Source organism: Apodemus sylvaticus, chromosome 21 (assembly GCF_947179515.1).
Source record: "Apodemus sylvaticus chromosome 21, mApoSyl1.1, whole genome shotgun sequence".
NCBI lineage: Eukaryota > Metazoa > Chordata > Mammalia > Rodentia > Muridae > Apodemus > Apodemus sylvaticus.
Window position 1 is genome coordinate 15,078,182 of NC_067492.1, and position 252,106 is coordinate 15,330,287.

General features: G+C 43.4%; 1 protein-coding gene across 1 annotated transcript; it reads right to left on the reverse strand.

Moving 5' to 3' along the window:
* Nucleotides 1-42,753: 42,753 nt before the first annotated feature.
* Vat1l (vesicle amine transport 1 like) lies at nt 42,754-217,111 on the reverse strand. The gene is made up of 9 exons (XM_052167143.1): nt 216,819-217,111; nt 189,906-190,035; nt 182,392-182,607; nt 143,049-143,191; nt 130,603-130,706; nt 128,407-128,462; nt 123,230-123,424; nt 46,819-46,902; nt 42,754-45,158 (listed from the first exon to the last, which is right to left on the reverse strand). Exons 1-9 carry the CDS (start codon nt 217,043-217,045, stop codon nt 45,060-45,062), a joined length of 1,254 nt encoding a protein of 417 aa, XP_052023103.1. The 5' UTR covers nt 217,046-217,111; the 3' UTR covers nt 42,754-45,059.
* Between the last annotated feature and the right edge of the window lie 34,995 nt (nt 217,112-252,106).

A 252,106-nucleotide genomic window follows, 5' to 3' on the forward strand; every position in this document is an offset into this window, starting at 1 on the left:
TGGGTCCCATGGATGAGACTCAATTCTTCAGTCTTGGTGGGCAGTCTTGGGCAGTGGTAGCACATCTTTTATCCCAGTACTTACCAGGAAGTGGCAGAGAAATCTCTGAGTTCGAGGCCAGACCAGTCTACAGAGTTCCACAACAGCCAAAGCTACATGGTGAAACCTTGTCTTGAGATAAGATCTAAAATTTTGTTTTAGCTTAGTTTTAAGGCAGAGCCACATAATCCAGATTGGCCTCAAACTTGCTAGGTCGCTAAAAACGACCTTGATATCATGATCCTCCTGACTCTACTTCCCAAGTGCTGGGTTAGAGATATTTGCTACAATTTCCAGTGCCACTGTACATTTAAGTCAAGACTGAACACTCACATGGCTACACAATCCCATGTCTGTGTTATTCTGGTTGAGTTTGGGCATCAGACGTACATCAATGATAGACACAGAAAACTCATTATGAAATATAACTTTGCCTTCTGTTAAAGTTTTGTCAGTGCATCAGTAATTGTATTTCTAAACTGTGCCATGCTGGGATAATCTTCTTACGCACTGTGTAAACATTGTCTTTGTATTATTAAAATGTTGATTTCTGTACCATCAGAGAGCTGAATCCTGTCTCCACTTTGGGATTATTTTTATGAAACATCATCATCATGTGTTTCATAAACATTCTTCTCCATCACCTTCTGATTGGTTTAATAAAGAGCTGATGACCTATATAGCAAGGCAGGAGAAGAAAAGAGAAACATATGGGCAGAAATAGGAACTCTGAAAAGAATCAGGAGTGGGGGAGGGGCTTCTGGGGGAGGATTGGGTGGGGGCAGGATTCGCCAGCCAGTCACAGAGGAAGTCAGATGTCTAGGGATTGAATAAGAGATAACAGGCCGCGTGGCCAAGGTAGATTAGTATAAACTGGTTATCAAGTTATATCAGCTAGTTGGGAAAAAGCCTAAGCTATAGCACCTACACTTTCATAAATAAATAATATGTCTCTGTGCCATTATTAGGAAGCTGGCAGGTCAGAGACAGTCCGACGATAGTACCTGGTGGGTCAGGTCTATACTCTCAGCTATTTGGGAGGTTGACAAAGGTTTTAGGCACGGTTGGGGTATAGAGTGAGTTCAAAGTTCAACATTTAGTGAGACTTCGTCCCAAAATAAAAAGTAAATATAAGGGCTTGGGGAAATGCCTCCGTGGGTAAAGTGTGTGTTCAGAACTCTTGTGAAAACAGACTGGGTCTTAGGCATCTGTAACCTCTATGCTCCCAGGGTGAGAAGGGAGGTGAGACAGGAGGATGCCTGGATGGGAGCCGGCTAGCTAGCCCAGAGTATTCACCAATAAAGAACAAAAGTCATCGTCTCAAATAAGTGGGTTGGTAAGAAACGACACCCATGGAAAGTTATCCTTTTAACCCATTTACATGTGGCTACACACACACACACACACACACACACACACACACACACTCATAAACCAGAGATTTAAAACAAAACAGGCCTGGTATATAGCTCAGTAGTAAAGCACTTGCTTACTACATACAAGGTGGCAAGGTGAAAGGTTCAATCCCCCACCACACACACACACACACACACACACACACACACACAATTATACACCTAGAAGCAGCTTAAACTGAAAAGAAGACAGTCATTGCTTCTATAAGAATTAACACAAAGTATTGAACATGGTTATCTCCTAAATCTCTAGCATCAGACACTTCTTCCTGAAGCTTCTCCAGACACATGAATACACACTGTCAAGAGAATTATATAAGAAGTAGAGGAACGCATTGAGGGGCTGCAAAGAATGCTCTGCAGTTAAGAGCTATCACTGCTTTTGCAGAGGACCCTGTTTGGCTCTGAAAGCCCATGTCTGATGTCTCAAAGTGCCATAACTCCAACTCCATGGGACTTGTACACATGTGCACACATCTGTACATGTGTGCCAAACCCCTAACATATATAAAAATAATAAAACATTTGAAAGTAAATAGAGAAAGATAATGAAAGGTTTTTAACTGTTCTTAGCTGAATGATCAGTTATAAGAATATTATGTAGGGGTGGGGCAGGGGCAGGATGGAATTAAGGGTGTATGCAAAATACTTCCTGTACAAGCATGAAGACCAGAGTTTAGATACCCAAGACCGCATAAAAGCAAGTGAGTTGGGTAGCCCACTTGTAACCCTAATACAGGAGTGGTAGCAACAGGAAATCTTAAGAATAAACTGTCTGACCAGAGTGGTTAAAATGGCAAAGTGTGGTTCAACTAGAGTCCTGCCTCCATGAATACCTCAAAAGGTGGAGAAGACACCTAATGGCCTCTACACATGTGTGTATATGTATGGGTACTCACACATATGTCCACCGCATACACACACACATACACATGCAAAAAAAAATGTACCAAGAATAGACAGGCTTGTCAAAAACAACAGGCTGTTCTACAGGCATGATCAAGATGGAATCTGAGCCGGAGATAGACTCTAAAGGCTATCCTTGCTTAGCATATGGAGGTCTATGTTACTCATCTGCAGTATCTGAAGGCTTGTCAAGCAAAAAGTGAGTCCTTCTTCTGCGTGTTGGTGAGGAAAATTAATCCAATCCTTCACCATTTCCACCCAGCAACAGCTCCTTTGTAAGAGCACGTCGGTGCTCAGGTAGGACCACATGGATGGAAAATCCTGGCAGCTTAGCACTGTAAGTATGCAGGAAACTATAAAAGTGTCACCCACAATGTTGACTCTTTGTGCCAACGGGGACTTCATGTGTAGCATCTGAGGGCACTGGTGGACTGCAGGTTGAGCTTCTTGTTCTACTGTGAGCCATTTATCAGCTGTGTGACCTTGGGCAAATCACCTTCTCGAGGTTGATCCGTGGGGCTAGGAAGGCCTGCTTTACCGGCTAAAGGAAGGACTGAACGAGGTAACAACTGTAAAGCCCTTGGTATGTCTTACGGGAGTGTCCAGACGACAACCAATAGGCGCAACTTACAGCATGGAATACATCCCTACTTTAAACATAGTGTGTACGAATTATGGAATTAGGGAATAGGATACCATCTTCCTGTTTTCAGAGCTTGGGATCAACCCCAGAACCTCATTGGCTAGGCAAATGCTTTACCACCATCACAACTTCATATGTTGCTATCTTAAAAATTTATTTTTAGCTGGGCAGTGGTGATGCATGCCTGTAATCCCAGCACTTGGGAGGCAGAGGCAGGCGGATTTCTGAGTTCGAGGCCAGCCTGGTCTACAAAGTGAGTTCCAGGACAACCAGGACTATACAGAGAAACCCCGTCTCAAAAAACAAATATATATATATATGTTATGTTTATGGGCTTTGCTTGCATGTATGTCTATGTACCATTTTCATGCCTGGAGTCCACAGATGACAGGAAATGGCATTGGATTCCTTGGAACTGGAGTTACAGATGTTGGTTTGTGAGCCATCATGTGGTTGCTGGGAACCAAACCCAGGTATTCTGTAAGAGCACCAAGTGCTCTTAACCACTGATCCATCTCTCCAGCCCCCCTCACATTACTCTTCTTGAGATGGGGTTTTACTCTGTAGCTCAGGCTGGCCTGACACTGTAACCCAGGATGGCCCTGATGTCAGGCTATTTGATTCTTGATAGCAAGTCCGTGTGTGAGGCAGGGATTCCCTCTGTTGCCCATGATTGAAAAAGAATCTAGAAGGCTAAGTGGTCTTGTCTCTCTTCACTAAGGTTCTTAAGGGCCTGAGATGACACCATAGCATCATTGTCACTGACTCCAGATTGCTTGGGCTGTGAGAAAGAGCTTCGAGTGAATGGGGAAAGTGGGACCAGTGTGTAAACCAAACATTGACTTCACAATGGATCACAATGTTCTTTGCCATCTTTTCAAATCTTTTCCTAAGAGGGAGGGAAAATTCAAGTTTGCCAAACAAGGATGAAAACCCAGGTATTTGTCTCATAGCTTTGAGCTTTGCTGCCCTCCCACGGCCCTTGTAAGCTGAGGCATCTTTTTTCCCCCTCTTAAATAAATGTGTAGTGTTGTAAGGCTCTTCGTTCATTTCCAGGAAAGATTCCAATACCTTTTACACCTGTTTTTGTTTTTTGTTTTTCTGAGTCTGTTCCAAAATTCTATGCTCCTTTCTTTTCGAGATCATAGGATTTGTTTATCTTAGAATTTTGGATTTTTTTTTAAGTTTTAAAAGCTATTGTTTTATGTTCATGAGTGCTTTGCTTGTATGTACCTGTGTGCATCACGTGCATGCCTGGTGCCCACAGGGGCCAGAAGATGGTATTGGATCCCCTAGAATTGGAGTAACAACTGTGAGCTTTCAGGCAAGTGCTGGGAATAGAACCTCCGTCCTCACAAGAACAGTGAGTGCTCTTAATCACTGAGACAACTCTCCAGGCCCAGTAGAATTTTTTATTTTTTTGGATTTGGTTTTTTCAAGACAGGGTTTCTCTGTATAGCCTGGCTGTCCTGGAACTCACTCTGTAGACCAGGCTGGCCTCGAACTCAGAAATCGGGCTGCCTATGCCTCCCTGAGTGCTGGGATTACAGGCATGTGCCACCACCGCTTGGCTAGACTTTTTTTTTTTTAATAGAGCAGAATTAAATTTACAGAAACGTTGAGTTCGAAGTACAAAGACTTCCCTCATGTCTCACTACCTTCCCTGTGCCTGCCAGGGCAGTTTTTCCTACTGGTAGCATTTTGAATTAGTGTGGTGTGTTTGTCACACTCAATGAATGAGCACTCACATATCACTTGTAAGCTAAAGTCTGGAGTAAATAGTATCTGGAAGGATTTGCCATCCATTAGTAATGTCCATTTTGTGGGCATGAACAAATGAATATTCATAGATGTAGTATCCTACAATAGGGCTTCACTAGAGCTGGCCATCTTAGGTTCATTAAACTATCTCTGCTTGGATGCTCAAATCCCCTAGACCAGGGTGTCTCAACTTATGGGTTGAGATCGCTTTGGGAGTTGTCTTAGTCAGGGTTTCTATTTCTGCACACACATCATGACCAAGAAGCAAGTTGGGGAGGAAAGGGTTTATTCGGCTTATATTTCCGCACTAAAGGAAGTCAACACTGGAACTCAAGCAGGTCAGGAAGCAGGAGCTGATGCAGAGGCCATGGAAGGATGTTACTTACTGGTTTGCTTCCCCTGGCTTGCTCAGCCTGCTCTCTTATAGAACCCAAGACCACCAGTCCAGGGATGGTACCACCCACAAATGGGCCCTCCGCCCTTGATCACTAATTGAGAAAATGCCTCACAGCTGGATCTCATGGAAGCATTTCCCCCAGCTGAAGCTCCTTTCTCTGTGATAACTCCAGCCTGTGTCAAGGTGACACACAGAACCAGCCAGTACACTCCGCATCCCAGTTCTATTGTCTGTTATGTATGTTTCCGACAGGATACCTCTGTCTTAGGGTCTTACGAGCATTTCACATTTATGATGGCCAAAAAATTAAATTCTTTCTTTTTCTTTCCCTGTGAATTCAAAAAGAAAGGCCCATTCTCTGACCCTGTCTTCCCCAGCAGAGTGAATGGCTTCATCATCTACTCAGCTGGCCAATCAGAGCCCTGGAAATTATCTTTGCCTCATTCTGCAAACACTCCAATCCCACAACCATCTGAGCCCCCATGATATCTCCCCCACAGCCATGCTGAGACGGAGCTTTCGGTTAAATTTAAAATCCCAACTCTACTGTTGTTTATAAGGCTCATCTCCCGTGGTCGTCTCACCTAGCTCTTCCTGGTGACACGCTCAGGTCACAGAGAATGCTTTATTTGTTTCTATAAGTTTGGGTTACATCTGATGAGCACTTTAATCATAACTAGTGATCTACTTCCCAATCTTCACTGAGCCTTTCAAGACACTTTGCCTCTGGCCTTCTGTACCCCACCCCCAGTCTCCACCCCCTTGAAGTCTAGTGTATTCTGCAGTGACTGTGGCTGGTTCTTTCCCTTTGGGGTCTGAATTCAATGTCACTTCAACTCCTGGGCTTTCTATGCGAAGTCTAAGAGGTCCCTACTCTGCTACTTCCCATCACAGTTTGATAGTCACCCAGGACTTGGCTTGTTTCCTAGAACCACTGGCTGGATATCTATAAGCTAGATCCTGGATCGGTGAGCTTGGTTACAGATCCAGTACAATCCTTGTTATATAGCATTTGCTTAATAAATACTTAAGAACTCGTAGAAGGCAGCTGTGATTCTGTTTCCTTCCAATTCTCCTGTCTTTCCAACCAATGAGGCCCGTGAGCAGAAGATGACAGCACCTCAACCCACAGAAGTACCCTGGGACTCACAGGTCTGTCTGAACTTGGAATCTGCTAAGAGGTTATAACTCTGAGCCCCCGGGGAGTAGGATCGGGAGAAGCTCTCAATATCTGAAGTTACTCAGCCCTGGGGCCAGACACCATTGGAAACACTGCTTTAGCTTTAAAAGGTTTTTGTTTTAAATGTATTTATCTTACTTTATGTGTATAAGTATTTTGCTTTCATGTATTATCTCAGTTAGGGTCTTCATAGCTGTGAGGAAAAGGTTTATGGAGTGACACTTCGAAGTCACAATTCATCATCAGAGGAAGTCAGGATAGGGCAGGAACCTGGAGGAAGAAGCTGCCAAGGAAGGCACAGAGTGGTACAGCTTACTGGCTTGCTTCCCCTGACTTGTTCAGAACTTAGAATCTTAGAGAACTCAGGATCATCCTCCCGGGGATGGTACTTCCCATAGAGGGCTGGGTCCTTTACCATCGATCACTAATTACACAGTGTGCCCTACAGCCCTGATCTTATGGAGCCATGTCCTTAATGGTGCTTCCCTCTTCTCATACGACTTCAGGTTTTGTCAAGTGGACACGACACCCCCACACGTATATATGTGTACTACCTGCATGCCTAGTCCTGAGGAGAGCAAAAAAAAAAAAAAAGTCAGATCCCCTGGAACTGGAATTACAGATAGGGAATTAAACTTGGGTCCCCCACAAGAGCAACAAATGCTCTTTCTTGACTGTTGAGCTATCTGTCTCTCCAGCTCCCAATTTGGCTCCCCACCCCCTTTTTGTAAAGATTCCAAGTTCATCCCACCCCTTCAGGAAAATAAGTAGATTAACTTGCTGGGTGACTGGCTAAGAGGAAGAAATGGAGATGTGGGAGGGTTATGGGGAATGGAGATCTTGGGAAATATTGAGTGTGTTTATGCTCTCGAGCTAAAGATCTTTATCCTATCACACGGGACGTCAGTCATGACCTGTTCATTTAGGTAAGTCCTCACCTTCAAAACCTCAATAAGAAATTTAAATTTAAATTTTGGGGGCCTTAAAACAAACAAACAAGCAAGGAACAAAGCAAAACAAGACTCAGATCAATACAGACATCAAAGAGAGTGGGAGTGGTGGTCCCTTCAGCCTCTATTTTCTTAGAGGCTGAGCAGTTCCTTTTTCGTTAATCCAAATGATGAAATCCACTTGTGTCCTGGGTTGGGCTTATAAAAGGGCTATTTAAGAAGGAACACACATTTATAGGCAGGGAATAGGAACTGTAAAAACATTGCCTTCAGACAAAAAGTGTTTTGATGAGTGATTTTAAAACTGTCGCGGGTGTTTTATTTTCCTGAATAAATGTCTGTTTTCCACACATCCTTGGCCACCCTGTGTCACTGATGTGTTTGTTCCCCAGTTGCTATTTTAAAGTCTGCTCTAAGCTGTTTTCCAGAGTCTCGGATTCTAACCAGCAAATCCATCCGGCCACATTGGGATTTCATCTATTAATATTTGAGGGCCGGACAAGGCTGTGCCCAGAGGTTCAAGGGCATCATTTAGGGAAGGTCATGGGATTGAACTGGACTAGGGCTCAGCTGAGCTAAAATGCACAGATTGCAAGAAAGTCGTGCAAAATGCCTTGTTTCTCTTGTGTCTGTGACTCATACTGGTGACTGTCAAGAATGTCAACACTTTCAAGAGAGCCAGTAACAGGTTTAAAGGACGATGTTAGAAGACTGTGCTAACTCAGAACAGCATTGTCTATGGGAATGACCAAGACCTCTGGTGGCCTGAGAGCAAAATTTCAGAAGTCACTCATTGGATGCACAACAGTGGTCCATGGCCCTTTTTTAAAAAGCACAGCTTCTGATAGATGTCTCAGTGGTTAAGAGCACTGACTGTTCTTCCAGAGGACCTGAGTTCAAATCCCAGCAACAACATGGTGGCTCACAACTGTTTGTAGTGGGACCTGATGCCCTCTTCTGGTGTGTCTGAAGACAGCAACAGTATACTTACATGTAATAAATAAATAAATCTTTAAAAAAAAAAAAACATAGCTTCCTTACCCATCTTGCATCAGGAACAAGCAAACTCGAACACGAGTAACAGTGTGTGTTGTTGATATAGTTGGTGATCATCCGTGGGATACTCGGGCTTCCTTTTCTTCTTCCACGAGGAAAAACGAGATATCACACCTATATAAGGCCCTTAGACTCACTCTTGTTCTATACCCAGCTTCATAGACTTAGTCCTATAGGTGTCACATGAAACATACTTCTACTATGCTTGCGACTACTTGATCCTAGGCACAGACATCACTTTGTTCTCTCTGTCCTCTCGTCTCCTCCCCTGCCCCATCTCTCAATATCATTCTTCTCTCCCTCTTTCTCTATCTCTTCTCTCAGGTCTCCAAAACTCCAAGCTGGTCTCAAACTTGCTGTATAGTTAACGATGACCTTGAATTCTGGCCTCCACTTCCCCAGAGTCAGATTTACAGGCATATACCACCACACCCATCTTGTGTGGTTCAGGGATCTCAACCTCAAGGTTTCCTGCGTACGAGGCTAGCACTCAACCATGTAAGAAAGCAGCACCCTCAGACTTCTGCTGTTCTCTGCTCAGTTTTTCAAACCAGTGCTGTTGGCTACAAGTGCTCTGCAGGACCTGTGCCTGGCGGACGCCATGTTGTCTGACACACTTCTAAGGCCTGCGCAGAAGGATACTTAGCTTAGAGAGGTCGTCATAAACGTGTATTATATGAAATGATTCGATCAAGATGCTTTGAAGTAGAAAGATGGTGACTTAGATTCTGTTAATCTTAGGTGCTAGGATTTTTTTTTCCAAATTAATATTGGATTCTGTGATGAGTTTTTTCCCCCCAATGTAAATCCAGTAAGGAAGTTATTACTATGTAGTGAGTTTTCTTTTCTCAACCTATAAATGGTCAAACTTGGCGCTTTAACAACCAGAGCTCAGCTAGGAAGCAACACTCATGTGGTGTTGGTGAAAGGGATGGGGGTCTCCTGGGTTACCTGAGTTCAATGTGGAGGTTTCTGATAAAGTCAGGACAGGAAGATGAGCAAACTAGTGTCACATTTGGGAGATGCAGAGGGTTATCAGAAGTATTATATGAGTACCTCAGGCTGTATTGGTGACAGGCTCGTTTGGAACCTTCTTCCTTGGATAGAGAATCCAGTATTCGGCAAGGTCAACAGATTATTGCTATGGGCGTCTGGTTTACTTAGAGGGCATTCTTCCCCCTCCCCCTCCTCCCCCTCCTTCTCCCCCTACTTTCCCTTCTCCTCTTCCTCCCCTCCTTCCCTCCTCCTCTCCCCCTCCATTTAAGCACTCTGTGTGAAGAAGCCATCTCTGTCCTTCCTTGCCTGTCTAAGGCTTCTTGTGATTGGTTAAAATGAAAAGCCTATGGCCTATAGCAAAAGGGATAATAGAAGGCGGGATATCTGCCAGGGAAAGAGGAACTCTGGGAAAGAGGCAGACTAGGGAAAATTGGCTACTGAGACTCAGAGAAATCAGGCGTATGAAACTGAGGAGAGGTACCGGCCATGTGACAGACATAGAATAGTACAAACTGGATAATTGAGTTACAAGCTAGTCGGAAACATTGCCTACCTACTCTAAGGCCCGACTGCATTTATCAATAAATATAGTCTCCCCGTGTCATTATTCAGGAGCTAGGGCAGGCATAGAATGGCCAACGGTTACACTCCTCCATCTTCGATATCAGCTTACTAGGACTAGTCTTCTGTCTTGGCAACTTCTAGGAAGATTACAGGGCTGGAGATGGCTCACTATATAAGTATTTGCCTTGCAAGCATAAGGACCCAAGCTCCATCCCCAGAATTTAATGTTAAAAAGAAAAATTGGGTGTAGTGGTACACATTTGTGATCCCACCTCTGGGATTACAGACACTGACAGGCAGATCCTTGGCTGGCTGGCCTGTGAGCCCACTTGGTAAGCTATAGGTCAGTGATGGAATGCTTAAAATAATAATAATTATTGTTATTATTATAAATGTTATTATATAATAATAAAAGTAGATGGTACCTCAGGTAGTTCTCTGGCCTTAATATAATACTTATTATAATACTTAATTTATTACAAACACATATATGAAGCACCCCCTTCCCACATGTACACACACACACACACACACACACACAGATTGTAGGCTCTGATTTAATTCAGCAAAGCCTGCCTGTTTCTGCTGTTTCTCCCATCACCCTGGTTGACAAGGTTCTATTTGCCCACTGGTTTGGCTTGAGGCATGTGGCAGTCACTTCTTTGGGCTGCTTTCTAATTTGTGATCTCATCTGGAGTCAGGTCCTCCTCCTCTAGGTTCAAATTTTCCTGCAGCACCTCCCAAATCGGCTACTTAGGACTCTCAGATGAAGTGCTAAGGCAGCTGTGTCCTTGGCCCTTGGACATCCGGACCAGCCACTCCTTTCCTTATCCCCACCCCCAACATGGAGTCCTGGAAAAGGCACAGATGACATCACATTGACTGAGGTTGGTCTAATTGTGTCCCATTTGCTGGCTCAGTAGGTTGAGCAAGTTTTTTTTTTTTTTTTTTTTTTTTTGAGACAGGGTTTCTCTGTATAGCCCTGGCTGTTCTGGAACTCACTCTGTAGACCAGGCTGACCTCAAACTCAGAAATTCGCCTACCTCTGCCTCCCAGAGTGTTGGGATTTCAGGTGTGCGCCACCATGGTTAGAACAATCCTTCTGCTCCTACAACACAGGGATTTTATAGTTACCATCAAGGTGGGAAAGATTAAAAAGATCCCCTGAAAACTACAGATACAATGCTGATACCGGGTCATTTAATGCACCACCTTACTGCTAGGAGTGTAAGAATTATCATTATTATAAAATGATATTCAAACCCCTACCACCTTTCCTTTTGATACCCACCTTTCCTACCAACTAGCCTGTATCTTCCCTCCCCATCCTCCAAGCACTAACGGCACTGAAAGCTCACTTTTAAAAGAAGGCAAACATTCTGTCACAATTTTCCCTAGGTGTACCAAGGTCTCATTTACGGTGAGACTTGCCTGGTGTCAGTGCCAAGGTGGTTGAAGAATACAAATAAGTCAGTATTCCTCTCCCTCCTCTGAGAGCACAGGCCAACCACAGTGGAAAGGCCTTCATAGTCCCCCTCTGTGGGGCCTCCCAGAACTGAAGCTGGTAGAAGTGGTTTGCAACCCTTAGTTGCCGGCAACAAACAAAGTTCTTGTTCTCCTCCTTGGGAGTTAGCAGTCTGCTGCCTCTTCTTGCACTGGAAGCAAAAAGATGGCGACCAACTGGGAAGCGAAGCATGTGGGCAGGCTCATGGTTCTGACTGAATAAAGTTTCCTAGTGCTTTATTGGTGCAGAGTCCGTGATGGAGCCAAGGGTGTCTTAACATTGACAGATTGGATTATGCATGGTTTTCATCTCCATTTGAAGCTTTGGCCTGTCTTAATGGAGCAAAGGTCCTTTCTGGAAGTTGTTATAGAACTTCTGCTGATGAGACTGTCTGTCTGTGTCTGTGTGTGTATGTGTGTGAGTGCGTGTGTGTGTGTGTGTGTGTGTGTGTGTGTGTGTGTGCATACTCGTGCATTCAGGTGTTAGTAGAGGCTCGAATCTCCTGGAACTTGAATTATGGAAGGTTGTGAGCCTCCTGATATAGATGCTGGGAACCAACCCCCCAAGGGTCCTCTGCAAGAGCGGTGTGTGATTTTCAGTGCTGAAACATCTCTCCAGCCTATGTTCTTAGAAAATATGATATATAAATCAATTTATTGAAAGATACTTAGTCCAATGCTTAGCAGCATGTTATTCTGGATTGTTTGGGACCAAATCTAGTCTGCTCTGTACTGTGGACAGTTTTCTCAATTTGTACACATCATCGTGTCTCCATCTATCAAACAGGAGAGAGGGGGTACTTGAAATCCAGGATTGTCAAGGTGCACAAAGGAACGCATGCTTGGGAAGCACTTACTTAAAAGTGTTACCCGGGTCACAGTAAGCATAAATAAACTGTAATTTCTATCACTGCATCAAAGGGAATGACACATGGGACTCAGCAATTATTACCAATTATATCCAATGGGAAAGAGGGGATGGTCTTAGCCAGTATCCTTCCCACAAGGGGGGTGTGACTAGATTGTTCAGCTTCCAGGACATAGATGGGTCCATGTGACTCACAAGGAGAGCCTGGAAGGTTTCTGAATGTGTGTGTGTGTGTGTGTGTGTGTGTGTGTGTGTGCATGTGTATGTGTGCATGCATATGTGCGCGTCTCTGTGTGTATATGTCTGTGTGTTTATGTGCGTGTGTGTCTGTCTGTGTGTGTGTATGTGTGTGTGTGTATCTCCAAACACCAAGACCAGCAGAATATTGATTCTCCTGAGGCCAGGAGGACGTGTGAGCCAACATACCTCAGCAGCAGGTGTTGCTTCAAATATCAAGAGTCTGACCCCAGGAAGCTTATTTCAGGCATATTTAAGCACAGCACGGTTTGGGGGAAAAAAGTTTTCTGGTGATATTAATTAAATCCTTACACAAGAAAGTATAAGACCGAATAAGTTAAAACTATTTGAAAAGTACATGTGACCTCTTCCTCAATGATGGGGGAAGGGTGTCTACAGACTGAGAAATAGTGCTCAAAATAAGAGTCTGGTGAGCCAGAGGTGGCCTGGCCATACAGACAGACAGCACTGAGGTCTCCAGGCTATCAACCACACCCATCCCAGCCTTCTGGGTGGAAAGCAGGCTATGTATCTCTCTCTCTCTCTCTCTCTCTCTCTCTCTTTCTCTCTCTCTCTCTCTCTCTCTCTCTCGGAAGAGATAAAACCATTTGTTTACCATTCCTGGTTTCCCTAGTGCTTATCTGTGAGCCCGAGGACCTTGAGTCTCCTACCCTTATGGAACTGGCTGGCTTTGTCACTTCTTTTATATTTATTTACTTACTTTATTTTATGTGTTCATGAATGCTTTCAATACATGTATATATACATGTGTTGTTTGCATAACTGGTACTTGCAGAGGTCCAGAAGACCGCTGGTGTCAGCTTCTTCTAGAACTGGAATTACAGATGGCTGTGGGCCACCATGTGGATGTAGAGAATCTATCTCCTGTACAAGGACAGCCAGTGCTCGCAACTGCTAAGCCTTGTCTCTACCCCTCCTTCCTTTACCTTTTAAAGTAAGCTTTGTTTCCTTTTCAGCCCAAATCTGAGTAAGCAAATATGGATGTGATATGTAAATATGGGCAGGATATGCAAATATGATCAGGCTAGGCGATCCAAATGGGTACTGGCAAGATTCTAAGATGCAGGCCCTGGTCCAAGTAAGATACAGAGATGCCGAGCTTTGGGAGAGTTTCTGATTGGGCAGCATACTTCCGGGTGCCCTGTCGTGGGGTTTAAGACTCTGTATTGATAAAGCAGGTCCTCGTGTTCACAATTTTAAGCAGAATGGTAGGGCAGGGCAGGCTAGATTCTCTTCCTTTGGTCCTCTCTATAGTTTCATCAATGCCCCTCATTTGGTTTTTGGTTTTTTTTTTTTTTTTTTTGTTTGTTTGTTTTGTTACAGGGTTTCTCTGTGTAGTCCTGGCTGTCCTGGAACTCACTCTGTAGTCCAGGCTGGCCTTGAACTCAGAAATCCTCTGCCTCCCAAGTGCTGCATGCACCACCACGCCCAGCAATGCCACTCCCCCAAGGTGTGGGATTGAGGAGGACCCGAAACAATAACAAACTCGCAGAGGCACATATCAGCTTTTGTATCTATTTTCAAAGGTCTGGAGAGCCCTGCAGGCTAGTGGGAAGAGATGTGAGGTCAGAAAACAGTGCCTCTTTTCTCAGAGGCAGTCTTAGGGCTTTAGAACACTGCTCGACATTACTCTTCGTTGAGGAAGCCACAAGCACACCCATTCTGGACACCACCGGTAAACACTGAAAAGACTGCTGTTGTTTGGTTAGAGTCTAGTTTCCCTCTCAGGAGTCTTCCTCAGCTTCTGCACCGTGCCAGTCTGTAGAAGGCCAGGTAGTTTACACTGGCTGCTGAAGCTTCCTTCTAACGGGCTCCTTCAAGTTGCAGCCAGACAGGAAATGCTTCCAGACCCAGCCACTGGGATGTGGAGACAGTAAGTCCGGGAGACGGGCTAAATGTCTCTGAAAGTCCCTCATTCACTGGGCCTGCAGCTTCTTCTAATTTATTCCTGCTGAGGAGACGAAGCTGCAGTCCAAAATATACTAGATAGCTGAGTCTGTTAGTGAGAAAAGCAGTCTTTGCCTTTGAGTGTCTCTTAGTGGAAAAAAAGAGCAAATACAGTCTGGTCTGAGCCTATTGATGGCCATTTATGAAGAGATGACAGAATAAATATTTTTAATGACTAAACTTACAAAAATATTTCTCAAAATGGGTAAATATATTGGGCTTTGGGCATTACTGAAATTCTACTGTGATAGGATCTTGATTGACAGGGGAAATGTCTATTGTGTTAGGTGATTAATCTGAGGACAACTTGCTGGAGTCTGTTCTCTCCTTCTACCACATGGATCCTGGGGACTGAGCCAGATCTTCAGGCTTGGTGGCAAGTGTTTTTATCTGACAAGCTGTCTCTGTGAGTTCCCTTCCTCAATAGGATATTTGTAAGGGAGAGAAGGTTATAAAAACACAAAGTGGTCTCAATATAATAGTTGAATTTCTGAATGTCCAGATCTCTCTCTTCATTTTCATAAATCTTTTGCATTAAATATATCAACGTTCTCCTGATTTTGACATTTTATTTTTGGTTTTGGTTTTGGGTTTTATATATGTATATATATAGTGTATGTGTGTGTGATATACAATATATAGGTATAAATATATATTTACACATAAATTATATTTACAAATACATATATTATATTTATTCTCTCAGTTCTGTTTCTCTAGAGAACTCTGATTAATATACCCATAGATTTTTATTTGTGAATCTGCCCTAGGGGATGTTCTTTTTGGCTTGATAGACACAGCTGATTAATAAAGTAAGATGTCGGCTTTTTAGCGAATAAAATATTCCACTCTTAATGAAAAGTGCCACACTGGGGGAATTGGATTTCTCCTTGACTTCAAGTAACTGACAAGGCTTGATTAAACATTAATCACACTCTCCGACAGACAGGGCAGAGCGTGTTAGGATTGTGGCTATCATAGCGGGATCACACTTCCTCCTGCTTCCTCAGGGATAATACCATGATCCCCTTGATGCTCATTAAGTCCTGCAGACAGACAGAAGGGACAAAAACACAGTGTTGCTTCTATTTGGTGTGGCCACAAGTGGGTTAGACCATTGATTAGTTCTGACTGGAATATGCCTTCTGTGTGAATATCATTTTGCCCTTCTATGTGCAGGTAAATGTTCTAGATACAGGATGCAATGGGGAGCCAGGTGAAAGCCTCGCTCTCACGAGGCTTCCCTTAATTGAGAGTGATTTTACGTCTTCTTAATGAGTGTTCATGGGGACCTATGGCATACAGTTTACTATATGTGGTGCATGGTCAGCCCATGCAGCCTTTGATTGCCTAACATATTTTTCTCCTAGTTAAAAAGATTCTGTGCTGTGACAAAAGGAATTCTCAGTGATTGATTTGGTACAGATGGATGATTCCAGAGATGGACAAGTAAGCTAGGTCTGGCCATGTGAAGGATCTTTTCTCTAGATCAGACAGCTGTCCTCCCTGGTCCTGGGAACGAGAACTGCAGAGTCTGAGCCCCTTGCTGAGATTGTCAAATCCATCCTCAGTGGCCAAAGTCCACATGGTCAGGTGGGTTTGGTAAGTGCAAACTTGTAAATGCTGAGGCAGGAGAATTGCCAGGAATGTGAAGCTGTCTGGGCTATATACAGCCAGACCCTGTCTCAAAAACAAAGCAAAATAAATCAAAGAATTCCTATGCTGCTCTATGCCAACCCCACAGAAGACCCAGATCTGCCCAGGGGATCTGCTACTCCTTAGAGCCTCAGCCTTGCCAGGAAGATCTCCTCGGTTATTGTGGGCACTTCCTCAGACATTCTTGAGTGTACAGCATTGGGCTGGGATTGTAGCTCAGTAGAGCTTGCCCCTCACAAGCCTGAGTTGAATCTCAGCAAAACCCCAAATCAACACATATCTAATTCTTTAAAATCATTATGTTATTATGAGTGTATGGTGTGTGTGTGTGTGTGTGTGTGTGTGTGTGTGTGTGTAGGTGAAGGACAACTTTTGAGGGTCAGTTCTCTCCTTCCTCAGTGGGTTTCAGGGATCAAGCTCAGGTTGTCCTGCCCTCGCAGCAAGTGGTTTTACACACTAACCATCTTTCTGGTCCCGAAATACCCAGTTCTTAACTAGTTGGGAATTGTGTAAGCTCACCAGTCTATTACTGACAACAAGAAATTGACCAAAGTGGGATCTGTTTTTTATACCACACAAGTGAGCAACATCAAATCTCTTCCTTCCTTCCTTCCTTCCTTCCTTCCTTCCTTCCTTCCTTCCTTCCTTCCTTCCCTCCCTCCCTCCCTCCCTCCTCCCTCCCTCCCTCCCTCCCTCCCTCTCTCCCTCTCCCTTCCTTCTTCTCTCCCTCTCTTAGCCCCTCTCTCTCTTCATATCCCCCCAAACCTCCTTCTCTTGCTTTTCTTGTTTTTATTCCTTTCATTCCAGAGAGTTGGTGTCTCAGGGTTTTACTGCTGTGAACAGATACCATGACCAAGGCAACTCTTATAAGGACAACATTTAATTGGAACTGTTTCAGAGGTTCATTCCATTATCATAAAGGTGGGAGCATGGTAGCATCCAGGCAGGTATGGTGCAGGAGATGCTGAGAGTGCTACTTCTTGTTAGAAAGGCAAACAGAAGACTGGCTTTCAGGCAGCTAGGACAAAGTTTAAGCCCAGGCCCACAGTGACACACTTCCTCTAACAAGGCCACACCTCCTAAAAGTACCGCTCCCTAAGCCACACATGTTCAAACCAACACCGTTCTTTGCCAGCACACCCAGGGTTAAGAGACAGTTTCCTGAGTCCAGCCGTCTCAAGATAGAGTTCCACCTTGCTGACAGGGTCAAAGTTGAGGTCAGGTTCCCAGGTCCCAAAACTCACCCCTATCCTGCTTGTTCTCAGGTGCTTCCTGTTTGTGTGTTAGCCAGTAAAGGATGTAAAGATGGAAGATGCTGTTATCTCCTCATCCACACTAAGGCACAGGAGTCACATATGTGCTGCCTGTTGTGATTTAAATTGTCTGTGTGTAGCTCCCCTCTCCTTGTTCCCTTACCATTCCAAATTCCAGGTCAGCGTCCAGGATGGGACCTGACTGCAAAAGCTGACTCAGGACCCTGAAACCAGGTGACCCGGATAAGGCCCAGTCCCCAATGTTAACTTCGTTGCTTAATCCTTTGTGTCAAAGTGTGATAGGTCAGCAGACCCTTACCCCACCACCATTACCAACACCCCCACCCTGTCATTTGTGTTCCCATCCTATAAAAATGTTGTACAATCTCCCTTCGGGGACTCGGTTCAGATCCCAAACTGGCTGCCTCCCTGAGCGCTCAGAAAATAAAGATTCTATTTTTAAGCTTCCATATCTGAAATGAGTTTTCTTGACTTCCACCCTGAACCTAGTGCCAGAACACCATTGTGAGCGGTTGATGCTGAATAGTATATAAAGGCTGTGGGAAGTCGTCCTGAGCTATTCAGATTTAATGCTTACTCACGGCCCTAAGGTGGTGGCTGCTAAAATATGAGAACAATTAACTAGAGCCTTCCCCATGAGCTATCGGTGCGAGAAGATTCCCGAGAATACCACAAGATGTTCCTGCCCTAACCAGGGAATGTTCCTGGTGTCCCCACCGGATGACCTCCTTGCTTCCTGCTTCAATCGCGCTAGGGGTGTCTCTGTCCTTCCCTCCTTTGCTCTTGTGTGAAGGTCAATTCCTTCTCTGTAAGCCTTAAAACTCATTTACCTCCCTGACATTAAATGAGGCCTTGACACAACCCAGACTGACTTTGCCTTTCTTAGTGTGCTTGGCCTCCTTTCTCTCTTCCCCCCATTTTTGACCTTCAGGTAGTGCCTCTTTGGAACCCTGGAATAATTGGACCTGCTGGACGGGTCAAAAGGCAACATGGACCAAAAAAGAGATATGTGAAGGATTCCACAGGATGCTAAGGATTTTGAAGACCTTGGACTGTGTCATATTTATCTCTAACACTGTCCTTTCTCCACGCTTTCCGATTACAATGCTCAAAATACTGACTAATATTTAAACGCCTGACCCTTCAGCGGCTGGCCCAGACTGCAGTCAGCCCTCAGACCTTAGCCTCATGTTCCAGAGTGAGCCCCGAGCAAGCAGGAAATGATGGGATTTGGAACAGTCAGAGCCCGGATCTGAGGCACAATGTTATCACTGAGTTAGTGCTGGGGCCTGGAAAATGAACATGGCCTTGGCCAAGCCCGCAGTCCACGTCACAGGGAGATTACATTTGCACACGGTAGCCAAAGGGTTAAAAGAAATGCAGATAGGAAGGCAGTCTGGGAACTGTAAAATATTACGGCAAGGCAGACCAGGCACTTGTGAAAAAATGGGTTATGAACCCTCTGGGTCACAAGTCAATGTAGGTGTTTTGTGTCTGTTTTAGGGAGCACAAAGGGAAGTTTGTGGAGGTTGTGGTTGGTTTTTTGTTTTGTTTTGTTTTGGACACAGGGTCTCATTGAATAGCCCTCGAAGGCTGGAAACTTATATTAACCAAGGCTGTTCTCAGATTTGTAGGAATTCTCCCAACTCCTGTCTGGATTACAAACAAGTGTGCACCACCACTCCCAGCTGTCTTTGGAGTTTGTTCATTTGTTTGTTTATGTTACTTCTAGACAGGGCTTCTCTGTGTATCCCTGGCCATCCTGCTACTTTCCGGAGTGGTTTTGTTTGTTTGTTTGTTTGTTTTGGGGTTTTGGATTTTTTTGTTGTTGTTGTTTTTTTGTTTTTTGAGACAGGGTTTCTCGGTGTAGTCCTAGCTGTCTTGGAACTCACTCTGTAGACCAAGCTGGCTCAAACTCAGAAATCCGCCTGCCTCTGCCTCCCACATGCTGGAATTACAGTCATGCGCCACCATGCCAGGCTCGCTTCCGGAGTTTTTAAAGTGTATTTACCCCGGGAAGAATCCAACATAAATCTCCTAACTATGACACTTCACAAGTGGACCCCTAGAGAAATAACTTTTCAAAATTTCTCCCTTTCCCCCCCCCCCCCAGTTGATTCCAGCTTATACCACTGTTGTGTGTAGGAAAGAACAATCAAAGTGACTCATCAAAGTGCTGGACAAACAGCAGAGGAGTAAAGGGAAATTAGAAGCATGTCCTTAGACAGCCACTAGGTGGCAGTAGACTTCAGCTGAGTCCTAGCTGTAGGAGCCAGCTGTTTACAAGGGGAGTCTTGCATGTCCTAGGCTGTGCCTTGTCATGGAGCGAGTAGCTAAGGTAGAGACTAGAAGGCTCTTTAGCAATAAGCTCTACATTGAGCTTTAAACCATAAATAAATTTATGTCGCCATAGAAATTCAGATAGAACCAGTCTGTGGTGGCTCCTGTCTTTAACTGAAGGACTTGAAAGAGACAGAGGCAGGGGAAATCTCTTAGTTCAAGGCCAGTCTGGTCCACAGAGTAAGTTGCCGGACAGTTGCACAGAGAAACCCTGTCTGGGGGAAAAAAAAAAGAGATTCAGATAGAATTACAAAAAACTTTTCTTGAAATTATATGATCTTATGGTGTGTGTGTGTGTGTGTGTGTGTGTAAAAGTGTAAAATCTGAGTCAGATGTATGTAGTGTTGAACACCTTTAATCTCAGCTCTCAGGAAGCTGAGATAGGAGGATATCTGGGAGTTATAGGCCAGCCTGATCTATATAGCAAGCTCCAGAAGGACTAGGGTTATAGAATGAGACCCCGCTTTAAAGACAAATAAACTAAGAAAAAAACAGTGGGGGAGGGGAGGGGGGGTTGTGAGTGTTCAGGTGGAAGTGCTTGTTTGTTAATCTGCGATACCTTATTGGTTGGTGAACTGAGGCAATTCAAACCAGATTAGATTGTATTAAAGGCAGGTTTATTGGGTAAATTTACTGGCTCCAATAAAGGAGGCCAGGGAAATCACCATGGGAAGGAGAGAGAGAGAGAGAGAGAGAGAGAGAGAGAGAGAGAGAGAGAGAGAGAGAGGAGAAGGGGAAAAGAGGGAAAGTGCAAAGAGAAGGAGGTGGGGGAGGGGAATGAAGAGAAACCAAATGTCTGAATTATACAGGGAGGAGCCTCTGGGGGAAGGGCAGCCCTCCCTGCCCCTGGGCTGGAAAGTTCAGGGTTGGGGGCAGGGTGTGCCAGGTAGGGATTGGGGGATGTTGGGAGAACCTGGGGACCAGGCATGTTTTGATATGTAATATATGCACCTCAGTCCCTTGCCTCGGGTCTGGAAACCAAGTCAGGACGTGCCTGTGCTGGTACCACAGGGAAGTCAGAAGACAGTCTTAGGTGCAGGTCTTCTCCTAGCTTGCTTCAGACAGGGTTTCATTCAGGTCCAGGGATTTTTGATTCTCTTGATTCATCTCTCGTCTCCTATCCTGCTGCAGGAGCCGGGTAGGTCACTGGTGTCTGATTTCCCATGGGTTCCAGAGGTCCTAATCCAGGTCCTTGTGCTTGTACAGCAAGTGCTTTACCCACTGATCCATGTCTCCATCCCAAGATCTACGTATTTCTTAAACTCTAACAATTTATAAACAGGGACTGGAGAAATGGCTCATAACCATCTGTAACTCCAGTCCAAAGGGACCCAGTGCCCTCTTCTGGTCTCTGTGGGAACCCGGTGTGCATGCGATATACATTCATGCAGGTAAACACCCATACACATGAAATAAAATAAAATAAATGTACAAAGTAAATACAAATTTAGAAAGGATTTCAAACCGGAAATGGCAAGCTCTCCCTTCTATCCCCGAGCTCCAGGGTTGCTCCCACACCCCCTGAGCCACACCCCCTGAGCCACACCCCCTGAGCCACACCCCCTGAGCCACAGAGCCTCCTGTGTGGATCTTCAAGGTGGAAAGACTCTGGGCCTTTCCACCCTCAAGGCTCATTTGCATTACAAGAGCCCAGTTCCTTCAAAAGCCTTCAAAAAGCACAGGGGAATCACCTTGGGCTGGTGTGTGTAAATGAAGGTTCCCAGGGTCACCTCATTCCCCAGTTGGGGGGGGGGGAGAGAGAGAGAGAGAGAGAGAGAGAGAGAGAGAGAGAGAGAAGGGAGAGAACGAGTACGAGTACGCAAGCAGAGAAGGACGTGAGGGGGATGAAGAGAAACCAAAATGTCTGAATTATATAGGGAGGAGCATTTCCGTGGCTCTGCCTTCCTTGAGCTCCATGGGATTCTAAGGGGCAATAAAAATAAGAAACTGTTCCCTTTGCATTTCCTAAGGGATGTTCTGGGCTCCAACCACTTGCACCTTTACACACACACACACACACACACATACACACACATACATACACATACATATGCACACATGCACACATACTTATACACACACACATATACACACATACATACACACACACACACACACATATACACACACATATACACACATACATACACACACATATATACACACATATACACACATACATACACACACATACACACATAAACATGCTAGGCTGCCTTTTCTTTACTTTGGATCATAAGCATGCATGATACTGCATTTTCGTTGTACAGATCTGAGGTTGTAAAGATAAATATCAGGATATTGAAATCTTCCCTATTGTTGTAAATCAGGGAGAATGACTGTTACTAAATGTACTTCATCGACTCCAAACTTGACCCTCTCTTTTCCTTTAAGTAGCTACAGTCAGTACAATTTCCCACCAGAAAGGCTCCTCACACAAAACTATCAGTGTCCAAACCCATTTTAAAAGTATCTCTGGAGCCGGGCAGTGGTGGTGAGGAGCATGCATGCCTTTAATCCCAGCACTTGGGAGACAGAGGCAGGTGGTGTTAGGGTTCTGTCTAAGCTCCACCCCACAGTTACCTGGCAACAGCCAGGTAGGCCCCGCCCCACAGTTACCTGGCAACAGCTAGGTAGGCCTGGCCCACTATAAAGGGGGCTGCTCTGTCTTGCATCTCTTATTCTCTCACAGCCTCTCTCTTGCCCCATCTTGGGCTTTCCTCCCCTCCCCCTCTCTCCACGGGGCCATGGCCTGCCTCTGCTTCTCTACTTTCTCCCTCTCTCTCTCCCTTTCTCTGCCTTTACTACCCCCTTAACGCCCCTCCCCATGCCCTGAATAAACTCTATTCTATGCTACAGCATTGTGTGTCAGGTCCCTCAGGGGGAAGGGATGCCTTGGCATGGGCTCGCTGAGGCACCCCCTTCCCCCACACCACTGTAGAACGTAGTCTTATGCCTATTTCTCTTTTTATGATCACAACAGGTAGATTTCTGAGTTCGAGGCCAGCCTGGAACTGAGTGAGTTCCAGGACAGCCAGGGCTACACAGAGAAACCCTGTCTGAACCTCTCCCCCCAACACCCCCCCTAAAAATCCTCTGGGACCAGCAGGCCAGCTCAGTGGGTAAAGGTGTCTGACTCTAAACCTTATGATTTGGGTTTGATTCCTGGAGCCTAAATGATAGAAGGAGAGTGCTTGATTTCTCCAGAAGAGAAAGGAGTGCATTAATTATAGAAAAAAGACAGATTTAAAAAAACTTTATTGTGTTGTATTTATTTACTGTATGAATGCACACGTGGCACACTGTGAGTTGAGGAGGTTAGAGGACAACTCGTGGGAATCAGCTCATTCCTTTAGAATGTCGAATCCAGAGCTTAGGGTCACACGTCAGGCCTGACAGCAGCACCTGTACGCCATGGCTCTAATGCCTATTATTATTTTCTTTTTCCTTTTTTTGTATTCTTTATTCTTCTCTCTCTCTCTCTCTCTCTCTCTCTCTCTCTCTCTATATATATATATATATATATATATACATATAGATTTATATGTATATATACATATATGTATATATGTGTATATATGTGTGTCTATACATATATGTATAAATATATATGTGTGTGTGTGGTATATATACATATATGTATATATGTATTCTCTCTGTTTCTATGTCTCTGTTGTCATGTAGTTCAGGCTACCCTTGAACTTGCCATGGAGCTGAGGATGACCTTGAACTCCTGGTCCTCTTGCTTCTGCCTCCTGGGTTCTAGGATGATAATGTTGTGCCAGGAAACGTTCATGAACCTCAGAAGACCACCAAGGAGCCAACTCCGACATAATCACATTAAGATCTGTTTATTACGAACTCAAGTTTGGGCTTATCCAGAACAGACCCACAGGACTGTTTGTCGAAGCAGCCCCTAACTCTCATCAGGACAAGGTTTTATAGGAAATGGGAGCAAATGAGAGGGGACCCATCTTGGTGAGCACCTAATGGAATGACTATTGCTAGCCGACAGGTGGGTGCTCCAAAGCAAGACCGTGTACAATCACAAACGGTCTGTCAGTGCACCTGAAACAATCAGACTAATCTTTGATTAACTGTTGCTAGGAAGTAACTCGGGCCAAGGACAAGCCGTGGGGTCCTTCCTGGTCCTTGGATGCAGCTTGGGTTCAGCTGCGGGTCAAGTTCTCAGGCTTGTTTTCTTTTAAAATGGAGGCCTGTCCCAAGGTGGAGTAGGTTTGGCCTCTCAATAGGAGTGTGCTGCTGTGTCCAGCAGGAGTCGACAGTGTTTGAGTTCTTTCCATGAGACATGCACTAAGCTGAATGACCCAGTACTCATTGATTCTTAAGACAACTCAACAGCTGGTATCTATTACGGTCCTTGTTCTGCAATTAGGAAAGAGATATTGCTACATGAGATCATGGTAAGTCTGCCCAGATACCTCGAAATAAGACCTGGGTTTATTAACATCCATGTACTTTGACTACACAACTATGTCCTTAGTCGATATAGTACAACAGCCCTTCAGTTCTTTCTCTTGGCTATATGTGGTAAATCACGGGTTACGTGTTTTCTATTCTTTGTAGGGGAGACTTGACAGCACCTTGCCTATTACAGAGGACTGACTGCTCCCAGGGCTGGAGAGAAGGCTCAGCGCATAGAAGCCTCCACAGAGACCTGCCTGCTTAATCCTCTGAACAGTATTACAAGGTGGGCAATGGTCTTCTCATGTTACAGTTGAAGACACTAATAGTCTGGTAGGCTGAATTCTAAACTGGCCCCTCCCCCATCCCGTGCACATTTGTGGACGCCATCTGCCTTGACTCCACTTCTGTCTTGGCTCCATCTTATCCAGTAACTAAATGAGAGTCAGGAGAGCTTCAGTAACAGAGATTCATTTGAAACTGCCTACAGTTCCCCATTTTCTTCCTTCCTCTCCCTGGCCCTTAGTGTTGAGGAGAAACCCTTTCTAGGATTCTAGTGAACGAACGACACATGCAAATAAGTCCACTGTGCTGAGTTGTTCACCAGAGCAAAGGGAAGAAGGCACGGATGATGAAACCCTATCTTGGGTGTGCACAACCTCCCCACCCTTTGCCATAAAATCCCTTTGCTCCTCCTTAATGCATAGATGGTAGAGATTTGAGGGAGAGTCTACTCTGTATCCTCTTTGAAGGAAGCCCATTTCCTTCCACTGATTTCTGTCTCCTTGATCTGTGATAAAGCAGCAAGCCTTGCCCAACGAGCTTCATCATCATCATCATCATTATATGAGTGGCTGGGGTTTAGAAATGATGAGTGAATGCAATGAGGTCCTGTATATAGTTAGGCGAAACTCTGTCTGAAGCTTGTCATGGATCTGAGAGTAAAGGTTTTACCTTCTCTGACTCATTCCTGAGACCCAATCTACACCTATGTTGTAACCCTGTCTGTTCCTTAATTCCCCCACAGGATTTTTTAGAGTTCACCCCCTCCAGTCATCCAAGATTCTGAAGTTATCTGCACATGTATTTGCACAGAAAAGTTCCAGATCTGGTAGAGTTAGTCCTGTGGCCTAATAATTATACTCGTTATCTTATGAACCAAGGGTTGTAGGTTTAGATCTTACTAGATATAGGGCTCAACATTTAATACAGAAAAATATAGGCTAGATCTCTACTGGCATTGCGACTTAGATGGCACACACGGTTTTTTTTTTTTTTTTCCTTTTGAAACAGTCTCATGTAGCCAAGTATAGCCTCCAACTTGCCATGTAGCCAAGGCTGGCCTCCAACTTGCTGTGTGCCCAAGGATGACCTTGAAGCTTTGTTTCTCCTGTTTCTACCTCCTGAGGGCTGGAGTTATAAGCATGTGCTGTCTTGTCTCGTTTATCCAGGGCTTTGCACACGCTAGGCAAACGTTCTACCAACTGAGCTACATCTGCAGTTCAACAGCTACATTTTGGACATTAGATGTCTTATATAGTACTTAAGATATCTACCCCAAAATGTTCTCTGTATGTCTAAAGGTCTAAAGGAACTGGGAATCCTATATTTTATGTGACAGTTCACCAACAAATGGAGCTATTGTTTTCTGTGGAGTTGCTTATCTTCATAGTGGATGGAGATTTAGCATGTGAGCTCTGTAGCTGGATGATTAGGGTCTAAATCTTGGCAACAGGTTGCTGCCCAGGGAACCAGGGTAAGATACTTAACTCATTCCACTGGGAAATGTAGTCTCAAATGGTGCGAGAATAAAACAGTCCACACAAAGCCTTTAGAAGTGGTCTTTCCTATTGGTAATTGATAACTAAGTACTTATTTATCATGATGATGAATTTTGGATTTGATGGTGTGGTGATTTGAATAGGAATGGCCTTCATAATCTTTTAGGGAGGTGTGGCTTTGTTGGAGTATTGTGGCCTTGTTGGAGGAACTGTGTCACCTTGGGCTTTGGGGGGGGGTCTCAATATGCTCAAGCTAGGCCTGTGTGGCATTCATTTTGGCTGCCTGTGGATTAAGATGTAGAACTCCCATCTCCTCCAGCACTATATCTGTCTGCCATGGTGATAATGGACTAAACCTCTGAAACTGTAAGCCAGCCCCAGTAAAATGTTTTCCTTTAAAGAGTAGCTATGGTCATGGTGTCTCTTCACAGCAATAGAAACCCTAAGACAGATAGCTTGAATGAAAAGGTTCTCCAAGCTCTCAAGTATTTGAATGCTTGATCCAGAGTTGGTGGTCCTGCTTGTGGAGGTTATGAATTGGTGTGGCCTTCCTGGGGGGAAGTACATCTTTGGGGTGTGGCCTTACTGGGGGAAGTACATCTTTGGGGTGTGGCCTTACTGGGGGAAGTACATCTTTGGGGTGTGGCCTTACTGGGGGAAGTACATCTTTGGGGTGTGGCCTTCCTGGGGGAAGTACATCTTTGGGGTGTGGCCTTACTGGGGGAAGTACATCTTTGGGGTGTGGCCTTACTGGGGAAAGTACATCTTTGGTGACTGGCTTTGAGAATTCACAGCTTCCTTTTGCTTCCAGTGCAATCTTTCTGCCTTGTGCTTGCAATTGAGCAAGTGATCTCTCCTACTCCTGTTTCCATGTCTACTTCCTGCTGCCACTCCTCTCCACCATGATGGACTCATTCTTATCCTTCTGGAACTATAAGCCAAAATAAATTCTTCTATAAGCATCTTATCATAACAACAAATAAGCAACCGACATACCGAGGATCCCTAAGACTCTTACTCCTCCCCCAAAGCAAAAATTCATTGGGCATGGCTATGGTAGTGGGTGGTACTATATTTTAATCTTTTCCAGGATCTGGGACCATACAAGGAGTTGGTTCTGTGTGGTTCTATCTCAATGTACTTGACAGCTGCAGACTATAGAAATGGCGGACAGATGTTTCTAGTTCCATATGAGTTTTCTGGAGAGGATGAAACAAACTTCTGTCTTGATGACTCACTGTGGAAGCCATGTCTAGCCAGCCTTTAAATAGCAATGGCTAGCCACAGAAAATAAGAGTCACCACCCAAAAGCAAGGCCAGCCAGCCAGCTTCAAAAGTGGTGAATGGAAGGGATTTCTTACTGATGAAAGCAGAGCGTTAAGTAATACGCACTGGCAAGTTCCTCAGCCAGAAGAAGCAGGAGTGCTCTGGCCTCCGGCTGCAGGATCCAAGCTTCTGCAAGGATCCAAGCTTCTGCAAGGATCCAAGCTTCTGCAAGGATCCAAGTTTCTGCAAGCCTGGCTGCAGAGGCACTCTGGGGCAAGTGCCAGGCAAGTGCATTTATGGTGTTCAGTGACTTACAAAGCCTTACAAAGAAGCCAGCAGGCTGCTCTGTCTTTTAAAACCATTCTCAAGCTTGCAAATGTCTTCTTTTTTTAGGAAAAGGAAAATGTCCCCTTGTCTTCAAGACTTGAAGGGCCAACTATTTAACTAGACTAGAATAACATCTATTGTTGTGGTAATTTTGGTAGTGTGTGTGTGTGTGTGTGTGTGTGTGTGTGTGTGTGTGTGTGTGAACTTCAGTATATATTATATATGTCAGTTGGAGGAGGTCTCAGGTGTGATAGTCAGGAACCCTGTCTACCTCCTTTGAAAGAGGTTTTCTCATTGGCTTGGAATTCGCCAGGTAAGCTAGACTGCCTGCCCCATGAGCCCTAAGAATTCTCCACTCCTATCTGCACCTCCCAAACACTGGGGTTATTAGGATGTGCCCACATGCCCAGAAATTTTACATGGGTTCTGGGGGATTGAAGTTGGGTTCTTATGCTTGCAAAATAAGCACTTTACTAACAAGCTTTGGCCTGGTGTGAGCTTTTTTTCCCAACCTCATATTAGGCTTCGTTTTTTGTTTGTTGTTGTTGTTATTTGTTCTTTTGATATCATGTTTGGTTTGTAGAAAAGCTACAAATATGGCTTTCCCAGTCAGACTCTTACACTATTTTTTTGTTCATGATATGCAGTGGAAGTCCTTTGTCACACAGCAAGGCCTGACCTTCCTTGAGGAGGTAAGATGTTGTCAATGGACACAACCAGGAAGCTGAACCATCTGCCTTATATTGAGAGACTCCAACTCAATATTTTTATACCCCAGCAATTAGCTTAGCAGTGAGTCACTGAGTAACTTGCCTTCCCACCCTCAGCTTGAGACCTTTGGCCTCAAGAGATAGCCCACCCTTTCCCAGGAACTAGCTCACCACATCTTGACACATCTGATGACTGGCCCAATGTTTAACTATAAAATGGCCCAAGGATGTTTGCTCCAGATAATCTCTAACCTTCCTTAAGGCATAAACTATTGCCTGACTTGCTCTTTCTGTACTTCCCATCCTGTGCATGAGTTGTCCTACACCCCTTGCCTTGTGATTTTTCCTCTTTAAATACCCCCGACTTCAGTTGCTCAGGGTCCACAGTACTCTACCCCTGAGCAGTGTATGACTGTGGACCCCAGAGCTCTGGAATAAAAATCCTCTTGCTAATTTCATCAAGACCGTTTCTCGCGAGTGATATGGGTGTTGCCTTCTGAGGCGTGGGGCGCTGGGGTGCCCTCGGTTTTTTCGGGTCTTACAATATCTCCACTGAATCAGTCAGGGACTCTGTTTTTATCAGACAGGGTTCTTGGGTTCCATGTGACAGGAATTGGATCTAAGCCACTGAAGTGCACAGGATCCACTTCTGATGGACTGAGATCCAGAGACGGATAGGGAGGCAGCTTGGGGGTGCTCTCCCTATCTCAGTGGTGAGAGCTTTTGCAATGTGCTTTGTGCCAAACCATCAATATCATCAAATAAATAAATAACAAAGAAAGATGACTGGCATTGGGGATCTGGGTAGTTAGGACTCCTGGGGAGTCTTGAGTGTGTTCCATTGACTTTCCTGTGTTCACACTCTTTTCTTAGTTACTAGAATAGAATCCTCAGTCGCCTCTGCCCCCCCCCCCCCTCCCAAGGCCTTCCATGGGCCCTGAGCCCACTTGGTTTGACTTAAACCCCAAACAATATACGGGGACAAGTTCATGCTGCAAGAGAAGTTCAGGCACAACAATCAAGAGCCTCACAAGAGCAGGGGTCTTCTGTGCCAGACTCCCATCGAAGCATCTTTATATCTAGCAATTCATTTAATCTGCATCGTGCTTTAATGGGAAGAGGGCGACGAACGCTCAGAGGTTAACAACTTTGCAAGCTCACACCGTTGGCAATGAAGAGTGGGATTCAAACCCAGGATATCCATCTTCAGATTCCTTGATTCTTATCACAACTACTAATAGGACATTGTAACTTAACAGGCCCCCAGCGGTGTGTTAGAATAGCCACTCGAGTCTGGACATATCATACCAGGCCAAAGCTGGAGACAAAGAGGGAAGAGAGAGAGAAAGACTAAGGGAAATAGAGAGCAAAAGTGGGGAAGGATCTCTCTCTTTTATTTAGATTGTGATGTAGCCTGTTCGCAGGTGAGTGTGGGAAGTGGGCTCTGGGAAGGTATGTGGTTGTCATAGCAACAGGTGTCACCTATGTGTGATATCCTGAGTTTGGAGCCAATCTACAAAACTGGTCTTTTGATGCCAACACTCAAACCTTAGCATAATGGACTCCATGATGGAAATGCCATTAGGTCATAAAACTCAGCACATGGGCAGTATCACCTGCCAAAATGAAAGCAAAGCCCTAATCCATCAAAGTCTAGTTCTGGGAAAGTCTGTAAATGTACTAACCTTGCCTTCTGACTTTTGTAGTTCCACTTCTGGCTAACTGTTCTTGTTAATGGAGGTGTGTCAACCCAGAACATGTTTTTTTTGTGCTTAAAAGCTCACCCTGTGTAAGGCTCAGTGCTACACTGGGCTCCTGAACGCCCAGTGTAGTTGCTGGCTGGCTAATAAGAGACTTTCTATTCGCTTAAACCCTTGTCAAGTCACTCTTCTCCGGTAGATACCCCAACCCTGCAACAGATACAGCTGATTCGTTGTTATTAAGAAAACTGACCTGGCGGTGGTGGCACACGCCTTTAATCCCAGCACTTGGGAGGCAGAGGCAGGTGGATTTCTGAGTTCGAGGCCAGCCTGGTCTACAGAGTGAGTTTCAGGACAGCCAGGACTATAAAAAGAAACCCTGTCTAGAAAAAAAACCAAATCCAAAAAACCAAACCAAACCAAACCAAACAAAACAAAAAAAAACAAAAAACAAACAAACAAAAAACAAACAAACAAAAACCCCAAACAAAACCAAAAAAGAAAGAAAGAAAAGAAAAAGAAAACTGAGTTCTTGTGAGCTGGAGAGATGGCTCAGCAGGTAAGAACCCCTGATGTTAGACTCAGGTTTGTTTTCCAGCACTGATAATCAGGTGCTCACTACCTGTACTGGCTGGTTTTGTGTGTCAACTTGACACAAGCTGGAGCTATCACAAAGAAAGGTGCCCCCTTGAGGAAATGCCTCTATGAGATCTAGTTGTAAGGCATTTTCTTAATTAGTGATCCAAGTAGAAGGGCCCATCGTGGGCGATGCCATACCTGGACTGATAGTCCTGGGTTCTACAAGAAAGCAAGCTGAGCAAGCCAGGGGAAGCAAGCCAGTAAGCAGCACCCCTCCATGGCCTCCGCATCAGCTCCTGCTTCCACATTCCTACACTGTGAGTTTTTGTCCTGATTTCCTTTGGTGATGAACAGCAATGTGGAAGTGTAAGCTGAATAAATCCTTTCCCTGTCAACTTGCTTCTTGGTCATAATGTTTTGTGCTGGAATACAAACCCTGACTAAGACACAACCACTTGTAACTTGTAGCTCTAGAAGATCTGAGACCCTCTTTGACCTTCTTGGGCATCTGCATGCAAGTGGTACGCATACATATACTCAGGTAGCCTCACATACACATAAAATTAAAAAACAATTTAAAAAAAAAGAGAACTGAACCTGTTCACCATCATTTCAGGCCAGCTCATAGAAACTTTCTAGTCTTTTGCTTCAACTTCATTTCTCTTGGTTTTGTGTCACCCCAGGGTGCCACTCAACAAGGCTTCTCCCCTTGGGGTGCCATTCATTTCTCCTTGCCAGCTCTCTCCTGTGATTTGTGTCTCTGCCTCCCTCTGTCATCTAGAACTCTCATCCAGGTTCTGCTTGTCTCCGAATCCTTCACAACTCATAAAGCAGAGCCACGCCCATAGCCAAAGCTTAGTAAATATTTCCAGGAGTGAATGAAATCTTTGTAACTTTTGCTTTAATGGAGAGTGACAAGAGTTGGAACCCAGGTGGGGATCATTGGATGTGCTTTCAAATCCTCTAGTTAATAATTATACACTTTAAGTGTCAACTTGATGGGACTCTGATTTTCTGCATTAGTAATTGATTAATATCAAAGAATTATCCAGCTTTCCATGGGTGATAGTTAATCTACATCTTGAGGAGATATCAGGCTCTGGGTAGGAAGGATGTCTGTGAAGATGTTTCCAGAGAGGTTTGAGAAGGGAAGACCATACGGAATGTGGGTGGCACCTCCCTATGGGCAGGAGCCCTCAAGTTTTATGTAAAAGAAGAACATCCACCTCTCTCTTATTCCTGACAGGACACATGTGACATGTTTCCTAACAGCCCTGGCATGAACCTATCTCACCATGATGGACTGAACCCTCAAACCACATGTCAGCATGAACCCTTCCTTGATGGGGCGCATTGTATGAAGACTCTCTCTCTCAATTGCTAATTCTGTACCAGCAGAGAGCTAAATGCTGGCAGGATCTTGGTATTGTCATTTGACTTGGTATTGTCAGTGACAGTGTCCGGCCTGTCACTGGAACCATATTCTGTAAATAGTCTGCCTTCCTCACAAGTCTAGAGGCAATCTAGAATTGTATCTGATAGGCTGTAATAAATATCTGACAGTCAATAGGTGAGCAGGAAGTGGAGGGGAGAACAGAAAGAGAGGGAGAGAGAGAGACAGAGACAGAGAGAGAGAGAGAGAGAGAGAGACAGAGACAGAGACAGAGAGAGAGAGAGAGAGAGAGAGAAAGAGAGAGAGAGATATGATATGCTGGGGGAGAAGAAATGATACACAGAATTGTCAGAAAGACAATTGTAGAACTAGCCGAGTGACAGGATTAGTTAAGTTAGATAGCTGGTTGAGAGACTAACCTAGGCCTAAGCTTTAAAATATTAAAAAGCCCCTGTGTCATGACTTATATAGTTGGAGGGTCTAAGGAAGTCCTGCTGTGCATCTTTCTTTGATTTACTTTGGCTAGCTGTTTTGCCTCTGCAATACAACTAACAGCGAAACATTTTGTCCAGAAACAAAAGAGGTGGGGGATTTTTGTTGCTTTTTTGTTTTGTTTTGTTTTGTTTTGTTTTGGTGAGGGTGGTGGGGTGGGGTGGGGTGGGGAGGAGGTGGTAGTGGTAGGAATTGAACTCAAAGCTTTGCACATGTCAAACAACCTGTGCTCAATAACTGGGCCTTTAGGCTTGCTTCGCAAAGGGTGTGGCTGGCACAGGTGTTGCTGTTCTTTGAGTTGGTCTGACTCCCTGTCTCCCAGCACAGCCCTTTAAGTCATCAGGATTGCTCAGCCCTTCCCTTGGCCTCAGGTAGAATTCTCCAGAGTTGGAAAAACAGCACTAATCCCTTCTCACTCCCTGGGAGGACTTCTGGAAAACAGAGAGGGACTGGCACCAGGAGTTGTATTAGTAAGGACACCAGTTTAGATTTTGAGTAACTGTTTCCAGTGTCCCAAGTGGTTTTGCTTATTTTCAGGGACCTGGGCATTTGGGAAAGCGCAGCTCGATTTCTTGAGAGTGATTTCTGGAAACAAAGTCACTAGTCACATTGTTTCTGATATTTTATTTGATGTCTCTGATTTCTACGCCATCTCTGAGAAATGGTGATTGCATCATGGACTATATAAAATAGTCAGAAGTTAGCAAACTAACATCTAAAATGCTATTTTTATTTGAATATCTCCCAAAGGTGGCTTAAAGACAAGGGCTTAAGCCAAAGTGATTTAAGTGGAAGGAGATGAGAGCTGGAGAGATGGCTCAGCGGTTAAGAACACTGGCTGCTCTTCCGAAAGTCCTGAGTTCAAATCCTAGTAACCATATGGTGGCTCACAACCATCTCTAAGGAGATCTGATGCTCCCTTCTGGTGTGTCGGAAGACAGCTACAGTGTGCTCACATATAATAATTGTTAGTATTCTGTCTAAGCTCCACCCCACACTTACCTGGCAACAGCCCCGCCCCGCCCCATAGACCTGGCCCATTATAAAAGGGGATACTTGCCCCTCCTCTCTCTCTCATCATTCTCTGTCATCACACGCTCACCTCCCTGCCCCTCTTGGGCTCTCCTCCCCTCCCCCCTCTGTCCACGTGGTCATGGCCGGCCTCCACTTATCTACTCTCTACTCTCTCTCTCTCTCTCTCTCTCTCTCTGCCTTTCTCTACCTCCACTATACCATAACTCCCATCCTCTGCCCTGAATAAACTCTATTCTATACCATGTCTGTGTGAGTGTGGTCCCTCAGGGGGAAGAGGTACCTGGGCATGGGCCCGCCTAGGCACCCCCTTCCCCCACATGGCTGTGCCACACTCCCTAAATCCCTCCTCTCTCTTTTTAAGCCTCCTTCAATAATAAATAAATTTAAAAAAATAAAAAGTGGAAGGAGAGGTTAGGAAGTAGGAACAGGAATATGGGAGACTGTCCATGCCTCTTAACAATGGCCCAAGGGTGCTGGGTGGGGTACCTACCACCAGGCTCTCCATCTCCTTTGGTTGAGCCTGCCCTTTGGGTCCTGTTTCCCTACTCACAACCCATGAGTGCTTGTCTCCTGTGGTGAAGGAATAGGCTCATAGGTAGAGAAGAACAAAGACCAATGGAGAAGCTTCAGATGGGAGCTGTCAGCATGCCAAGAACTGTATATAGCTTAGGTGGTATCTGGTAGAGCCAAGCCATGTATGCGGTGGGATTTCTTGGGGGTGGGGCTGCTATGGAACTTAGATGACTCTTTGGCATATAGTGAATGATCAATACATTGGAAGTCTTAGGTGGCTGGTTTATATGGAAGGAGATATCATGAAGAATAAATAGGGGAACAGGAGAATAAGGTGAGAACGTAAGAGCCCCCCAAGGACTATAAAAGAGGAAATCACTACTGGGGCAACCTGGATTTGATCCCTTTCTGGTGACCCCTTGAGATGCTATGTAGAACATGCCTTAGAATCATAGCACCAGTGGGAAGAGATGGTATCTTAGGGTTTCTATTGCTGTGAAGAAACACCATGACCATGGCAATTCTTATGAAGAAAAATACTACTTAGAGCTGGCTTACAGTTCAGAGGTGTGGTCCATTACCATCATGGCAGAAGCATGCCAGCACACAGGCAGACATGGTGCTGGAGAAGGAACCAAGAGCTCTACTTCCAAAGGCATCAAGAAGAGAGAGAAGCCACTAGACCCGGCTTGACCTTCTGAAACCTCAAAGCCTGCCCCAGTAACACACTTCCTCCAACAAGGCCTCACCTATTTCAACAACATCACATATGATGGTTTATATAAGCTTGGCTCCAGGAGTGGCACTATTAGGTGTGGCCCTGTTGGAGTGGGTGTGTCACTGTGGGCGTGGGCTTTAAGACCCTCACCCTAGCTGCCTGGAAGTCAGTCTTCCACTAGCAGCCTTCAGATGAAGATGTAGAACTCTCAACTCTGCCTGCACCATCTGCCTGGATGCTGCCATGTTCCCACCTTGATGATAATGGACTGAACCTCTGAACCTGTAAGGCAGCCCCGATTAAATTTTGTCCTTTGTAAGACCTGCTTTGGTCATGGTGCCTGTTCACAGCAGTAAAACCCTAACTAAAACACCATACCTCCTAATAGTACCACTCTTTATAGCCTGTGGGGAGTATTTTTATTCAAACCACCATGGATGGTTTAACTGGCCAGCATCCCTTCCTAGAAGGATCTAACCTTCTGTCACTTGACATAGTTCTTGAACAGTTGAGTTCCAGCCTCACCTTAATGAGGGTCCTGAGAAAGAGTTGAGTAGGAGTATCTGATTCAATGACGACTTGGAGTCAGTAGTGGATGCAGCTGTCAGTTCCAGGGCCCTCTCCTTGCCCAAGGATTCTCATCATTCTTCCTTCTCTTTTCTTTTTCCTTCTTCTTTCTTCTTCCTTTCTCTCAATTTTTTTTGCCTTCTTCCCATTTCATTCCTTTTCCTTCTCCTGACCAGAGAGCCTGAACCCAGTCTTTTATTTACTAAAGCCACACCATCAAGGCTTTGACCACTGTTAATAAGTTTTTTTTTTTTTTTAGAAATTCTTACATTTATATAAATTCTAAAAATCCAGCATCATTAGGCCCAATCCCTGCCCCCTTAAAACAGAAGCTAAACTCCACGCAAAAGCACATTTCCTTACAGTTTTTACACAACCTGTTCTTCGTGGGCACGGCTTTTATGATTTCTTAGTACAGCAGACAGTAACTGTTTTCATGAAAGGACAGAAACGTGACAGACTACTAAGGTTAAAATAATTTCTTACAAAGTTTTAAAACTTACGTAAGTAAAGGCGTACATTGTTGCCTCCAACCCTTCAAATAGCTAGGCGGATGAAGTATTTTATATGAGTGCACAACAACTTTGAATTCTCTAATCTTTATTATCCTAGCTATTCCACGGCCTCATTACTCTCCTTCTAATACTATTTGTTTCTACATCATATATAAGTCTTCCTCCTATGAGATAAACCCATCTATCATTTGCTAGTTTTCTATAGATTCCTTCTTTTCCTACCTATGCCTTTTCTTCTTGAGGCCACTTTAACTCTCTATCCTTGATGTCCCCAAGTTCACCCTGACTAATTAATACAGCAGTCATTGGACTGGAGGGTCCATGCATCTCTTCATAAGTCCAAGATCCAGGACAAGTCTCACAATGAGGAATTCTACAAAGGACCATGTGGACTTTTAGAGCCTCTGCAGTTATGCTGTCTAGATCCTTTCCCGTGACCCTAAAAGCCAAGCAGAAGGCCCGTTCCTCATCCTTCACAGCCTTATGACCATCTCCATTCCTCGTTCCTGAGAACCACATCTGTTTCATTTATTATGGAGTGATTAGCTCTGTGTGATGGGGGAGGAATATTCCCTAGAAAAAGAGATTGGAAGTAAAATAGAAGAGAGAGCAGATCGGCTTCAGGGCAACAGGAACCATCAGCACACATGACAATGACCTGGCGATGCTCTTTAGGCAGGAACTGTGTCACATCTCCCCTTATCCAGCCATGATGGACTGGCATCAATCAGACTGTCCTATTCTACCGTGGTAAGTCCCTGGAGTGGGCACATGCAGCCAGGCTGCACAATCAAAAGAGCCATCCCTCTACTCAGTGATTGGCTTGAAGATGGGCCCATGACATAAGCTTGGCTAATGATAGATAGACTTCTTGAGAATATTGCTTTGTACAAGGTCTAGTGAAGAGGAAGGTATTGCACTTGGCCAAGATGTGGGGAATATTCTTGTGAGCAGGATAAATGGGAACTGCTGAACTCTATTGTTCTCCACTGCTGGAAAGACCTTTTCTGTTATGTGGAGGCCTGTGTTTCAAACTTGGGTCCTTCATTTTCTGACAGAATGCTTGTGGACGGGACCATCCAGCCTCTTTGAAATTTGCTACCCTGGCTATAGAGTGGGATGACGTGTTTCTTTCAAGGCATCTTTGCATTTCAGCATGGGTGTACGTAAAATGGCTGTTAAATAACAAGTTATTGGTAATTTTCCTGGTTTATTTTGATTTAGCTTCATCCTATGGACACCTAACTAGGAGCTGGAACAATGCTTTATGTGGACAATTCTGGTTTTTGAACTCAAGTCCTGGCATGAGGCCGTGCCATGTGGGCTTGCTGCCCTACATTATTTTGACTTCCTCACATGACAGTTTACTTTCCGGAAGCCTCTAATGGAACAGACTTTCCAGATTATCAGGAAAAGCTGTGTCTGGATGTACTTTTCTTGAGATAAATATTATCCATGTCATGGCAATGTAGCAGTCATCCTAAAATATGGCCAAATAGACCATAGACAGATCCTGGGAAATTGATCAAAAAGTCTCATTCCAGTCTGGTACCCCATCTGTTCTGCTTCCCACAGGTGGACCGAGCAAAATAATGAGGCTTGTTTGGAAAGATTTCCCATGGTTTTCTCCATTCTCCAACACTATCTTAGCTGTTGTTTCATGTTTAGTATAAAATTTGAAACTCTTGGATTTCATATTCATGATCTTCCATCTCTCTGTGTCTCTGTCTCTGTCTCTCCTCACCTGGTTTCTATGGTCTTATTTGTATAGCCCTGGTGGTCTCTCTTCACACAGTACACACAACAGCTAGGCAGATCATTCCATGAACTTGCCTTGTGCTTCTAAACTCAAGTACCTAACGATAGTGAATCTGCCTGGAAAGTTATCATAGTTACCCCCCCCACCCCCCCACACACACAAGGAACCTTTTCTTTGGCTATAGCCATACTCTTTTCTATAATCACACATACATTCTCAGTATTAAGGGAGATTCCTCAAACACATTTGCCTTTCACATAAGAGATAAAACTTATTATCATGACACTAAACTGAGAATTGGTTGATGGCTGAAATTTCATTTTTTTTCCAGCTAAGACACTGAAAAGATTACAGCTGGATCATACTAGGCATGTGTTCGGTCTTTGTGACTTCTAGAATGGAACTTATAGGCGATGCTTTCAACAGTGTGAAAGCTATTCCAAGTTGTGAACTTGACTACAATCCAGAACTGGAGGGCACACCTGTGATGAGATCTTGAGGCTGGAAGACGTAGGCTTTTGTTCAGGATCTTAAAGCATAGTGGCCATGAAAAGCTTAAGCCCAGGCAAGGCAGTGTACACCTTTAATCCCAGGAGACAGAGGCAAGCAGATCTCTGAGTTCAAGGCTAGCTTGGGAAAGAGCAAATTCCAAGTAAAGAACAACTTAGGTCCAGGCATGGTGGTGCACGCCTTTACTCTGGGCCACACCTTCAGCTGGAGGCCCACATAAGGACACTGGAAGAAGGGAGGCTCACTCTTCTTCGCTTGCTTGCACTTACTTGCCAGCACATCTGTTGGAACCTACTTCTTCACGATTCCAGCTTATAGGGAAGACCAGTTGAAACACCCAGCCTCGTGGGACTGAGCAACTACTTGATTCTCGGACTTCTCATTCACAGCTGTCCATTGTTGTGTTAGCTGGACTGCAGACTGGTAAGTCATTTCAATAATGTCCCTTAATATAGAGAGATATTCTATGTGTTCTGTGACTCTAGAGAATCCTAATACAAATGGCCTACATATACAATGCCACATTTAATTTTTTATAACAATCCTGAGACACAGGCAACATGGCCATTTGTGTCAGCCAGACTTCTAATTGCTGTAGCAAAGTGCCTGAGAAAACAGCCCACAACAAGGAGTATGGGCTCATGATTTCAGAGGTTTCGGTCCGTAGCTGGCCAACTCTGTTGATTCTGGGTTGTGGTGAGGCAGAGCATCACATCAGAAGGGCATGAGCGAGCAAAGATTCTCATCTCACAGCAGCCAGGAGGTAGAGAGGAAGAATGGAAGGCAACATCGTAGGTAAGCCTTTCCATGACACTACCCAGTGACCTACTTCCCCCCAAAGGCCTCTTGTTCCACACTTCTATACTTCTAGATCCTCCTAATAGCCTATTCAGATTTTGAATCTCTCCATGGAGTAAGCTGTCAATGAAGGTAGAGCTCTCACAATCCAGCCCCTTCTGGTGTGTATTGTAAGGAGACAGTTGTCTGAATCCAGCCATCTCAGGGACAACTTCTCTATCTTGCTGCAGGGTCAAAAGGAATTTGTGGTCCCAGACCCAGGAACAACCTCCTTTGTTTCCTTATCATTTTGAGTAATTGTCCACAAGGAGGCCTGATCATCAAGGCTCCAAGTCAAAAACCCTGAAACGGGGTAGCCAGAATAAGGCCTAATTATCACCTTTTTACCCCTTTCCTGTGATTGGCTGTCTTAGGGTTTTACTGCTATGAACAGACACCATGACCAAGGCAACTCTTATAAGGACAAAATTTAATTGGGTCAGGCTCACAGGTTTAGAGGTTCAGTCCATTATCATTAAGGCGGTAACATGGCAGCATCCAGGCAGGCCTGGTGCAGAAGGAGCTGAGAGTTCTACATCTTCATCTGAAGGTTGCTAGCAGAATACTGACTTCTAGCCAACTAGGATGAGATTCTTCCTAGTGGCCCTTTCCCACCATGACACACCTATTCTAACAAGGCCATATCTCCAAATAGTGCTGAGCGCATATAAACCATAGCACTGACTCACCCCAAGTCCAGGCAAAACCACAATGGAGGCTCCCTTGCCCAACCCCTTGTGTCAAAATATGATTGGACAGTGCTATAGCCCATGCTGGTCCCCCTCGCTTTGTAGTCTCATCCTTTAAATATGCCATGCATTTTCCTCTCCATGTATACATTCTGCTGCTGAGTCTGTGGTCCCCGGTGCCTAACTCAAATAAAGATCTTGCTTTGCTGGACTCTTGTGACTACTTGGGTTATTTCGGTTTTTCAGACACCAACAGTATTCCCTATAAATATTGCTTGCATCCCAAATAAGTCTTCAGTATAAGAGCCTTTTCTGGGGGAATGGGGTGAGGGTTTAGATCCATTTCTATTTCAATCGGATAAAATTCAGATATCAAATCAGTTTGCCCAACTGATTTGATATCTGAATTTTATTGCCCAACTCTCATTGGAGAGACTAAGGCTTTTGCTCTTCCTGACTGGGCCTGCGCGGTATTGTTGTTTCATTCCCCTTGTGGGTGTTGTTTGGGGGTTGGAATACCTATTGAATTATTCAGAAGATGCATTTACTGTCATCTTTACAGTTGGAGGTTGGCTTAATCTATTCAGGACAGACAATGCTAAATCACTTGTTTCTTTTTCCAGAAACAAATCAGTAAACAAACGTTGGGATGTATAAACTGTCAGAAGGGAAAAGAGTCTTCTGAGTATTTCCTAGGTATCAATTCTTTCTAGCATGGGTAAAGAAAGAGAATGCTTACTACGTGTTTACATCCTTTAAGTTTCAATTCCCGGTGTTGTTTCTGGACTGTGTTTAGATGCGGCTGGGTACAGTACAGTAAAGGTTGGCCGTAAGGTCTATACACAGAAGAAAGCATTAAATCGGAAAGGATACATGACAGAGTTTAGTGTTTGACTCTGTAACATTTTGATTGGCAGCGCTGAGGATAGTTCAGTTTGAGAATCCTTGCCTAGTATGCAGGAGGCCCTGGATTTGTTTCCTGGCACAGCATAAACTGGATGTGGTGGCACACCACTGAAACTTTAGCACTTAGGAGGTAGACACAGTAGAATCAGAAGTTCAAGGTCATCCTCTTGAGATTGAAACTAGCATGGCTACTGGAGAACTAATCGCAATTAAAACCAAACCAGACAATCAAAAAGGTCACGATTGTCTCGCCATCCTTTCTACTTTGCAAACTGAGCTATATCCACGTCACGTGACCTATGGATAGGGGCTTGGGGGCAACGTCTGTGGTTTGTCAGCTTCCTGCTGAGAAGCATGGCTCTGAGCCAACTCTAGGAATGAACCCCTCTTCCTTGAGATCCTGGCCCTTGCAAAAGCGTTTGTCTTGAAAAAAAAAACCTTGAATATTTTAGATTGTAAAAATGAATATTCTTGAGATATGTAAGCTTTCAAAACAGACTTTCATGGACTACTTGGATAGAGGGCCTGGAGAGGAACAAAGAGCTTCTTGACACACATATTTGTCACTACAAAGCAAGGCAAATTTACAAGCGCAACCTTGGAATCAGAGGGAAAGAGATCCCTGAAGGCGTTCTGGTGAGGGAGGCATGGTGACTGGAAATCATCATGGTACAGCTGCTGTAAAGGAAGGGTAGCAGTGGGTGTCACAGAGGAAGCTGGCACTCTGCTCCCTTCAGTGAGGTTTGAGAGCATGAGGGCCCCAAGGCCATCATGGGGTCTTATGGTGAGAGCATTGGACAGAAGCAATATTGGGAGATGGATCTGAACATGATGGAGCCTTAAAGGGAATGAGAGGCTTCCCACTGAAGCTTGGAAGAGAGCTTTATTGAGGGGGGAGGGAGGAGGGAAGAGGGAGGAGGGAAGAGGGAAGAGGGAGGAGGGAAGAGGGAAGAGGGAGGAGGGAGAGAAAGCGAGGGAAAGACTGTGGGTGAAGGGTGCAGAGGAGATCTTCAGAGATTAGCCTTCAGGACCAAATCCCTCCAAGGAGTCTTGAGCCAACTTGAGTCCAGAACAAGGGAAAGATTACACTTTTTATAATCTTTTAGGGCTAAAGGGAAATTTCACATCACGTGATTTAGTTGAGCAGAGCCTACAGGATAAATAGCCTGGAAGAGCCAGGTACCATAAATTGAGAGCTGTCAAGTCGCAGCGCAGGCTGCTTCTTAGGTTTCTGTCCCGGAGAAAAACTGCAAGGAGGGGCTGCCTGAGCCGGGCCTTGGCATCTGGTCTAATGGTGCAGGCAGGGTTGGTTGAATGCCACAGTAGTAATGTACTAATGTTTATAGTGTGAGACAGTGTAGACCGTGTGATTGCTGGTTCAGAACATAGGTTCCCATGGTGAAGGCCTGGCTGAAACCTGTTGAGGGCTGGTCTCATTTACTAGCCGCGCGACCTCAGACCTGTACTGATGCTTCACATGCTCTGATCTTTCCATCCATGCATGGGTGCCATATGAGACAGGACTCAGCACTGCTGGGAGACTCAGTGCCTTGGCATGTCCTTTGTTCTTTCAGCTCCATTCAGTAGGTGTCTCATAAATGCGTGACATCATCAATGTTGGTACTCTGTCTGGACTCCACCCCTACAGTTACCTGGCAACAGCCAGGTAGGCCTGGCCCACTCTAAGAGGGGCTTCTTGGCTCCTCCCCTCTCTCTTGCCTCTTGTCTTCTTGGGCTCTTCCCTTACCCATTCCCTTCCCCTCTCTCTCCCCGTTGTCACGCCTGCCTCTCTACTTCTCTATTCTCTTCCTCTCTCTGCCTTTCTCCGCCTTTACTACCTCCTTAACTCCCTTCCACATGCCCTGAGTACACTCTATTCTATACTATACCACCATGTATCTGGTCCCTCAGGGGAAAGGGATGCCTCAGCATGGGCCTGCTGAGGCACCCCTCCCCCATACCTCCCCTCACACCCATTTCTCTTTTTATGATCACAACAATCATCATTGTTACTTTCTAGGATGTTCAGTATCATCACTGGTATCTGCATGCAATTCATTTTATTTTGAGATGGTGACTTACTATGTAGCCTCAAACTCACCACCATCTTCCACTCTCTGCCAAATTGAGTGCAGGGATTACAGGTTTGCATGGCTAAGCTCAGGTAATCAGAACACACCCAACTATTTATGGGGAGTAAAGGATGCCAATAAGAGGTTATGCTATGCTGAATACTTTATTTATATTTTTATGTAAACATAATTTGCTTTATAGGCACAATATAACAATATAACGAAAGCTCTGAAGCCACAGACACATTAGACGATGTTCGGTTCGTTCTAATAAAGCTCAACCTTCCAAGAAGCCTTCGAAGCTCCTTTAAGGCAAACATATACACTCTTTACACTTCCTCCAGGAAACAATCCCGAGGTGGGAAGGGAGGTCCACAGGATAACTGGCTGATCCCAGCTGCCCCTCACCCACCCACCCTCCTGTTCTTCACGACGACACTGCTTACACTCAAACGTTCTCTGTGTTCTCAGGAGAGGGGGAGGTTCTTCATGTGTGATCAATGGTTTTCAAAATGAAACAAATGAAAGAGGTTTGGGGAGGATGACTTCCCAATGCTTCTCAGCTGTACACGACAAGACCATCTGGATTCTGAACGTGGGTCAGGTACTGTGTCGCCTGAAGGCTAACCTTCCGGATGAGAACCTTAGCCTTTTCAAAAGACTATTTCTACATACTAGGAATAGAACTCAGAGAGTGGTCCTCAGGTCTACCCAACTTTTGAGCATGGTTATGGTGGAAATGTGACTGATTACATGGTATTCTTGATAGCATCTCTCTCGGGGTGGAGTTGGGGTAGAAAATAAGAATCTGTGATTGGCACTCTTTCACATATTCTTACCCTTGGCCTACTGGCTGGCAGCTCCTTTTCTCCTCTTCCTATTTGACTTTCCTAGTCACAGCGAGGAAAGACTCCCTCCAGGTAACTGTTTGGTATGAAGAAGTCATCATCACAAAGTCAGGATTGAGATAAAAGAACATGATGAATGACAGGAGACTGGCTACGGAGACTTTGCAAAGGATGCGGGGAATTGTGGAGACATGTTCCTTCCCAACACACTTGGGAAAATGGTTTCCACCTGAGGCATTAAGTGGAACAAGTGGGAAACACCATAACCCTCTTAAGTCTTTGAGGATATTTAGAAACTTGGAACACCAACCCAGTCATGGGAGCCCACTTAGGTCTTCCAGAAGACAAAATAAGTTTGGGGTGCTCATTGCATGGGTGCCTTTTATATTGAGCTTGGTTTGTGAGTGATGGACACATGACCTCTTAGGACAGAGGGGCTGGGGAAGGAGGAGCCCCACTTCAGAGGAAGGGAGACTTCTCTTCCTCTACAGTAACTGGTGTCACTTCAAAGCCTATTAGAAAGGATGAGAATGTTTCTTTCAAGCTGGAAAATTGAACAGGTATTTGATCAAGCAGTTTGGCCCCTAATTTCTAAGGAACCCACAAATCAGCACCATGGCTTTGTGTGTTGGAGAGGAGGACCATGCACTTAGCATCGGGTGCTGGGCAGCCACCATCTGTATCCCTAGTACATGTGTTACACATTAGAAAGTGTTTTGAATAGGCAAGAGAAACCAATTGACTTTTCAACCCCAAATATGGTCTTCAAGGGAGCTCTTCCTTGGGAAAGGAGTTTCCTGGGAAGGAACTTAAAAATAGTATTGGTAATTACAAAGGCTGAGAGTGAGAATCCAGGTGAGTTTAATGACATCTGAGTTAGGTCTACATTTGGCAAGTTTTCTGAGGATTTCAAAAAACCATGTGTGGGCACACGGAGGACTTTGCTCATGAGATATGGTTTCAGAGGAGAGGTCTCTGTAGCTTGTCCTTAGATAGATGCTGTTGACCCATCTCTATGAATACCCACATCTGCCTCCCTGGGTTTATAAATAAGAACCAAGGAAGAGGGTTAAAGAGAGGCTGAGACCTTAAGGTGCAGAGACACATGCAGGGAGGTAGCATTTAAGAGGGAAAGTGACAAAGTAAGTGCTTGGAGAATTCTGTATGTATGGGATCATGGAATACTCCTGGCCTACTCTCTTGTCACTAGCCAAACTGATAAGTGCCATGCTTGGAGGCATGGCTGATTGCTGGCAGGCATAGAGTGTCATTGGCCCAAAGAAGAGTAGGATCTGAACAGGGCTCCGTGACAACACCTTTCAATCAAACATGGACTGGTTTCTGACATTGGGCCCTGTGGGCTAGTATTAGTTTGCAAGGCTATTCTAGAACCGTCAAGAAGGACCCGAAGAAGTATGGGTTTGCTTCAAGGGAGAGGGGAGAGCATGATACACGGACCAGGAAGGGACACAATACTGCATGGAATGGGATTGGCACTTAATTCCAAACACAACAGTGATCAACAGCTTCTTAGCTTGGCTGACTGCAGACAAACACGACACACACTGAACTATACAGCATTTGTTCACTGGGGCACAGAAGAGTTCTCCTGGTGGCCATCTTCTTCCCAGCCATCCTCCACCTTCTCAGATGCGAGGTCTGGCTTACTGGATGAAGGGCATCCTCTCTTTGTTTTCGCTGTCACCTTCATGGTCCTCTTCTTCCTCCCCTGCCTCGCTGGTCTCTGTGCTGTCATTGGCCATCTGCAATTCAACAGAGGTCATGATGGAGGTCATGTACCCACTCCCTCACCATCAATGAGCATTGGATGAAGCACCATGGGATGTACTGAGGCATCATGGGATAGACGTCTTTCAGACTGGTCATTCCTATAGGAGGAAGTCCCTCTGAGCACCACCTTCTATAGTTTTTACTAGTACCAGTTAAGGCCCTGCTGTTGCCTTTAACATCACTTAATAGCTCTGGAGATGACCTCTTCAGGTCCATCCTGAATCTCATGATGTTCTGAATTCAGCTTGACTTCATATTGTCATCCCTTCAAATATAGCCTTCTATCTAGAAGGGATGAGACATCTTTCCTACCGCCAATGCTTCAAATACCCATTCTTTACTGTCTCTTCCCTCCTTTGGGTTTCAGGGTAAAGCTGAGCTCTTGGCCCAAATGGGAGCATCTTTTGGCCTTTATGTGATGGATTCTGCCCCTTGGTCAAGTAGACCTAACCCTAGACCAAGGACCAGCAGAATATTATGGGTTTGTGGAGACAGGTAGTGCCTTTGCATGGAAATCCAGTGCCAGATATTTTGTTTAAATGCAATAGTTGGCCAGGGCAGCTCTAGATCCTTCTATGCACTGGACTGAAAGAGAAATATTTATGTAGATCACAGTATATTTGCAGGGGAGTCCTTAGACCCTAGTTCTTTCTTCCTAATTCTACAATATCATTGCCCACTTCAACAGTCCTGTGACTTTATATTTTAAAAACTATATCCATATTTTTATCAGCATCTTAAGTGGCACAAAATGACCCTTCCTTTAACTGACGTGTATGGAGTGAAATGGCCACTACACCTGAGCTATAGAAGACAAAGATCCGTTTCTGAAAATATGCACTTGGACCAAGAGCCATGGATTGTTTTCTTTTTTTTTTTTTTACTTATTTTACTGATATTTCTTGAAAATGACAGATACTGCCGCAAAAACCTCCAGACTTTCTCTGTTTGGCTTACCTAGAACTTGGGATGGCCAGTCACACTCAGCGACTACCTTTCCTACTGACTGAGAAGAACCTGTCAGTCTCTTGCTTATGAACAGGACCACAGCTGGTGGGCAAAACTTTGCTAGGTTGCAAATGGGACTGAGCACCCAGCTTTGAATGCAAGCAGTCAGAGACCGTGGAACAAGGGCTACACCATAAGTCACCTCTCCCCTAAAGCCGCCACTTTGGGAACAGATGCATTTGATGTGCTATTTTCTTGTGGATTGCTTGCGGTTTTTTTTTTTCTTCCGATGAAAGCAAGTGAATTCAAGAGGAGTACCAGGAAGCATCCTGGAGGCAGTGGGCACCACTCTATTGGGCCCATGCAGGGGCACTATTTAAAATGAACTAGGAAGCCTTGACATTGGTGCCTAGAGAAAACAGCTGTAAACGTCCCCCCCCCCCCCATCCATTTTCTGTCTGTCCCCACTCAGCAATTTTCTTGTCTTTCTCAAACACTTTCATTTTTCCATCTCCACTTTCATTCGCCCATGGGTAATTCCTCATTTTGGCATTGTGTGATCGCTTCTAATGTTGGAGAGCTTGTAAGCTGCCTGTATTTCCTTGGACACCAGTTGTGACTACTGACGATCCATTGATTTGTCTTTGGTGTTGAGCTGGGTAGTTTCCTCTGCGTTCCACTTACCAGCGGGGTCGGGGTCTTCTCCACATCCAGAATTAACTTCCCGATGTTCCCTCGGTCGTGGATGCGCTGCATGGCCTCCTTTACCTGGAACACAAGGTGAGACATTATTAGTGAGATCAGAAAAATGTGCCTGAAGAAGTCAATCCACTGGCATTCCACCAGATGGCGCTGCAGCTCAACTCGTGGTTCAGCCAGCAACTTTTTTTTTGTGGAGCAAATCTATTCAATCAGCTCCTGTCAGTCACACAAGCTGACCTGTCCTGTAAGTCTTCTGGGTCTGAAAAATAAGGGTTATGGTTTTCACAACGAGAGGATAAATATATATTTTATAAGTCAGAATGGTCTGATGGAATATTAAACAATGAGAGTATTTGTGAGGGTCATTTGAGACCTGCCTACTTAAGTGTTATGTAACTTGGCTTCATAATTTGGCTAAATAAACTAGTTACCAGGGCAAAAACCGCATTTGCAAAATGCTCTAGCTTTCTAATAGCTGGGATAAAACTGCTTCCAACTAGCGGCACTCTTCGGAGGTGCATCCTCCCTAGAAACGAGGATCTATAGTTTCCTTTCCCATGTCCAGGAACTTATTCGACTCATGAAGGTCACTGCGGGGCCGGAGGGGTCGAGGATGGGGACAAAGATCCTCTGCGAAAGGAAAGCCCATTTGCTCTGAGCCTTTCCTTCTGCTGCTGTGCAGAATGTGGACTGCAGGGGGCGCTGTGGGGATTAATGGCGAAGACACTGAACCTTGCCTGCTCTCCACATCTCACATGAAATCTAAACGGGGATGCAACATTTCTTGCCTCACAAAAGTCAATTTATAAGAATGTATAATAGGTTGAGTCTAAATATTTTTGTAAAGTCTCATGATTTTAATATTCTTGTTCCTTCAACTTCAAGGCTAGATGCTCTGACATTAAAAAAAAAAAGTCAGACATAGTTAACTGCTTGTAAGGAACTCAGCCTGTGGCTGATGGAGAAATGTTTGCTTATTTGAAAATCAAAGGCTTCTATTCATTTGGATCTAAACTCACAGAGCCATTAAAATGTTTGTGTTCAAATTGCTTTTCTGGGACTTTAGAGACACAATTCCATTTATGGGAGAAAGACATAAAAGATAATGACTCCGTCGCTTTTAGTGGCAAAACACTGAAACAGCTATGTGTCACAGTAAAGGGATGGGTAAATAAACAATGGCTTTCTACACTCATCTACCGAGTGGGGATGTTTCATAGCTGTTAAGGAAAAGAAAGATGTATGCCACTAATTATAAAGTAGAAACAGCAGGATCTAATGCTTTTGTAATCTTGCTAAATGAGAAAACCCGAAAGAAGTACTTTTATTTACATCTCCATAAAAATGTAGGTATTGTAAAACAGCTAGGAAGGCTAGCAGGTGTGCCTAGAACGTTAGGCGGAGGAGAGGAAGGCATTTTGACTCTACCATCCAAATAATGTTATGTAGTCACGCGCTGTTCAACCAACAATATAAATTCAAAGGGTTTTTTTCCAATGCAGTTTTTTTGGTCTCTTTGTGGTAAGGAACAACCTGTTCTATAGACTGATAATTTCAGGTGATTGTTGATTTTTTTTGTTGTTGTTGTTGTTTGACCCTCATAAACCAGTTGAGTCCTTCCATTTACATGGTGACTTCTGAAGTATTTTCACACTTGGTTATAAAAACCACTACCATTGTTTGTTCCTGAGCATCTGTGGCAGAATGGTTGCGAAGCTCTCCACGGATTCCAACATGGGTGGCTGCTCTGGTATAAAGCAATGCAGTATGTAGCTGCATAGAACTTACACGCATTTCCCCATAGACTTTTGAGGTTTTTTTCTAGATTATTTGTACCACCAAATACCATATGATACTGTTCTACCATAGCGTGAATCATGACAACAAATCAAAATCTTCATGTTCATGCAATTTTCCCCCCAAGTATTTCCTCATCGGCATTTGCTGAAACTGCTGATGTAGAATCTGTAGACGAGGCAGGCCTACTGTGCTTACTGTAAAGCTATAAGTAGTGACAGATGGTTGCTAGCATAGCTCTCTGCCCCTGTGGGAGTCATATCCTTGGGTTATTTTCTTTTTGAGTGTAGGCTGGAGCTAAGGGACCTGTTTCCTTGCAGAGCACAGAAGAAGTGTTAGACTCCTCTTTCCAAGATGAAGTTAACAGAAGGCCACAGCATCCACAATGCAACAACTCCAGAGAGGCGTACTGCACTAATGGGGGCTTCCCTATAGAATCCCTACATGATAGAGACCTAAGATGAATTCCATCCAATAGCAGGTAAGGAACCAAGAACCTTAGCCCTTCTGAGGAACTGAATCTTGCCAACAAACCCTAAAGAACTTAGAAGTAACTACTTGCCCAGTTAAAACTTGAAATGAGAACATATTTCAGCTGACATCTTGACTGCAGCCTTGTGGGAGCCAAAGGATCCAACTAAATCTTACCTGGTTCCTGGCACCCCATTCTGAGCTTATGAAATCACAAATGCTTTTATAGTTCACTGGTTTTTTTGGGGGTGGGGTGGGGGGGATAAGTGAAGTAATACATATTTAACAGATTCCTACTTTGCATATATACCACTTAGTTTGCAAGGTTCATATAATGCCCATTTTAAAGAAAAGTTCTCTAAGGCTAAAGAACATAAGTAATTCATTGAATGATGACATGGCTACGGAGGACAGAATGTGGTTCAGAATTAGGCTGGACAGAGTTCAAATCCAGGATTTCCCCCTCAACTTTACCTAGAACAGACTGTTTCACTTAGATCTCAGAAGCAGAAGGACTCTCACAATGCTCCTTTTGGGTATTAGGAACTCCAGGCCTCTCCTGTACACCAGGCAATGCTCTACTACCAAGTCACACCCTTAGCCCATTCATGGTGGATTCTGGCAAAACTCTTGACCACTGCCCCAAGCCCCACACTGTAAGATTCCAGGCAAGCGCTCTACCACTGAATTATACCTCTATCTCCTCACTGGTGAATTCTGGCTAAGCACTGCACTACTGTGCCATGTTCTTAGACTTTTCCTAGTTGGTTCTTTCCTGGAACTCTATTGGTGATCCAAGTCCCAGTCCCTTACTGACAGATTCTAGGCAACTGGTCTACCACTGAGCCATGTCCCTAGTCTCTTCCTGATGTATTCTAGGCAAATGCTTGACCAATGAGCCACACCCCAGTCTACTTTTTACTTTTTAATTCAAGACAGGGTTTCACCAAGTTTCCCAGGGTAGCTTGGAACTCAGTCTGTAGTCCAAATAGATAATGAGTTTGTAATCCTCCTGTCTCAGCACCTGGAACAACAACCACGATGGCAGGGGACAGCTAGGCACATTTTAAGCTGCTTCTGTGATAAGCTGGCATCCAGGAAAAAAGCAAAGAGCTGTTTTCTCAGTAGTTGAAGTGAATCGTGATGCTTGAGGGGTTAGGAGAAGCCCCCTGTAGGGATGTTTTTAATCTGCATAGTTTTGGAAATTTCTCTGAAATAAAATTCCACCTTGAAGCTCTGTCTGCAGAAAATGGATAAAGGGCCAGGAGTAATCTCCAGAGGCCATTTAATTACCCCCACCCCAGTCATGCTGTCAGACTCTCCATGTGCCTTTAAGGATGCTCCTTTAAGGATGCAGGGGCCCCACTGGCAGGGGCTTAGAAGGAAAGAGACTACTACTTTTGATCAATTCTTTATCAGGCGGGCGCAGTGTTTAGCATTTTGCATGCATGGAGCTATTTCATCATTTCATCTACACACTGAGCTTCTTGGGGGAATGTTTGCAACCGGCTTTTCACAGTCCGGGAAGGAACACAAGAAGGGAGCCTCTGAGAGGTTTGCTTCTGGCGGTCACTTAGAAGGGAGAGCTGAGTGGGAGGCCTGGGTACCAGCTGCTTCTTCTCAGGACTCTGGGCAAAACCCATTACAGGGCTATGCTGGTCACACCCCCAGAGTGTGCTGATACTTGTGCATGGCCAAGGCTGAACACAGTCTTTGCTACAAATTTATCAGCTTATAAAAGGTCCCCCAATAGGTGATGTTCTCCAGATGCTTGATAGCACCTGGGGAGATTTGTCTCCCCTACCCCCAATCATTTACTGGGGAGTCCCCAGACTTTCCTAATGTCCTTTTCTGTTTGAAACCAACACTGCCTTAAACAGGGAGTCATGGTGGCTTGCTTTCCCTAACCCAGTAGCTACAGATCACCTGGGACAACAGCCCTTGAATGTTGTACCAACTGCCACACAAGGTCACTGTAAAACTCATACCAGACTTCAAAGATTTAGTACTTAAGAGGCCACCGGACTGCAAAAATGGGAGATGGAGAGACAGCTCAGTGGTTAAGAGCACATGATGCTTCTGCAAAGGACCAGAGTTTGGTTCCTAGCATCCATACTAGGTGGCTCACAGCTATCTGTAACTCCACCACTGTGGGGATTCAATGCTCTTTTCTGTACTCCATGGATATCTGCACACCCACTACATGTGCATACATGCGTATGCACGTGCACATGTACACAGTTAAAATAATAAAAAAATTATAAATTAAAAAAGCTGAAAAAGTGTAAATTATCTCATTGTGAATTGTGGACAATACCTAAAGATTAAAATGATAGTATTTAGACATCAATGTAAGGCTTATGCAAGTTATCTTGTCCTTTTCTGAAGGTGACTGCTGGCACATTGAAAAGGTTTCTCTGGTGGCTTACTGAGTGTGTACCACTCTGCTTTTGATGGATGCCCCAGCAGCGGTGTCAGTTATCCTAGTGGCCCAAATCCTTCTCTCAATTCTATCTTCTCTCAATCCTTTACCTCACAACTTAAGATGTGCCTGAAGCTCAGTAGGCTGTCTGCCATGGTTCTGCATGCTCCAGGTCACTTCCCAGAGCGCCCAGTCCTGTCACTAACTCAGCTGCAAACTCTTCCAGGCCCTTGTTCTGTGTACCTCATCCTTGACTTCCACAATATGGCCAGGTACTTAGGGATCCTAGCGTGTCAGGCTGGGCAAGGCCATCAGCGCCATTCCTATGCTTGGAATATCTACATCAACCTCCATACTGTAACCCTACAGAACAACACAGTCAAATACAAACCCAAAGCAAGCCACGGCTAGGATGAAATGGTTTCTGGTTAGGCACAGGAAGAAATGTAAAAAAAAAAGAAACAGCTATTGAAATGAATTGTAATAATGCCTTTTACCAAATATGTCTGTGCTTTAGATGTGTCCTTAGCTTTAACTGTCAACATCCTGGTGTCATGTGAGAAGGAAGTCTCATTGGATGTGTTGCCCAGAATATATTGATTTACCTGTGGCCAGGTCTGTGTGGGCTTCTCTTGTTATACATAGGAAGGCCCTGACCACTGACCTTCCCTAGGAAGGTGGTCCTGGCTTGTATAGGAGGGCTAGGAAAGCATATGAGTTGACCACTACATACTGTTCCTCCATGGTTACCACTTCAAGTTCCTCTTCTTCAAGTTTGACTTCTCTCAATGATGGACTGTGACTTGTGAATGGAAATAAACAATCCTCTTCTCCCTTAAATTTGCCTTTGGTCATGGCATCTGTCACAGTGATGACTGTCACTGGGGCACCATTCAAAGCTCTCTCATTGCAATATACTTAAAATGATATTAAGTCAATGTTGTATGCTTGCTCTGTGTTTTAAGAATCTGGGGTATACTGTACGCTTACAGAATGTCTCAAGTCAGACCAGCCCCTCTCCAAATGCTCAAAGGCCTCACATAACTCACAATCATCTTGAGGGTGTCTACTGGAACCCCCAGCACAAAGGAAGGTCAGCACATGATAACCTGCAGAATGAATGAATAAATAAATGGACAGTGAATATGTGGAGTGGTTGAGATGCTGTGTGGATGAACCTCTCCCCAGTGGGTTTCCATCCTGTGACTACCCTGTTTCCCAGAGTTGGGTAGCTATCTCTTGGTGGCCTGTTCAGTGCTTCCCGGGTGGCCTGGAAGAGTCTGTTCCTAATCAGAATTGTGCTTCCCATACCCCATGGGAGACAACGGCTTCTGCTAGTTGTTACGCTGTCCAGATGTGTCTCAGCAGCTGGATTTCCCAGGGCTGGGCATTCTGGAGGTTCTCACGCCACACCCACCAGCAGTAGGGTTTTTTTTTTATCCGTAAGGGGGGGGTGGAGTCAGGAAATCATCCAAGCTGCGACATTCAGACTCCTCGGTGTGTATCTTGGAGTCACACGAGCCTTTTCTGACACTGCCATTCTTCCTGAGGCTTTACTTGCATGGCAACCCAAGCAGAGAATGGTAGTTCTGCTTCTTCTTGTGAACACTGTTTGGTATCCTGTGCTTTCTCTTCCTTGTGCATGAAACAGCCACACCTATGCTACCCACGCCTTCTTTCATTTGGCCCAGGTAGAATGGGTGTACTCCACCCATTTTTTTTTAAAGACTTTATTTTTAAATTTATGTGTGTATATGTGCACGGCATGTGGACATGCTATGCCTTTGGAGACCAGAAGAGGGCGCTGTACATGCCCCCTCCCAACCCCCCCCACCCCCAACACACACTTCCAGGGCTGGAGTTACAAGTAGTTGTGAGTCACCCTATATGGGTACTGGAAGCAAACTCAGCTCCTCTGGAAGAGCAGCAAATGCTTTTAACTGCTGAGCCATCTCTCCAGCCCCTGCTCCATTTTGAACGAACCTCACATCCCGGTTTTAAACAGGTTAATCATAAAGAGAAACATTCCATGGCCCCCTCAAAAAATATATGGACTCAAAAGGGAGAGAATGGTGTTTGGTTGTGAATGGAAGATGGCACGGGAGGGGGGCAAACTGCTTATTTAGTAAGAGAGGGAGGGACAGCAGACCTCCTCAGTGTTCCCTGTCAGCACCCTCATCCCGACCCCCAGCATTCCCTACATAACTATCTGGCATTCCTAAGGAGAATCTAGACTGCCCTGAAAAGCCTCACCTTCAATTGGAATCTGTAATCCTGTAGTCATTGTATGGCGTTATTACCTAATGTTCTTGGCTCACTCTCCTCCTGTGACGTGTAGGTAAAGTTTTGCATACATGTGCTCTCCCTAATGTAAAATTACTTATAACATAGTGCTTGAAGCACAGATTTATTTTCCTATAACTCTGGGGGCCATGGATCAGATGTGGGTCATGCCTGTCTAAAATCAAGGTAGGGTTAACTATGTTTCTCTCTCTGGAGGCTCAAAGGGAGACCACATTTCTTTGACTTTTCCTGCTTCTGGAAACCTTCATCCCTTTGCCAGTATGTTCTTCCCACCATCTTCAAAGCCAGTAGGGTAGATTGGCCTCATCTCTCCAGCTTTGGACCTCTTGCCTCTGACTTTCAAGGACACCCGTGGTTACTCGGAGCTGATAACCCATCCATCTCAAGATCCTTAAATTAGTTTCATCTGCAAAATTCCCTTTGCTTTGTGAGGCCACATGACCTCAGGCTCTGGGGATGAGAATGTGGATGTCTTTGGAGGGAGCTTACTCTGTCCATCACAAGGTTGGGGTCACCTCGGGGAACCACTATTATACAGAGTGACAGGGATGGCATATCAGGAACTTGGCGTAGTGGTTGGCCCAAATGAATTTCATGTGATGTCTGCTCAAGCTCAGGAAGATGTTCTCTACCCAAAGTTACTTCAGAAGGAAACCTGAGGTCTTAGTGCCCTCTATTGGAACTCTGAAAGATAACCAAGTTCTCCCACAGAGCCCCAGGAGAATTAATTCCTCCTTTCTCTCATTACATTTATCTGTGTGCATGTGCGTGTATGCACCTGTATGTGCATCATGGTGCACATGACAGAGGTCATGAGGGTCAGAGGACAATCTGTGGGACTTTGTTCTCTTCTTACACTATGTGGCTCCCAGGGATAGAACTTAGGTGGCTAGGCTTGGTGGCAAGTGCCTTTATTTGCCAAACTACCTCTCTGACTCCAATGGTTTATTACTTTATGGGGTGCCCCCCACCCCACCCCACCCCCACCCCATAAAAGGTGGACTCCAGCTGTGTTCTGTCTGGTGTCCAGAGAGAGGTTACACCCCCCCGAAGCCAGGAGGAGGCCTTCCTACCTCTGTCACAGTATCATCTATAGAGCAAAGATGTAGTGTCAGAGTGTAGCCACTCAAAGACAACAGCCGCCATCAACACTCATTTCTCCACTGGCTTCCAGGTTTCTCAGCTTATATAGTTCTCAGACCATGTCGTGACATTTCTAACTGTCCTAGTGGCTCAGCTGGGGCTTGAGGGTGTGAGAAAAGTGGCCACTAATGAGTTGGATACCTCTGATTAGACTCTTGCCTCTGGCCCTGCACATGTGACAGTTAGACATGGCTGTGACACAGGGATCATGCAGTGTGACTGACAGGACCTGGTAATTGACCACAGGGACTTAGGACACCAGGAACTAAAGATAGCTCATGATGATGCTCTAACACAGGAACAAGTCAGAACGGGTGACAAGCAATGTGACATCACTTCAGGGATAATGATGATGATAAAATAATGCACATCTAGCTGAGGTTTACAGTGTGACCTTTGACCTTCACTTTTGAACAACACAACGGGGTGGACAGCCATTTCCTCTCCCATCTCCAGCCCTAAAATATGGATCTGAGGCTGAGCAGGCCCCAGGATCTGAGATTCAGGACTGGGAAGAGGAGAGAGAGCAGGAAGGTGAACTGCTCAGAAGGAGGAAGGCCTGTAGCAGGCAGGTGCCTTCTTGCATCAGATCCATCTTGGATTTGACGGTGCAGAGGGTTTAGAAGCAGCAGAGCTAAGCTAGAGTGCACTGACTGAGAAGAGCCCTTAGTGGGTATCCTGGGCCTTTTATCTCTTAATAGTCTCCCAGGCAACCAAGACCCATCCTCTGTCATGCAAAGTGTCCTAGCAGCTGCAACGGACCCTCATGGAGGTTGTAGTCTCTCGATAGAGGTTCTCAGAATTATTTATTTTAAACATCTTCCTTGTGTGCAGGCAGCCTTACTCATGCAGGGTTCATGGTTTGTTTGCGTAGCCTCTGCGTGGCAACCTAGCATTGTTCATCTGGTGCCTTCTGGCTCATGCTCTGCATGAGGTCCATGGTATTTAATAGTCAGGGCATGACCCACAGGGAAATTTTAATCAGCTCACAGCATGTAGGAGCAGGAGGACTGTGGAGCAATTACAGCTGACCCTGTTTCTTTCTATCTACACCATAACTAGGGGAGATGAAGTTCTGGAAGTCTAGTAAGACAAGGGATGGCACCCTTGTTGTTCTGTTTACTCTCAAGATACGCAGCCTCGCATCCATTCTCCAGCCTCTTTGTTCATTCCTCTGCTAGAAGAGACTCTGGCAGAACAAAAGGCAGGAGGGACAGTGGAGGCTTCCCCTTGCTTATCCCTGCCTTGGGGCAAATTTCCAGCAGGAGCTAGGTCTCTTTGCAACTTCAGCCACTGCCAGCTCTAGCTTCCGCTCTGGTATCTGGTGGTGTGATTGTCCTGACAAGCATCAAGATATTTTACAGAGATATCTGTGCCCTTCTCTTTGGCTCTCGGACTGGTGAAACAAAGCAACCTCTGGGAATTGGCACCAAACAGAAGGGAGGCTTGTGTCCCAGGAAGGGCTTTCCCACAGCTTTGACAACTAGCCATAACAATAACCAGCCATAACTCTAACCATACAGGAGAGGCTGGAGCTCAGATAATGACAGGCAGAACTGTTTTGTTTTATATATCTCTCTGCCTCTACCGTGACCCGAACCTCATTCCAGGACCCTGAAAAGGGACTGTAGGGTGGGGTAGGGGCTGGATCTCTTTGTCCTTCTCCCGCAGAGTGGCCACATCAAATAAATCTCCCCCTTCTGGCTTTGGTTTTTACTTATTTGTTTTTAATTGCCTTATTAAGAGTGGATGGACAAACAGAGCTTAGACAGTCTGTTAGGGATCAGGCTCTGAGCCTAAGAAGCCCAGTAATGTGAATGCTGCTTCTTTCTCGTGCACCTGGACGCCTGGGATGAGCAAGCCCTTTCTACCATAGCTGGTTTCTAGATATTTCAACTTCTTTGTTGGTTTCTTTTGCTCTGAGATACCTCAGTGGCCACTCCCCTCATTCAAAGTCTTCAAACCCATGGATTAACCTGCGGCTATTGCATCTAGGACATTCAGATTGGCATATTTAAAACCTTCATGTTTTCCTGAAGCCCTGTTATCGGTTGAGAGGATTGCTATGAATCTGAGGCTAGCCTGGGCTAAAGGGTCAAGCAAAACGTGTTGATTGTACAGTCAGACTCAGCTCAGGGAGGACTGTTACAGGCACATGGTGTCTCCAAGAGTCCCTGCCTTATAGTCACAGAGACACAAGCCTAAGACATGACCTCGCCATTTGCTCGTGGCTCACTGGTGTGGCTAGGGGCTGGAGAACCAGGGAGAAATCTGAAAAAGAAATCACTGCACTGGGATTTAAAGGATGAATGGAGTTTATTTGTAGTGAAGGGGGATTGGTTAGAGAGGACAATTCTAACCAATGGGAGAATGGGGGAAAAGGTCCTTCAAACATCAGTGGCCGTGCGGACTACAGATCAGAGTTAGTATGCTCTTAGATGGAGGAAAGGTGTGTTGGGACTTTCCAGGGTACGTATTGTGTTGACCAGCTTTGTCGATGTGACAATATAGGATCACTGGGAGGAGAGTCAACCAGGGGGTGTCTACATGGGGTCGACCTGTGGACAGGAAGGAGGGGAGTTGTCTTGATTGGGATAATTGATGTGGGGAGCTCCCAGCCCAGTGTGGGAAGCCCAATGCCCTATGAGGAGGCTCCTGAATGGTATGTGTGAGGAAAACAGAGGAGAGTGAAGACAAGCAAGGATAGGCATACATTTGTCTCTCTCTCCGCTCTTGACTGAAGCTGTGCCGTGACCAGCTGTTTGAAGTTCCTGACACCTTGCCTTCCCTACAATGACAGGCCGTAACCTGGAACTGTAAGCTGAAATACATTCCTTTGTCTCCCAGTCGCTTTTTTTTTTTGTTCGTGTATTTTATCGCAGCGGCGGAGATTAAATAAGAACCCATATCATACACACAGGCTGTCCCTGCACCCCGCTCTGCTACTTGAGTGGCTCAGTCTTTCAAACTTGGGCAAGGAGGGTTATAGGAAACTCAGTTTTTGTTTGGGGCTTTTCATTTACTGCTTCATAATATTCAATTTTCCTTTGAATGGTGTGAAAGGCACAACATCATTAAGGTACAAATGATACCACTTACTAACTATGGCGCTGAGCTTGTGTTCTGAATAGCAATAAGGGCTGTCCACCTAAGATAGGGAAACAAGAAATGAAGATGGATAATTCTGTGAATCACTGTGCCTATTAGACGATTAAATGAAAAGCTTTGAAAATGAAGAATTGAGAAAGACCGTAATAATAAGACACATCAGCAAAGTCACCTGTAGAGCATGACACTAACCGTGCCCGTTTCTGAGAGGACCCAAGGATTTCTGAACACCAAAAATGTGTGTTGAAGAGCAAGGACAATCATGACATGCCGCTGGGTCTCAATTTCCCAGTTATTCTGGAAACCCTTTCCTGGCTTCAGATATGAAACTGACCTGAGGCCCAAGTTTTTTAAGAAAATCTATTTTTAATTGTGTGCATGTGTGTGGATGTATATGCCTTTGTCAGTACCTATGGGGTCCAGAAGAAGGCATCATATCCTGAGAGCTGGAGCTATAGTTGGTTGTGAGCCATAGGATATGGGTACTGAGAACCAAATACGGGTCCTTGGTAAGGGTGGCAAGTACTCTTAACTGTTGAGTCATCTCTCCAGTCTTCATCCCCCAAGGTTTTATGGGAGAGGGACCGGAAATAAGACCCACAGAGTCACCCACCAGGAAGAGAGCAAAACTGAGGCAAAGCCTCATCTCCTCCTGGAATGAGCAGCAGCAGGTGGATCTCCGAGGAAAGGCAGGACCTGGAGCCACATTTAAGGAGGAGCTTGATCTCAGAACCACACAAGTACAGGGTTAGCACCTGAGAGTGAGTACTTCCTTAAATCTTGTATTAACCAGTAACCGCTCTTGTCTTCTTCTGGTCTGGGCTTGTACTGATGATGATTAGTTCAGAAGGAAGCAGGTAAATTAGCTGTTACATTTAAGGCAAGTCTCTACATTTCAAGAGGGTACTAATGGGGATACTTCAAAAGGGGTGCATATGTTTGGATACTATGTGCATGTGCACACACACATGTATGTATATATGTGCACATGTACATTTGGAGACTAGAGGGTTCCTCAGTCACTCTCCAGCTTATCTTTCAATCACTCTCTACTGTGTATTTTGAAACAGGGTCTCTGGCTGAACCCAGAGCTTACCAATTCCTAGCCAGCCAGATCCAAAGAACTTCCAGGCCCCGCCTCCCCTGGGCTGGGATTACAGATGTGTAACAACGTGCTTGGTTTCTTAAATAGGGATTTGAGATTAAACTTGGGTCCTCCCTGGGCTCACGTGGCAAGCACTTTACTGATTAAGCCATCTCTATACCCTCCTCGAGAGAACTCTCAAGGGGTCATTAGTAGTCAGCAGTGGCTCAGAAGACACCAGGAACATACCAGTGTAAGGAGGAGAGAAAAACAAAGAGCCAGTCAGAACTACAGGGATGGAGTTTTCTTTTGTCATGAGCATTTGGATGGACAAAGAGACATGTACGTATGTATTAATCAGAGCCAAAGACAGCCATGCAGCAGAGAGTCAACCTAATCCCTAGCAAGTCCGGGTACTCATATACACTCTGCTCTAGTTGGGTTTTTTTGTTTTTTTGTTTGTTTGTTGTTTGTTTTAATGAAAGAAAAAGGTAGGAAAAAATCTGTTGAGTGCTTTGCTTCTGATCATTATCAATTTAGTCATTCATTCATATACTTTTTGACAGAGTCTCATCTAGCAGGAGCTGGCCTTGAATTTGCTATGCATTCAAGGGTGTCCTTGAACTTCTGATCTTCTCTCTTCTAGTTTCCGAGTGCTGGGATTTCAGGGGTGCTCTGACATGGCTTCCTGGCTCTTCTGTTTGTTTTCTTAGCAATGGATTTGGGTGGTAGAGAAGAACTGAAGTAAGCATCCAGTGGGTGTTGGTTCCAGTGTGTGAATGAGGTCAGGGGTGGGAGGAGGGAGGGGGAGAATACAAAGAGAGACTAAGAGGACACAAAGGGCTTCCTCTCTAGAGATGCACAGGCTCTCAGAGAGCCCTAAAGTCCAACACGCACTGTCTGATTTTTGATTGTTGCTACTGCAGTGCTGATGGTGGGTGGGTCAAACTAGGAGCCACATACATGCTAGGTGTACACTCAGCCATGGAGATACACCTCTGCCTTGTCCAGTTGTTGGGGGTGTGAGGAGCACAGAAAAGGAAATATTTGGGAATGGGCCAAGGATGAAAACCTGGGAAAGCTATGGACAGGAAGCGATTGCTTGTCTGGGATTTGAAGGCTGGGTAGAAATCTATCACTGTGCCAAATGGAAGGATAGAAATAATCTGAGAAAAATACTGTTCTACCTAGACAATGAAGGGTTAAGGTAATAACCTGAGCTTCTGACATTTGTAAAGTTCCCCAAGATAATGGGGAACTCAGAAACTATATTTAAAGCTTATTCTTGTTTTGGATATTTTAGACAAAACTTCCAAAAACAACAACAACAACAACACCTGCAAATGAGGAAAGAGATGCTATGTTTTTGTCTGAGAGCACCTAGCTCCTTACTAAGGAGGTCATGACCTTGATGACAGATCATGTGGGCCATGCCTGAAGGTTTTTACTTGGAATTATCAAATGAAAGATTTTGTGGAAAAGGTAAAACACTGTAAGAAGTCTGGAGCCAAGGAGATGGCTCAGTTGGTAAAAAACTAGTCATGCGAGCATGAAGACCTGAGTTTGATCCTCTGACCCCAAGCCTGATGGCTTGTGCTAATAAATCTGTTGCTGCAGAAGTGGAGACAGGAGGATCCTTTGGGTTTACTGGCTAGCCAGTCTATTCAAATTCATGAGCTCAAAAAATAAGGTAGAGAAGGCAGTGAAGAAGACACCCAACACAGTGACCTCCTACCTACACACACTTGCACTATATACACACTACAACACAACTATACACACACTACACACACATGTACCCACACTATATATACATACTACACACACTAAACACACTATATATACACTATACACACATATTACACACACTAAACACACTATATATACACTATACACACATACTACACACACTAAACACATACACTATACATACATACTACATACACTAAACACACACACTATACATAATATACATACATTATACATACATACTACATACACTAAACACACACACACTACACACTCTATATATACTATACACATACTATACTTGCATACACACAATGTATACACACACTATACTCACACATACTATACATACACTATACACACACTATACACATACTATACACACACTACACATACTATACACACATTCTAAACACATACACTATATATACCCATTAAACACATACACACTAAACACACACACTGAACACACATTGAACACACACACACACACACTCTGTTAAGGAATCCACAGACCTTTCAGGGCCTTTGGAGTTCTTAAATGGTCAAAGAGGATGACAGTGAACCTTAGTGACATCGGAAGCTACAGTTTAGTAGGACAGGTGACTTCTTCCTTAGGCCCACAGACAGAAGGTGGGTTTGCAGGGAATGAGAGCACATTTCCGTATTTAAGGGGATTGAGCAGCATTGACGTAAGAGGGATACAAATGGCTGATTCTGTGTAAAATCCATTTGGAACAAAGCAGTCCTGTACAAAGTGCTTTGCAGAGAGCTGCTCCCTCCCCCCTCGGATGGAGGAGCATCTTTGTTGGCTCCTTCCACTGAGGGAGGAAAAATGGGGAGAGCTCTGGGCTCTGAAGAAGCACATGGTGATCTGAGTCACTGCCTGCCAGGTGGGTTACAGGCAAAAGCTGAAATAAAATCTTTGGTAAGCATAAAAGGACAAGCAGGGGTGGTAAGTCCCCCGGGGTGGCAAAGGACATCTCACGGTACCATCATAGCAGCTGACACATGACAGGTGCCTGCAAGGTGCTGTCACCAAGCAGAGCACCTCATATGCATTCTCCCATTTTGTTGCCTCGGTCCCATGAATCAGGTGGGAGTCTGTCAGCTTGTCACTCAGAGTTATATAAAAATACTTCTGTGTTTTTTTCTTCTGAAGCCTCTGTCGCTCTGGTGAAACAGAGTTGAAAGAAGATAGGCATTTATGGAGGTTAATGACTTGCCCAAGGTCAAACGATAGGGTGAGAGAAAGCTCGCTCTGTGTACATGAAGAGCTGGAGGTATTGTTGCAATGTAAGAGTAGGAAACTTCTGGGGATGGTGCAGGTCTGGGGCAGAGGACCAAAGGCTAAAGGATGCTGGGGGCTGTAGCACCCGGGCATCTCCGAACGGTCTCCTCTGCACTTGCTTTTCCAAGGTCGTTGCTTTTATTGTGTCCTCTGAGGAGGGATTGTTCAATCAATGGCATTTAGGGTTGGCTGCTTCTTTGCTGTGGGCGTGGTCCTGTGGCCCACAAGACAGTAACTCTGGTTCTACTGCATAGTTGTAGGCAACCCTCTCAAGTGACAAACATGTTTCCAGGCTCCCCCAAATGCTACTACTCTGCATAATACTCTCAAATTAAGGACTAAAGCATCATGGGAATGCATTGCCCCTATTCCATTGGTAAGTGGACCTGTTTTTCAAAACAACATCTTGCCTCATCTCAATCCCATGTAACAGCTTGGATGGGGACTTGCCTATCAGAGATTTGGTTCTGTTGTGTCCTTGGTACTGGAGAGTATGGGTACACACCTTAGGAGATGCTCAGTAACAGAGGAACACAGTTTGGTTTCTGACTTCATAGGTTCATTGGTTAGGATGCTTTTTCCTTAAAATTTACATTGAAGACAGCCTTAATCACACCTGGTGCTCGAAAGAGTGATAAACTTGTTGCCTTAGCTCCTTTTCCTGTTGCTGTGATATAATACCCCAATGGAAGCAACTTAAGGGATACAGGGTTTACTCTGGCTCAGAGTTCAGGGGCACAATTCATCATGATAAGAAAGAAAAGGCAGCAGAAGCTTTGAGCAGCAGGTCACATTTTATCCACAACCAGAAAGCAGAGAGCGAGGAGTGCATGCCACCATTCAGTTCCCTATCTCCACTTACACAGTTCCTGATTCTGGCCAAGGGAACTGTACCACCCACAGTGGGCAGGCCTTGCACCTCAATTAGCATTAAGATAATCTCCAATAGCCAGAGGAGAGTCTAGATTCTGTTGATAGTTGAAGTCACTAACCATCACACTGGCCTTGCTGTCCCCTGCATGTCCCCAAGGCTCTGAAATTCCAGAACGTCTGAATTCCAACAGGGCTTCTTCGTTTGACAAACAGCACTTGTTCATCGTGAGCTAGTCACTGTGCATGGCTGATTCCTGGGACGATCAAAAGGGAGAAGTCTCGGGCTAGGCTAAGATCCCCAGAGAGGGTGAGATGATAAACAGCTGGATGAAGCCTTGTTCCTGCTTGGCCTAAGCTTCACACCATATTGGACATCATCAAAGAGAAATAGTAACAAATCCTTCTACTCTAGGCTAGCAGAGGAGGAACTGGATCTTAGACTGTTCTGTGCAGCCTCAGATAACTAGATTTCCACTCGGTGCAGAAAGAGCCCTTCAGGATATTGCACTGTTAATCAAACTCACTAATCATCTCTGTGTGGTCCCTTAGGAGCTTCAGCTGCCTTGGAGGGGTCAATCTGAATGATGATGGGCTGGGGAGGGACTGTAGGATGGGTTATTATGAGTTACAATCACAGGGCTAGTAGAATAACCCATAGCCCAGATGACTATGATGAGACCGTCCTTACTATGGTATGAGTTGAAATGTAGACGCAGAGGTGCATGATGGGAATGTAGCAGGTGGGCTTGACTCCATCTTTGAGAGGAAATAGAAGCCAGTATGAGCCAAAGGCTCGCAGGAACACACATCCTTGCATCAAGAAACACAAAACAGGGCTGGGAAGATGGCTCAGCAGGCAAAGGCATTTGCTGCCAAGATGCATGACCTGAGTTCAAAAGGAGGAGAGAACTGACTTTTGCAAGTTGTCCTATGACCTCCATATGCAAAGTGGTATGCACATGCATGTGTGTGTGTTGTACAAGTGCACATATGTATATATATACACACACATGAAAATAAGTGCAAAAAATTAAAGAAACACAAAACAGTATTCTGCCAAGTAAAATTTTAAATAAGGCAACCAAACCAGAATAGTTACATTTGGCTATAACGATAGATAAATAAATTATCACATATGCAAAGAACATAGATACATCTTTTAAAAAACTATACCCACCAGAAAATAGCTAATTTTCATTTTCTTCATTTAAATTCTTCTGTTTTTAAAAACCTACATTAAGGGACAGGGTCCAGAGAAAGCTTGTGGGGTGGGTGGGCAACTTAAGAGTTTTTCTTGGGAGATGTATGGACAACCCCTACATAAGCAGAGAGAGCATGCTTCATGTCTCCAAGAGGGCAGAATCAGCTTCCCAAGTGATCATCCACAGCCTCTTGTGCCGAGCCTTTGCCAGGGTACCCCAGCAAAGGTTGCCCTACCGTAGAGATGCCCCCTGCTGCAACCAATTGGTCGGAAGGCTCTGTTTCACTTAAGGCCTGTTCCTGTCTCTGTGGGAGCCTTCTACCAAGCCTCCTGTTGGGTCCCTGAGGTCACTGTTTTTCCAGTCTCAGCTTGTCCCTGGTTCTGCTGCTAGTTTTGATGACTGGTTGGTACAGCCTTATGGTTTCATGTGTCCAGTGCTTAGGATTTGCTGTGAATTCAGAAGCCAGTGCTGTAGAGTTCGGCTACGCCAGCCACTTAGAGCTAAAGGGCCATTCTATAAGAGTCAGGTGTTTGCCACAAAGCAGTGCACTTGCTGCACATTTAAACCAGTGAACGAGGGGGCAAGACTGTCCTTACTTTGCATACATAGAAAATGGGAGACAGGGAAGTGAATTCGCCTATGGTTGTTGACGTGGCTGAGGAAGAGCTGGGGCAGTTCAGTCTAGAACGTTGATAAATAAGGACGTTTGGGGTCAAGGGAGATGGGTCAGTGGGTAAACGTGCTTGTTGCATAGGCCTGGAAACCCAAATTCAGTTCCCCGAATTCCACTCATGGTGGGAGGAGTTGTCTTCTGACCTTTATATATGTATTGTGCGTACACACACACACACACACACACACACCACTCTCTCTTTCTTTATTTCCTTCCCTCCCTCTCTTTTACTCTCTTCCTCTTTCTCTCACTTTTTCTTCTCACTTTTTACAAACATGTGATGATGATGATAAAAATATATGTATACAGAGTTACATCAATACTTGAGACTTATCTTAAATATTAGGGACTGTAAAGGAAGGAGGCATAAGTGTTAATCACAGTGGGAACATGGGTATCAATATTCCATTACTGATGCTTTTGGATATGATTTGAACATTTCAAAAGGTTTATAAAACGTGAGCTTCAGTCTTTCTTCCCAAGCAACGACTATGACAAGGACTCGAGTACCCATGCTGTCAGATTATGATGATGATGTTATAAAGGGTTTGGGCTCCTTACACATTCAATGCTCTGGGGAGATGTGTCATTCCCATCTCCCCGGGGAAAGATGTGCCCTTTCTGTCAACCAGTCCACCTTCGCCGAGGTATAAACTTCAACCAGCTCTCAGCCAGGCAACAAGCACTGCTGCGTGCTTGCAACAGCATACCCTGGAAAAGCCCACGGGGTGGGTGGCGAGGAGGGAGGGGCAGGGAGACAGTCGATTCCCAGAGAGTGTGGGAAGAGCTACGTTCTCAGAATGAATGAAGAGGCGTGGGAGCGCAGGGGAGGAAATGACTCAATTTGGAGAAAAGTGGCGTTCTCACTGGGGTTTCAGGAGTGGAGAGGCGTTTCCGGAAGAGAAGCTGTGTACCATCAGACCTGAAGAGAGGAGTAGGAGGCTCGGTCAAGGGAAATGGGAGTGGGGGTGGCACCATGCTTCCTGGGGACACTGCTGAACTATGCAGGGGCTGCTCTGTGAGGAGTAGTAAGGAGCTGTGAGGGTCTCAGGAAGACTTTCCTGAGGGCTGTGCTGGCCGGTGGAGAAATGCAGAGACCTTTGAGGACAAGAAGTGAGGGATGCTAGAGAGGCGGGGCTGACAAGATCTGAGGTGTTCAACTAAACCCTGTCTTTAGGATCATTTTGGGTAGTCAGACAATTCCTCCCAAATGGTGGAGACGATTCTCCACAGTGACCTGTGTTTTGAAAGATCCTGTCAGGGAGAGATGAAATCTGAGATAATCTGGTTTACTTCCATTTGCTTCAATTAGTGCTGGAAACAGATGGTCTCATCAGCCTCACGCTGCCCTTGTCAGCATCTGTGTGACTCCAAGGTCTAATTTTTAATTATCCGTGCCCATTTGCAGGGACATGAAGGGGAAACAGGAAAATTCCAACCCTTAAAAAATGTTTTCCTTTGCTTCTTTCCTGATTGCCTATCAGCTATTTTTTTTTCTTTTAACCACTGAGGAATATCTATTAGCCCAAGGTCTATGTTGCCATGGTAACAAGACCCAACCAACCTTAGCATATAGGGAATCCAAGGGTCGAAGGAGACACCGTCTTCTAGCACCTGGGCAATGTGTTGGGCAGAGCCTTGTCAGACTGAACTCTGGTCCTAAACTGGGATTCATAGGTGGTCAGAGCAGACTGCGTGCGAAGGCGTGGCTGGTGGACAGTATGTAGACAGGCCCTCTAGAGCCACAAAGAAGAACAGGTTTGGGAAATTTCACACAGCAAAGAGTTTAGTAGGAATTGTTGGGAAGGAAGGCAGCAATTCCTCCACATTAATAAGTAGCCTCAGCTACCTTAAGAAGTGCTAACAGCCATTTGTGAAGGCTGGAGAGACGGCGCAGCAGTTCAGAGTGCTGGCTGATCTTGCAGAGCATCGGGGTTTGGTTCCTAGCTCCCACACCCAGGAACTCACAACTACCTCCAGCTCCAGGGGATCTGACTGTCTTCTGGCCTCTGAGGATACCTACATGCATATGTATATATGTATGTATGTATGTATGTATGTATGTATGTATGTATGTATATATGTATGTATGTATGCATGCATGCATGCATGTATGTGTCTGTCTATCTATCTATCTATCTATCTATCTATCTATCTATCTATCTCTATCTTTATCTGTATTTATTTCCTGATAAATGGTCTATGTTTTCAGAAAGTATAGAGACAAAGGTCCTTGTGGGCAGGCACACTTATTTTGTGTATGTGTGTGTTAAATAGGGTTCCATGTCACTCAAACTGACCTTGTTCTTGCATTGCTGAGTATGATGTCAAGTTCATGATTCTTCTGCCTCCATTTCCCAAGGACTGAGATTACAGATATGGACCACCATGCCTGGTGTGGTGGTTTGAATAGGAAAGGTCCCTACAGACTCATGGCTTTAAAAGGCTGGTTACCAGGGAACATCACCATTTGAAAGGATTAGAAGACGTAGCCTTATTGGAGGAAGTATGTCAATGGAGGTAGGCTCTGAGGTCTCCAGGATGCAAGCTAGGCCCAGCATCTGCTTCTTCTTACTGCCCGTGGGATCTGGATGTAGACCTCTGAGTTACTTCTCTAGCACCAAGTCTGCTTGTATGTCACCGTGCTACCTCCTATGATGACAGTGGACGAAACCTCTGAAAATGTAAGCCAGCCCCATTTAAATGCTTTCCTTTATAAGAGTTGCCATGGTCATGGTATCTCTCCACAGCGGGAGAACTCTGAGCAAGACACCTGGCTTTCAATATACACACACACATATACATACACACATATGTACACACATATACATACAGACATATGTACACATATGTACATATATACACACATATATTTAAAAATCACTTCTTTATAAGATCTATTTTTAGTTTTTGACTTTCACACACAAAGAACTGCTTTTATTCTGATCTTTTATGCATCTATTTTATCATATTCGATTCTTATTCAACCCTCCCATTTTCTTTAGCCATCTCTTCTTAGATGTCTGGTCTTCACCCCTGACACCTCTTGTAGAATATAGGTCTCTGAGCAAAGAAGACACTGCCTCCACTGAGTTGCTCATGCCTGTTTGCAAGAGACCATCATTCCCTCAGAGAAGGAAGAGCTTTGCACCAGCACCTGAGATTCCAGATGCCCTCCTCAGCATCTGCATGTAACCCTGCCCTAATTGCACATGGTCTTTGGGGAGGGACATCTTGGGGTGCCAGGGTATATAGGATGGGGGAGGTTAATTGAAGAGGGGCTCTATCCACGGAGCAAGTGGGAAGCTGAGTGGACAGTCTCCAGGCCGTCTGTTGTGGGGTCTCACACACTGTGGTCAGTACCCCTCATCCATGTTCTGTAAGCAAGCCCCATCCTCTCACTGAATCCCCAGAGTGAATTTTGGTGGAATCACGCTTCAGGTTGTCGTTGGACCTTTATGAGGAGGAGGTAGATTTTTTTTTTCATGTAGGTTCAGGGAAGGATTTCTCCAGGAACCCAAAATAGTTCCTCCTTCTGCTTTCACGATGCGTCCATTCCATTACTCTCTTGTTCCCACCTTACCTCCCTCCCCTTTAAATTTCTTTCTCCCCTCTGTGCAACAGAGTCTGTCCTTTATCTCCTCCTTCTCTATTACCTGGGATTTCACCAATGCCAGTTTGGAAGAACATTCTCCTCCCCCTCCCCTCCCCCTTCCTTCCCCCTCACTGTTCCCTCCCTCTCCCCCTCTTCTCCTCCCCTTTCCCTTTCCTCCCTTCTCCTCTCCCCCTCCCCTCCTGTCTCCCCCTCTTTCTCCCATCCCCTCTTTCTCCTCCCCTCTCCTCCCCTCTCCTCCCTTTCTCTCCTCTCCCCCCTCCCCTCATTCTCCCTTCCCTCTTCCCGTGTGTGTGTGTGTGTGTGTGTGTGTGTGTGTGTGTGTGTGTGCAGATAGCATTAGGAGAAACCTGACCAGTGAAGGTCCCATCTGCCATTGTTTTCCTTTCCTCTCCAGTCTTCAGAGTCTTGGCACAAACACTCAGATTCACAGCTACCCACAACTGTTCAAGAAACCAGAATAGGCTAGAATAACGATGCTGCAGTGACAGGTATTTGAGTCCCTAGTAGCATAGGCACTAGTAGTAATGAAGGTAGGGTAATGGTGGAGTTATTGAGTTCTTAGAGCTCACCAGCAACAGCTGGGAAGCTGCCTTACAGACTTCCTCTCCTCTTATCCTCACACCTCTGGACAAGGCAGACACATCCTATTAGCTCTGTAGAGGAAGAAATGAAGGATCCCAGCTCACATTCAAGGTCACAGGGCTGAAATGTGGAAGACCTAGGACTTAAGGATGGGAATAAGGGTCCTGAGAACGTCTCTTGTCTGCTGTAATTTTGCTATTTAGGGCTCCTTGTTAGAAAAAAATATGAGGTATCATTATAATGTGTGTGTGAGAGAGAGCGTGTATATGTGTGTGTGAGAGTGTGTATATGTGTGAGAATGTGTGTGTATGTATGTGTGTGAATTTGTTTATGTGTATGAGTGTGTGTATGTGAGTGTATGTGTGTGAGTGTGTATGTGTGAGCATGTGTGTGTATGTGTATGTGTGTGAGTGTGTGTGTGTATTGTGTGTATGTGTGTATGAGTGTGTGTGTACTCTCTCTCTGTAAGCATAGGTGCTTTCGAGCTTCAGTGTGTATTTAGAGGTCAGAAGATAATCATGAGTGCCTGTTCACACCTTCTCCTTTGAGACAGAGCCTCTTGTTCACCCCTGCATATGCCCCCATTAAAACATGTTGGAAGACATGAAGGCAGGGGGAAGAACATTGCCTTTTGATTGAGTATGGCTGCATCATTGAGATAACTTAATATTAGGGTTTGGGTTTTGGGGTGGTACTGGGGATTAATCCTAGGGCCTCACACATGCTTGGCACATAATTTATTGCAGATCTATAAGCTTGTAAGCGAAACAGTGGCATGTTTGACTTGGCTTGTAGCAGCTCCCAGAGATCCGTGATTCAAATCGAAGGACTCAAGCAAAGCAGCTGCTAGCATACCTTGGATTTCACCAGGAGGGACTGCTTATACCACAGAACTAGAAAATACCACAAATCCACCACCCTTAAGATCTGGGTGGTAGGGCAGCCATTGGCCACCATTTTGGCAGCCATTCGCCAAAGCTTCTAAGATTCCCTGAAAACTTCAAGGCTTCTATTCCGGAGACTTTGGGGGACTGTCTGGTTTTTTTTTCCTTCCTTCCTTGGAGAATTCGCATGCACAGAGTTAAGATGTAGCCAACAGCTTCCTAAGTCTCACAATCTCATTTCCATTACTTCATCTTGAAGGAAAGCAACAGAAACTACTGCGGAGAAATGTGCTGTAATTGATTATTGCATATAAAGCAGATGAGGCAGGCTTCCTTCCAGCCTATACTCTTTAATGAGCTATTTTAGTGCTGGCCCTGCTAAATGTCTGAAATTTATAATGCTCTGGAATCGCTCCAGTTTCTGAGGGTGTAATGACTATTAGGAGAAGAAAAAACACCCCCTAAGATATAAGACATAATCAATTGAGTGCAGAGATTTTACACCCTCCATATTACTTCAAGTTACTGCTGTTTTATTCCAAGCTTTTCTGTGTGTTCTTTCTTTCTTTCTTTCTTTCTTTCTTTCTTTCTTTCTTTCTTTCTTTCTTTCTTTCTTTCTTTCTTCCTTCCTTCCTTCCTTCCTTCCTTCCTTCCTTCCTTCCTTCCTTCCTTGTTTTTTGCCACAGAATCTCAAACTTTTGTGTTCTAACACCCAGGGAGTAAGTCAGGGACCAAAAGGAGATTGCTGGTATAATGGACAGGCTTTGGAGTTGTGCTCCTGGGTGGCTGGCTGCCTTCAGTGCATGAGCTGTCATTGATGAGGTGGTAAACATGTTGGTTGGCATGATAGTTGTGATGGTTTGTATATGTTTGGCTTAGGGAGTGGCCCTATTAGGTGTGGCCCTGTTGGAGTAGGTGTGGCCCTGTTGGAGTAGGTGTGGCCCTATTAGAGTAGGTGTGGCCTTGTTGGAGTTAGGCATGGCACTGTGGGTATGGGCTTTAAGACCCTCATCCTAGCTGCCTGGAAATCAGTATTCTGCTAGCAGCCGTCAGATGAAGATGTAGAACTCTCAGCTCCTTCTGCACCATGCCTGCCTGGATGCTGCCATGTTCCCACCTTAATGATAATACACTGACCCTCTGAACCTGTAAGCCAGCCCCAATTAAATGTTGTCCTTATAAGTGTTGCCTTGGAATGGATGGAGCTGGAGAACATCATACTAAGTGAGGTAACCCAGACTCAAAAGATGAATCATGGTATGCACTCACTAATAAGTGGACGTTAACCTAGAAAACTGGAATACCCAAAACATAATCCACACATCAAATGAGGTACAAGAAGAAAGGAGGAGTGGCTCCTTGTTCTGGAAAGACTCAGTGAAGCAGTATAGGGCAAAACCAGAACAGGGAAGTGGGAAGGGTTGGGTGGGAAAACAGGGGGAGGGAAGGGGGCTGATGGGACTTTTGGGGAGTGGGGGTCTAGAAAAGGGGAAATCATTTGAAATGTAAATAAAAAATATATCGAATAAAAAAAAAGTGTTGCCTTGGTCATGGTGTCTGTTCACAGCAGTAAAACCCTAACTAAGACAATCGTGAAGGTCCAAGAGTAGGATGACTAAGGTAGGGGGATCCCTGATTTGCAGCACTTGCCAACTGTTGACACTTTAGATGTAACTAGTTCTGTGCTGCTTTCCAGCTGGGAGACATTAACTGATGCATACTGTTGACTCTGATGAGCTCCTGCCCTGCTTTGTGTTGTGTTGCTCAAAGAAATCTTCAGTCTGTAGTGTTTCAGAGGAGTAGTGAGTGAGTGCTCAGTCCTACAAAGAGATAGAAATAGGTACTTTCCCACAGTTAACTGGGAGAGGTAGGAACAGACTCCACCCAGCAATGGGACCTACTGCCATTACCTTCTGTATGTGGTTCCAGAAGAGCCACCAGAGGACACAAAGGGCTCTCAGGGTAGGAAGGAGCCAGAAGCTCAGATCTGAGCATCCAGGTGTGTGCAAACTGGAAGGGTCCACACCTTTATCAGGAGTGGGCTGTGGCTCCAGACACAGCAGTGTGCCCACGCTCAGAGTCCCCCTTTCCTTCCCCATAGTGTTCCTAGTGTGGGTCATTTGCTCATTCTATTTGCTAATTGCTTTTCTGGCATGGTACTGGGATGTGACTGGAAGTGACCAAGGCTCTGGAGGGATTGTTCTGCTCTTCATCCTTACAGTAGCCCTTCCCAGACAGTGGCAGCAGCTGAGCGGACCTAGGTAGGGCACCTGGTCAACCAGATGTGAGTTGGGCTGTGGTCTTTCCAGTGCATAGGTTCAGGCCCATGTTAGTTTTTGATGGCTTTTCTCACACTTATCATTAGCATCAGACTTAGTTAAGAAATCAAGGATCTATCACCTGTTCAGAGCAACTTTTTCTATTTTTAAAAGTTGTCTCAGTTACTTTTGTATTGCTATGAAGAAACACCATGACCAAGGCAACTGACAGAAGAAAACATTTAATTTGGGGCTCATGGTTCCAGAGGGTGGTGGAATTCCTGACCGTCACGATGAGGAGGATAATTCAGGCATGGCACTGGGGCAGCATCTAAGAGCTTACATCAGATCCACAAGTGAGAGAAGGGGAGGAGGGGGAGGGGCAGGGGGAGGGGAAGGGAGAGGGAGGGAAGGAAGAGGGAGGGGGAGGGAAGGAAGAGGGAAGGGGAGGGGGAGGAAGAGGGGAGAGGGATGGGAGGGGGAGGAAGAGAGAGGGGGAGGGGGAGGGAAGGAGAGAGGGGGGGAGAGGGAGGGGCAATCTGGGAATGGCATGGACCTTTGAAACCTCAAAGCCTACCCTTAGCAACATGATCTCCTCCACCAAGGCCACACCTCCTAATCCTTCCCAAACAGTTCTACCAGCTGGGGCCCAAGCATTCAAACATGCTAGACTATGGGGACCATTTTCATGGAAACTACCACAGAAGTGTACTTTCCCCTCAGTTCTTTCTTTTTTTGTTAGTTTTTTCTTTAATACTTTCTTACATGTATTGGTTACCTTCTCCCCCACTTTTTTTTTTATTTCCTTCCCATTCCTATTAATACTCCCCCCCCCCATCTCTACCAGTGTCTTTCCTAAATTCATGACTTCTGGATCTGTTTTGTGACCCATTTGATTTACCTACGGCGGTCTGTGTGACCGCCGTTGGGTTGGAACTACCCACTGGGGCCTGGTAATGTCACCAGTGAGTATTCAGCTGAAGGTTATGATTGCCTCTCCGCCTGAATTTATCAGTAGCTAATAGTCCAGCCGTGGGAGGTAGGGTCACTCAGCTCCTTCACCATCATCCTGTGGTCTACGGAGGCGCACATTCCTAAGGTGTGCATACTCAGCTGCTTTGAGCTCACGACTGCAATGTCTGTATCTTCCCAGCAGATGGCGTACTGCAGCTCCTCTCCCTCTCTTCCCAGTGTTCAGCAGGCCTGGTACAGCTCTCCTTACTTCAATGTGCAGGATGGGTGAAAGTGCAGAACGGATGGACAGTTTTTTATAGCCATTCCGATAGTTTACACCATAGATGAGCCTCAGATTCTAGCCAGCTTAATATCACTACCATTAGCGACATTCCTAAGCCACCCTTTCTCCAATCACGGTTGTGTACAGAGTCCATTCTGAACATCATTTCCATGATTCTTACCTCACTACTTTCTAATCTTCCTTCTCTATCTCCCTTTCCCTGCCCCATGCTTTTGTGTCTTTGCCATGCGAGAGAAGGGTTGATTTTCTTCGCAGCCCACCACTGAGAGTGGAGAGCAGAGGGAGTCATAAGCCCAGGTACCGCTTATCAGAAGACATTAAAAAATCCCGGCATCCCAAATATTCATCTCAGTCCTAATTCTCCGAAGACTGCGAAGCTGTAGAATATAGACTCTATTACCCGAACTGCCAATTTATTCTATTACCCATAATAAGTAGTAATGACATTTCTTAATTGCTCTCATAAAAAATCTCAATAGGCCACATTAGAATCTTGTCATAGTAGACGAAGATCCAATTCCATACAGCCAAAAAAGAAATGTTGCTCTCTGAATGGATCTCTCGTTAATTTTTCAGAGATGCCACACACCGAGTGAATCGCGTTGCTGGTTTCAGGAGCGATCACAGCCAAGAGGAATGAATACCAGTCACAGGGACAAAGGCAAGTGACCTGCTTGGACAAACAGTCCACCTGCACCGGGGAGAACAGAAAACCTTCACACCTTTTTCTCTTCACCCAAAGACTAAAAACTAGATCCGAGTTCCTTTTATAGGCAAAGGAAGATGGAAGCCTATCAAGCAGACAAGGAAGTTTCCCAGCCTGCAAACTCACCCATCATAACCTTGACCCTGCATTTACCCATCCCTTTCCCCTCCATCATCTGATGTAGGACTTGCTATAAATTGATGCCTCCTACCTGTCTATGCAACCGAAGACAGCACACAGTTAAACACCTTTCCGTTTTAAAGTTAGACAATAAATCTATCCCGTCTCCCTATGTCCCCTTGGCTGTAATTCCTGGTTTTCTATCGTGGTCACTGTGGGGGTGTTTTATGGGCTTCAAGTAATTGATATTAATTTTCAACTGCTGCTGTCACAAAGTACTACGAACCTAGCGGCCATCACCAACACAAATTTATTATCATTCTGGAGGGCAGGAATCTGAAATGGCTCTCAGTGGCCTAAAACCAAGATGTCAGCTGAGATGTGTTTCGTCTGGACGCTTGAGGGAGGGAGCCTCCCTCTTTCAATCACCTCAGACCTCCAGCCAGCCATCTAGATATCCCTTACCACAAGATCCGTTATTTAATCATACCTGTCAAGTCTCTTTTGTCACATAAAGAAATATATTCACAGGATCCAGGGACTAAAACACAGACATCTGTGGGGATACCAACCCATCTACAACAGCCACTATTCATTCCTTGTTTTCTTCCATTACTTTCCCTGATTTCTTCTTCCTCCCAGGCGTTACCTCTTACTGACCCGCAAGAGCCTCAACTTTTCCAAGCATTCATTCCTCAAGTCTAACACTTCCTACTTCCTGTCACCGCTGCCCAATTGGCTAGTTTCATCGTTTGCCCGGATGGCTCCAGAAACCTCCTTTCAATTCAAGCTACTTCTTTTTCTTCTTCTTCCTTTTCTAGAACCGTCTATTCTACACAAAGGAACAAAAATCTCTCACACTCACAGGCACGCACGCATGCATGAACGCACGCACGCACGCACGCACGCACGCACGCGCCTGCACATGCGCACTAATAGACTCCCTTTCTTCACGTGCTCCTGTTGTTATCTTTGCCATCCTGTTTAGAGCATTTCTAGGTTTGCTGCTTATCTTCCCTGATTCTGCCCCATGTTCCTCCAACCTTAGGGATTGCTGCTTTCTCATTTGTTTTCCCACTGTAGTGCGTTTGCCGCACTGTTTTTTGTTTTGTTTTTTTAAGCAAACGACTTGCTCCCATGTCCTGTCTGCACAAGCTGCTTCCTCTTCCTTGGACACTGCTTAAGACTGCTTCTCTGTCTCCAGACGCTGCAGTCTTTGATCCCCTAACCAGTAACATCTGCTGTCTTTCTCTGTCCCCGCAGTCCTTTCCCCCTTAAGGTGTTGTATGTACTTTTCTTCTCAGAACCTACCGTTACCAGGAATTATTTGATTATTTCTTTGCTTATTATTTTATTCCCATACAAAGTTCAGCTCTGTGTGGGCAGTATCTGCCACTTCCTCAAAATCGCGAATAGCAACCGGGTACATGTAGGTGTTTAATAAATATTTGACTGAATGAATGGCATTATGGTTCCTTTGATTCTCCCACCAGCCCTGCCAGGTAAATACACTTCTTGGAAGATGTGGGTTTGATCTTAGTTTGTCGTATGACAGCTGGAAGAGTCTTAAGCAAGTGACTTAAGCATCCCAAGCAACAATTTCTCAACCGAAAATGGGGAACTCAGATAAATTGCAAGGAGCTATTTGTCCAATGGGGAAAGAGCAATAATGCTTCAGGGTGAGGTGGGCAGTGTCAGACCACACATGCTCTGTCTCTTGTCTGCTGAGAGAACGTGGACGCTGAACCTGGAGACCCTAGTACTTACATTTTTATAGCTTCTTCTTCTTCTTCTTCTTCTTCTTCTTCTTCTTCTTCTTCTTCTTCTTCTTCTTCTTCTTCTTCTTCTTCTTCTTCTTCTTCTTCTTCTTCTTCTTCCTCTTCCTCTTCCTCCTCCTCCTCCTCCTCCTCTTCTTCCTTCTTCTTCTTCCTTCTTCCTCCTCCTCCTCCTTCTTCGTCGTCCTCCTCCTCCTTTTCCTCCTTTTCCTCCTCTTCTACCTCCTCTTCTTCCTCTTTTTCTTCCTTCTCTTCCTCCTCCTTTTCTTTCTCCTCCTCTTCTTCCTTCTCTTCTTCCTCTTCTTCCTCCCCCTCCTCCTCTTCCTCCCCCTCCTCCTCTTCCTCTCTTCTTCCTGGAGACTCCAGAGGACTACACTTCCCAACCATCTCAGTTTTGTGAGGCCATGTGGCAGCTTTGAGCCAATGAGATTTGTGGGGGAGAATGTTTCTTAAGTACTTGGTACCCTCTGTTAGGGTCCAGCTCTAACACTGCAGTCCTAGTATTTATCCTCCTTGAGCTAACACAGCATTTCTGCCAAAACAATAACAAACCCTTTGTTTCTCCACCCCCTTGGATTCCTGTGAATTTGTGGAGGCAAGCAAGAATGCAGGCAGGCAGAGCACAGGCCTGGGGAGCTGGGGCAGCATGAAGGATGGACAGCTGCATCTCAAGCATGGTTTCCTCAGTAGGAGGTGGCCCCAGACACTGTGTGTGCATCTACTAAGGGTTCCAAATGGTGGAAGGTGAGACAGGACAGAGCAAAAGTCTTCACATTCAAAATTCTGAAAACACCGTGGACAATATCAATATGAAGTTCTGCAGGCGAGAGTCGGGCTTAGCTCCATTATCAAGTACTTCTTAAATCTCCTAGATATTAAGCTCATAGCATATATTTCCTGAGAACCTGCCCATATTACAGCAAAATACTGATACCCTGATGTCCCATTATATGTCTAGGGTACGGGATGATATACAATGACCTTCTTAGTCTGCCATGTAAAACAGATAAGCAGCACAAAATAGCACAGTAGGGATGCAACTATTTAAAAGTTACATTCACTGAATGTGGTCCTGAGCGGGTGTACGTGTGTGGAGGTCAGAGGGCAACTTTCAGGAGTCAGTTCTCTCCTTCTGTCATATGGGTCCTGGTTGTAAGAAGCTTTATCTGCTGAGCTACTTTATCAGCCAGAGACACAGCTTTTTGACATGATAATCAGAAGTTTTTAAGTTCATAGAACTCTCTCTCTCTCTCTACATATATAGATATATATGTATGTGTGTATATGTATGTGTGTATATATATACACATGCATATGTTATTTCTCCTCCATGTTATTTCTCTTCCATATCTCACCACTAACCCTACCATATATCAGGCTCCACCAACATCAATGCATTTCTGCTAGCTATGTGACTTTTTCACATATCCTACGGCAGTCGGTAAGTTATCATTACAGAACCAGGCATCATGATTTCCTTGTAGGATCCCACAATCCAACAGTCTACATTTGTACAAATAAGTTATTTTTCCTTCTGTAAGATCACTGCCAAAAAATTGTTGATGAAGTGTTCTTTTCTGCATGCATTTTCTGTACAAGGTTAGTTCACGCTTCATTTAACTGGTATTTTTCATACATCAGCAAATGTAGTATTTGACACCCAAACTCTTCCTTTCCCTTGTTGAAATATCTTTCAACGCTGTACCCCTCTTACTTTTCCATAAAGCACATCTTGGAAAATTTTAGGTGAAAGTTAACTCTCTGTAGCCTGTTGTCACTTGGGAGCAAGGTCTTGATTTTAACTAGTTTCTTCTCTCTTGATTTTAACTAGTTTCTTCTCTCTTGGTCTTGGGTTCTTTGTTAAGAAGTGACACTGAAGTACTTAAGTCCTAGAAGCCTATCATCTTGTGCATCCTAATGTCATTTTATACAAGGCTAAGCTGTTCTACTAATCCCTTCCCTCATGAAAGAATAACTTTAGGAGTCAACGATTAGGAGATGCAACCTAATGAAACAGTGGCCTCTTCTGGCCTCTGGAATATAATAACTTAGGTTCAAATTCTGGCTCTCTCCACGGTTGACTGTGAACCGCTGAGGAGCTTCTGTTTGATCTCTGCTGAAAAATAGGGATATTAGGTTATCTGACTCTAAAGAACTGGCTTTTGAACTTATGACCCTTAGTTTGGTGTCACATCCATCATAAACATGCAATAAGTTATACTGATATCATAGGTCAAGTCAGAGAAAACAGGGTCAGAAAACCAGCTCCCTCTTCCCTATCTGATATTTCTAGAAAAGAAAACACACTGGGAAGAAAAGACCAAGAGGCTTCACATCTGCAAGTTCCACAGGGCAAGGGAACATGTCATGGTTATACTAAGGCCAAGAGGAGAGAGAGGGATGTCTTCTGGTAACAAGGGCAAAGAGTCTCCTTAACGAGGCATGGGGCATCTTGAGATTAGAAACTATTTAAACACCAAAGGACAATCTATAGTTTGCAGAGGATTTTGTTGAGTGCCAGGAACACACCCCTGAGGTGGGAATACAGAGCCCATCTCAAAGGTTGGATTAGGTCTGGGAATGTATTGCTGAGTTCTAATTCAGCAAAGTGTCATCTTCATGATGCTCCCCTGGGAATTGGTCCTGCTCTGCCATGGTAGATAGGCACACCCAAGGGCAAAGCCAGACATACTCTCGTTGGCTCTCTTTACTGCAGTGCTGACAAGGGCAATAATGGATAGGAGGTGGTGGTTACTGTGGGCAATAGTTGTGCAGAAGAAAATCAGTTGAGAAGGAAATCAGTGTCAGGGGGTGCTGGAGAGATGGCTCAGTGGTTAAGGGCACTGGCTGCTCTTCCGGAGGTCCTGAGTTCGATTCCCAGCAATCACATGGTGGCTCACAACCATCTGTAATGAGATCTGATGCCCTCTTCTGGTGTGACTGAAGACAGCTACAGTGACTTACATAAAATCAATCAATCAATCAATCAATCAATCAATCTTTTTTTTTTTAAAGAAAGAAAATCAGTGGCAGTAACAGTCAGGAATATGTAATGTTATGAGATGCAGATACGGCTTAATGAAGAATGCTTGACCAGCATGCAAAAAGCCCTGGGTTAAATCCTTTGTAACACACACACACATACACACACACACTCACACAGACACACACACACACACATGCACACGTTGCTACTAACGTTGAGTATGGTCAGAGAAAACGGACAGTGTTGGCCAACTGTGGAATGTGGTATGTTATTTTGGGAATGATGATGACACGTGGTCCAGGGCTGGCTCCTGGTGTTCACTCCTAAGATGATAAGGAATGTTGGGTGAGGGGTGGGTTGAAAGTTCATTACATTAAGAAGAAATTGGGGATCTAGTGTGGATTGGAGGCTCACTGGGAAATGAGGTCCCTCTCTGGAAAGAAAGGCCGGCAGCAAGCCGAGTAAGCAGTGTGAGACAGGAGAGTGGCTTAGAGTGCGGTTTCAGAGACTCTTTGCTGACTTCAGATACCAGAGGTACCAGTTACCAGCTGCTGTCCTCAGACCACCTGCTTCATCTCACAGGTGTTTCCTCTACAACGAGATAGGCACAGGTGCCTATCTCACCACCTTGTAAATACAGAAGGTGGCTTCGGTTTCCTTCTATAAGGTATTTCTTCCACTAAGAGTTCCCATTTGATTCCCATGTGTGTCTGCGACTCCACTGGGAAAGTATCAGCAGCTTGAGAAACGCCGACAATCTGGGGAAAAGGAGGTTCTTTTCTCCTGCCCGAGATTTAGTTTCCTATTTGAAGTGCTCTCGGAAACATACATGTGATCTGCTGGAGCCAGGAAGAGCTTTCTTGTGCTTTATGATAAAGTGCTGAATGCTGAGGGAAATTCAGCAGGCTTTGGCCCTCCCTCTGGAACAACACAATTGCCTGTACTTAAAAACCCTATCCGCTGCTTTTCTGTATGTTTAAAGATGCCATGAATCTTTTCCCTACTAAAACCCCTGCCTGGAAGAGAGTGTCTCATTGTTTAAACACCACCAAGCCAGGAGCCAAAGGAGCCGAAGGAGCAAAGGAGCGGGAGGGGGATTTCTGGAGACTAAGGAGGAGTCACATTCCATCCATCTTGAGAATGCAGAGCTCACAGAAAGAGCATTCAGTGTCCCCTGGCATACAACGACGGAGCATTCTTCTGCAGAGACCCAGTAGGTTTCCTTACCCATTTAACAGAACATTTCTTGCTTTCCAGACTTTTCTCTCAGAGCTATTAATAAGAAAGCCGACGCAATTGCGTTTGCAACTAATTTTGGAGAGCTACATGAAGCACATTGTTCAAGAGGGTTTGCATTTAACTCTTCTTCCTTTGATCATAATTATATGTTTAAAGAAAAGCCCCTTTCAAGGTCATATGTGGAGGGAGAGCGTCCTCTCCCAGATAGACTCTAAGAGGAGTGAAACACAGCTATATGTCTGGGCAGAAAACAAAACAATGCTTACAATCCTAACCCTGGCTAAGGTCAAAGGCATGGCTGAAGAAGTTGCAGTTACAAGAGTCATCGGGTTAGGGTGGTACTGGGGAGGGCTTTGGTTTTCAATATAGGCTTATTTAGAGACAGGGTCTCTTCTATCCAGGGATAGCTTCAAATTTGCTGATGTAGCCAAGGATGGTCTTGAACTTGCAGTCCTCTAGTACCACTTCTTGAGTGCTGGGATTACAGCCATGCACTGCCATGCTTTATGTTTTCCTGAGTTTTTAACGTGTGTGTGTATGTGTGTGTGTGTATGTGTGTGTGTGTGTGTGTGTGCACCAGATGTATACAGGAGTCCATAGAGAGGCTAGAAGAGGGCATTGAAGTCACTAGTAATGGAACCATTGTGACATGCCCAACATGGGGGCTAGGAACTGAACTTGTGTCCTAGGGAAGAGCAGCAAGCACTCTTAAGAACTGAACTCTTGCCGGGCAGTGGTGGCGCATGCCTTTAATCCCAGCACTTGGAGGCAGAGGCAGGCGGATTTCTGAGTTTGAGGCCAGCCTGGTCTACAGAGTAAGTTCTAGGGCTACACTCAAAAACCGAGAGAGAGAGAGAGAGAGAGAGAGAGAGAGAGAGAGAGAGAGAGAGAGAGAGAGAGAATGAACTCTCTCTTCAGTCTGTTTCATGAGTTTTAACTTTGGAATACTCCTTAGAAAGCCTGACCAAATCCATGCACCTAACCCCTACATCTGTGAGGGTTGCTTTTTTCTCTTATGCCTTAACGATGGATCATTGGTGGAGAAGGATCAAACGAATGTGCAGTGTCTATCATCAAAGGACCACAGACAGCATCTAGTCAATTTCACGGTTAAGGTCTTTCAAGGCAAGAAGCCGAGAGAAAGGAAGGAAAAGCTGCTACTGGCTTTTTAAGTTGTTTTTAAAGATTTCTCAGAAGGCACCATTCCATGACCTAGCAACAACTCTGCTGGGGTCGGAGATCTATTTTATTCTTTTAATCTCCTTCAGTGTCTCCTCTAGATTTTATGCCATCCTCAGGGTCAAGGACAAAGTGAAATTGGTTTTAGAATGGGAAGCTGTAAAAAAAAAGATGGCTCTGGGTGAGTCTCCTTTCCTGCTGAGTCCATTTGATTACATGAAATGGGACAAACACTAGACAAGACCCCTGAAGCTGAAATGGTTCCTTTTGGTTATTTGACTCTGGGTAGAGAAAAGCCACATTGAAGAATCCCTTAATTTCCCCAGTTTCCTGTACCCTTATGAAGTGTATTAGCCCAGCTTTATAGATATACATCAAAACAATCTAATAAAGACCAAGTAATAATAATTTCATAAAGGTCTCTCAAGTTCATACCAGTCAGATCAAAATTCCAGAAAGTACTCAGACCTTAAAAAATAGCCGAGAACCAAGTGCTCAAACGTATGAGCCCTGGGGACATTTCACATTCAAACCATACGAGAAGGCACACTTACTTTCGATTAAAGTAATTTTACACCCCATAGTTGCTGTCTTGGAGATGGACACACGGCCAGAAAAAAAAAATGTTTTTATGAAATGAAAGATTTGGAGGCAGAGCTTCCTGTCACAGGGCTTGGGAGTATTTGTTGACAGCAGATCTTAAGGAAAGAGAAATTCCTTTGTAAGAAATAAATCAGAAGGTCTCCGAGTCTAGCTTAAAGGGTATGAAGAGAAGGAGAAAGGGAGGGAGGCTGGGAGAAGGGATGAGCTCTCTTAGTGTGCTGTGTCCCTGGTCTCTACACCCAAGCGTAAGGTGTCTGGGGTATGCTGGGGTTAGTGGGAGGGGATCTTCTGGGGGCAGTAAAGGTGGTGATATTGATGTTGGAGGGACAGGTAGGTATTAAAGAGAGATCCTACCCACAGCTACCAGGAAGGCACAGATCCTAAGCCCTAGAAGTTGTGAATATTGAGAAATCATCTCAGATTTTCATAGATTGTAGGAATGAGGGCAGACCTCTCTGTCTTCGAAACACACTAAGACATTGAGACTCAGAAAGGCAGAGTCAGTGGAGAAGAGTGTCATAGCCAGAAAAAAAGTCAGGGGAGCCAGCTTCTGGTGTATTTGGTTTAAGAGCTGTGTACACGGACTTGCCATTTTTGCTTGGAGAAGGGGATATGGGAAGGCTGACAGGAATCATGAGGAACATGTTCAGGTTACAGAGAAGGGGCATCTGGAAAAAGGACCCCTTCTCACTCATGGTTAGGCTGCTAAACTCACAGGCACTAACTCAGGACAGCGAGTACAGGGATCACTCATCCTTCCAGCAAAAGTAGCTAACAGCTGTGCATTCCAGTCGGAGTGAAAACAGAGCAGGAGGGAGACCTTGGGGGACTCTCTGGATTACTTCTTTCATCTTGCAAAATAGGGAAATTAAGTCTCAGAGGAGAAAACCATGTGTACAGGCATGAGGAGGCCATGTGATAAAGGCCAAAGGGATTCTGCAGATGCAGGCACAGCACAGAACAAGCCCGACAGTGGAGGCGGTTTATTCGTTCTGTTTACCCTTTCTACCCAGGGCTGTACAGGGGTTGTAAGGTCTAGGTCTTCAATTGCTTCCTCAAATGGTGCTATAGGCTCCTGCCTGGTTCCTAGACCCCAGATCCTATCAGTGGTGTTCAGAAAGCTCATAGCTGCCCTGTCTCCAGATCTCCTGTGGAAGCTGAAATCTAGAGTCTTACATGAGGAAGCCTATGAGTTGGAGAATCTTCGCAAAGTCCACCTTTGGCCAAAGTCGTGGCCAGGATCTTGGGGCTCTGAGAGGACTTCAGGGGTAGCCTAGCGGCCCCTAGGCTATGCACATACAGAGATCAACTGGGATTCTAAAGGGATGCATGGGAGTCGAGGCCCTAGAGGCTGCGCTTTTGTAAGGATCCAATTGAATGCCAGTCTCTTCAAAACTCTACAAGGTATGGTAGAGTGAGAAGACCACAGGTTGGGAAGCCAGGTCAGAGGCCAAGTTTCTCCAGGAGGGAGGGAGGGACCTCTTTTTTTTCTTTTTATGGTTTTTCGAGACAGGGTCTCTCTGTGTAGCCCTGGCTGTCCTGGAACTCACTCTGTAGACCAGGCTAGCCTCAAACTCAGATATCCGCCTGCCTCTGCCTCCGAAGGGCTGGGATTAAACGTGTGTGCCACCACCGCCTGGCAAGGGATCTCATTCTTTTGTGCCTTACTATTCTCATTCACCAACAGCAGAAGTTTACCAACAGCAGAAGTTTTGAGTGTGCAAGGTTTTGAGTGTGGTGTCTGACAAGAGCACTGTCAGCTTTAATGCAGTTGCCTCCCCCTGTGCCTCTGCTTTCAAGGCTGACTCTTTCCTCGGCCCCCTCCCCCCACATAAGTATGATCCTTGCTGTCACATGCCAGGTCTCCGTCTCTGCACCTCTTCCATTCCCAGCTGTGACAAGCTGCTTGCAGCCGCCTATCTTTTCATTATAAAGAATTAATCTCTTTTCATTCGAAGGCCAAGGCAGGAAAAGAATGCGCTCCTGCAGCCCATAGTAAGGGGCACGTCCCACAGAGGCTTAGGTGCCTTTGTCTGCTCAAATGAAACATGTCTAACCCCACTGCCTCATGCTGGAACTGGCCTCGGTAATTACTGTAATTGTGTGGCTCTGAGTAGCTCAGCAGGAGCAGAGTGCCTTTTAATTCCAGGACCTTGTACGAGCCCTGTGGATTTTAAACACACACACACACACACACACACACACACACTCTTAGTGGCACAAATACATGCAAGACAGACACACAGACATGGGGACACACACATGCACACGTACACACACACACGGACACACACATGCACACGTACACACACACACACACACACATACACACACACACACACACACACACACACACACATGGTGAGAAGAAGACAGCCTCAACTAATACACTATTTGTTCTGAGTACAGTTTGAGATGGTCCTTACAGGCTCATGTGTCAGGAGTTTCTCTAAATGATAGAATTTTGGCAGATTATTGCATTCTGAGGGTTTAGGCCCGGTTAGTAGTTTAATCCTCAGATGTATTAATGATGGTGTAATTGGGAAAGAGAACATAAATGCTCACTGGAGAAAGTAGGTCACTGGGAGTGTGCCCTGGAAAGACATGCTTTGTTCCTTGTCCCATTTTTTTTCCCTCCTCCCTGTCTCCTGGCCACTATGAAGCAAACAACTTTCTTTGCTACATAATGTCACTACCTGATGCTTTTCTGCCTAGTCCATGCAATGGACCTGGCTGACCATGGACGTAGACTCCTGCAGCCATGAGCTAAATGACACCTATCCTTCCATCAGTTAATCTTCTCAGGCACTAGACACAAGCACACAATCATTGCTAATATCACATCCCACAGTTTCGGACTCACTAGACAGCAGCATCTTCTTGCAGTAGGTGCTAATCTGAAGTAAACAAGTGGTTTTTTTTTCTCCTTAAGAGTACAGAATTCTCTGATTGTTACTTATTCAAGGAGGTTTGAGGTGACTCAGAGAAATGCAAATGTCTCACTATCCCAGAAGTAGTCAAATTAAGACATGAAATTAGGGGATGAGAGAAGCAGACAAAAGAAACACTCAGTGTGTGTCCACACCAGCGCTTTCCATCTCTTTCAGGAAAGGAGAAATACTGTGGTTAGCTGAACTGTCAACTTGACTGAGGCCAGAGTCACCTGTGAAAGGAGTCTCGGCTAAGAAATTGCCCAGATCAGATTGGCCTATGGCCGTCTCTGTGCGGGATTACCTTTATTACTTGATGGTGGAGTCCATAGTGAGTGGCACCATTCCCTAGGCTGATGGTTCTGGGCCATAATGAGAAAGCTGGCTAAGCCTAACCCAGAGTGAGCCAACGAGCAGTATTCCTCTATGGTTTCTATCATACCTCCCTGGCTAGTAAATGGATTTTGAGGTCAGAGGTAATGCCTGCCTTTAAATTCCTGTTTCAGTCTCTGCCAGAAATCCTTTCAACGATAGGCCGTAACCTGTAAGCTGAAACAAAGCCCTTTCTCTTCTAAGTTGCATTTGGCCATGGTGTTTGCCACAGCAATAGAATGCAACTAGAAGAGGAAGCATAATTCATTACAGGATTCATCTCCCTCCTGAAGAGGGAGGCAAACTAGTTTTCCTTTTCTTTTTTATTTTTTTCTTTTCTTTTCTTTTTTTTTGGAGAAAGAGTTCTCTTTTGTTTCTTTCATGTGTCCTTGTAGATAATATTTACAGACTCCCCTATGAGACACCCAGGAGTTTCCATAGCACTCTTGTTGCAAGACAGAGAATCACCAACACACTATTCACTCAAAACAAGTCTGTGGTCAGTAGGAATGGTATCTTGATTCACTGCATTCTTAGGCTCTGACTTGCTCCAGCTAGGTAAGAATAGGGGTCGACTATCATCAACGACGGCCCCGTCTATCCCTCAGAAAAGATTTGGCTTGGATATCCTTCACAACACAGATTTCAGGTGGCCATTTTTGGGACCAAAATTGGAGGGAGAGGAAACAGACGGCCGATTCCAATCTAGAGCGATGGAGAATGGTGCTAACTTTGGAGTCACTGTATGTAGGTGCATTTGCATATTCTACATGTAGGCACTTTATATATTATATACACTCATATGCATACTATACATAGACACATTATGCATATACACTGCTGAGTGTAATTCAATGTCTTCAAATCTCAGTGAGGGATGTAGAGTCAGTTTGTTTCCAACATTAGCTATATCTTGGTTAATGTCTAACATGGCATTGTGGAAGTGTTCCCTGTTTCCTCCTCTTCCTTTTTTCTGGCTATTGCTTCCAGCTGCTGCAACAGCTCTGCCTCTCTCCTGGTTTCCTCTACATCTAACCTCCACGTGCCATACCACATCTGAATGGAAGCAGCCAAGATGATGGTGGCAGCCATTTTGTAAAAATCCAAGTTCTCAGGAGCTGAATGAAGTCTTGCTTGACTAGAACTGCATTTGGGCAACATCTGCCTTGCTCTTTTTGGCTCTGTCCAGGCATGCTTTGTTTTCTAGTTAGATGATGTATAGTTGACCTGCCAGGACCTTCTGTATTGGTGACTTTTCCCATCGCTATGATTGAATAGCTGAGGAGAGGCAACTTAAAGGAGGAGGGTCTTGGCTTATATTGGCTTGCAGTACAAGCAAGTAGTAGGAGTATGGGGCAGATGGTCACACTGTGTCCACAGTAGGAGGCAGAGAGATAAGAGCTGGTGCTTAGCCCACTTTCTTCTTTTTAATTTAGTCTGGTACCCAAGCCCATGAGATGGCACCAGCCACATTCAGGGTTAGTCTCCCAGTCTCAGTTAAACATTTCTGTACACGTCCTCCTAGATAAAACTAGATGTGTATTTCTTTGGTGATTCTAAAGCTAGTCAATTTGGCAGTGAAGATTTTTTATTGCCACAGGTATCCCTTGTTTGTTGGACTCTCAGTGTGGACTCTTGGCTTGGCTTGCATACCCAGAAGATTTACATTTGATGGTGATTTTTCTCTCTCACCCAGTTACCTTTCCTGTATTTTACAATAGACTTAGTTTCTATTTTCTACTCATGTGCATGTAACATGAGTAGAAAGAAATGGCTCAGAGGAGGCAAAGCAAACTCATGCAAGGATACTGTATTTCCACATATTATTATCAGATTCATTCTGCCCTCCTCCCCAGCCCTGAAGCGGGGTGGGGGGTGGGTGGAGGGGAGTGTTTAACAGTTCCTAATATCTATCTCCACCTTTCATTAATTTTATATGGACTGCCTGGCAACGCTGCTACAGAACACTTCATATTCCAGTTCTCATCTATATTTCTGCCAATTGGAGAGTGTTTTGTTTCATCAATCTGCCCCATAAAAATATCATTCTGGTCTAGGTACAACACCAGTCACTGAGGGATCTCTTTGGTTCCTGGTTAATTATTGTTAACTAGAATAATCTCTCTCTTTTTTTCCCTCTCCCTCCCCTGTTCTCTTTCTTACACTCTCTCTCTCTCTCTCTCTCTCTCTCTCTCTCTCTCTCTCACACACACACACACACACACACACACTCTCTCTCTCTTTCTCTCTCTCTCTCTCTCTCTCTCTCTCTCTCTCTCTCTCTCTCTCACACACACACACACACACACACCTTCCCTTTTAATTTCCCTTAGCATAGCTCTAGGGTGAAAGAAAAGGTGAATGTCTTGGAATTGCTTATTTAGCCAAGGCACTCTTGAATAAGGAATGAGCTAGATGGATGATTCCTGTCTTCTGAGCAACTTAATTTTAACCACTAACCTAATCTTGTCGTGTGTGTGTGTGTGTGTGTGTGTGTGTGTGTGTGTGTGTGTGTATGTCTGTCTGTCTGACTCTCTCTCTCTCTCTCTCTCTCTCTCTCTCTCTGTGTATGTGAGAGAGAGAAGGAGAGAGAGAGAGAGCAGAGAGAGAGAGAGAGAGAGAGAGAGAGAGAGAGAGAGATTATTCTAGCGAACAAACATTAATCAGGAGCCTATACATTCTGAGCCCCAAAATAAATAAAGGAAGGATCCTGTATTTGAGAGGCTAAAATTAAAATAAAAAGGAAGATGGACAAATGAACAGTAGGTGGATATGATCAGTTGGGAGCGTGGATGCATCTCTCTCCACTTGTAAACCTTCATTTTTTAAAGAGGGAAGTAGGTCCTGCGAGATAACTGGAAGAGGGTTTTCACCTGTCTTATAGAAGATATCAGTCAAAGAGTTAGGGTCCCAGCTGGTTCTGGAACCTGACATTTCAGTGTTAGTCACAGCAAGACAAGGGCAGCAGAGGTCATAGCAGGGCACAGGAGACAAGGAGACTAGCCATCCATAAAGAAATCTAACGAGGAAGATGGACAATGCCGTTACTCTGGCTCCTGTGGGGCCACAAGAGAGGACTAGCTTTGTGAAACATTTGGAGGGAGGAATGCAGGACACAGGAGTTGGAATGCACGTTGGAGGAAAGAGATACCACCACCCTTGGCTTCCCTCATGGATGTCAATAGCATTAATTGGGGAATCACGAGAAAAACATTTTTCAGTGACTAAATCATACTTGGCATACTGACCCACTGTGTCACCTTTGGCTGACCTCTGAGACTACAGAGTAATGAGCCTGTTGGGCCAGAAGGCATGAGGTCAGCGAGGAAACCCTGCATTTCAACCAATTATCATATTGCTTAATGCCTTGGCTTCACATTCTTGTATCTCTCATTCACACACTAACATGAATTTTTTCAAAGCATCTTTTGATAGTATGCCGGATAGTATATATCAACTTGACACATGCTAGAGTTATCTTAGAAGAGGGGATATCAATTGAGAAAATGCCCCCAATTAGATTGGCCTATGGCAAACCAGTGGTGACTTTTTTTTATTGATGACTGATAGTGGAGGACTTAACTCACTGTGGGTGGTACCAGCCCTGGGCTGGTAGTCCTGGGTGCTGTAAGAAGGTAGGCTAAGCAAACCACGAGGAACAAGCTAGAGAGTAGTACTCCTCCACAGCCTCTGCATCAGCATCTGTCACCAGGTTTGTGCCTTGAGTTCCTGTTCTGATTGGCTTTGATGATGGAGCATGACATGAGAGTTGTAAACTGGAATTTTACAGTTTCCTCCCCCAAGCTGCTTTTTGTCACAATGTTTTATCACAGCAGTAGAAACTTTAACTAAGACTGAGAGACTTAGGTTTAAGAACCAACTCTTTATTTCATTTTTTGTTACCAGATGTGGGAGCCAAATAACTAGTGCTTTCCTAAGGAGATGAGAAGGGACAGCCCAGATCTAGAGCCTTTACTGGGCATCAATTGATATCTACCACTCGGAGTTCCAACAAGCAAACGCATGGAGTGATTCTTGGAGTTTAGCATTCTTATAGCCCATGTCATGGCTTGAATACAAAATACCCTCCACAGGCTTGTCTCTGAACAGCTGTGTTGTTCTCCAGCTGATGACACTCTTTTGGGAGATCGTAGATACGTTAAGAGGTAGAGCCTCACTGGATTAAGTGGATCACTGATAGGTAGATTCTAAAGGTAATATAGCTTGGTTCCACTTTGAGCTTAAGGTCCTTATCTGCTGAGGCATAAGGAAGCCACCTCAGGGTCCCATCAACATGCTTTCTTAGTATAATGAAATTGTACCCTCTTAAACCGTGAACTGAAATCAATTCTTCTTTCCTGAATTTGTGTCTGAGAGCTGTTCTGCCCCAGTAAGGATAGAAGTAATTAATACAGTGTTGTAGTGGTTTAAATGAGAATGGCCTCATAGACTCAGGTGTTTGCATTCTTGGCCCTCAGTTGGTGGAACAGTTTGGGAAGGATTAGGAGGTGTGGCCACATTGGAGGAGGTGTGTCATGGGGTGGGGCAGGCTTTGAAATTTCTTTCTTTTTTTTTTTTCTGGTTTGTGTTTTTTTTCAAGACAGGGTTTCTCTGTGTAGCCCTGGCTGTCCTGGAATTCACTCTGTAGACCAGGCTGGCCTCGAACTCAGAAATTTGCCTGCCTCTGCCTCCCAAGTGTTGGGATTAAAGGCGTGCACCACCACCTTCTGGCTGGCTTTGAAGTTTCAAAAGCCTCATGTAATTCCCAGTTAGCACTTCACCTTGTGCTAGTGGATCAAGATGTGAGCTCCCAGCTGTTCCCTGTAGCCATACCTTTGCTCAGCCATCATGGATTCTAACCTTCTGAAACCAAAAATCCAGTTAAACACCTTCTTTTCTAAATTGCCTTGGCCATGATGTTTGCAATAGAAAACTAATATTTTGTAACCATCTCCTACTTTCAGAGATATCCATTTCACACAAAATGGCAAGGGGCTTGATGAAATAGTCTTTGGATTAGACAGAACAGAAATTTAATCCACCCTATATAAATCTTTCTGACCCTTGGCCAATAGTCTTATCTGTAAGCCCTGTAAACTCTGTGTTAAGGGAAGCTGTGGACAAACCAAACCACAACATTGGTTTAGTTTCTGAATTCTGTTGAAACAACCTTCATAATTGCAATGATCTGAGGCTGAATAGGGATTCTTGGGACTGAATTAGTTGAATTTAATTATCTCTACTAAATTTGCCATGGGACCCAAGTCCCGCTAGTAATTTTTATTTTTCAATATTAAAGGTGAGATGATGAAAGACAATACTTTAATAAAAGCTAATATCTTTGAAATTATAAGTCACAGACACACCTTTCCTTATTATAGCTACAGCTCTGGAGTTCAAGAGGGCTAAATACCCCTTTCATTTTTTAGTTCTCCTTCCCTTCTGGTATCTCATCTCCTAGCTAAGAAGATGAGTGTAAATTTCCTCTAATCTTGTTCCCATTTCTTCTCTCATCCTTCTGAATTAGTCCTTCATTAAGAAAGTGATGTTTCAATGGGACCTGAGAGACTTAGGTTCTATTTGGAGTCTCCATTAGGCCAAGCAGGTAGATTATTCAACAGTGTCTCTCATCTAAATCCTTCAAGCTCTGGTAGCTGGCTTATAAACTTTGATTCGCTGAAGAATACACAAAGATGATTTCTTTTAAATCAAAGCAGTGTCTGTTAGCACTCCTGTGTGGCCGTGGAAGTGAGCAATGCAGCTCTGAGATCAATCGCCACTAACCAAGAGGGTCCTCGTGGCTCAGGATGGTAGCCACAGTAGGAGAAATGATAAAAGGTTACTTTGAGAACATGACTGATTTGTTTTAAAGTGGGCAAAAATCGATGTGGCCTAAGAAAGAAGATTTTTGCAGTACACTTAAAAAAAAAGATGTTATCATCTTTATAGCAGATTCTTTCAGAACTTTGATATTTCTTGGTCAACATTTCAACAAGACATAAAAATGTAAAAATTTTCAATTATAAAACAGCCTCATTCATATATAAGATATATATATGTGGATACAAACATATTTCCATATATAGAGATAGAAAGACATTTATGTTTATATCTATATTTGTTTTGTTTTTGTTTTCTTTATAATACTATTATACATTATAAAACATTATAAAACTATAATACTGAGGCTAGCCCACAACTGACTATATATACCTCAGAACACAGCCATCTGCAGAGCCCTCCCTGATGACTTCTTCTAGATTCTTGTGTGGGTCTACTCCTCACTAGACATGTTTTTATTCTTTGCCCACACTAAACTGTTTTACAAACAGTACTCTGTTTCCACATCTGTGTCATTTGCTTCACCCAAATAGTTTCTGGCTATCAGGATTATGGTCACAGGCAGTGATGAGCTAGTAAATTATGAATAACTGTCTTTCTGGGAGTCAAACGGTCCCAAACATACATTATACATACATACATACATACATACATACATACACACATACATACATATACACAATACATATATATGCATTAACACATACATATAATCATACAAACATATATAATGCATACATACATATACACATAAACGTACATACATAGTACATATATATAGTCATACAAACATACATATATAATACATATATAAGATTGTGATAAATTTTACTGGCATAGAAAATGTGTGTTTCACAATTTACAAACACTAATAGAACACACAATACTTCTGTCAAGTCTGCAGGAATTGGTTTGTTCTCAGAGGACATATTTGTTGGGTTTTGCCAAACCCTTTGATCTGTAGCCAACCCAGGGGCACCATTCAACCATGCTTTTACAAATTGAGTTACATCCCAATCCAATTATTCCTCTTACAAGAAACTGGTGCAGTTCAGTGCATCACATGTTTAGTATTTGATCTATGGTGAGGCGATTTCTTAATTTTAAACAAGTTCTAGCTAATACTCCAATCTCTTTCAGCTTCCTCGCCAAGCCATACAGCTTTTAACGATTAATTTGCATTATTGGCATCTTATTCATTGCTGTTTCTTTTTTCTTTTTTGGCAGGCTTGAGGATTGAACTTACAGCCTTATACATACTAAGCAAATGCTTTAACACTGTGTGATTTCCCCAAACCTTCATTACTTTTCAAAGCCTATTGAATGATTAATACTACATCGAGCTCTGATTGTAGATTTGCCATCTTCCATGGGTTAAAGTTGCCATCAATGTGTAGGTGTACACGAGGTAGTTGACCTTTAATTTCACTTCCACCAAACAGACAAGAAAAAGCAAATAAAAATAAGAGCATATATAATCAAGTAAAAGGGAATGATTGAGAACTAATAGGTTTTAAAGTATTAATTACCCTTGGTTTCAGTAACTATTTTAAATGATAACTTTATATAATGTAGTATTTAAGACAATAGCTCTTTTGGATGACTGGCTTACAAAAATCTCTGCCGATTTAGCAATCCACTCTTAAGAACTGGTAGGAGCCAGTTCTAATATAGTTCTGTGCCTCTGTTTTGTAATCCAATGTCTTCCAGGGTTCTGGGCTTCCAGTTTATTCACAGTGTGCTTGAAGACCTTTGGTTTCTGAAAGTCAGATGGTCAATGAGCTTGAAAAATAAGGCAGCTCTCTGACATCTCCTTAGCAAATTGATCAAAGGGGGAGTCTGGATAGGGGGAACCCTGGTATCCTCATGAGGCTCCGGGCTGGTTCTTGGGGATTTCACTTTACTTATCTTCATCTCCTTCTACTAATTCTGAATCTGACTAGGTGCCCAACACTTCCCCTAGATGTAACCGTAAATATTGTCTTGACCAAATCCTGCTCATTTCTATTGGTACCAGATACACTGCCTCCTCTGTCTTCTTCCAGTCGTAACTAGAATATCCCAAGATGGCTTGTGATGTTTGCATCAGGACTACTCTAAGGATACAGGGCAGAGGCAAAGGCAAGCCTGGGGATGTGTGCATTTCCAGTGATGTGTGTTCAAAACTAGCTCTTCCACCAAGCAGGTGTGTGGTCTTGGAGAAGCAGCTGAACCTCCCTGAACTATTTTCCCATTGCTATGACAAATTATCTGACAGGCGTAACTTAAGGAAAAAAGGTCTCTCTTTGTTCACAGTTTAAAGGTACAGTCTATTATTGCACATAAGCTGTGGAGGTGAGAGAGTGAGCTATCTATCTGGTCATAGTGCATTTATGGTCATTATACTGAGAGCAATGACTTTTCAGGCTAGGAACTCAGTCTATGCTCAGTCTAGGAGCTCAGTGCATGAGGTAGTTCTTCCCCTATGCCAGATGTGTCTTCCCTCTTTAGTTAAACCTCTCTGGAAACACTTTCACAGGCACACCCAGAGGTGGGTCTCTTAGGTGATGTTAAATTGCTACAACCAAATTCTAAGGCAATCTTTAAATATAATTTATTTCTTCACCATACACATCTTACCTCATGGCTTTGGTCAAGGTTTTACTACTCGTGCCCGCTCCTTGTGAAATAACAATAGATAATGCTGTCTACTTCCAATGGATGCTGAGAGGATTAGATGAAATATAGTCTGAACAGGGCTCTTAGAACAGTGTTAAGTTTCTGGTCAGAGTCCAGTGTGCATTGATTCCTATGCCTGTTATGTTACCATTATCATTAGACTCTTGCCCACATGATCCAGTGCTCTCTCAATGCCATAGAAGCATTAATAGCATCAGTGACCACCTAAGCCTTTGCAGGTTCAGTAGGTGTTCTTGGCTTTTCAAGGTTTTTGCAGAAATGAGTATGGGTTCTTGTCTGTGTGGTGGATGTACACATGGGGTCAATGTTAGCTATTTTCCTCAGTTGCTCTCCAACTTATTTTTTGACATAGGGTCTTTCACTGAACTTGAAGCTCAACATTTGTATAAACTTCATGGCTAGCAAACGCCAGGTATCACCCTGTTTTCCCCCTTAGTATTGGGGATTATAAGCTTGTAATACTATGCCTGGCTTTTTATGTGAGTTCTAGAGGGATAGAACTCAGGTCCTAATGCCCACAAGGGAAGTACTTTACCAACTAAGCCATCTCCCCAAACTCAGTTCTTGGCTTTTTTCTTTCTTTCTTTTTTTTATTTGATATAATCTTTATTTACATTTCAAATGATTTCCCCTTTTCTGGTTCCCTACTCCCTGAAAGTCCCATAAGCCCTCTTCCCTCCCCCCTGTTCCTCCATCTACTCCTTCCCACTTCCCTGTTCTGGTATTCCCCTATACTTCTGCCCTGAGTCTTTCCAGAACCAGGGGCCACTCCTCTGACCTTCTTGGACACCATTTAATATGTGGATTATGTCTTGGGTATTCAAAGTTTCTAGGCTAATATCCACTTATCAGTGAGTGCATACCATGATTGATCTTTTGAGACTGGGTTAGCTCACTTAGTATGATGTTCTCCAGTTCCATCCATTTGTCTAAGAATTTCATGAATTCATTGTTTCTAATGGCTGAATAGTACTCCATTGTATAAATATACCACATTTTTTGTATCCATTCCTCCGTTGAGGGACACCTGGGTTCTTTCCAGCTTCTGGCTATTACAAATAGGGCTGCTATGAACATAGTGGAGCATGTGTCCTTATTGCATGCTGGGGAATCCTCTGGGTATATGCCCGGGAGTGGTATAACAGGGTCCTCCAGAAGTATCATGCCCAGATTTCTGAGGAACCACCAGACTGATTTCCAAAGTGGTTGTACCATCTTGCAATCCCACCAGCAGTGGAGGAGTGTTCCTCTTTCTCCACATCCTTGCCAACACCTGCTGTCTCCTTGATCTTGGCTATTCACTAGACAATTAACGGCTGAAAGCCTTGTCATGGCCTTTTGACTGTTGTCTAAAGCTATTATAGGAGAATAGCTATTGCTAAATTCTTTGCTTTTCCTTCTCCCTAAGAAGACATTAAAATCATCAATGGTGAAAAACACAGCCATGAACTTTTGCTTTTGATGGACCTTAAACTACCTGGCTTGAAGTTGGTTCCTTGGCAACACTCAGCGAAGCTGAGTGCGAAAGGAAGGGTTTCATGTAACCAAACTAGCAAATGAGTGCCATGGGTATGAAAAACACCGTGTCCAGGCCCCGCCTTTGGGAACCTCATAGCTTGGTGGAAAAGCGTGAAAAATAAATATTCAATTATGTCTCTTTGTTGTAGGGACATCGTGCTGAGAATTCAAAGCAGGGACCGGAGATGCAGGGATGCTTTCCAAGACACACATGCTAAAGCGAGAGCTAAAGAACCGAACAGAAGCAGACTGTGGGGAAGCCTGAAGTCTGGTGCCAAGGAGAGAGGAGGGTCTACCTTGATATTCATTTTTTTTCTTTTTTTATTTTTATTGATATATTTTTATATACATTTCAAATGATTTCCCCTTTTCTGGGTCCCCACTCCCCGCAAGTCCCATAAGCCCTCTTCCATCCCCCTGTTCTTCCATCCACCCCTTCCCATTTCCCTGTTCTGGAATTCCCCTATACTCTTGCACTGAGTCTTTCCAGAACCAGGGGCCACTCCTCCATTCTTTTTGGACATCATTTAATTTGTGGATTATGTCCTGGGTATTCAAAGTTTCTAGGCTAATATCCACTTATCAGTGAGTACATACCATGACTTATCTTTTGAGACTGGGTTACCTCACTTAGTATGATGTTCTCCAGCTCCATCCATTTGTCTAAGAATTTCATGAATTCATTGTTTCTAATGGCTGAATAGTACTCCATTGTGTAAATATACCACATTTTTTGTATCCATTCCTCCGTTGAAGGCACCTAGGTTCTTTCCAGCTTCTGGCTACTACAAATAGGGCTGCTATGAACATAGTGGAGCATGTGTCCTTATTGCATGCTGAAGAATCCTCTGGATATATGCCCAGGAGTGGTATAACAGGGTCCTCAGGAAGTGACATGCCCAGTTTTCTGAGGGATATTCATTTTTAAAATACAGTTGTTCCTCTAGTCATATTGCTCAGGTAAATAACTAGGGTTTCTGCAGACAGCAATAGTAAACGTGAGCTGTAGGCTGGTCCAATCCACCACTCAAGGGATCAAAATCTCTGCCAACCCTATGGAATTGGGGTTTAGGGACGATGCATCATCAGTGTGAGCCTAAGAGTGATGGATTGCATGCCTGCCAGACTTGTGTTTTCAATGACATAGTGGTGAGTGCATTTACACCACTGAAATAGGCAAATTTGACTTTCTTTCTAAGGACGTGCTGTTAGGACAGAGACTAGCACACCACAATGTGTATTTTTTTTTTTACTACTTTGGAGTTTTTGCTACCTCCCACAAGGTGCAATAGTCTCCACAGATTTCTGCATTGCATTCTGCTAAAGAAAAGTCAACCTCAACCCATTATATTGGAATCTTTGTGCAACTACTGCTGTTGGGACCTGTTCTACATAGAATTTGGCCAGAAATACTGAGATTTCCTGCCTGTGAGGTCACCTTTGACTGAGGGGGAGTGACATTTGATTTAGTTTCCCAAGAAGACAGTTCTGAGATGCATTCCTAAGTCTCTCCAGGGACTGGAGTCAAGCACCTGGGGAGTGACATTTAATGACAAATACTCCTGGCTCTGGCTTTCCAGGAAGACAGTTCTGAGATGTATTCCTAAGTCTCCCCAAGGACCTGGATCAAGCACCTGTCACTCTGAGCAGGAGCTACCTTTGAAAGCAATCTTTTCTTTTCTGAATATTCTCCTTCTATCTCCCTCATTTGCCCTGGGGTCATTGCCCAAATGAATTTCTGAGTGGTGTCTGCCCCGCAGGAAAAACACACCCTTCAGCTGAGTCTGTTGACATTTGTATGTCAGTCTCTGAACTGTCCTGCTATATTAATAGGTGATAATGAGGAAATGGCCTGTGGTGAACAATTAGTTCATTGTGATGTGTTAGAAGCCTTGTCTGGTCCCCCAGGACCAATCATGCCTTGCTCCCATGAGGAACCTTTGGAAGTGCTCATCACATTGTAAGGTCATTAATTGATGGATTAGCACATCAAATTTCCCTTCCTGTATGTGTTTGACACCAGGACAGTAGGGCCTTGCCTCTCTCCTCACCTTACAGTATCCCCTAGCTCAGACTAGGTACTTGTAAAATGTGGATGAACTAATGAAGTAAGCTCTTAGAATATCTTAGAAGACTCATTAAAGCCAGGTGGTGGTGCACACCTTTAATCCCAGCACTTGGAAGGCAGAGGCAGGCAGATTTCTGAGTTCGAGGCCAGCCTGGTCTACAAAGTGAGTTCCAGGATAGCCAGGGCTATACAGAGAAACCCTGTCACGAAAAATCCAGAAAAAAAAAAAGACTCATTAAATACTAACTATGGGTAGATGATGAAGAAATGAATTATACACATGAGTCCAAACCATCCAACATGCAAGGAGGAGTGGGACATTAAACAATACAGACTAAGGAAATAAAGTAGGTAAGGCTTTAGCCTGTTGTGGCTGTGAATTGTTGCCATGGACTCAGGTGTCTGAACATTTGGGTCCTAGTTGGTGCTGCTTTTTGGGGAGGTTGTGGAACTTTGGGGCTTGTGGTCTAGAGGAAATGAATCACTGTGGGGGCAGACCTTCAGGGATATCTGCTTCTGATTCTAGTTCAAGCTCTCTGCTCCCCAGTTAGCCTTTCTGCAAGCACTTGCTGCTGCAAGCTCCAGCCATCATGGACCAAATTGCTGTACTATGACTTCTTCTCTATGATGGACTGAATTCCCTGAACCCATGAGCGAAATCAAACCCTTCTCCCGAGTTGCTGTTATTAGATATCTTTATCCCAGAGATGAGAAAAGTAGTTAATACAAAGCCTGCAATTTCCTAAGTCACACACACACACACACACACACACACACACACACATTAGATGATAGATAAAATGACATGAAGTCACTGCCATCTGCAGAAGCAGAAACCACCCTTACTGACAATTTTTAATGACAATCTTCAAAAAATGCATCTTCTTATCACCAGGAGCCTGTGATACATTTATAACAACAGCAAAGGAATCAAAGACACAGGCAAGACACATTCCCAAAACACTGAGGATGGGCCAAGGTATGGTAAACCTCAATAGCACTAATAACACTAAATAACACTAATACTGCAAGCACGGAATAATGATGTGTAGAAACCTGAGACCCAGCCAGAGAACATCCACCTGCATACAGGATGGCAGTGAACACTGAAAGATGGCTGCCACACAGAAACTGGAAGCAAGGGGACAGAAAGCAACTCTATCTCTGAGGGGTGGGCAGGAGGTCCCAGATCTGCTCCTCAAGGTTTTCTGCAGGAATTCTCTGAGGAGTACTCCTTCTCAAAAATTTAAGTGCAAACAGTTGCTACTTTTTTGTTTTGTTTGGTTTTGTTTTCCGAGACAGGGTTTCTTTGTGTAGCTCTGGCTGTCCTGGAACTCACTCTGTAGACCAGGGTGGCCTCGAACTCAGAAACCCACCTGCCTCTGCCTCCCAAGTGCTGGGATTAAAGGCGAGCGCCACCACCGCCCGGCTGCTACCTTTCCTTTCTTTTATGCTTTTGCTTTAAGCTCCTCCCCTTAAGGTAATAAGCCACTCCAACCAGCTTCCCAGTGCCTTCCGGTAAATCCCCCCACCTTGTTTTTTTTTTTTTTTAAACCATTGGAAACTTATTTCCAGATTCAGTGCATATTAAGCTTTCAAGTATCTTTACAAATTGTCACCCACAGTCATATAAATAAAGTCCCGCATATCAGCACCAGGGGGCAGCGTCTTCAGAAGGTCTTTCTAACCATACAGGGAGTGGGGAAGCCCCTTCTTCAGCACCAGTCATTTTGAAGAATCCCTCTCCTTGTTGGACTTACAACTCTATTCTTCTGTTTACTTTGCAGCCGCTCTTTTTGAGGGTGCTTTGAGTCTCTGGCTCCCCCGCCCCTCTCCCCCCTCCCCCTCCCGTCCTGAACTCAGCTTTCAGTAGATAGTAGATGCTCAGACAGGGTTTCTCTGTATAGCCCTGGCTGTCCTGGAGCTCACTCTGTAGACCACGCTGGCTTCGAACTCAGAAATCCGCCTGCCTCTGCCTCCCAGTGTGCTGGGATTACAGGCGTGCGCCACCACCGCCCTGCTAAGAACAACATCTTAAAAGAATGAGTGAAGGCTAGACTGCAGGCCACTTAAATAATATTTAAATCACATCTGTTTATCTCTAGTCCTTAGATTAATTAGCAAAGGAAGATTTACCTAAGTCCACATACTCATTAGGGAATAAAAAAGCTGATCTAAGATTTCCCTAAGGGAATGAAAATTATTCTAGATTGGGTGATAGTGTCTCCCAGATTCACGTGTTGAAGCCATAAACTCCATCAAAGGCCAATGCTATTTAGAGATTGGGGAAGGGTGCGAAAGTTTGGATGAGAACATGGCGGAAGGGGTTTAAGGATGGGGTTGGCGTCCTTTAATGAGAGATGCCACAGAGCTTTATCTCTCTCCTCCCCTCACCGTGAAGACACAAAGAGAAAGCACTCATCTAGAAGACAGAAAGAGCACCATCTTTAGGCATCAAATTGACACCTTGATACTGAACTCTCAACATTGAGAACGAGTCCTGGGAAGTAATTGCTACCCTTAAAGCTACCCAGCCAATGGAATTTTGTTATGGTAGCCCAAGAAGTCAGAAAATGGGCTGGAGAGATGGCTCAGCGGTTAAGAGCAGCATCTGCTCTTCCAGAGGTCCTGAGTTCAATTCCCAGCATCCACATGGTGGCTCACAGTCATCTGTTATGAGATCTGACGCCCTCTTCTGGTGTGTCTGAAGACAGTGACTGTGTACTCACTACATACATAAAATAAATAAATCTTAAAAAAAAGAAGTCAGAAAATAAAGTGATAAACCAGAAATACTGCTAAAAATGAAAGTTATTAAAGAATAAAGTGAAGCCCAGGGTGGTGTCATGTGCCTTTAATCTCAGAATTCAAGAGTTGGAAGCAGGGATATCTCTGTGAATTTCAGGTTTGTCTGGTCTACAGAGTGAGTTACAGAACAGTTAGAGATATACAGTGAGACCCTTTTCAAATAAATAATAAGTAAGTAGATAAAAAACAAAATAAAATTAAATAAATAAGAAAATGAATAAACAAATAAATACATGAAAGAAAAAAATTAAAGAAAACAGTGAAGCAGAATCTAAGTGAATTTAACCTAAGAATAGATAGAAAAACCACGCTGTGATCCATTGGTGTCCTTCATGATAAAAGAACACACCAATAACACTAGGAACAGAAAGAGTACTGTAAGGGAACACATATAGAGGTAGAGTTTCAAAAAATTATATCTTTGAACATGTATGAGTGTTTATCTACATATATGTATGTGTATCACATGTGTGCAGTGGCCACAAAAGCCAGAAGAGGGTTTAAAATTCCTGGAGCTTGAGTTACAAGTGAGTCTCATGGTTGTGAGTGTTTATGTGGGTGCTGGGAACTGAAATCAGGGCCTCTGCAACAGCAGTAGGTGCTCTAAGCACTAAGCCATTTCTATAGCTCCAGAAGTGGGGTTTTAATGGTAACACTGTGACTCTGTTATGTACTAAGAGTTTTTTTGAAAATGTCATTGTTGGATTGCTTCTAAAAGTTCCCACACCGATGTCTCACGAACCAGAACATATGGCTTGTCACCACTTCTCTGTGCGACGTCAGGACCTTTGCTTATTCCCTCCCCCCAATGTTTCTACCTTGGGTCAGTCTGATGCTTAGCTTACACGTCTTCAGGAGGTAGTCGAGCTACTGCTTTCAGTAGCTACTAAAAGTGAGAACAGATTAATTCTCACTCTCACAGAACACCGATTCTGTCTCAGAGACACAGAATTATATATGCTAACTATTCACCGCAGAGTCTATTTCTAAAATTAATTTACATAGCCAATGCATCTTTAAGCCTTAGACTTAGCAGAACAAGAGAAGTATAGATTAAAGGTAAGGCTTAGATTTCACAGGAGAGATGATGATGTCTTCCGTGTCCTTGGTCTGTGATGTATCAGTGGTATTGCATCCCAAACTTACAAGTGAGGATCCTCCAGTTTAAGAATTCGTTCCATATCCCCATTCACTAGTAGGAAGGTATGTGATTAAGCATAGAACATATCTACCCAGAACAGAGATGCATCCTTCCTAAACAGGCGCTTAGAAAGTGACCACCATGCCGGAGTAGCATCATATTGGAGAGGAGCACCGCCTCTCCATCCTTTCGCGAGTTCATTTGCTTATCTGTTAGTGCCTCTTCTTTTGAGGACCATCCCAATTGTGCAGAGCTTTTCAAGGGTCTCACTCCTTTACACTGAGTACTGCACTGTTGAGAATTTTGGTTTTCATCTCTATTTTAGAAAATGTATCAAGTTCATTATATATTTTTAAAAAAAACCCTAGTAATTAAATCAGAAATAGTAGTTGAATTTCATCAAGTGCTGCGGCATCTATTGAGATAATTACACAATGTTATTATGGAAATGGGATGAATTATATAAATAATTCAGATTGCTGTTGTCCTCTGACATGTGCAGGTGAGGTTAATTACAAAAAGGAATGTCACCATGCATTTCTAACCTCATCCACGGGCCTTGCTCTTATTAGATAAATTGAACACAGAAGAGGAAAAGCAGAATAAGATGAGCCCACAGTCAGGAACGGCTATGGTTGTGTATTCCTTTTGATTTCTAACAGAGAAAAATTTTAATTCCCTCACCAGCCCTCTGCACCCTAGTTCCCTATCTGCAAACGCAACCATCTGTAACCTGAACATATCTGAAGCACAGTTGCGCTGGTACAGAACATATAGAGGGCTTTTCCTTGTATGGTGACAGGTAGGGATAGCCAGTGTGATTCATTTAATACAGCCTTTCCAAGCAGAAGCGGAGCTGCCTGGAAATTGGAGCTGGGAGTCATCCAGTGGTGAGAGGCACCAAGTGGAAAAGGCAGACTGATTGGTGGAGGATGTCGGGGGCTGGGCAGGGAGCTCAGATGGACTGCACGTCACGGAGCTGGCCCTGTTCTGTCTAAAGGAAGTACATTTCAATTGCTCTGATCAGGGAATGATCTGAGCACAGGCATTTGATAGAATTCTGGTGACAATTATTCTAAGTGAGTCTGTGACTATAAAGGCATAAAAAGAGAAAAAGCATATGAGTCATATGCTTTTTATGAGTCATATAAATCAGAGGTAAGCTATATACACAGGCACCAGCTTGCTCCCATATCTCAGTGTTACCACTCCAGCCCCACCTCTGACCCCTCAGGCTCTGATCTTGCTGTATGCTCTTCAACCCAAGTCCTTATATCATTCTAATTATCCCACAATGATGACCTTAGAGATAAATCTAGTTCTGCCCCTTGCTCTATGGACAATGAGAGTCCAAGGCAAACACCTTCTCCTCACCAAGTTTCGACCCCATGTCCTTTCTCTGGCATCACAACAGACTCTTAAATTGCTTATACAGACTCAGCAGAAGACCCTGGGAACCTACAGTTAAGGCTGGGGGCAGCAGGAGAGTCAGAAAAGAGATGTGCTATAATAAAGGCTCCGTTTAAAACATGATCTTGTTTTTTTTTTTTTTTTTTAGGATGGTACAATTCTGAATGATCTCTGTTGCCCTTTAAAACTATTTGCTAAATGTTAGACATTGTGATTTTATGGTATTTATACACTTTAATTTTTTAATTGCAAAAAAGGTGGTAAGGGAAAAAGGCAAATAGGCACAAAAGCAGAACACTCACAAGCATACACAGAGACACAGAGATACACAAACATACAGACACACAAACATACAAACACATACACATACATGCATACAACCACACACATAGAAACACACATAGACACAAACACACACACACATATACTAATACACACACAGACAAACACATAGACAAAGACAGACACACACATACACAGACACACACACATGCACATGCACAGACACATACACTTATACAAACACACAGACATGCAAGCATATAGTCACATACAGAAACACATGTAGATACAAGTACACATACACACAGACAGACAGTAACAGACACACAGAGATACACACAGACAAACACAGACACTCACAGAGAAATACACACAAACAGACACACACAGAGAGACATACAATACTCATACAGACACATATATACATACATACACATACACACATATGTATATGTACACACATGTAGACACACACACAGATATAAACACACAATATCCAGAATAAGATGACTTTAAATCCTACTCCTTTATAAATCATCCCTCTCTGTTTATTTTTGTAAAAAAATATATAATGAGTCTGATGGTGGTGTTGTGCCCTTTTAATCCCACCACTAAGTAGGCAGAGGCAACTGAATCTCTTGAGTTCAAGGCCAGCCTGGTCTACAGAGTGAAATCCAGGACAGAAAGAACTATATACAAAAGAACTGTATACTGAGGCCCTGTCTTAAAAAAAGGAAACAAAGATATCAAAAACAAACAAAGGGAACTGTGGGTTCACTGCGCAAATGTTCTCTACAAAGAGCAGATTATATTCTATGGAAAAGGAGTGTGGTGGTTGTTTTTTTCTCTTGTCACCTCTGCACTTTCCAGCGAAGCCCTGTATACTGTAGCATGGCAGAGAAAGTGCTCATTTGGAATATGTCCAACTGGTGAGCAAAGAAACTCAAAGAAACTAAAACAAGCAGCTGACGATTTGCAGTAACTGGGGGTGGGGCCAAGTGTGTGGTAGTGATGGGGTTCAAGGCCTAGCTTTGGAGTGAATCAAACCTGTGCTACCATTAAGAGTTGCCTGTGTTGGCAGAAGCGCCAACTCCATTGTGCCTGTCTCATCGGGAATGTGGGCTAAGCTCCCCCAGTACAGAGAATAAGGTGAGTCACTCCTGCTGTCCCTCCTAGTCATAGCATTAAGATTTCATCTCCAGGTCCCTGTCCTCACCCAGTTCTCTGTGTCGTAAACTCATATGTATGTGAAGTTGCTAGGGAAACTATCAAAATGAGACAGTGAAGAGAGAAATGGGATGGCACCCACTCTGGCTTTTAATCTTTACTCACACTTTGTCTTATGTGCCTGTATGTGTGTGTACATATGCATATGTATGTTTTTATTTGTGTGTGTGTGTGCACATGCTCATGACCAATGCACATGGAAGCCAGAGACATCCAGTGGGACTCCGCTCTCTCTTTCCCAGGGATTGGACTGGAGTCATTAGGTTTGGAAAACAATCTGAGCCTTTTCCTGCCCAGTCATCTCGCCTGCCCCATACTCTGGCTTTTATCCTCCAGCATCCAATCAACAACTATACTGATATGCAGAGGCTTTAGGACAGGCAGGGAGACCAGGGATTATTCTCATTTCATAGATGCAGAAACCGAGGTATAGGATATAAAGTCTCTGTCATTAGAGAAGCTAGGAATTGATGAACCAAGGTCTTGAAAGTTCTTCTCCCTCCCTTCCAAAAAGTCCCAGAGCCAGGATGTTTCAATAACAAAGGATTGGGGGGAAGCAGAGAGAAGGGCTCAGGGCAAAGGCATCCTTACTCTTAGAGGGGAATCCAGGTTCCTATAAAGAGCACAGCTTCAGGAGACAGGGAATCTGAGAGACAAGTCTGGCTTCACAACTTTGCTGTGTGACCACAACTAGGTCATATAACCCCTTCTCTGAAACGCATGTTTTTTTGCCTCTAACACGGGATAAAGAATCGTTCTTCCCTGATCGTGCGTCAGACACGTAAATGTATTTAAGGTTTCGGCACCATGATGGCTCAGGGCCAGCATCGTATTTCACCCATCCCTGTGACTTTGTCATCCATCCAGGACTCTCGGTAGGCAGCTGCTCACTTACATCTTATTAAATGACTAACGGGCACGTGGCACTTTCCTGGCAGAGCCTCCCAAATAAGCTAACAACTTAGTAATGAGAGATGAGTCGGTTGAGGGAGGAGAAAGGCAAACAGTAGCATGTGTTTATCGTGTGCGCTGCTAGGAGCTTCTGCCTCCCCACCAAGCGGATCCACAGATGCCTTTGGCAAGAGCCAAGCAACAGAAGGCAGGAGCGCCAGTGAGCCTGTGGGCCCAATGGTGGCACCTTGGATGAAGCTACCACTGGAGGGCCAACTGCAGGACCAGAGAAAGACTTGTTCCCATTCCTCCTTTCTGAAGAGCAGAGATCCCGGGGACTTTACACACATCACTTGTGGACATTACTACAGCTTCTCCATTGAGGAGGCACCGCCAGTCTTTTTCTTTCATTTTATGGAGGATAGAGCAAAGCCTGGGTAAGAAGAAAGGTGATTTCCTAAAAGAACCCAAGGCTGAACCTGAAAGAAGCAAGATGGAAATCTCTTCTAGAATCTTCCCTTTGACTTCAGACAACGAAGTGTGTCTCTTTGGCTCTTTACTGCCCATAGCAGCATTGTGCTTTCCCACCATTCTGGATTCACAAATTATGTGTCCGTCCCCTCTTGCCTGCTAGGTTTTCAGCTACAGGCTGACTGGCCCACAGCCACCTGTAGAAGCCTTTTCCTACAGCCACATTTAATATAAGAAAGTGGCAAGCTCCCTACTAAGACCCTGTTTGCAAATCTCTAATCCCTCAACAGACTCACCTGGTATCTGGATTCCTAGACATTGGCAGATGGAATTTTCACTTCCCCCAGGAAGTTTACAAACCTCAGGTTGTCAGAACCTGGGATAACAGAAGGCTATCAGTGTGACGGACTCACCTCAGCTAGGTCTTCTCCCTGATGCTCAGGAATCAGAGGCAGCCTGACTGCAGACCCGTGCTAGGTACCACTAATCAACCCAGTGCCACAAAACCTTCCCTTTCTCTCTGAGACCTAAGAAGGAACCCTCAATCTGCCTTGTGGGTTTGAACTCTCTTTAGAGTCCCACTGAGCTAGCTGTGTGTCTATCTATGTCTCTCTCTGTTTATGGCATTAATATGTTTCTTATTCAAAGGGACAACCTTAGGGTTCCCCATGAACTGATAATTCTGAAATCTTTCACTCCTTATGTCTGTACTTTGAAATCCTAAAGCTTAAGACCTTACACTGTGACTATTCAGATGCAGTTTGTTAGATGACAGACAAGGAGGGCAGACACAGGTATGATCTGTGGCTTTATAAAACCAGGAACTTGGGAGACGGATGTGTGTGGGGACACCATCTTTTTGGGGGGGTGGTGGGTTTTTTTTCTTTTCTATATTCTTTGTTTACATTTCAAATGATTTTCCCTTTCCTGGTTCCCCCCTCCCCATAAGTCCCATAAGCCCTCTTCCCTCCACCTGTTCCCCAATCAACCCCCTCCCACTTCCTGGTAATCCCCTACAGTGCTGCATCAAGCCTTTCCAGGACCAGGGCCCTCTCCTTCCTTCTTCTTGGGAATGATTTGATATGTGAGTTGTGTCTTGGGTATTCAGAGCTTCTGGGCTAATATCCACTTATCAGTGACTGCATCCTGGACATATACCCAGAGAATTCCCTGGCAGGCAATAAGGACACATGTTCCACTATGTTCATAGCAGCCTTATTTATAATAGCCAGAAGCTGGAAAGAACCCAGATGTCCCTAAATGGAGTAATGGATACAGAAAAGGTGGTATATTTACAGAATGGACTACTACTAAGCAATTAAAAACAATGAATTCATGAAATTCTTAGGCAAATGGTTGGAACTGGAAAATATCATCCTAAGTAAGGTAACTCTTTTTTTTGGTTTCCAGACAAGGGTTTCTCTGTGTAGCCCTGGCTGTCCTGGAACTCACTTTGTAGACCAGGCTGGCCTCCAACTCAGAAATCCACCTGCTTCTGCCTCCCAAGTGCTGGGACTAAAGGCATGTGCCACCACCGCCTGGCTTGGGGACACCATCTTGTGAAGTGCACACAGAGACAGTGGGGATATGGCTACAAACCAAGGCACACTGGAGGCTGTTAGCAACAACAAGAAGCTTAAACAAGCACAGACAGACCCTTGTTCACAGTGTCTCCTCAGAAGGCAATGGCCCTGCTGACATCTTGATCTTCCCCTTTCTGCTTACCATATTGAGAGGCAAAAAGTTTCAATTGTTTAAACTGCTTGGCTGGCTGTACTTTGTTCTAGTACCATGAGTGAGTGTATATAATTCCCAGTTTTTCGTAAAATATGGAATGAGGAAATGAAGTGTTAGTGGAGCAGTAGCTAGACAGTAGGAGTGTTGATTATAGCCACTTGTTGATTCAATAGTTTATACTATTTATTTCAAGGTTTGATCACAGTTGAGAACAAGTCACATGTTAATCCAGTGCTTTGCAATTAAAAGTTCAGTACGTTGTGGACTTCAGGGAATGTACAATAATAAAAACTCTACAATGGTTACAGGAACATGGCAGTATCTCTATTTCTTTTTTTTTTGTTGTTGTTTTTTGTTTTTGTTTATGTGCTGACATACTTGTCTATACACATACACATGGAAATCAGAGGCCATTGGTATATGTCTTCCCCAGTCACACTCTACCTTAATTTTTAGAACTGGCAGTGTGCTGATCCAGCCAGTCAGACAGGCCAACAAGACACAGGGACCCACCTGCCTCTGCCTTTCCTAGCACTAGGATTACAAATTCATTATTGCACCTGGATTTTGAAAAATGTGGGTTCTGGGGGAATCAAACTTCATGTTCATGCCTTCAGAGCAAGCTCTTTCCTAATTGATCCATCTCCCCAGCCCTAAGCATCTCTCCTTCTCTCTCTCTCTCTCTCTCTCTCTCTCTCTCTCTCTCTCTCTCTCTCTCTCTGTGTGTGTGTGTGTGTGTGTGTGTGTGTGTGTGTTTGGTTTTTCTACCCAGGCTTTCTCTGTGTAGCCCTGGCTGTCCTGGAACTCACTCTGTAGACCAGGCTGGCCTTGAACTCAGAAATCTGCCTGCCTCTGCCTCCCAAGTGCTGGGATTAAAGGCTTGAGCCACCACCGCTGGGCTAGCATCTCCATTTCTAATGGAGGGAAGCAGAGAGAGGTTCAGAGAATTGTTAGAGGGTTCCTGAGGGTGGGGGTGGGGGTAGTCACAGGCCAGTCTGTGGCCTTTATTCCTGAATCCTCTGATATAAATGTCTGTTCTAGGGTACCAATGACTCCTTATCTGCCATATAGCAAGCCCTTCCATCTAGTCTAGAGAATAAATCGACATTATTTCCTCTTTAGATACCTTGGACATATACTTAAAATGATTTCCATTGCTCTCTGGCAAGTTACACAAAATAATTTATCCATCAGCTCCAAAGGTGAAAAGAACATTTCTAACCACTGGTATCAGCAGAATATAGTCCCAAACCTTTAGTCTTGGCATCAGCAGAATATAGTCCCGACATCAATGGCTCCTGGGTTACAAGGAGAACCAGCTTCGTGATATGTCTCCCACCAAGTGGCAGGGGCAAAGGCACTGGAAAATTATTTTCATCAAAACAGAAATGTATCCAAGCTGAGCACGTGGACTTCAAACAGGAACACTGAGCTGTGGATAATATGCTGAGGTCTGTGGTATAGATGGAGAGCTGTTTGGATTAGGTCTGAATGGGAGATGCTACAGTGGGGCCAATAGAAACACATGCTCTGTGACCCTGGAAGTCCCTCAAGTTCTCTTCTCCTTGCTTAGCACCTTGATGCCTTAACGCTGGTATGGTGGTAGGGCATGCACTTTAGCGGCATCTGGGGCTTCCACGGCAACACAAGGCTAAGCATTCTTTGTCTATTGGGTCATTTAGTTTTCCCGATTTGAAGTGGATGTAAGCGACCATTGCTCTCCCCACTCTTTACAGGTGGTGGCTCAAGAATGTGTCAGCAAAGGAGGTAAGCCTGCAGAAGGCAGAAGCTCCTAATGCAGGGTTGGGCAATGGACAAGAGGGAGGCAGAGAGGGAAGTATATTTTTAGAGCAACTGATATCATCTTTCTTGAGCCCTGAAAATGGCCAGCGATTCCTTAGGCAGGCAAGGCGGAGGGAAGGGCAGGCACAGAGGGCACAAAGGACAGAGAGGGCACAGTGAGACGCAGAGCCACAGGCATCCACTGAGGCTGGAACAATGAGGGCACTTGGGTATCTGATGGGGGGGGCAGTCCTACTATCCCATCCGATCTCCCTGCTCTCAAGGTCAGCTTCCCCAGCCTCCCCATCATTCTGTGTTTAGCCGGATGAGGTTCTCTGATCTACAACGATGTGTCTGCCTGCCATCCTCTGCCCATCTTTCTCTAGTTCCTTAGCCTCTGCTGGGCTGTACCTTAGACCCAGATCTCACTCCTGACCAAGTCTCTCACTCCTGATCAAGTCTCTTCCCTTTATTTGATTTCTTCCTTATAGAATTATGCATCGACTCCTGCCATCCTGCCTGTGGATAGGTCCAGGATTCCTACACAAAGATGTCCAAAGTTTAGAGACCAGTGTGGTACAGGCAGCTACTCTGGATATAGTTGGGACACTGATGATACATTAGATTTCAGTTGCTGCTATAACAAATGGCCACACATGCAGAGGTTCTTGACCCTTGTCCTTTCTGGTTCTGATAGTCCTTTCAAATTCTTGGGCCCATGGCCGTACATCAAATCACCTTCCTTCCTCTGCTTATGGTATCAATGTACCTTTCCTATTTCTCTCCCCTGGCTTCCTTGTTATAAAGCCTATGTGATTACACTGAAGCCACCTGGGCAGTACAGAGTCATTTTGAAGTTTTTAAATCACATATACAAGGTACCTTTGTCATATGGGGTAGGGTACTCAAAGATTAGAGCTTTGGAAGTAGACATTTCTTTCTTTCTTTCTTTCTTTCTTTCTTTCTTTCTTTCTTTCTTTCTTTCTTTCTTTCTTTCTTTCTTTCTTTCTTTCTTTCTTTCTTTCTTTCTTTCTTTCTTTCTTTCTTTCTTCTGCTTACTTGGTACCTTCCCTAGTAATACCTTATCTTTGAGCTCTCAATGCTGGGGTCTTAGTCCATAGCTCAGGCTGCCCCAGAGCTCACTATATAGCCTAGGCTGGTTGGCAGTCCTCAGCCTCAGCCTCCCAACAGATGCATATATCTTAAAATTTTTAACTGTGCTTAACTTACTTATTTGTGTGTGTGTGTGTAGTGTGTGTGTGTGTAGTGTGTGTGTGTGTATGCGCACGCCTGCGTGTGTGCACACATACACACATATGTCATGGCACATATACAGCAGCTAGAAGATAACCTTCAGGAGCTGGTTTATGCCTTCTAGTGGGGAAGGAAGCCAGGTTGTCAGACTGGGTAGCAAACACCTTCCCCTGCCGAACCCTCTCACCAGCTGAGATATGCACATCTGTGAGATATGATTCAGTTTTACATGGATGAGTGAGCCGAGTAAGGGCTATGTAGTTTATTTGGTCTGTTAGAAGACAAGGAGCAGGGAATAGGCAAATGCATGAGTTTAGAGCTACAATCCTTAGATGTGTTTGGGTACATGTGCTGGGGCGGGGCAGTGTGCCTGGAAATGGGCGATGTTCATAGGGTCGGTTCAGGGGGATACAGTCCATCCTATTAGAGACAGCATGGCGGTAGGTACGTGAGGTGGCTGCTTACACTGCATCTCTAGTCAGGAAGCAGCGAGCCATAGATGTGAGTGCTCAGTTCATTTTCTCTTTATTAGTCTGGGACCCCAGGGCATAGGATGGTGCCACCCACATTTAAAGGTAGGTCTTTCCACCTCAACCAACCCAATCTAGACACCCCATCACACATATCCCCGGAGATGTCTCCCAGGTGATTTTAGATCCTGTTGACAATCATCATTGACCATCCCATACCTACCTGTCTGCCTGCCTGCCTGCCTGTCCATCCATCCATCCATCCATCCATCCATCCATCCATCCATCCATCCATCCATCCATCCATTCGTCCATCCATCCATCCATCCAGTATCTGCATCATGGATTTAAATATAATTCAGGTATTACAAACTTCATCTATTCAAGGTATACAACTCCATGGTTTCTATCGTATTCACAGAGTTGTGCAGTGACCACTGACCACTACCATTTACTGTAGAACATTATTTTATCCCTCTAATAAGAAGTCCTGCGCCTGGGAGCAGCCCCACTCCATTTCTCATAATCCTTCACCCCAGGGAATCCCTAATCCAGTTTCTAAGCAGCCCTCCTGCAGCCTTGGCTCCAGCTGAATGTCTTCCAGGCACTTACTCTGTCGGATGCAAAGCAGCAGGCTTATGCTGGCTGTTAGTCTGCCTACCTACTCATTCCTCCTAGCCCTGGCCAGTTGGACTTCTACTCTTACCACACCACTGAAATGGCTTTCTTAAAGGTTGACAAGGAGCCCTGGATCTAACCCAATGACATTTCCTGTATGTACACTTGGTAGTAAGCACTGGCCAAGTGACGCCATGTGCTTGGTGACGCCATGGTGACACCTATCATAACTAGCTGTGTAACCCATGACACTGTCTAAGAATAGATACCTCATCAGAGTGTGACTGCCAAATGAAGGGAGAGGCATGCTAGCCTTACCCAGCGTGGTGGAGAACTTAATGATCCTGCCTTTCAAAGTCAGAGTTCTCCATGTCAAAGTTCAGAGTCAGGCTCTCTGTATCTCAAGGTCAGCTGTGATATATATAAGCTCTGTGGTCTCTGTAAACTCTATCCTTGCATGCCTCCATTTCTTACCTGTGTCACAGCTGTTGCCACGGTAACCACCACTCAGGGATCTCATGAAGATTAAATGAATGTTAAGGCCTCCACAAGTATGTGGTATATAGATTCCTTCTGTGCTGATTCCTGATGTAATTATTTAGCTCATTCTTTTGTTCAATGAATTTATTCATTGCCATTTTTCCCTAACAATGTCTATGCTCCAAGGTTCAAATGTCCCACAAATTCAATTAAAGGCAGGGACTTCAGGCAGTGAAAATTCTCCAATAGCTCATTTTTGTGATCTTACAGAAGAGTGTAATAGCTCCCTGGGTCTTTGGGTTACTGGAGAGATTAACCGAGTTAATACACAAAGCACATTGAATGATACCTGGTGCATCTAGAATCTTCCAGAGATATTAATGGGAAGAGCTGCCCAGTCCTCTTCCCTCGCTTCCACATAGCTGTGTTAAGGGGAAATGTCTGGTTTCTTTGAAAAGACAGTTATGTTGAATGATGCTTTGCTGGGGGGCACACAGGTGAAAGGATGTTTTGCTGGAGCAGACATGGGAAAGAATGTTTTCTAGAAAGAGACACAAGTGAAAGGATATTTTGATTTAGCAAATACATGAAAGGACCCAGGATGAAGGAGTGTAAATATGACCCCCACAGGAGCATTGAGCATTGGTTTGGCTTGCTCTGCCTCACTATTCTTCCCTAACAACATGTATGTGTTGGTTTGCCTTACATAGTGTTGTTGAGCTCAGTTTGTGGTAAGGTTACTATTGAGAGAAACTTTGCCAAGAACTGCTCATGAGGTTCCCATAGCAGCTTGCTTCTGCAGCCTCAGGTTGTTTGGTGAGCCTTATGGTTTCTTCAGGATTGAACTACAGCTGCTGGTTCATGCCTGGTGTCTACCTGCCGACTGGTCTACAGCTGCTGACTCATATTTGGTGTTTGCTATGGGAATGAACTGCTGCCAAAGAAGATTGAGCTCGCCCCCAAAGAACTATTGCTAAACAGGGCCACTTCCCCCATGGTCTAATAACTTTTCTCTTCCACTACCTCTGCTGGGTGGTGGGCTAGAGGAGATGTTGAACCCTTATGAAGAGTAGGTTGCGGGCTGGAGAGATGGTTCAGTGGTTAAGAGCACTACCCGCTCTTGCAGAGGACCTGGAGAGGGCCTTCAATTCCCAGCATCCACATGGCAGCGCACAATTGTCTGTAACTCTAAGATCTGACATGCTCACACAAGATATACATGTGGACAAAACACCAATGCACATAAAATAAATAAACTTATAATAATAAATTATTTTTAAAAAGTAGGTTGCAAAAAATGTATGCTTACACTGTGGGTCTCAGCTCTTTTGGGAGGGGGCATCTCCAATTGTTTTTCTTAAACAAGATTCACAGATAAGCTTATAAACATCTTCATAGAAGCTTCTAGATTGCATCTGGACACTTCTACAAACTGGTGGAATCATTTCTTCACTTCTGGATCTAGCGCAAGAGTTGTTGCCTAGAGCTACTTTAGAACTCTCAACCATTCCTTCCTCTGCCAGCTCTGTCCCTGGGTCATGACACTGCCCTATGACTGCTTCCTCATACTAATCCCCCTTTATCCAGCTACTCTTTTATCTCCGGGCACAAAAAAGCATCCATGAAGCTCATCTATTCTTTCTTTCCTTCCATCCATGCCTTTAGACAGACCTAAATCTGTTTGGCACTTGTACTGACTTCAAATGAAAGACACAAATATATTCAAGCTGTGACTATCTACATAGAGCTAAAGTGCAGGCTATGCATAATGAGAGATTCAGGACACACACATCAAATAAGAGACTCTGTTTGGGCAGTGACCTTCATGACACCACAGCAAAGGGAGAGATACAAGGAAGGGCACAATTACCATAATTGACTGAGAGACAACCAGGCCAGAAGGCTTTAGAGACAAATTGTTCCGTGCCTTTAAACAGAAGGATGACATCATCGCATAGATCAGCTCTGCTGTGTTTTTTTGCAATGATAGGAGCATTCTAAACCCACCCTGGCCAGTATGGTGACCACTAGTCACATGTGGCTTCAGAATCCTTGAAACTGCATTTTTAATGTGACATAATAAAAACTTAAAGAGTCACTTGTAGCTAGGGGTATCATATAGGTTACAGCCTGACTCTTTCTGAAATCATGTTGAGAAATGCTACACAATGTTCCTTCAGTGGAGAACTTATAGATATATTGAGAGCTGGGAAAATAGTTCAGGTTCTAAATGCTCACTGTTAGGGGTACAAAGATTTGAGCTAGGCCCCCAGAACCCAAGAGCCCAAGTGGGTGAGGTGCTGTGTACTTATAATCTCAGTGCTATGGAAGTAGAAATAGCATCCCTGAGGTTTTGCTAGCCAGACAGACTAGCTTACCTGATGAGTTCTGGCCTAGTTAGATTCTATCTTACACACAGATGTAGGGACTGTCTGAGCAATAACAGTCAAGTGTCACTGTGGGCATAGGCTTTAAGACCCTTGTCCAAACTGCCTGGGAACTGGTCTCCTAGCAGCCTTCAGATGAAGATGTAGAACTCTCAGCTCTTCTGGCAACATGCCTGCCTGGATTCTGCCATATTCCTGCCTTGATGATAATGGACTGAACCTCTGAACCTGTAAAACCAGCCCCAATTAAATGTTGTCCTTTGTACTTGCTGGTTTTGTTTGTCAACTTGACACAAGCCAGAGTTATCACAGAAATGAGCTCCAGGTGAGGAAATGCCTCCATGACATCCAGTTGTAAGGCAATTTTCTCAATTAGTGATTAAGCAGGGAGAGCCTAGTCCATTGTGGGTGGTGCCATCTCTGGGCTGGTAGTCTTCTGTTCCATGAGAGAGCAAGCTGAGCAAGTCAGGGAAAGCATGCCAGTAAGAAACATCTCTCTATGGCCTATGCATCTGCTCCTGTTTTCTGACCTGCTTGAGTTCCAGTCCTGACCTCCTTTGGTGATGAATAGCAATTTGGAAGTATATGTGGAATAAACCCTTTCCTCCCCAACTTGCTTCTTGGTCGTGATATTTGTGAAAGAATAGAAACCCTGAATAAGACATCCTTATAAGAGTTGCTTTGGTCATGGTGTCTGTTCACAGTGGTAAAACCCTAAGACAGGTACCATTCACATATATACACATATACACTTATTAAGATCTCATGCAGCTCCCAGTGAGTTTTTAATTGTCAAATGGATAAAGTCCACGGTGATATAATCTAGACATATTCCTTTTGGATGTTATTGGTGTTTGTTTGTTTTTGAGAAAGGGTCTAGCATAGCCCAGATTGACCTCATACTTACTATATAGCCAAGGCTGGATTTCAACACCTGATACCTTCATTCCTTTGCGCTTTAATTACAGATGGTTGCATCATATGTACATGCTAAGAACTGAACTTTGGTCTTCTGCGAGAACAGTATGTGATCTTAACTAATGAGCCATCTTTCCAGCTCCTCTATATGGTCTCTCTCTCTCTCTCTACCTCCCTCTCTGAGATGGGGTCTTACCATGTGGACCAGGTTATCCTGAAGCTTACTTTGGAGCCCAGGCTGACCTTGAGTTCATGTTCCTCCAACATCGGCCTCCTGTGTGCTGGGATCATAGGTCTGTATCATCAAACCTCACTCCAGGTACACACCAGCATGGTGATCATCCTTAGGACCACAGATGAGCCCCAGTAGATTGGATCAAGTGGTGTCCTATTCTCTCATAGCAACTCCATTAATTAGATGTCAACTCCACATCTTCTGACAGGCAGCGAAGGTATCTGTGATTTGGTTAAATCCACGAGGCCTTATTTTCTCTCCTAGGTTTAGTCTGGAGCTTTCTCTCTGTTCCACCTACCCCAATCATGCCCCTGATTTTGTTTACCCAACATCATCCAAAGTATTTCTATCCTTTTAGTGTTCACCAAACCCCATTTATTCTTGTGTGTGTTTACCTATGTATACATGTGCTCACAGGTATTTGTGCACGTGTGTTTATGTGTGTGTGGAGGCCAAGGGTCAACACTGGGTGTTTTACTCAATCATTTGCACCTCATTTTTATAAGAATGAGCTTCTTATTGAACCTAGAGCTCATTGATTTGCTTAGACAAGCTCACCAGTGATCTACAGGGATCCGTCTGTCTCTGCATCTCCAGTGCTATCACTGTAGGCTTATACCACCATGTCTGGCTTCAGTGTGTAGACTGGGTATAGAAACTAGGCTTCTCACCCTTGCATAGCTGAGGCTTTCTTGATGGAAGACATCCTCCCAGCCCCTTTCCCTGCATTCCTCTTAAAACGGTCTCTGAACATTTAATTTACTCTTAACTTTCTTCTCTCTTGCTTTCACACCCATTTGCAGTTGAAATCGATCCCCCCCCCGTAGTTGATAGTGATTACTCTCTAATTATTTCATACATTTGTTGAAAGCCCAAGGACAGGAAACAGACTGTCTATGATTCATGTAGATTTGACAGCTGAAAATACTATGAGCACACAGTAGGTGCCTGTTTCCTGACTTGTCTAGTCCATGTGACCTGATGCCTGACAAATGTTACTTAAGAAAGGATGAGTTTCGTTTTGCTCCAGCACGGCAGGGAGGCCTGATATCTGGAGTATGGGGCAGCGGGTCACGTGCACCCATCATCGGGAGGCAGAGAGAGGAATGTTGACGTTCAACTACCCCACTCCTTTTTACACAGCTCAGGACACCGGCTCATAGGACAGTGCTGCCCATGTTGGGTGGGTCTTCGCTCCTTGTATATGCCTTTCTGGAATTGTTCTTGGAGACACCCCAAGAGCTTTGTTTCCATGGTGACTCCAAAGCAAGTCAAGTTCACTGTGAAGATAACCACAAGTACCCAAGGAAACAACAGCCGCTTGGGTGACAAACATAAACGTTTTTGTCCCCTTTCCAGCCTGAAACTGCAAGCCCCATTTCCCACCCTGCAACGTAAAATACAGCTGTGCATTTGGCGTCTGAAAGAAAATGGGAGACTACCGTATCTCCCGCTCTGCTTTGTGTATTAAATTTACAATAAAGTCCTAGACAGATGGCTAGAAAGAACCCTTAATCGTGTCTGATATTATTAAATCTTCTTGTCTGAGAGCTCAGAGGGCCCAAGAAAATTTTCTTTTAATCCCTGTGGGCTTTATATTCTATAAATGGAGTTACAGAGCTGGTCTGAGAAGCAATTTTGTGTAAGCCCTTACCAGAAGGGGGGGGGGATCATTACAGTCCGCCCTCAGAGGTTCTCCAGCAATAAGCATGCTGTACTCCCTGTAAGCCCAGAAGAGCTGCGTGGGCTTGATAAATTGCTGCATTTGGCCCAACTGCAGCTCTAAACAGATGTCTGTAAATATTGTAGAAAAGAACCCTCAGAAAGTTGGTGGGTGTCGCGGATGAGTGGCTGTGGCGGCTTTGTTGGCAAACAGGCAGCCACCGTCTGTCTCCCTTCTGTGGAGGACCAGCCTGCTACACTGAGTAGAGTTCTTTTGTTTGGCTGGTGACTGGATCTTCCACCATGGCTTTCTGTTGCTGTGCCTTTTTCTGGCTCCTCCCCATCTCCCTCCTCTTCTCTTTTCCCTGGCCATGCCCTCCATATCCTGAGTCAGAGTATCATGTATCTCAGGATGGCCTCCAACTCACGACATAGTCCAAGATGACCTTGAAACTCTAATATTCCAGCCTCTTCCTCCTGAGTGCTGGCTTTACAGGATGCATCATCTTTCCTGGTAAGGGGAGCCTGAGCTGGAAGTCCGTGCTTCTTGCAGTAGGTGCTAACCTGCTGAGCTACAATCTCTGGTCCCAAGGCTTCTTTTAAAATGGAGATACTCAACTAGGAAGAGCTTTTCCATCACCCTTATCCTACTCAGTGGCCCTGGGGGACATATGACAATAATGAGAGACATTTTTTCTTTTATTACTGCTGCTGGCATCTAGCGAGTAGAGGTCAGGGATTGCACACAGTTTTCAACACTGCATAGGGAAGACCCTCCTCCATCAGGAAGAATTATTCAAACCGACACATAAATCAGACCCTGGGTGAAAAACCACGACTTCTTTCTTTTTGCTTGAAAACAGTATTAAATAAAAATAATAATTATGATAATGATAATTTTGAGCTAATATTGATTGAATTTTTTACATTTTATTAAATAAGTTGATTTTCTCTCTCTTTCTTTGTGTGTGTGTGTGTGTGTGTGTATGTGTGTGTGCGTGTGTCTGTATAGATGTGTAGATCAGAAGACTACTTGTGGGAGTTGGTTTGTTCTTTTCAATGTGTGTACTCCAGAGATCATCAGTATTGGTGGCAAGTACCTTTACCCACTGAGACAACTCACTGGCTCCAGGAAAATATCTTTGAAAAAGCAGAACTTTCTGATTTCTTAGTTCATGCACTCCTCCATTCATTCAGCAAATATTTATTATTAAACATAGGCAGTGTCCAACTGGTCACGTTCTGTGTGGTGCTGGCCTCATGCTCACTGACTCGTTCATAGGATATCCTGTTTACTGAGCACTCCCTCTGCCCACTGTCAGGCACTGAAGGTGGCAGGCCTACGTGTATGATCTTCCTCACCTAGGGTTTAACTTGTAGTAGCTGAGAGGCAAGAGTCAACACATAACCGGATCAAGCATCAGTGAATCTAGCAGAGACCACCAAACAGGAGAAAAGGAGAGTGTCCAGGGGCCTGGCTGGAAGAAGCTGCAGAGAAGCAGGGCCATGAATAATGGGGAGGATGTGTATTTGCCACAGAGGAGACAACTGCCTCAGAGGCTCAAGGTGGGGAGGGTGAGGTGGGAGGGTAGGTTTAAAGACTGGAAGACTAGAAGCTACTGAAGTGAAGGAAGAACAGCATGGTGGATGCGTGGAGCTCGCGAAAATGGTTGGCAATACAGTGGAGCAGGACTTATCTTGAGAAGACAGAGATTTTGACTGGTTTTGAGGTTCTCTCTCTCTGTCTCTCTCTGTCTCTCTCTCTCTCCCTCTCTCTCTGTCTCTCTCTCTCTCTCTCTCTCTCTCTCTCTCTCTCTCTCTCTGTGTGTGTGTGTGTGTGTGTGTGTGTGTGTATACTCAGGAGGGAGTGGGGTGGAAGTGAGGATGTCATGGTTACTGTTCTATTGCTATAAAGAGACACCGTGACCAAGGCCACTCTTAGAAAGTATTACTTGGGGCTTGGTTACAGTTTCAGAGGTTTAGTCCATTATTATCTGGGTGGGGAGTATGATAGCATCTCAGCAGGTGCTGGAGCAGTAGCTGAGAACTGTATCCTGATCTTTAGGCAGAGAGAGAGAGAGAGAGAGAGAGAGAACAGAGACACAGAGAGAAAGACACGCAGAGAGATGGGACAGAGACACACAGAGAGACAGAGGAAGAGAGAAGGAAAGAGGGAAAGGGAGAGGGGGAGGAGGAGAAGCAGGGGGAGGGAGAGGGGGTGGAGAAAGGAGAAGAGGAGAGGGAGGGAGAGGGAGAGGGGAGGGGAGAGGGAGGGAGAGAGAGAGGGGAGGGGAGAGGGAGAGGGGAGGGGAGAGGGAGGGGAGAGGGAGAGGGAGAGGGAGAGGGAGAGGGAGAGGGAGAGGGAGAGGGAGAGGGAGAGGGAGAGGGAGAGGGAGAGGGAGAGGGAGAGGGAGAGGGAGAGGGAGAGGGAGACCGAGACCGAGACCAAGATTGAGACCGAGACCAAGATCTAGACCTAGGCCAGGTATTGACTTTTGAAACCTCAAAGCCCACCTTGGGCAACACACTTCCTCCAACAAGGCCTCACCTCCTAATCCTTCTAATCTTTTCAAATAGTGCCATTCCCTGGTGACAAAGCATTCAAATATAGGCCCATATGGCAGTCATTACTGTTCAAACCACCACAGAGGAGTCTTTACAGCTCAGACAAATAGAATTGGATCTGGGCATGGAAGGAAATCTGGGAACTCAAGGTCAAGTCCCAGACTTTCTAAGCCCCAAGTTCACATATAGCTCAGTTGAGAGAGCTGCCTGCCATGGCTTTCCTGCTGCCGGGTTAGTGCTAGAGCTAAGTTTCTTTGCCCAGCAAACCAGATGAATTCAGTCTTCCATCAAGTCCTGATGTTACTCCAGCATGCACTCAGATGCAGCAGTACCCTAATGGTGAAAGTCATAGCAAGTCCAGTTGTCATTTCCTAGACCCCATTCATGGAAGCACAGCTACCAACTAGGCTTGCTGGCCTTCAGTTCATCTTGTCTTTCCCATTCCTCAGTTTCACCAAGCTCTTGTGGTTTGCATCATTGACCAGGACCCTGACTAGCAACTGCAGTTCCTCCTAAGCAGATCACACCTTGAGGACCAGTAAGCATACCCTCTTTACCTTGACCCTGTAGGTACTGGGAGTTAAGGCAAGTTTCTGTCTGGCCCATCCTTGCTGTCCTGTTTAGGCTCTTTCTGCACCATCTCTTCTTGACTTAGAATATTTTACCTGTGCAACTATCCAAGATGTTCTGTTCTCATCTCTCTGTCTTGCTCTGAAATTCTTTTGGGTAAGGTTTTTACCTCCTTCAAGCACCTTCTCAAAGAATGTTACTTCAAGAGACCCTCATTTGTTTGAGCCGCTCTGGCAGTGGGTATGTCCACTGGACATCATATTGCTCCAAAGAGAGAAAGGGCACTAAAACACAAATACATATACACCACACACACACACACACACACACACACACACACACACACACATTAAAATTTTATGAAGGGGAAAATGTTCTTAGGCAATGATGTGTAAGAGTTTAGGAATCACTTCTACATGAGAACTAAGTGCCCCCACCTGATTTATTCCTGTTATTGCTTGAATCTGAAATGCGCCCCACATGTTCATATTTCAGAAATTTACTTAGAGGTTAATGATGCTACTTAGGAGGCTAGGTCCATCTGGTAGTTACAGGTCACTAAGCAGGGATCTCTGGCTCTAGCATTGTTCTCTGCTTCCTTATCATTCACGACTAGCCTCATTCTTCCACCACTATGCTCTGAGTTGAGAGCATGATCTGCCATGCCTTCCCCTCCATGAGAGATTGGAAGCGTCTGACATTGTGAACCAAAGGGATGCTTTCAGTTCAGGTGGTCATGGTGAGGAGAACACAGCCAGCATGCACCTCCCTTCTAAGAGCTTATTACAAGCAGCCATTTTCCATGTGTCTTTGCTACTTCAGTATTTTCTGTTTCTTCACCCTCCTTTGAATATAAACTCTAGAAAGCCCAGGGATATCATCACCCTATTCTTCACTGTATCTTTGGCATCTGCCCCCAAACCAAACACAAACTAATTACTCAGTAGGTATTTAGAGACTGTATTATTGCTGTGAGCAAGGAATAGTGTCAAACACCAGGAGAACTCCTGGGGCCATCTGGACCACCTCTCAGACCTTAACCCTCACAAGCTACCAGATTTGTTGGGTCACTTTGGACACTAGGTCTAAACCTAAATCTTTTCTGTGCCACGTGGATGAGAGCTGGCCTTGATTATTCCTGTCTTTCCCTGGCATGCCACACTGAACACTGTACAGATATCTGATTCATTAATCTGAAAAGATTTTCAATAAAATGATGACAAGAGGCTAACCATTCTGGCAATTACCCAGGACAAAGAATACATTATTGTCTGATTTACTTCAGGAATAAATTAAATCACAATAAGCATCTGCAATAGATAAAAGACAAAAAGGAAGGAAGCCGGAACCTTAACTGTATTATCCTTCTCTGGAATATGGACGTGCCCTTTGTTCTTACTTATTCTGGGCTGATTTAGGAATGTCTTGTACCGAATGCTTATTTCAGTTATTACAACAAACAAGGCCTTTGGGTGGCTGTTCTTTTTTAAAAGCTGCCCATTATACCTCAATATTAGAATGACATGTATGGGTATAATTTAAGTTCACTGGTCTTGGACAAGGTAATCTGTTGGCATGATTGTCTCTCATTCAAATCTATCAGACAAACAGCAACACCTCTACACACACACACACACACACACACACACACACCATACTTTTGTGTATGCGCTCACACAAGCTCTAGATACACAAACCCATACCATCATCAACTAAATTACTTGTTCCCTAAGGCACCTCATCCATGAAAACAATGAAAAAGAAGCCAATAATACAGCTCATGCCACCTTAAGCATTTTTCTAGATCTCACAACAGAGGGAGATCTGACATGTCACCCCAAACCCAGACCACATGTTTGCCTTCTCCTCACAAAGAGCTGCCATGGCTGACTTTGTATACACTCTACACTTCTCTTATCCTGAAGGATTTCCAGACTGGAAGACTAACTGCCTTCCTCCTTGGGTACCATACAAACCAATCCAACCAGTTCCTGCTTTAGCATCCTTGAAGCTTAGTTTGTTCATGGTTCAAGAAGGTGTTCAAATACTAGAACCTTTGGCAGATTCATTGTCATCATCAACACCAGTCACAACAAAAACCCAAAGTCAGTCCAACGCCAGACCCAACAGAATTAGCGTCCACTGTGTCCACTGACAAGGTCTCAAAGGAACATAAAGCATATCCAGTGGCTATGTATAAATCATTCTCACTTGTGAGCTACTTTGAGCTCGATCTCTTCTGTATCCACAGAGTCACAATAGGCATGACATTCTAACAAGAACCACACCCTTCTATAATCAAGGTGAACTGGGAGTATCCATTCACATTTGGTGTCTTACCTGAAAAGAAAGGGTTCATGTATAAATGCGAGAGCTGCATGGTTTGAAAACCTCTTGGGAACTTGAGATGATCCGTGAAACTTAAAGCACCATGATCCAGATGTGCCAAACCTGTGGGCCACGTGTGGCTATGGATAGCTATGAATGTAGTCCAAAAGAAAACCATGAGCTCATTTGAAATGATGTGAGATTTTGGGGGCATGTGTGAACTATTTTCTTGCTGCTCAACTGTGTGTTTCTTGAGTGTGAACTCGGTACAGTGACAATGCTGAATTATGACATCAGAGGTTGGGCTCACCTACTCTAGGACTTTGGTTTCAAACGAATCTGGAGAAATAAAAATGGTTTAAAAAAAAAAGATGGTCCTGAATGCTCGAAGCTCCTAGAAACAAACTCAAAAGGTTGCTCGCTTACCTCCTCCAGGGCCCATAAAGAATCCACCACTGGCTTGATCTTCTTCTGGTTGTACAGCCCTAGGAGCTTCTCTACCACCCCTCGGATGAGGCCTGAGCGGCCCTGCTTGAAGAGCAGATTAAGGAGCGAGAATCCCGCAATGACTTTGTTTTCTTCATACAGCTTGATGGGGTTCACTTTCTCCACCTGCCACCACTGCAGTGAGAGAAGGCTCTAGGTTACAACGTTGCAAGATGGGGTGATGTCATGCAACATCACCCATGACATGAAGACATCATCTACCCCAGGGAAGCAAAGTTTGAAACTGGGTAGAGTCAAACGAACCGGCAAGCAATCTTTGTGATATATTTTTTAAGCATCTATTTCTGAAACCACTGCATTGGTACACAGGATATCCTAGACAGAAATACTGTGAAAGGGATATAGCTTGGAGAGAGGAAAGGAGGGAAGAAAAGATGGAAGAATGGAGGGAGGGAAGTAGGGAAGTAGGGAAGGGAGGGAGGGAGGGAGGGGGAGAGGGAGGGAGGGAGAGAGAGAGAGAGAGAGAGAGAGAGAGAGAGAGAGAGAGAGAGAGAGAGAGAGAACACCAAATCTTCTGAATGCTAACATGATACCATGAAGGGATGCTAAAATACTGTCTATGCTGGGAATGTGGCTCAGTTGGGGCAGTATTTGCTTAGTACACACAAAATTCTGGGTTCAAATCCTAGAGTCATGTTGAAGGAGCAGTGTGGAGGTGCATGCTTGTCATCCCAGAATTTAGGAGGTACAGGCAGGAGGATCAGAAGTCCAAGGTTATTTTCAACTAAATAATGAGTTTTATAACAGCCTGGGCTACAACAGAACCTGTCTTAACATACAGAGACACACAGATAGACAGATACACAGACATACAGATACACACATGTCCCCCGTCCACATTATAAGAGTCATATTTTATGACTTACATGCAAATAAGAACCCCTGACACCAGTCAAAATTCTGAAGCTCTTCTTGCCCCTATTCATTTGGATAAAGGTTCCTCAGTCTGTTCGAGGCCACAGGTTGACAAGAGGAAGCGTGTGATTAAGACCGTTGACTCTAGAGTTGATCCTATGTGTATATACCTCACTCCTCATTATTCTTCTCTGAACTTTGTCCTTTTCAGCTGACTTGAATGAAGCGAGACACTCCCTGGTGTTTTCCAGGAGGATACAGTGTAAAGCCTTTGGCTCTGGGAATGGTTTTGGGGATGATGAAAGATTCACAACACAGAGAAGTTTACAGAGTGATCAAGTATTGAGGGCATGAGGTGAGTATCCGCTGAGCACAAGACCCTCCATCTCCCCTTTAATAAGGCAAGTTGGGGTAGATAAATGGCAAGACTATGGGGCAGGTAGATTGAAAGGGAGGGCAAGTTAGGATGGCATTTCATGGGGTGATAAAGCTAGGAGGATGAGACTACATAAATGGCTGTCATGTAGGTTCACCCTCTGATATGAGGTAGGAAGTTCATGGTCAAAAGAACAGCTCTTTTTGAGCTGCTCCACACCCAGCTCTGTTAAATCTGTTTCACCGAAGAATTCCAACCCAAGAGTTCAAAACCACGAGTCCCATGATTAAGCTTGATACCTGCACAATGGTAGGACCTCAGTGCATGTTTGTGTCATGCATGCCAGATGTGGCTGTGGTTACTGCTCAGCTGTGATTAAGAGCTCTGGAGATGGCCTAGTTGGTAAAGGCACTTGCCACAAGACCTGACAACCTGAGTTGGAACCTTGCGACCTTACATGGTAAAAGCAGAGAACTGACTCCTGTGAGTTGTCCTCTGACTTTTTCATGTATGCCATGCTAGGTGTACACACATGTACACACACACACACACACACACACACACACATTAACGTACTCAAAATCTTCTTTTTTTTAAAAATTTCTAGAGCTGAGTGTCATTTGATAGCTGTGTAAATCTAGGCAACCTACCTAACCTCTCTGTTCAGCTTCCTTACCATACCTTGGGGAAAAGGAGATTGTTGTGCAGTGTAAATGTGCTCATGCCAAGATATATTCCATGGCGGCAGGGTGTATACCACTCACACCATAAACATGAGCAGATTTAATTGTCGTCTTAATCTGAAAGTCATTTGTAGATTTACTGAGCAGGAGCCAGGAATTTGGAGTCACTTTGCTCTCTAAATGTTAACTTCATCAGAATGGCCCAAGAGTAACTGGCCGAGTCTGACAAAGCACGAAGTATTCATCCTGCTGAAATCTGAAGATGGAAGATAATTAAGATAGCAGAGTTAGAACTCGCTATATGATTCTAATTGTGCCTTTCTTGGTTGCAGAGAATTCTCCTCCTGGAGCAAAGCCATCACTGCACTTCTCAGAAAATCTTTTCTTCAATTTACTTCTAACCAATCAGCCTGCGCAGACCAGCCTCTGATAGGGAATAGCTTTTATTCATGACCTTCAGCTCCAGAGAGTAATGGTACTCATTTGGGGAAGAGGAATCTGCGTTTCTATACAGGCTGTGTTGTTATAAATACCTTCCCCGAGCACAGGCACACTGTAATTATTTCATTAGCACTGTGTGTTGAGATTGGGCATTAAGGGCGAGAAGAGGGGGAAACACTTCTTCCCGTTAGTTGTATATAATTTGGGCCCAGCATGATTTCTCAGAGAAGTCTTTCAGCACCATGCAAATTGTATCCACAGCAACAAGACAGCCATGAGTGCAACAGAGCCTGTCTTCAGGGACAGGCGGATGATAGCATCCACCACAAGGCTCTACCCTTTCTCCTATGAGCCCTGGTGTTCAAATGATTCTCGACCTACACTTTTATTAAAATCCCTTGTGCAAAAAATGCAAAGAAGAATCCTTTAAATCTTGATCCACATATAGAAGGAATACTGCCATTCCCTGATGGCAGATATTTGAGGGCAGTAAAATTTGAGCAGTCAGTGTCAGCATGAAGAACATATAAATACTCCTGGTATGTTTAATACCGTCAACTGGACAGCCTCCAAAAACATCTTGGAGACAAATTTCTAGGCATGTATGTGGGGAGTTTCTAGATTGGGTTAGCCGAGATGGAAAAACTATCTAAATATGACCAATACAACTCCATCATGATATATAGACAGCAAATTCTTATGTCCTCTCCCTGGCTCTCTGACTACCTTATTCACCATCCCTCCCCTCTATCCTGCCTTCTTCCATTCCAGAATCCTGTTCTATTCCCCTTTGAGGTTGGCCAGGCATTCACAATTAGGCTATTAACACCTTCCTTTATTGTTGGGCCTCTCTGCTTATTAGAGTGTAGAGTCACAAGGGTTCTGTATGCCTTTGTCTCACGCACTGTGAGACCTTGATGTCTTCGAATGCTACCCACAGTAGATGCTCAGAAAATGCCCACGTAGTGATGGCTATTGTTATAGACTATGGTCCTCAGAGCAAAACAGCTCCCATACTCATCAAAGGGCCTGTGCTTGTGCCCAAGTAGGCTTGTTGACTGTTGACATCTCCTCAGAGAAGGAGAGGGTAGAGAGGATCATTATTAGACCCTCACCTGAGATTCCAAATGCTTCTTCCAGCCAGTTGTAAAGCAATTCTGCCCTAGTTGCGTGATGCTTAGCAATCTCAGGAGGTACAAGAGGAACATAAGCTGGGGAGATTGAAGGAAGGGTCCATTTATCCGGCTATGAAGAAGCCATCACCTACAGTGGGTGTGGAGTTCCCAGTGCAGTTGCTTTAGGGTCACCTACACTCCTGCCGGGAACTCCTTACCCATCCTCCATGGGTAAGGGCAATAATCTCAGTGACTCTCTGGGGTGAACTCTGGTGGAATCATACTTTGCCTTGAGGCCAGGACCAAATGAGGAGAGGAATGTTGTTTACATCCCTCCAGGGAAGAAGATGTTCACAACACTTATATGGTGCACTGGTTGCACTAGAGATGAGGAGCATAGAGACAGAAACTGACACTAGTGAGAAACAGTAGCGCCTTGCTCTAGTAGGTGGGGGTAAAAATAAAAGTCCAGCCCCAAGTTAGCTCAGTTCTAACATATATGGATATCTCTGCATGGGAATATCCATGAGAGCAGGTGCAGTGGGGGCGAGTGCTCCTTAATGGCAGATGAAGTGACTAAATACTCAGAGCTCATATCCTATTCCCATCTCTAACACAGGAGGATGGGGGCAAAGAACTCTACTGTGGCCCCAGAATCCCAGCCAGAAAATGGTCAGTGTTAGTATTCTGTCTAAACTCCACCCCCACAGTTACCTGGCACCATATGATGTGTCTATAAAAAGATAAAGGGTGAGGGGCATATGCTCTATGGATGTGTAGTCAGGTATGGGGGAAAGGGGTGCCTCGGTGGGCCCATGACAAGGCATTCTTTCCCATTGAGGGACCAGCTACATGGCGGTATAGTATAGAATAGAGTCTATTCAGAGCATGGGGATGGGATAAGAGGGTAGTAGAGGCAGAAAAGGACAAAGTGAGAGAGAGAGAGAGAGTAGAGAAGTAGAGGTCGATCATGGCCATGAGCATGTGGAGAGAGGGGTGGGGGAAAGGCATGGGAAGCGGAGAGGAAGAGCAAGAGAACAAGAGTAAACAAGCAAAGAATAAGGGGGGGGGGAACAAGCAGCGCCTTTGCTAGTGGGCCAGGCCTACCTGGCTGCTGCCAGGTAACTGTGGGGTGGAGTTTAGACAGAATGCTAACAGTCAGGATAAAAAACTGTCTACTCTCTGGAGGAACCACAGTACAGCAACTCTAAGCTCACTTTTGACAGATGGTTGAACCAATCCCTACTGAAATAAAAAGGAAGCTTCCTAAAGTTTCATTGACACTACTTCTCAAGTCCTGGTACTGCCTGCCTGCCTGCAGTTAGCAGGGAATGAACAGGGTAGAGTCTTTCCATTTATTGGAAATGCATGATGCAGACGACAGACCAGCAACTGACCAATGTCTTCATTTTTTAGACAGGGTTTTTCTGTGTAACCCTGAATGTCCTGGAACTCCTTCTATAAACCAGGCTGGCCTTGAACTCAGAGATCTACCTGTTTTTGCCTCCCAAGTACTGGGATTAAAGGCAAGTACTGCCACCACCCACCTACCAATGTCTTTAGATGGAGTTCGTAACATGCAAATCACTGTTAATCACCAGCTAGTAGACAGGCACAGATACTTACTGACTTTGCAAAACTAAAGAAACTCTTGGTCTCTCCAGTTACCATGTTGGATGAGCCTGTGAATGAAAAATTCCCAAGTTAAGTAATTGTTCATGAAAATCAAGATATCATATTATGCAAGAAGAGTGGCAGTTTTTCACTTCTTTACAAAAGCTTAAGAACAACACATCTTGTCTTGGAAAAAGTAGAGGTGCTGGTGTGGGGCACAAAGTAGAACATGTGGCTAACTATCATCAACTCTTAGAGGAAGAGACCTTTTGCTTGGTAGCTGATTTATTCCTTTGGAAAACCAGGCATGAAGCAGTAGGTGATTTGCCCAATGTTTTTTTTTTTTATTCGATATAATTTATTTACATTTCAAATGATTTCCCTTTTCTAGCCCCCCCCACTCCCTGAAAGTCCCGCAAACACCTTCATTCTGTCTATTGAAAGTAAGTGAACTTCTGCAGGGAGGTTCTATATAGATCCAAATTTGATTTTCTAGCAAGTGAGAGGGTTAGGACTCTGACGTGGGCTGGGTATTGAAGGGTAGGAGGAAAACATGGATGGACAGGAGAAAGTTACAGAGAAGGTAGAGGAGAGATCCTAAGCTCAGAGGTCCAGGGGATGGGAGGTGATGATTTGTCAGCTCAAAAGGGGTCCAGGCAGAAAGCTTAAAAAAATTAAACCTAAAACTTTAAATCAAAGGAATATTGGAAAGTGAGTGTTGACAATGGGGCCGGGTGACATTCAGATGACAAATAGGGGTAATATTGAGAAAGATAAGCTGAGATGCTCAGGGAGAAATGGCCCCCTTTGGGGGTTCTCAGTTGGGAAAGGGTGGAAGTGAATAGAGAATATCCCACTACACTGCCCCCCCCCAATTCCATAGCCTTTCTGCTTGTCATCAGGTGCTTGGAAGTATAAGTTTTTCTTAGAGAAAGGTCACAGACTTTAAGAAATTGCACATTGATCATTCAATCTGGGTAAACTACTATTCAATCAGTAAACCATTCCTTTACCTTTGATGGGGAGATGACTTCCAAGGATCCAAAGATTGTAGTACAAAGGCTTCCATTACATTGTACCCAAGTAATCAATGTATAACTGATCAATGTATCCAATCAACTTGGAAAATTGTGAGACAATCAAATTGAAGGTCACCCAAATGTCATCATGGAATTGAGGCAAAAATAAAACTCTTGGCTAATGAGAAGACAATGAATAAATTGTCTATCTGCCCATTAGTCATAAACACTGTCCTTAAAATAGTACTGGCCCTTGTGGGTTCACATCAATAATATTAATCAATTATTTGCTTTTTAGGAAATCCGTGGCCAGGATAGAAATGACCAGAATACATCTGCAAAGGAATGTTGCCCACCTGCTTAAAGAGCTCAAGTCTTTGCAATAATGATTTGATGATGATAAGATATTTATAACCATCAAATATATCTTTTATAAAAAGAGTTAAATTCTTTTTTTCTTTCTGAACTACTCAGAATTAAGGCTCAATTTATATTACAAGAACCTGGCACATGGGTTTTAGGAATCTCAAACAGCAGATACTTCAATATTTTATACACACCTTTCAGAATCTGTGGACACCAATGTTTAAATTACTGTGTGTGTGTGTGTGTGTGTGAGAGAGAGAGAGAGAGAGAGAGAGAGAGAGAGAGAGAGAGAGAGAGAGAAAGGGAGGAAGAGGAGGAGGAGGAGGAGGAGGAGGAGGAGGAGGAGGAGGAGGAGGAGGAGGACAGATAGGATTAGTCAGGTGCTAGTTTAATTTTGCTGTAAAAAATTTGCTTCTTTTTCATAACTTTCCTGAACACTCAAGAGCATAATAGATGTGGCCAGGCATGGTGGCTTATGCTTGTATTCCTGTCACTCAACAGGTTGAGACAGAGGTATTATGAATGCAAGGCCATCATGAAGTAAATAGTGAAACCATTACTCAAACAGAACAAAACAAAATAAAACAAAACTAAAACATTTAAAAAATAATGGTGTAGGGAATAGAGCTATAGACAAAGAAGTTAGTTTCATAATTTATGGTAATAATATCAATAATATCAACATAATACATGTACTAAAAAGTTAAACAATCCTGTTTGCCCAATTCCTAGTATATCAATGTCTTTCATCCTGCAAAGTGTGGAAAGCACAGTGGGGTACTTTCTGCTCTTGTTGATCCTGTCCTAGGATGCACACACTCACCATATAAAATGTAGGTCCCCAGAGGTTTGAGGAGACTGAGCCCCTTGCCAGTGTTGTCCCCACACAGGCAATCCAAAACAATGTCCACGCCTTCAGCTGAGATCCTGCACAGCAAGAGACAAGGCAATGTGATGTAGCCTGCCAGGAACCAAACTTGTGCATCTTTCCTTTCCATGTCACACCAACTGATTTCCAGAATACAAACACAGAGCAGTCCAGCACCACCCTCCTCACTAATAACATCCTTCACTCACTGCAGATGCTGTCTCCTAAGTTCTCCGGAAGCTGAAAATATCTCAAGTTGAATAGTGTTGAATTCATTTAACCTGATACCTGGTGTCGCCCAGCACTGCAGTACATTGTGGCATGCCAATGGTTTAATCTCATGATGATGTGGCTACCTTGACACTGTCCCCTGTCTCTGACATTACAGGAGAATTTCTATGCCCTCAGAAAGAGGTCAAACCCAACATCTGAAATATGCCTATGAACACCAACTACTGAAAAAAAGTCTTCCATTGAATTACTGTGACTTAGGTACTGTTTGTAGAAGCATTTTACAGAGTAGGAGGCAGAAAAATACCTCTTTCAAGGACCATCCTAGATTATAATGAAGAGGACACTGGAGCCAGAAGGGAAAGAAATCTATCTAGCCCAGTGGTTCTCAACCCTCTTAATGCTGTGATCCTTTAATACAGTTCCTCATGTAGTGGTGACCCTCCCTCCCAACCATAAATTTTTTCATTGCTACTTCATAACTGTAATTTTGCTACTGTTATAAGGTGTAATGTAAATATTTTTGGACATAGAGGTTTGCCAAAGGGGTCATGACCCACAGATTGAGGACTGCTCTCAAATTCTCCAAGTCTTAGCTCTCTCCTTTGTCAAGCAGAGTTGATGTGTTTCTTTCTGGGGTAAATGCAGTGAGGGAAGAAATAAGATATTTGGTTCAGGCTTCCCACGTGTCAGTCAATCTCAGCCAACAATCATATTTAAAGGAATGAGGCAGATGGGCAGGGTGCTGTCCGTGGTACTGAAGCGAGTCACAACTCCACCACCACCCTGCACCCCTACCACCTAGTTTATGGGGCTGCTAGTCTGGCCTGTAGGTTTCCGTACAGTTTTTCATAAACTTTTAGATCACCCTCCCAACTCCTCTATCCCTGCACACCCCATGCCTGTTTCAGTTTTCCATTCCCAGAATTCCCTGTTTGTTTTCATATCACTTATATTATGCTTGCTATCTCTTCTCCTTTATCTCCTCTATCTCTTTATCCTTTCTCCTTTCTACTTGGCTAGTCTCCACCCACGAGGGTTGTGGCACTTATCTTTAGTGCCGTGTTACTGCACGTAATCTATTTTGTTTCTAATTTCACTACTTATGTATTTCATAATTGCATTTTTTAAAACCAGACAGAGCCACACACAAAAAGAAAATCATGAACTAATCCTCCTGGTGAAGATGGTTACAAATTTCACAACAAAATGCTTGAAAAATAAATGCACAAACACATCAAAGAGGATGTGCATCATGACCAAGGTGGCTTTATCCTAGAAATACAAGAATGGTTGAACACACGTAAATAAATAAGTGTAACTCATTACAGAAATGGCCTAAGGATCATCTCAGTAGATGCAGAAAATGCCTTTGATAAAATTCAACTTAAAAACTCTAGAAACTAGTGATGAAGGAAATGTTTTAATGTAATAAAGACTATAACAAATCAATTGTCAGTCTCATGGTAAATAAAGAAAAACTCAAAGCATTCTAACTATGATCAAGACCAAGCTAATGGTATCTACTGTATTCATCCTATGTTAGAATAGTGCTTGAAGACTTAACTAGAGCAATAAGACAAGAGAAGGAGATAAATGGGATACAAATAGGAAAGGAAGGAGTCAAAGTATCCTTACTTGAAGACGATATGACTCTATACAAAGGGAAGCCTAAGGATGCTACCAGAAAACTCTTAGACATTTTAAACACATGCAGGGACATAAAGTCAATGTTTAAAAATCAGTGGCCTTTCTATATACTAAGATGAATACACTGAGAAAGAAATTAAGGACACAATCCCATTCAAAGCAGCTTCCAAAATAACTTGGAACAAATGCATCCAAAGAAATGAAGGACCTCTACAATGAAAAAGCTCAAAATACTAAGGGAAGAAATGCAGAAAGGTACTATAAAATAGAAAGGCCATCTATGCTCATGGGTCAGAAGTATCAATACCATGAACATGGCCATCCTAGCAAAAGCAACCCACACATTCAGTGCAATCTTGATTAACATCTCAACTATTTTTCACAGAAATAGTAAGAATCACTTTCAAGATGAGAGTGCAAAAACCCATGAACAGTGGAAGTAAAACTCAGCAAAAGTGAACTATGCTGGGGGTATTACAACACCTGGTTTCCTAGTATTTCACAGAGCCATGGTAATAAAAACAGCTCAGTACTAGCATGGACACAGACGCACAGATTTTACATTCCCTACACCAGCCAGTAACTCAAGATATATTCAGAATGGATAGGGCTGCTAACAGCCATGAGAGTGGAGGCTGGATTCTCTTAACCTTTCCAGGAGTGTGCTCTACTCATATTCATGAGCATTTATTATGCCCTAGGCTTAGAAATGTCAAGTCTATCCCATTTGTACCTCATACTACTCCTGTGACTCTAGAACCAGAATGGTTCTAGAGTCTCATCAGTTGGGAGGTGGAGGCAGGAGGATCAGAAGAAGTTCAAGGTCATCTATGACTATTTAGAGAATTTGCCGACAGTCATGGTTCACATGAGACACCATTTTACAAAAAAAAGTATGAGGTCCAGAAATGTCTTTAGGATGGGCCTGGCCACTGCCATGCTCACATTAAAAGCATCCCTGGGTGTCCTTTTTTTTTCTCATGAGAGGATCAGGATCATCACCAGAAGAACCAGTCAGCTCCAAGAAGCTCAAGGCCCACCCAATTTTCTGATCTCCTCATTTCTAGAGGTGTCACACTGCCTGTGCATACATAATTTTCCAGCAGCAGAAGTGGGCCCAAGGGACAAGCCAATGTGGTTCCTCTACCTTGTTCTGTTGCTGTCACAAGTCTTGGTAGATTTAAGATACCAACAATCCCAGCTCAGGGACTCTCTGGATTAGTTCAGAAGCAAGATGCTTTGGAATTTCTGATCTAGACATCACGATTCATTCTTTTGTTTCCACTCCTGGTCTCTCTACCCAAATGGAAAAGGGAGGGATTTCTCTGACTAGGGTGAGGCTCCCTGAGAGCCATTACTGGTATATAAAGCTTTCGACCCTGCTAGGAAGTGCATCTTTTTTTGTTGTTGTTGTTTTAAAAAAATGTTTTCTTGACTCTCTGCTGAGCTTTCTTTTTCTAGATTCCTTGTGATCTGAGAACTTGCCTGTGTCATAACTTCCACATACTTGTTGCATAGTTGGTTTCTCGCAGAATGGTTGGCCCTAGTAAACTTATCCCAGATGTCTAAGCATGAGTACCCAGCACCCTACATACTTCTTACAGAGTGTTGAGCATAGTCCCCAGGAAACAGCAGCTTCTAGAGGGTTCCATAATGCCTGGAACACAGTAGGTATCTTTCAGGGTGCTGAGCACAGTACTGAGTTTTTCCGTAGGGTACCAGAGACTATGCTTAGTACACGGTAGACATCTCATAGGTGCTAGGCATATTGACATGCACACAGTAGGGTTTTCAGTGGACCGTTTGGCACATACTAGGCTTATTTAAGAGCACAGTACCTGGAATCATAGGCTTCCCATATGGTATGGCGCACAGTACTGATACACATTAGGCTTCTCATAGGATGCCTAGTATTTGGTACAGAGAAAACTTCTCATAGAGTGTTTGATGGACTGCTTGGTATGTCTAGTTTTTACATATGAGTATGTCTGGTACACAGTAGGTTTTTCACAGGGTACTAAGAACAATACCTGGTTTACTCAGAGTAAACTTCTCTTGGAGAGGACTAGTCTCGGAGCCTGGTGCACATTAGGCTTATAATAATTGCTGGGCGTGATGTTCAACACATAGTAGGCTTCTTCCAATGTGCCAGGCATGGTATCTGGTGCACAGCAAGCAAGCTCGTTATATAGGCTTCTCTCAGAGTGCTAATCCTAAGAATCGATGCACTGTAGGCTTCTCAGGAAATGTTCACTACTGGCAGTTTGTATGCACTTAATATTCTTACCAGAAGTCACCTCTGGGCCTGCCTCCCTATTCTCTCCCAGCAATTTGATTCTTAATAATTATCACCAGTACTTGAGTAAGAACCTACGTGGGCCAGGCACTGTGCTTGGCACTGAGATGACCAAAGGCAAGAGGACAACTTGCTTTTTCTGAGCTCACACTTCATGGCTTCAGACTTTACCTCCATCTGCAGACTCAAGTTCCATGACCAAGCAGCAGACCGCTCCAATAGGAGCTGGGTTCTTTCCTCTGAATCTGGTTCTACTTCATGTGGCTTTTCCTCAGCTTTGCTCACGAGCTCCTAGAGCCTGTCATGAAGCAGGTGACTCCCTGTCATCCCTGGAGGCTTTGCAGTCATGCTAAAGAACATCCCGACAACTCCTGAGCTCACGGCAGCTGAAATACAAGTTTCCTTTCCTCCTGTGATTTTCTCCACAGTCATTGGTCACTATGCGTACTGGCTGCTATGTGTGCCAACTTGACACAAGGGGGAGTTATTCCAGAGAAAGGAGTCTCCTTTGAGGAAATGCCTCCATGAGATTCAGCAGTAAGGCATTTTCTCAATTAGTAATCAAGGTGGAAGGGTCCATTGTGGGTGGTGTCATCCCTAGGCTGGTGGTCCTGGGTTCTATAAGAAAGCAAGCTGAAGAAGCCAGGGGAAGTAAGCCAGTAACATTCCTCATGCCCTCTGCATCAGTTCCTGCTTCCTGACCTGCTTGAGTTCCAGTCCTGACTTCTTTGGTGATGAACAGCAACGTGGAAGTGTAAGCAGAATAAGCCCTTTCCTCCCCAACTTGCTTCTTGGTCATGATGTTTGTGTAGGAATAGAAACCTTGACTAAGACACCATGCCTATTTTCTATTTTCCTCTTGTGTGCACACACATGGATGAAGGCCAATAGGTTAACCTTGGGCTTCATTACTCAGACTGTCCACTTTGTTTTGTGAGAGGGGAGCTCCTCACTGGCCAGGAGCTTCCTGAACAGGATACACTGACTGGCTAATGAATCCTAGGAATTCTGTTTCCATCTTCCCAGCACTGATATTACATACACACGCCATCATGTCTAACTTTTTAATGTGTGTGCTGGGGTCAAACTCAGATGTTCTTGTTCATGCAGAGAAGCACTTTATGAACTGAGCTGACTCCCTGACTCCTATTCTTGTCTTTTGACTTGGTCCATCCATTGTGCCAATCATCAAGACTGAAACCTTGAGTTTGAGTCCTGAGATTCACACAGTGGGAGAAGAAAACTGATTTCCATGTTATTGTCTTACTTCCATGTGTAGACCAAGGCACACAGCCCTCCAACCAACCAACCAACCATCAACCAACCAACCAACCAATCAATCAATCAACTAATCAATAATATATATAATAAAATTTCCATGTTATCGTCTTACATCCATGTGTAGACCAAGGCACTCAGCCCTCCAATCAACCAACCAACCATCAAGCCAACCAGCCAACCAACCAACCAACCAATCAACTAATCAATAATACATATAATAAAATTTGGCTTTTCATGTGCAATAATTACACATATTTACAGGTCACTGTGTTATTTTGATACATGCACACACACCACAATAAGCAAACAAATCTGAGTAATTAGCAGATTCACTGCCTCAACAGTAATCACTCCAAGGGTGCTTAATTGAGAGCTGTTTGCTCACAGCCCTGCCTGGGTGATGTCCAGAGATGGCTCACATCATCATGACTTGGAGGCTATGGCAGGTAGCAGATAACTGCATCTATTAAGTACAATTGCACAGGATGACCTCCAACCACAGAATGACTTTAGGGGTACCCAGTGCTGGGATTGACAAGCCCCAATCAAGCCTGTTCCTGTCATCTCAGCATCCCACACAGCCACAGCCTTCAAGTTGGATGGCTTGGTTCCCTAACTGAAGTGCAGGGTTGGGGGGTATGGGAAGCCACCCCTACTGCCTTTGGAAGAGTGATCATAAATGGTAGATTTAAACTTTGGAAGCAGGCCATGCACTGAAATTCCCAATGTGTGTAGATATGTAAAAGGTATTCAAACCTTCTATAACTTGCCTCCTCCCTGAAAAATAAGGACAGTGTCCATATCATCAAATCTGCGAAGACCTGAAAGCGAGCTCCCATGTGTGCTTCGGGCTTTCAGTCAGATATTGCTTTTGTGTGTCTCCTTAATGCCCTGGATGTCTCTACTAAGAGCTGATGCAATCACTTATTACATTGACTGTGACTACTAGTTTGGAAATTTCAGGACACAAAGGCATGTGTGCCTTGGTCACCATTTTGTTTGTGTACCATATTTGTAGGCATCAATAATAAAAAATAATACATGAATGCATGAATATAAGGTCTTAAACAATATTGTGCACCCTTTCCACCAAATGTTTGATTTTTAAAGGCACCTTTAAGCAGTCTTATTGAGCCACAGTTGATGGTAATAAAGAGAATACATTTCAAATGTGCAGTTCACAGTTCAATAAGTAGTGCCAGGCCACACCAGTGATAACAAATCAAGGTCACAGATGCATCCTTATGGCTCAAGTGTTTCCTCAGGTCATCTTGCAAACCATAAAGAATTGGGGGGAAATGGAGCCCACAGATTTGGAGAGTAAATCTGGCTCTGAGCTTCAGGCTTCTCATCTATGAAGTGGGATGCCTTCTGCACTTGTGAAAGATGCTTGTGAAATGGTCATCTCACTGAAAGACATCTAAGCATGGCCGCTATTGCCTGCCTTGCCCTGTCCCAGCCCCCCTAACGTTTGTTCCCATATCTCCTGCTGAGGTGCTTTGCACCCCTCCAGGATGCCATGGGGCTAACTTGGGATTCAGGCTTCTAAGTGCTGGGCTCATTTTCATCTCCCTTTACACACAGATAAGAAAGCCATTGCAAAGATGAAGTCTATACCAGTGTTGGTTTTTACCCATTTAGGCTTAGAGATGGCTCAGCTGTTAAAAGTTCCTGCTTCCCACTCTTCGCACGAGGAGAAGAGTTAGGTCCTCAGAGCTCAAATGGAAATAGTGGGTGTGGTGCACAAGCTGGCAGTCCCAGTACTTGGAAGGCAGAGGGAGGGAGGAGCCTGAGGTTCCCTGGCAATCCACTCTATCCACATGATGAACTCCACATCAATAAGAGACGCAGCCTCAAAGAGGGATGTCAATATTCCTAAATGCTGCCCCTTTGACCTCCACATGCATGTACACACACATGTGAACACATCTGCACATATAAAAACATGCATAGGCACACACATTAGAAAAGAAATATTTTTTTTTCTCTAATTTCTTTCCTGGCTTAGCAAAACTTCCAAAGAGGCCCTCCATTTGGCTGGTCTGGGTGAGTTTTCATTACAGGAAATTTTGTTTTATTATTATTTTTTTGTAGTTCGCTGTACATAGGTGACTGTAACTGTATTTGTAAGGAAGACACCAAAGAGAAATGACTCTGCACAATGCTTTACTACATGTGAGTGACTGTTTCATCCCTTTCATTTTACATCCCTGTGCACAGAGAATTTGAATCAAGTTGTGATCACAGTCTTGACAGAATTTGGCATTCTGTTTCCGTCCCTTAAATTCAACCACAGGCACTTTTCTCTTTTGGTGACACAGCCTTCATAATTATCATTTCTAGGGGCTGTGTAACACATGCGTGTGGTGTAGCAAAAATCCCTGCACCGTTTGCCTTCTGTTGACAGCAGAGGCTGGATCTGATTGCCGCTGTTACAATTCACTGTCAACATACGCTGAGCACTGAGGGCCAGGCAGAAGCTGAGCTCCCCTGAACAGCTTTGTGCCTTTGGCTTTGATCTTGCTCTGGATATTTCCTGAGGATGGGATTTCTGGGTCAAGGCTATACTTACCATCACAGCTCCCTAGCCATTTCCCCTATCTCCTGCGTCCCTACATAAAATGAGCGGCTGGAAGCCACCTCTGAAGGTAGGTGGTAATAAGGTACATCCCAGTCACTGGTTCCTTCCATTCTCCTAATAATAGAAATCACTGATTCAGGCTCTGAGTGGGGCCAGGGCAGGGAGGGGCTGATCTGGAGCAGCTGTGTGGGAAGTGAGGCAGGCAGGAGTCCCCAGCTGTGGGCTTCCATTTGTGGAGAGCAGCTGTGGTGTCCTGATCTTCTGTTCTTACGGTTCTTCATAACTGACCACATTTGTCTCTTTTCAGAACCCTAGGGATTCCCTAGCACCACAGCAATGCTCTACCCCCTAATCTAAAGTGCTTTCCTCCCTGGACCTTCTCAGTTTTCAGCTCTCAGCCAAGACTTTTACTTAGGTCGGTGTCTGAGTTCTCTGCTAACACTCTACAGCATATGTCAAAAGTACAAATTAATGTATTCTTTGAATAGTTTCTTTTTTCTTTCCTTTCCCCCCTTTTATTGGACATATAGTTTTTTTCGAGACAGGATTTCTCTGTATAGCCCTGGCCGTCCTGGAACTCACTCTGTAGACCAGGCTGGCCTCGAACTCAGAAATCCCCCTGCCTCTGCCTCCCAAGTGCTGGGATTAAAGGTGTGGCCACCACCACCCGGGTGGATATTTTCTTTATTTACGTTTCAAATGTTATCCCTTTTCCAGGTCTCCCCTCTGGAACCCCCCCATCCCATCCCCCTCCCCCTGCCTGTATGAGGGTATTCCCTCACCCACCCACCCACCCACTCCCGACTTCCCACCCTGGCATTTCCCTACACTAGGGCATCGAAACCCCTCAGGCCAAAGGGCCACTCCTCCCACTTATGTCCAACAAGACCAACTTCTGCCACATATGCAGCTGGAGCCCTGGGTCACTTCTCTTTTCTTTCTCCTTCCTTCCTTCCTTTCTTCCTTCCTTCCTTCCTTTCTTCCCTTCCTTTGTTCCTCCTCATCCTCCTTCTTCTCCTCTTCCTTCTTCCTTCTCTCTCTCTCTCTCTCTCTCTCTCTCCCTCTCTCTCTCTCTCTCTCTCTCTCTTTCTCCCCTACTTTTTTAAAATCTGTCTCCTTTCCCATAACTAGATTCCAAACTATAGATATAGAGCCTTTGTGATTGGTTGTTGCTGGATCTTCCTCTTTGGTACAGGTCCAATCTCATCTCATACCCTAACATATTTATTAAGCAGTGGGTAGATGGATGCAAAATTATCAGTTAAGGATATTAAAGAAAGAATTAGTGAAGTTAAAATTCTAGTCCACAGCTTGAGGAACTCTAGTCAAAAGTAGGTAGACTGGGCAAAGAGAGGCATCTTTGAGAATATCTGTTATCTCTGCACCTCTGAGATATGGGGTGGATTTCTAATATTTAGCTTTAAATAAAAGCTCCCTTTTTGGAACAAAATATTCATGGGAGCAAATATGGAGACAAAGTGTGGAGCAAAGACCAAAGGAAAGGCCATTCAGAGACTGCCCCACCTGGGGATCCATCCCATATACAGTCACCAAACCCAGACACTAATGGGGATGCCAAGAAATGCTTACTGAAAGAAGCCCGATAAGACTGTCTCCTGAGCGGCCCTGCCAGAGCCTGACAAATACAGAGGCAGATGCTAGCAGCCAACCTTTGTACAGAGCATGGGGTGCCCAATGGAGAAGTTAGAGAAAGGACTGAAGGAGCTAACGGGGGTTGCAACCCCATAGGAAGAACAACAATATAAACCAACCAGACTCCCCAGAGCTCTCAGAGACTAAACCACCAACCAAGGAGTGCACATGGAAGGACCCATGGCTCAAGCCATATATGTAGCAGAGGATGGCCTTTTGGGGCATCAATGGAAGGAGAAGCCCTGTGACCCAGTGTAGGGGAATTCGAACACTCTTACAGAAGCAGGGGGAGGGGAGATGAGATAGGAGGTTTGGGGGGAGGGGACAGGGAAAGGATAACATTTGAAATGTAAATTAAGAAAATATGCAATAAAAATAATAAAAAAGAAAAAAGAATTTGTTTTAATTTTAATTATTTTTAAAACAATACTACAACATAATTTCATCATTTCTTTCTCCCTCCAAACCCTCCTATATATACATACCCCCCACTCTCTTTCAAATTTGTGACTTCTTTTTTAATTGATTGTTGTTACACAGATACACACACACACACACACACACACACACACACATATATATATACCTGAATAAATAAAAAGAACCTACTCAGTCTAAAAAACGATAAAGCTCCCTTTTTACATCCTACTGGAGATATTAGGACATCCTTACATTATATATAACTCTGTGTGTGTATGTCTGTGTGTGTGTCTGTGTATGTCTGTGTGTGTGTCTGTGTATGTCTGTATGTGTGTGTCTGTGTGTGTCTGTGTGTGTATCTGTGTGTGTGTGTCTGTGTGTGTCTGTGTGTGTATGTCTGTGTGTGTGTGTGTGTTTGTGCGTGAACACATATGTGCATGTAGAAGCTGAAGGCTGACATTGAATATCTTCTTCAATCATTCTCCACCTTAAGTTTTAGACAGGCTCCTCCATGTAGTCCTAGATAGACTGGTACTCACTATGTAGACCTGGCTAGCCTTGAACTCACAGAGCCTGTCTCTGTCTCCCAAGTTCTAAGATTAAAGATATGTGCCACCATGTCTGACTTTATCTTAGTTTTTGAAACTGGGTCTCTCACTAAACCTTGAGGCATACTTGGCTAGACTAGCTGGCCATCAAGCCCAGGGATCCCCTGTCTCTGCCTACCTAGTGTTGGGATTACAGTTGTATGGTTCTGTGCCTGACTCTTTTACTTGGGTCTGGGGATTGAACTCAGGGTCCTCACACTTATATAAAAAACACATTAATGAAGTAGGTATATCCTCATCCAACAGCTCTGAACCTTTTACTAATCTCCTTTCTAAAAATACTCTACTTTAAAAAAAAAAAACAAAAAACAAATCTAGTCTAAATTTTCTGCTTGAACAATCAGCCTTGTCCCTCTTCATCTTAATTTGTGATTTGTATAAAAAAAAGTTCCTTTATCATGGTGCTGGCTCAGGGACTAATTACCACTAAGCTTTATAATTCAATGTTAGACTATGAAAAGAGAAAAATAACAGCTCCTGACCATCTCCAGCAGCTCTCAGTTAGAAATGCAGAGACCGAGTTCACCTTGGACAGCAGCCAAGTGAAGTACACACATCATCTACAGACATGCTATTACTTGGGCTCTCCATGCGATTCCCTTGTAGACACACATGATCATAATCTGTAGCTTCTGGATCACAGGTACACCATAATTAGATTATATAGTCAGATAACCTTGGACTGTTATGTTTTGTTCCTATTTTCTTGACCTTTGAACCTTTGAACCTATCACTCAGTATGCAGGTAGGTACATCTATCTCCAAAATATTTTCTTCCAGGTTCTCCTCTTCTTACAGGTAACTATGGTTCATGCTCAACTCTTTAGAAAGCCACCCTCTCTATGGTGAGAGCATAAATTCACAAGTCAGAGGGCCTGGTATGAACCCCACTGTGCACCATTCCACGAATGCCATGTCTGCCTGCTTATATTATTAGGTGACAGTTTTCAGTTTGCTCCCAGTTAAGTGTGCTCACGGACCTGACCATTAGCATCAAATGTGGGCAGGATATGTTTATCTGTCCTAGGACTGACCAAGAAAAACTTTCCATGCATGGCCTATTGCTATTTTCCAATCTTCTAGGTAGAACTAAAAGATCAGCAGACTCAGGATGATGATAGAACCAAAATATAAAGAGCCTGGGTACCAGAATCTTCTTACAGATGAGCATCTACTTTTGAGCTTTTTATGTGAATGAATGAGAATTAAATTTGCATGTGTCAAGACAGTGTGGCGGCAGGAAGCATAACACGAGCACATTAATTTTGCAAGTTGTAGGACTGGCTTCTTCCTTGGGGATAACAACAGGGAGGGTGAGAGCACTTGATAAGCTAACACATGTGAAGCACATGCTAAGAGCTAGCACTAAGCCTTCAATATATGTTTACTACCATCACCATCTCTAGTCATCTTTATTTTTACCTTATGTATATGAATGTTTTACCCAAATGTATGCATGTAAAGCACATGAATTCAGAGCCTAAGGAAGTCAGAAGCCAGCATCAGACACCCAGGACCTGGAGTTTCATGAGGTGCTAGACACTGTTCTTCTGCAAGAACCACAATGCTCCCAAGCATGCTCTCTCCAGTTCCACTATTACCCATCTTTTAAATGAATACTAATGACCTTCAAGAAAAGAGCATTGGGCCCTCCCAGCGCTCTGCACAGCCACCCCCTTACCTCTTTACTTCTTGCACATAGTCAGCATTTCTGTCAAACAGGTGGGTCACAGAATCTTTGATGGCTTCATGCTTGAAAGTAGAGGCTGTTCCAAAGACAGTCACATTGGGGATGGTAGAACACAGCTGAGCCACAGCTTGACCCTGAAAATGATACACAGTAATCACATTATACTTGAATATCACCATTCTGAGAGAAATATTACATAACATGGGTCAAGAATGTGGCACAAAACATGACACTTATAGATACTTATAGACACAGTATATCTTAACTATCTAATAGCCAGTCTTGCTGGGCAGAAAGTTGAACTTCTCGACTTTGGGATAGTTGACATTTTTTAAAATTAAGCTTGGATTCATATTTTTTCAGTTAAGAGTATAGAATATTTATTAGCATCCTTGACTTCTTGCTTCTTGAGGTAATGAATGGCTTCAGGTTAATTGTGACAGCCAACAATGTGTTCAGATATTGCACTATGCCTCCTGAAGGACAGAAACTTGCTGTCCCTGGCAACAACTTGTGTGTGGGGAAAAGTCAACAGGAGCCAGAGAACCCTAGCTCCAAACTATTATTTAACCATACTGAGCAAAAACTCAGCAGTAATGTCACCTGCTCCACAGCAGTCTCGGAGAACATTTAGGTTGGTTCTAAGAAGCAGATTCGGAGCAAACACTTCAATATAAATGTTTTATTTGTAAGATAATCTTAGATACTAACAGGATTAAGACCCAAACAGGGAGTCAGTAAAATAGCACAGCCTGTAAATGCATGGTTTGCAAAACCAAGGACCTGAGTTTAATCCCCAGAATTTACATTCAGAAAAGGGAAGGGAGCAAAGAAAAGAAAGAAAAGCAATATGCTGGTCACGTGGAGCATGCTTGTAATCTTGGTGCTGGGGAGGTAGAGACGGGAGAATTCATAGGGCTTGCTAGACAGCCACCCTAGCCAATTGAACATGTTCCAGACCAATAAGAGACACTTCTTCAAAAGAAATATGGACAGCAAACAAAAGAATAACATATAAGATTGTTCTCAGGATCTTCCACAAAGAACACATATGTGCACATGAGCCTATACACACACACATAGGTATAAGCATGCACACACCCTCCTTACATATAAAAAGAGCCAAAAGAAAACCAGATGATTTAACCCAATGGCTGAGTTCAACCGTATATAGCACTGGAGAGAAACAAAATCCCCCACAGAAAGAGTTGACTGTGCATGTGTTATCAAATTAATATCTGCCATGAACACCCAGAGCTCAGTCTCTCTGACACCTCCATGATCAAGAGCCCACCGAACCAATTTCCATTTAGCATTAATGGAGAACTGCTTCTGTAGGAATAACTCTTGACTTATCTGGTGTGTCCTCATAAGTCAAGTGTGCTTCATGGTTAGACTGAAAAGCACACAGCAAGCCACAGCCAGCATGTTGTGTGTGGAGCAGAGATGGCTCGCTGGCAGTGTCCCAACGGAGGGGTTAAATGAGGTATTATACCAGACTGAGGACCTAGGACAAAATGTGATTCTGACTAGATACTCAATCTTAATCACCTATTCCCCTTGGAGACTTATTATATCCAGGGCTAAAGACAGCCAGTCAAATAAAAAGGTCAACCTGTGGTTTAAATGGTAAATGGTCTAGGGGGAATTACAAATGCAGTTAAGAGGTGGGTGATTTGTGTCTTCTCTACCAATATGTTCAACATTTAAGACATTGAACAAAATTATGTGAGCATGTGCATCTCGAAACTTTCCAGTAAAACCCAATTTGCTGGTAATTAAGATGCATTTATATGGGCTGGAGAGATGGCTCAGCAGTTAAGAGCACTGACTGCTCTTCCGAAGGTCCTGAGTTCAAATCCCAGCAACCACATGGTGACTCACAACCATTCGTAATGAGATCTGACTCCCTATTCTGGAGTGTCTGAAGAGAGCTACAGTGTATACAATAAATAAATATTTTTTTATAAAAAAGATGCAGATAGACAGAGATATCAAAAAGCTGCCACTGCTCTCCAGCCTCTCATTTGCCATTTGAAGGAGGGAAATTTTCTGCCAGTCATCTGCCATAGCTGTTTCTGCCTATCATCTTATTTTTATGTCCTCGTGTTGGTGGGTAACTCGAGTTGGCAGGTCAATTGACCGAAGTGTTATCTTACCACCTTTCCCAATTAAAGGCAAGATGGAGAGATTCATAGAATGTCAGAGTTGGAATATCACCCCATCTCTTCTCCCCCAACACTGTCTTACAGATAAGAGAAAGATCCAGATCTCTCAGGTTTTCAGAGGCATGGCTGGGACTCAAATGAAAGGCTTCCCAACTCCAGTCAATTCCAGGTTCTGTTATTCTAGACTGTCAACTTATTTTTGACATTTTAAGCTAAGCAACTTTAACTTGTTGCCTGAAGTAGATATGGTATGAGCCCTGGTAGGTCAACATTTCAGAACATGGACATCAACCTAAGACTCTACACAGGGCACAGTTCTCTATGCTAAGTATAGTTTTGGTATTTGTTTAATGTTTTGCTCCAGATTTCATAGGACAATGAGGGTTCTGTCTTCTAAATGAGCATAAATATCATCAGCTAGCGAATGGAGTGACTCCATCAGGTTCACTGACCTCATGTCAGCCTTGGTTATACCCTGACAGTGATGGAAAAGGCTACGAGTAACTTTAACATTCCTGCAGCCCCTTCTTTCCTCTGTCTTTGGGCAAATGTGACATTTATCCATTCAACTACTTTCCAAACCCCCGTTGTTTAGTCCAACGCTATTGATGTCTGTCTCCATCTGATGGATCCCCCAGACAACACATCAAATTCATCTGACACAAAAGACAAGTCATGAGCACCTTGAAAATGGATGGACCTTTAAATCAGCTTGTGAGGAATGCTACAAGACTGACATGGTACACCCGGGTTGACTCTCATGACAGAAGCTTCTTTTTTTACACTTTGTAACTCGTTCTAAATCAAGGAGTTGATTCCTCCCATAGATTACGAGGGAGATTTCTGCTCCAGGCTGCCCTCCTTGGCCTTCGAATGACTACCCACTGCCTCTGTCTCTGTACTTGGTCTTCCCGCTGTGCTGGTTTCATGTGTACAAATTCCCGCCCCCCTCTTTTGAGGATGCTACTACCTTGGGCTAGGAACCATCATAAGAATCACACTTTAGTTTGCTGGCTACTTCTATACAAATCCTTCTGTAATTTGAATTTAATAAATCTGGCAAAGGTGTGAGTGGTCAAGGCTTATTTCCCAGGTTGCAGTGCAGTTGAGAGATGCTGTCACCCTGAGGGTGGAGTTTTTGGGGAGTTTTCATGTCATTGTTAGTAATGGCGGCCTTTGAAGGGGATGTTGGGACTCTGGGCTTCTATCTCTCTTGCTTCATGACTGATGATGGTATGGATGCTTTATTCTACAATGTGCCCCCACCAAGATATTCTAGCTCAAAACAGTCTAAAAATGGCAGAGACATAACATTAGAGGACTATGGTTGTACATGAGATCTGTTGTTGACTGAAATCAATATACAAGCATGACTTTATATAATGTAACACTGAGTATTATGCATAAAAATAATGTTTATATAACATGTATAACATATGAAACTACACGTTAGAATGCTGTATAATTATATATTGATAATAAATATATTTGTATAGTTAGTGCTATATACATAAACACATTTGCATATAATTAATACATAATATAGAATATTTAGGGACTGAAGAGATGGCACAGCACGTAAGTATGTGTTTTGGCTTCCTCTTCTTGCCTCCTTGGGCACTCTCATGCACATGCATAGACAGACAGACAGACAGACACACACACACACACATACACACTTAAGAGCAATCTTAAAAACTTAAAAAAGAATATTTAATAACAGTAGATAATCAGGATTCTTTTAATAATATCTGTATACTGTATAAGTATGGATATGGTATAACATATTATCATGTAAGTAAGAATGGTTGCAAAGTAGAACTTGAGCCATTTTTAGCCGTTTAGCATCCCATCAGCTCACTGAGATGATTAGAGACTCCACAGGATCTCAATGATTTTCTTAAAAGTAAATACCGCTCTGTGTTCTGTAGTTAAGCATTTCTCCGCGCAGCTATAGGAAATCTGTCCTCTGCTTTCTCTCGCTCCCCAGGTAATGCAAGATCAGCAGCTCATTCATTCTGCCTTTCCCCAGCCAGCCTAGGAATCTCAGGGACTCAATAAACATTCGTGGGAAATGGAATGATTTCTCAATAAAAAGGATTTTGCAATTTACCTGCAGACCTGCGGCCTTAAATGAGCATCACAATCCACGTCCCTGGCAGCAGCAATAAACGGGGTAATGCACATGACCTGTTTTAATTGACTCCTTCCCTCTTAGGGACACAAGCGTTCTGTCCCAAGCATCTCTGTCCTCTATGGCTAACAATGCGACAGTAATAGCAGTTGTGCCTCCTTTTGTCCCTTCATGAGCCAGGCACTAAAGGCTTTGTTAAACCCTTAAACCTCTCTAAAGCAATTTCTGTTTCCTATTTAAGCCTCGAAACGGGCATTCAGACTGTTGGGCCTGTGAATAAAAAAGCCACATGTCTGGACTCTAAGGTCACCCACTCTGCTGCTAAGTTTTCCATCTGTCCATCGGATCATATAGGCTGATGACCTATACCTTTTAGCAGTTCAATCTTTTGACAACACATTATGATGATGTTATACAGATGTGTTTGACTGCATTCATAATTATCCTCAGATGCATGCAGCCCGTGGCTCACTGATTAGATACACCTAGCTTGGATTCTTGGAGACACTGTAGTCCTTGGCCTCAATTGAAAAGGTTTCACAGGTCTGCTCTAGAGAGCTGGGTCTCTGGGTATAAGAGTGAACAGGTTTCAAGCTTTATGTCCATCATTCCATTACCACAAAGTTACTGGCACTTCCCACCACGCCCACAAACAGAGACACGCCCCAAACAGGGATACGCCCCCAAACAGAGAACTGGAAGTTCAGGGACAATCATGAGGAAATATCTCAGGGCTCTATATGACTCTGAATAACAAACACAAAGGCAATGCAAGGCAAGATCCTGCTGTAGAACAGCCAGGAGCAGTAAGCAAGTGGTTAGAGGAGCGGTAGCATTAGCCGTTGGCATGGTCCATACTGAGTGCCGAATAAGGAACAGCCTTTAGTTGTAGTTTTCAAGATGGGAAGAAGTTGAGTGGAATTCTGAAAAGTGAATATTGAAGCTACAGTCTTACGAGAGCCCAGAGATTCAGGATCAGTACCAGAGACTCAACTGCACAAGAGACATGAGTGGGTAGCTCATGAGAGACTCTATAATGCATACGCTATCAACCTTCCCAGTCTTGTTTCTCACCATGAAGTTCACTAGAACTCCAGCTTTGATCCTAGGGTAAAAATACCCACTTATTTCCAAGACAGGGTTACCCTGTCTCTCATCACAGGATCTTTGCTTACATAGTCACTATTACCTGGGATCCTCTTCCCTGTCATTTAGTTAGGATGACTGATTCCGCATCACCCTTTATAGTTCGGCACCCCACACCCTTAACTCATCCAATCCTGCAGATATGCCTGTCATGCCTGTCTGCTGGCCCCTTTGTGAGAGGTCCCCAAATTCCAAAGCTGAGTTACACATGGGTCCTCTCATCTTGGAGTATATATTTTAAGGGAGGAAAGAGTAGAGTCAAGGTACCATTACAAGTCCAGTGACATTCCTAAGCCTCCAAGGAAAGTCATGGTTTAAGAACCCAATGCTGAGCTGGGCGTTGGTGGCGCACACCTTTAATCCCAGCACCCTGGGAGGCAGAGGCAGGCAGATTTCTGAGTTCGAGGCCAGCCTGGTCTACAGAGTGAGTCCCAGGACAGCCAGGGCTAGACAGAGAAACCCTGTCTTAGATCAAAAAAAGAATAAGAGGTGTTCATTAAGGAGAAATGTATGTGCATTAAGGAGACTAGATGGAGAATAATGGACACCCCTGGCACTGTGATATGTGTTCTTAATTAATGTGTGATGTTTCTTTGAGACAGCGAAAGCCAAACTAGACCTGAGGGCACAAGCCATCCATCTCAGGCACTTGAGAAGTGGGGGCAAGGAGATGGCAAGTTCAAGGCCCGCATGGGATACAGTATGAGTTCAAGGCCAAGCATGCTGGCTGCCTTGAGTGCAATCCCCCAAGCCTTTGAAAAGCAAAGCAAAAAGTGAAAACAGGAAAGGAAGTTTCTATTGGCGTCATAACCACTTCTGAGTTCGCTTCAAAAATAGACTTCTGCTTAGCTCCTCTAAAGGTTGTTTTCACTTTTAAACAGCTTATGGAAACCACAGGCCATTAATGTGGTCAGAGAATGGGAAAATAAACTTAGCATAATGAACCTGGGCATGCACTGAGAAAATGCGGAGAGGAAATGGAGAGGAAAGATTTATTCCAAAGAATTATAGACTGGTGTTTTCCAATTTCATCCATGCACAGAGGCACAGACTATATTACAAAGCCTGGCCCTCTGACATATCCTTTAGCCTTTCTTGTATGACAATATGAACTCTAATGTTGGGACTTCACAACTGACATAGTCCTTTGCCTGCTCAGCAATTCAGTCTGTTCCATTCTGGGAAGAACATGATATTCAAATTCTACCTTGGGGACTGATCTTTGTGACTCACCACTAAAAGCAGCAAGGTATATTCTATGAGCTCCCCTACTGTTCTCTAAAGATTTGTCAGTTTTTCTTTTGTTGTGTGGTTGCAAAGCTGTTGACCGCAACATGACACTAATTGCAACAGGCGGTTGCTAAGAATTTTAATGCCAAGAAGTCCGTGGTCAAGGTAAAGAAGAGGGGAAAAAGTCAAGAATGTGGGATGATGCTTTTTTAGCCTCTCAGGAGTTTGGATTATGGTGGAATGCTGTTCTTGGAGTGTATCAGCCATTACCATCTGCATCACAGCAGCTATGCTAAAACAGACCTTTGGGATTGAGTTCATGTTCCTTTGTAGAAGGAGGGGGCCTGGAGCATCATTTGATGCTCATTTGCTATTCCAGCCACTCCCTTCCGCACCCCATTGCCATGCAAGTCTTACCTGGATGCACAAGGTCTTGTTATGTGGCAGAGAATATAGAAGTTTGGAGGCTAATGGGAGGGAGCGGGGCTCTATTTGCATCTTATCTTGGTTTGGGCCACCATTGCTATAATGAAACACCATAATGCATCACCAAAAGCAAGTTGGGGGTTGGGGGAAGGCTTATTTGGATTCCATATCCATAAATCCATCATGGAAAGAAGTCAGGGTAGGAACTCAAACATGGTGGAGACCTGGAGAGAGGAGCTGATGAAGAGACCACGCAGAGGAGTCACTTACTGGCTTGCTCCCCAATGGTTTGCTTAGCTTGCTTTCTTATAGACCTTAGGACTACCACTCATAATGGTCTGGGCCTTCTCCCATCAATCACTAAGAAAATTCCCTACAGGGATGCCACTAGCCCTATCATATGGAAGCACTTTCTCAATTGAGGTTCCCTCCTCTCTCATAACTTCACCTTGCATCAAATTGATATAAATGAGCCAGCAACTACTGGCTATGGGAGCAGCCACCAACCAGTGTTAAGTGGGGATTTCCAGTAGTGTTTCAGAACCCCTGGCCATCCTGTGAGCAAGCCAGATAAACTCATTGGCTCACGGGTGGTGGGAGGGGGACCTGAATGTGTCAGCTGGTCCCTATTTGGGTATGTAGACATGTTTGCTTGCATCTTTTAGAAGTTTACACAACAGGGTCTTCTTTTCAATTCCTCCCAAAGCAGTAGACAAATTGTTTCTTTTGCAGAGTCTTGGTAGATGCTGTTAGCCTTTTACCCTTTTAGTTATATGAATAAGTACTAGTTATCTGAATGAGTACTAGTTATATGAATGAATATATCTTGGAACTAGTACCATCCATTCTCCTCATTAGAGACCTCTTGAAATGCAGATTCCCAGGCTCCACATAGACCTTCAGTAGGAGAATTGTTCAGATGGGGAATTGCAGTCCGAACTTAATAAGTTTTCTTGAAGAATCAGATGCATGGGGGTGGTGGTGAAGAGGAAAGAGTAGGAGGAGAGATGGCTCAGTGGTTAAGTGCACTGACTACTATTATAGAGGTCCTGAGTTCAATTGCCAGCATCCACATGGTGGCTCACAACCATCTGTAATGGGATCCGATTCCCTCTCCTAGATTTGTCTGAAGACAGCTACAGTATATTCATAGAAAATAAATAAATCTTTTTAAAAAAGGTTCACAGAACTCTGGATGCAGGTAATTCTAAGTAGGTAATATCTACTCCATGGGGTATAGGTAAGAAGTCCACCCAACAGACCCAAAAGAATGGCAGGATTCTATTCAAACCCCAACTAGGACTTGCTTCTATGTGTCTTCTTTCTAAGTTCCTGGGGATTCTGATATGAAGCAGTGCTGGGATCCACTGCTGCATGATGGTTTCCTGCCTCTAATGTGTTCTGTCATGGTCCTGTCACGCTGCATTTCCTCTTTGTCTAAGTGGGATTGACATCACAGCCACACACAGGCCCCGTGTGTGGGATCCTGTCAGGCAAGGCAAACTGACTTAGGTTTCTGTGACTCAGACACCGAAAGAGGAAATAAGTCCTTAACACCGAGAGCAGGGCCTGAAGCTCTCAACCCTTTGGAAGTACCTGACCTCTGAGCTATCCGGGTTAGAGTCACAGAAGCTGTACACTGAGTTTCCCAAGAGCTCTGACTCAGTGGCCAATTGCATATGTAACTATCCTGTAGCTATTTTCTCTGAATTGAAATACTCCCTCCTAGAAAGGGGCCTTGTAAGCCTCAGGAAGGGGAATGGAGTAAGAATACACTTTTCTTCAGCCAGACTGCTTTGAGCTCCTCACTGAGGGAGGCACTAGGTTTAAGGGTAAGGTGGGGAACCTCACAGCCAGCTGTGCACCATCCAGGTTCCTATGTGCTCTAGAATGTCAATTCTCTCCATCGTCAGCAAGAATTCCACTGAGCTCAGACCAACTACCCATCCTCACAGACATGAAAGAACTGAAGCCGGGAGAAGCCAGGGAACCACCACACTAGGTCTCAGAGCTACAGCCACAGGCAAGATCTGAATCACCATTGCCATCTTTGTCTGCTGGGGCTGCTATGGAATAACTGTGAGTATGTGAGTTACAGTAGGCTACAAGGGGGGAAGTGGAAAGAGAGAGGAAAGAGAGAGAGGAAAGAGAGAGAAGAGAGAAGAGAGAAGAGAGAAGAGAGAAGAGAGAGAAGAGAGAAGAGAGAAGAGAGAAGAGAGAAGAGAGAAGAGAGAGAGTCTCTTAGTGGCTAGTTATTTTCATCAAGCATTGTGACAGATGCTTGCTGCAATCTCATGCTTCTGAACTGTCCTTGGTCCCTACCATGAACACAGGCTCAGAGAAGATAATTGCTCTTCCTCAAGAGAGTTCTGCCAGGACTGGAACCAGGTTTAGAAGTGTAACTGGAAGTGTTGGGATTTAACCCATGCCCCTCAAGTGCTAAGGGCAAGCTCTTGGTTCTTTGTTATTGACCTTCAATGAAACAAAAAGGAGCCAATGCAGAGGGAGGCATCTTAGCAAGATGAAGCTCCCACTCTTTGGTGGAAAAGGTTCAGGGGGAGGAGACAAGAGAAGCAAAAGGGAGGGTACCTATGATCATACCGCCATATATACCTGGATGATTATATCAACACAACATCCACTGATTTGTACAATGAATCTGTATTCATAATTATGATGGGGATTATTTGTTTGTTTGTTTGTTTTTTCAAGACAGGCTTTCTCTGTATAGCCCTGGCTGTCCTGGAACTCACTCTGTAAACCAGGCTGGCCTCGAACTCAGAAATTCGCCTGCCTCTGCTTCCCAAGTGCTGGGATTAAAGGCGTGTGCCACCACTGCCCAGTTTATGATGAGGATTATTGAGGCTCAGTTGGTAGAGTACTTTCCCAGCATGCATGAAAACCTGAGTATAAACCCCAGCACTGCTTAAAACTAGAATCGTGGCATAGGCCTTTAATTCTATCACTCAAAAGGTAGAGGCAGAAAAATCAGAAGTTGAAGACTATCCTTGGCTCACCAACTAGCTTCAGGCTAGTCTGGGCTACATAAGACTCTGTATCAAAAAAGATGATAAGGGATGGATGTGTTGATGCAAGCCTTTAATTCCAACCCTTGGAAGTCAGAGGCAGGCAGGTCTCAGTGAGTTTACAGGACAGCTTGGTCTACATAATACATTTCAGGTCAGCCAGGGCTACATAGTGAGACCCTTTCTCAAAAAAAAATATATTTTGATAAATTTTAAAAAAGATGGAAGGGAGAGGGGGTCATAAACCTCTACTCCTAGCTGGAGTAAGGGAACTTTTAACAGTTGATGGTTTCTTGGGGTGAGAGAGTCAGGATTTTTTTCTTTTTAAGTATGGTACCTGGTAGGTTAACCACACTCTAGTGGAAAGTCCCACATTGGAGAGTGTATGGGCAACACAATTAGACCCAGGAATTTAAATTAAAAATTAGAAAGGAGCTGGGCACTCATGGAGCATGCCTTTAATCCCAGCAGTTGGGTGGCAGAGGCAAGCAGATTTCTGAGTTCGAGGCTAGCCTGGTCTACAGAGTGAGTTCCAGGACAGCCAGGGCTAGTCAGAGAAGCCTTGTCTCAAAAACATCAAAAATAAATAAATAAATAGGAGCTAAATATGATCAAAATACACTGTATACATGCATATATGAAATTCTCAGAATCAAAGAAGATATTGTAAAAAATTTTTTTAAGAAGATGCTCCTGGCTCCAATTCCTGGGTCCTTTCCTGGATGATTCCTGGGTTCTCACTGCCTGGTTGAACACAGGTACACGGAGCCTAGTTGAGCCTCACAGCCCTGTTTTCTTTAGATCAGCAATGATAATGACTCACTCATAGGGTCTAATGTGGTTCAAAGGAGGTAACTTCTTCCATGCTATGATTTACACAGGGTCAAACCAGAGCAGGTGTCTCACAAAGTATCATGATTAGTCACTTTCTTGTGCCTGAGACCAAATTCCTGACAAATCAGCCGGAAGAAGGGTAGATTTATTTTACACCTTATTCTCCGAGACTGTAGTCCTACATGGAGACCGAGGCACGCCAGCTGGAACAGGCCTGTTTGTAGTGGCAAGGGCATGTGGCAGCAGGTTTCCCATGATGCCATAGCAGGACATGGGAACAGCACTGAGCATATGACCATGATCTAATAGTCACAAGCCTGTTTCTAGCAACACACCTCCACCAGCTATGTGCTCCCTCCCAAATGTTTCACAGCACCCAGGAAGAGGATCACTAGCTGGGGCCCAAGGGTTCAATGCATAAGCCGATGGGTACTTCTTATGGTCAAACCACAGCTTTTGGCTTTTGCCCCATTGCACTGCTCCTGGGATGCTTCCCAGAACTCCCTGGAAGAGTTGGTATCTTGGGCTCTGTCAGCACGCTCACTCACAGCCTTACCCCTCCTCAGCACCTTAGAATCTTCTTTCTCTTCTGCCCATTCCCCTTCACGCATCAGTCTTCTGCCTTCCTATTTTGTATGTTTGTTTGGTTGTTTGTTTTGAGACAGGGTTTCTCTGTCTAGCCCTGGCTGTCCTGGAACTCACTCTTTAGACTAGGCTGGCCTCGAACTCAGAAATCTGCCTGCCTCTGCCTCCCAAGTGCTGGGATTACAGGCGTGCACCACCACTGCCTGGCTTCTGCCTTCCTATTACTTTTTTACTCTGCTCTTTTCGAGACAGGATCTTACTCTGTAGTTCAGGCTGACCTGGAACTCAAAGCCATTCTCCTGCCTTAGCCTCCTGAGGGTTGAGATTACATATATGAGACACACATACACACACACACACACACACACACACACACACACACACACGCACACGCACACGCACACGCACGCACACGCACACCACTGAGCCTCAATGTTCCCATATGCACATCTGAGAAAGTGCTGACTCCCCCAGAGGTGGGTAATACACTCACTGCAGCTGGGGAGTTTACTCAGTATGGTGAGTACCCAGACCAGGAGCTCAGTGAATCCCAGGTTCGCTGTTCTTCTTATCTAAAGTGTGATTTGATTCTTTGTAACGATCTCGGGTCCAGTTATTCCAGGTTAAATGGCTTTTTCTAAGGCACTCTGAGACCTACAATTGTCAACGGCAGGGCAATGGGTTGGGTTGGAAGGGTTCCATTTATAACTATTGTCACCCTGAAACAACATCCTACTAGAATTTTATGTGAATTGGAAAGATAACCCTGTACACACAGAGGAGTGAATCTGGGCAGCCAGAGTGGGGCTATTGCTTGCTTGTCTTCATAAAGTAGGTGTCCTTGTGCAGCGTATATCCTGCCCAACTGAAGATGAAAGCCCTACTAACCTACCCTTCGAGGCACCACACCGAGTGTTGTGTCTCTGGTGAGCAACACTCCCCAGGCTGTGGAGGTTATGCACAGACACAGGAAGATCTATAACTCACAGATTGCCTCTTTGCTTCAAGTTGGACTCTGGGAACCATGTAGCTAGAATCCTGGCCAAGGAGCAGCCAGCCCACCAGATGGCAAAGTCCCCTTGCAGGACTCTAAATCACAGAGAGTCAGAGCCCTTCCAGGCTGGCTGCCTTCCATCTGCTGCACCTGGACAGACTTCCGGGATGGCTGCATTTGCATAGCAGGGATGCCAGGTTCCTCTTTGCAGCCAAATGACAATTTGTACCCAGTTTGTAGCTATGGCTTTTATAAATGCACCTCTTTCAACCCAAAGCAAATCGAATTATAGTCCAGCAACATGACCAAGTACACCATATAATTTATGACTGAATTGGGAAAGTGGGAAATGGTATTGTTAATTTTCCTTGTTCAATAGACATGAACTACAAGTGTCCTGGTAAATTGGGTCACACTGTCAGGCTGATGTTGAGTCAAGAGAAAGAACTTAGAAGGGTGGACCATTGGGAAGAGCCTCAGTAAGACTTGGAGTCTGATCTTTGGCTCCATTATACATAACTTGAAGGACTTGAACTGGTTATTCTGAATGGATGGCTATATTCATACTGTTGAGGTTGTAACCCCCCCCCATCCCCAGGCAACCATTCAAACAAACTAGACACAGAGGTATTGAACCCGTGAGGAAACACATATTTATCTCTCTTACTCTGAGCTGCAGTCCACACAGCATCTCCTTCCAAAGCACAGGCCTTTGTGAATCAACTTGCCGTGGTGCCTGGCAGAGATCAAGTGCCCTTCCTTGGGATGCGGTTTTACAACTCAGCAACCTGCCTTCTTCCCTGCATTAAATGTCTGCACTTGCTGAAGGCATCTCATTAACCAGAGTGGTTGACTCCAGCTGGAGCCCGACACTGGCTTCAACACTTTCCGATGTGATGCAGCATTTCATCTGAAAGCTCTGACCCTGGCCATGAACTTTTCCAACTCAGACCGGTGCTCTGATCCTGCCAGCCTTCACAGATCAGTCACTGGGACTCTTCACTGTGACTTCAAATCCTGAGGCTGAGAGTCTGAATGGGGCAGGTCAGGGCCTGTCACTGCTGGAGGTGACATCTGAGGCTCCTAGATCAGACTAGTTCACCGGTGAGTCCTGTAGGGAACTGATGTGTGGTGGATCAGAATCCAGATAAGGTTCCCCACTGGGGTGCTTAGACTTGGTCACTTCATCTTTCTGTTCCTTCATCTTCAGACTGGTGCCTTGCAGGGCAGCGAGTGTCCCCGAATCTCTTTGTCCTGCTGCTTCATTTTAAGGAGAAACTTTCAAAGCTAACTGAACTTCTTTGTGACTACATCACAAGCAAAATTATTTTATTCTTAGTATTGTTTACTAAGCCATCTCCTTTACTTAAGCACTGGCATCCTTAATATGTCCTTAGTCATCTCTTTCTCAAGAGCAGTGGGTCTCAACTTTTTAGTGCTATGACCCTTTAATATAGTTCCTCATGTCGTGGTGACCTCCAACTGTAAAATTATTTCTATTGCTACTTCATGTGTAATTTTATGACTGTTATGAATAATAATGCGAATATCTGTGTTTTCCAATGGTCTTGGGCACTGATCTAGAGCACTAGCATAGTATCAACACAGAGAAGCTATTCACAAAACTTGGAACAGATGAATCAATGAATCTTTCATTTTTCCTCTTTTTTTTTGCCATCTCTGTAAGGTAACACTATTCCTGTCTCTGTCTCCTCAGCATCCCACAATGCTCTACTCAGTACATGTTTTATCTAGTAAATATTTATGTGCCATACACATGTCACTGGATTACACACTGGCCATCAACTTTCTGTTGCAGGGTTTTCTAGGCCCTAGGAACACTAAATAGCTTGTTCTGGGGACAGAGCATCTTCAGAAATATTCCATTATATTTACTAGCCACCGCCACAAATCACACAACAGCCAGAGCACACATGTATGGTCATAGTGCCTTCCTCAAGGTATCTGCAGGTGGGAAGGAGAGAGTCCTTCAAAATTCTCATCACACTGCCTGACACCAATCAATATTGAGATACAAATTTCATCTCATCCTATCTTTTCAAGAAGATTTTGGAGCAGACACTTGGGCTTGTCTCCCCCACTGAAGTCCAAGAGGCACAGGCTGGAAGACATGGGCCTTGAAGATGCTCTTGGCTCATTCAGTCCTACCTTTGGCCTATTGTGGAAGTGCTGCCCAACTTAGCATCCTCCTGTAATGGATCCAGGATGGGAACTGATGGCCTCCTACAATAGCAAGTACTTTGTTGAGGTGACCTTACTATCTCAGAGGGTCTTATTTGTGGTGTTCGATAGACAGCTTCACCATAAATTGTGCTGCCAGGAAGCATGGCCCACAAAGCCACAGGCTAGTTCATGCTGTATCCTCTCCATTATTGTTACACTTCCAACATCGATCCTATATCTTGGGCCTTATGTTTCCTGACCAGAGCTTGTTTACCCCTTCACCTCTTTCCATGGACTCTTCCAGTAAATAACAGCCTGAAAGGTGATAATTCTCTTAAATGAGGCATAATGGAATATCAATAGTTATAGATATCTTTGTGCTCATAGCTGTCTTATATGAGTAACAGAATTTGCCATAGCATGGATGGATCAGAAAGATTGGAAGTATCACTAAAGACACAGAAGGAAGCATGTTATTTGCATAGCATGACTTCATATCTCTATAAAGACACCAAAAGTTGGGTGACTGCATTGTGGGTGGTACTTAGAATTGCTGCCTCCTGGCCAGACTAGGCCTTTTACAGAGATACCTGAGAGACACAGTCTAGAAGACAGATCTTCCTCATGCAACCAACGGCTTCCATAAGCTCTCTTTTTATTTGCAGCATATTGCATCACATGCAACCATGCATTTTCAAGGTTGCAATTCAAATCATGTCTACTCTCATGGGCAGGCAGAACAATGTACCTAGTTGCATAAAGTCAAAAGGGAATGTGGGGTTAGGGGCTGGGAGGGCGTGTAGTTCAGTGGTTGAGAGCTTGCCTCACAGATACAAGCCCAGGGTTTGATCTTTAGTGCCTCCAACAAACACACAAATATAGGAATTCACTGCTGACTTCGCATGGGGGAAATGCAACACAGTGATCATTTATCGGAAGCATCAAGTTACCTAGGGAGGGGGGATGGGTTTGTCACTGGTCCCCTGTATCTTCCCACACACTCATTACAATATACACAGATCACAACCAACAAAAGAACTAAATGTGGACTACTGTAGTCTCTGTTTCTGATGTGCCCTTCATTCCTAGAAAGTAGTTGGCATCACGGGAAGCCACGGGCTGTCCAGCACAGCAGAAGCTCTGAGCTTATGAGTTATTTCTCCTGCTATGTGCAAACAACAGAGGCTAAAAGGTGCCATAGTGCCATGGCGGCCATCTACACCGGCCTCCATTAAGCTCTTTGCAGAAAAAGCATCGCTCCCAAAGCAAGACACATTTGTGGCCATGATAAAGAGCTACATTCCAAAACTCGGAAAGGCTATAAAAACCTATTAACTATAATGGCATTTGTCAGAGATAAATAGTCTGCCCCTTTGGCTTATTTCAATCTTGTTTTCTGATAACGTGTTTGCTTACCCACAGAATTGGAACTGTGATGAACACCACTGGGAACTTTGGTGTATTTTCTTTTTTAATTGCTGAGCTTTCATTGTATTTTGATGGATCATGAAAAAAATCTTAACACCATCATTTTTTGAATAGGATGATTCTATTGAATGGCTAAACTATACTTCTTTTGAGTAAATCCACATCTTACTTGGAATTTTAATGTGTACTATTTTAAAGCACGTTTAACTGACTACCTTTGTGGAGAGACCTCTGTTACCTGCAAAAGATAGAGCCTCTTTTATCTACAACATATAATTTCTATCCAGTACATTTCTTGCCAGGCTGTAAGTGCCTGATGTTTGAATGAAGAGTGGTTATATGTGAGTTCTCTCTCTCTCTCTCTCTCTCTCTCTCTCTCTCTCTCTCTCTCTCTCTCTCTGTGTGTGTGTGTGTGTGTGTGTGTCTGTCTGTGTGTGTGTGTGCTTGTGTATGTGTGTATGTATATGTGCGTATGTGTGTCCATGAGTCTTTGTATATGGAGGCTTGAGGTTAATGTTCAAAATTCTTCTCAACTGCTCTTCTACCATATTCACTGAGGTAGCACCTCTCAATCGAATCCAGAACTTGCTGAAATGGAGTCTTATTAGCAGCTGTTCTGGGGATCTTCCATCTTTATCTTCCAAGGATAGAATTACATATGGACTGTGATGCCAACTCAACATTTAATGTGTATCCTGGGTATCCATCTGTATTCTAGTCTCCATGCTTACATGGCAAGAATGTAACCATTGAGCCATCTTCCCAGCCTCTTGATTCTAGTCTTTTTTTAAAGGAGATATTGCCCCTTGTTGAAGTTTTCTATGCTTTCATTTAATTTCAGTTAATATTTTTTTCTGTAGTGCTGGGGATAGACCTGGGGCCATGTGTGCATATGTACAGCACTATGACCTGTATTTTTATTCAGCAGCCTGACCATCAGGCAACTGAGTTCAAAAGATTCAGTGTAGTTCTACAGAGAGGATTTGGGGCATTAAAACAAAAATTTCCATCTCTTTAGTCTTCAGAGGAATAAAGTAGGGCCTCACCAGGAGGTATTTTTGCTTTGAAGAATACATTTCTGTAGTGGGAAATCAAATACAGTTACTGGTTTAATGGTTTACAAGCTGTTTTAAATAATGAAACTGTCCACATATGGTCTGTGTTTTGATGATAACATTCATTTATTAATTCCGCATACTCCATGTATCCGATGTCTTGTAATTAAAATGCTCATTATCAGCACACAGATGTTGTCCAATTAGAATAGGTGAAGTTCATCAGTTTAATGTAATCTAACCATTGCCTCTCATTCCCTTCTTCACAGACACAGTGCTGCTACTCATTGGAATCATGGAGATGTCATGTAGCCCAGGGAGACTGACGGGAACTTGCACAATACTCTTGCCTAGCATACAAGGACGCCAATACATAACTGCTGGTGGGTGGGTGGGTCAGTAGATAAGTGTGTGTAGATGATCTGGATGGGTGGGTTGATAGGTTAAGTGAATAGATGGATGTCTGAACGAATATATAGCTGAGTGGATAAATGGCTAGGTTGATGACTGGGTGTATAGATATGTAGACAATTGAGTGGATGGGTGAAAAGAGGAATCTGATGAAGGCAGCATTAGAAAGGCAAGGTAGAGTGGGCAGAGGAAGAGAGGCATGGAAGGCTTTTAGGAGGAGGTGACCTTTAAATGAGATATAGAATTTTCCAGGTTCAGTGTGGATAGTATGTGTTAGCACTTGCAAGGTAAAAGACATGTTCTAGCAGAGGGAAAGACCATGTCTCAAAAACAACATTTTAAAATAATAAGTAGAAATTTTAAAAAGAAAAGAAATGTCTACAGCATGTCAGGGATGAGGTAAGAGAGAAAAGTCTCTTACAGAGCTGGAATGTTTCCAGCAAGAAAGGCAGGACAGAAAGGTGGGGCTGGGGCTGGGAAGTTGATAGAAAGCATTACAGGGAGAAATAATTGTTATGACCCTTGGTTGACAATGGAAGATGGTTTCAAGACCTTGGTTTCACCTCCAAATGCATTGCAAGAGAAAGATATAGGCACATATAGTTATCTCCAATTAATCTCAGGTGTAAGGAGTAAGTCTAGGAGGCTGGAAAAGTCCTGAAAATGGTGAATAATACAACTCCACTCCATATAAAACACAAAGCCAGGCTCATGATTCTCCCATTGAGAGGAACCCATGCCCCAGTTCTCATGTCGCTTTTGTGGAACGGTGGTCCTGGGCACACTTACTTCAGTGCCCTTCCAGCCCAGCCCTAGCACACAACAAATTACAAAACAGTAATCAGCCTTGGGTAGTAAGCGCCAGGATTTGCTGGTAGAAGATGGGACTGTCTGTGCCCGCCTCTGGATGGGGCTCTGGGTATGTCTGCTGCCAGGATCAATGATATCTCTGGGTCTACAGCTCTGAAAGCAAATGGACTGTTGCAATGACTTCAAGTCAGTTACTTCATGAGCAGTGCCTGCCCCAGTGTTTGCTGTGTCCTATGGCCAGTGCAGTGCCTTTTCCATCCTTTTCACATAACCATATCTGTCATGTGCTGTAATATGGTTCCGAAATGACTTCCAAAAGTTCATTGTTTGAATCTTTGGTTCCAAGTTGGTAGTGCTACATTGAGAGGTTTTGGAAACGCTTGGAGGTAGGGGCTTGCTGGAGGAACTAGGCTACAGGTAGATGGGTCCTTGGTGGTAAATTCTCACTAGCCACTTCAGGTCTTGTCCTCTGTTCCTTGGTCTGCTTTGATTAGAACAACTGTTTCTTATCACATGCTCCCCATAATGCTCACATGGCATCAAGTAACTACATATAGAACTCCACAAAACCATCAACCGAAATAAATAACTGTCCTCTTAAATTGTTTCTTAGGAGACATTGACAGAAGTTATAGTTAATTAAATTAATCAATTAAATAATTAATTCTTTTTCAGAAGTGACAGAGATAGAGCCAAGGACCTAGTGCATGCCAGGCAAACTCTCTACCACTGAGCTATATCCCCAGTGCTATGTCCTATATTTTTGTATGGCAGCCAGATCAGTAGGAATTTGAGTTAAAAGGCTCTATAAAGTTCAGAAGAAATCTCAATATGTGTGTGAATGAATGTATATATATATATATATATATATATATACACATATATATTCATTACTCACAAATATTATATTAATACATAGAAGAAAAATATATAAATCTGCCATTTGGCTACATGCTAGTCCCTGAAGATAGAGCTTGATTTATCTTCCAGATACCCAGCATGCTACCTAGCACATACTAAATAGCAAAGATCAACTGGGTAAAGTCTACAACTCACTTCATAAACTTTCTTTCAGAGGAAAGCAGAAGCAGACTTGTCCTTCTATTATTCCCTTTTCCTCCAGGATTTCCAGGCCCTGAGCTAACAGCAAGGAAAGAGCCTTGAGTAACATAGTGGACGTCCACCTCTTCTTGACCATCTGGACAGCCCAAGTCTTAGCACTGACTGTGCAGCCTCTCTCTCACCATGGGGTAGAACAGGGAAGGCTCCCTCAGTCACTGCATTTGAGGCTTAAAATATTTGCTTTGCTTAATGCATTCCTGACTGGACCTGTCTCCTAATCACCTCAAATCCAGGCTTATTGCCTTGTGAGTATAGATAATCCCCTGGAAGGTCTAGAACTTTCTGTGGGAAAACTCACAGTTCCCTGGGAAATAAAGATTACCAGATGAAGTTGTATTTGCTCAATTTAGTAGACGTTAGATTGGCCATCTGTTGGTGCACTAGAGAGAAGGAAAATACCATGCCTACCTTCAAAGTCAAGGTGGCTTAGTGCATGCCTTCCACCTTGGATTGCCTGATGCACTTCTCTCCTGCTCTCTCACTTTCTGGATGTTTTCTTGGAGACACAACCCCATATACTATCAGAAAAGACAGATTGTAACAAGCTATTATCCCTGCTTCAAAAATAAGTGAGTAGTCAAAGGCCATGAGCAGATGGCTAAACCTGGACCTTCTGTCTCCTTCCTTCTTTTCTGACCTACATTTCTCTTTTTAAAGGGCTTACTGGACTTTCGGGGAGTAGTGGGCTAGAAAAGGGGAAATCATTTGAAATGTAAATAAATTATATCGAATAAAAAAATTAAAATAAAATAAAATGCTGGATTTGAGAAAGACCCACCCAAGTGTGTATTTCATCTTCTTCTTTGCCACCTATGCATTTCAGTATGTGGCTTCACTTTAGTCAGACTTGAGTATTTTAAAATTTCAAACATGTCAGTGAATCGTAGTCTATACTTCCTGAAGTTGTGGGGAACATAAGTAAAGTGATAGAGAAAGAGCCCATAGCAGCATGCTTGTGTAAAATTGGGCACAGAAAATCATATATATATACATACATATATATATATATACAAACATATATATGTGTGTGTATATATACATATATGTATATATATTCATATTCATATATATACCAATTTACCTAGGGTTATGCTTTAGCTATGAAATGGTCACCCTAAACTCATGTGTTTGAACACTTCGTCATTAGCTGGTAATTCCATTTTGGGAGGTTGTAGAGACTTTAGAAAGTATATCTTAGTGGGAGAAACTATGTCATGGGTTGGGGGGGAATTATGACCTCCATCTCTGTTCAGCAAGATATGAGCAAGCTGACTCATGCTCCACACCACAAAGATACCTTTGCCCATGACTTCTCCATGATGACAAACTCTCCCCTCAAACCATGAACTAAAACAAGCCCTTCCTCCCTTAAGTTGTCTCTTGTCATTTGGTCACAGCAGTAAGAATAGTAACTCATCCACCTAGTGATGTTGGCAAAAGTGCTATTGGTATTATTTTGACACCCATTTATCCACCAGTTTGATATTAAAGAGTTTTTTTTTTCAGTAAAACTTAATTAGTAGAGCTGGGAGTGTGGAAGGCCTACATTATAGGGGATGGGAGGGGTCATGGTGTGTCATCAGCCAGCTTTCTCATCTGTCAGGACACACCTTTCAGCCTTGGACATATACAATATTTACTGCTCTCCCAAAGGAGTATGTGGCCTTGGACTTCTGTGCCATTGGTGGTTACTTGAAAACACTTACTTACTCTTAAGAATGCCTGACATGTTATCCCTCCTCATTCCAATAAATTAGTAATTTTCCTCTGAATATGTCCACTGGCTCTAACCCTGCAGCCTCACACTATGTCCACATGTTTACTTGCTCTAGGATCTGTCTTAGTGCAAGGCCTGTTATCTTCCAACCACTGTTTCTACAAGGCCATGTATGGGACGTGTTGCACTGCAAGCATCCATCTGTGTAAATGTATTCCAATGGACTTTTAGGTTCATTCAGCCTCAGGCAATATTTTAGATTATCTTGCATAATAGAAAGTAGCCTGATTTTGGAAAACCCTAGGTAGCTTCCCTTGCTGGGTCCAGGCTTGGGTGCCACTATGTATTTGAAATAAAGTGAAATTTAGACTTGTCCTTAAATGAGGAGGGGCTCCCCTTTTCACTATGATTATTCAAACCTGGGGTGAATTCAGGCTGTCCATCTCCAGAGGACAGCTCTCAGGCTATCCTAGTTATGCAAGAAACCCTGTTTTCTTCTCCTGGTCTAAACATCTGTCTCAATGAATGAGATCAGGGTATCTAGGGGGCAGGGTGACGGCTTAGTGGAGTACCACTGTGCATCACTAACTACACTCACATCTATACACCTCATCTTAGAGCATATGTTTAGTTTTGCCTAGAAGAAGAAAATACCAGAGGCAAATCACAGTTATAAAACTATGCCATTTAATAATGAATATACTTACTCTTGTGGTAGCAAGGGACAGTGGTTATATTCTTAGCATATGAAGGTTCAATTTCTGGCTCTACTATTTGTTGATTTATAGCCTTTCTCAAGTTCTCTAAATATCAGCTTACTCATTTGTAAAATGAGAAAACCCAGGTAATACATACATAAGTAGGCAGTGAAGGGTCTGGTGCACAATATTCTCTTAGCTATTTTTGACTGTAGTACTGAAAGTAGTCTTGTTAGACATTTCAGTGTGGATTTAAAGAGGCAGAAATTATATATATATATATATATATATATATATATATATATATATATGCTTGTTTTACTTTTTACCCCCTGTCAGGTTAAATTGGGTTCACAATAACTCCAACTTCAAACCTTATACTATGTGAATATAAAACTTAACTGTCCAGTCAAATGGCCCTGTATGCAGTAGTAATAAGTTTCTCAGAAGCACTGAGAAATACTCATACAGAACTCCAGCATCAGCAGGGTTGCTCATTTGTGTTCCAACCTTGTTGGCTCATTTCACATAGTAGATCTTTACACCCACTGCTTTCAGTCTTTGGGCAGTAGAGAAGTTAAATTCCTACCACATTTTCTCTCTTGTGAATGTTGGAGCTTGGCAGTTGTGCGGGGATGCCCTCTCTATCAGAAAGCTGACCAAGACGTTCATCAAGCTGTTGAATTAATACATTGGAGAAGACCAAAATGGCTTAGATTTAATCAACTTCCTGGTATACACCCATTTATCCAATCCATTAGCATTCCTTTATTTATTTGTGGACTATCTGAATATTCTAAACCAGAGTTCTCAGTTCTAAGTTCAGAGTTCTTCAGTAGTAAGATTGAAATGAGGTCCATGATTAAGAAGTATCAATAGGCCAGGTAGTTTGTATGAGGCACATATATGGCATCTAATAGAGTGTCATCATAATTTTTGTAGTTCATGTTTCTGGGAAAGAACTGTGAGAGGAGACATGAGGACTATGTATGAAGGGGTGAATGCAAGCCAAAACTTGGCAGAGGGTGAAGCTAAGCTGTGGTAAGCTTGAGAGATGCTCTAGCCACCCACCAGAGGATCTCTGAAACTGTGCTAGCTATCCCTTCTTCCTCCTGAGGCAAGAGGACTGGTGATTCAATGTAATTTGCCCTTGGTAACAAAGAGCAGAAAATCTTTCACAATATAGCTCCATTTCTTTCAAGGTTATTCCCAGAGAAGGCTGCAGTCAGCAGCAGTCAACTCTCTTGACAGCTAGAGGCCATGAGTAGTACCATGATGCCAAAGGATGTCCTGGATTTTGCATCCTAGCACTAATTGCAGTTTTATTAGGCAATTTATGTTTATGTACAGTATGCTAGGCATTCTTTAAATGTTTTGCACCAAATGGGTCATTAAAATTTCACAATATTTTGAGTTAAAAAATAGTGACTATATTATACATGGAAAAGTAATGGACAGCTAAATAAGCCACAAAACCCAGTATTTTAGTTCAAAAAGTCTCTAGGGATTGAATGCATAATACTGATTGTTAATCAGCTTTCTAATTCTAAGAATTTAGAGAATGTGGTCATAGTGATGGTAAAAGGGGTGGTGGTAAAGAGATTAATAGATAAAGAAATTTTCACACAGGTGCTAAAGATAGCTTCCCAAAGAGCACACAGACCACTAATGAAGACAACAAGTTCTATAGAAATCATCTGGTCTACCTCACTTTTCATTAATTATTAAATCTACCTCATGGAAGAAGTATCTTGTCTGCCATAGCTTACAGAAACATCTTGACTGTCTCATCTTATAGAAGAAGCATCTAACTTAACACACAGATGCAACATTTGGCCTACCTTACAGGAGCAGTATCTGATCTACCTCACCACACAGAAAGAGTATCTGTTTTATTTCACCTAACAAAAGCAGCATCTGGTCTACCTCAGTTTACAGGCACAGCATCTTTTCTACTTCACCTTATAGAAGAACATCTGTTCTACCACACCTTACAGAAGACATACTAGATAGAACTCAAGGTATAGAAGAGATCTGTGGTCCAAGGATAAAAAAGGACTTGTCAAGAGTAACACAATGATGACAACAACAGGAGGGAGTCCTGGATGCCCATATTTGTGAACACTGTTGTAGTGACAATTTTGACATTTTGGTTTCTCTTTAAAAACACAAAAAAGTAAGTATTAGAAGACTGTTTTCATTTTAGTACCAGGTGTAGGACATGGGACTACTTCAGATTGTCCACAGCAACGAGTATAATTTACCTTGTGCTATAGCAGGGGTATGATTTTGCGTGCTACAGGTAGTCTCTGTGATTGTATAACATTTGGAATTCTGGGAACTTTTCAGAGTGTATATAAATGCTAGGGTCCCGAGAGGCAGTGTGGGTTATTCGTTGTGGGTTGTTTGCTGTTGGTTATGGTTTGTAATGTCATCAGGTACAAATAAGCAAGAAGAAAGAAATTAGATATCCTGACAGTCAAGATCAAATTTACCTCAAAGAACTCAACACCCCTAATTAGCAGGAAGTAATCTAAGGAGAACATTGCCCCCTTTCCCCTTTATCCTTTTATCTCTCCTATCTAGCATTAGGGTGCTGAAGGGGTAGAAGAAGGAGCCCACAAAGTAGCAAATGCCAGTGCACACAGTCTTTTCTCTCTCAGAAAGGGTACTCTGGAATGCAACCCATTTCAAAATCACTTGGTTCTCACACTGGCCAGATCTAACATTCATATTCACTCCCATCTTCCCTCCAACCATCCCTCATATAAAATCTTATAAAAATGTCAAAAAGCACAACTATTCACAATCTTCTAAAGATTCTATATAGGTTTAGAGTAAAGCCTATGGATGTGAGATTATTTCTAGAGTAATGTTTCCACTTTCAACTTGGCTATGAACTCAAGGGCCAGCCCATTTTTACTGTCATTCTCTATTCTCCTCCTCCCTGTCACTTCAAGTTCCTACAACATGTCCAGGTTGTGTGTTTGTGGACAATCTTGCGATACTCTAGCTCTGTCCCTTTTATTCTTTTCTTCCCCTATATACTCCCCATCCTAGATACCAGTTCATAACCAGTCACGTGTGATGTCCTAGAATCGTGTGTAGTATTCCCGAGCTTCAGAATTCTTTACCCCTCCCCTCCCAGTTCCTATCACTGTGGCCAGTGATGAAGAGTTAAAAAAAAAACCTGTGTCATGCATTTTAATTCTCAGATTGATTGATATAAAATATCCAAAGACCAGCACAGTTATTTCTAATGCTCATACCTCACAGATGTTAAGGAGAGGTGAAAAGGTGGAAGAAACAAGACCAAGATAGAGCTAGACAGGGGTAAAGGAGGCAGGGGAGAAAAAAATGAAGAAAAAAATCAAAAGAGAGAGGAAAAGAAAGGCAGAAAGATACAGAGAGGAAAAGGTGTTTGGCAGAAATAGAAATGACAAGAAAGAGAAAGAAACAGAAAAAGTAGTGGGTGAGGAGAAACGAGAAGTCACAATGGGAAGAAACAGCATGAAATGTTTTGGGGACAGTTAAGGAGTTGTGTCTGAGTGTAGGGTAGGTAGAATTCTGGGTTGTGAGGGAAAGGGAGGCCTCTACTTTTGTTTCCCTGTTCTGGTGTATAATTTAGGGGCACCACTATATCTTGAGCAAGGAGGATATGTTAGGAAAGGGCAACTTGAATTTACCCTGTGAAATGAGTGAGCTGAGAAGAAAGTGTCCAGGAATATCAGGGGTCATCCTAAGAATCATGGTACCTAGGACTGGGGACAAACAGCCCAAGAGCATCAGCTGGAGCTTAGACTACATTCCTCAAACATGAAAAAGGTATAAATTCTATATACCTCATTTATTCCTATCTGAGCCAATCCTTTCTCTTAATAAGGCAATACTACTCTGAAAAGCAAGAGTGACCTTTTAGGTGTGTCACTGGGGGAAGCTGATAGGTCCCCAGTGTCATCTAAACCCAGAGAAGACTAGTCCATTTGTTTGAAGATCTTGGCAGGTGTTCAAGAACTCTGAAGCTATCTTTTCCTTAAGTTTAATGATCTCTTCTGTGTTCAAGGAAAGTGATATTTGGAAAGGCACAGGTGAGATGATTTGAGCAACCGAAGACATTCCAGTTCCCTAAACAGACAATTTCAGGAAAGATAAATGAGAGGCAGCATGAGTATCCTTATCCGCCCTTGTCTCAGGTGTCAAAAGCTAGCAACCCTCAGACTGTGCTGTTCATTACTCATCTGTTTCTGGCTGTGAATGCCAAAGTACCACTGAGTATTCCTAATTGGATGATAATGATGATACTGTGTTGGTAATAATATTATTAATAATGGCAGGAAGCATATCCATTTTTTTCTTGGCTGGAGAGCATGATAATCCACCCACAAAATTCTCTTTATAAAAACAACACATGAGAACCATGAGACAGACACTATAGCCACATTCGTACAGAGAGAAAAACAGGGTTCAAAGAAGTCAGTCTGCCCCGCCCCTGTGTCTTGCTTGGAAACTCAAAAGCTAGGATGAACTCCAAAGATGGCTTAGAATCTAGACTCTACTACTACAAAAGCTTGTATTTACCTTTTAAACGTTTTTATTTTTTTCCTTGGGATTTCTTCATACTTTCTCCAAATATATCAAGCTATGTGTTTGATGTGGGCTCAAGGGACAAGATGCAGGATGAAGGAATGGTACCATCTTTGTTTTTGTGGGTGTGGTAATTGGGGGTTTAATTTCAGATGGACTGCTACAGTCAAGGGAAGATCCAGTCTGGCTTTGCCAGATTCTGTGACAAGTCATCAGCTGAGTCCCCTCTCCTCCTGAAGATTCCTCAGCACCTAGGTGGACCCAGATTTAGAAGAGGAGTGCCCCAAACAAGATGCAAGTATGAGAATCCATCTCATCTCACTCCAAGTGGAAACAAAGCTTCTGTTGACACAGCCCACTCATCTTCACAGCCAGACCCTTTCAAACCTTGAACTCCTACTCAGAGAGTTCACAGACCAGTTCTCATTAATAGCACAATGTAACCTCAAGCAACCAAGACATCTTTCTATGCCTTAGTTTCCTCTATTAAAATGGAACTGTAATAGTTTCTGTCTCACAGACAATGGATGGGAATTATGGAGCTCAGTCTGCTTGAGTATGTCTACACTAAAGAGCTGATAAATTTGTTCAGCTAATATTGAGTGAATGGATCCTGCCTCTGAGGCCAAACTCAACCTTTACAATATTTATGATAGAGGTAGTTCTTCAAGCTAATCATGATTTATGTGCAGCAGTTAAAAGCAACTAGAATACAGTTCAAGGAAGGCTTTGCCAGACCTGAACAGAGCTTAGAAGAGTATATAAATATTCCCTAAGCCAGCAAGTTGTTTAGATCTAACACATTTAATATCTATATATCTAATGTATTTAATATCTATCTAATATGAAGCACATTTGTGGCATAAGGAATCTATACTCAATGTTGTCATCAAATGCTTCTGAGGACAGAGAGTGGGGACCCCATTCCATCACATATCTCAGGAGCATGTTGGACCTTTAGGAAAGCAAAATGCTTGTCTCACAGGGTTGGATGTTAGAGGAGGTCTCAACCCCAGTCCTGGCCTTTTCTGCTGATGTGAAGATGCAGTTAATTCTGGTGATGTCAATTATTCATGAAGGACATGGCAGGGCCACTTTGTTCTCTTTAAATTTTTAGCAGTTCTGTTTCCTATCATTGAAGTCCCTTTAGGGACCAAGTGTCTCGCCACAGAAAACTCTCCCTTGTTCTATGGCACAAATGAGGTAGGCAGAAAAAAATGAAGAGAGATGTAGGTGTTTCTGAAGCCACTGCTGTTGGGGTAGTGTCAAGAGTATTGCTTTGGGAGTCCCCAGCCCAGGATACTTGGGGGTCAACCTAACCCTCTGACTAATGAACTTCCATAGCTTTGGAAGCATCATCAATACTCTTAGTCCAGGTGAGTATAAGAGCTAAACTTTTGTTGGTGTTGATAATATGACATGTGATGATCTAGGCTCAGCAGTAATTGCTAAGACAGACAGTAGTCTTGCTTCAAATTTATAGATGGAGTGGTTGGGAAGATAAAGAAGAATTAAAGAACTGAGAGTTCATAGTCTCTTTCCCATGGTTTTACAGAGTGCAGCAGAGAGAACTTAATAGGAAATAAACAAATGTTGCAGAGCATCTAATGCACAGCTGGTGATTGGCAAAGGATCATGATGCCTTTGCCTCCTTCCAACTCTGTGACTATTTGCATATAGCTGCTATTTAGGTCCCTGAAGGATGCTGGAGAGGAGGAGGGGTGATAGGAGGACAGGCACAGAGTCCATGAGAATGGATCTCATTTATGTAGCATATATTTTGATGCAGATCAAAATGTCTTAGAAAAGCATTGGCTGGCATGATCAAGAGCTCCTCAAAACAGCATCAACAGATTAAATGTTATAAGAATTCTGGGGATCTTATTTTTCCTCTGGGATTAATTCAGTAACAGGACCTCTTAGCAAACTCTTCTAGAATATTTTTTGAAGTGATAGGCTTTTTGGTCTACAACTAGATACTTATGAAGCAGGATATATATACAAAATTAATGAGATATTAATTTTCTGGGTTGAGGGGATGGGGTGAGGCAAGTTGACCCTCACTTACCATTGCCAAATGTTTCTGAATCCCAGTGCCAGCTTGTTTAGCACAAACAGGGAGCTTCTGAGTAGTAGTAGCTGCAATGTTTTGATTCCTCATATAAATGAGGAAACTGAGATGCTAAGCAGTTGTTCAAGGCACTAGGCTTTGCACCCAGACTACAGATTTGACTATGGAGCTCAGGTTGGAATCATTGCTCTTGGAAAAGCTCAAGGAGAAGGAAGATGTAGACTGGGAGGAAGAAACATCAGACATAACCTGCAAAGACTTCAGGGAGCATAAGTGACTGGAAAAGGAGAGCCTAGAAAATCAGAGTAGTTTTGATGGCACCAGTTTCTTTTCTTCTTGTTTACATGAAGTTTATCATGGCAGGGTAGAGAATGGATGGGGGCAGGGAAGAAGGTGAAATTTTTCAGAATTTCAGGTTAATGGAACAGTACCAGATTCAGAATGTCCCTTGGGTTGATCTCAACACCTTCAAGAAACTGGGGAGGCAGTTCAGAAGAGATTCTGATGGAAGAGACAGACTTGGACGTGGTGTGTATTACGGAGAGTCTGTCTGTACCCCATCATCGGCCCAATACCAACACACCATCCCAGCTAGATCTGAGGGTGGGGTGTAGCCGGATCACCTTGAAAAGCAATCCCTGGTTGTGCATCTTTTCATACAGAGGGGAGCACAGAGCTGGGTGGCCAGCTAGCCATCTTTCCCATGCCCTTTTAGAAAGCTGAAGTCCTTCTGTCCCATGGAAATAAAGACCCAAGAGAAGAGGCAGATAGGAGCTGCAGGAAAATCCTGACAGTACGGGTAGCATGCAAGATGAACTTATAGTGAACTTAATCTGAGAATGACCCTATTATTCCCTACCATCCCCACTGCAGAACAAGGTATAGTGGCAGATTGGTGCATTGTAGAACCATTCCAGCCACAAACAAAGAGTTAAAAGAACAAAGAGAGGTGAGGCAGAGGAAAGTGAGTCCCCAGAAGCTTATGGGCTGGCTAGCTTGGGGTATTCAGAAATGAACAAGCAAAGAATGTTGTCTCAAATAAGGCAGGAAACAAAGACTGACTCCCAAGATTACCCTCTGACATCCATGTGCTTACCATAGTACACATATGCACAAAGTCTCTCTCTCTCTCTCTCTCCTCTCTCTCTCTCTCTCTCTCTCTCTCTCTCTCTCTCACACACACACACACACACACACACACACACATACCACAGGTTTAAAAAAATTAAGAGGGGACCTTGTGAGCAGGAAACAGTTAAAGAATTGCAACAATAACAGGTGACATTGTAGCCACACTGCAATTGCAGAAGCATGGGCTCTGACAAAGCCCAGAGTTGTAAAATGGAACATCAGTTAAAGAAGAAGAAAGTAACTCCATAGGAAGGCCAACAGAGTCAACCAACCTGCATCCTTAGGGCTTTCAGAATCTAAACCATCAAGGTTGGACATAGGCCTCCTCACTCATATGTAATAGATGTGCAGCTTGACCTTCATGTCGGTCCCAAAAAACTAGAATAGGGGTATCCTAAAAGCTGATGCCTATATTTGAGATATGTTAATAGTGGCTGGGCTGCCTTGTCTGGCCTCAGTTAGAGAGTAAGTGCCTAGCTTCATAGAGTCTTGAATTGCTAAGGTGTGTGTGTGGGGGTGGGGGTACCCAGGGATCCCCTATCTACTCAGAAGGGTATGGGAAAAGGATTCTGGGAAGGGTAACTGGGAGGAGGCAGTGAATTGGATGTAAAGTGAATGAGTAAAAAAATAAAATTAAAAAGAAAAGGCTTGCTTCAATTAATAATGGCCTTTAGCCATGTCTGTAAGCCATGAGGAGGTGGCTTCCTGATTCCACATCCTGTTCTTTCCCAGGTCTGTTCTCTGTTATAAAAATTCATGTTAGCATGCATCTCCTTCCAAAGACCAAAACAAAGCTATCTATGGGATCATTTAATTTATGTGTCCACTTTTGATTTATGGGACTTCTCATTGAAAGGGGAGAATCTGTTTTATTCCTTGTTCAATTTCTGGTGCATAAATCAACATCTTGAACGAAGTAGATGTGCACAATCTCTGTACTGCACTGTATGAGTGAGTGAACGAATGGATCTCAGGGTTTGGAAAGGACAGCATGTCAGAGAAGAACTCGTTATAGTTCTTAGGTTGCAGGCTTGAGGAGCTGTGTCAATGCTAGTGCCTTTCATGATCAATCATGGCTTTGTTTTCAACAAAATACTCCTTTAAGCTGAAATCTGCTCAGAGAGAATGTTCTCTGCTCCCTCACTGCTGGGATGTGATTTCTGCTCAACCATGCCCTCCCTATCACAATGTGCTGAGATCCTTAGATAGACCAACTTTTCACCATTGAAAAGAGTCTTATATCAAAACTGGCTCTTGCTGAGATGGTTACTGTCAACTGTCCACTTGACAGAACCTAGAGGGGGACAGGCCTCTGGGCCTGATTGAGAGATAATCTCGATTGGATTAATCAAGATGGGAATTAGAGGGAACTTGTTCCCCCTCTAGCTAGGATCCAAGACTGAATTAATGGAAAAAGGGAGCTGACAACAGTATTAACTTATCATTCTGTTTCCTGATTGTGGATATGAGGTTACCAGCTGCTTCCATCTTCCACTGCCATGACTTCTCTACCATGATTGGCAGTACCCTTGAACTCTGGCTAAAAAAAATCTTTCTCCATGAAGTTGCTTTTGTCTATTTTGTTGTTGTTGTTGTCATCATCGTCATCATCATCAATCATCATCATTATTAAATCAGAGCAACAAGAAACAAAGGTGTTACCCTACAGGCCTAAATTTAACACCCTGAGGCTTTTTCCATGTTCTCAAGGTTTCATGCTAAAGCATTACGAATCCGTCATTTGGGGGGGGGGGGGGGGGAGAACAACAGTGCTGGGCATGTGGGATGATTTAGTGGATACTTAGAGTGTTTCAGTTGAGACTCCCCATTCGCTTTTGTGGTTGCTTCTTTTCAAGGGTTTGAATGATTCTGGGAGATACCTCATTCATACTAAATGGAGTGTAGTCTTGAGCTGTAGCCAATTAGCTGAAAGTTAAATTATGCTTTCCTTTCCAAGACCCATAGACAGATCAGCTTTTCACAGTCTCCCTCTCCTTCTCCCTCTCCCTCCCTTTCTCCCCTTCACTATTTTTCTCTTTCTTCCTATCTCCCTCCTCTTCCTTTTCCTCCTCCTCTTCTTCCTCCTCCTTCTAATGTCTCAGCTGGGAGGCCATGCATAAAACCTCATTCACTTCCAAGAAAGAGTTTCAGATGCTTCATCCAGTCCTTCTGATTTGCAACTAAAGCCAGGATTGATGGAGACCTAGTTATTTTCTCTAAAGCATTCTTTTGCTTGGGGAAAATGAGAGACTTCTATGACAGAGCTGGAGAAATATAAAGACTTTGAAAATCCATTTATGTAAGCCAAGAATCTCCTAGCTGAAACTGTCTACCTTTCCCCTCTCCTCTTTACATTAGAAAAGTTTTAGTTTTTTAAAGAGGTAGAAAAGAGAGTCTAGAGACTTTCTATAAAAACATGACCTTCCTGTCCTTAATGGTAATGTCTTCCATTGCAGGGTACATTCATCTGAACTAGAGAATCAACATCATATTAATTAAACTGCAGAGTTTCTTTGAATTTCACCAGTTTTCCCTTTAGATTATACCCTCCATCTATCTAGGGTACCATACTGCACTTCCATGTTTTCCTAGCTTGAGTTCCTGTTGCTTTGATAAAACACTGATCAAAGAAACATAGCCTTCATACCCACAATACCCAACCCATCCACTATTTAGGGAAATTAGGGCAGGAACTCAAGCAACAACCTGGAGTCAGGAACTGAAACAGAGGCCATGTTACTTACAGCCTGACTTCTTCTGTCATCCAGGCCTTCCTCCCCAGGAATGACACTGTGCCCAGTGGGCTGATCCATCCCACATCCATCATGAAGAAAATTCCCCCACAACCTTGTCTCTAAAGACAATTCCTCAATTGGGATCCCTTCTTCTGAGACATGTCTAGTGCCAACACACACATCCTGACTTCTTTATCTCCTCTCATATGTGACTGCATCTCCGGGCTCTTTGCCTTTTTTGTTTTCATGACCTTGTCAGGTTTGAGTAGTATTGGTGAGATATTTTGACGGATTCCCTTTGATCTGAGCTTGTATGATGCTCTGTGATTAAACTGTATAAATTTGGGTAGAGATGAGGTGTCAGTTCATTGCATATCTTTAAAAGTATGCTCTATGAATAAGAATAAAGCCTTGTTTGCATCAAATCTTTGCCAGAAATGATGTTATTCATCCATGCTTTGGGTCCAAGACTGTTCTCGGTACTGAGTATAAAGGTGAGCCTCTCTTTGCCTCTCTATCTGTTCTTGCCTTCATTCCTTCCAAATCTCCATTCCTTCATCATCCTTTCTTTTCTCTCTCTTCCTCTCTCCCTACCCCATCATTTCCCTCCATTTCTCTGGAGAATTAATGGGCTTTATGTAAGTCATAATTTTAACCCCCTTTTCTCCTTTTTTTGTGGTGTCATAAGGCAGATAACAGCATTTCAACTTCATAGATTTTAAATTGCTCACAAGCAGCCAGCTATTGGAAGACATATCTTCAGTGTTAAATTCATGGACCACACAACCATCCATGTTTTCTACTAGATAACAGGCTAGACCATGAAACACTGCTCAAGAGAAACCATCTGAAAGGAAATCTTTGTGACTGTAAGGATTCTTCTGTAGCATTCACAAAAGGGATTACCTAGACATGGACTGCTGTGCAGCTTCCCAGAGGAGGTGACATTTGAATCATTTAAGAAGATAATTCTGTAAAGAAGAAATAGGATGCGAGAAAGCACAGAATTTTAGAGTGGTTGGTGTGCTCTGAGAAGAGTGAGCAGGTCGGTGTGGCTGGAAGGAAGCTAGGGAAGGGAGATGCTAATCTCGGACATGGATACCCCTATATCAGCCAAATGGCGAGGACGCTTGCTGCCCTGGGTTCACTGCTCAGGTGAGGGGGAAAAATCCAAAGTAGAGAACATCCAACGTCACAATTAGATGCAAATGGATTCCCAGTAGATATGGCATGACGATGTCACATCCAGAACTGGAGCACATCCTGAGTCACAATGCCTAAACTCGGAGCTTCATCAGCAAGGCATTCGGAATGGGATTGGAACATACCCATAGAGTTCCTGACAGGAGTCCCACACCATTGCTTTATTTTGTTACTTTCATTTAAGGGCTCATCAACCAATTTTCCACCAGTTTCTCAAGATTTGATTAGGGGCATTACCATCTTCAGCCATCTGGTCATTCTATAGTCAGAGGAAATTGATGTATCTAAGGCTTTGATGGAGCATTGGCTACATTTGGACCACTCCAGTGACCACACATCCTGCTCTGGTCTGAATTATTTCCCCATGCCCAATTATAGTTCTGTAAAATCACAGCCTAAGTTGATATTCTTTATGAGCTATCTGCAAAATGTCCACCCTAACTTTTACTGCAAAGCTGACAGAAATCTTGGCACAATTAAGACTGTATATTTTGCAGAAACTCAGTTTAGGCAGTTTTATCCTCCTGATGCTTAGTTTTTACTCTCACATCAATAGCCATCTAAAATATGTATACCTGAACCAAGGTCTCACAGCTTTTTAAATGTCTCTACTTATTCCTGAAAATCGACTAAATAGTGGCATGTGTATATGTGTGTATGTGTGCATATATGTATGTGTGTATATGTGTATTTATGTGTATACATGTGTTTATGTTTGTATATGTGTGTATGTATATGTGTATGTATTTGTATGTGTATGTATATATGTGGCTATACATGTGTGTATGTATATGTGTATGTATTTGTATGTGTATGTATATGTATACATGTATGTGTCCATGTATATGTGTGTATGTATGTATTTGTATGTGTTTGTATATATGTGTGTATATATGTATGTGTGTATGTATATGTGTGTATGTATGTGCGTATTTGTATGTACTTGTTTGTATGTGTGTATGTGTATACATGTATGTGTGTATGTATATATGTATGTATTTGTATGTGTTTGTATGTGTATACATGTGTGTATGTGTATACATGTATATGTGTGTATGTACATGTATGTGTATGTATGTATTTGTATGTGTTTTTATGTGTATACATATGTGTATGTGTATACATGTATACGTGTGTATGTATATGTGTGTATGTATCTGTATGTGTGTGCTTGTATGTGTGTATGTGTGTATGTGTGTGTGTTTTCATGTGTGTGCATCTATGTGGACGTCAGAGGTCATTCCTCAGGAATTCTCACTGGCTTGAAATTTGCCAAGTAGTGTGGATTGGCTGCCTCCAAATGTCCTTGCCTTTGCTTCCTTGGCTTCAGACTTTTTGTGTAGGTTCTTGGAGACCAAACTCATGCCTATATGCACACATGGCAAGCACTTTACTAACACACATTGCCCCAGTCCTGAGTAAGTGGAAACATGAAAACAAATGGCCTATGTTCTCCTAACATTCTGGGTTGTTGAGTGGAGAAAGAATAGGTTTAAAATCATACAGGGTAGGGCACAAATTGTGTCTCTTCTATTGCTTCATGTGCTTTTCTTAATTCACAGTGGGATTTCCACTGTGAGGGGCCAGGAAAAATGGCCTCTGTGACAAATTATTCCACAGTTTGGAACTTCCAAAACACATCTTTCTTATACTATGCCTCTGGAAATCTCACATCTGAAGTGGATTTCACTCAGCTGAAACCATGCTAGTAGAGGTGTTTCTTTCTGTGGACTCAAGATTCTGTGTCTCTCTTAGAATCTAGAAGCCATGCAAAGGGGCTAGGGACTCAGGTATCTTCAGGAGCATTATCCTGCCTACCACAGAAACTGTACACAGGGTGGCTGGGACAGTGGCTTGGGATTCCTCCATTCTTCTCCAGGGGTGTCACAAACAATGCAAGTGAACTTGCCCTGAGGGGGCTCCATGACCATCTGTCTTGTCTTGGGAGAAATCTGGTTATAAGTAGGAGGACTCACTCATATCCTCAATGTGGGGTGGAGGTAGTCCAGGCCTTCCCCAGGACAGTCTTCATTTCTGCAAGACATTGTCACCCCTGCCCAGAGTGCATGGCTGTCTCTGTGTGTAACTATGTGTACTGAGCAATATTGGGAGTCCACATGGTAGGAACTTGACTTTACCCAAGGACAATCCCTGGCTTTGGGCAGGAATCTGCCTTTAGGACATAATAGGGAAGTAGGTTAAGGCAGGAATTTTTATCCTAGGGTGGAGAAGCTCAGTGAAGGTTAAGCTCATTGTTCCTCCAGGTCTAGGAATTCCTGAATTAAGCAGGTGATCCACTCAGCTGCCCAAGCAGTCGAGACAAGGACCTCCAAGAGAAGCTAGACAACTTCCACCAGAACTCAGCCCAGAGTCTGGGAGGAAGGGTTTGCCCCAACTGTTAAAAGGTCTGACATTAAAGTTTTGGCCTCGATCAGTGAAACATTGTCCTGGCCCTTCTTTCTTTTCGCCCCTTCCCCATCTATCCCTCAGCTTCTGTTCCAGCAACCCAGTTCGTGAGAGCTGCTGGCAGCTATGAAATACAACAACTATGTCCTCGGTCCACACTCCTTGCTTTAATGGTGACCTTGAATTTTGTCAATTTGACTAACAATTTGGTTTGGGAGCAATGTCATTCAAGACCCCTTCCTCTGGAGAGACAGGAGGCCCATCTTTCCAAAGATGAAGCCAAACCACATCTTCTTGGTTCTCACACTTTGACTCTCACAGAATTTTATTTTTCTTCAATGCTGTTAGATAGTCTTGGTAGCACAGCATAAAGAGAGTTCGAGGAAATACAGCACAGGCTGAATAAACAGCTCTAGAGAAGATTCTGATGGTTTTCCCACATACATTCTCTATGAGAAACCACAGAAGAGCTGCCACCTAGTCTCCAAACCAGTATTTCTCTGGCCAATGGGTTGGGCTCCATCACATGAACATAAGCTTTCTTTCATCAATGATCATGCCCCTTAGTTTCACTAGCTTTTATGAGAACAACAGAGAAAACTTTTGTCCATCTCAAACAATGCTTTAACACAGCCCAGCCTGTGTTGTGCTCACTAACTTATTTTCCTTCTCTTCATCGCCCTTTACTTCATCTCTTCACCTCTTTCTCCTTTTAGTCATTAACAATATCTACAATTGCAGAATGAGGCAGAGTAAAAATTCGGTTGAGTTCCCAAGAATTTCTTTTCATTTATGAGAAATGTACTCTTGATAGGTGCCTATTTGTTCTCAGCACAAAAAGAAAGAGAAATAAAACAATGTTATTCTATGCAAATGGGATGTTCTAGTTTGCTTTCTGTTGCAATGATAAAACTTGCTACCCAAAAGCAGTGTGGTAAGAAGAGGTTCGTTTGGATTACAATTCCAAGTAACAGTTCACCATCAAGGAAAGTTGTGGCAGGAACTCCAGGCAGGAACCTAGAGAGAGAAACTGATGCAGAGACCACAGGGGACTGTGTTGCTTACTTTCTTGCCCAGTGCACGAGACTGGGCATTTCAGCAATCTCAATCTGGAGGCTTTAAAGACGTCTGGAGAGCTACTACTCATCTTTAGTCAACATTATAAGCCTAAGAAATCGGTTCCACTATCATTGAAAGAATGTGGCAGCAATAAGAAAGATGGACTTTCCAATAAGAGTGCAAGCAAGAAGGCAAAAAGCAAGGTGTATCCTCCATGTCTTTTTATATCTTGGTTGCTCTTAGAAGATGCTGCCATATTTAGGGTAGCCTTCCTGATTAAAACAGTCTGATCAAGAAAGTCCAGGTAATAGCCTGGTATTTCTAGTTGATCCCAGAGCCAATCAAAATTGTCAAGTGAGTGTAATGAACTATCAGACAACCCTTGCCAAGATTGAAGCCAGCACCACCACACAGATGGGTGCTTCTGCTGGCAACATGAAAGCATCCCCAAACTTTGTATGCAGAACACACCGAGACCGTAAATGCCAGCTTTCTAAATGGCCTGCTTGCTCTTAGCAGATTTCTAGAAAGGAAATCCATCTTGTTTTTAGGGGGCATTTCATTTTATTCCATCTTTACTAGTGGTCAGAAGACATCAGTAAATTTGTGAGTGAGATGAAAGATCTAATCTTAAGACGTTCTGGAATTTCACACCCTTGCTTTTGGATGTGAAGCTGATTTTTTCAGAAGAGAAATGTAGAAATGACATTCATGGGATGGGAAAAGTACTCTGGTAAGGTGTTTACTGTACAAGCATGAGGATCTGGGTTCCATATTCAGCATCTGTGGTGGTTCTTATCCCAGTGTAAGGGAGGTATAGATGGAAGGATCCACAGGCCTTGCTGGCCAGTCAGCCTAGGTAAATTGGGAGCATCAGGCTCAGTGACAGACTTTTGTTTCAAAAAATAAGGTGAAGAGTGACTGAGGAAGACACTTGATGTCCTGGTGTCAACCTCTGTCTTCCTCTTTCTCTAACACACACACACACACACACACACACACACAGAGAGAGAGAGAGAGAGAGAGAGAGAGAGAGAGAGAGAGAGACAGAGACAGAGACAGAGACAGAGACAGAGACAGACAGACAGAGACAGAGAGACAGTCAGAGACAGAGAGACAAAGAGAGACAGAGAGAGATAGAGAGACAGAGAGAGAGACAGACAGAGAGAATTTACTTTACGCTTCAGAAAATTCTGTAGATGTAAGAAGCCAAGGTTCTTATTTTAAATCAATATTAACCAAACTACAATTAAAATATCTGAGATAGATTCAATTATAAGATTTCATCTCAGAGCCACCAAACAGAATCACAACTTTAGACACCTCTGAAATTCTTTTAGATTGTACCTTCTCTTCTGAATTTATGCATCCATAGATTCGAGATCATGGTGTGTGCTTAATGAATATTTGTTGAGCTAGTAATACCACCTACTCTCAGAAAGATGAAAGTTCCAGCCAAATCTCAGAACATGCCAAGCCTAGTGCTTGTCCACGTGAAGACATACAATATGCATTGGACATAGACACCAAGACAAATTGAAACCATAGAAGAAAACCCCGCCATTCCTGAACTATAGAGCAGAAGTTTTGATTTCTTTCATTGCCCCACCTGGCAAAGATACCTCTGAGAGACTGCACATAGACTATTCCCATGTATGATACTCTCCTGGGTGACCTAAGCGACATGTGCAGTTCTCAGTGGGACAGGTTAATCTCTGTGCTCAGTTTTCTTCCCATTTAACAAAATATACCAGAGTACAGTGCATTAGAATGTTACCACAAGAATTATGCCAAATTCTGCAGTTAGTTGCAAAGAATATTATGCACTATCTTGGCATTTTATGTGGTATCTGTAGGACGTGAAGTTCATAGGTATCTTATAATGTTCAACACAGCACTTGCTTATCAGTGTCTCTCTACAAAAGCCATGCCTGAGACCGCTGTGTCCTCACATGACATGCTGAGACCACCCTAACTCCAAGAGAGACCATCTCTGAGATTTAATTTTAACCTAACTCCACTGCAATAATCTATAAAGGCTTTTGCAATTCATGCCGCCACTACTGTAGATAATTCCTACCAATGACTGCAACTCATATAAGATCCGTATTGTCAATTTCAACTCCATTGGTACCATCAGGACCTTGAAGAAATTGAACCACAAGCAGCAAACTTACCACTCCACCACCAGCTGAGTGCACGAGCACGGACATCCCTTCACGGAGGTTGGCAATCTCAAAAAGCATTGTGTATGCAGTGACGAAGTTCATGGGGAAGGCAGCGGCCTCAGAGAAACTCATGTCATCCGGGATCTTGTAGACAAACTCCACTGGAGTGCAGACCACCTCAGCCCAGGCATTGTAGTTGACAAATGCCATTACACGGTCTCCAATCTGAGAATAAAGAAATTCAAGGTTAAATGGGGTTCTGACAAGGACTGGACGCATTGGGTGCTGTCCATGGTATATAACGCGCACAGCGTTTTTCTTACACAATATACAGACTGTTTCTCCCAATGCATATACACTGCGAGTTCTGTAGAAATCTTTACAATTTTCATATTTGCTTTTTGATGAAACGAACTCTTTTCCATGCATTTGTAGTAAAAACTCACGTAAACTGCTATTAAATAATATGATTATTTACTGAACCATTGAGAGTTCTGGCGATCTGGCGCTATCTGCCCATCTTCCCTATTGTTTCTCCTCACAGCTACAAATTCAGGGAAACTCATTCTGTTATTGCAATAACTCTTTTCTTCTTCCTCCCCTCATCTTCCTCCTCCTCCTCCTCTTCTTCTTCTTCCTCCTCCTCCTCCCTTATTTCTCCTTCTCAAACCATCTCATGTGTTCTAGGATGGCCAAAAACTTGCTATATGGCTGAGGATGACCGTGAACTCTTATCTTCCTGTCTCCACCTTCCAAGAAGTGGGATTCTAGGCATGCCCCAGTTTTCTGGCTTTTATATGCTGGCTAAGGACGTCAAATCAGTAGTACCCTGTGCGTGCTAGATAAACATTCTATTAACTGAGCTATACTTTTGTCTCCTGTCACTAGAATTCTGAAGATTGTCCAGGTGTGAGCAGAGGCTGATCTGTACTGGTATGTACATCTGATAAAGCAGAAGGACCATACAGCTCTTCCGTTCTCCTTCCCAATCTGCCATCTGCCTGTACTGTGAGCCCTTCCTCTAAGGCTTTTATTAGCCCTCATATCCAAGTGCCCCTGGATTCACACCCTGGCTTGGAACCTCTCTTCTCGAGAGTCTGTTCTATTTGTACATTTGATTATAACAGAAAGAAAACATCCACTGAACAAAAATAATCATATACTATATGCTAAATTCCAATTTTCATATTACATCAGTTATTTAGATTCCATGACAGCTTTCTGGGGTATTAGTCTCACTATGCACATGTTGAAACCGAGGGCAAATTCTATCTCTCGCCTGAGGTCACACAGGCAAAGATCAGTCCATCATATATCTTTTCATGACATCACAATGCTCTCCTGCCATGATTATTTCTTTAATCCCCTTCTTAGTCTTGAATAGTGAATGAATTACAGTTCACACTCTTCAATTGTTAACATTCTCTGAAAAACTGCAGGTGGCAAATACTTTGAGTGGCAGGTCTTAGGAGGTAATTCTATCTGGAAGGAATATCTTAGTAGAAAGTAAGCTCTTAGGCTGACTGCAGGAGAATGGGGGTGTTTCAGACATTGATCCAAAAGAGTAAAGATCATGTTTCTCTTAGGGTTGATGTGATCCAAGAGACTCCATAGTAGTCTTCTTTCTAAAACCAGACAGATCTGTGTATTGGGGATCAGGTGGCTATAACTTCAGTCTGTGAATTTCACAGTGTCTATAAAGGTTTACTGATGTACCTTGGCACCTATCAGACATGGGTTAAGAGGAGCTCAATTAGATATGTCATGGGATCTACAGAAGTAGGAACGATATTTATAGTGCTCCTCACATCTCTGTCCCAAAATCAATGCATCCCTGCAGGAGCTTGGATAGCTTAATTCAGGAGAGATATCTGAGCCACAAAATCCTAGTAGGCAGGTCTCCTTGCTCTGAGAGAACAGTTAATCACCACAGTGATCTGATGGCTGGGCACAGGGGAGTATCTGATACTTTCATCATTCTTTTTTCTTGTAAGATTTGGCTTAGACACAGATTCTCCTATCTCTGACTCTTTTCTGGTCTAGACGATGAGAGGTCCTTGATCAAACTTATTTGTGGCTCTGGTTCAAACTTGCCTCTTCTTTTTCTTCTTCTCCTTCTCTCAAGATTGTAAGTACTCCTAGACTCACTGAATGCTGGATAGAAGAAGTTCTCCACTTTGATAGACATAATTTGGATTTCAAGTTTAAACATAAATATATTTGATAATTTTGGGGGCAGAGGTTCTGGACTTAGAATCTGATGTATATTAAAATTGCCTTCTAATGAAACCAAACCTAGCATTTCTAAAGATATTCTTATCTACCTCCCAATTCCAAGACACTTTTGATCCTTTGCAACCAATGTATTAAAACCTTCCAAGAGCCATGGATTCCAGGTTATACCATTGCCCCGAATTACAATGTCAGTGTTAAGGTACCTTCTGATGATCTAACCTTCTGATGTCATCTAACCACTCTATTTTGGTGATAAGAGAATCCGTTAAGGCAGGCTGGTTAAACTTCCCTGAGCACTGAGAACAGGACTAGGAGTTCAGAACACTCTCATTTATTTGTTTCTCATGCCCAGAGAGACTCCCTCCACACCTAGTTCATTGTGTTTGTGTCCAACGTGATCCCAGGATTATTGATCCTAGCAGACATAAAGCTTGGTAGAAGAGTGATCCGTATAAACCCATGGGCGAGGGATGAACAAGAGAAATCAGGCTTCAGGTGAAATAGGACAGCAGTGTTGGATGGCAACAGTGATAAGCAATGTTTAGTGGATGTGTGGCACAGGAAGGTATCTTCCTAAAGGCTTTGTGTGGTTTGATGCATGCAAGCATTGGCAAACCCACGAAGGCATGGGCAGCAGCTGCACTCCTAGCAATAGCTGGCCTATCCCAACGCTGGGAAAAGGGAAGGAAAAGAACAATGCTTGTGAAATGATGAGGTTGCTGTTGTTTTGTTTTGTTTTGTTTTGTAGCACATCATTATTAAAGATAAATGGGAACAGCAGAAGAAACACTAACAGTTTGCATGGGTCACCAAGTGCTAGATAAACGAAAACATTTGTGGATTTGAAACATTAGCTCTTTATATTACAGCTTTCAAATATAACAGATTTGCTATGGTCAATGTCAACTCCCAAGAATTAATGGCTTTTCCTAAAAAAAAAAATGGTTCAGTTTTTACATATTTTTCTTATAATTGATTCTACTGCTTCTTCCCCTATAGCTTAGTGTTTGCTTTCTAACCTTATCCAACAGTAGCAGCAACTTCTTTAAGAAGGGCTCCACCATAGCCCTTGGGTACAAATGAATGACCTTTAGTATGCTCATTTAAAGGAAGCCAAAGAAATATCAAATCACTGTCAAATGTTCTAGATCTAGAACAGAATCATGACTGGCATCTTGGTGCTTCAACTCTAGACACAAATAAGTAAAGCCACTGTGACTGAGGTAAAGTGCTATGAAGAAAACATACTGCCTATAAGTACACGACAGTAGAATCTATGATGCCACACTCAAAGTGACCATTCAAAGCACTTTCGCCATCTCTAGAATGGACACAGAATTCATGAAGTAATATAGATCCAGTGCACATAGCACAGTGCATGGAAACCAGGAAAAGGGCAACATGTGCTATCTGTCTTACAAAGAATAATGTGTTTCTGAAACTCAGTCATCCACACATCAGTGACACACAGCAGCAAAGACCTGCTCCACTGCACAAAGCAGAAGGAATGGATGACTAGTGACTAAACTGAGCAGAAAAAAGAAATGTCACCCCATGGTAGAAACTGTTAAGTGTTGTCTTCAGTGTAAGCATATGAACCAGATCACAAAGAGATCTTCTTCATGTAATTGTGAAAACGGAGACATATACTTGGTACCCCAGAGTAGCTAATGGCCTCCAGTTTCCGCACGAAAGGAAATGAATTGAGTGTCTCGATGTACTTCACAGTGAAAGTGTATGACCACTCTCAACATCAGTCTATCAAATTCATGCATTTATGTCATTCTCAAAATTGCACGCATGACTAGGCAATAGGATTGGCATATGCACAAATACTCACATATATGTGAAGTATATATGCCTATTTATCCAATTAGTTTATTCTAGTAAGAAAACTAAAATCAGCCCTGAGACCATGAGCCCCACATCAGTCCTTTACTCATGGCCCCTGACAGCAACTTTTCAAGCCTTTGCTATTGATCACATCAAATGTGCCATGGACCACATTGCTACATGGGATTTTATATCCAACGTTAAGAATCTTAAGTCAGAATCACACGGAGTGTATTAGTGTCGGCTTTCTCCCATATTACACTCTGTATGGAAACATGCAGGGGCCCTTTAAAAACATATGCACAGCTGAGAATCACTGGCAGAAGAGAGGGGCTGAACTGAAGGCCTGATATTACTGTCAAGTCAGGGCTAACTAGAAGATAAGCTATATTTAAAGAATGGACGCATCTAATTGAGAATGTTAAGTTATTCCTCTAAATCAAGACTAATCACATTTCTGGTAACTGATATTTATTCACTGCTCAAGGCTAACAGAGCAAGCAGACTGAGATTTTCATTTGGGGCCATGTGGGAGAGTGAAGAACAAACAGATCCAGGTAGATGCAGCATTTCCAGGAAGTGATAGATGTGTGCCTTGGTGAATATCTACTAGGAACAGAGAAAGGAAAGTTGTATTTAAAAATCTAAAGCTCATTCTTCTTCTTCTTCTTCTTCTTCTTCTTCTTCTTCTTCTTCTTCTTCTTCTTCTTCTTCTTCTTCTTCTTCTTCTTCTTCTTCTTCTTTTTCTTCTTCTTCTTCTTCTTCCTCCTCCTCCTCCTCCTCCTCCTCCTCCTCCTCCTCTTCTCCCTCCTCCTCCTCCTTCTCCTCTTCTTCCTCTTCCTCCTCCTCCTTTTTCTTCTTCCTGGGTTTTTCTTCTCCTATATTATTTAGAAATCTTTCGCAGCTCTCTCTCACTGCTCTTGCCTCTTGGCACTCTCACCTCTCTGCCCCTCCAGGGCTCTCCTCCCCTCCCCCCTCCACATTGTCATGGCCGGCCTTCACTTCTCTACTCTCTTCTCTCTTCTCTTTCTCTCTCTCTCTCTCTCTCTCTCTCTCTCTCTCTCTCTCTCTCTCTCTCTCTCTCTCTCTCTCCCTGCCTCTCTACTCTCTAACTCCCATCTTCTACCTTGAATAAACTCTATTCTATACCAAAGAAAGAAAAGAAAGAAAAGAAAAGAAATCTTTGGCAGGCACATCTCTAAGTGGGGTGCAGCTTCCAGACACTCATCACCATGAATCTGGAACGTTTGATATTTTCAGGTGGAGGAAAGTTTCATCTGGGGGAGGATGGGCTGCAGGCTAAAGGTCAAGATGGAGAGTGCTCTGGCATTGGGTTTTTCAGGTTCACTTTCATCTTCTCATTCTTTGCATGTATTTTGTAGCATTGGAGGTGAAGATGGAAATATGGGTTAAAGACCATGAGACTATAGGAAGAGTCAATGGTTTTGGTGACTTAAATCTGGGATCAGCTTTCTTCCTTTTAACCGCACAGAGAAATGCTGAACCTTGTGAAACTGAGGGAACAGTAAAATCCTTTACTGAGCATGTGTGTGGGGGCAGGGGCTGGCTGGGTGGTACTCCTTGTGATTATAGAAAAGATGATTCCTCTTTATAAAGCTGGTTATGGTGATTCCTCAAATGTCAATCACCCAGACTCCCTGATGGGACCTCAGTCATGAGTGAGAGCCCTTGAATTTGATTTGTAGTGAGTTTTCAGAGTCTAAACTCTCAATTTTTATACAGCTGATGTTGCCAAGGCGTTTCATTAGATTTTTATTACATCATTTGTGTGTGTGTGTGTGTGTGTGTGTGTGTCTTGCACGCTTGGTGGTGAGCACCTTTATCCAACTGCCATCCAGCCAGCCCCAGTGTTTCAGTTTTTATGGACAAAATTGTATTTAGTTTATAGAAAAAGTTATGCATGCATCCTTTTCTCAAAATTAAATGTTTTATTATGCCGGGAGGGGTGGGGGGGAGTGGCACACACCTGTAATCCCAGCACTCGGGAGGCAGAGGTAGGCGGATTCCTGAGTTTGAGGCCAGCCTGGTCTACAGAGTAAGTTCCAGGACAGCCAGGGCTATACAGAGAAACCCTGTCTGAAAAAAAAAATCCAAAAAAACCAAAAAAAAAAAGATTTATTATAGAGAATTTCATATGTGTATGGAAGCAGAATAATGGATTAAACCCCTTACCTAATGTCCTCTTCCAAAGCCATTAATTCAGCACTGATTCTATCCTATTGTCAGGGAGACATTCTTTGACTTGAGGTTTTGTTTTATTTTGTTTTGTTTTGTTTTGTTTTTGTAATTTAAAGTCCTGCTCTACCCATTCCTAAAACAGTTCAGAATTTATGAATGATAATTTAAAAAAGCATCAACTAAGTAAATACTATAAGGAACCACATTATAAAACAAGTAACTCCCCTTACTTTTGTGTTTTTAAGTTGGTTAGATGGTGGAAAATACTAGCTGTAGCTGGGGCAAGGGGATATGCACTTAGTTACTATCAAATAGTCTTAATAGCTACATTAAGTACTTATGAATAAAGAATATAGCAACATTTGTCAGCCTACTTCCCCAAACTGTTGCCAAGAGCAACCAAGACAACATATGAAAAAAAAAACATAAGAAATAAGCAACAACTGGTACAACCACTCTGGAAATCAGTCTGGCAATTCCTCAGAAAATTGGGCATTGACACTTCCGGAAGACCCTGCTATACTACTCCTAGGCATATACCCAGAGGATTCCCCAGCATGCAATAAGGACACATGCTCCACTATGTTCATAGCAGCCCTATTTATAATAGCCAGAAGCTGGAAAGAACCCAGATGTCCCTCGACGGAGGAATGGATACAAAAAAATGTGGTATATTTACACAATGGAGTACTATTCAGCCATTAGAAACAATGAATTCATGAAATTCTTAGACAAATGGATGGAACTGGAGAACATCATCCTAAGTGAGGTAACCCAGTCTCAAAAGATCACTCATGGTATGCACTCACTGATAAGCAGATATTAGCCTAGAAGCTTGGAATACCCAAGACACAGTCCACATATCAAATGATGTCCAAGAAGAAGGAAGGAGTGGCCCCTGGTTCTGGAAAGGCTCAGTGCAGCAGTGTAGGGGAATAACAGGATAGGAAAGTAGGAAGGGGTGGATGGGGAAACAGAGGGAGGGAAGAGGGCTTATGGGACTTTCAGGGAGGGGGGATCCAGGAAAGGAAAAATGTAAATAAGGAATATATCGAATAAAAAAAGAAAGAAAGAAGCAATAAATAAAACCATGAGATTTTTTTTTGAAAATCCTATTATTACAAAATGGAGAATATTACCAAATAACAAAATGACAAAATAAAGCATGGCTGCTATTATCTGAAATGTTTTCCCAGTTTCACTGCCTCACAGGCTTTAGAGGATTAGAACTGTTGAAGTCAGACTTGAAATTTTACCTCGTATCCTTTTACGCTGTCCCCCAGAGCTTCAACAATCCCAGAACATTCGAATCCTGGCACCAAGGGTGTCTTGGGAGGGTTGTCAATGTTTCCCTGTCGCACCATCAGGTCAATGAAGTTCAAGCCACTGTGAACAGCAAGCATAAAGATATTCAAAATGAGAGTCACTCAAAACACTACTCTGCATTTTCTTCCCTTCGCCCTGCCTTTCCTCCACCCCCTCCTTTCCTCTTCTTCCTTTTGTAAAAAAAAAAAAAAAAAAATCCTTCTTGCCAAAGTGTCCCTAATAGTAATGCCACTTAGCTAGATATCAGCAATAAAACAAAATTCAATTATCTCTGTGCGGGTAAGTAATGCTTTCCTGGCAGTGAAGAGAGTTGCTGCTCACACTCTGATTCTGCCCTTTATTCTCCCTCAGAGTCTGCTCGCTCTTAGTCTGAAAACACATATTGACTAGATTGGTCGTTAGACATTCCAGCGCTTAATCAACAGCTTAAAAAACATACTAGGGAGTGGTTAGAAGCAGATAAGTGGAAAGCAGCCAGGCACAATGGCTACCAGTCTATCCATGAGACAGAAAGAGAAAGGGCACAAAATTTAAAGGGCTCAAGACAACCAAGCCTCTCTCCTCAATCACCACACATATTTTTGCCAGCATTGTGTATAATCAGCATCCACTAAAATGAATGGGAGCCATCAAAAGACTGTAGTATTTCCTATAGGAGGAAGGTAACTTAAAGAAGGGACATAAAGGGACTAAAGATGGCCTCAGCGATCTGAGAATATACAATCTACGTCATATCTGCAGGAGAGAAGTTACAGGGTATTTCCTGTTAATTCATTACTTTTAAGATGAGACAGTTATGAAAGTTATGCCTGAGCCATTGCTATAGGAAATCACATGCTCAATTTCACAAATGCCATCAACGCACCCAATAGCTTTGTGTTTTAGATCTATTCTTAGAGCTGCATTTTAACTTCATTTGGTAACTGCATGCATGGAAGAACACATCTCATTGAAAAAGATATCTTTTATCAAGGGATATGGTTCTTACGAGCTTCTCCTTTTTATTAGCCACCATGTGAGAAAACAAACTGTTCCATCCAACAACCTAAGGTCTGTTAGCATCTGGCCAAACAAAATGGCTTGAACTATTATGAGAACAGTGAGGCCTCTTTGAATCCAAAATAGCATCTAATTCTACCCTTGTCCCCCGCTCTCATGCATTGGTCTCATTCATACAGGATGAAGGAAGTTACAGAGGATGACTTCTGTGAAGGAAGGGTTGGAAAGTCAACACTTTATTGAGGTTCTCCTGATCTTGACTGAGGTGAGCTCCCCAACTTGCCTCAGATGATGGGGATCTTGTAAGGGGCCCTTTGGAAGGCAACTGTATGCCTCATGAAATGCATTTGTTTCTATAGTACCTGGCATACAATGGTCTCACTGTCACACCACAGAACAAGTGCTCAAATGACATCTGTGGAACAAAGGAACTGTCACAGATATGTAAAAATTTACACTTCTGGCTTGAAGACTAATTCTTCTTCAAACTTGGATAATAGAAATGCTTTTGAAATGGACCTTCAGATTTCCTATTTTGGTGGTTAATAACCATTCCTATCATTTTTTTTCAAACTAAAATATTCTCCAGCAATAAGTCCTGTTTCTTACGGGGCTGGGGAGATGGAATTCAAGTCTGAAGTTTACTACTTCTAACTACACAACCTTGGATAAATCAATAATCTGGCTTCTCTGTCCTCAATTTCTCATCTGCAGAGCAAGGATTAGGCAGCACCCATTTCACAGGCTTGCTGTAAAAATTACTGAAGGGTGAAGTCCTGAAACGTGGCACCAGTTCTCAACCAACACCGGCTCAGAGCACACGTCTTCAGTTAAGAAGGCAAGAAGTATGTGACCATTTTAAGAAGCCTCGCCTTTCTTTTTTAAAATAAAAGAGGGAATGTGCTAAAAACCGTTTCAGAGCTGACACTGGACAATATCAGCTGTGTACCAACTTCACTTCTGTGAAAAGATCCATTGTCTAAAGTGTCCCTGTAGAACAGTAAAAAGAATTTCTGCCTCATCAAGCACTTCTCACCCCACGCACAGCTCAGCTCAGTGCTTCCTTTTGTGTGAGAACTTATGGGTTCTCCAAGACCCTGAGAGGGAAATGCTGGACAACAGTCACTCAGACATCCTGAGAATGCAGCTGCTCCTGGAGATGGCTTCATGCTCATGCCCATTACATGGCTTAGAAGGGTTGTCTTCAGTCACCTTCAGCATGAAGTGGGTATGGTGACTATGAGCTGAGATCCAAGCTACTGAACTCTCAGAAGGGCCAAGACAGACTGTTCCTACAGTAAACTATTCAGTGATTTCATCAGGTCAGGGGAAATGCCACTGTCCCTGGGAAGAAAGTATCTATTTCAGCACAGAAGAGGTGACCTGTCTTCTGCGGACTGCCTTTAATGGTTACATCATCCATGACTTCTTGAAATGGATGCAGCTCAGGTCTGTTAGGTGTCTGATTTGTGGTTAGGACTGTACTGAGTATCTTTCATTTTAGTATTTTAAACTCAATGATATTGACATGAGTAATGAATTGTGGTACCCATTTCTAAAGGGGGAAACCAGAGACACACAGATTAAGTCAGTATTATCTTTAAAAAACATGGAAGAATTTGATTTCAAGCATAATAGAAACTTGAGCCCTTACAGAATATAATACACTATGCATGAATGTGGTGTGTGTGCATATGTATGGGTGTGTATGTGTGTGTGTGTGTGTAGTGTATGTATGTGTGTATATGCCTACATGGAGGCCAGAGAACACTGGGTGGTCATCTCTCTCCTACTCTAATTTACATCCTAGAGTCAGAGTTTCTCTGAATTCGAATCTAGGCTGGCAGCCAGCTAGCCCCAATGATGTTCCTGTCCATTCCTCCCTCCTCGCTGAGATCACAGACACATATGATGCCATGCATTGCTTTTTACATGGACTTGAACTCAAGTTCTCGAGGTTGTGGAACAAATGTTCTCGAATATTGGTCTCATTCATACAGGACAGAGGACGTCAAAGAGGATGACTTCCTTGAAGGATGGGTTGAAAAATAATCAACACTTTCTTGAGGCTCTCCTGATCATGAGTGAGGTAGGTTTCCCATCTTGCCTCAGATGAACTGGAGCCCTTTGGAAGGCAACGGCCATCTCCCCAGCCTCCTGAATATGTTCCCCTTATGGAGACTTCCCCACCCACCATGCTGGGTGACGTGGCATGCTCAAGGGCAACATCTGTAACTCCCTCTCTTCCCACTCATCGGCTGCTGAGTCTACCAAAGGGTATCCAGTATCGGAAGAGTGGCTTTTCACAATCCAAGCAGGAAGTACTCGTTTTCAAAGGAAACAATTTGATTTTATTCTCAATTATGTGTATGTGTTTGAGTCTGCATTTGAGTATGCTTGTAAGCGGCAGGCACCTGATGGACGAGTCTGGAGGTGTGGGAACCCTATGACATTGGAATTACAGGCAGTTGTGAGCTACCTGATGTGGGTGCTGGGAATTAAGTGAGGGTCTCCCATAAGAGCAGGATACTATCTTAACCACTGACTACTTTCATGTGCATGTTTGATGACCATGGAGACCAAAAGATGGTGTTGAATCCCCTAAGTCTATAGTTACAGATGGTTGTGTGCTATCACATGGGTGCTGGGAATCAAAACCTGGGTCCTCTGGAAGAACAGCCAGTGTTCTTAACTGCAGAGTCATCTCTTCAGCCCAGGAGCCATTTTTAATATAAGCAAATACATCACCCCAACAAACGGTTGCTTCCCAAAAGTCAGGAGGTGGGACCATTCTGAAGAGAGCACCTTGGTGTGCCACCATGCCTCCTGACTTCTGAGTTCCTTGTTATCCTCACATCTTGCTACTGGGATCTCTCTACTTGAAGCCCCTGTGTGGTGTTGGCTTCATAAAACTAGTAACTACACACGAAGCAAGTACTGTCATCAACCACCCATTGAAACATTATTCAATTTTTCCCCCAGACAAACCAGTGCTGTTTAGAACTATGAAAACAAAAGCCATTGCACTTGCTGCTTTTATTTTTCATGGTCACAAAAGCAAAACAAAGCAGGGGCCAATCAGGCCACACAGCTTCATAATTACTGTTTCTAGTATACTCTCAGAGATAACTGGATTTTTCCCCACACACTCATGCAGGAGAGTTGTTAAGGACTAGACACAATGTAATCAATCACCCAGGTGCACATGGGGGCCTGGGGTGGTAGTGGACAAAATCTCTAGATGCTTCCCTTATTGAGTTTTTTTTTTCCTTAAGGGAAGAACAATTTATTTTGGCTTTCAGTTTAAGGGTCTATGGTCCATCATGACCTGGAAGGCATAACAGAGTTTGTAGATGCACAGGCATGTGGCAGGGACTCTTTATATATCTTGTGTTGTATAGTACAGCTTTCAAGCATGTGATGTCATTGCAGAATAGTGGTTGAAAGAACTTACCAATGTTCTGATATAATCCTATCTAAAAACATTGGTATAATTTTAATATGTATTTCATATATACTTTATATTTAATATTAACATATTCAATTATGTTATTAATATTAACATGTTAAATATATAACATATTTAATTATGATATATTGGCATATTATGTTATTAAATTATGCTAATATTCAATTATAATTAACATAATTAGATATATGTTATATATTAAATATGTTAATATTAAATATAATTTATATATAATATTCATTACATATATAGACCATTGCTTTTCCTCCCATACTAAATTGCTAGTCAGAAATTAGGTATAACAGGCTATTACTGATCTGTTAGTGTGAAGAGGGTATCCTGAAGAACTGTAAGAATATAAGAGGAGAGTTCTAATGTCACAATAGGATATATGGAGACATTTGGTATCATTCCTTTTAAATAATATTGCTTTACATTTACCTGGCATAGTGGAGCTCGCAATACATTTTCATGTAAGTCTCTTTAATCTCTATAACAGTTCCAGGAAACACAAAACATCCAAGTATCAGTTCACCCATCAAATATATATACACGCTAAGAATCCCATGGAAAAACTGAGCTGCCAAAGGCACTGCATGTAGTATGTGGCAGAGCTAAGACTTAACAAAGGCCTCCAGACTCCTTTCTTATTTTATTGCCCAAGACACTGTGAAATGCAAAACTAACCAAAGGTAGAAAACACAAGGCTCTCAGGATCAGAGGCAAGAAGATGAAGAGGAAACTGTGGTGAAAGGGTGTGTTAGTATGGAGGTTCTAGACCCTTCAATTCACTCCATGCATTGGGGGACCATCACAGGGTCCTCCCTGGCTCTCACACCGTTCTCCTGATAGACCTTTATCCTGTAGCCTCTACTTAAAATAATATTAGAATTAATGCCCAGGGAGACCCACCCTGGACGTGATAAAGATATTGACTCATCATAGGAGCTAATCTTCCTTGTCCTCTATAATTTTTTTTTCTTTAGTGAGGCATGTCACCTAGGAAGTCTCTGGAGAGGTAGTGAGAGATGTCACACTGTCCACATCACATGGTTGGCATCAACAAGCACTGCTCCCATAATGAAGACACTACCTGTGAGTACTGAGGTAGGGACCATTTTAATCTCCCTGTACCAAAGGAAAGTGAAACCATCTTGGAATCCAGCACCCCATCCAAGGCCATCTCATAGGACCCAAATAAGCATGCACATCCTTTTTCTGTGACTTCTGAGCTGGGGTTTTAACCACTAAATCAACATCTTATTCTTTACAAACCACAGGAGACTGGTTTTTCACTCTCATTTCTTGTCATTTTGGATATGCTAATTTTTTAAATGCTAATGTTTCATACTTAACAATCTTAACAAAGATACATATTGCTACAATTGGAATTCTTTAAAGGGCACCACTAAGTGAATAATGAACCAGTTAGACCAGTCATGGTATATTAGTTTTCCAATTTGAAAGGGTTGACATGCAGGAATTTTAGGGCTTTTACCAGCCCATTCTTTTTCCAGATAGTCAGTAACTTCAACCCTGAGCATGGGGTCCAAACAACATTATGTCATTAAGTGAAGACCACCATAGTGAAAACGCTTCTTGAACCTACATTTACATGGACACAGATCACAAAATCTGCACCCTATAATCTGACTGTATTCTCCTCAGAAACCACAAAGCTTGTCCTGCCATTGGTACAGTTAAGAGGCAGACAACTATAGAAATCACCTTCAGAAACCAGTGTCTCATTACAGGACTACTGTTGACCCCTATGGTCATTTGCTATAATATAAACTTGCTACATGAAGATGCAATTGTTTCCCCTTCAATTATAATACAGGATGTTTTAGTCTTTGAGGTCTGGGGTAGTGAATAAATTGACTGGGTTTTTGTTGTTGTTTGCTTGGTTTTCTCTTCCCCTTCCACTGTATATCCTGAGGCTTTTATTCCTTTTGTAGGAGTGTGTGTGTGTGTGTGTCCACGTGGGCAAGTACATATATACATACAAAAATGTGCTTACATATGTGTGAGCACATGCATAAAGAGGCCCAAAGCTGTTATCATGTATCTTCCTAGTTCATGTTCCACTTTATCTACTGGGACAGGGTCTCTCACTGAACCTGGAGTCCACCAACTCTGCTAGCCTGACTAGCCAACCTGCCTCAGAGATCACTCACCTTTGTTTCCTGTGTGTGCTGACATTACACAAGGGCTTCCATACCCACCTGGGGTTTATGTGGGTGCTGGGGATCCACATTCAGGTCCTCCTGCTGGTGCAAGTGGTTTATCCACTGAGCCATCTCCCTTGCCTCAATTCATGAGCTTGTCTTAAAGCTCCACTTCATCTTAACTTGTGAGTCTTAGAGTCCTAGAAATCTTAAATATACTTCCAACTTAAATTTTTCTTACAAATGCACTTATTTGTGCTTGGAGGTGCAAATATATGTCCTGGTGCAAATGTGTATGGTATATAAGTGTTTGTGTATGCTCTTGTGATCAGAGATGAGTGGCCAGTCTTGGTACACAGTTCCTCAGGGGTTGTCTACTTAGTCTTTGAGAACGATTTCTCCCGATTTCTCAGGTACTGAGACTCACTATTCAGCTAGGCTGGCTCATTAGCAAGTGTCAGGGATTTGTCTGGTTTCTTCTGTAGGGAGTAGGGGTCAGATTCAGGTCCTCCTGTTTATGTAGCGAATACCTTATCAACTGAGCTCTCTTCCCAGCCCTGGCTTGAAAATCGTACTGTGTATTAGAATTCCAATGAAAGCTTGTTAAGGTAGATTGTTCGTCCCTACCTCTGACTCAATAGGTCATGTTTCCAAGCTAAGCTGCCAGGCAGTGAAAATGAGGGAGAATCACCAATTTGTTCCAACAACCACCAATTGTTGGAATGAGATATAGTAAGAAGTGATGGATGGTCCTTAGATATGAAAAAAATCTCCCAGGACAGGTGTGGGTTCTGACCTTGGTTCAGATGATTATATTTAAACTTGTTAGATGTAGTCTTACTAGATAAGCTTCATTTGTCTAATTTGTCTCTTTCTTGGATCCCAATTCTTTGATCCAAAAACCTTGGCTTGTCTTCATGAACTTCTGTTCTCTGATCATGTTGTCACCAAGCCATTTCTATCTATATCCAAATTCCTGGTTAAAAAAAAAATATTAGGCTCTGGCAGGGCCTCTCAGGAGAAAGCTATATCAGGCTCTTTTCTGCAAGCCTTTCTTAGCATCCACAATAGTGTCAGAGTTTGGTGACTGTCTCTGGCTGAATATGTAGCAGAGTACCGCCTTGTCAGGCATCAATGGGAGGAGAGATCCTTGGTCCTATGAAGGTTTGATAGATGTCCCAGTGTAGGGGAATCGAGGGTTGAGAGGCAGGAGTGGGTGGATGGAAGAACACTCTCATAGAAGCAGGAAGAGGGAAGATGAAATAGGGAATTTCGGGGGTGGGGAACTGAGTAAGGGGATAACACTTGAAATGCAAATAAATTTAAATAAATAAATATAAATAAACAAATGAAAATATTAGATCAGTTGTTACGCCCCTGCTAATGATATTTATAAAACGCTAACAAGAGAGACTGTGATGGAAAGGTACAATATAAATTGTATTTGGTTTCTTCTGATTCTATGAAATAGCTTCAAGATACCTTGAGCTCCTGTGCAGTAAGTATTCAGTAAAGAGACTGAGATCACCTTGTCCGTGGTTGGTAGCAGTCAGTGCCCTCTCCCATTGTAGCATGGCTGAGTGACCCAGATTCTGTATCTTTGGATACATGGCAAGACCGCTTCAAGTCTTTTCTCCCTGTAAGCATGAATATTCTGCCCCAGATCAGAGGGTCTTTAATTTAAGTCTTATTGTTTGAATTTAAAATGTGTCCCCATGGAGTCTTGTTCTGAATGTTTGCTTCCTGGCTAATGCTGCTAATTGGAAGTCTGTGGAACTTCTAAGATATAGGGCAGAAGGATGTAACTAGGGCCAGGCCCTCATTCTCTCCGTTTCCTGGTTTGTTTCAGTGTGAACAGCCTGCTCCATGCTCACTGAACCATGAAGTAAGCTGCCTTGGCTTCCTGGCCATGTTGAATTGAAACACTCCAGAAATGAGAGTGAAAAGAATTTTTTTGTCAGAGATCATGGGTACAGTGGTATGAAAGAAACAAATGTGCCAGGCAATCCCCACTGCCATAAGGGTTGCAGGGTACCACCGTGATAAGTAGTATCAGCCCTTCCCATGCAGAGGGGTGTTCAAGAAGGATAGGGGTTCTTTCTAATGGACTTCTCTGAAGATGGAACCCAAGGAGAAAGTCAACTGGTTCACGGCTAGTGAATAGGATAGACCACAGTTATAAGGCACTTACTGCATCTGAGGCGACGTGGCTTATGCAAATGGTATCACTCATTTAATATGATGACCACAATAATGCTAAGAGATAATGATATTGTCCCAATTTTACAAAGAGCAAAATGGAAGCACGCTGAGGTTCACAATACCAAAATGGGGGTGACAGGAATCCAGTCCCTCCCTAGTTACTTTCTTTGAAATATACTATCCAGTATTCCCAGTTACAAAGACTAAAACTCTGCATTCAGCACATTTAGTGTCCGATGTTTACCAAGCAGTGTGGTAGGTCTTAGAAGCCCGGAGTTAGCACATCCAAAGTCCTCATAGGAACAAATTCCTGAAAGTTCACTGAGTATGATGGGATGAGTACTTTTCTAGAACATAGAAGCAGAATACTTGGAAGATCACCAGGGATGTGCTGAGATAGAAGGTAGCAAGGAAGTCAAAACATTGACACCCAAATGGTTTTATCAAAGAAGTAGACTAGAGATCCTCTGCCATCCCTGAAGATTTATTTAAATCCTTCACCTTCACTTTAACTTTATACCTTCTCTATGAGTAGGTAGCTTGACTTCCTTTGGCCTTGGGGATTTCATTGGTCACGGTGTTGGTACGGCTCTAATATCAACAGTACTTGTGATACAGGACTAGTCTCACACAACAACTGTACCATAAGTGTGAGCTGCTTCTACCACCATTCTCTTAACACAAAGAGGGCATCACAGGTCAAGTTTGCTGATTGAGATTTTCATGAATTCTGACAGTACGTACTCTAGGGAATGAGCAATGCTTGAATCATTGTGAGGGAAGCTGGATTGGGCAGAGGAAAGGTAGTTTTCTGATGTTCTCATACAGAGGTTTCTGAGTCCATGAAAACGCCTGTCCTCTTAGCAGTTCTTAGTCAAGACAAGGGGAATAAGCTTTATATCTTATACTGAGTAGATCTTATACTGAGTAGTCATGGGTTGAGATCTGGAGGAAGATGGAGAGGGAGAGGGAGAGGAGAAGGGGAAATGGGAGGTGAGAGGGAGGGAGAGGGAGAAGGAAGGGGAGAGGGGGAAGGAGAGAGAGAGAGAGAGAAAGCAAGAAAGCAAGAAAGCAAGAAAGCAAGAAAGCAAGAAAGCAAGAAAGCAAGAAAGCAAGAAAGCAAGAAAGCAAGAAAGCAAGAAAGCAAGAAAGCAAGAAAGCAAGAAAGCAAGAAAGCAAGAAAGAAAGAAAGAAAGAAAGAAAGAAAGAAAGAAAGAAAGAAAGAAAGAAAGAAAGAGTAGATCCTGGACAAGGCAGGGATCGCTTTGGCTGAAATTGATTCTTTAGGAGGGGATGGACTATAAGTTGTCAGTAGCCATAACACCCAGTAGCAGGATGAATAAAGACTTGAATCCTAAAATAATATTCTGGTGACATATGTCAGAATCCACTACCAGAGCAGTGGTGAAATACCCACTTTAAGCATTTTATTCCCTCATGTCCATGGAACAGTTATTACTTGTGAATATTTAAAGGATCCTTTCCATGGTGGGCCCTGAGAAGGAAGGTCTTACGCATCCTAACAACTAATTATATAAAACCTGAAATTAGAATAAGACCATTAATTAAAGATGTGACATAGTAAGAGAAAAGGAAAACAAGGAATTAAGGAGATCAAAGGACAAAGAAAGGGGCAGAGACTGAGGGAAAAGAAAACAGAATGGGCTTAGTAGGCAGGCCCACCAAAATACGTGCAGGATTTACATAGTTCTTCGTGTAAAAGTCACAAATTATATCCAAGTGTTTCCTCTATGTCCGTAGGAAGCTGAGATCACAGACTGCTGCAGAACAGGTGGCATCGAGGAAAACCCTTCAAATTCCAAGCGGAATCTGACACACAATGGACACCAAGGACCTCAGCATATGGGACAACCCTCTACCAATTAGGAGAAGGACAACCCTCTACCAATTGGGAGAGGGACCAAGCAGATCTGAGGTGAGGCTCTGACCGTGCAGAAACAGCCAGAGATCATGAGTCCCTTATTATTCTGGTCTTGTTTTGCTGATAATATGTTCATCAAAGCACTTAACTCCAATCCAGGTAGGGTCAAAGAAGCAAATGTTTGATTCATTTTATTCCTTCAGAACTATAGTTTTGATATCAGTTTGTTTCTCCCAGCGGGTAGCACGTGCATGCCCAGGAAAATAGGTATTGATTGATCTCAGAAAAAAAAAAAATCTTGTTCATATTTTTTTCTCTTTCTTGGTTTTTTAAGCACAAGTTTTGATATCTCAAGACTGAAAATAATTTGTTCTTGGAAAGAAAATTATGTGCAAAGCAAGGACACCTTGTATGTAACTCTCAAAGAGTATCTTATGTGAGGACAGCCAGTACTGTCCTGAGTGTGTCACCGATGGAGAAGACCAATGTTCAATCAGAGGGTGGAAAGACTGTGCTTTATATGCCTCTGCCCCTTCTTCCTACTTTCCTTGACCACAGTCCCCTTGGAGTCTGAATCCATATAACTCTGCCTGCCTTCTCTAACCACAATTGTTAAATAAACAAGCTTTTATATCCATATGATAAATAAGGAATTCCCCATCTATCTGATGTTTTTTTCATAGCCTATCATTTTCTTATTAAGTAGACAATGGGATTGTTGCCCCACCCAGATCCCTTTCTCTATAACCTGAACAGTGATGATGGATGCTATTAGCAAAGGATATAGCTGTGTGAGTTCTTTATTGCTACTGTGTCTGGGAAAAGAACTATATTCAGATCATCTGCCTAAATTAGTATTCAAGACACGCTCCGCTGGTATTTTCACCATGTAATAAAATAGCCAAAGAGACATATTGAGAATGTAAATATCCAGAGCCAGTTTTCAATAGACACAGAAAAGCATGGCACAAATAAGCTCTCTTTGATGCCAAGACTAACACTTTTGATTTGGGAAGAGGCAGGAGGTATTTGTTCCTATGATAGTTGCTGAAAAGGTTAACATCTCTATGTTCCATGTTGTGCGCTGACCAAGGCATGAGCTCCACAAGGGTTCTTGGCAGCAGTTGCTTGTATAGAACATTCATTCTCATCCAATTTAGATTCAACAGACCCTCTGTGTTTTGGGGGTTGGCTAAGCAATGATGTTACGACACTGACAGTGACATCTGCGCCTCCCAGGAGTTCAGAGCTCAGCAAATAAATGACTACACAGTACGACAATTCCACAAGAGGCTGCCATACAAGGGTCACAGCCAGCATGGAAAAAGTAGCTATTAACTTGTCTCATTGAGACTGGGTGTTTCTCAAATGAAAGAAATGGATGGACATGCTTTTACATCTATTCTTCAAACCCTCCAACTCTAACCCACCTCTCCACAGAGAGGAAAAGGGTTCAGCATGACCTCAGTTTGATTTCTTCATAAAGCTATCAAGGGCATGGGAGTCCCAAATAGAAATAGTTCACTGTTGCTATAGTAGGGCAGTTATTTCCCAGGACATTGCTACCGATTACAAGAATGTATAAGAAAATTATTATTTCATTAGGACAAATGGAGAGATGTAAAGACTAGCATGGTTTTGTCTATGTCATCCTAGGGTAATGGGAACAGCCTCTCTCTAGGCTAGGCAATATGGTAGCCACTGGACACAATACGGATACCAAACACTTAAAATGTGGTCATTGTGGCTGAATACAGTAGTCCCTTTTATGGCTGATGTGACCAAATAACCAACATAAGTTAGGAGAAGGAATGTTTTCATTTGGCTTACATTTATAGACATGCAGTCCCCAGTCTCTCACTCTATTGAGTCTGGGTATGTTGTGAAACAGGCTAGCATGGTGCTGGGAACATGGGGAAGGGGGCTGTTCATTTCACAGTACACAGGAAGCAGGGCAGCACAGAACTGGGAACTAAACATAATGTCCCAGAGGCCCTCTTTTTCCATCTAGGTCCCACCCATTAGGGCTTCCAGAACGTCCCAAAATAGTGCCAGCAGCTAGGGACCAAGTGTTCAACACATGAGCTGGTAGGGGGAGGTATTTCACATTCAAGCCATAGCATTAAGGAACTGAATTTCAAATGTTGTTTCATTAATATTTAAGTGTCATTAGCTTAAAAAGGAGAGGGTAGCGGGATCACCATGTTTCTACCTTCCCCATAGATAATTAGCAACTCCAGAAGTCTGTCTTCCAAACACGCTTAGTACGGGGCATGTCAAAGGCTGGCAACCAATGCTTCTTCCACTGTAGACTCAAAGAGGAAACCATCCGAGAGTTTTGAGCTTTTCCATTTCCTTCCCTTCTCTTTCTCCTCTAGCTCTGCTTGGCTGGCAGCTTAGGCTGTACACTGGTGTAACGGGGAGATGGAGAACCGGGTAAAGCAAAGGCTTGCTGGGTTGAAGTGCGTGAGAAAGAACAAAGATTTACCCCTGGTAAGTGTAAGGAGAAGGGTGAGCAAAGACAGATATAAAAGACCAGAGAGTAAGGACAGAGTTTAGAATCTGAGAGGGGGCCAGGGAAATGGCTCAGCTAATAAAGACCTTGCCACAAAAGCATGCACACCTTATCTCAAATCTCTAGCACCCGTATGGAGAGCTGGGCACAGCTATCCACCCTTGTCGTACAGCACTGGGGAGGCAGAGAGGAGCAGCATGAGGCTTGCTGGTTAGACAGTCTAGCTGAACTGGGAAGCTCCAGGTTCAGTAAGGGACCCTGTCTCAAAACAAACAAACAAAGGAAGGAAGGAATGAACAAATGAATGAATGAATGAATAAGGTGGACAGTAAAAGAGGAAGATAGTACACAAAGCTCTGGTATTCGTGAGCAGTTATGCACACACACACACACACACACACACATGGGAAGTAGGAGGAGGGAGGGAAGAGAGCAGAGATAATCTGAAGCAAGCAGGAGGCATCTGGGGTTGTCAAAAGGAAAACATTATTTTCAAGCCCTTCCTCAAAGTTCTTTCTCTAATAGATTCAGATTTCTTGTTTTCTAGAGGATGCTGGCTTGACACAGCTTCTGCGTTAAGTTTCGAGTTTGATGTGATATTCAAGGGAGAACAAGCCCAGCTATGCTGAAGAACTGAAAGAAAAGAATATAAAGGAAGGGAACAGCAAACTGCCTAAGGTAGGAGCCAAGTGCCACTGGCTGAGGACACAGGCCTTGCAGCTCGGAGGACGGAGAAGAGTGAAGAGGGAGGAGGGAGGACAGAGGAGGGAGTAAGGTGACAATGGTCTTTGCTGTTTATCTCCTCTTGTCCGAGAGGTGCTGGCTGTTCCCCAGGTCAGATCAAGAAGGCCCTCCAAACTGAAGCTGCTGTTTCGGGAAGTGGAAGGTTACATCAGTGCCTGCATGAAGCATTCTGCAGTTCCGACTGCAAGGTTGAGTCAGAGTGTATGACAAACCCCCAAACGGAACAATTTCAGTGGGGTTTGCTGGGAGGATAAAAAGAATCCAATTACAAAATCACTCAAACCAATCATAAGAACGGTGGTCTTAATAGCTCTCCATTAGCTGACTGAACTCCAGTAGCACAGATAAATGGAAAAGCAATTCTCTTTGATCCTACGCTCGGCCTGCTTTTCTTCTCCCACCAAAGAAGACAATGAATAACCATTCTGGGAGGAAAGAGGAAGCTATGGAGAATGTAGCGAGTCTCCCCAACAGTTCACACAAATTCAGGACACAAACTATCTGCATGGGGCGGGCACTGCCCATTGTGTATCAATTCTCTTGAAAAACAACTGTGTCTTCTGAGGGAGAAAAAGGGGGAAAAACAGATGGGAGAATCTAGGCTTGGATGAACACAGCAACAATGTATCAATGTTGGATTTGTTACCAATCAAGCTGTTTTCCCACCTGGCTCAAATCTAAGCTCCATCTTATTATCTGGGTGGTTAGTCCTTTTGTGGTGCTGAGGTTCAAACTTGGGGTCTTGTTACACGCTGAGCAAATGTTCTATCATTGACCTAAGCTACATCCTCAGCTCAGATTTGGGATCCAATTCATTCACCTTTCTCATTCCATTTCTTCATTTGGTATCACTTAGAATAGTGTCCATAACACAAAAGGTGGCTTCCATGAGGGTTATTATGATATGGATAGTGGTATTAATGATGATGATGATGGTGGTGGTGGTGGTGGTGGTGGTGGTGGTGATAATAGAATGACATAAAGAACTAATAATGGCATCCTTATGTTATCTTCAAACCATGAGAACATGACTGTAGGCAGAGTGGCACAAAATAGATGTATAATATGGATGCTTAAGGGATGATGGGGGCCAAAAAAAGATGATAGAAAAAGGTCATAATTAAAATGGTAAAACAGGAGAACCACATTCTGAGCATCGGTACAACATCCCATAGGAAACACTTCCAACTATTTGAAGATTGAGAAGAGGGTGTTGGGGGCTAAGGCGTCCACACATAAAGATGGAACAGAGTCATGGAAGTTCAATTTCTTTCCAAATTCTGTTGCTGATACACAGGCTCTGAGGGATGTCTGAGCGACTATCTCAGAATAACAGTTATCAGAGGCAGCTCCCGGGTTCTCTCAGACAGCCCTGGCCTCCGGCACTTGGAGGGGACAGAGGTCAATAGGGAGAAAATTACAAAGTATCCTCAGAGCTCAGAGCCCCACATTCCCCAGCCCAGGCAAGGTAGTTATTAGAGATCAGGGAAGTAACTCTAGGTTCCACAATCGCAAGGTGTGTTAAGGAGAAATAAAACTCTCTGAAAACCTATTTCCTCTGGGGTTCATCCAGTTCTTACTCAAAGACCCACCAGCTGCAGATGTTTGAAGAGATTACCTTTCTTGTTTAATAAAAAATGCTTGATAGATGCAGGTTTCTTACTGATGAGGGAGGGAAACTTAAAGCTATATGTATCCCGAGTGGCCATTGGCTATGTTACCTATGTTACAATAGCCTTAATTATTACCTGCACAGTCAATCATTTATCTATCCTGTGAATACTCATTGGATGTCATTATTAACCCAGTCCACACGTGGTATATAATTGTTCATTGGTGATGTTAGAATTTCCAAGATTATCAAACAGGGATGAAAGACTTTATTCTATATTATTTAATAACTTCGGAATAAGAAATGTAAAATCCTTTAAAAAAAAAAAAAAGAATGAACAGGGCTACAGTTCCAGTCTTTGCTCTGGTCTCCAACCTGGCGGCATGTACCTGCAATCCCAACACTCAGGAAGTTAAGGACTGCAAGTGTGAAGCCAGGCTGGGCCATATGGTGAGTTCAAGGGCAGTCTGTGCAACTCAGAGAGATTTTTACTCAGAAAACACAGAGGGGAGAGGAGTGGGGAGGGGGGAGGGGAACTGTCTATGCAAGGGGCGGCTGCCATAATAATCAGTCCAGTGTGGTTCTTTTCTTTCTCTTTAAAAAGAAACTTTTATTTTTTTGAGATAATAATATAATTACATCATTTCCCCCTTCATTTCCTCCCTTTAAGTCTTCCCATGTGCCCCTCCTTACTCTTTTTCAGATTCATAGCCTCTTCTTGTTTGTTTGTTGTTTTTTATTTTTCGAGACAGGGTTTCTCTCTATAGCCCTGGCTGTCCTGGAACTCACTCTGTAGACCAGGCTGGCCTCGAACTCAGAAATCCGCCTGCCTCTGCCTCCCAAGTGCTGGGATTACAGGTGTGCTCCACCACCGCCCGGCTCTCATAGCCTCTTCTTAAAATTAGCTGCACACATACACATACACTCCCTAAATACATCAGTATAACCTGCTTCATTTGAATATCTTTTACACACACACACACACACACACATATGCGCATGCACGCACATACTCCCTAAATACATCAGTACAACCTGTTTCATTTGAAAATCTTTTACACACACACACACACACACACACACTCCCTAAACACATAATTACACCCTGCTCAGTAGGTCTAGTTCTGTAGTTCTTCCTATATCGTTTGATCACTGTTCTCTGTTGATTTTGGAGTATCTATTCCTCCACACGCAATATACTCATGCACAGGGTGCACATATAACATTCATACAAGCATGTCTGCATGCCAGCTACACACACACACAAACATTCCAAGTGGGTTGTTAATCCCACAGTCGTATTATTTTAGGCCAGTGTAGGAGAGAACAGGACAAATACAGTCTAAGGTCTTCATTCCTTTGGGGACTTGGAAGCGAGAAAGAGTGAGAGAAATCTAGAGGCTGCCAAGCACTGACCAATCAAATTCTTTCCTAGTTCCATGAAAATCAGAAGAAAAACATTTTTGTTGTATGGAGGCTCGCTAAAACCTATACAAGGCTAGAGGATGATAGCCTTGTCAGTCTCAAGATGGAGAGTCACTGTAGGAGCTAGCTAGAGCAAGGACTGTCACAGTGGCTAGCAGAGAAGAGACAGAGATTGAGGTCAGGGACGAACAGGTTGATGCTCTCTCTGTAAGTTTCTAAGCTTGGTTTAGGTCCTGGCACACTACAGGAGCGCAATTTATCTGGATTCTACTACTTCTGATCTTTCTTAAGCAATCAGTCTTGGTGTCCCCTTCCAAGGCTTCTCTAGATCTTGGGGTATTGCAAACTTTTGGGGACGCATTTGGGTCTGAATGGTGGGATTCGTCCAGAAATCCATATGAGGGACGGGCTAGGGAAGCAGCTCACTGATCAAATACTTGCCAAGCATGCATAAGGTTCGAGGTTCTATCCCTTGCACTACACACAGGAAGAAGTTTTATGGAGTACTGGAGACCTTCGAATGTATTTCTTTGCATCTCTTCTACACCAGTAATGCCTTTTGGACACATAACATGTGCGACAGAAATCATTAATTCAACAAATATTTAATGCACCAATATCACTGCTAGGAACTTTAGATCCACTACACTTCTGTGTATACATTTATGTGTGGTAGTAAGTGTTGGTGTGAGAGCATGTGTAAGTACACGTGTGGATAGATATCCATATCTATGCTTCTGTGAGAGGAAACTGGAAATCAACCTGGGTTACCAGTCCCCAGAAGTTGTCTGTCCATTTTATGTCTTGTTTTTGTATTGTTCTGTTGTCTTGTTGTCTGAGACAGTCTCTCACTAGGCCCTTGGGCTCATCAAGTAGGCTACAGTGGTTGGCCATTAAGTCTTGAGGATCTCTACCTGTCTCTACCTCTTTGATACTGAGATTATAAGTGTATACCACCACCCTTGGCTTTTTATATGGGATCTGGGGACTGAATTCAGGCCCTTACACTCAGGCTTGCAAGCGCTTTACCAACTGAACCATTCCCAAAATCCCAAGTATCTATTATTATCCTTACACAAAAACCTTATCCCATTGGTACTATTATGCCTATATCGCAGATGAACAAATTGAGGTTTCATGCCATAGTTGTACAATTTTCTAAGATGATCAGACACATGCCTTACATCCAGGCCCACTTCACTTCAGATACAGAGTATTTTACAACACAAGGCTTGCACACCGTGTCATTCCAATATATGAATCATTATGCTTCCTTTCATAGGGGATAATTATCTTGCATTGAGCTCTGGGGACCACATTCATTTAGATAAGTCGAGAGTAACGAGACCTGATGCTTTAGCTTGCTAACAGTGTCTTGTTGGGAAATGTGCTATTTGGCATGCCCTGATCCCAGCCAGAGCTGAAGATGAGACTAGATAAAGGAAGAGTGTGGGTGGAGGGGGTCACTGGCAAAAGAAGATTAAAAGCAGAAGCTGACTGCATGCTCTTATGAAGAAAATATCACACTCAAAGATGGAGCAGTGCTTTCCACAGAGTATCAATGCTGTCTCCTGAGCCTTCAAACACAAAACTCACTCATTTCAGTGCCATGACTCCAGCCAATTTCCTGTATGAGATCACACACGGAGGAACTAATTTGAGATTACATGCCTGCTGCCCTTTCCTATGAAGAGTCTCTTCTGACTCTAATTAAACTTTTTCTTCTATGACAAATGCCAAAATGTCAAAAGGATATATCTTAGGAAAGAGAAGTGCTAGGAACTTGGGGGTTACAAATTCCTGTGCCTGGGTGAGCTTTGTTGTTAGCAATGGGTGTCACTGATCGATCCGAAGGTCATAAGGTTTGGAATCCTTTGAATTACAGCAAAACAAGACAAACACTGAAGGATGGATTATCTATACATACTCAACTGTCAGAGAATCCATGCCACTACCCATGGATGCTATGCAAGGGCTGGTGTGATTGCAGTCATAGAACAATGCTAAAGAGAATAGAATAATCTATCCTCAACCATAAGAATCAAAAACAGACCTCCTGCTCCTTGCTGCCAATGTGGTTCAGAACCATGAGATATCCATTCAAACCTGAGAGTCTCAGAAAGGAAAATGATCTTTATTGAGCACCTATTATGGGCAAGATATTTTGGGAGCTGCTGTAGTTTGAATATGAAATGTATCGCCAACAGCTCATGTGTTTGAGCACTTGGTCCATGCTGGTAGTGCTGTGTGGGAGGGCTGTAGAGCCTTCAGGAGGTGGAGGCTTTCGGGCAAAAATGGGTGGGGCCCTAGCGGTGAGTCTTAAGGTTTTATATCACAACCTCCATTCATTCTCTCTTTGCTTACTGCCCATGCAACATGAGCAGCGGGCCTCCTGATCCTACCACTATGCATTTCCCCAACAGGATGGAAGGTATCCTCTCATACTCTCAGCCAGAAAAACATTTGCTTGTCATTAGGTATTTAATTCCAGCAATGAGAAAATTAACTTAAAATGAGAGCTTTCATAGATTCTTCCAATCATCACAATGCCTAAGATCAAGTATTTTTTTTTAATCAGGATGAGTTACAAGTGCTATTTGCTTGGGATCAAACACCACAGTGAGGTAGAGATAGGATCAGAACCCAAATCCACAAGAGTTTCTCAATATTTCTACCTAACTTTTAACTCCCTGTTTCTTTTCCTGAAAAACATGGTTGTTAATTCCTGTGCTACCGTCCTTCCAGAGTTGGGAAGATAAGATTTATAAAATGATGTACCCAATGAGTTTTGATCCCATAAGGATGCTTTAAGAGGGGGACACGGTGGCCATGACTGTCAGCCATCATTCCCCATGCCCATCATGGAGTACCTTCGGTTTCTGACTAGTCTCTCTCTCTCATTGAGCTCTGGCTGCTGTCCACAGGAGCCTACTACATGTCAGATGTTGTAACTTTCATCCTCATTTTGTATGCAAGGCAAAAGCTAAGCTCATGCTCAAACACACATGACTAACAAAAAAGGAAAGCAAGTTACTAAATCTAGGCCGCCTATAACCAAAGCCCTGATACTTCCTATGGGCAAAATTGACTGCTTTCCTACCAAGGAGAGTTGACCAACCATCACCAGCTATACTTTCTAAAGGGTGAATGAATGAACTGACAAATTCTCCTTTAAACCCACAACTTCATGGGTGCTATTCAAATGCTCTACCACTGAGATGCATCCTTAGTTCAGAACAAGCTCTTTCTGAGTGGACTCATTGTTACTTTCTCTTGATCTTACACTACTTGTAATTCCATAACACTGACTCCAAGAAAGTTTAAGGACATACCTGATACCGGAACCTAATCACAATTATGGCATTAGTGACTTTCAGCAACTTAAAACATTCTAAATGGCACTGTTAAGCTAATTGAAATTGACTTTGTTTTTATTTCAGTGAAACTATTTCCACTTGGATGAATCCTGCACCACATAAAATATGGCTGCAGATTTTAATTTCTCAATCTTGTTGGCCGTCCACTATAAATTTTTGCAGCTACTGCTTCTGTTATTGGGGTCATGCTTTGATGGCCATGGCTGGTTTTATCATAATGGAAAAAGTTGAAGGAAAAGAACGTATGTGATTCTGAGAGAGGAAGGAGGAGGAAGGATGGAATGAATCAAGATTAAAATAGTCTCAAAGGGACAAGATGGATTCCTATCGTCGAAATAATGGAGTTAAATGTAATACAAGATTGATGAGCAGGGAGACGGGAAATGGGATGGGGGTTTTCGGAGGGGAATCAAGGAAAGGGGATAACATTTGAAGTGTAAATAAAGCAAATATCTAATAAAAAAAATCCACGGGGGTGGGGAAAACATAATAGAAGAGCCACCATGTTACAAGTTAGATCTTAAATGTCTCTCCTAGGTTCACATGTTTGAATATGTGGTCTCCAGGTGATGGGCTATTTTGGGAAATTGTGGAACCTTTGGGGGGGGGTCTGTGCATGGCTGTCTGAGATGGGTCACTCACACCAATGTAGGTTTTCAGGATTATAACCTGACCTTATTTCTAAGCTCTCTGCTTCCAGACCCATTACTACACAAGCCAGCAGCTGCTGTAAGTGCCTGTCACCATGGAGTGAGCCTCTCCAGCCTCCATGCCCCCTCTGCCATGATAGACTGTATTTTTTTCAAACTGTGAGCCAAAATAAACCTTTCTTCCTTTAAGTTGCTTTTGTCAGGCATGGGGTCTCAGTGATGATAAAAAGATGTGTGCCTGTTTTGTGTTCCTTGCTAATCAAGGTGCTGGGGCATCTGAACTGGGTAAGATGACACACATTCCAACTTTGGAGGGCTGAAGCAGGGAGACTGCAAGTTCTAAGCCAGCCTGCGATGCCTACTGAGACCTTGTCTCAAGGCAAGGCAGAACAAAACCAAACAACCAAAGAATTTCCATCTTATTATTGGACAGACAGGAGCTATCTCTGTCCCTGGCCCTCATTAGCAAGGATATAGGGGATAAGGAAACAAGAGCTTCAGTAGAGGAGAGCAGAATGACCCTTGAGCTGGCATCTGGGTCTGCACATTTCCAAAGGACTCTTAATTATGAGTCATCACAGAGACGCAGAGTCACCCTTGCATGTCAGACCCCACTCCCTTCATTCAACACAGAGGAACCCAGAACACTGTAGCTCAGTTTCCATGCCAGAGCACCTTTTGATTTGGGCACTGCGAGTTCTGAACATAATTTCTCAATTTTATGAGCAGCTGTGTCATTGAACTTCCCAGACTCCAACTGCTTCCTTGAACAAATTCCGAAAGCATCACTGGCCGTACTTCATCCCTTCAACCTCATTAGTGACAGTTTAAGGCTATACTGATTTAGGACACCTCGCCTTCAAGTCGTCAGTGTTTACTACATGGCCCATTAATCAAAGGAAGCAAAGGAAAAAAAAAAGATTCTACTATCCTTAGTGGTTCCGAGGTTTGAATGTGCATGAGTGTTCTTTATCAACAGTCCCGGTAGGTAACTTTATCCTCAAGGTATTTTATACCTTAGAAGCACAGAGGAAACGAAAGTGATGCAAATACGAATGGACATCTTGGGGCAGACATTATGCAATTTTGAGTCTTGTCAGTTCTGTGTCGAATGGATAAAACTCACCCGTGGAGTTTTCTCTGCATCACCCATCATCATGGGGTCTGCCTGCCTCTTTGTGCCTGCTCCCTCTCTTGTTCTGTATCTAGCGTTATGATATCCTAATCTCTGGCTCCCAAATATAAGGAGTCCAAAAACCATATGGACTTGGGTTTTGTTTTGTTTTATTTTTGTTTTTCATTTTTTCTTTTTGGTGTGTGTGTGTGTGTGTGTGTGTGTGTTTGGTTGGTTTTGTATCTTTCTTCCACTTTGAGGTCTGAAGTCCTGACAAGTTTTTCTTAGAACAGAGTTAGTGACATTGACCTTGTGGATCTATAGATGCACTCAACTTCTAGCTCATAACGACTTTTCAGCAAGTGGACATTCTTCCCCTGGCTCCTACATACCCTCATGACATATTAGAATTCTGCCTATCTGCTGGCTTGCTTCTGGTGTGGCCTGCCCTTGGCCCATTTTTAGATCAGCCAATGGGGGCCCTGAGTAGCCTGAGTCATTTTTCATTCAATTGGGTCTCCTTCCAGCACTTTCATATGGCCTCTGGCTGTAAATCACTCTGGGAAAATGAATGTCCCCTATCCATTAGTGACTTTCCACCACAAGCCAATTTGAGACACAAACTAGACAAGGCTTGTTAATGGCCACTTAAATACATTCCTACAGCCCAACCTGGAGACCTTCAGTCAGCCTCAAACCTTACCAGCTCGTCTTCAAAATTCACAATGGCAACAAGGCCACAGGTCATCAGACCCTTATCAGGTAGGAGAACCACACCCCCTGGTTTGTTTAGGATACTTCCAGTTTGCCCCTGCTATCCCGATGTAACTATCAATCTTTTAAAATCTCCGGAGCTTGAATGACAAGACTCTATAAGGTAGTGATGGCATTGAAAAATAATCGTTTAGATACTAAGTCATTTATTAACATAAAGTTGCACGTGAAGGTCTTGTGTGTCTTATCTCATTTCAACTCCAGTACAGTACTAATAAAGGAGGCATCACCATTAACCCCATTTTGCAGAGCAGTCTACTGAGGTTTAGGGGTAGCTAAACAGCAATGCCAACCAAAGAGTGAGAATGTACTTCATCCAGATCCCTTCTGGGGATGTCGGCTACTTATAATTCCCTAGAAAATTGTGCCCTGCTGTATGAACATCTCTGTTTATGAGAGTCCAGGCTCCCATTAGCAGCCCAGCCAGTGACCAAAAGGTTTGAACTGTTTCTTGCTCTTCTGAGTAACTGACTCTGCAGAGGGATCCAACTGAGACCATACCCTTGTTTAGCTCTTTCTCCCTGGCCTATTGGCACTGCTCTCTTCCCCCTGAAAGGTCTCTCTTAGTGAACTGCTTGCCGAAGGCTCCCTGTACCAGTCTCTGGGTCAAGGAGCCTGTCCCATGGTCTCCAGTTAACAAGGAAGGAGACAAGTTAGAACTTAGGTTTGTCCTCTTGATACCACTAAAATGACACCACAATGTCGATGTTTCACGGATGAACCCCAGAACTGTGGAGGAAGTGAGGCAAGGTCACCAAGGTCACACAGAAGCAAGAATTGAGGCTCAAACATATCCCCAGGTCCATTTTTCAAAGGACACACACACACACACACACACTCATGGGCCCATTTGCTACATGGGCACTTAAACCTACTGTTACATACCATTCAATGCAGAATTTGTGAAATAGGTTTCCCATTATGTGAAATTTTTTTTAGAAGGCAGAACCCTGTCTTTCCAACCTTACAGCACCAAGCAAGCAGTGGCTCTTTCTGAGCTGCCCTTGAACAAATATATAATTTCCAGAGAAACCATATTACCCTGAGAATAACCAAAGAGGTCCTATTAGCTATCCATAAGCACAATGGGTCCACATGTATTAGCAGGGATTGATGAAACCACACACATAAAAGTCTAGAGAGGCCAATCACATCCATGGTGTTTCTAAGGGTCACAAAATAAAATAAAAGGGAACAAGTAGAAGCCCCGAGGACACACAAATACACACATCCTAACTACTTCTTGTGTGATGTATTTGACGAGTCACCCAATGTTCCCAATACACAATTTGTTCTGTAAGAAAAATACCTACCCAATCAATACACAAATTAGAGGATCAATGAGACAAAATACCATTTTTCCTGCTTCTTCTTGTCCGTTTTTATAATTACAGAGTCACTAACTTCAACTCTTGTCCTAGGTCAAATAGTAGTTCATATGTGCTGGGGGCTTTGTTTCCAAGCAAAAAGGACATGCCATTTGATGATAAAAGGTTTCCATTAAAAATAGAGAGCAGATGAAAGGAGGACCTTCAGCTGCAAGGCCCCAGTTGATTCATAAAAAACACGGAATGAGTCATGTTGCCTCCCAAGGCAGAAACTTATAATCAATGGGACTCTCTGACCAGCCAATCCCAGCCCAGCGGAGGATGATGACAGGCCCAGTGGGCCATCTCCTCCGCGAGTTATTCCAATGCTGCTGCCTTGCAAACTGATTAATTCTGCTTCACACTTGGTAAAAGAAAAACTCAATCTGAGCTCACTGCTGTAGTCTATTCCTAGGGTAGACTGGGTCTCTGTCGCTTTTTGAATAAGCAGGGCTTCTGTAGAGTGGTGTCTCTGTGTGTGTGTGTGTGTGTGTGTGTGTGTATACACGTTTTTAGGCTCCATTAAAGAACATGTTTGTATGCCAGGCTTTGAAAAATCACCTTCTTGCCTCCTCACTTTTATCTTGAAATTATGTCACAACATCCCTGCCCCTATAGGCATTTTCTGGAAGTTAGCACAAGACCACCAAATACAGAGAGCTGAAGAACACAGACTGATTTGCACTGTACACGAAGCTCTTTTTTTTTAACTGTGGCCTTAACAGTTATTCTTGAAATATGTCCTCAAGAGTCCTAAACCTCCCTCTTCAGTGTGATCAAAGTTCATAAGTCTCTCTCTCTCTCTCTCTCTCTCTCTCTCTCTCTCTCTCTCTCTCTTACACACACACACACACAACTGTGTATAAATGTGTATACATAGGTGCATGATATTTTTGATGAGGTGGTTAAGGAAGGAAGGTTATTCATACATGGTAATCATACCAGGTCAATGGTCTTCTATCAACAAATAAAGAAAAATGATGACCCACAACCCCCCTCCAAGCTACCCCCCCAATCCATTCACCTATCACCACTTAGAACTTGCAGTGTGCCAACTGTGCTGTATGCTGTCGATTTATTGGTGAATGGGGTGGGTAAAACCTCTGCCTGCTGGAATCAATCACCCTGGCTTTCAAAGAGTTAATAAAGAAAAAGGAAGAGGGTCCCCAGGTTGCCTAGATGCTTCCTCTCTTACCCTGAAATCCTCCACTCAGGGAGAAACCTCAGAACACCGCTGAATGTCAAGAAGGACCAATTTCATATACGAAGAACTAACCACGGGTCAGTGTTCCTGCTCTTACCAGCTGCCTCCTGATCTGGCAAATAAAACCCAGCTGCTGTTGAGGTAGAACAGGGACCAAAAGGTGCTCTTTGCATTTTTCCTGCCTCCAGATCAGGTTTCCAGATCTATCATAGGCAGGTTTGAGTATGCTGCTATTTCTAAGAAGTAGAAACACTGGGGGTATGGAGATCCAGTCAACAACCCTTGTAAGATCCACGGTTACTATAGAATGCAGGGTCCTGCAAGCAGCGACTCATCACTTGGCTCCCTGCTAGACTTCCGGGGCATGGGAGTGCTGTGTGCCCAGGCAGAGACAAGCTTTCTCATTTATACACTACTGGGGAAATCTGCAGGTCTAGTCACAGGCACGTTTCCCCAGGAGAAATAAGAATAGCGAACCTCTTAGAGTGTGGGCTCCTTCTGAGGCCAGCACAGGAGTTCCTAAGGAGCAGGACTGGGCTTTCCCAGCCATGACGAAAGCAAAGGATGCAGTGGGGGAGAGAGGGCTGCATCCCTGGCCTCACCTTTCAGTCAGCTTAGAGGCTGAGGATTTAACCCTCTTCATTCTCAGTTTCTTCCCTCACATAAGTACCAGGAAGGAGATGTACAAGGGAACGCGCCCTGTCCTCAGCCCCATTTGGACGCATAGAGGTGAAAAGGGAGATCAAGTGGCAAGTGGCGGCCAGACCACTTACTGGCAGCTCAGCGAGAGCATGGCAGATCATTTATTTCCCCTGAGCCTCCGTTTTTTCTCACCTCTAAAGCCGGGCACCTGACTTACTGGGTCTCATGAAGTATTAACGGGATCAGTATATGTAAAACTCCAGAAAAAAAAAAAGAAAGAAGGAAAGAAAGAAGAGAAAGAAAGAAAAAGAAAACTAGCACTGGGAACTATGTGTATTGCTTTTTTTTAAACCACGCTAACGATCAAGTCCCACCCTTATGTCCCTCCCAGTGTTAGCAGCTGAGTTGTCCTACAAGAGGGTCACAAGGCAATTTTCCAGACCTCAAGTCCTCGGAGCCACTATCCTTCCTGTCACCCTACATCTATGTGGGGGGAAGGACCACCTCTGAGCATCCTTCCCAGGCTCTCATGGCTTGGACTACCCGGGGTTCTAAGAGCCAAGTGTGAATGCAGAGAGGGGGATCGCTGACTGTGGGTGCTGGGTACCTGGGCAGCGTCCCCAATCTAGGCTCTCCCACCCACTGCCAGTGCGTCCAGCGCGTAAAGAGAGAAAACCCAAAAAGTCGTGGATACTGGACCAGGCTTTGACGCGGATCTTGAGTTCGCCGTCCTGTGGCTCCGGCATGGCCTTTCTGGAGAGCCTCAGCTTGTTGAGCCCGCCGAAGCCGGCCAGCACCACAGCGCGCATCTCCTGGGCATCCCCGAGGCGGTGGGAGCCGTCGCCGCCCTCAGCAGGCTCCTTGCTGCTCTCCTTCTCGATCATCTGTTCGGTCTCCTCCGCTTTTTCTACGCCTTCCTTGGCCATGGCGCGCGAGGGGCCGCGGGGCGCACAGGCTGCGGTTGTGAAGGGGGTCGGGGCTGCTCTCCCGCGGGTTCCTCCTGTTGAATGTGGGATGCTCTTCAGTGCAATGGCTGCAACCTCTGTGAGCGGAGCCGTAGTCCACCGCCTCCGCCGTAATCCTCAGAGGAGCCGCGCCCTGGCGCCCCACCCCCTCCCTCGCTTTTCCCCTTACTTACTCCAAACCAAATCTCAAGTCCACTTTTCGTGATGATCCTAAATCAGGTCATTTGTCTCAACCTTTAAAACAGATTTCCCTAAGACTCTTGAATACAAACACAGCAGAAGCGGCCGGATGGATATTCCAACCCCTCCTGTGGGCCAAATACTTGGGTATATACGGCACCGACTCTGGCGCCTTGAAATGGACAGAGACGAATGTCTGGGCCTGGAGGATGCTGCTGTGAGAGACAAGGTTGCCTCTTCTCCCTCGGGTAGGCAGGGGTGGGAGGGATAGCTGGGAAATTGGGCTGTTTCCCGTCTGCTGGTTCTGAGTGGAGCGGCAGGGAGGTGCCGTGAGTTAAAGATCCATCCCAAGCAAGGCTCCAAAGAGCCAGGTCCAGTCTTTTCCCTCAGGACCCCCTCTTGTCACCAAGGATGCTCTTTCTGGACATCTGTGGCTTCCTTATGACAGCCAGTTCTCAGTACCTATGCTTTTTCTAGCAAAGAGGCTCCCAGAACAGGTCTGTTTCCTGCTGGGACCTCCAGAAGACCAAGTACCTCATAGCCAACTCCTCTCTCTCTCTCTCTCTCTCTCTCTCTCTCTCTCTCTCTCTCTCTCTCTCTCTCTCTCTCTCTTCTCACACACACACACACACACACACACACACACACACACACACGACCAAATACCTCATAGCCAACTCCTCTCTCTCTCTCTCTCTCTCTCTCTCTCTCTCTCTCACACACACACACACACACACACACACACACACACACACACCTGCCTTTTGTTTTGCAAGCTTACAGAAAAACGTGTACTTTCCCCAGCAGTATTTGGTAACACATCTGTAGTAAGGAAGCTGAGGTAGGAAAGACCCTGCCTCAAAAAGTCTAAACAAGAATTTTAAATTGCCAGGCACCGGGATTGCAATGCCTTTAATTCCAGAATTCCCAGCACCCAGGAGGCAGAGACAGATGGATTTCTTGTGAATCTGAAGGTAGCCTGGTCTACATAATGAGTTCTAGGGTGGCCAGAGCTACACAGTCAGACTCCATCTCAAAGAAATAAAAAATAACAAAAACTACAGATGCAATCCAATCATGTTCATCACATAATAAATTCTGATTCTTAAAAAAGGTCATCTGTGCTATCATAAAAGACGAGATAGGAGTTGCCTTGTGCCACTTAAGAGATCCAATTTCTCAGAGGGCCCATGTTTCAGCTTAGGCAGCTCCCATACTTGAGATCTCAGGAGACATTTACCCTTCCTGAGCCCCAATACCAATATCCAGTGTCCTAGTTGGGGTCACTATTGCTGATGAGACATCATGACCAAGGAAACCTGAGTAAAGACAGGACAGGAACTCAATCAGGACAGGAACCTGCTGATGCAGAGGCCATGTTGGACTGTTGCTTGCTGCCTTTTACCTCATGGCTTGCGTAGCTTGCTTTCTTCTAGAACCCAGGACCAGCAGCCCAGGGATGGCACCACCCACAAAGAGGTTGGAACTTCCCTCATTAATCAGCCATTTAAAAAATGGCTCCGGATCTTGAGGAGCCATTCTCTTAATCGAGGCTTTGTTTTCAGATAGCTCTAGCGTGTGTCACGCTGATATGACAGCCCAAGTACTCCATTTGTAGTCTCCATTGTGTGAAGGGTTGCGGTGGCTTATCTCAGAGGTGGTGAAGATCTCGGTCTCAGTGAGAGAGGTTGCTAGGACACAGTGATGTCAGGAGTATGGCAAACTGACCCAACAGCAGTCAGTCTCTCCTCCTATTACTCCTGTGCTTCTGTTTTAAAACTTTGGTTCACTTGGAAAAAGTCATCATGTTCTCCAAATTAACTCAGAATTCTGCACCTGCTGTGCCCGTGATTTTGGATTCTCAGCCCACCACCTTTATTAGGGTTAATTCCTAATCCAGAACCATCCAGAGTATCACTTTCTTGTGCACAGTTCACCAACTCCCAGGTTGGATTCTTCACTGTTAAAGTCTGTGTCAGTTTGTAACTATAACATGATTTTTTTTTCCCCTTTGGTGGTGTCTATTCCTTTACCCAACTCGAACTTCAGGTGGGCAGGAGCTGTGGTACTTTTATCCAACCCTGTTTTCCTAAGCATAGCTCACGATTGATCCATAGTCAAACATGTGTGATGATCGATTGAACCAATGTAAGCAGATGGTTCTGTGGAATCCCAGAGGATGGAACTATCAACTCGTCCTATGAGGTGGTAGGAATTCTCAGGAAGAAGGGGCTATGTGAGCTAGTTCTGTAGGTCCCAAGCTCACTGAGGCACATACAAAGGTAACAGGTGAAGGGGAACCTCAGAGACTGCTCATCGGTTCTGTGCGCTGCAGTCCCTGCAGAGGAAGCTGAAGAAAACAACATTTGGGGTTGATCTCTGAATTATGGTTTTAGTATCATCATCATCATCATCATCATCATCATCATCATCACCATCATCATCATTATAATCATGGTTATTATTATAATCATGGAGGTGATGGGAACTATCAAAAGCTTCAAATATAAAAACAAGGAACCAGAATTCCCAGATCTGCATTTTGGGATAATAATGTTGGCAATAAGTGGGCAGCAAGTGAGGTAGGGTGATAGCTGCCAGGAAACACAGTGGTTGGTTAGAGAGGGAAGCCTGGGCTTAGAGCAGAAGCGGGTAATGTGAGTGACGGGCAATGGTTATGCCCAGGAGGGAGGGGGCAGAGGGAGGCAGAACAGACGTCCTCTTTGGTGAGCTGAATTTTTTCATAAACCCAGTTAAGAGCCCTGTTCACTTTTTGCGATAGGGTATTTAGGCTGGATTCAGTCCTGGAACAAGGAGTGGCATGCCCATGGTTTATCTTGGAGGTAATCCCAGGAAGCTTGGGCTATGAATTAGGAAAGTGAGACAGAAAAATGATGGAAGTCAAGGCAGCGTGCATTTAAGAGCAGATTACTACAACGGAAGAATGGTGTTAAGACCGTAGGAAACCTTTGGGATCCATTGTGGATGAAATAAATCCCAGAGTTGTCTCATTCAAGAAGCAGGGAACTTGCTATTTATTCCCTGAACTCTGTGCATGGTTGGCCGATAGCTGTTCTAAGCAGCCCTTGATCTATGCTGTCATAGGTGTCTAGTGGAGAATCCCCAGGCTGAGAACGTCCCCTGCTCTCCAGGGCTGTCATTTTGAATATAGAATCAAGTGGGTCATAAGTAGAGGTGGCTTCCGTGATGATAACAGAGCAATGTATGGCGCTGTGTGGGTCATGTCTACTGTTATAAAGTTTGATTATTGGAATAATCTTATGAGGTAAGGATGACCATTTCCACCACTCAGAAGGGAAGTTGAGTTTTAAGTGACTTGGCATATCTAACAAGTTGGTTTTTTTGGATAAGAGAAAACTGACTCCAAGTTCATTCTCTTAGCATCTCACCATGTGTGTTTGTTGAACTTGGTCAAATCCCTTCTACCCCTGGTTGAGATTACTCAATGGAATTTTAAAATATGTGTGCTATTTTCTTGGACTAATATTTCTATTTCACCGAGGCCCTTTGTGTTGTTCCTAAGTATTTTCCTTTGACACACTGGAAGTAAATCTATTTTGCAGTTCACACACCACCTATTTAGGAGATGCTATTTGTCTTATATAGTGTGTTAAACTACAAAATAATTATTCCCTACAAGTGAATCTTCTGGCTATTAAAAAAAAAAGCCAGATTGAAACGGGTATTATCACAACAACCAAGAAGGAGCATACCACATTGTGAGCTACTTGGAGAAGAATCAGTCCTCTGAGTCCTATATAACACTCTAAGTAAGCATTTGTAACATTGTTCCTCTCCAGTAGAATGTAGCAAGAGCTATGCTGGCATATCTCCACATAACATAAGTCAGCTTGTATTTGTTGAGAAATGGGCTATGCCAGCATTTTCTCAGTGCTTCTCTTGCAAAGTAGCTCACCATAAAGGCAACGTCAAGCACTGGCATCGTACCACTGTTGGTACAAAGGGGTATTGCAGCTCATCTCTGGACCACAAATGGCTCCAGGAAAGAGCATTATGCATATGTCTGTGAGTGCTTTCGTGCATCTATGTAATGTGTAACCTGTGTGTGTGTGTGTGTGTGTGTGTGTGAGAGAGAGAGAGAGAGAGAGAGAGAGAGAGAGAGCTGTGAGTGCTTTCGTGCATCTATGTAATGTGTAACCTGTGTGTGTGTGTGTGTGTGTGTGAGAGAGAGAGAGAGAGAGAGAGAGAGAGAGAGAGAGAGAAGGAACAGAGATAGAGAAAGGGAGGGAAGGGAGAGAAAGGAAGGAAGGAAGAAAGGAAGGAAGGAAGGAAGGAAGGAAGGAAGGGAGGGAGGAAGGGGAAAGAGAGGAAGGGAGGAAATGGGGAAAGGAAGGAGAGAACTGGGGAGGGGGGAAGAAAATATTGTCTTAAGTGATTTGGCATATCTAACAGATCCGTTCTTTTGGATAAGAGAAAACCGATTCCAAGTTCATTCTCTTAGCATCTCACCATGTGCGTTTGCTGAACTTAAAAATTTAAATTCTCTAAAGTTTCTTTAGAGAGGAACAGTGTCAGGTTAAGTTTAACCGTCTAGTCCGATTGGTGTATATTGATTTAGGTTAGGCTGCCCAGAAGCAAACTTTTTTTAATTCAGAGAGTAAAAGGATATAAAAAATAATATTGAAAAATATGAGTTTATATATGATTATCTAAATAATTCTAAGTGACTCAGCACGTTGTGATGACCAGTGCATTCAGATCCGTCTTCAATCATGTTTATTCCACTACATTATCTTCAGTACAGTTAGAATAATTTATTATGCATCAACCACAATAGTTACTCTTTAGGATAATCTTCTGCCTTAGAAACTAGTCCTATTCTACAGAGAAGTTATCTGAATGCAAGCTGAAGAGCTCTCCTAACATCCCTGATTTGCTGAGGCAGAGCTGGGCATCGAAATGGGAGCCAGGTCACTCTGAAGCATGGATTATTAACCATTGTATGATAATGTCTATATTTTTATATGTTGCTCCATATTTCTAGCTTTTTGAAGATCCACTTGTTTATTTTATGTACACATGTGTACCTGCCTTGTATGTATGTACATGTACCATATGCACACGTACATACATGTTCATCATACATGCTGACCGTGGAGGTCAGCAGAGGGCATCAGATCCTCTAAAACTGGAGTTACAGGCAGTAGAGAACTGCCGTGTGAGTTCTTGGAATTGAACTACAGTTCTCCAAAAGAGGAGTGCCCACTGACTCTAACCCCCTGAGACATCTCTTTAGCCCCCACATACCTTTATTCTTCAGGATATGACTTACCTACAATGGGTCAGAATCCAGTTTATCCTGTTACAAAGGAGGCTGGGAGTTGTAGTGTGCCATCGATGAAATGAAATCCCAGGAGAAAGTTGGAGTTCAGTTATTAGTGGTAAGGGAAGAGATGATATTGGAAATAACAGTATGATCTCCTTCCGATGACACTGTGAGATGGTGAATGGAAGGGTTGGGGAATTAAGGGAAATCCAGACTCCTCTGTTGAAACACAATATCACTTAAATAACCTTGGTCCTGAGACTTGATGCTATTTTCCCATCAATTCCTCCCACACATTTTTAAAATTATTGCAGTGTGTGTGTGTGTGTGTGTGTGTGTGTGTGTGTGTGTGTGTGTACATGTCCATGGTATATAGTTGTCCACAGATACCAGAAGAGGGTGTGTAAATTACCCTGGAGATGGGTGCCAGTGACTGAACTCTGATCCCTGAAAGAGCAAACACCTTTGGCCACCAAGCTTTCCCTCCAGCCTCAGATATGCAGGTATGCATTATGTTTTATCTCCATGCTGTTCAGTTGAAGTTTAGTGGTATAAATTAATAAGGAAACCTTATCCTCTTTCCATAACCTGGAGGTACTAGCCCTAAGAAGAACCTTTTAGGTATGTATTTGTCAGATCATGAACGATTAAAATGGGCCCATTTTACCTGTTCTGTCTTTCCCTTTTATTCACAAGCAGCTATTGTCTACGAAGAGATGGTTTTTATTGATTGTTTTGTATCGCTTGGTAAACATGGTTGGCCAAGTGTGGAGGAGAATATACCACACAGGACCCAGTGAGGAAATTTAAATGAGGCAGTTTATGGCTTTGAAACCTCATTCCTGCTACAAGATGATTTCTCAGTGATTCCTTGTAGCCCTTTCTGCGTGTTATGGAAGGTTTTCCCCTAGTGCGAGGCGGTGTGATTTCTTCTATGAATTATCACACAATAATGCTGTCTGCTCCTTCCAAATGCTGCATGGAGATGTGCTTTCCCAAAACACTTTGATACAGATCATTGTGAATAATGGTAACTGAATAGGTATGCAAAATCCAGGTTCAGAAGCAAATAAAACCTTGAGCCCTCAGATAGGGTCCATTAGAAACTAGATCTGGGGAGAATTCCTCCCTGCACACATCTGTATTTCCTTCCTTCTGTCCTTCCTTCCTTCTTTCTTTTCTTCCTCCCTCCCTCTCTTACTTCTCTCCCTCCCTCCTTCCCTCCTTCAGCCTCCCTTCCCTTCCTTCTTCCCTTCCTTCCTTCCTTCTTTCCTTCCTTCCTTCCTTCCTTCCCCCTCTCCCTCCCTCCTAAGCTACCCCTCCCCTTCCTTCCCTCCCTCCCTCCTTCAGCCACCCTTTCCTTTCTTCCATCCTTCCTTCTTCCACCCTCCCCCTCCTTCTTTCTTTGTTTCTTTTGAGATTATTACTCTATGCACAGAGGTAACCCTGCAGCTATCTTGCCTCTCTTATTTCTCTGACATGTCTGCTTCGAGCTGAGCCAGGGTTTTTCACAGAGTGCTGTTTCTGTTATTATTTTATTGGCCAGTGTCCAGGTTGTTGGCTTTTTCTCAGAACCATGACTGTGTGAAGCTGTAAGATTTGGATACAGCTGAGAGTGCAGGAAGGACACGCTTGCCCTTTTCTTCTCTGAGGTTACATGGCTTAATTCCCGGGAAGTGGAAAAAGTTCTACGTTCTTCAGGGACAGGAATCCCACCCATTGCCTTTTAGCAAGTATCTCCTCTTCACTGAACTTACATAAAGTAAGTGGGCTAGGAATATTATCCAACCATCTGCCTTTCAGTTACCCATCTGCCCATGCACCAGGCTAGCCATCAAATCCTGATTATACTCTTAGTAGGTACTGAGCAAAGCAGCTATGTAACCCATGATCCTTAGCCTCTCCTAAGGAAAAACTGGGGGAAGATTATATATTTTATTTTTATGGGAGGGTATTTTTGCTGTATGTATGTATGTATGTATGTATGTATGTATGTATGTATGCATGTATGTATGTGCATCATGTGCATGCTTCATGCACACAGAGGTCATGAAATAGCACTGGATCCCCTGAACTGGAGTTATGGATGACTGGGAACCACAGTGTGGGGTCTGGGAATCAAACCTGCAGCAAGCGCTTACTTAATCGATGAAGTCTCTCTCCCCATCAATCATTCTCCTTAAAAATCCATTAGAGTGGTGGGCAAGGCTGTGTGTGCACGTTGTTGCATGCAGGTGCATGTGTGTGTGTGTGTGTGTGTGTGTGTGTGTGCATGTGGAGGTCAGAGGTCAACGCAAGATGCTCTCCTCAGTGATTTTCTTCTTTAAAGGCAGTGTCACTCACTGACCTAGAACGACTAGTCAGCATACTACGGTGTCTGCCTGTCTTCCTCCCAAGTGCTGGAGTTACAGACAGAAGCACCTGGGTTCTAGTGTTCTGAGCTTCACCAACTGAGCCAGCTCCCCCATGCAGGATCCTTGGTCTGTCTCACTTCATGTCTCAGTTTGTAAAATGTGGAAGCTGATCACTTACTTTGATCCCAGACACTGTCCATACGTCACTGTTCCCACTTTCAACGGTGTGAGGTTTAGGCTCTGAGATGCTAAGAAAGTTTTGCACTGGAAATGAGAATCAGATAACTGATTTGTAGATGTGTAAAAAAGAGCGACATGGGATACATGAGGAAGCCCAAATAATATTTCTCACCCATAGTTATTGATGGATGCAAAACAACTTCTCTTTCACTCCCTTTGATATCAAGGTAACAAGGTCAGGTGCCTTTCTGCGTGCGCGCGTGTGTGTGTGTGTGTGTGTGTGTGTGTGTGTGTGTCTGTGTCTGTGTTTGTGTGTGTGTCTGTGTGTGTGTCTGTGTCTGTGTGTGTGTCTGTGTGTGTGTCTGTGTGTGTGTCTGTGTGTGTGTGTGTCTATGTGTGTGTCTGTGTCTCTGTCTGTGTGTGTCTGTGTCTGTGTGTGTGTGAAGAGGGGGGCATAAAGGCCACATGCTGTGATGCTCCAAGGACCTGGATGCCGATGCAGAGCCTAGCCTGCAGACGGAAAGTGCCTAGTTCTAGAGTTGAGCAGGCTGTACACCCCAGTCCTGGTTCCGTTGACCTCTTCCCAGCTGTGAACCACTGGTAACATTCCTAATGCCTTCTGTTTTTTGGGGGGGTTATTGTTTAATTTGCAAAACATGTATATTGATTATGCTGTCTTACCAAATTTGTGGGGACGTTTAAAAGAGGCAATGCAAATCGATGTCTGTTCTTGGAAAAAAGCATGCCTTACTTGAAACTTCTTTTTACTAGATCACTTAGTATTCCAACCACTCCTTAACTGGGAAAGGTTAGGGCTCCACATCAGCACTTTCTGAAGTCTACCGAGTTATACACTGGTCTCTTAGGATCCTGATGGAGGCAGGGTTAAAGGGGGTTTAATAATCAAATTAACTAGGGACATAAGGGAGAGTGCTTTCTTTAACACAGGTTTCTAGTCTAGTGCAGCGTGATTCTTGACCCGCCAAGTGGGGCTGTGGACTACAGCTTCATCTAAGCATACTTGACTTCCAGGTCTTTTCCACTGAAGTTCACATAGATGACAACCTCAGGGTGTCTTGTGGGGGAAAGTTGCTGTAAATCAATCCACATTTCTGAGTATTTGCTCAGCATCAGACACTGTGGAAGGGCAATAGAAGAAAATATGATGACCTTGTCTTCAAGTTTCTGAGAGGCTTAGGAGAAAATTGAGCCCAACTGTTTTGAGAACATGTCACTCTAAATTTGGAACCAGGATACTATGAATCAAATAAAAGTGGCTCTTGTTCAGGGCACAATAGGGAGTGGAGGGGACTGGGGCAAAAAGGAGTGTGGAGGGCATTCTGAAGGGGGAACTATCAACTCAACTGTGACCCATTGGGTTTTTTTAGTTTTCTGTTGCTTGACAGATACCAAGGAGAAAATATTTTAAAGGTGAACAAATTTGTTATGACTTATTGTCTCAGAGTTTCCAAGTGACTATCAGCTGCCTCTGTTGTGGACAGACAGAATATTATGGTGGAAGGGTGTGGTGAAACAGGGCTCCTCAACATCATAGTCACCCGGAAGTGGAGGCAGAAAAGGACCAGTCACTCTTCATTGACACATGTGCTACTTGCTTACTCTGGTGGTTTGATATGCTTGGCCCAGGGAGTTGCACTGTTTGGAGGTGTGGCCTTGATGGAGTAGGTGTGACCTTATTGGGGTAGTGTGGCCTTGATGGAGTAGGTGTAGTCTTGGTGGAGTAGGCGTGGCCTTGGTGGAGTAGGCGTGGCACTGTGGATGTGGGCTATAAAACCCTCATCCTAGCTGCTTAGAAGTCAGGATTCTGCTAGCAACCTTCAGATGAAGATGGAGAACTCTCAGCTCTTCTTGTACCATGCCTGCCTGGATGCTGCCATGCTCCCACCTTGATGATAATGGACTGAACCTCTGAACCTGTAAGCCAGCCCCAGTTAAATGTTGTCCTTGTAAGAATTGCCTTGGTCATGGTGTCTGTTCACAGCAGTAAACCCTCACTGAGACACTTACTGTAGCAAAGCCACACCTCCTAAACTTTCTGCTATTAGCTGCAGACAAGAACTTCAACCCATGAGCCTGTGGGGACATTTCATAGTCAAACCCTAACAGCCATCATTGTCAGGTGAGGAAGTGAGCTTCTGATTGCCAGATCTTTTAAACATTCACAAGAACTGAGTAGTCTGGATGTTTTTTTTAATGCAAAATATACCACATTTATAAAAATCCTTATGAATATAACAGAGGATGAACACAGTGTATCTGTGGACCAGATTTAGCCCACATAGCTTTATTTTGCCATATTTGGTCTCTGCCAGTCATTCTCAGGTGGGATTTATTTGTTCCTTGGGACATCTGCCAGTGCCCAGGTATGTTTTTGTCACAACTGGCATTACAAACAACTAAGGGGCAGAGGCTGCTAAATACCCTTGTCAATAGAAAGCAATTCTTACGTCTATGGTATTAAAAGGACCCAAAGGAAAAAAAGTTCACTCTAAGCCACGGGGCCTCAGAGGTTGGGAATGTGTAACTCTGTGGTTTTTTTGTCTTCCTGCCTGTGTGACTTTGGAAATGTCCTTGTTCTGGTTAGTAAAAGAAGATACTTGGACTAATTGATGCTCCAGGGACTTTCCAGCCCAGGGCCTGAGGTCATATCAGTCCATGTATTGGCAGTGACCTAACACAAAAGCTCTGTGCAGAAATGTCATTGATGGGAAATTATAGATATGGATGAGACAACAGATTAGGAGTGTTCCCAACCCAGAACACTGTTTGTCCTTTGGATGAGTTCCGAAGCTTCTTTCACTCAAATCTCACTCAAGACACTGGAAAAAATTGAAGATGATGTTAAAAGGCTCCTAAATCATCCTATATAATTTATGTTTTTAGAAACTATTCATATTTTCAACGGGGGAAGGGAAAAATCAAAGGGCATGCTCTAATTTAAAATGCTACTGTCCTGAATAGAAACAGCTTTTCAGATAGGGACTTTGAGCCTCAGCAGTGAGTGCATGTGTATCTCCTTGGCTCTCCTGCGGAAAGTGATTCTCTTATCTTCAGGGTTTAATTCAATTGTTCCCACAAAGAAATCAAGGAACATGGTTCAGACCCAAAGAGGCAATGATGGACAGAAGACAGACGATGCTGTTGCAGGCTCCTTGGCTCGCACCTAGCTCACTGCTGAGAATGCTCATCTCCAGGCAGCCTGAGTCACTCTTGGGCTGCTGGCTTAGTTTGGGAGTATAGAACAGTATAAACTGAGTGGGCTCTCTTTATAAATAAGAAAGATCATGGCTCTGCAAGCTGGGAATCTAAGATGAAAGCAGTAGTGGATTTGATATCTGTTGACAGCCTCTCTCCTGATCCACAGCAGGGACCTTCAAGCTTTACCCTTCTGAGGTAGAAGGTTGGAGAAGGTCTATTGTGAACACCTCTTATAGGGATCCTGAACCTGCTTCAGTTGTGTTGCTTTAACAAAACATTCTGGCCAAACTAACCTCCCGGACAAGGTTTATTTGGTTTATAAATCCAGGACGAATTCCATCACAGAGGAGAAATCAAGGCACGAACTCAAAGCAGCCAGTCATATCACATCCACAGTCAAGTTAAGGATGAGTCAAATGGACACATGTTTGCACTTTGGCTGTTTCTGCTCAACTGGTTCTCTTCACTACCCTATAGTCGGGGTCCACTGCATGATGAAATGGTGTCACTGGGGTTCAGCGTGGATTTTCTCGCCTCAGTTAACAACCAAGGCAGTCCTTCAAAGACCCACCCACTGATCATCTTGATCTAGACAAATCCTCCACTGAGGCTCCCTGTTTAAGTCTTTCTAGGTTGGGACACGTTGTCAATTAGAAACCAATCATCACAGATAGTAACCCCACTCGAGAAAAATCTTAGTTACCCCCCCAATGATCCACATCAGGGATGAGGTTTTCAGTACCTAACCTTGTAATATTCTATCTTCTGTATCACCCTTGTTTGTACCATTCCCTTTATTTTTTAGTATGCTACATGATTTTCCCAACTGGGATATGTTTCCTTGGAGGAAGGCCTTTCTGAGATGCTGGAGAAGGGATGGGACTGCTTTTTCAGGATTTCTGGATATGGACCCCAGCAGTCTCCCAAGAATGTGTGTGACCTTAGTAACGCTGAGCTTCCTTCAGGGTCCCAGGGGCTGTCGGCCTATAAACTTTGACTCAACAGCAGCATGCAGATGGCTATGACAAGCTCTTCTGGAATGCAAACCTGAGGGTTCAAAGCAGACCCCTGCCCTCCATAAAAAATTACCACTCGTATTTGCTCCTGTGTCCCTGTTAGGCTGTGTGACCCAGAGTCAACACATTTAAACGTTTATGCCTTCCCGCTTTGAGCAACAAACGCTCTTCTGCCAGCTTCCTGTACTTTTCTCCTTTCAGGTTAGGAAGTTCAGTCTACCAGCCTATGTGATAGGTGTGTGAGCAAATAAAGGTAGTTTGTGCCAGCTCACCATGCACGCGCATTGGCGTGAAGAATGAAGACGTGAAGAGCAATAGTGACCGGTTGAGGGTCTTGGTTTAGGTTTCCTTTGAAGCAGACATTGCAGCTAACACTGGAGGCCACGTTGGCTGGGAGTGGATCCTAGGAAGCCTTGAAACAAAATGGGGAAGTCAGAGCTAGAATGAAAAAAAAAAAACAGGAAACAGGGATATTTTCTGTTTGTCTGTCCATCTATCTTGTCTGTCTGTCCTTTTTCTTCCTTCTTTTCTTTCAAACAAATATATTATATTTAGTTAGTTTGTTTTTCAGACAATACAGCACTAAACATATATTTACTATAACAAAATACATCAACTATTAAGTCCTACCAAACAAACTAAACTGTAAGACTTGTGGTCTGTACTTTCAAGGTTTTGTAATCTACTGTAAACACTCAAGTTTGTTCATGATTAATTTTTGGGTCAGTCAGAGTAGAGAGTCCTAGAAAGTATTCCTTTATTGCTTATAAATAATTTGATCATGATTTTATTGCAGAGTTTAGGGCTAACCATATTCTAAGAATTCCAAACAATATAATAGTAGTACTTGTTAAATAACTTGACCAAACCATTAAAATTATAATAAAGTTGGGCTGGAAAGATGGCTCAGTGGTTAAGAGCACTGACTGTTCTTCCAGAGGTCCTGAGTTCAGTTCCTAGCAGCCACATGGTGGCTCACAACCATCTGTAATGGGATCCAATGCCCACTTCTAGTGTGCCTGAGGAACAGCAACAGTGTACTCATATACATAAAATAAATAAATTATATATAAAATCTATATTTTATAACTTATAATGTATTATATTCATTACTTTATATAATTATATATATATATATATATATATATATATATATATATATATATATATATATAAAATTAATGGAAGAGGAGGAGGGAAATGATGGTAAGAAGTTTATGGAATTTAGAGAGCTTTCAAATGGAAACCAAGAAGAATATTTTTCAAACCTGTTGTGGAATTAGGTGAATCCTAGAGGCACAGGGAGTCTCACCAAGAAAATACAAATGTTCCAAGAAGATGGCTATGCAAGTGAAGCCAAAAGGAACAGGACTAGTTGAGAGACTGAGGAAAATTTCTATTTTCCAGATCACTTCTACTACAAATCGTGCCAGAGACCTGCCCTTTCCCATTGTGGCAAAAGACCAGAAAACATTTCATAGATAGTTTTTTTTAAATTGGAAATAGATTCTTTTCTCATGTAGTATATCCTGATTATAGTTTCCCCTTCCTCTATGCCTCTCAGTTCTTTCCCTCCCCTCCAGATCCTTTCCCTTTCTGTCTCTTATTAGATAAGAACAAGCTTCTAAGAGATAAGAACCAAACATGACAAAATAAAATATAATAAGATGAACACAAAGCTTCGTATCTAAGTTTGACCCAGAAACCCAAGAAGAAAAGGAGTCCCTAGAACAGACACAAGAGTCAGAAGGGGGAGTTTGCAAGCAAGTGGGTCGCTGGTTCTTGACTCTACCTGAGATTTCCAGAAAGTAGTCTGGATCATGTTTTTTTTGAAATGCCCAAAATGGCCACTATTGAAACTGGGATATTTGGGAAACAGTATTTCCCTATATCACATATTGAGCGTTACTTTCTGAAGAACAATTTCCCAGAACTCCAGTCTTGCCTTCCTGGTAGAACAAGCAGATTCCCGCCACTAGAGCCCTCAGGCAGACAGTGGCAGGTGTTCAAAGCAAGCAGCTCCAGGACCTCAGTGTGTGCAGAGTTATGCAGGCTGGGGCGGGCCGACACTTGCTGTAGTATATTGATTTAAATTGTTATTATCATTGTAGCACTTACGCAGACGAAAGCCAACTGTAATATTCTTATGCTTATAGCTCATAACAGATTGTGCTAAGAAGCAAAACATGCTCGAATATTACATTTTCGAAGCAGTAAAACACAGTGCGAGTCAAAATAACAATACCTTGATATGATGCATAGTGTACTTTGACCAAACAAGATGGAGATTTACAGTGCAAATATGCTGACTACCAAGAGGTGATAATTCTGAAGTCTACGTGGCTACATCTTGTGATAACTACAATCTCCCCTGCAATGTTCTATTCTGTTTTTTTTTTTCCTACTTGCTGGAAAAAAATTAATCCCATCTTATAGCTATAGGGTTTTCAAGTCTTCACTCAACCCAACAACAGCATTTTGTTTTCTAATTTTAATCTGATGAGGCTCTTAATTAAAACTAGTTAATGGAAAAAAATCTATTGGATAAGGTAGGGGGCCATGAGTGTTGGGGATGTGGAAGTCAACTTTTGTGAAGGAAAATGTTGGATGGAGAGCAGGGAGATACAGGCTCCTCTGACTTCCTCACAAATCCTTATCTGCCTCACATGGCATTAGATCTAAGATGGCTCCCAGCACACCCATGAGATAGCAAAAATTGAACCCAGGCCAGGGTACTGACTGCTTCCTTTGTCTTCAGGGAAGTCATCACAGGTGACAATACTCCCCCCACTCCTTTTGATTTGCCTCATCAGGCTGGACTCTCATTGGTGCATGGTGACAGTGTGGCAAGATACGATTGGCCAAGTATTTGGGGGCTTGGGATTAGTTCAAACAATGTATAACAAACTCAGATCTGTACCCTGATGCTGGTCTCTGGAGTTGGATTTCCTGGGATTTATCACATGACATTGTCGCCTCTGTCTTCGGTCCTGTTCCCACGAGTGAGATGGCTCAGCAGGTAAAAGTGCTTGCTGTTATCCCTGATAACTCCAGTTCAAGTCCCCAGGACCAACAAGGAGAGAAGCCATAGCCGCAGGTTGCCCTCTGACCTCCACACCTGTGTTGTGGCATGCCTATCCACATGCAAACACACACAAGCAAAATAAATTATAAAAATGCAGGGTTGGGGGAAGATAGAGATCTAGTTTTCTTCTTCAACATGTAGCTTTCCTGTTTGGGCAGCACCATTTGTTGAAGGTGCTATCTTTTCTTTGATGCATATTGCTGGTCTCCTTGTTGAGAAGCAAGTGGATGTGAGAGGAGTGTGGGCTTATATAGGGAAAGAAAAATAGAAGCACCAGGCATGGTGGGAGGCATATGTCTGTAAACTCTGCACCTGAATAGTGGAGATAGAAGTGTCTGAAACCTGAGGCCAGCCCGGGCTTCCAAACAAGACCCTGCATTAAAAGATAAATTCAATCTATTGACACAAATGGGATTACTGACACACCACAGAAAACTTTGAAGAAACGACAAAGGTTTTAAATACAAAGGACCAGGCTTTTACTACAATTCACACACAGTTTGAGTGTGTTTCCCTAAAGCTTCACGTGCTGGTGGGTAGGGATGGCACTACTGGCAGTGAGCTGTACCCCCCTAAATCAATCAACAATCAATAAAATGTAAGTATTGCCTCTTTCTTCTTTTGCTGTTAAGGTTGTTTTTGGTTTGGGTGTGTGTGTGTGTGTATGTATCTGGTGTGGTTATGTATGTGGATTAAAGAACCCACAAATTAATAAGATATTTTTAGAGGTGTCAAACAGTAGAAACAGTTTGGGGAGGGAATTTGAGCAAATTAAACCAAAGCCTGAAAAAGACAGAAGTTTTGTCATAGTAGTGAGAAAAAGCTGTTTATTCTCAGGGAAATAATTAAAAGTGTGCATATACATTTCAGCTCCAAGTATTTTCACTGCAGTATTAATTAGGAGACACCACATCAAGTTCTCTAAACCTACAACAACAGATTAGGAATATGAGATTTGGTTTTGTGAATGTCCATACATTTTAAAACCACAGAACCTTTACAAACATTATCAGACGATTTCAATATTAAAAGACTCTCTCTCTCTCTCTCTCTCTCTCTCTCTCTCTCTCTCTCTCACACACACACACACACACACACACACACACATGTTTAATAATAAGATCTTCTCTACAATGGACCATGCATGCACATGTGCTGAGAATTTAGACAATTTGAAAAAAAATCAAAATATCTGTGCTGCTTCTGTGCAGCTAATTTTTTTTCTTCAGTCCTGGTTTATTTTCTTTCTGTATTTTCGTTTCTCATTTTTTTTTTACAATTTAAATATAATTTGTTTGTGTGTTTGTTTTGAGACAGGGTTTCTCTATGTAGCCTTGGCTGTCCTGGATTTTATTCTGTAGATCAGGCTGGCCTCAAACTCACAAAGATCCACCCATCTCTGCCTCCCAAGTGCAGGATGTGATTAAAGGGGTGTGTCACTACTTCCTGGGAGTAGAATTATTTTAAAATGATCATGTTTTAAGAGAAAAAAAAGCACTCTTCATAGTTCTGTTTCTGGTGTTGTTGATGAAAGAAGCAGGTGATACTTAAAAATTATTCTTATTTGTATATGTGTATATTATAGGTATATGTGTGTATATACATGCCATGGTATATGTCTGAAGGTTCAGAATACAACTTGTAGGAATTACTTCTCTCCTTCCATCATGTGGGTCCCAAGGTCATCAGGCTTGGGAGCAAGGGCTTTTACTTGCTGGGCCACTTTGTGGGCCCTGGAGTGGTTTTTAGTAAATAAACAAATAGTTATAATATGTGCAATGTTTTTAAATACATTTTTCATGAATGAGCCCGTGATGTCCTGTATAGTGTATGATGTTTCATATTGCTACAATGTTTGTTTGTAGGAAACTGAGCAGATACCCACAGAGTGGATGAAGCTTGGGGACTCTTATGGAAGAATGGGAGGACGGATAGTGGGCCCTGAAGGGGACAGGGACTCCACAGGAAGACTAACAGATTCAATTAACCTGGACCCTTGGGGTTCTCCAAGTCTGAACTACCAACCAAAAAGCATACACAGGTTGGACCTAGGCCTCCCCGCACGTATGTAACAGATGTGCAGCTTGGTCTTCATGTGTGTCCTGAACAAATGGAGCGGAGGCTGTCCCAAAACCTGTTGCCTGTATGTGGAATATATTCTACGTGGGCTGCCTGTCTGGCCTCAGTGGGCGAGGAAGCACCTAGCCTCACAGAGACTTGGAGTGCCAGGGTGGGAGGAGACCCAGGGGCCCCACATGCTCAGAGGAGAAGGGGAGAAGGATGGGGAAAGGATTGTGGCTGGGCTGACTGGGGGGGGGGGGCAGTGATGTAAAGTGAATAAGTAAAAAATATGAAATAAAATAAAATTTAATTAAAAAAAGATCTCTCCTTGACCCCGTGTAAGTGTGTGAGTGGTGTTAAGCTGACGATTCCAATACCCTTCTTTTCTTGTCTGTTTTAATGTTATTTTTAATATGTGCCCCCCCCCAGAAGGCAAAACTATACAAAAGGAATACTAGCTGAGTGTTCTCCCTTCTCTTCATCTTCCGCCCTCTTCTTCCCACTCACCCTTTGTGAATAACCAACTGCGTTGCTTTCTGTCTTTCCCCTGTGTTTCTTTCTGAAGAGATTAGCATGTGCATAGATTACCATGCTTTCTCCTTTATTCACCTTTTCTAGCATGAGAGGCAGCATTCTGGGCCTACCTCTTCTGCACTTCGCTTCTCCACACAACATCTGCTAGAACGCATCCTCGATTACTGTACTCTTTTTATGTCCTTTGTAGCTGCCTAGTAACGCGAATGTGCACGGGCCACAGTTTATTCCGACTCAGTCATTAACTCTCGAAGAGGCACGCAATTATCATATTAAGGTAGAATAAATCACACCCAGTGGGCTGTGAATTTGTGATCATTGGCCTGGATATTTTTGCATTGTGATGGAAAATGTTCTGGGGGTGGGTAGGGGTAGGGATGGGGGTGGGGAGCTTCTTAGGTCAGAATGCGGGTGGGGGGGTAAGGGGGGCTGGAGGATAGGCACCGTCAGCTCAGGGATAGGTACTGAGAACATTTCTGGGATTTGGATTGAGGACAACCTGGGAAAGACTCCTGGATTCCATGAATGACTGGAGGCCTCACTGGGCTCTTTGTATTCTGAGGGTGTCAGGCTTCCGAAGAAAATGGCCATAGGAAGCTCCTAATTACATTGGCCCAGTCCTCCAGGAATCTCAGCCTTGAAAATTCCTTTGTATTTGAACAAGGTATCTAAACAGCAGTAGAGCTCCTCCCTCAATGGTTTGCATTATCAAAGACCAGGAGGCTCCTGGGATTAACATAAGGTTTCATTTTGTCACTAGTGTTTGTGTGTGTGTGTGTGTGTGTGTGTGTGGTGCCTACTGAAGCCAGAAGAGGGTGTTGGATCCCCTGGATCTAGAATTACAGCCATCTGAAATGGGTGCTGGGTCCTGAGCTCAGGTCATGTACAAGAGCAAACAGCTCCTAACTGCTGAGTCATCTCTCCTTTGTTTTGCACAGTCATCCCTCAGTATCCATTGATTCTAAAATTTCCCAGGGCTACTGAAATTCCCAGGTATTCTAACTCCTATTAGAAAATGGTGTAGTGTTTTGTATATAACCTGGGCACATCTTCCCATAAATACCCGGTCATCTCTACCTGCCATCTAGTCCCTAGTGCAGTACGAATGCTATGTGAGCAGCTATACAGCACCATTCAGGGCATAGCAACAATAGAATTATCTTCACAGGTGGAGTGTAGATGTTGTTCTTTTAAAAGGATTTCTTGCTTTGTGGTTGGTTGAATTATCAGATACAGATCTTGTGGCTGAAGTGGAGAGGAGATTGTATTTTTTGTTGTCTCTGGTATATAGATGGCTGTGGGTAGGGTTATGTGTCATTCAGAGAAATGAAAGTGACATTTCTTGTCCTCATGCATTAGAGTTACAATCACCCCTCTTTCTTGTATGCTACTGTTTTTGATTCTTACAGAACTCCCAGCGGGAAGATTTTATTCCAACTTGATAAACCTAAGATCCACAGACACCGATACGTTTGCCTAAGACCACCAGGCAGTTCCCTGGTGTGCTAGCTGGTTTTGTGTGTCAACTTGACACAGGCTGGAGTTATCACAGAGGAAGGAGCCTCCTTTGAGGAAATGCATCCATGAGATCCAGCTCTAAGGCATTTTCTCAATTAGTGATCAAGTGGGGAGGGCCCCTTGTGTGTGGTACCACCTTTGGGCTGGTGCTCTTGGGTTCTATAAGAAAGCAAGCTGAGCAAGCCAGGGGAAGCAAGCCAGTAAGAAACATCCCTCCATAGCCTCTGCATCAGCTCCTGCTTCCTAATCTGCTTGAGTTCCAGTCCTGACTTCTTTAATGGTGAACAGCAAAGTGGAAATGTAAGCTGAATAAACCCTTTCTGCCCCAGCTTGCTTCTTGGTCATGATGTTTGTGCAGGAATAGAAACCCTGATTAAGACATCTGGCAAAACTGCAATATATACATGGCTCCTAAACACTCCTTTCTTCTTTTCTAAAGGGTAGCACTTCTCAGAAACAATGACACCTACAATAAGTTCTAGTTACAGAAATCACTGTCCTACAGATAGTTTTTTTTTTAAAAAACTTATCTTTGATATGTTTTAATCCTTCTATTCACATTCAGGAAGCACAAGGAATTCAAAGTATAACCTGCCTTTGAGTCTGTAAACACCCAGAAATGTTTTTGTACAAGCTGATGAAGCTGTCTTCTGTATTTGCTTGGTGTGTGCTCTGGTTTTCTTATTACTGCTGTGATGAAACATTCGGACCAAGGGACTTAGGGGTGGAGAGGGTTTATTTGGCTTACAGTTCTAGGTCATAGTCCATCATTGACAGAGTCATGGCAGGAACTCAACCAGGAATCTGAAGCAGAATCAGGGAGAAACTGTGCTTGCTGGCTTGCTCTTGGCTAATCAGCTTTTATATACAGCTGGGACCACCTGCTGGGACCACCTGCCTAATAATAGTGCAACCCGTGGGAAGCTTTGCCCTCTTGTATGAACTATGGAGACCCCACAGACCTACCTGATAAAGACAATTACTTAACTGAGACACTTTTCCAGGTGATTCTAGGTTGTATCATGTTTACAGTTAATGCCAACTAGGACAGCATATTTTATGATTCACACAATTCAATTTTACCTCTTGGTTAGGAGGGGGAAATTTATTTCAAATACATGGAAAAAAGATGAAAAAGTCAAGAAAAGCATTAAAGTGAATTAATTAGATTGATGATCAAAGGGTTTTTTTCTATTTTATTACTGACTTTGGCTAATAATTAAAAATAGATAAAGAAAATCATAACCCTCTGACAGTATGGGGAAGGAAGCCAAGTCTAGAGCCCTAAGCCTGATTTATCTTTGTTTCTCAAGTGTTGTCTCAGTCCCCCTTTTCATTGACTGTGTAGTTGTTTTGTGGTGCTTTGAATAAGAATGGATCCAATAGACTCATATATTTGAATGTTTAGTCTTTAGGGAGTGGCACTACTTGACAGGGATTAAGAGGTGTGGCTTTGCTGGGCAATGGTGGTGCATGCCTTTAATTCTAGCATTTGGGAGGCAGAGGCAGGCAGATTTCTGAGTTTGAGGCCAGCCTGGTCTACAGAGTGAGTTCCAGGATAGCCATGGCTATATAGAGAAACTCTCTCTCTCTCTCTCTCTCTCTCTCTATATATATATATATATATATATATATATATATATATATATATATATAAAGGAGGTATGGCTTTGTTGTAGTGGGCATGGCCTTGTTAGAGGAAATGTGTCACTAGGGATGGGCTTTCGGGTTTTCAAGTGCTCAAGCCAGGGCCATGTGTCTCTTTCTCTGCTGTCTGCAGATGTGGATGTAGAACTCTCAGCTACCTGTCCAGCACCATGTCTGTCTGACCACCACCATGCTTCCCAACCTGATAGTAATGGACCAAACCTGAAACTGGAAGCCAGTCCTAATTCAATGTTTTCCTTTATAAGAGTTGCCATAGTGGTGTCTCTTCACAGCAATAGAAGACCAAAAAAGACACTTTTATTATAGTTTGTTTCTTCCATGGATTCAAAAAAGGAAATAAGTCAACAGTAGAAGTGGCTTGTGATAATCCAGCAGGTCTACTTTGATGCTGTGGTTTAGATATTGTTGGCCTTTCTAGCTTTGTCCCCAGAGTAGTGTAATGAGAAGAGGTGTGGAACCATTAAGAGGTTGTATAAGTTAGAACATATTTAGGGTAACAGAAGATATTGCCTCTTGCGGTCTAAAAGGATTAAGATATTTCTCCTGGGATCATGGTTAGTTCTCTCTAACAATTCTTATAAAACTCTGAGCTAGCCCAACCTAGCTTCTCTGGCTTCCTGTGTGAAGATGTGACTTGCTCCACACTGGCTTTCTTTGTCTACTGAGTTGAGAGAAGGAGAAAGTCTGCTGTCTAGACTTTCATGTTCAAAAACAAGTTTCACCGTTTTTCTTTCTCAGTTGCAGATATCTATCTTGTAGGTCACAGAGAAACATACAAGGCAATGGGGACAGATGGCGATCTGGAATGGAGACGAAGATAATTTTCCAAATTTCTTGGAGGTCATATACTGCTATAAGGTAGATACAGAATTTAACTCAGTCCACTCTGTTTCAAACCACTACTCTGTGTCTGTAAATTGTTCATTTGACGCTTCCCTTTTCCAGTTCCCTAGTGGTTGGGAAATGCGAACATAATGAGTAGATACAGGTAGTATTTGGAAGAATGCTCACCAGATGTGAAACTCACCATGTAGCAGACCCTTCCAGTGGAGTGAAGAACATGTCAGAGGAAGCAGGTCAGGGGCTGGGCTGTGCAAACACAGAGGCAGGTTCTGTCATGATGGAGAAAACTGGCAACTCAATCATGGACTGATTTTGGTTTTTGTTGTTGTTGTTATTGTTTGTTTTTCTATTTTTTTATTTTTGTGTTAAAAATAATGCATTAAGCTACTATAGCTAATCTTAATTTCTGAGGTTGGGAACCAGAATGGCTGTCTTAGTTAGGGTCTTACTGCTTTCAACAGACACCATGACCAAGGCAACTCTTATAAGGACAACATTTAATTGGGGCTGGCTCACAGGTTCAGAAGTTCAGTCCTTTTATCACCAAGGTGGGAGCATGGCAGCATCCAGGCAGGCATGGTGCAGGAGGAACTGAGAGTTCTACATCTTCATCTGAAGGCTGCTAGGAAAAGACTGGCTTCCAGGCAGCTAGGATGAGGATCTTAAAGTCATACCTACAGTGACACACCTACTCCAACAAGGCCACACCTTCTAAAAGTACCACTCCCTGGACCAAGCATGTACAAACCATCACAATAGCCACTTTGAGTTTTGCATCCAAATAAGGTCTCTATATCTCTTGGTCCTTTTTCTACCCCTTGGTATGTCATTTCCCAAAGTATGGGACACATATATTTAGCAGTGCCCATGATGCTTTGGACAGCGCTCTGTCCCAGCCTTAGATCCTATTTACTTCATCATCAAGATGCCTCCAGTTTTCCTTTATACCTTCTGATTAAGCGAAGGATGAAGCGTCAAGATGTCAGCAACTCTGAACAGGGAGCAATGAGGCTTCAGTTCTGTGTCTCCAGCAGGTGCTCAGGGGCATTTTCTATGTGCCCTCTATGTGCCCTCAAGGTAACAGTCATTTCTTCTTCTCATCCTGGTCTGTGCCCTTACAAGGTCAGTTTCCATGGAAATCATTGGAATAGACCAATAGGAGTTGCTAGATTCAGGATTGTCCAAATAACTAGCAATACCAACAGATATTTGTAAGATCCAAGGAAGAGTTCAAGATGCTTGTTACCAGTTCATGCCCTGTCTAGTTAGGTTCTAACTGGCTCCTGAGGAAGGCTATAGTGTCTAGAAGGCATCTCTTCCTTTCTCATGTCACCATTTCTGCTCTGTCTACCCTAGCCTCTTCACATCCGAGTAAACATTGCTAGAAACACATCGAATAACCAGTTAATTTTGACTTTCAAATAAATTACAAGTCATTTTAAATACAAGTAGGCTCTACCTAGCACATGGACCATAATTATGTGTAAAATTATTTTTTTCCTGAACTTCAAATTTAACTAGACATCTGATAATTTCATTTGCTAGATCAGCCAAGACTGGGCATGTAGATAATTGTACCCACTATTGCCAGCCCCTTGTTAGGGTTTCTTAGTCTTGTTCACAGTTTTTTTAAAAATGGATTCTCCATTGAATTCCACTTAACTTCCCCAGTTGAAAATGCCATCTAGTCTTTAATGAATGGAACTTACACTAGTAGGCGGCAATAACTCTTTATAGTGCTTTATAGTAGTAGCTCATTATGGCACTGTTTCATTTCTCATTTTGTCTTCATTTGGTGGCATGTGACATTGGCTTTTTTTGTAATGAAATGTATTTTCATTAAAAACAAATGCATTTGTGTGTGGGGGGGGGCGGAGTTGGGCATGTAGCCCAGTTGGTAGAGTGCTTGTACACAAGGCATTGGACTTGATCTCCTTGATAGCATAACTAAATCCTGGTACAGGTACATCCCTGTAATCAGAGAATCAATAGTTCAAGATCATTCTTGGGGATTTAGTGAATTTGAGGATGGCTTGGTTTACATAATACTCTGTCTCAAAATAAGTAAAACTGAATAAAACAAGTAGCTATGTTTTAAAAATAATCCTAGAGGAGGGACACATCTATGGCAAAGATCACAGATACAAAAGAATGGCTCCAAGTGTTCAGCTAACTTTAGGTCAAATCCTAAGGCCACCGCATAGAATAAATGCTAAGAATAAATGAAAAGTCTTTGGATGTGTGGGGTCTTGGCTTTTAGTAGTATCATATTTAAATAAGTATTCAGATAGACAGACAAACAGATGGGGGACACACAAATACACTCACTCCAAGGCATGATGTGATATCTAAGACTAGAGTGGGAAAACTTAACCCTGAGCCTGCTGTTTCTCATGAGACCAGAGGCCCTGGCTTTTAGTAGTATCATATTTAAATAAGTATTCAGATAGACAGACAAACAGATGGGGGACACACAAATACACTCGCCCCAGGGCATGATGTGATATCTAAGACTAGAGTGGGAGAACTTAACCCTGAGCCCGCTGTTTCTCATGAGACCAGAGGCCCTGGCGTCTTGCACATAGAGGAGTTGCCATGCCAGCTCTGTTCCTACTTTGCTGGGAAGGCTAGCTGATGAGAATAGCATGGTGGTGCTTTGAAACATGGGAGTGAAGACTTTTAAGCTTAGCCAGGTTGCTATTTCAAAGGGAAATACTGAAGACAAAAGGTTTCCCTTGGAAAGGAATACTTGCAAGTTGCTGGTAAGAGTCTTCACTGGTACAGCCACAATGGAGATTAATACAGAGGTTCCTAAAAGATCTAAAAGCACAACTGCTATATGATGTTACTCTCGGGAATATACCTGATTCCTCACTCAGCACCCCATAGAGATGTTTGCATATAAATGTCTACTGTGGCGATAGGCATAAATAACCAAGGTATGGACCCAACCTAGATGCCCGTCAACAGATGAAAAAAATAAAGAAAATTGTATTTACACAATGGAATTTAATTCATCCAGTGAGAACTATGAAAGCATATCATTTGCAGGAAAATGTATGGAACTGGAGATCACGATGTTAAATGAAATAAGCCATATTCAGATATTCAAATGGTATATGTCCTCTCTCAAGCAAAGGGATTAATGAAGTCTGGAGTGTGGGGAAGGAGGGTAAAATGGTACAGATGCATGAAAATGTCACAAGGAACCCCATGGCTCTGTAAACCAGCTTTAAAAAATGAGTTTAAAACTCTCCTTGAATTTAGGAGGTTTAACAGATCAAAGGAGAGAACTTAACTTCCTGAGTGATGAAGATGTATGAATGAATGAATGAAATGAACAGAGAAAGATGTGCAGGTGAGTCTCAACCCGGGTATAGTGCATACTGTCTTTACTGTCCTAATCACCCCCACCAGCTATGAGATGACTTGGGGGTATCATCCACTTTGGGTATTGGGACTACCTTGGGAGATGTGGCTTGTTCTGAGCCCCTCAACTTTCTGTAGTCTTAGGTAACTAACTTCAGTGGGGTGTGTGTCTCAATGTGAGTGCCAGGGCATATGTGGAGGTCAGAAGTACCAGAGGCTGTGCTAGAACCACTTTTATCCAAGGAACCGTCTTGCCACAGTGTCCAAAGTATATCATGAAGCCCACAGACAGTCATCAAGATTAGGGAGAAGGACGAAGGGTTCCCTTTGTCTACTGAAGGGTAGGGGGGGTCACACTACCATCCTGACATAGACAATCCTAGGAGCCTTACATGTCCCCCAACCTCACAACAATCCCAAGAAAGGGAAACTGCCTGGAATTGTATTGGTAATGTTCAGTGAGACCATTCTATTACCTCTTCCAGGAAGAAGATAGTAGAATCCTGATACTTATCCAAAATAAATGACACCAGGATCTTTAAAGCTATTGTGGTTTTGAGACTTTAGAGATGAGCACAAAATCACACTACAGCTATTTGTTGGAGCCAGGGCTGAGACCTGGTCCTGCAACCTTGGAATCTAGCATCTTAATATCACAGCCCTCTCTGGCATGGTACTTAAGAACTTCACTCATAACGAGAGGAATAGATGTGGAATAGTGTTCAAATTTATCTTCCCTCCCCTAACAGCTGTGCATCGCATGGAATTTTGTGCATTTTGATCTTGGAAGTTACATTTCTGTTGAGTTAAAAAAACACAGAAGTGCTATAGTGTAAGAAGAGGGGAGGGGAGAGGGAACCGAGAAGGGATCTGCTTTTATAGAGAAGATAGTCTTAGAGGATATGTCACAGGGAATAGGGTGCATGAGCAGGGGCTGGAGATGAGGCCAGGGCAGGAACAAACACAAAGAACAAGAACAATCTACATCTTCAGACACACCACACACACACACACACACACACACACACTTATCTTGGCTATTCCGCAAAGACCCTCCTCATTGGAACTTGGATTCTTCCTTCTCTTGTCTCCTGTTACACAGATCTGCTCTCTGGTCCTTAGGTCTCCAGAAGCAAAGGATTTTCCAGGAAATCTAATTGCCTAGACAGAGGATCAAACTTTACCAACCAAGGGCACATCCTAAGTAAGCATCCCTGCCTTTGTTGCATGGGAGGTTGGAGGAATGGGCTTCTAGTGTTTGACCCTGACAGTCCCAGTGCCCTTGACAAGGACAAAGTACTCCTTGGAGATGCTTGCCAGCTGGGTGACCAAACGGGCACATTGGCTTTGTTGGGAAAAAATAAGATGTTTTAAAAACAACTGTTTTGGTTTTGCTGTTGTTTTTTGTTTTTGTTTTGATGTTTTTGTTTGTTTGTTTGGGCACAATGTCTTATTGCATTAGGACACAAAGAACATCATGATTTTCATATGCGTTTTCCACAATAAAAGGACAGAGCTGGGAGAGTTGCATCTTTCCAGCCTCTTTGCAACGTGAGCATCCAGAGAAGGATAAACAAGTCAGGAAAGGATTGACATTTCTACAGTTTACAAAGCGCTTCAGCATTTTAACCCTTAATGTAAACACCAGGAGGGGTGCCTGTTATCAACTATCCCTGTTCTCCACAGAAAGTGGAATGAGTGGGTTGGAATTTGGTTTCCAACTTGGAAATGAAAACGGAGCATGTGTAGAGCATCCATGTTTGATTCGACATAGGTGTCACCGGGTCATGCTACCTCTTGGGCACTCATGTATCCATCATTTAAATTTGGCAACATGTGACATTTTATTTGGCACAAAGCCAGCCATTTACTGTTAGCTACAACAGGGCTGGAAAGATGCCACAGCCGTTAACAGCACAGACCACTCTCGCAGAAGATCTGAATTCAGTTCCCAGCACCCACATGGGGTATCTCACAACTACTTGTACTCTAGGTTAATGCGATCCAGGGCTGTCTTCTAACCTGTATTTGCATGCCCACTGACAGATACACAATTGAAAATAAAATAAATAAAAGCAGAAACATTATAATAATAGCATGTAACTTTGACTTCATACTGAAGTCACTGTTTTTAAATATGTAGGGAAAAAATACTAACGATTTTTAAAAATAGCACTGCTACAGTTGTTGACATCCTTTTTAGCTGTTCCAGGGATTCTTCCCTACCATCAAAGCCCCTGTGATTCTGCATCTGGTCTAATACAAGGTGAGCAGGGTGAATTTTGCAGCTGTGCTAGAATTTATGTTGCTTCGGGCCTGTCATGTATTCCCTCGGTTGCTTTAATAAAACAATGGAGACAGACATCACTATCTCCAATTCTTCATCTAGATCAATTTAGTGCATGATGACCAACATGCCGGCAAAGGTCACAGGCATATTCAAAACAACAAAGGATGAGAGAGTAGATCAGAAAATGCCACCAAGCAATATTAGTAGAAGTAAAATGCCTACATATGTAAATAGGCACCATCTGCATTGTGATATACCAAGAGGGATTTTTTTAAGTATCTCATATTTTATTAATTAATTTTGTGGTGCTGGGGATAACACCCAGAGCCTCCTACATTTTATGTTGAGCATTTCTGGGGGGGGGGCAGGGTTAATTGAGCAGGAAACACCCATTCTGGATGTGAGAGGCCAAATCCTCACCCTGGGGTCCTACAAATAAAATGGAGGACAAAGCAGCCAGTGCCTCTTGGCCTGACACTGAGGGGACCAATATAAGGGAATCTCGCCATTATGCCTTCCCTCCTGGGAGGGGCTGAACTTTCTGGGAACCAAAGCAAACCCTTCCTCCTTGGAGATGTTTGTGTAAGGTATTTTTGCTTTATTTGTCACGGAGGAGGAAAAACCCATAGGAACCCAATACTAATGCTAAAGTAAAGGTTAAAGGCAGTTTAGGTAGAGGGAGTGCTAGGTGCACAGTTACTGATAGAACTGCCATTGTGACCGTTACTGTCTTCTTCACTTCCATTTCTATGTCCTGACAAGTCAGGGGAATCCAAGGCTGCCTGTCTACAATCACCAATGGTCCTCTGATCTCAGACAACTATAGGATTGGGCAGGCTAATGTTTAGTCCTGCTAACCCTCAAACTGATTGGAGATATCCACTACAAAGCCAGGTGATTACCACTGGCACAGACTTTCTAGTTTTGGAAATGCCGAGCAGAGAATAGACCAGATTTGTCTTGAAGGAGTCAAGGGATTTCTAGGGACACTGGATAGGAGTTCTCTTGCCCTTTAATCCCTGTAGTCCTCCCTTCCCCTCTCTACTAAAAAAGCTTTGGAGTAGCCACTGGCATTCTGGTTACCTCTGAACAACTGCACCTCTACCTCAGACCAGAGTGGCATCTGCTTAGAACAGAACATATTTTTTTCTATGTCCTTCTTCTTTCTAGCAGTTCATAGATGACATATGTGGGAGGCAATGGGCAGACATCTAAAACCTACACTGAGCTGCCAGTTAAGTCAATTGTGCTGAGATTTTGAAGAACAGCCCCCTTGTTGCCACCAGAATATCCCTATGGCTCTGGTTTTGTCAATCTCCAACTTTAACCTTTCAGTGATTGCTCATTAGTAGTGGCTATTCCTGGTTGTCAACTTGTCTATATCTCGAATGAACTACAATACAGAATTTGAATGATCCTAATCTGGAGACTGGGAGATACAAGTTTCTGACCTGGATCTTGGCTTGGAGATCTTGAGGCCTAGTGGCTATGAATCCCAGAAGATTAAGACAGGGAGATCTCTGAGTTCAAGGTCGTCTGGGACAAAGCAAGTCCCAGATCCAGGTATAGTGGCAAACACCTTTAATCTGGGTCACACCTTCTCATGGAGACCTACATAAGGACATTGGAAGAAAGAAGATTAACTCTCTCTCTTCTTTGCCTGTTTGCCTTGTGAGCAACTGCTAGATCCCTGGACTTCCATTCACAGCTGCTGCTGACCATTGTTGGGAGTTGGCCTACAGACTGTAAATCATCAACAAATTCCCTTACTATATAGAATCTACCCATAGGTTCTGTGACTCTAGAGAACCCTGACTAATACACTCATATCTGCAGAATCTTCAGGGAGGTATTGAAAGCCTCTCTTAGTGGTACTCCGATTGCCTCATCTTTCCATTTCCCTAGCTTTACACCTACATTCTAATCCCCAGTTCTTCCTACTCCCTAGGTAGGCTCTGTGTATGTCCTGTGTTCTTTGATGCTGCAGTGAACTGCTGTTCTTACTTCTTGGATCATGATGACGTCACTTACTGATTTTCTAATCTTTTTTTTTTTCCTTCAAAACTCAGCTCTCCTTCTTTGTGGAGACTTCAGGGTTAATTACTCCTGTCTAATGGAAAGGGACCTGAGGGATATGTTCATTAATGTTGGATTATGATAGATTATAGTGAAGTTATTTACTTTCTTTATCCATGAAGTCATCTCCAGATGCAAATATATTAATTGTGACACTTACCAAAAAAAATTGAACCAACCATTAATAAAGTGCCACTAAGTGCCAAGTTGGAGACCTGATTATGGCAGGATATGCAGTGCTCTCTATACAAATAGCCACACCCTAGCCACTGAAACCCATGGAAAATACTTTAAGAAGAATTTTGTAGATGGGATTAAAGGTCTTTTTGAATAGTGATGTAACCCTGATTGCCTAGCAATCACAAGGATCTTGCCATGAGTTTACATGCACCATGCTTACACACATGGGTGCCCACAGAGCCCAGAAGAGAGCACCAGATCTCCTGCAACTGGAATTACAGGGGGTCATGAGACACCTGATGTGGGCTCTGGGAACCGAACCTGGATTGCCTGTTGAAGCAGTAAGCTCTTTTCATACTGAACTATAGTTCCAGCACAGACGGTGAAATATAAAAAGTCTAGGAAGTGATCAAGACTAGAGTCTGTCAAGCGTTTTCAGTGAAGAAACAGATGATAGTGGGTATTTCTTATTGTTGACACCCACGATGGAGTATTTTATTATAATAATCATAACATATATTTTCAGTTTTGAACTTTGTCTTACTTAGGTTTTTACTGCTGTGAACAGACACCATGACCAAGGCAACTGTTATAAGGACATTTAATTAAGGACAGGTTCAGAGGTTCAATCCATTATCATCAGGGTAGGAGCATGACAGCATCCAGGCAGGCATGGTACAGGAGAAGCTGAGAGTTCTACATCTTTATCTGAAGACTACTAGCTGAAGACTGGCTTCCACGCAGCTAGGATGAGGGTCTCAAAGCCAACACCCATAGTGACACACCTACTCCAACAGGGCCACATCTTCTAATAGTGCCACTCCCTGGGCTGGGCATATACAAACCATCACAAACTTTTACTCAACTTGTCTTTTGATGATTTTACACGTTTAAAATTGCTATAATGCCCCACCCTCTCTAGTCTCCTTCCCACTCTTGTTAACCCTTCTCCTCCCCATAACTTTTTGTCAAATAGTCTACTTTGGTTTGAGAACCATGGGGTTTAATTTTTTTTTTTGAGATTTAGTTTAGTTATTGTATGAGCACCTTGCCTGCGCATGTGTTTATATATGCCACATTCAAGTCTGGTGCCCATAAAGGTCAGAAGAAGGAATCAAATTCCTTGGAACTGGAGTTCCTGATGATTGTGAGCTACCATGTGTGGGGCTGAGAAAGAATCCCAGGTCCTCTGGAAGAGCACCAAGTACTTCGACCACTGAGCCATCCCTCCAGCCCAAGGGACAGGGAGTTTAATACGTATCCTCTATGTGAGCATGAGTTTAGAACTGTATATTGAAACCTCATGGGGGTCTCTCATTGGATACAAAACTGAAGATTTTATATATATGTATATATATAACATATTAACATATAATATTATTATATTAGTAATATATAATATTAATATTATATATAATACAATGCATTATATTATATTAATATATAAACATACAATATACATATAACTATATTATATATATATATATATATATATATATTGCTTGAAATTTGAAAGGCTCTTGAAGCTGTGCAGGCCATAGTTACCTGTAGGAACTCTTTGATTCTCTAGGGTTGTATGCTAATGAAACTTCATTTGCAAATCAGGGACTGGGCAATGATTTGTGTATTTGCACTTTAGACCAATACCAGTAAAACTTCAAAACTGGTGGCTGCCAATGTGATTCTGTACTTTGGAGCATTGTGGTATCAACTGAGTCCTTATTTGAACTAGCAGATTCTCAAACCTGGAGTCTGCTATCCCCCTTGGAGAACCGCTTCTGTGGATGAGTCAGTGGGCAGGGAGAAGGTGGATTCATCTCTTTAGACTTTAAATCAGCCAAGAGAACTGTATCCTCCAAGTGGTTGGTTTTTTTTTTTTTTTTTCTGGTATTGCTTTTTTGAAATGTTGGCCCCTTGAAGGTTTCATTTTTATTGATCAAGCTTTAGGGTGTTTGGGGGATCATCTGAGAAATAAATAATACACAGCATGGCTCATTTCTCATTAACTCAGCCAGATTCGGCTGCAGAGCAAGAGTGAAGACGGTACACAGGAGCGGTTTACTGCGAGATGTGAGTAGATTGCTATAATTTAATTGTTTACTTTTAGCTATCCCGGAGGTCCGAGCAAGTCTTCATAGCCAAGAGAATTTATTTGATGACTTTAGTATAAGAACCACGAGTTTATTTTCTCAGGACTAGCTGAGCAGAGGCGGCAGTTAACAGTGCTTGTGTGCCCTGCAAACATCCACAGTCTCCTGTTCCAAATGAAAAAGCTCATTAGCAAGCTTATCTCCTGATGTGCTATTAGCTGGGAGACAACGTTAATGCATTTGTTAGGTTGCCTGAAGTAAGAGAGGAAAGGATAGAATTCGTTGACAGTTTCCTTTCTGTCATCTGCTCATTGTTTTGCTTTGCTCTCTCTCTCTCTCTCTCTCTCTCTCTCTCTCTCTCTCTCTCTCTCTCTCTCTCTGTCACCCCTAGAGGTCTTCTAAACTTTGTATGGCCTAGAATTTTCAAAGCTAACTAGCATTGTATCTGCTCACCTGTATGGTATCCTTTGACATGCCTAAACTACTGCTACAGAGCCATACCAGTATCAGTGGGTTCTATGAGGATTAACTGATAACTTGGCCTGATGTATTCTGATGTTAATACTACCTCCTCAAGAGGGGTTGCCCGGACTAGCAGTCCATCAGGTGATCTCATGTGATCCTTCTCCCCATTTTAACAGTCAATAAAGTGTAGAGCCTGTGATTGGGCAATGGGGGTGGGGAAGGTAGGACTGACGTTTCGAGAGTGAGGGCAGGTGGAGAGGCAGAAGAGGACAAGGGGGAAAGAGAGAGGATGGAGGAAGAGGAGAAGAGGAGGAGGAGGAAGAGAAAGAGGAGGCAAAGAAAGAAGCCATGATGGAGCAGAACCACGTGGCCAGGAGAAACTTCCAGTAGTAAGGGGGGTCTTATAGCTGGGGAATAAATTAATATCATGTAAGATCTTCCCCATCTAGGCATATAGCTTATAATTATCATAATTATTTATATAATTTTGTGTGTGTGTTTATATGGTCTTAGTGGGGTTGGAAATTCTAGCAATAAGAAACTCAGAGGGAGGTGTTGCAAGACATGAATTTGATGCTGCCTTCTATGCTGCTTGGTTTGAACTAGAGTCATCTCAGAAGAAGGAATTTGATTTGAGAAAATGCTTCTATTGTGCTGACCTTTAGACAAGTCTGTAGGGTGCACTTTTGATTGATGATTGCTGTGAGGGGCCCAGCCCATGGGAGGCGGTGCCACTCCTAAGTAGGTGATCATGAGTTCTACGAAAGTGGGAACTGAATGAACCATGAGGAATGAGCCTTCCATGGCTGTCCATGGCCTCTGCTTCAGTCCCTGCCTCCAGGTTCCTGCTTTGAAATCTTGTCCTGACTTCTCTCAGTGAGGGAGTGCGACCTGGGAGTTGTAAGATGAAACAAATCCTTTCTTCCCTAAGTTGTGTTTGGTCATTGTGTTTATCATAGCAACAGGAAGCAAACAAGTGTGACTTCCTCTTAAACCAAGCTTTTGGCACAAACGGGACTGGAATATCATCTGACCTCTCCTTCAAGGAGGCCTGCTTTTGTGAATTCTCCTAACTATGGATTGAAAATAGTTTTGTAAATATGTCTGTTGAGTATATATAGAGACTCCATGTTATTATTCCCCAAACAATACAACATACTAACTAGTTAGATGGCATCCACGTTGTATTACGTGCTATACTCATCAGGATTCTCTAGGGCAACAGAACAGATACAATAAACATACACTGATGGGGCTTTATTAGATTGACTGACATGGTAGTCTTAGCAGCCCAACAATGGCTGCCTCACACTCGAGAAACCAAGAAGCTGACAGTTACTCAGTCCAGGAGGCTGTAGGCCTCAGCAGTCCCAATTGTCACTGAAGGCCTAGAGAATACTTGGAGAGCTGCTGGTCTTCAGTTCCAAAGCCTGACAAAACTGATAATAGCAAAGGAATCATCAAAAGCAGCAGCAGCAGCAGCAGCAGCAGCAGCAGCAGCAATAAAGTAGGTGAACTCACCAGCAAGAGTGAAAGCTAAGACACCACACAAACAAAATGGTTTCCTTCATGTTTTTTGTTTGTTTGTTTCAAATTTGGGCCACTACCAGAGGTGCTGCCTACATTTAGGGTGGGTGTTCCTACATCAATGAGGGAATCAAGATATCCCTCCCAATATATGACCATGAACCAATCTGACGTGGACAATCCCTCGTTGAGACACTCTTTCCAGGTGATTCTAAGTTGTATCAAGTTGGCTATTAGAATTTAACCATCACAAAGGTAAATATTCTAGCATAAAAGTGGTTCTGATCCTGGGCAGATGATATGCAAATATTGTGATTCTAAATAAGGGACTTGAATATCAGTGGATTTGAATATCTATAAAGGACAAAAGTTCCTTACAAATTCCTGGCCCAAAGGCCAAATAAAACTACACATTTGATAACAATATAGCTTTCATTTGGAAAACCTTATGCAACCAGGGGAACACTGAAAGCCAAGAAATCACCTGACAGCATATAATAGGGCTGTTTCAGTCTTTTACCTATGATTATAAGAACCAGGGTAGGTGGAGGAAAGAGCTTAGTTGCTAGAGAACTTACCTAGTATGAGCAAGACCCTGAGTTCCATCCTTAGCTCTACATGAACCCCACATATTGGTAAACACCTGTTATCCCTGCACCCAAGAGGTAGAGATAAGAGGATACAAGGACATCCTTGCCTAACCAGTGAGTTTAAGGGGAAAAATAAAGCAGCAGAGGGAAGTACTACATAAATTTGCAGTACTGTTCATTTTATTTGTTCTTGTCTCATGTTAGACCCCACTTTACAATACTAGCTTATGGAAGTCATGAGCATACAGTTGTTTATCCATGCAAGCAGACTATGAAGGTCTTTAGAATCTATGCATCTAATTGAAACATGCATTTATTGCTTTGCATTAGCAATCATCCAAATGAGAAGCAATAGACTGGGCACTGAAGGTTCTGACTACATCACAGTCATAATATTTTCTTCTAATAGTCACTCATAATTAGTCACAATCTAAATCCACATGGTCAGGTCAGGGCCCTTGAAACTGTC

Coding starts and splice junctions, on each gene's coding strand:
- Vat1l (XM_052167143.1), bottom strand. CDS start 217,045: ATGGCCAAGGAAGGCGTAGAAAAAGCGGAGGAGACCGAACAGATGATC. Junction 182,608..189,905: donor ACAGCGTAAAAGGATACGAG/GTAAAATTTCAA, acceptor CTTTATTCTCAG/ATTGGAGACCGTGTAATGGC. Junction 46,903..123,229: donor CTTTATGGGCCCTGGAGGAG/GTAAGCGAGCAA, acceptor CTTGTGTTCCAG/GTAAAGGAGGCCATGCAGCG.